The sequence below is a fragment of the Aulonocara sp. 'chitande type north' Nkhata Bay genome, linkage group LG7, assembly GCF_057382095.1.
Source record: "Aulonocara sp. 'chitande type north' Nkhata Bay isolate Kocher_YH1m ecotype deep benthic linkage group LG7, A_spYH_male_GT1.1, whole genome shotgun sequence".
In the NCBI taxonomy this organism is placed as follows: domain Eukaryota; kingdom Metazoa; phylum Chordata; class Actinopteri; order Cichliformes; family Cichlidae; genus Aulonocara; species Aulonocara sp. 'chitande type north' Nkhata Bay.
Genome location: NC_141350.1, coordinates 1,643,747 through 1,869,195, shown reverse-complemented (window position 1 = coordinate 1,869,195; position 225,449 = coordinate 1,643,747). Strand labels below are relative to the sequence as shown.

General features: G+C 44.3%; 17 protein-coding genes, 3 long non-coding RNA genes and 1 other non-coding gene across 33 annotated transcripts; 9 read left to right on the top strand and 12 right to left on the bottom strand.

Moving 5' to 3' along the window:
• The first annotated feature begins 1,396 nt into the window (after positions 1-1,396).
• On the top strand, positions 1,397-11,460 carry e2f4 (E2F transcription factor 4). Of its 2 annotated transcripts, none has more exons than XM_086297932.1 (11): positions 1,397-1,815; positions 3,501-3,610; positions 4,301-4,489; positions 7,984-8,027; positions 8,112-8,176; positions 8,258-8,446; positions 8,545-8,614; positions 8,788-8,934; positions 9,039-9,074; positions 9,287-9,331; positions 9,686-11,460. In XM_086297932.1, exons 1-11 carry the CDS (start codon positions 1,651-1,653, stop codon positions 9,799-9,801), a joined length of 1,176 nt encoding a protein of 391 aa, XP_086154058.1. In that variant the 5' UTR covers positions 1,397-1,650; the 3' UTR covers positions 9,802-11,460. The 2 variants fall into 2 exon arrangements, with proteins under 2 accessions (XP_086154058.1, XP_086154059.1); XM_086297933.1 differs by having other exon boundaries at positions 1,401-1,815; positions 4,328-4,489.
• Positions 11,461-12,381: 921 nt separating this feature from the next.
• On the top strand, positions 12,382-32,315 carry elmo3 (engulfment and cell motility 3). Of its 2 annotated transcripts, none has more exons than XM_086297918.1 (21): positions 12,382-12,643; positions 16,622-16,730; positions 19,150-19,190; positions 19,289-19,361; positions 20,517-20,567; positions 20,746-20,915; positions 21,105-21,204; positions 21,279-21,430; positions 21,749-21,827; positions 22,681-22,731; positions 22,827-22,949; positions 23,275-23,397; positions 23,481-23,585; positions 23,753-23,861; positions 23,937-24,073; positions 28,452-28,615; positions 29,937-30,049; positions 30,128-30,232; positions 30,700-30,779; positions 31,128-31,208; positions 31,301-32,315. In XM_086297918.1, exons 2-21 carry the CDS (start codon positions 16,653-16,655, stop codon positions 31,511-31,513), a joined length of 2,148 nt encoding a protein of 715 aa, XP_086154044.1. In that variant the 5' UTR covers positions 12,382-12,643; positions 16,622-16,652; the 3' UTR covers positions 31,514-32,315. The 2 variants fall into 2 exon arrangements, with proteins under 2 accessions (XP_086154044.1, XP_086154043.1); XM_086297917.1 differs by having other exon boundaries at positions 16,619-16,730.
• fbxl9 (F-box and leucine rich repeat protein 9) lies at positions 32,296-36,787 on the bottom strand. Its single transcript, XM_086297920.1, has 11 exons — positions 36,490-36,787; positions 36,216-36,317; positions 36,000-36,134; positions 35,309-35,488; positions 34,891-35,196; positions 34,598-34,814; positions 34,183-34,340; positions 33,893-34,108; positions 33,610-33,822; positions 33,316-33,533; positions 32,296-33,229 (listed from the first exon to the last, which is right to left on the bottom strand). Exons 1-11 carry the CDS (start codon positions 36,553-36,555, stop codon positions 33,061-33,063), a joined length of 1,980 nt encoding a protein of 659 aa, XP_086154046.1. The 5' UTR covers positions 36,556-36,787; the 3' UTR covers positions 32,296-33,060.
• An 822-nt stretch (positions 36,788-37,609) lies between these two features.
• Positions 37,610-69,280, bottom strand: LOC147324266 (uncharacterized). Its single transcript, XM_086297922.1, has 38 exons — positions 68,744-69,280; positions 67,335-67,413; positions 67,200-67,218; positions 67,055-67,106; positions 66,877-66,967; positions 66,291-66,310; positions 66,106-66,214; positions 65,703-65,727; positions 65,494-65,581; positions 65,195-65,301; positions 65,033-65,096; positions 64,812-64,887; positions 64,704-64,728; positions 62,924-63,263; positions 62,527-62,676; positions 62,366-62,419; positions 50,733-50,788; positions 50,083-50,279; positions 49,872-49,902; positions 47,984-48,170; positions 47,122-47,136; positions 46,226-46,261; positions 45,867-45,965; positions 45,623-45,777; positions 44,565-44,771; positions 43,907-44,115; positions 43,778-43,828; positions 43,588-43,674; positions 43,361-43,425; positions 43,048-43,170; positions 42,820-42,961; positions 41,182-41,341; positions 40,996-41,093; positions 40,784-40,867; positions 40,548-40,666; positions 40,164-40,310; positions 38,940-39,138; positions 37,610-38,855 (listed from the first exon to the last, which is right to left on the bottom strand). The coding sequence occupies exons 2-38, from the start codon at positions 67,410-67,412 to the stop codon at positions 38,622-38,624; spliced, it is 3,999 nt and encodes a 1,332-aa protein (XP_086154048.1). The 5' UTR covers position 67,413; positions 68,744-69,280; the 3' UTR covers positions 37,610-38,621.
• On the top strand, positions 68,764-86,209 carry LOC147324264 (uncharacterized). Of its 2 annotated transcripts, XR_015130120.1 has the most exons (3): positions 68,764-69,398; positions 69,483-70,509; positions 85,027-86,209. It is a non-coding gene; the product is annotated as an uncharacterized LOC147324264 (long non-coding RNA). The 2 variants fall into 2 exon arrangements; XR_015130121.1 differs by lacking the exon at positions 85,027-86,209 and having other exon boundaries at positions 69,483-71,612.
• Positions 73,887-84,279, bottom strand: mmp15a (matrix metallopeptidase 15a). Its single transcript, XM_086297919.1, has 10 exons — positions 83,657-84,279; positions 82,439-82,587; positions 80,012-80,128; positions 79,613-79,929; positions 79,172-79,333; positions 77,223-77,602; positions 76,994-77,132; positions 75,931-76,081; positions 75,741-75,856; positions 73,887-74,606 (listed from the first exon to the last, which is right to left on the bottom strand). Exons 1-10 carry the CDS (start codon positions 83,765-83,767, stop codon positions 74,146-74,148), a joined length of 2,103 nt encoding a protein of 700 aa, XP_086154045.1. The 5' UTR covers positions 83,768-84,279; the 3' UTR covers positions 73,887-74,145.
• Positions 84,868-94,966, bottom strand: zpd (zona pellucida glycoprotein d). Of its 2 annotated transcripts, none has more exons than XM_086297921.1 (10): positions 92,536-94,966; positions 92,378-92,429; positions 92,193-92,300; positions 88,982-89,190; positions 88,732-88,889; positions 88,398-88,512; positions 85,725-85,852; positions 85,466-85,649; positions 85,244-85,349; positions 84,868-85,124 (listed from the first exon to the last, which is right to left on the bottom strand). In XM_086297921.1, exons 1-10 carry the CDS (start codon positions 92,554-92,556, stop codon positions 85,003-85,005), a joined length of 1,203 nt encoding a protein of 400 aa, XP_086154047.1. In that variant the 5' UTR covers positions 92,557-94,966; the 3' UTR covers positions 84,868-85,002. The 2 variants fall into 2 exon arrangements, 1 of the variants encoding a protein (XP_086154047.1); XR_015130119.1 differs by having other exon boundaries at positions 85,104-85,124; positions 85,244-85,368.
• A 1,280-nt stretch (positions 94,967-96,246) lies between these two features.
• nup93 (nucleoporin 93) lies at positions 96,247-119,857 on the bottom strand. 4 transcript variants are annotated; one of them, XM_086297913.1, is made up of 22 exons: positions 119,700-119,857; positions 118,679-118,861; positions 117,661-117,778; positions 106,674-106,736; positions 105,180-105,308; positions 104,420-104,494; positions 103,467-103,559; positions 103,217-103,356; positions 102,838-102,970; positions 102,169-102,326; positions 101,901-102,066; positions 101,667-101,760; positions 99,174-99,365; positions 98,964-99,090; positions 98,808-98,880; positions 98,335-98,379; positions 97,775-97,891; positions 97,575-97,693; positions 97,381-97,498; positions 97,212-97,295; positions 96,978-97,106; positions 96,247-96,581 (listed from the first exon to the last, which is right to left on the bottom strand). In XM_086297913.1, the coding sequence occupies exons 2-22, from the start codon at positions 118,855-118,857 to the stop codon at positions 96,471-96,473; spliced, it is 2,463 nt and encodes an 820-aa protein (XP_086154039.1). In that variant the 5' UTR covers positions 118,858-118,861; positions 119,700-119,857; the 3' UTR covers positions 96,247-96,470. The 4 variants fall into 4 exon arrangements, with proteins under 4 accessions (XP_086154039.1, XP_086154040.1, XP_086154042.1 ...); XM_086297914.1 differs by having other exon boundaries at positions 118,679-118,858; positions 119,700-119,848; XM_086297916.1 differs by lacking the exons at positions 117,661-117,778; positions 118,679-118,861; positions 119,700-119,857 and adding an exon at positions 110,904-111,215.
• A 3,272-nt stretch (positions 119,858-123,129) lies between these two features.
• On the bottom strand, positions 123,130-124,165 carry steep1 (STING1 ER exit protein 1). Its single transcript, XM_086302322.1, has one exon. It carries the CDS (start codon positions 123,959-123,961, stop codon positions 123,284-123,286), a length of 678 nt encoding a protein of 225 aa, XP_086158448.1. The 5' UTR covers positions 123,962-124,165; the 3' UTR covers positions 123,130-123,283.
• Positions 124,166-124,921: 756 nt separating this feature from the next.
• On the bottom strand, positions 124,922-125,701 carry mt2 (metallothionein 2). The gene is made up of 3 exons (XM_086297912.1): positions 125,554-125,701; positions 125,394-125,459; positions 124,922-125,155 (listed from the first exon to the last, which is right to left on the bottom strand). Exons 1-3 carry the CDS (start codon positions 125,576-125,578, stop codon positions 125,064-125,066), a joined length of 183 nt encoding a protein of 60 aa, XP_086154038.1. The 5' UTR covers positions 125,579-125,701; the 3' UTR covers positions 124,922-125,063.
• Positions 125,702-136,078: 10,377 nt separating this feature from the next.
• Positions 136,079-137,513, bottom strand: anapc13 (anaphase promoting complex subunit 13). The gene is made up of 2 exons (XM_086297911.1): positions 137,290-137,513; positions 136,079-136,378 (listed from the first exon to the last, which is right to left on the bottom strand). Exons 1-2 carry the CDS (start codon positions 137,386-137,388, stop codon positions 136,253-136,255), a joined length of 225 nt encoding a protein of 74 aa, XP_086154037.1. The 5' UTR covers positions 137,389-137,513; the 3' UTR covers positions 136,079-136,252.
• Positions 137,514-138,493: 980 nt separating this feature from the next.
• On the top strand, positions 138,494-139,745 carry pierce1 (piercer of microtubule wall 1). The gene is made up of 2 exons (XM_086302320.1): positions 138,494-138,825; positions 139,322-139,745. Exon 2 carries the CDS (start codon positions 139,332-139,334, stop codon positions 139,656-139,658), a length of 327 nt encoding a protein of 108 aa, XP_086158446.1. The 5' UTR covers positions 138,494-138,825; positions 139,322-139,331; the 3' UTR covers positions 139,659-139,745.
• A 503-nt stretch (positions 139,746-140,248) lies between these two features.
• On the top strand, positions 140,249-156,766 carry rspry1 (ring finger and SPRY domain containing 1). 2 transcript variants are annotated; one of them, XM_086297905.1, is made up of 15 exons: positions 140,249-140,390; positions 141,090-141,708; positions 143,241-143,293; positions 146,492-146,604; positions 147,624-147,750; positions 147,867-147,925; positions 149,502-149,568; positions 150,195-150,326; positions 150,449-150,564; positions 150,653-150,796; positions 150,955-151,066; positions 151,345-151,447; positions 151,592-151,744; positions 154,429-154,533; positions 154,639-156,766. In XM_086297905.1, the coding sequence occupies exons 2-15, from the start codon at positions 141,311-141,313 to the stop codon at positions 154,733-154,735; spliced, it is 1,779 nt and encodes a 592-aa protein (XP_086154031.1). In that variant the 5' UTR covers positions 140,249-140,390; positions 141,090-141,310; the 3' UTR covers positions 154,736-156,766. The 2 variants fall into 2 exon arrangements, with proteins under 2 accessions (XP_086154031.1, XP_086154030.1); XM_086297904.1 differs by having other exon boundaries at positions 140,249-140,646.
• Positions 144,804-158,213, bottom strand: LOC147324256 (uncharacterized). 2 transcript variants are annotated; one of them, XR_015130118.1, is made up of 3 exons: positions 158,003-158,213; positions 145,097-145,200; positions 144,804-144,959 (listed from the first exon to the last, which is right to left on the bottom strand). It is a non-coding gene; the product is annotated as an uncharacterized LOC147324256 (long non-coding RNA). The 2 variants fall into 2 exon arrangements; XR_015130117.1 differs by having other exon boundaries at positions 144,805-144,914.
• On the top strand, positions 157,471-160,729 carry arl2bp (ADP-ribosylation factor-like 2 binding protein). 2 transcript variants are annotated; one of them, XM_086297909.1, is made up of 7 exons: positions 157,471-157,757; positions 158,028-158,097; positions 158,374-158,435; positions 158,508-158,614; positions 158,709-158,794; positions 158,945-159,041; positions 159,211-160,729. In XM_086297909.1, the coding sequence occupies exons 1-7, from the start codon at positions 157,739-157,741 to the stop codon at positions 159,307-159,309; spliced, it is 540 nt and encodes a 179-aa protein (XP_086154035.1). In that variant the 5' UTR covers positions 157,471-157,738; the 3' UTR covers positions 159,310-160,729. The 2 variants fall into 2 exon arrangements, with proteins under 2 accessions (XP_086154035.1, XP_086154032.1); XM_086297906.1 differs by having other exon boundaries at positions 157,756-157,897.
• Positions 159,901-167,947, bottom strand: pllp (plasmolipin). The gene is made up of 4 exons (XM_086297910.1): positions 167,373-167,947; positions 163,058-163,228; positions 161,934-162,044; positions 159,901-160,930 (listed from the first exon to the last, which is right to left on the bottom strand). The coding sequence occupies exons 1-4, from the start codon at positions 167,532-167,534 to the stop codon at positions 160,823-160,825; spliced, it is 552 nt and encodes a 183-aa protein (XP_086154036.1). The 5' UTR covers positions 167,535-167,947; the 3' UTR covers positions 159,901-160,822.
• Positions 167,948-168,709: 762 nt separating this feature from the next.
• Positions 168,710-168,792, bottom strand: trnal-cag (transfer RNA leucine (anticodon CAG)). Its single transcript has one exon. It is a non-coding gene; the product is annotated as a tRNA-Leu (tRNA).
• A 2,520-nt stretch (positions 168,793-171,312) lies between these two features.
• tgm2l (transglutaminase 2, like) lies at positions 171,313-179,473 on the bottom strand. Its single transcript, XM_086297903.1, has 15 exons — positions 179,343-179,473; positions 178,699-178,869; positions 177,663-177,893; positions 177,357-177,475; positions 175,109-175,237; positions 174,785-174,962; positions 174,464-174,605; positions 174,267-174,370; positions 173,770-173,912; positions 173,551-173,650; positions 173,314-173,459; positions 173,107-173,236; positions 172,837-172,997; positions 172,378-172,514; positions 171,313-171,923 (listed from the first exon to the last, which is right to left on the bottom strand). Exons 1-15 carry the CDS (start codon positions 179,356-179,358, stop codon positions 171,740-171,742), a joined length of 2,091 nt encoding a protein of 696 aa, XP_086154029.1. The 5' UTR covers positions 179,359-179,473; the 3' UTR covers positions 171,313-171,739.
• A 3,566-nt stretch (positions 179,474-183,039) lies between these two features.
• On the top strand, positions 183,040-190,035 carry LOC147324251 (uncharacterized). Of its 3 annotated transcripts, none has more exons than XR_015130530.1 (3): positions 183,040-183,896; positions 184,335-184,462; positions 188,347-190,035. It is a non-coding gene; the product is annotated as an uncharacterized LOC147324251 (long non-coding RNA). The 3 variants fall into 3 exon arrangements; XR_015130528.1 differs by having other exon boundaries at positions 183,040-183,986; XR_015130529.1 differs by lacking the exon at positions 183,040-183,896 and adding an exon at positions 184,078-184,215.
• A 2,083-nt stretch (positions 190,036-192,118) lies between these two features.
• On the top strand, positions 192,119-202,553 carry LOC147324250 (cytochrome P450 2F3-like). Its single transcript, XM_086297902.1, has 11 exons — positions 192,119-192,358; positions 193,679-193,841; positions 200,192-200,344; positions 200,441-200,601; positions 200,730-200,798; positions 200,904-201,008; positions 201,189-201,327; positions 201,588-201,673; positions 201,795-201,896; positions 201,978-202,119; positions 202,207-202,553. Exons 1-11 carry the CDS (start codon positions 192,197-192,199, stop codon positions 202,392-202,394), a joined length of 1,470 nt encoding a protein of 489 aa, XP_086154028.1. The 5' UTR covers positions 192,119-192,196; the 3' UTR covers positions 202,395-202,553.
• An 8,990-nt stretch (positions 202,554-211,543) lies between these two features.
• Positions 211,544-224,937, top strand: LOC147324249 (cytochrome P450 2J2-like). The gene is made up of 11 exons (XM_086297901.1): positions 211,544-211,825; positions 216,308-216,470; positions 216,820-216,972; positions 217,080-217,240; positions 222,531-222,599; positions 222,697-222,801; positions 223,028-223,166; positions 223,805-223,890; positions 224,206-224,307; positions 224,393-224,534; positions 224,622-224,937. The coding sequence occupies exons 1-11, from the start codon at positions 211,664-211,666 to the stop codon at positions 224,807-224,809; spliced, it is 1,470 nt and encodes a 489-aa protein (XP_086154027.1). The 5' UTR covers positions 211,544-211,663; the 3' UTR covers positions 224,810-224,937.
• The last annotated feature ends 512 nt before the right edge of the window (positions 224,938-225,449 follow it).

The window sequence follows — 225,449 nt, the reverse complement described above, 5'->3', positions numbered from 1 at the left end:
TATTATTTCTCTTAACAATAATTCCAAGAAGAATAATTATTTATATAATATTCAGTATATTAATATTTATTGAGCTATTCAGAGGTGGACTGACTGGTGTGTTTCAGATCATTGTTCCCCTGCGAATTCCAACTGCGCTTGAGCTTCATAACATGAACCGACGGGCAAACACTTTTCCTCGGTATTTTCTGTTAGGGAGAGAATTTATTGTTCCATCACTTACAGCAAGTAATTCAGGTCCCGAAGCAGCAAAGCAGCTTCAGACCAACAGACTACCACCACCACGCTTAATGGGTGGTATGATGATCTCTTTTATGATCCAAACCTTCCAAAAAGTTCAACTTTTGTCTCATCAGTCTTTTTTTCTCCAAATGTGGTGAGATGACTCTTGTTTTACTTTTGATCAGCAACGGGTGGTCACCGATCTTAACTAGGGCCTGCATTTCACCACTATTCCAAGTTTTCTCCATTTGTAGATAATGACTCTCATTAGCCAAGGGAATTAGAGAATGATTTTTTATTTATTTTATTTTATTTTATATACAGAGGGACGTGGATAGCTTTTTTTTTTACTCCTTAATAAAATATTAATCATTCAAACACTGATTTTGTTGAATTTACTACTAAGAAATCAGGAAGGGATTAAAAATTTTTTCACACGACTATAAACGTCAGCTTGGACTTTGTGTAAGATGCTTGTCTAAGTTGGTGGTAAACCAAAACATTCAAATGAACAATCTGCAGTGTACAAAACTAGCATGCCGACAAAAAAGGAGAAGTACACCACGCCTTTCCCTAATGTTTTCAACCGCATGATCTTTTTTCGCAGATAAACATTTGAATTTGGTCAGGTGCCATGAAGAGTCAAATGAGAAATACTAGAATATGAATCACTGATACGTGTACAAGCGCGTTTAATATATAAAAAACACAAGATTGTACATTTAATATACAGACTAAAAATATGTCGTGCAGTCTGTGGGGCAACTTATACTATTTATTTATATAACGTATATGAAGATATTTGTGTGTGTGTAGTTTTAAAGGACTTCTTAATTCTAAATAATTCTAAATACTCTATACTCTACTATCCTAGAAAGTAATTGCCCGCGCGCACGCAAGCTAGCGTAGGCGTGTACGTGCTTTGACGCGTGCGTGTGTTTTCTTCAAGTTTGAGTCAGTAAGGGTGCGTCTGAAACTAGCACTACTACATTAATCCGGAAAAACTCAGTGTTGTTGCTATAAACGAAAATAACAGCGAAAAGAATTTGCAAATTAACCTTTAATTGCGAACAATAGAACGGCGCACTAGAAACAATGTAATGACTGTACAAGTCTTGGCGCTGTCGCTTTATTCCACAATCTTTGACGATGGAGTTTTCGCAGACACTCCCTTGAATGATTGAACCGTCCCGTCATACCTCGCGTGGCCAACGGCTCTCCGCCGACTGTTCGCTCATTGAATTACCGTGTTCAGCCTGTTCGGCTTGATTTGGGGCAATAAATTGGAGAAACGCGGGTTACACCAGCACATTTGAAAGCCGTCGCGCTATCCCGGCCTTCTGCTTATCTGACTGGGCGTGCTTTCCTGGGCTCGCTGGCTGGTTTTGGTCGGGGAGGCAGGGGGAAGTACGGAGCTGGTCCCGAGTGATGATGGAGCTGGAGTCGGCCAGTAACAGAGGCGACCTGGTAGCTGTGGGGGACTCGCTGCAGCCGCAGACCCCGAGCAGGCACGAAAAGAGCCTGGGGCTGCTCACGACCAAGTTTGTGACTTTACTACAGGAGGCGAAGGACGGGGTGCTGGACCTAAAAGCTGTGAGCATGCAACCAGGGGTCTTTGTTGTTAGCTAGCACATGTCATTTGGAGCCTGCCCGCTGTCGTTACACTTTCGCTAGCTTGTTAGCCTAGCCTAGCTGTATGACAGGCTAATTCGAACGGTTTTCTTTCGTGGCACTGCAGTTTCAGTACACCCGGGTTACTTTCAAACGCAACTTAAATGTTGTTTTCAAGTTTTTAGCTAGAGAACTGAGCAAAGACAACAAGTGAACTTTGAGAACACCGGTCAACTTTTCAGACTCTGCCCCCTGCAGATTCAAAGTTTAAAAAGTGGGTCAGCTTTTGTCGCTTTCTTTTGACTCGACCCTGCTGCATCTTCACACATGAACAAATTTTCTCTGATTGATAACGTCTTTGTCACTTAACGACATGCATTCACTGTGTTAGTTTCCCCGCAGCTACTCGGAGAGCATGTGTCCTAAAGGACAGTGCATTCAGTCACCGTCCTTGTTATAAGCGCTTCTGATATTACACAATGAGCTGCTTTTAGATTAACCATAAGTAACTGGGTACTTGATAATTGTGCTCTTCTACACTTATAAATAGAACTACAGTCTGAAAAGTCTAATATTGTACTATTTATACTATTTGGCGTCAAAGTCGTAAAGTTTAAAACGTGTTTTTAAAGTGAAAACCAGACTTTACCAAACTTCTCAGCTCGTGTTATAAATAGAAGCCTTTCACAAACTGCCATTCATGTTTTCTTAAACCAGTGAACCAGAAGGCAGCCTGACCAGCCAAGCATTACTTGGACTGTGTCACAGTGGCTGCTGGGTCTTAGCAGATAGATTGGCTTCATAGCTTTTGACACTCGCAGCTGCACTGTGCAATGCTGATAAAGTGCCAACCCTCTTTTTCCCCTCCCTGTCTCCTCAACTTTAATTTTCAGCAGTTTATTAGAATAGAATGGAATAAAATAGCCCTTTTATTGTCATTGTACATTTACAACAAAATTATGTATAGGTTAGTAAAGACATCAGGAATAAATGGCAAACAGAAGAGATGTATACAGTCTATAAATAAAACAATAGAAAGGCACACAATGGAGAGCAAAGTGCTTGGAGGTAGTGCAAAAATGCTATGATAATGAAACAAATTTACTGATTCATTCTGTAGTTGTGTAGTTATACTCTGTAACTTTCACACAACAAAGGACTTTTTTTCATTTTTCCAGGGATCCTGTTATTGAGATATGGAGCCATTACGAAAAAACTGACAGAAATTAGTTTGGTGCCAAAAAACAATTTTCTCCCCTGATTTTTAGGCTGAAAATAAATAAATAAATAAAATAATTGAAAGGCCATTTGCGTGCTGCAGGGTGAAGCATTTTATGTTGGGAATGTATATGAATTTATGTTACGTGAATTTTCAAATAGAGCTGTCATTAAGGAACTTCCATGAGTCCACTTTAGCCACAGGCCCTGACGATAACGCGTGGGCTTACAGTATCAGCACTTGCCATATGGTTAATGTTAGCATGTTGCACATCAGATGATTTGGGCTAGAAAGGAAGGAAGTTAAAATTATGCCACCATTTTTGGTGTGACTTTAAAAGTTTTTTGTTGCAGGGCACCTGTTGGCCTAGATACCACAGTCCCTGTCTATGCGTTAGCTACATAAGTGCTGTCGTCTGTGTTTTAAATGAATTTTTCTTGTCTTTCAGGCGGCAGACACCTTGGCTGTGCGTCAGAAACGGCGTATCTATGACATCACTAACGTGCTGGAAGGTATTGGGCTGATAGAGAAGAAGTCCAAAAATAGTATTCAATGGAAGTAAGTCCACATTTCATTTTGTTCTTCAAGTGATTGACAGGGCTTTCATGACAGAAGGATGATGTGCTTAGGTAATGATGGTACAAGCTATTTGAAACCATAAATGTTTTGCAAGAACTTGCATCACTCCCAAACCTTCCACTCTGCACAAGAGGCATGTGCTACAGATGCAGAGAGAGGCGGGCAGTAGGTGAGAACCTGAGGACTGTGGTGCCTGTTGGTGTTATTCTTTGCATGTTTGCGTTTCATGGAAGATGCTCTCATGGCGTTAGCTTCGTGGTAACGGGACAGAAATGACTAATGAACTGAAAAGTGCACATTCAGACTTTCAGTTTGCATAAATCATGAGGGCTGTAGGACTGACCACAGACCATATGCACTATAAATGCCACCTGAGTTACAATAACACCGCATGAAAAATAGAAAGACCCCGTCTACCGTAGCTGCAACTTCTAGGATATATTATAATAATATATTATAATAATATACATTAACATTTCAGTTTACTCAGGAGAGAAAAGAATATCAAAGCTTTAATTACGCATAAGTAAACTTTCTGAAATTTTCAAATCTTTCAGGTTCGGGCAAATTAATGTGACTCTGAGAGTCCAGGCTCTAATAAAAAACAGATGATCAGTGGCCAAGAGTTTTGTGTGTGCATGAAGGCGTCTTTATCTCCTCTCTGTACAGAAACGTGCTATTACCGTTGTGTTTTAGGGGTGTTGGTCCAGGGTGCAACACCAGAGAGATAGCCGATAAGCTGATTGATCTGAAGGCGGAGCTCGATGACCTGGCCCTTCGGGAACACGAGCTGGACCAGCAGAGAGTCTGGGTCCAGCAAAGCATCAAGAACGTGACAGATGACTCCAACAACAGCCCATATCCTTCACTGCACAGTCTGTGGGTTTTAGCTGGAAGTGGTCTGTCCTGTGGTCAGGGATGCTTTAACACGATGGCTTTATTGAAGCTGCTTGTTAGATTGTACATTCAAATTTTATTTGTCACGTACACAGTCATACACAGTACGATATGTAGTGAAATGCTTGGACGACTGCTCGTGCCCTAAAGAAAAAAATGAAAAGGCTATGAATAAGATAGGAAATAAATATGAAAATTAAAAAGGGTAAATTTAACTAGGAAGGAATAAAATAAAATATAAAAATTAAAGTTAAAAAATAAAATAACTGTACAACAAAATACACAATACACAGTATAGAACTATATAAGAATGTATGAAGATATATATATATATATATATATACACACACACACACACACACACACACACACACACAATAACAGCAGCTGTACATTTTGTGTTTTCTAGTATTTAATTAGAGCAGTGTCAGATCTAGTGCATACCTGTGTGAGAGTTATAAACTAGTGGGTACTGCAAGGCAGGTTTATTTATAGAGCACAATTCAGCAACAAGGTGATTCAAAGTGCTTTACAGAGACATTGAAAACAAAAACAAAAAAAAGCATGATTTAAAATTGATTAAAAAAAACAGTCGATAAAATCAGTAGTTAAATGTAAGTTTTGAAATTTAAGCTTAAAAGTGTGGATTTGGTGCTTTATTCAAATGCAGCTGAGAACAGGTGAGTCTTCAACCTGGATTTAAATAAACTGAGTGTTTCAGCTGATCTGAGGCTTTCTGGGAGTTTGTTCCAGATATAAGGAGCATAAAAGCTGAATGCAGCTTCTCCGTGTCTGGTTCTGACTCTGGGAACTGATAAAAGACCGGATCCAGATGACCTGAGGGATCTGGAAGGTTCATACTGGGTCAGGAGGTCACTGATGTATTTTGGTCCTAAACCATTCAGAGCTTTATAGGCCAGCATCAGAACTTTAAAGTCTATCCTCTGACGGACAGGCAGCCAGTGTAAGGACCTCAGAGCTGGACTGATGTGGTCCACTGTTTTGGTCTTAGTGAGGACTCGAGCAGCAGAGTTCTGAATGAGCTGTAGTTGTCTGACTGATTTTTTAGGTAGACCTGTAAAGATGCTGTTACAGTAATCAAGCCTACTAAAGATGAATGCATGGACTAGTTTTTCCAGGTCCTGTTGAGACATCAGATCTTTGATCCTTGATATATTCTTGAGGTGATAGTAAGCTGACTTTGTTATTGTCTTAATGTGTTTTTCTAAGTTTAGGTCTGCATCCATCACTACACCCAAATTTCTCGCCTGGTTTGTGGTTTTTAGATGTATAGATTGAAGTTCTCTGGTGACCTGTAATCGTTTTTCTTTGGCACCAAAGACTATTACTTCAGTTTTGTTTTTGTTTAGCTGGAGAAAATTGTGGCACAACCAGTCATTGATTTCCTCAATGCATTTACCAAGAGCCTGTACAGGGCCTCGGTCTCCTGGTGACATTGTGATATATATTTGTGTGTCATCTGCATAGCTGTGATAGTTTATTTTGTTGTTCTTTATAATGCTGCAGGTTCATAAATGTTACTCTGAGCAATGCCAAAGATCTGACGTGATTCAGCTGTGGGTATTGGCATACACTGCCAGTCAAAAGTTTGGGCACAGCTTATCATTAATGGTTTTTCTTTATTTGTATTTACATTGTAGATTCTGACTGAAAGCATCAAAACTATGAATGAACACCTTGGAATTAAGTAGTAAAGGAAAGAAGTGTGAACTAACTCAGAACATGTTTTATATTTCAGATCCTTCCTAACAGCCCTTTGCTTTGATTCCTGCTTTGCTCACTCTTGGCCTTCTCTCCGTGAGCTTCATCAGGTCGTCACCTGAAATGGTTTCCAACAGACTTGAAGGAGTTCACAGAGATGCTGAGCACTTGTTGGCCCTTTGCCTTCCTTTGCACTCCATCTCATCCCAAACCATCTCCACTGGGTTCAGGTGACTGTGGAGGCCAGGCCATCTGACACATCACTGCATCTCTCTCCTTCTTAGTCAAATAGCCCAGACACAGCCTGCAGGTGTGTTTGGGGTCATTGCTCTGTTAAACATAAATGATGGGATGGCATGTTGCTGCAGGATGCTGTGGTAGCCGTGCTGGCTCAGCGTGCCTTCAGTTTTGAATAAATCCCCAAGAGTGTCACCAGCAAAGCCCCCCCCACACCATCACACCTCCTCCATGCTTCACCTTTGCACAAAAACACGGCAGGTGGAACCAAAGATCTCAAATTTGGACTCATCAGACCAAACCACAGATGGTCTAACGTCCACTCCTTGTTTCTCAGACCAAACAAATCTCTTCCGCTTGTTGCTTTTCCTCAGTCGTGGTTTCTCAGCAGCTATTTGACCATAAAGGCCTGATTCCCACAGTCTGCTCTGAACATGTAGAGATGTGTCTGCTACTGGAGCTCTGTGCGGCATCTATCTGGGCTCTAATCTGAGCTGCTGTTAATGATTTCTGAGGCTGGTGACTCGGATGAACGTATCCTCAGCAGCAGATGTGACTCTTGGTCTTCCTTTCCTGGGCGTCCTCATGTCAGACAGTTTGATCGTAGTCTTGATGGTTTTGGGGGACACATTCAGAGTTTTAGTGTTTCCTGGACTGACTGACCTTCAGTTCTTAAAGTAATGATGGGCTGTTGTTTCTCTTTACTTAGCTGATTGGGTCTTGTCATAATATGAATCCTAACAGTTGTCAAATAGGGCTGTCAGCTGTGCACAACACACCTGATGGTCCCAACCCCATTAACAAGGCAACAAATTCCACAAATGATCGCTGACAGGCACACCTGTGGAGTGAAACCATCTCAGGTGACGACATCATGAAGCTCGTTGAGAGAAGGCCGAGTGTTTGCAGCGCTGTCAACAAAGCAAAGGGCGGCTGCTTACAGGAATCTAAAATATAAGACACATTTAGAGTTATTTATCAGCTTTTCCTTTGCTACATAATTCCATAAGTCTTGCTTCATATATTTGATGTCTTCAGTATTTATATAAAATGTAGTAAAAATAAAGAAAAACCATGAACTGAACAGGCGTGTCCAAACCTTTGACTGGTAGGTTGGACTACAGTCGGACTCGTGTCTGCATTGCACAGTGAGCTGCAGCATAATGAAAGACAACCATAACCCTCTATATTAGTGTTCAAAGGTCTTCAGAGAGTATGAACTACAGGTGAAGCATTTCTTCCGTGACTTTTAATGTCTGAGGAAATTCTCCTAATGATGTCACAAGGTGTTCGGGGACTTTCTGAGGGCGTCTAATAAATATGCAGTTTAGTTACAGATGTAAAGGTTTCTTCTTTCAAGCTTAAACTTGAACTCTTTCAAATACTCATTAAATGTCTGTCAGTCATTGTTAGTGTTTGTGTACAAAGGTGTGCTGTTGAGAACACTTGAGTTTGTGTGCCAGATGTGGTTGCTGCTGCACTTAACACATTCATACTATGGCCTATGTAAAGCACGAAGATCTCTGTGGAGCATTTAAAGGTAATTGTTTCGCACGCTTGGATTTGCAGGCATTTCGCTCTTTCACTCAAAGCAACTGTTCTCACTCGCCACCTCCTTCCACAGGTGACACTCTCCTCGCCATCCGTGCTCCAATAGGCACACAGCTAGAGGTGCCCATACCAGAATCTGTAAGTGACGTCTGTGGTGGAGTTTCCTCTCTCGGGTCCGGTTGTTGTTTCGCTCACGTCTCCGACTGTGCGTGTGTGCAGGTTCTCAACGGACAGCGAAAATACCAGATCCGTCTTAAAAGTACATCTGGTCCCATTGAAGTTTTATTGGTCAATAAAGACCCCTCCAGTGCCTCTCCCGTTGTTTTGCCCGTTCCTCCTCCAGATGACGTCCTACAGAACCTCCCAGCTCCAACACCTACCTCCCAGTTGCCCACTGCCACCACACAGGTCCATTTTCTCTTTGTTTAGTGAGTCTGAAGTGCCAATAATAAGAACAGTGATCTTATACTAGAGTACTGGACCACCTTTGTTTGTTTCCTCTGCAGGTCCCTAAAACAGCTGTTGCTCCTCCCACAAAAACAGCTCCTATCACATCGGCCATCCAGACAGCAACGGGTAAGGAGAATCGAGTAATCTTTTAATTGTCCCACACGGGGAAAATTGGTTGTAACAAATGGCGCCTGGAACGTTTCCTCTCAACACCCACACCGTTTCCTATCGTGGTTCACATTTTGTCCAACATTATGTCAAACTATGTTTTTGTTGTGTGATTCTTGCCTTTATCTCAGAGGTGACAGCCACCACAGCGCTCAGCCCAACAACCGAAACGCCCGCTGCAGTTACTCAGCAGCTGCAGTCGTCCGCCTCTCTGGACGGTCCCGCGTCGTCTTCTGCCTCTGCAGGATTCGAACCAATGAAGTCAGGTCCATCTGAGTGTGAGTGTTACCCCTGTTCTAATAAAGGTTTGGTTACAGTTGCCTGTGACACTGTTTTATTATTATTATTTATTTTTTTGGTTGTTTTTGTCTTTTCTCTGTAGTGCTGGACTTCTCTGAAATGTTTGACCCAACAAAAGGTAAACTTCTCCTGAGCTTACGTAGCTACATTATTGGTTGCTGTACATTGAACGAGTGCATTGGAAATATTTACCAGATCCTGACGTTCTGGCTTCTTGCAGAAGTTGACGTTTCCTTAGGAACGTTTCTGCTGATGCAGGCCACTTGTCTTCATTCTCCTGCAGACTTGGTGCTTTAAAAATGTCTCTTGATTTTATTGTTCCTCTGACAGAGATCATGAGTGGTGACCTGCTGGAGGACTTGATGTCATCAGAAGGTATGTTTGCTTACAGACGAGCTGGGATATTTGTATTTCTCAGATATTCCCAGAAAGATTCCAAAGTGGAGCGTTTGTGCAGGAAAATCTTAGCCCGAACGTGTTTGGGCTCATTTGGACGAAAGCATCATTTATCCCTCGAGAACCAGTAGAGCTCAACTGCTGAGATGACTCTACAAATATCTGCGTTCTGTTTGGAATTGAATGTCGAGCTGTTGGAGAAGAAGGAAATTGCAGTGAAGGATTTTTGGAAAAAATGATTTGCTTGTGTATTTCTAATTTATACCACGCTGTAAGGTGCCTGATCTCAGTTCTCTATAATAGGTCTCATGTATTTCTCTCTTTCACCCCCAGTGTTCTCTCCTCTCCTTCGCCTGTCACCTCCACCCAGTGACCACGACTACATATACAACCTGGACGAGACAGAAGGTCTGTGTGACCTGTTTGACGTCCCCATTCTCAACCTCTGACCTCCGAGATTGTCGTCAGAGCAGGAAACAGTTGGCCCAAATATAATCGACCCTCATTTTATCCGAGTTTTGCCCCTCCCTCTCCGTGACGGTGAAGGCGGGAGAAGGTGCAGGACAGCCATCCCCACCTGAGGAGCATTTAGGGGCACCTCTGCACTGACACGATGAGCTCCAGCTGAGCTCTGATAGCAGCTCCATGTGCCGCCTCCTGAAGAAACGCAGGCGAGAACAAAACGTTTTACTTACCGATTTTCCAAGGAAAAAAGAGTCTGAATTATATTTTTGGGGGATTTTTATGTATCATAAGGGGTTACGTTTGTGTATCGGCTGCGTGGGCACACTTGATGCGAGCGAGCTTGTGTGTCTGTGAGTGTGTTTTTGTATAGACCGATCTCTTAAGTCAGAAGTCTCGGGGATTTAAGAGAAACCTTTTACTATCAGGTTAAAAGTCATGGCACGCTAAGTTCATGCATGACGTCACTGAGTCCAAACAGAGCTGGTTAAAATGCACTGTCCTCATGTACATAGAGAATATATATTTTGTATTACCAGCGCATTAGAACTTCACAGAGAAATCATTTGCAGGTAAACCAAGTCGCCACACTCAGTTAATCATACCATGTAATCTTATATGAACTGCTTTCTTTAGCATAATGGGACATTTTCAAATCCTTCAGTTTGAGTGTTTTTTGTACCAGTTTCATGATCTTAATGCAAAACTAAGCCTATTTAAATTTGTGATACAAGGAATCATGGACCAAAAAACATCATTTAATTAAACGGTAAAACTTGGTGCTTGCTAAAATCAAAAATCTTCTGCAAACTTCGCTGTATAACTGACTTCAAGCTGGTACTAGTGCTTCTAAACTTGCAATTTTCTCCTTTTTTAAGAAAATCGGGCTCACTTTAGTCATTAACTCCTGTTTGTCAGAGGACAAACTCCCCTCTCCTTCCAAAATGACTTCTTTCACTCATAACGTATGTATATCAATGGCATCATTTGTATGTAAAAGGCATTTTTGATGTACTTTTTTATTGCTGCAGTGAAACGTGTATTTCTTGAATTATCCTTGTTTTTTTTTAAGTGTATATGTGGCACAGATCCCTTTTTCTGTAGTTTTAATGGTTTTTGTTGTAAGCAGAAAATCTGCCCATCACTCTAAATTACACCTTTCACCTTAGTTTATTCTCTCTGCGCAAAGGACACGTAAGTGCTTTCTTCTGTAAAATCATTTCAATGTGTAACATCCTGTTTTACCCTGGAAGACGTGTGTTTGTACAGTATGTGCTGTGTATATCTCCCTCTACTGCTTGTATAGAATAGCATTTATTTTTTATACCAGCTAGATATATTATTACAGGATTCTTGCCACTGATTCTGAGCTACTCAAGAAATTTATCGACAAAACCTGCTTCAGCAAAGCATCCTTTCCCGTCGTTGCACTTTTGACGTCACTGTGGACAGACTGGTTGCTACTCATCCTCTCTTCGGTCGATATCCAGTTTTCGTGTTTTGGACAGTGTCGTGAGCTGCCGGGGTTCCAGCAGTGGTCGCTGAACAAATTGTATCCATGTAAGACTCGAGTATGCAGTCAGTTTTTAACAGGATCACAATTGCTAAGCTGTAGTTGCATCAAATGGAACACAATAAACACTTAAATATTATTTGCATGTTTTTGAGTGGCTTGTTACTTACTGGTCGTTTCTTACAGTACACACTTGATTTATTCCAACTGTAACTGGTAACCTGATTATGAGGAACTCTTGAAGGATAAAAGTAATGGGATTCTGGGATTAGGCTCTTAGACTACTGGTCAACACATAGTGGACCATCTGCATAGAGTATCCTTCTATTATGTATCTGCCATATGGCCTTTAAAGCTTCTGCACATTGTGATGAAAGTAGAGAAACTGAGTCATAGCAGCCATTTGATAAACATACATCCCATTTTATGAGCTTCCTGTTGGCTCTCACTCCCGCTTATCTTCCTCCTCGCATTTCGTGTCAATTTTACTGCCATCTGTAAACAAAGGCAGAAAATCTGTGGAGAAAGTATTTCGCATATAAGGGGAACATAATATCTTGATAGCACTTTATCAGGACAGGAAGGTCTTTCTGCTTCCCTTTTTTCTGACATTAATCCTGATACATACAGAAGTCTTTCTGCTGGACAATGAGGCGACAGCAGGGGGCGGCTGCAACCAGCTGTACGCCACCGGAACTTTGAATTCAATTTTATGTGCTAGTGAAGAAATGTGAAAGAAATATGATAGAAGTCACCATAAGCAGCAACGACACCTCCGGTATGTATGTCGTTTGTGTTTCAAAGTAAAAGCACTGTATCGCTCGAAAGAAAAAAAATGTGACGGTCAAAGGTTTCCTGCATGGACAATAAAGTAGCAAAATATAAAATAAAATATGGCGTTGGTTATTGTTCCCATTTTAATTTTTCTCTTCCTTATCTCTAGTTTTATTTTCAATTTAAACGTTCAATTAATGTGAAACGCGGGAGGGGTATTATTGTGAAAATCCAAATCGGAAACTGCTCTGTTAATCAGAGACGATTGACTCCAAAAAAAAAAAAAAAAACCCCAGAAAAAAACGCTCGACCAAGAGACTCCAGCCGACCCGGAACTTTTAGGTCAACTTATCACAGTTAAAACTTTCTGCAGAGACGCTGGTACAGATTTTGTCAGCGGTCGGATGTTTTTGTAGGGGAACACACCTCCGCGGACCTACTCGGTTCCTCCTGAAGAGTAAAAAAGGAGCTGCAAATGTTTCTCGGTCCGACTGCGGCGGTTCCTGCAGGATAGTAGCTCTTGACTCGTCTTCTCATACCAGGTAGGAGGCATTCAGGGAAAAAGAAAGCTGTGCTCACATTGACTGTTTCCAACACGCTGTGGCTGCGCTCATATCAGATTAGCTGCACTTTTAACTTGTTGCACTGAGTGGTTTACTTTAACTAAAACATTGTTTAGCTGCTAACTTGATGCATGACTTTACTTAACTGACATGTGCTATATGTAAAGCACAATTGTCTTATTCATAATTATTATAAGAAAAACTCCGAATATAAGTGTTTCTGTGTTTTATTTTTATTTTAGAAAGGCAGCTTCCAGTTTTCTCTACCATATAAATCCCTTTTCTTGGAAACCTGTAGCATTTGAGATTTACCGAGTGTATGTGCGACTCTGTCATGTCAGGAATTTCAGGCAGCTGAGCTCTTCCCTCCCTACATACACACTTCCACAGTGGGTAGGGGGGGTCTGCCAGTCCAGGGGGTCTCAGACAGACAGACACACACACACACACACACACACACACAGGATCTGCAGGCTAACAAAAGCTCTGAGCCTGCTTGTGGTTTTAAGCCTAACTAAGCAAACTGCTCACTGAATATAGACGGTGACAGCTGAATGTGGTGGGACTCTAATCTGTCTGACATCATCTCCTTTAAATGCATTTATGCTTTTAATGGTGCGCAGCTCAAACTCCACCTGTTTCAGCTGCACAGTGAGCGAGTGCACAGAGATGTACTCTTTGAGTTCTCGTCTATTGTAGCAGCTAGAACTTCCCATATTATAACGACCTGTTTGTTGTTGCATTTCTAACAACTTCCGTTCAGAAAAGCAGAAAATTGTATCTGATTGAACCCAGCAAGGCTGATTTTTCTTCTCCTTCTTCTTTGATTTACACATAATTGGGTTTGAGTAACTGCTGGCCTGTAAAATGAACCATGTCTTGTCTTTGGCTGTCAGATGGAAGCAGCTATGATCCATATGTATTACACTGCTGAGGCTTCGGCTTTTTTGTGTCTTTGAAAGATTGGCTAATCTCTTATTTGACCAGTTGTTCAGGTTATTAAAGGATTTTTGTTAACTGGGATCATTACATTTAGAGTACTAAAGTTAAACCTCAACTTCTCTTCTGTTTTAAGCCAGACAGTGGGTGTGGTTTCAGCTTCCACTTGGTTAATTCTGGGGGGCATCACGAACAGGCACAGACAGGTACAGACTGAGGCAAGCACGCACTGGTGGTTAACCTCTGGAGCCTCACATGAAAGCTTCCCTCTTTTCCTGAGTTCCTGAGTAAATGAGGCAGCTTACACAGTTTTGCTGATCAGCAGCTTTTTAACTTTCGATACAAGCAAGTTGGGTTTAGTTAAAAATGCAAAAAACATCTTTTAGTTCATCTTTCCTTGTCTGGGGACGTTAGTTCCCCTAAAGAAATGGTAACTTCTATTAATGAGAGGTTTTAATTTATTCTAATTTGTATTTCTGCCGTCGTGTTCCTGACCACTAATGCATTAAGTGTAAAGCTGTATAAAATCAATTCAGACACTTTAAAAATACTTTGTAGGAAATGCTTAAAGGATTAGCTTAAGTTGATTCTTCTTGGACGACAGGAATGCAGGCTGATCTCCGCCCTGGTCAGGCCACGGTGAGCTCTAGTCTGCTCAGATTATATCAATGTTCAAGCTTCTGATCTAGACGAACTGTACTGTGGTGTTCTATTCCTGTCGCCGGGCCACATTTGTCTACAACCTCATTTCCTTCTTTCTGATAGATCGTATAGTTTGCTTATAGATGCGACAGCAGCATCGCAAAGCTGTGAGCTCTGAATGCTCTGGTCTACAGATTATCCTTGTACAGTGCCACAGTGTCAGATGAGTAGTACTGGGTTGAAGCCCCTTGTGCCTTCAGAACTGCCTGCAAAGATTCATCAAGGAGCTGGAAACACTCCTGAGGTTTTGGTCCAGCTGCAGATCCATGATGCGAGTGTCGCCTTCGACCACATCTCCACGACGCTGTGCTTGGACTGAGATCTGGTGACTGTGAGGGCTCTTTGGGTGCCCTGAACTCACTGTCATGTTCAAGAAAGCAGCTTGCAATGATTTGACACATGACACAATGTCCTGCTGCAAGCGATCATCACAGGACCTGTACGCTGTGGTCATAAAGAGCTGGACGTGGTCTGCTACAGTACTTGCTGCGGCGTTTAGACGATGCTACCGAAAATATCGCCCACATTGAGACTCATCAGACCGTGCAGCATTTTTCCAATCTGCTGTTGTCGAGCTTTGGTGAGCCTGTGCGAGCCGCAGCCTCAGTTTCCTGTTCTTACCTGACAGGAGCACCACGTCATCTGCTTCAAGGTCCGACGTGTTGTGCGTTCACAAACTCTCTTCTGCTTACCTTGATTGTGACGTGGTTGTTTGAGTTTCTGTTGCCTTTCTGTCAGCTGGAAGCATTGGCCATTATCCCTGAGCTCTGGCATCAGCCATGCATTTCCTCCCAGAGAACTTCTGCTCTTTGTCTCTTTGTTTATGCCAAGTGGAGACACTTGAGCAGAAATCATCTAAAAACTGGCTGATTTGAGAGGAAGTGACCCAATTATATTTGATGACGTAAATGATGCCAAGCAGGTAGCGTGTTTACTGTGAGTGCCATCCTCTCTGTATTTATCATCACAACATCGTTATCCTGCTATTATTGTAAATCACGACGCTAGTCAGTGTTGACCTGATGATTGTGCTTACTAGGAAAAAGGGAACTTCTTCAGGGGTTGAAAGACTCTTTGTGCCAAGTTTCACTTTTACAGCGCTTTCTTTGACTGATGTACTCGTCATTTTTTTATTGAAATGTTGGATTTTACACCCAGACCTGAAATTAAGTTCAGTTTCCACTTGCAGGCTGATTAGGAAACTGGTGTTGTCAAAGCTGTACTATATGACGCAACTCATGTGTACTTGTTTGGTTAGTTCTTTGAGCCAAAGCAGTAACCACAGCAAGTAGCCTACATGGGCTCAGTTTCACATTCTTCATTAAGCAGCTTGGACAGCTCAAAAACCGCAGGTACTCTCAGTTATTGTTAATAAAAACCGTAGCGTGACAGGTTGGCCTTTGAATTCGGTCACTCAGAAGCTGAGTAGGCCTCAGTTTCTATAAATCTCTATTAAGATTAATACTTTATTTTCAAAGGGAAGTTGACCTTTGGCACCACACCAGATCCAACATACCCAAACAGGTTTGGCCCTTCAGACTTCTCCTTCCATCTAGTCCATGTCAATTACCCCCAAACAAAGATGGATGTTTGAGAGGTGACATCCAGGTATCGGCTGCATTCTTATCGTCACTTAAAACGGCCCTTTTTTCTCAGACGGCGCCTCAGGGAGGCGAGGAGGCCTCGAAGCATGCGGTTGTTGTGACAGCAGTGGGAGTGTTGCTTTGTTAAAAACTGCGAGCTTTCTTTTTGAGGCTGGAAGTGACAGAATGCAAAAAGCATCCAAGAGATCGAGCACAGGCTGGGCTGTTAATCACACCGAGCCAGTGAGCGCACAGAAGACTCAACATCAGACTGTATGTGTTGTCCATGTGTCGACAGACTGAGGAGGAGGACGAGGAAGGGTTTGAAGCGCAACAGCAGCTTCTTCTTTATCCTCTGGGAAAAGTCTATCGGAGCCGAGGAGGAAGTGAGAAGAACGATGGAAGGACTGGAGGTGCCTGTACGGGCAGGAGGTCACCTGTTTCAGCTTTACTCAGCACTCCATAAATAAACCGTGAAAGAGGAACCGCCGTGTTCTGCAGCTTCACGTGTAAAACGGTTGTTGGATCAACGCGAGGCAGCCATCAGATTTACAGACTGTCAGCTCTCGTTTTCTTATTCCACCTTTCTGTTGTCGAAATGACGGAGACTCGTTTTTTGTGCAAACTCGAGTCCATTTTGGTCACATGGTTTTTATATATGTTCTTAAATGGGACTCAATGTATTTCATATAAATCCCACAGGTGCCCAATAACTCTGTTTTCCCGTTAGCAGCTGAATAGCGGTGTAACCAAGAGGTGCCATCATGCCGCAGCAGAAGGACATAGTGAAGATAGCCATCCAGATGCCCGGGGCCTACCCCCAGCTCATACAACTGGACCAGGTAATGCACACATTTATACAACGTGCACACTTTTAACTGATAACGTCCGTCGCGCTCTGGTTGGTTAAAATAACCTAGTCTGTCACACTGAGTGTCTGATGTGCTTCTCTGATGTCACGTTTGATCTACCTCTAAACCACAAGAGGACTTTGTTTCCCTCTGCGGAGCATCTTACCCAATTTACTTGTCTTGGTAGAGTTGAAAGCCGTTTTCACACGTGCACCGCAGCCGTGAACAATGCCCTGCGATCGTGCAAACGTCTGATGCAGCAGGACTGAACTAAGCTTTCTTTAATGCGTGTGATCTGACTGTTTCTGTGTGAGACAGGTTCAACGAGCTCGTCACTGTGACCAGTCGGCTCGTAGTGACGTCGTCGCTCTCTCGATGCTACGGGACAACTTAGAAGAGTGTCCTGATCTTATGTTTCTGGCATTTTGGGAGTTTTTGTGTGAGAAAAGATGAGATGGTGCAGGAATGATGGCGCATGAGGACCTGGCAGAGCTGTGACCCTCAGCTCACATTTTACACCTCTGAGTTTGTTGCACCGTCAGCATCGTGGTGAATATAAACCTGCTCGGTGGAATCAAACAGGGGAACCTGAACCACTTTGTTCTGCAGCCGTTATGAACACATTTCATCAGAGAGTTGGTCAAAATGCGAAGGCTCTGATTGGACTCCAGGTTGTGACATATTTCAGTCAGGCTGCATCAGGTAATTTGGTCGATTAATTCTGCCCAGGTTGGTTTTAGTCCAGTAGTGCTGAGACTTTCTGGCACGTTCATAGCAGCACTCACGCTAATGAGTCAACGCCAGACCACAGAGACGTGCATTCATCTGAACTATGCTGGGCATTTTCTTGCTGGGGGGGAATAAAAAGGTGTCACCATATTGGCCCGTGCGTCTGTGAAGGCTCCGCCCACTCCTGCTTGTATCAGTTCAGAGGGGGAGAGAGAGAGAGAGGGGGGGGGGAGAGAGCGCTTTGGCAAAAGGTTTTAAAAGGGGAGTTAATTATGACTCTAGAAACTGAAAGACACTAATAATACTGGCACTTTTAGGTGTGTGTGTGTGTGTGCGTGCGTGCGTGCGTGCGTGCGTGCGTGCGTGCGTGCGTGCGTGCGTGTGTGTGTGTCGATGGTGATGATCCCCACTTCCTTACCGCTGTGGTTTGAAACAGCTGCTATAACATGACATGTTTAAACTAGCTGTCAGAATAACACTTCGGCTCCCGACTGTAAACGTGATGTAAGACTAACAGTTAAACTCAAATGTTCCCACTTCCTGCTGCATCCTACATAAACTTCATGAAGCACATGTTGATATAATATCACAGAAGTCACGCCGCTTTCATGCGTTTCTCAGTGATGCTGTGGAAAGAGCTGCAGCTCACTTTCTCCACTTTCTCCCTGCGTCTGCCTTCACTTCAAATTTGCACAGTGAACATGCACCGATGTGAGTTTTCAGCTTCCTTTCAGTCGCTCTTGTTGGCGACTCACATGACCGGACTCTGCGGTCTGTCTCTTGCTTGCTCGTGCCTCGGGAGTGACTCTTTCACGTGAACGTGTTGTTATTAATACACTTGTTACTCGTTCTGGGGTTTGTGTTGATATGAGCCATAAAGTGTGAAAGCTTTGTGACTAAAGTAAAAAGTGTTTCATAGCAGTGATGGCTTTCTGTGATTGTGGGGAAGTTTTCCATATGTTTCCCAGAAACTTGGGGGAAGTTGTTTCCTTGCGCAAGACAGTTAAGTCTAGAGTGTACAGCAGGGCCGGCTGTGAGGTCTCTGAGTTGCACACTAGCGTAGGCTTAACCAGGTTCCCAGCCAGCGCCTTTCACCCACTATTTGAACAGCTGATAATCTCATCGGGATTATTCTTAGAGGAACCGTCACAATAAGTTATTCAGGAGTGTTACTTTGGGCCTTTCTTGACACAAAATAGTTTCGTTTTAAATCGCGACCAATTCTACCTCGCCAGGAAAACTTCCCATTGGCCCGAGCGTTTCCAGCAGACGCATCTGATTCGTTGACCCTCTTTGCTGCCACTAATGACAGACTGTCCACCGGGTCAACCACAGAACCTGAAGACATTTTGACAGGGTAACCACAGGGCTGACCACTAATAGCAGGATAGCTGAGAGGCAGACATGGAAGTAGTCTGGCTTTTATTTCCGTACAGAGAGGACTCTGGGCACCGAGGGCAACATTGTTCACAGAGTGTCGGCGAGCTTTCCTCTGCCCAGCAAACAAGGTTTCCAGCCAGCGGGAATAGTTGTGGAACCGCGATCCCATAACAGCATGTCATTACTGAAGCATGAATTCGGCTCCCCGACAGAGAAACATAGTAGTTGTGCAGCAGGTGTGTGTCTTTTATGCTGCGTCTGCATGCATGTGTGACTAAGTGCTGTTTTGTTGTCTCTGCAGAAAAAACCTCTGTCTGCTGTGATAAAGGAGGTGTGCGACGGGTAAGTCTGCGATGGAGGTTGTTTTGCTTGACATCATCGTGCTTCATTGGTCACACTGAAGAGTGTGTGTGTGTGTGTGTGTGTGTGTGTGTGTGTAGATGGAATCTCCCCGGGTCCGAGAACTACGCCCTGCAGTATGCTGACGGAGTGCAGATGTACATCACCGAATCGGTCAGTCGGCAACAGTCAACACAAAAACGTCTGTCGTTGGCTCAGGTTTCTGCAAAAACGTCAAGTACCAGACCCGAGTCAGCCTTCCAGATGTTTCCATGGTTACGAGATAAGCATCTATCTCTGCCACTAGATCAGTGAATCACTACTTTGTCAGCACTTCGCCTGCGTTTACGAGCGTCTCCCTGGAGCTCAGTCATCAAAGACGAGCGTGAAACAGGAAAAACAGAAGCTAAAGCGAGAAGCAGCTTCACTCAGATTCCTCTCGAAAGGTTGCTGCTGAAGCTTTCCTGCTCTCTGAGATAAGACTATCATCCCATCAGGAAAAATGCAGACGAGGCTTCTGCAGCTCCTTTACAGTTAGCGTAGGGATGGTAAGCTTCAGGCTTTTGCAGTGATCACGTAGTTAAACACACATGTTTCAGTTTAAGGTTGGCTTCTTGAGGAGTCTGTGGAACAGAGGCGGTCTAATAATGGTGCTGATTATTTCCTGCTTTTAGTGGCAGACTTCAGAAATGTGCATGTTAATATTATCAGCAGTCAGGTGGTCGGTGGGTTGGAGCCCAGGCAGGGCCCGTTGGTTTTCTCTGAGCTGTTTCTCCGACCACCAAAAACCGCTAACGTGCTGGGTTCATCCTGTCTGCACAGGCCAGGGGCAGCCTCACAAAACACAGACTCGATTGCAAAGATTTTACTTTGTGCTTAATAAATGTTAAGAAGAAGAACAGCAGAAGCTCTTGGCTGCAGCAAAGCTGCACGGCTCATTTGTAAGTGGCACGACGAACAGGGACTGAGACGCTTTATTGGAGATGAGGTGTAAATTTGGGCTGAAATATTTTGTCACATCTGTGATCACGTGCATTCAGTCTTAAAGTTCTGCTCTAGACTTAAAAGCCAAACAGGGTCACGGTGCAAACAGCAGCCCGAGCCCCAGACGGCCCGCTAACCCCGTTTTAACGTTGGTCTGTTTGGCCTTTGGTAAATAAACAGTACATATGCAGGATGAGTCATTCTTTGATAATGTGAGGAATGAGCTTCTCGTTGACGTCTTGAGCCTCTGTGCCTGGATGTGCAGTCCTCTGATAGACACAGATTATGTTTGGTGTTCTTCTTAAACCTTTTCTCCGTGTCTGCCTGCTTGTTTGTGTGTCGTAGAATCGTCTGGACATTAAGAACGGCTGCATCCTGCGTCTGACCAAGGCACCGGTGAGTCTGCAGCCTGTTTCACCTTCTTCTCCCTCTAACACAGCGAGAGGCTACGTTCTGCTACGTGCTGACCAACTAGAGCTCCAGAAGTCTAAACTGTCGCATCAGAGCTCGATGGATGACTTTTCTGAGCCGGTGTGTTTCTCTGTGTGTGTTTCGTTGGCGTGGATGAACTCAGGGCCGCTGCGCGGAGGATTTGTTCAAGGGTATCCAGAGCTCAGACGCAGGCGTGCGCTGCGATTCGCTGAAGGAACTGGCGAGCGTTTCAACAGACGTGACCTTTGCTCAGGAGTTCATCAGCCGAGACGGACACCTCTTATTGGTCAAGATTGTAGAAGACTCTAATGAGTTAGTATCCTCGTCACATATCACCGACTGATTCATTGAAGCTCTTTTCTGTGATGGTAGCAGCAACACGATTGGCTGAGCTCTCAGCGATGCAACGCTTTACTGTTACTGACTTTAAAGCACCAACGGCATCACTGATCGTGTCCGTGTGAATGTCTCATGCTTGCCTCTTTTTACTGTGTCATTCAGGAGTAATGTGATCATGACGCACACGCTGACGGGGTTCATGGAGCTGATGGATCATGGGATCGTTTCATGGGAGAACCTCTCTTCTGTCTTCATCAAAAAGGTCCCCGCTGCTCTCCGCACGCCTCTCGCACGTTTTCCGAGTTTGATTTTCTGAAGCTCACGTTTCTCCCTCAGATCGCCGGCTTTGTGAACGCCAAGTCGACGGACGCCTCGATACAGCAGGTGTGCTTGGACATCCTGGAGAGCATGGTGCTCAGCAGCCACAGCCTTTTCCTGCAGGTCAAACAGGAAATCACCATGGAGAGGCTCATTGCTCACCTGCAGGTGTAAGTAGTTTATCACGCAACAAGTCACACTCGCTTGGTGTCTGTTGCATCTTAAAGTTCAAAATCATTAATCAGCATCATTTGCTTTCGCTTAATCTGGCACAAAGATATAGTGTCACGTGAAACGCGTTCGAGTAATGCAACGAGGTCACAGCATTGTTTCTGTAACAGGAAGTTTTAAATATGTAAACTGTCCAGTTTTTACTGCACGAGTGCAGCGATACGAGAACTGAAATCTGTCAAAGGAGCATGCACGCATTTCCATGTGGCTGCAAAGCTGTAAAAATAATGTTTTTGTGTGTCTCTAACCTTTTTCAGGACAAATCAGCAGATACAAACCAAAGCCATGGCCTTACTCATGGCCCTGCTGCAAACAGCCGGAGACTCGGACCGAAAGGTGCCTCTGCTACTTTCAAACCTTTCATGCACTTCCTCTTTTCCACACTAGTAAAACTTCAAAGCTTGCAGATGATCAGGTGTTTTAGTTTGGCTCGCAGTTCGTCCTCGGTGTCTGCCTCCAGGCAGCACCGTGCACACTGTTCATCAGCAGTAACCTTAAAAGTTTGGCTTTTCTATCGCAGGATGTCAGATTCAGGTGCTTCTTCACTGATACTCATACATGTGTCCTAGTGACAGCTTTTAAGGATCAAAAACATTTAAACTTGATGCTTTGTGTGAATATGTGACCTTGTGAATCTGTGGGCTGAAAGTATGTGTTAGTGTAGCTGATGTAGGCGTCCCTCAGGTAAAAGGTGGCTGTAGTTCTGGGCCACAGCAGAACGGAGCTGCACTTGTTCCTGGAATAATTTCATTCTCTTTGTTTTTATCTCATAATCTGAGGAGACTGTAGCTGCACATGTGCCTCGGGGTGAAGGACAGTTGCTGTTCATGCGTGTCAGAATCCCACAGGCACCGTCTGCAGACAGTCGAGTCTTTCTGCGCCTCTGCTCCTCTCTCCATGTGCACAAACGGTTCCTTCATTCGGCTCTTTTCTCTCAGGCTCTCTTTGTTACTTCCTCACTTTTACATCAGGTCAACAAACCCACCCTTCTTATCAGCAAAATAGTTGCGAACAAAAACGCGGTTGAGTCAGAGATGCACGTACCAGCAAGCAGCGATTTCGTCACAGAGGTCAAAGTCCCTCAGGCTGATCCTCCTGCCTTACGCTGCCTGTCGACACTGTATCGCCACCCGGTGGTAGAAGCAGGTCTCTGCAGTCCAGTGACACACGCGCTCTTCTTGTTTTACAGGATATGTTTGATTTCCTGACTAAGAAGAATGTCCGCCAGTACATATATAAGGTGAATCATCTTCACGTGTACGATCACGTTTCACAAATTCTTTTAATAATGATGAAATATAAAATGTATTCATGTCAAATGTGTGTCTCTGGCAGAATATAATCCACAGTTCTGGTTCAGTCCAAGATGAGATGGCCCACTACCTCTATGTCCTACAGTCGGTTACCTTGAATCTCCAGGAGCCCCGCATGAGGACACCTCTGGACTGTTGCAGCCAGGTGAGCCGCAACACAGCAGGTCAGGTTTCAGGGAGCTCGGAAAGAAACGCGTCCGGACTTTAAGTTTCCTTGAAGACGTTTCATCCGAGAAGCTTCTTCAGGTGTAAGAGTAAGGCTCACGTCCAGACGCCTTTCTTTCCGAGCTCCTTAGACTACGATGACCTTCACAGACATGTTAAAGTCACGCCCGGTCGGCTGCACATTTATGTTTTTACATTTATAATCCTGAAATCTTATGAATAAAATACCGTTTCTAATGTTCTGTCGCGCTCAGAAACGTAAAGATTCTAACAGCCCACTGTGTGTCTGCCTGCTTTCACCTCAGGAACAAAGAGACATCCTTCACGGTCTGAGGCAGGCAGCGTTCGAGACAGAAAGCGAGAACAGTCTGAGTCACGAACGACGGCGTTCGCTCTGTGCTAAAGAGTTCAGGAAGCTGGGCTTTTCTGTAAGCGTGAGATCATACACGGTAACTGTTTGTCTGCCAGCTTTTCTCTCGTTTATATGTGACACTTTCTTCCTTCCTTTCAGAATAATAGCAACCCCGGTCAGGACTTGTCACGAACGCCTCCTGGTCTCTTAGCTTTGGACACCATGTATTACTTTGCCACACGTTATCCCGACGCCTACAGCAGGGTGAGCATGACTTATCTGCAGTTTAGTTAGACATAGAAAACCTCTGCTGGTGCATGTTAAATGAAAAAATGATCGAGTACAAGCGGCTTGTTTGTTACATGAGCTCAAAAATCAGGTGACTGCATAATAAACGCTCAGCTTAGTTTCTGTTCTGTCTCTGTCGTCAGTTTGTCTTGGAGAACAGCAGTCGAGAGGACAAACACGAGTGTCCCTTTGCCAGGAGCAGCATCCAGCTCACGCTCATCCTGTGTGAAATCCTTCGGATCGGAGAGCCACGTCAGTCTGATCTCTTACGCGCTGCGATCTCTGCTCGCTCTTGTTCGAGCTCTAATTTATTTTGTCTGTTCACAGCCTCGGAGACGGGGTCCGGCTACCACCCCATCTTCTTCAGTCAGGACCGGCTGATGGAGGAGCTTTTCTGCGTCTGCATTCAGCTGCTCAACAAGACCTGGAAAGAGATGAGAGCCACACAGGAAGACTTTGACAAGGTACAGCAGCAGAGGCGCTCGCTTTGCTAGAAGGAACTCAGTCCTTGTACACCGGGCAGTTCTCACATAGACGGGAGAGTTTGCTCTGGTCGTTGGCTGTGGCAGTGTGTGAACCGGTGACGTGGGGTACGTCAGATCCAAACCGTCCACGACCACATGTGGGATCTTTGCTAAATGCAGTGACAGTCAGTCTCACTTTCCCACGGAGTACTTGGAGTCATTTGCGGTACACCCAACCACAAAAACGCTTCCATAAATCAGAAAACAATGAGTGGAATCGAGCCGGTGACCAAACTGAAGTGAACGGTGGCTTTTTGTAAATTCTTCTATGTGACATTCGTCGTTTTACACAATAGCACCATGAGTTGGAACGAAAACACAGCTCTTCATGTTATATACGTTAGATGCATGTGTGTGGTCGGGAACAAAACACTTTATTATATTCATAGCACACAGTCATACATGCATACGAGTGATGTGTTTAGCAATCGTGCACTCGTGGATGCATCGGAGGAAACTGTGGTTCAGTGTCCAACCCAAGGATGCTTCATCGTGCAGACCGGAGGAGTCAGAGAGGGAACCGCTGGCTCAGGAAGTTCAAGGGTAGTACAAGGTGTCATCAGAAAGTTCAAGAATCAAAGAACGTTACCTTATTTAAATATAGTCAGGCAGACAGAGGTCAGTAGTCCCAAAGTAGTCCCCCCCACCGCGGGTATTTGTGCAAGCTATGCTGGATCTCTTCTGGTGAGCTTTTGTTCAGGAAGTAGAACAAATGTGGTGAATAGACTGCTCCACAGTTAATCCCATTTCTGCCGAACAATACAAATCAGTTGCACTCTGAATAAACGGGAGTTGAAATCAGAGTTCAAAATTTCAATCCAATTTTATTTATACAGCAACAGTCTCCTCAAGGCGCTTTGCATCGTAGACCCCCGACCTTTTTTGTGCCACGGACGGTTTAATGTCAGACAATATTTTCACAGACCGACAAACCCAACAATCATATGAGCCCCTATGAGCAGCACTTTGGCGACAGTGGGAAGGAAAAACTCCCTTTTAACAGGAAGAAACCTCCAGCAGAACCAGGCTCAGGGAGGGGCGGGGCCATCTGCTGTGATTGGTTGGGGTGAGAGAAGGAAGACAGGATAAAGACATGCTGTGGAAAAATGCTAATTCAGAGGGCGGGGAAGCCAACACTTCTTCATCTTGCCCCTCAGTTGATGTTTCTTATTCGAACCGCTGCAGAAAATTGTGGTCAAAGCTAGAGATGACCCGCCAAATTAAAATTGAGGCCAGTGTGCAGTAAAATGTAATTTAAGGTCCGTGGAGAAGCCGCAGAGTGCAGGTGCTCAGAACTGGACTTCTGGGGAATGATCTGAGAATAGCTGCACTTTAATCCCTGTGGTCATGTGGGTGACCTTGCATGGGTTGAATGGGAGACCTTGAATCCATTAAGGCCCACTGGTGGACTGTTTTGATCACACCTCACAGGGTGTTTCCACTCAGTTATCTTAATGAACTGTGACACAAGTAAATAAAAATGCTGATATAGTAAAAATGAAGCACAGAGACTGAAATTTAAAAGCAGAATGCTTTAAATTCAATTTTAAATGTACATTTGTCTAAGTTTGTATTTTGGTGGGTTGGATTGGTTCTCCTTCCCCGCCCCGCCCCCACACGCACAGTTAGCTTTGTGGTTTAAGCCGAGCTGGCGGCAGAGCGCTGTCATCTGGGAGAAATACTGAGAACTCAACAATCCTTCATCCACACAGTGCTCATAGAACTCTGTGACCTTTTGACCTCTCCGGTGCACGCCAGTGTCCTGTGTGCCAGACCAGCAGACTGGCCTTTTGTTTCTGCTCGTGTCCAACCTCCCAGGGTGCTTTGAGGCAAGGACAAAGCAGCATTAGGTGGACAAAGAGAACCGCGGCGAACGGCAGAAACGGAGGGAGAAGGAAACGAGGAAAACAAAGCGCCCAGGGCATCGGCAGTAATGACACGACAACAGAGGGGAACGTAAAACCTCTGGAAACGATGTGAGAGGGAGAGAAGGAAAAGGTTCGACAGGGAGCAGCAAAGAAGAAGGAAAGCTGAGGCTGTGACGGCGATATCGCTTATTTAGGTTTTAGTTGCATGTGCGCCTCCAACATTAAGAAATCTCCTCAGTCCAGCTGTGTTATGATCTGAACAGCCGTCCTCCGCTAACACACATACGCACACTTAGCGTCCGTGAACACGCTGCCAAACAGAGAGACAGCTGCCGTCGCTCCTATTGGCCCGCTGAGCTAAACGACAGAGGGGCCGGACCCGGCTGGGCGTGTGCATGTGAGCACCGGGGTGTCTGTTTACCAAACACTCAAAGGCCTCTGCTGTCATAGGTGATCTCACTTTGACTCCGCGTCATCCCCGTCACGTTTCTGCGACTGACCGAGGGTGAAAATTGAAGCCAGGGTTTTAAAATAATTGTCTGTTGAGGAGGAAGAATGGAGGTAAGATAGTAGTTTTTAACTAACTGGTAACACAGAGGCCAATATGAAGTATTCTAGTACAGAAGTGATTCATACATCAAAGGCTAAAAGGTTTTTTGTTTGTTTTCAGTGTGTGACACTAGAAGCTGTTAATAAATCGTTACAATGTGTCGATTAGATTTATTGTCGTTACACGTGTATAAACACACGGCAATGAAATGCAGTTTGCATCAATCAGAAGAGCAATAGGAGCAGATTACATACAGATAAGGGCAGAATAGAAGGTGGGAACAGTTACGTACAGATGTGTACAGCTGAGTGGTAAACAGATGTACAGTGGTGGGAGCGCAGACCGTGTCATGTGATTGCTGCTGGACGATGAGTTTATTTTGGCTCTGAGGACGTGAGCGGGGAGCCGCGCTGTGAAACCGTAGACGCTCGTTTCATGTTCTGTACGACGGTCTGGATTTCACAGATTGTGTTTCCACTGCTGCGGGACAAAAACGACTTCGCTGTCGTCTGCAGTCACAAACACTTTGGTCACGCTTCACATTCTTGGAGGACATTTGTGAGACCGAGCGATTACTCTGAGCTTTGTGACTGAGTCGAGGCTTATCGACACTTTAGACGCTGATTGTTTGCAGTCAATCAAATTGGGCGTGAACAGGAATGATCTAGGTCAGCTGCGTACATGTGTGGGTGAGGGGGTGTGACCGCAGCAGCGCAGAGTTGGCTCGGTCTTTTAACACTATTGATTTTTATATAGATTTTCCACTTTTACGACTGAGGGAACCATAGATTTAACACGTATGTCACTGCGCTGAGGGTCACCTCCCGTCTCTGTGTGAGCGTCATTTTAACGAGTAGAAACACAGACTGAAGCACGGAGCTTCAGAAAACGCTGGGCAATTCAGTCTGACCACCATCTCAATAAAAACAAAGAATAAAGTAAAAATTGAACTAAAGAAACACTTTACAGGTAACGATAGAAACCAGTCAGTCTGTCATCGAGCAGCACGAACCGTTTCCCACACAAAGACGACGACCTTACCAGTGTATGTATCAAGACAGCTGCTGGGTGGAGACCGCCCTCACTAACTCCTGATGCATGAACATTTTATTCTGTAAGCAGAAACCGAGAGCTCGAGGGGGTTTGCTCCTAACCTCAACCCCCTGAACCCCACACGACCGACAGGTGAGCTGTGGACAATAAGAGACGGGACAAGAACAAACTATTATTCTTCACGTTTAACATTCAGCAGCTTAATAGAAGAACGTGAAAGAATTTGAGGAGCAGTTTTTGTCTCGAGGGTGCGCGAGACTCGAGCTCGGGGATACTGCTAACGCTGTCCCTGTTACTCACATCCTGCTCATCAAAGCAGCGCATACAGAACGTGTTGCAATAACAGAATGATAAAAATTCTATCAAATATTCTTAGAAACACTGAAAACTTTCAGCTTCTGCAAAAATAAATTCTTTGTTGTCCTCGTTTAACCGCAGTTTCTCGTGTTTATATCAGATTTAAGCTGCGAGTCGAGCGTTCCCAAATATTTACACAACTTGGAGTCTCACTGTGTGTGATTCTGGCCTTCGGTTTACCGCCATCTTTCCTGTAACCAGTGATTAACTCCTTAGTCTTAGTCACATTAAGGTCAAGGACGTTATGATGGCACCGTTTGACAAATGCAAGCAAGGCCATCGTGTGAGCGCGTGCGTGGAGAGGATATCGCACTGATGACTGAGCGGCTCTGAGTCTTCTTTTGCCCACATGAAGGAATAATGTTCAACCACTGTGCACAAACGTGTTAAATAGGCAGGCTGACATGCCCTGGTTATGTCAAAGCCAAGCCGTGAAACACCAATCCCTATCACACCAACAGCATGTCTGTGCTCCCATATCTGTCCTCAGGTGATGCAGGTGGTGAGGGAGCAGATCACCAGGACTCTGTCGAGTAAGCCGACCTCCTTGGAGCTCTTCAAGAACAAAGTTAACGCTCTGAACTACAGCGAGATCCTCAAACTGCGGCAGACGGAACGACTGCACCAGGAAGAGACTCTGGCTCCGCCTGTGCTGTGAGCATCAGCAGGTTTACGTGCTGCGTGTTAAAGGAGTTGCCATGTGCACCAACTGTCCTATAGTCTGTATAAACAGATGTTTGTCTATCTGTAGGCAGGAGCCAGGTCTACTGGTTATGGATGAGTGTGTTGTGCAGTCACGTTCGAGTGGGCACACATGGTAAATCCATCTGTACTGCAGGCGAGCCGAGGCCCACCGCGGTGTGATAAACGGATAGGTTGTTTAAAAGCTGCCAGCATTCATCGGATCAGATGAGCGCCCACTGCTTCCCAGATTGACTTCTTGCCTTTTACAGTTGAACTCATTTACTTTCTGCATGTCAGAGAAATGTCGAGGTCTGCAGTTCCCGCCGTGTAGCATCCCTGGCTGAATGATGGTCTCTTATACTGATGCTTCAGAGGTTTTATTGGAAATGTTTTTATTGAAACATTCAGTGAAGACACCGTAAGAGCTAGGAGCAAAACAAAGCCAGCAATATTAATACCATAACATTAAAGGAAACACATTTCCCCTGCTCACATATAGCATATACATCAAATTTACATCATTCAATTCATTATATCACCTCACTAACTTACAGCTACACATAAAGGTCAAGGTTAACAACACAAACTCTATTAAACGACATGTTGGTTGCACGTAACTTATTCCGTTAAAGGAAACATTAACAAACCTTGTGCCACTGTCAGCCAGGTACTAATTGGCAAAGGAAACGTACATATTTTTCACTTTAAGGCACACTATTTACCATATCCTAAAAGAAACCTTACTAACAAGCCCTTTAACGGTTTTGCGCCAGTTTCCTGTTTCAAAATAAAAGCCTGGATTTCAAAATAAAACCGAAGTACCTTTCAAACAAACGTAAAAATATTTACCAAATTTAAAGGTCATTTACACGCCGTCCGTACTGATTCAGTCATGCAAAGATCAGATTTGTAACAGAACAGAAGCTTGAAATAAACGAGCTCAGGTTCAGTGTGTTTGTGATCCACACACAGTTCGGCTGAGCGTCCCGTGTGTTGACCCCACATTCTGGAAACGATTCAATAAAAACGGAGTTTGTGGTTTGTTAAACTGTCCGATCAGCTGTTCTGCTGACGACTCCAAATAGTTTCCACCCGTATGGAGCAACCAGCAGGTCACACTGGTGTTTGTCACTAAACACTCAGTGTAACAGAGTTCTGCTGCTTGATTTTTGATTAGATTTGAATAAATGTCATCTGGGCAATAGTGACGATTTATGTCTTAGAACAACGAGAAAACTGCTTGTGACGTTTTCAGAATAATTTTATAGCTCTTTGCTGCTTTTCTTTCCAGTGAACTCAAAGAGCGGCTGAAGCCGGAGCTGCTCGAGTTGATCCGGCAGCAGAGACTCAACAGGCTGTGTCAGGGCACGATGTTCAGGAAGATCAGCAGCCGACGCAGACAGGGTGAGAGCGCTCACAGGCTCGCGTGCAGCGAACGGCAGACTGGGCGTGTCAGGCTAACCCGCGTCTTTGTCTCTTCAGATAAACTGTGGTACTGTCGCTTGTCGCCCAATCACAAAATGCTTCACTACGGCGATGTGGAGGAAGACACGGAAAATCCACCAATAGAAACACTGCAGGAGAAGAGTGAGTTCAGTTTTTCTACACCAAATGGCTCGAGCCATATTCATGCTTAGGTTTATCCATTAAAATTAAATTGTGAGAAACTGTCATGTGTGGAATTCCAGTTTATTATGCTCATTGATTAATCTTAATAATCATCAAGCATCAGTGCCCAACAAACCCTGATACAAAGTGCAGAACAGTGCAGGTGTGTTGAGCCGCTGATCAATTCAGTTTTATTTACACAGCAACAGTCGCCTCGAGGCGCTTTATATTGTAAGGTAGACCCCACAGTAATGCATACAGAGGAAAACCCAACAGTCTTTTTTGGTGACAGTGGGAAGGAAAAACTTCCTTTTAACAGGAAGACTCCTCAGGGAGGGGCGGGGCCACCTGCAGCTACCGCTTGGCACTGACGACTCTTTGTTATTCAAAACAGAAGAAGTCTGAAGTATATTAACCATATGTGTGTTTTGACGCTTCCTCTTCAGTTCCAGTCGCAGATATCAAAGGCTTGCTGACGGGTAAAGACTGTCCTCACATGAAGGAGAACAAAGGCAAACAGAATAAGGTCAGCTGTTTCACCTTCTCAGTACCATGGTGATCACCTCCTGCTGTAGGTGGTGTGGACAGTCAAGGGAGAAATATGGAGAGAAACTAAACATGACTTGAGGAAATAAGATGCAGGTCCATCGATGGGCACAGAAGGACCTCCCTCACTCAGGGTATCTGGGGTCACGCTGAGGCGTTCCCAGGCCAGGTGAGAGATGTGGTCTCTCCAGCGTGAAGTCCTCACCCAAGCACACTGGGATGTCTCTGATGCTCTCGAGCTTCTTTCTGTTTAACAATGATTCTTGTTACTGGTGATGATTGATAATAAGTGTGGACGGGGGAATGTCTCACTGAGCTTTCTCTGTAGGAGGTCCTCGATCTGGCATTCAGCATCACGTACGACGTAGAGGAGTACAGCCTGAACTTCATCGCCCCGTCCAGAACCGACGTGAGTCTAAACGCTGCTCCGTTACCTCCTTCAGTTTCTTTGTGATATACGGTGAAGAAACTAAATCTAACCAGCTTCCACTACGTCTTCAGTTCTGCCTGTGGACGGACGGACTAAGCGTGCTCCTCGGCCGGGAGATGAGCAGCGAATCGATGCGGAGTGAGCTGGAGATCCTCCTGTCTATGGAGATCAAGCTCCGCCTCCTAGATCTGGAGAACGTTCCCATACCCGACAACGCTCCGGTCGTTCCCAAACCTCCGAGCAACTTCAACTTCTGCTACGACTTCAGCCAGACGGAACAATGAGCGCGTGACTGTGTAAATATGTGTGAAACGAGACGTTGGTGTGGGCGGAGCTGCGCGTGCACGCGCTTGTCATCTTAATCGCAGATTTATAACTTTGACGCTTGAGTTTTCTTATTTTAAACATCCAAGTGAAACGAGTGAAGCAGGAACAAGGTTGAGACGCCGTCAGTGTTTGTGTGACGCACGTCTGCTCCTCCCTGCACTCAAACCTTCACACAGGTACCGAGCAAAATGTAATTTTTAATATAACCACTCAAGTAATGGTACTTTACACTTGTTTTACAATCATTTTATATTTTTGAATTCTCTAAATGTGTGTGAGGAATACTGCGTTTTTTTAAAGAGGGCATTAACTACAACACGGTACGTCGTTTATTCTCCAGCACATCAGACATACAGCAGGTGTTCAGTGTTACGCAGCTTCATGCACCTGCAGGCACTCGTCTTCATGTGGATCTCAGCAGCTCTGGAGCAGAGATGCATTAAATGATTTTGAATCGTTGTTGCAAACAGGCACACGTCCCTCTGTCACAATCACACGGTACCACATGCGTTGGATGACTTTTGGCTTTTTGGATCAAATTTCATTGTAACTTTAAAACTGATGCTTTTTGTCCACGGCTGGTTTTGTAATGTGAGCACTCAGTGGCGCCACCTGGAGGAGCTACTGGGGAACTGACTGATTTCGTTTCAGCACAGCTGCTCCACACTGACACACTGACCTCTGGGATAATGTCCACGTTGAATCATGTGCTTTGATTTAATTCACATGAATAAAAACATTTGATTTATACAGCAAAAAGCCAAACTTTGGTTTATTTATAAAAGACACCTTTGCACACTTTGGTCCATGATGAGTACTCCCTCTGTCTCAGTGCTACAACAGCGTCCACAGTGGGCTGGAGTGGAAATGAAACTCGCTAGTTTTGGCATGATGCTCCCTTTCCAAGAACATCTGACACTATCATTTTTGAAAAGCAATTAGTGTTTAAAACCCTGATTTACTTTGTTTTAATCTAAAAGATGAAGTTGGGGAAACGTTTTCACTCCACAGCTTTAGCAGCATCAAAGTGTCCCATCCTACATCCTGCTTTTAACAACATCACTGAGCAAACAAGCAAAGACTGCCAGCATTAAAACAAAGGAAATGGAGCGTCGCTGGCATCGGTCTACAACAATCTACGTCTGTGACAGCAGTAATTCATTTAAAAGCACCTCAAAGAATTTAAATATAAAATTTTCCGAACAGTAAATACATGAAATGCTGACTACTTTCTTCCTCCTGTGGTGCTCGTGTGTTGCCGTCTTCGCCTTCCTTTGAAATCTTTAAAAATAACCTTTGGTCCAAACTGGTGATTCCTACTCCACACAGGAGCAGATATTTACTCGAGAGATGACATAATTAGGTCCTGCTGTAAACTTTAAAGTATTTTTCCTCTCTTGCACAAAATACTGACATGTGCCAAAAGCTCAGCTGAGAGCAGACTATAGTCAGGTTTTCTTCTTTTTCAAGTCCCAGCAGCCTCTCGGGATGTTCACTCAGCCTGTCAGAGGCTTAGGCTAAGATCAGCCCCACCTATGAACTTGTAGTGGAGATTCTCCAGGAAGGGCAGCTGTGTCTGGAGGAAGTCCACTGCTGCTACGGAGATGTTGTTGCACCTGGAGATGTCGAGCGTCCTCAGACGTTTGCAGTGCTGCACCAGGAGGAGCAGGGATCTGCGGGGTTTAGAGTGCAAACAGCGTAAGAATTTGATGGCTTTCCGATGAGCTGCAGCTACTTGCGAGGCGTGTGTGCTAATCACCTATCGGTGATGTTATTACAGCAGGAGAGGTAGAGATGTTGCAGTCTGGGGAGGTAGGGCGCAGCATGCGCCACGCCGCGGTCGCTGATACCTGGGCAGTGGCTGAGCACGAGACTAGTGAGACTGCGGCAGTGACGCGCCGTCGACACTAAGCTGTCGTCTGTGATCTCCGGCAGCATGGAGAGAGACAGATGGTGGAGATCTGGGAAACGCATCACCTGAGAGAGGAGAACAGAGCTTTTCAAATATTTTGCATTCCAGACTGGAACCTTCTGCTGCCCGTCCTCCTCCTACCTGAGTGATGCTGCTGTCCGTCAGTTTGGAGCAGGCAGAGAGGTCCAGTTCCTGCAGCCTGCTGAGAGCTAAAAGAGAAGCTCCAGCCTGCTGTCTGAGCTGCTCCAGGTCATTCGGAGTCACTAGCTTGGGTCGCTCCTCGAAAGGCAAGCGAGGAGGCTTGAAGAAGCCCATGTTGCCAAAAGTCCGGGTGAACCTGGGCCCCTTGTCTCCCTGTTAGAGCGAATTATTATAACAACCACACGTGCTTAGAGCAAAACAGACACAAAGCTGTGATTCTCACCGTCTCCTCGTCAGGCTCACATTTGGCTCTTTGCACCATTCCCAGCAGACCCCAGTCTGTCACTTCTTTACACCAGCCGAGCCGCAGCACCACCAGCTTCTGCAGGTAGGTGGCGACTGCGCACACGGACAGGTCAGTCACATTACTGCAGGAAGTCAGGTCAAGCTCGCAGAGAGTGTCCCCGAGCAGCTGGGCGAGAAAGAAAACTGCAGGATCCTAAAAGAAAGGCAGGAAGCTAAGATTTTTCCGTCTGGTTTAAACCGAACGAAGCGACGCAGACAATGACCGACCCTGATGTAGGTGCAGCTCCTGAGGTTGAGCGTCTCTAGCTGTCGTCTGGCAGCATCGGATCCCTTCAAGCCTTTCACCATCTCTGTTCCATTGATGTGCAGACACTCTGACAGGTCCAGAGAGCGCAGGGAGGGCAACAACAGCAGGTCCGACAGGCCTGTTGGTAACACGATGTTAATCACATGGAGGCAGTGCGATGAGCTGCGAGCGTGAAACTAATAACCGAGCATCATAAACTTGCAGTTCTATTCAAATAGAAAAATGCTGATTATTTCGTTTGTTTTCCCCTTAAAGCTGCTTTTAGTTTGTTCCATCATCGTGATTACGGTCACTCCAAAGATAATATCAAATATAAAAATGATCACACTGGGTGACAATTTCAGTTAAATACACAAGAATGTGCACGGGGGGAACCTTTTTCTGTGATCCTCCAGTCCTGCGACAATGAGAGGTGTGTCAGTGACCTCAGACCTCGCGCTATGGCCTCCACAGACCTGCTGGTCAGCTCCGTGCAGCCGCTGATGTCCAGTTTGAGGAGGCTTGGCTGGTGCTTCACCAGAACTTCCACCGAGTAGTTGGTCAGCTCCTTACAGCCGTGCAGGATCAGCTCCTCTAAAAACAAACCCTGAACCTGCAACACAGAATTACAGCTCTCAGTGGAAGTATTCTTAGTGATGCTGAAACTTGTGCTGTGCCAACATCCCGACCTGTGCAACAGTGCGCAGCGACTCAGGGGTGATGGATGTCCTGCTGAGGTCCAGAGCTACGAGGGTGGATTTCTGCTCCATCAACAACCTCCTCAAGTTCCTAAGCGACAGCAGAGCTGAAGAGTCCTCGACGGCCCCCACCGGGCACCCTCGATACGGGTCAAACTCAAAAGCAATATGGCAGCCAGCCAGCGAGAGCCGACGGAGACGCGGCGTGCATCCGGTCAGCCGGTTGAAGGTGAGGTCAGACAGGTAACGGAGGTCAGACAGGTCCAGCTCTTCCAGACCACACAGTGCTGACCGCACCTGGAAGCAGATTATGATTGCTCACATTTTTATGACACCATAAAAAAATAAAGATTTTTTAAAAATTTCTTGTTTGAATTGTTCAGATTGTTTATTGCCCGTCTCCACCCACCTGCTGTCTGTGCTCCTCCCTGGAGAGGAATGCTCCAGACATGAAGAGGCTGTCCAGACCTCTGAGGTCCAACCTGCGGAGGGAGGAAAGCCGAGGGAGCAGGGCCAGCAGGGAAGCCTCTGTTATGCTGCTTCCAGGCAGGGCCAGGCTCTCCAGTTTAGGGCCCAGGCAAAGGCCCACCTGAGGAGGAAGCAACACAAAACAGGAAGGTTAGCAAAGGTGTGTGTGTTTAGTGGGAAACTCGGTGCTTACACGTTCACACACACAGACGCACATGATTGTGATAAGCATGAATTATTAAGTAATGACCACAGCTGCTCTGAACTTTGGCGTTCATTTATGGCCTGTCACGTGTTTATCCTTGTGACAGGAAATTAAAATAATAAGGCTGTGATTGAGATATATATAAAAATGTTAAAACAATGCTAGTGTTTTTCTAAGATGACTAGAGTCCAGACAAATCCACTGTAAAAAAGGTTTCCATTGCCCGGAGGTGTGTGAATTATGTGAGCCTACCAGGAAGCGTATGACTGCTTGTTTGTGGGTTTGTCATCACATGACGTCAGGAATATAGTTTCACAGAAGGAGCAATGGATGCTGAGACATTTTTAGGTACTAAACACAACAAAAAACCACCTGTACCCCTAATATGTGTCAGACAGGAGCTGTTTAATTCGTCAGAGTACTGCACCTCCAGCAGCAGCGATCTGGAGATGCTGAAGCCATCGAGCTGGCTGATTATCAGGCTGCAGCGTGGCTTTCGGCCCAGACCCCTGATGAGCTCCAGGGACGAGGCCGAAGCCGGGAAGCGGAAGGTGATGTTCCTCTGCAATTTGAAAAAAAACACAGTTAAAATGTGCAGCCACCTTTCAATTCATCGTCTCTGTTGTGGTCTGGGGAGAGTGACCTGGAAGCGGGGGTCCTGGCTGGCACTGTACCAGCTACGGCAGACCAGCGAGGCTTCCTTCCTGTCTGAAGCGTGGAGAAAACTCAGGATGTAAACTACGACCTGCAGATTGAGACAGAAATGCTGGATTAGATTAAACATCCGCGAAGAGCTCGATCCGAACCAGCTCCAGCGAGAGCACACTCGACAGGTACAGCAGGTCATGCGCAGTAGCTGACTGCCATTAGAACACTGTTACTGTAGCTCACGAGCACTGCGTTTGTATTGCACTCACCTCCACGGGCAGCGCAGGAGTGTCCACTGCGTCCTCCCCATCGCTGTCTCCCATCGTCCAGACCATCTGTGACTCAGCTAGCCAAACAGTAGCTATCGTGAACTAAGTTTAGCCTTTAAGCTAATGCGTCCACAGCACAGAGAAACGGTGTCGCCCGTCAACTAATAATTACAGCTACAGCTTTCCTTTCATTACAAGCTGCGTTACCTGCTGTCGTTCCCCTGAAAGCTCCTTTACGTTAGGCTCTGTGCACGCTCAGTCCCTTCAGGTGCGATCAGCTGACCGCAGAGGAGGCGCTGATGACGTCAGGGGGCGGGGCGCTGTGTTTTTTCCAGCACGCTTGGTACCGACGAGCTTTGATCTGATTTGTTTTTGACGCTTTGACCTAAATGTGTGGAAAGTGTTCTGTTTACCCCACACAGACGATGGTGCGGCCCAGAAGAAGCGGTTAGCTGTTAGAGCCGAATCAGAAAGGCTTTTGTTGCCAAATGGTGAGCAGGTTTACAACAGTATTGCTTCGGTACTTAGTGCAAAACATAAGTAAGATACACTTAAATAAACAAAAATAAAACTTAAAAGTGCAAAGCGGATCGATATATACATGAATGCAGGTGATGATCTGTGCAAAAATGGAACAGATATGACTGTGGGTCAATAACACGCCGTAAAAATACTAAACATCCGCAGTGAAAGTTAACGTTTGGAAAATCTTGCAAAAACATTTAAAATGACTTCATGCAGAAAAATGTCCCCTGTATGAGAGAAGACCGCAACTTTACTGTGGGGATTGGCTGTTAAGAATTAATTAACCCACGTATTGACCTGCAGAAAATAAAATAAAAACAAAGATATTAACTAGATTTATCATTCAAGCCCCTTTCCCCCCAACAAATACTACAAACCTCCAGTTTAATATCAGTAAAGTTAAAATATGTTGGAACAAACACCAGCAAGTAAAAATGTCAAATTTGTTCTTGATTTGAACCAAGAACCAGATCCTGGTCTGTGGTTAGTGTTTCAACCACCAGAACTAACTGGTTTCACGTCCTGTTGTTTCCCGTTTAGTTTCGGTCTTTTTTTCTTTTTACCTTTATGACAAGTCAAAGACAAGAACAGATGCTAAAATATGACGAAAACTCATTTATTTCAATAAAATTTACTCGAAAAAACAGGCCTTTGTCGATGATTCCTTTCTATGGTCTGGCAGTACGGATCGCTGGCTTGTGGCTACAGTTAGCACATCTATACAAAAGTACTGCTGTGCGATTATATTAAGCATTTACAGCACAAGTGAAGCATTTTGCATTTCTACAGTTATTGCAGTCTTGTGACAACACAACCAGCACAGTGACTTAAAATTAAACTGTGAGAGCTAAATAAATACAAAAACAGATATATTTACATTATTGTACAAAACAAAAGAAAACATAAAAAGATCGACCGTAGTGAGGTTAATTCCATCAGTAGGCTGGTTCTTAGTACATAGTAATAAACTGTTTGCTTTACAATTACACATGTATCATGTATCAATGTGTAAAATATGCTGAAGTTAGGAGATGTTGCTACAACCTTACCCAGTATCTTTGTTCAAAACAAAACTTACACCAACACAACAGAGTCAGACATGTAAGGCATCTTTCAAGTTTACAAAAAGAATCCGTAAACATTCAGCAAACAACAACAGCAAAAACATTTTCTCCTTTCCTGTTTCACAGAAAGACAACAAGTTCAATCCTGCAGAATTTACTCATCGTAGCTACAATGAATTTACTCACATAAACTCAGTGCAGACGATGAAAATGGGCCAGAAATCGTGGGACTGACAGTTTCCTGTTACATTACATGAGCTATAAAACTTAACTAGTACAATGTGTTAAATGCATTAGGCTATAATTATAGATATTATTATTTAACGATCATTCAAACTATTGAGACCCTCCCTGAGTTTCTTCCTGTTAAAGGGGAGTTTTTCCTTCCCACTGTCGCCAAGTTCTTGCTCATAGGGGGGGAATCTGATTACTGAGGTTTTCTCTCTAATATCATCGAGTCTTTCCCCTAAAGCGCCTTGAGGCAGCAGCTATTGGGATTTGGCGCTATACAATTGAAAATACATTTAAATAAATAGAAAGTAATCACGACTTTTTTTCTTTCCTCTTCCCGTTTCCTTCATCATCACTGATTGGCTCCTTCGTGACTGTGTCGCTGTGGCACTCAGAGGGTGACTGAGGCATCGCAGAGTACCGACACCGGGAAGCAGAGCGAAATGTCGGAGAGCCGGCAGACATGGGTGATGGCGTGTCCACTTCCCTGTCAGGTTCCAAGCTGGAGGCGGGGGATGGAGGTGGGAGGGGGGAGGAGATGGACGGCTGGGAAGGGAAGAGGAGAGTAAATAAATCTTCTATTCAAAGTAGATGATTTGCTGGGTTAGCTCAGGGTTTGAGCATGTTTACCTGTAAGGAGATGCTGGACTTGTTCGTCTTCTCTTTGACTTTTGCCAAAGCGCCTTTAAGTCCCGACGATCTCTCCGTCATCTCAAGAGCTGCTTTCAACAGTTTGGGCGTCTCTGCCCTGACAGGAGCTGCTGGTACCAGAGGGGGTTCCTTAGCCTCTTCTTTAGGTTCAGGTTTCTTTCCTTTGTTAAGCATCTTCCTGTGTTTGAGACAAGGATAATCCGGCTAACGACAACTGTAAGCAGAAAAAAGGGGGAACTCGAGCTGCCCTGCATAGTCATACCTTCTTGGGAAAGCAAAATGTTTTAGCGGTTTTCCAATCTGGTTTTAAACCCTTTCATAACACTGAATCAGCCCTTTTAAAGGTTTTCAATGACATATTTTTAGCTACCGATGCTGGGACTGTGCTGCGTTTGATACAGTGGATCCTTTTACTCTCTCCTTTGGAGCACTGGGTGGGCATTAGGGGCACAGCACTGGAGTGGTGAACTTTCTGTGTCGTCCTCCGCTCCCCTCTTGTGTGGTGTCCCACAGGGCTCAGTTCTAGGCCCCCTCCTCTTTTCTTTATATCTGTTTCCTCTTGGTTCTGTACTGAGAAAGCACAGCATTGCTTTCCACTTGTATGCTGATGACTGTCAGATCTATGTCCCTCTAAAGAAAAAAGGCAGATTCCACACAGCCCAGTGTGTTAAACCAGCTGTCACAAACCTGGGGGTCAAAGTGGACTGTGATCTGAAGTCTGACAGTCAGATTAAGGCAGTGGTAAAATCTAGCTTCTTTCAGCTGAGGCAGCTGGCTAACATAAAGCCAGTTCTTTCACAGCAGCACTTTGAGACAGTGATCCACGCCTCTGTTAGCGGTCGGCTGGATTACTGTAATAAAATTCTTTTAAACCTCTCCATGGCCTTGCCCCATCTTATCTCTCTGAGCTAAGATGTTGTTTTCTTGCTTGTTTTCTTTTAATATAGGGCTGTTTTAATTTTTATGTATTATGTGTTGTATATATTTATTAATTTTTGCTGTTTTCTGTTATTCTTTTGTTTTTAACTGATTTTCTGTACAGCACTTTGGTCCTGTGCTGGGTGTTTTAAAGTGCTTTTGGATTGATAGCTACTTGAACTGATGATGGGTGGCCGACAGCACCGGAGCGTTTGATGAGCTGGCAGTGAGGGGAAATCATACAGTACAGATACAGGACAAATATTATTTCTATTCATATTCAACCTGGCTTTCTTGCGCAGCAGTTTCTTGGACTCTGGATAGTGGACCAGGATCTCATTCAGGTCTTTTTTGTCCAGGATGAATAGATTGGCAAAGCCATGAGCAATCACATTGGCTGTGCGCCTGTTACCACCGCCGACTGCAAGCAAGCTACCAAACAAAGAGCACTGTGGTTAAAAACAGCATTATTTAAAAGAAAGGTGCATTTTTACATTTAGGAAAGAGGAATTTCTCTATAAGTGTAACTGTTTGATTTGATGTATAAAATGGTTCTGGGACCTTGGAGTGTGACCATCACAGTTTTTGGCTCTGTGCTTGTCTGCATGTGTGAAAACACTGTAACTCTGTTTGAAAACTTTTACTCTTAATTGTGCGCCACGTCTTTACCTGATTTCTCCAAAGACTGATCCTGCTCTAAGAGTGACAAATACAGTCTTCCCATCTGGGCCTCCAACCACCTGCACCTCTCCAGCCTTTATGATATACATCTCCCGACCCACCTCGCCCTTAGACAAGTGAAATACCCGAGCCAGGTGATTAGACAGAGATCAAGCAAAAAACATCAAGCTGAAAATATTTGACATGATTCATACACCAGAACATGGAGAAATAAGCACATGTACCTTTTTGCAGACATAATCCCCCGGGAGATAGACGACAGAGCGCAGGCTTTTTAGCATGTCGAAAATCATCTGTCTGTCACAACCCTGGTCAGGAGGGAGAGCCAAAATAAAACAACCTGGCGTCACTTCTCCAGATGCATAAAAGTATTTTAAAAAGGGAGATTAAGTGAAGCCTACCAGTATGTTCTACATTTTGTATTTCTAATTCCTACCTGAAAAAGAGGGACTTTGCTCACAATGGAGTAGCTGACATCTATCGCTATGTCCAGACGCATTTTATCTGGCAGCTGATTCAGCAGCTCCTGCTCGTCTGGACGGTAAAGGAAGAAGCAAAGGGTCAGGTGTGACTGAAACATTGCATGCGTAAGATGAATGCAAATATATCACGTCCTCCTCACCCAGCATGCCTTGTGATTGCCAGGTATAGTTATACCAGGTTTTGACCCGGTTCTGGACGTCTCTCGGGATGCGGTAGGAGGACATGTATTTAATAGTGCTGTCCATGCAGCTGCGGTAGTAGGTTTGACTTGCTGTAGCTGCACCGACAACATCGCGCATCTGACAGACAAATGAGCAAAATGAGGATTATTAGTGTCCCGAAACAATCACAAGCTTTTAATGTTACACACGTTTGCCCCCTTTCTGATTTCTATTTCGATATTTGTCACATTTAAATGTTTCAGATCATGAGAGCAGCCCAGACCATCACGCTACCACCACCACTGTGGACCGTTTGTATGATGCTCTGTGTTAGTCTTACACCCGTCCACACAATATTTCCCCAAAGTCTTGACAATCATCCAGACTTTTTTTCACTCCTTTGGAAGCTTCACCCGTTACGTCCTGGTCTAGGAGTACAGGAGCGCAACATAAGGGTTAAAAGGAGAGTGACCCCGGCCCGGTCCCCAAAGTATGGAAGCCCGTTTCCGCCACTAAAAAAAAAAAAAAAAAAAAAAAAAAGGATCCATAACTCAAAATTTCGAGTTATTTTCTCTTAATTTTGAGTTACTTTCTCGAAATTTCGAGTTATGGATACTAGCTTTTTTGTTTTTATTTAGTGGCGGAAACGGGCTTCCATACCAAAGCCATATCCAGAAGCCAATTTACAAGTTAAGGTGGTTTTATTGCTACCAAAAACCAAAAGCTTTAACTCCGGGGTGAACAAAGGCCAAAATAACAAACAGAACAAGCTATTCCAAAAACGGAGGTGCTAGCAAACACAAGGCAAGCGCTACTGCTAACTCCCTAACTGAATAAACAAGAGAAGGAAGGCAGTCCACGCCTTCTGCTTCAGAGCCTCTTTATAAGTGAAAGCATCTACACACTGTATACAAAACTTAGCAATTCTCTGAAGTCACACACAGAAGTTTATCACAGATAAAGGTTTGGAGGCGGAGGACGGCTCTGCTGCTGTCAGGGGGAACAACTGCTGGAGAGAGTTTTTAAAACAGCCACTTGATGATGGAACCAATCAGCAGCTGCCAGCTCTCCAATCAGGAAGGACCTGCAGAGACTCTTAAAGGCACAGGACACACAGAACAAAATCCAGCCAACGTGATCCAAAATATGGCCAGGGCCATAACACACCATAGTTCCAGGCTCTTTAACGCTGGAGTCCCAAAGCCTTAGAAATGCACTGTAACTCTTTCCAGACTGACAGGTGCCGATGACTTTCTTCATGTTTGTTTACATCGTGCAGTGATGAGCTGCTTTCTGTTAGCGGACTTCGCTTTGTCAGACACGTTCCAGTGTCGGCCTGGGTGCGGTTAGTGAAACTGAACTCAACTGTCAGTCGCAGTTAATTCATCATTTAACCAAGGGTCAAATACTTTTTCACACAGGTGCAGGTAGATGTTGGCTTTGTTTTCATCATTTAAAAACTATTTTATACTTACTCAGGTTATCGTTGTGTAAAATTAAAATCTGTTTGATGACCTGAAACATTTAAGTGTGAGAAAAATATTTGAAAAAGAAATCAGGAAGGTGGGCAAAGACTTTTTCATGGCACTGTACATGAGGCGCACGTGTGCGCCTACCTGTCCAATCATGATTGAGAAAGCAAAGACTCCGATAAAGTAGTTGATGAGTTGGAAGATGATCTCAGACAGGGTGGTGGGATCTGGCAGACCCCCAATGGTAATCAGGGTCTTCACTGCGAAGTAGTAACAGCGAATGTAACTGAGAAGAGAAACACTCTGTTCTTATCTTCAAAGCAGTCATTTGGTTAAAAGACACATGGCCGCTACTAAAAACAGCCCACCAACCTGTTACCCTCGCCATCGTACACCCACTCAGTCAGTCCCAGTCCTATGAAGTCAGAGATCCAGTAGTAGAGACAGGCATTAAAGTGCAGACAGTAAAGAAGATAGGTGGTGGTACGAATCACCCTAAGAGACGGAAAACACAGGAAAATACATGAAATGCATATCTAACAGCAGATTGGTTCTGTGACTCGGTAGCTTTGTATGTCTCTTAAAACTTTATTTCAAAAAGGAAATGAGGACAATGCAGTCACAATTTTTCCTGCCACTCGAGTGCTAACATATCAGGACACGACCAATGCAGTGTGACGCTGACCTGTAGATATAGGCTTTGGTCAAGATGGCCTCTAGACGATCATTGAACTCAAAGAAGGACTTGATCTGCAGATATGGAAGGAACATATTTGTAGAGCTTAGTATTTGAAACTGTGACGAAACTGTAAATGACTGATTCCTAAAACTAAAGGTGATGTGGAGCCCAGGAAATGAGCGAGCAGTGAGATTGTTGGAGGAGACGTTCGGTGTGTGGTGTCAGGGTTTCACCTTCAGCAGCCGTGGTAAGCGGAGCAGAGGGTTGATGCCAGTTTTAAAATAGAAGAGCTCAAGGGGAACAAGGCTGGCCACATCAAACTGAAAGTGAGACGACAGGATCTCACTTTAATGACTGATTCTACCCTTTAAATGCAAAGAAAACACAACCTTTGACATGTACCTCACTTTCTTAATGTTTTACCTTAAAACGTTTGGTTTTCATGTAATTCTTTCTCATCTCCTTTTGGTCACACTGTAACAAAAGCAAAATGTGCACAATTATACTCTTAAACTACAACAAGTGTCCACATTACTCCTTTGACCCACTCACCACTATGTCCCCTCCACGCACAAACTGCAGGCGCGGCTGAAAAACAGCGATGTCCAGGATGTAAATGAGGTCACACAGGTAGTCGGTTAACAGCCAGTAGTGAATGTTGTCCGGGGTTTGGTAGGGGAAGGCCCAGCGCACCGGGATGAACCACACGTTCCAGTTCCAGGCCAGAGACACCAAAAACATCCAGAGCACGTACATCAGGTCTGACAAGAGGAAGAAATCAGGGAATTAAGTGAGTGGACAGTTCACAGAGGTGCAGAGTGTAGACCAGGAGAGACTGGATCGGTAACTAAGAAAGCATCAGCTACCACCATGCAAGATCCAAGTGCTATTAAAGAAAACATGCAAAAGAATAAGAAAAGATAAAGTCTCACAAAGAAAAGTAAATGATTGGAACACGGGTTTCTGTAAAAACAGGACAATGCAGTCGTTTGACCTTTTCCCAAACCTCACATGATGTCATGTTTCTCGTGTTCTTTTCCTTTAAAGATAAGAATCAAAGCACTTGATAAATGCGTGTGGGGTTGTTTCTCAGAAATATCTGGTCCGATTTGTGTGGCTTAGCCTGTGGGTGTGTGTGAGGTATGATTCCAGTAACTGTCCAGCACAACACTGAAGGCGGTAGAGGGTGACGCATTCGCTGGGTTCTCACTGGTGAAAGGGTCGATGCTGGCGGGGAAGCGGAATCGCACACAGGCTCGTATCCACCGAGGTGTTTTCACCTTGCAGCAACGGCCAGGCTGCTCCTCCTCCGTTCCGCTCTCTACTCCTCCTCCTCCTGACGGACCTGCTTGCGTCTCGTTCTCATCTGGCGGCTGAGCTCCAGGAGCAGGCTGAGGAGCTGGAGGCTGAGGAGGAGCTGGAGGAAGGAAGAGCCAAAAAGAAAGAAAACAGTGCCTTCAAGACAGGATTCAGCAAAGCTTTATTACCTTCTTAGCATTTGGTAGACATTTATATAAATACTGGAACAAATAAAGTGTTAAAGGTTTATCCACCTGTAAGCAGACCACAGGACTCTACAGCTGTTTACAGGGTGCCACAGATGACATGTTGGACTTTAGCACAGGTAAAAGTGACACAAAGGGTTAGCTCTGACCAGCTTCTCACTGGGTGCTACAATAACAGATGCTAAATGTAACTAGAAGCTGTCGTGACAACAAAAGAGAAAAATGCGATCAGCCTGTTGTCAGAGGTGTTTGTGGCACACGTGTGCACACAGACCTTAGTTTGGTTTTATTAGGATCCCATTGGCTGCAACATTTTAGCAGCTTCCTGGGGTCACAAATCTTTATACACTGACATTTCTCTGTAAAACAAACCCCCTCGCTAAAAACAAAGCACTGATTTATCTGTTTGTCTTTAAGACTGTGACCTACAGGAAGCTACTTTGGGAAGGGCTTAACTACATAGTGGGATGAATGAGGGACACTGTGGGTAAAACTCTGTGGGTGGCTGAGGAGTGGGTGGCAGAAGCTGCTCACCTGTGTGTGACAGTCACTGGGCAGTTTCATGTAATTTTATCAGTCTTGTGTTTGAGTGGCAGCTTTCATGGCTGTGCAAGGCTCGAGATCTTCGTACCTGGAAGTGAAGTGCACCGTAACATCCACACACACATGCTACTATCCACATACACTGAAATGTACCGGCAAATCTTTTTGACTTCTTTTGTTTCTCGAACGTGTGTCAGTTCAGTTTGTGTGCGAGACTCACAGGTGATAATGCTGTCTTCATCCGAGCTGTCTGGGTCGATGAGTTTCTCCTTGGCCTTCTCTGTTCTCTCCTTAAACATCCTGACGAGCTCCTGAAGCCTCTCGTTGACCACCGTGCTGGTCTGACTGGCAGAAGATGCTGGACGTTCTTTCAGACTTGGACACGGAGACATCAATTTATTTAGATGATGCCGATTTTTCTTATTGTAAATGTCACTTATTTATCTTGGTGTGTGCACGCTCACACGTCATCTGTGCTGTGCAGGCTGGACTGGCTGGGCCAGGCTCTGACGGGGATGCTTGCCTCTTCATCGTCATCCTCGCTTTCAGAATGAAGCCTCCTGCTGTCAAAGTCAGGCAGACGGGGCAACTTTGAGACTGTGCTGCCTTAGTCACATTATTCTCTTTATTTCACACAGGAAAGCCTAACATCACTGCAGATTATGGAAAAGCTACATGCAGCTATCCATGTCAATGACTGTGAAAATAGAAATGATGACTGAATAAATAAGTGAGCAAGGACTCAGATGGGAAAGTGCACGGATAAAATATTAGAAAGTGGATGAAAAAGCAGCAGGACACCAGTAAGGATCGGATATCTTACATCTTTGTCCAGACGCTCCTGCGATTCCTTCCACTACTGTCAAACAGAAGAACGGCGTTTCAAGCAGGGAAAAACACGGAGTTAATCCAGGACACAGATAAGGAAGTCTAAATCACTCACAGTAATGTGACCAGCAGGTGACACAGTGATGAAGCAGGATTGTGATGCATTTGTTTATTGACTTTTGCTACGTTATGAAAACAACCAAAAGCACAAAGCCGTGCAAAAGTAGAAACAGTGCCATCACAGTTTACAACAGAACATCACAAGACACAGCAACACAAAACAGGAAGCGCTCTTTCCAAACCACTCATAAAACAAACTGTTTTCTGTGTTCTGCATAAACTGTACGTGCCCGTTTCCTTGTGTGCGTAATCTTTTTGGCAGCTTTCAGAGTTTTTACGTGCAGAAAGGATAGGATATGTTTCTGAGTGCACACACATTGTTCTGCAGGACACTAAAATACAGACAAAAGCAGCAGCAGTGACTCTGGAAAGACTGCAGAGCAATAAGATGGACAGTAGGGGGCAGTAGGATGAATCACAGAAAGCATAACAGACTGTAGGAAGTGTGAAGCATTTCACTCCAAAATGGAAAATGTAACAATGAAAGACATATGTGACAATTCTGACAGCAAACGCCTTTTATGATGAAACAACTGCATTTCTGTTTTTGCTGCTACAAATATTTGGATGAAAATGCTTCACATGACAAAGAGAAGCTCGCACCCAGATCATGTATCCCAGTGAGTCTACTTCTTATTTCTGTGTTATGAGATATAATGGCAGGATTGCATATATGCTACACAAATACATCTATAGTGTCATGGTGGAAGTGGTCACTGTTGGAAGAGCGTGCACAAAAGCCCCAGGAGACAATTCAAACAGGATCCTTACTCTTTATCTCCTTTACTGTAGATGCAAAGCGTAAGGAGAGAGAAAAGGGTTAAAAATATTTAGTTGAGATGAACTGAGATCAAAACGTGAGTGCAAAATGTTAAACGTAACACACACTAGTCTGTTGATAACATACAACCAAAGCTGCATTTACAGACAGAGAAAACAACAATATTGATATTGTTCAGCATGAACGGTGCCCTCACAGACGTGCTATGGGCACTAATCTGCCCCCGTACCATCTGATTACAAGCTGCACAGCTGCTCTCCTCTTTAGGAGGACGCGGCATCCACGATTTCCCAACACGGGAAAGACAGCAGGACAGCTTCTTATCTTCATCGTTTAGTGTATCTTACAAAAATAACATCTAACAACGTATCGTTAAATATTTAGTGTTTAATTAAATCTTACAGCGAGTTTTATAGAAGCCAGTCAGTTAAGAGCATAATTATTTTAGTTAGTGATCATATTAAAAATATGGATGTTTATGCAGTTTTACTGCTGATTCAGTCTTCTGCTGTGAATTTGTAGAGCAGTGTTAATCGTGTAAACCATGTCAGTGGATGGTGGTGTTTATGAGGTCAGCGTTTCACATGCGGAGCCATCCATAATGGAAAAATGGAAAATGTTGCCCCTTTAGTTTCCCAGCTCGTCACTCGTTGTTGTGGCCGTGAAATGTTTCAGAGTTTTTTAGGTAAATTAAATTGTCCCTCAAGCTTTTCGGCTTTGCCGAAACAATTGTAATAGCTGTAAGGAAACACCTCCCTCCAGCTGCTCACTGCGTCAACGCGACGTGCAGTTACATCCGTAGGCTTTGCACCTATGGGATAGATTTAAAGTATAAATCCCCTGTTAGCTCACCTTTGACGACCTGAAGGGGTCACAGGAACAGTGAGGGTTGTAAGCTTTGGGTCCTGTGGGGTGAGGATTTGGGGGATTTGTTCTTCCCCTCCTCCTCCTCCTCCTCCTTTTGCTCCTCCTGCCCTCTCATGATCAGAGTCAACATCCTCTACATTAACAGCTGGGCGAAGGCTGATGTTGGAGCTCTCTGGAGAAACAGACATTTATTTTCATTTAGTCAAGGCCAACCGCATCACTGCAAACAGGCAAAACTGATGCTGCAACGTGAGCGTCACGAACTACTGAAAGTACTGCAAAACACAAAACAAGTAAAGCAAAAGACAAAGCAGGTCACGAGTATAAGCAGGAGCAGGGCAGGCTGGGAGAAAGGTCGCGACCTACAGCGGGCTAATGAAGAGGATTCACGCGTGAACTAGGCCATGTATAGACGCCCTGGTAGTGAAGGACTAGTTTACTAATCTTGCAAGCCAAACAATCTGGTTAATCTGGCTCATGATTCACTGGCACACTTCTGTCAACAGTCATTTGACAGACTTCATCAAAGTGATGAAGAAAATAGATGGCATCAGTATATTTCAGTCCTTTGGAACACCTTAGCTCCGTGCGGCTCTTTACCTTACCCGTCTATGATCTGAGCAAACTCGGGGTCAGAGGTGAGCTTATTCGAGGAACGACAAAGCAACACAAAAAGACACAAAAATGTACTTCAACAACACAAAGAGCTACTTTTTTACCCTGCACAGACTCTCGAGCTAAACATCTGAACTCAAGCATCCTTTACTGATGGTTCGTATTTGATTTAGTGTCAGATACCTGCCAGGTTGATTTTAGAGTCTGTCACATATGACGAGACGGCCGTTTACTCGCATGCAGTATGACTGAGTTCAGGATGTACAGGGAGTGAGAGGACAGTGAACGCTACACTGATGTGGATTCACCTGCAGGTCTTATTGCTGAGATGTCTGAGTCATCTTCGATGAAGAATGCTGGGTTAGATAGACCAGACAGCTGATGTGATAGGGGTCTGGGTTGCTTGGAAGGGGAGCTGACGATGGGCGGCAGGCGTGGATAGGATGGCACGTTGGGCAACTCGAGGATGCTGCCGTTAGGGGAGGAGGGAGAAGGGGATCGGGATCGCAGCTGTGGATGATGAGGAGGAGGGAGAGGGGAGTGTCGCACGAGCCGGCTCAGTTCTACATCGTGCTGACTGTTGTCTTGTTTCTGTTTTTGCTGTTGTTGTTGTTTCTTAGGCATCTTGAGGCATAAGGCTGTTGAGGTGGTTCCGAATGTTCGTGAAATACTGCTGCGCCAAGCTCGGAAACCGGGAGAGCTTCTGCGGGACGTTCGAGAGGCTTTGGGAAATACCGGACAGACTAGGGCCCACTGAGACTTCCGAGCTTTGGGGCAAAAGCTCGGTGAAAGTCTGGGCAATATTTCGGGGAACTTGTGTGAGTCTGATCTGGGAGAGCTCTTGGCGTATCTCTGGGGGTAGGGTGGGTAAGTACTTGGTAAAGTCAGAGAGCCGGGTGGGTAGTTTAGGCACCGAAGGTATTTGGGGAGGAGTGATGCCGTTCTCTTTGAAGAATGCGTTGATGTTGTCGAGGCACTCAGAGGTGAAGGGAATGCGCATCAGGCAGCTCTTAAATGCATCGCAGCTGACTGGAGCTACAGAGAGAGGGCGACAGGCAGATACAGTAGGAGAAGGGCACTGCTGGCAATCAGACAGTCAAGAATGACAATATCAGACTTCTGGTCTCCAGATGAACTCTGCAGTCACACTCAAGCAGTGAATGAATCGACTATTTAAAGTCCAAAGAGATGAACTGGCGTTACAGTCAGATAAGCAATCTGAGACTTTCCTGAAAGACAATAAGAAGACGGTACATACCACCGCAGTCATCCCCAGTAGCTTCCTCCTCCTACAAAAACACACGCACAACAGTTGGGAACTAGTAACCAGTTATCCGATGAACATTATTATTCGATTTCTTGATAGTAACTAAAAAAAAATCTTTTTAGCTGTACTGAGTCAGTCGGGCAGTTTAGCATGACAGAGTCAAGAGTAACGCAGTGATACGGCCCGGGATGTCAAACGTTACTTTTTCAGGAGCCTTGTCAGCGTTAGCAGTTTGACCGACGTCTTCGTTTTTCTGCGGCTGCTCAGTGATGGGCTCAGCTTCTGGAGGAGCTTCTGGGCTCTTGGTTTCTGCTTCTAGTGCTTGTTCTGGCTTAGGCTCAGAAATCTCCACTGGTTCACTGCTCGGAGGCGGTGAGGTCGAGGCTTCTTCCTGCGGCTCTAAGATCCAATAAGCAGGGGTGTCACACTCAAATACACAGTGGGCCAAAATTCAAAACTGGAACAAAGTCGCGGGCTAACGTTAATATGAAAAAAAACTTCCTCCAGATATAAGAATGAATCTTTTCTTATGGACTCAAACAGGTTTTGCTGGAAAACTGAATATGGAACAAGCAAAGCTTAATACTAAACAATATATACATTAGCTGTATAATACCAGTAGGCCAGCTCTGATAGTCATTTGGTATGGCTTCGCAAATGTAATTAGGCTGCGGGCCAAATTTGGCCCGTGGGCCAGAGTTTGACACCTATGATCATACACACAGCACAATGTCCTGCATTTGTAAATACTGTTCAGAAGAGTGTTGACGTTACTTAAAGATGTCACGCTGAATGAGAGAAACTCCTCTTAATGATAAAAACATTTTTAACATATATTTGAATTGCATCTACCTGGCTCGTTGACGGTGGGCTCCTCAGTCTCAGCTTTCTGCTCCTCCTGGTTCTTCCTGCAGAACAGCACAAGAGAACGGGTTGTTGGGCGGCCCAGGAGCGACAGGGAACACAGCTGTCCTCTTATGGTGACCCAAGTCACAGCCAGAGATGGGCAGTAACGCGTTACTTGTAACTCGTTACTGTAATCCGATTACTTTTTTCAAGTAACCAGTAAAGTAAGGGATTACTATTGCAAAAACGGTAGATTACCGTTACTTTCCTGTAGGAACGCTGCGTTACTAAAACCGTGATTTTTTGCGAGAATGTCTAACGACAGTGACGTAAGCGAGTGCGACGTTAGTGACAACAGCTGTGTGCAGATCAACAATGGATCATATATCGAGTGCAGAGAGAGTATGAGCGTGCAGCGTTTAAAGCGTGGAAGTACTGACCTTACTTTGAGTTTGATTCCATAAAAAGTGACAAAAACATTAGTGTCCGCTGTGCGTGGGAAGAAAACTTCTTTTTACAGCAAAAAACCCCCTAAACTTCCAACAAGCACCGAGTAGCTACGACGTAATGGGAAACTCACAGAGAAACTCGCGGATTCTTCCACTGACTGTGTGATCCACACAGAAATGTGGTCACAATTGTGAGTTAAGTGTCGTGATATATGGAGATTATTTTGTATGTTTTATTTTGCTGGTTTATTGGTGTAATTTAAAGCCACAATGTCATGTAAGTTCCCTGTTGCCAGGAGAGTGTATAACACTTTGGACAGTAGGGGGCAGCAGCGTGCTTTGGGAACTGAGTCGGGTGCATAGCTGCCGTAAGTTTTCCATTCTGGCAAGACTGACCAGGCGAACGGCAGCGTGTCTCCTGTGCTCACTTTCTCTCCTGTTTTACAGGTCAGTAACGTGGTCAAAAACATAAAGAAATACACAGCTGGACACTGTGATACTTAAACTTTCATGACATAAGACGGGTCTGTGATATGTGATGTATTATACTGTCGCTATGTGAGCTACTTTAGCTCTGTAAGATGTTATAGCTAGGCTATATGCCTGGGTAACGCTAGCAAGCTGTTGCAACTGCGTATAATACTCCATATAATAATAAGAAGCACCAACCCAGTTAGGTTTACAGTTCCTGATAAACTTGTAGCTTTGTGTTCATGACAAATGTTTTGTATAACGCGTGTGTAAAGTGTTCTGAGCCCGCCTGAAGTCATGTGTAAACTTGCTGTTTCAGTGTTAGAATCTAACTGGTCTGAAAAGGACATATGAAGCGAGAGCGCTAATAAGAGTACGGCCAACAAAAATGCTGGCAAGGAAAGTAGTGCAGTAATGTTGAAAGTAGAGTTTCCTTTCTATGATGAGACACTACCATGATGATGTGAATTATTTTGTTTATCTCATTTATGGGAAAAGAGGTGTAGTTTTCATTTGTTTCATTCATTTAAACCCTTTGTTGTTTTATGCCAGTAGTGTGGACTAATATTGAAATGTACTGGTGGAAAACAAGCCATGTGAGGGAATGAGCAGTTATTGTGAAATTGAGTTAACGAAAGAGTGGAGCAGATATGCTTGTGTTGTATGAATAAATTCTGGCAAGACTGACCAGGCGAACGGCAGCGTGTCTCCTGTGCTCACTTTCTCTCCTGTTTTACAGGATCGTAATCTGGCTACGCGCCCATCATAGTGGGGCCTGTAACAGATTTCTGGGGGCTCGTCCGGGATCGGCGGCGTCTGAGGAGCACGTCCGGCTGATCCAGTGATCATTGGACCCAAAGTGACAGTGTTGCTAAAGAGGGTGGGACCGGTAACGCCACCAGGCTGCAACAAAAGTCATGTCAGGCGACGAGAGGAGAAGACTCAGCTGGTCCATCAAAAAGAAACTCTACCAGCTAACGGCTGATGAAGCATACGACATTGCAACTCACCTTGACCCGGTGGCTGAACTGGACTCAGAAAGGCTAAACAAGGACGATGAGGAAGGTTGTATTGAGTACATCACTGCTTATATGAACAGCTCCACACTCCTACAGCTAGAGGATGAGGGCTTGGTCATGTTGTTATGTTTACAAGACACTATTGACTTGGTTATTACTAACCGGGATAAGGGTAGACCACCCCCCAAAGATCTGGCTAGTGGTGAAGGGACGCCTGTGATGCCACCAGCCAGTGATAACATTAATGGCAAACATATATCTCCCATGGGTGGCTACGCTCCCGAAGTGGCAACCCCAAACTTTGACATACACCAACTGCTCACAGATTCAGGGGAGGGGCAGAACAAATCTCACAGACACAGCATCAACGCACCTGACCCAGAGGGACCACAGTGTAGGACGGGTAGCTGCGGTCACATCAGCGGGCCTCGTGCCACTAACTCACCACCAACTGACATCAGACATCCACTGATTCCCCAGCAACACCACATGGCTGCAGGAGCACTGCCTGCCCCAGCCCACGAGAGTGTGATTGCCCTTCGCGACCTGCCCCTGTTACAGAGGAAGGAATTCAAAATACATGGTGGGCAAATAACTGATACTGCATCGGACATTAGTTTTAACAGTATCTGCAAACAGATTGATGACGGTCGCAGGGAACAACACACAGATGACGACATAATTAGAGGAGTCCTACGCGTAATCAAGGGTGGAAACTTTAAAGACATGCTTGTGAACAAGGAAGACCTGACAGTTACAGAACTGAAAAGTTTCCTACAGTCCCATTTGAGAGAGAAAACCAGCACCGAGCTCTTTCAGGAACTGATGTGTGCTAAACAACACGAGAACGAATCTCCACAGCAATTCCTGTATCGCATGATCGGACTGAAACAGAGAATAATGTTCACATCCAAGCAGGCAAGTTCAGTCATAAAGTATGATGCCTCCACACTCCAGGGCGTGTTCCTGAACGCAGTTTATCAAGGCATGGGAGAAAGGCACGAGGACCTCAGGCGGGACCTGAAGCCGCTCCTGGCTAACCCCACTGTTTCTGATGAAGCTCTCTTAAGACAGGTTATCCAGACCACGATGGAGGACAACGAGAGAAAACGCCGACTGGGGCGTAGCGCCAGCCGGAAGTTCACACAAGCCCACAGCACAGTTGCAGAGCCAGAGGGAATGACCGGCGTTGTGGGCGAGACTAGAGTCAAAGGTAAAGACAATGTAATTCAGAGACTGAGTGCTCAGGTCGAGGCTCTAACGGAGGCCATGGAGACACTGAGAAAGCTCACTGCTCCAGCCCTGGTGCCCGGGGCTGCCCATCAAATTGTCCAACAGAGTGCCTCTGACAAGACCAAATTGGACAGAAAGACACAAAGATCATATGGGTGTCCACAGTGTGTAGCCCAAGGCAGGCCAAGCTGTAACCACTGCTTTTCGTGTGGAGAAGTAGGCCATCGTGCTATTGGCTGCTTGAAAAGGAATATGCAGTCGGGAAACGAGTGCCGGTCAGGGCTGAGGGGCAACCCCTGACCAATCCAAGGGACAAATCCCAGCCCCATGATGCCACAGTACTAGAGTTAGGAAAGAGGGACCAGTCTATGAGCTTACAGATGGGTAACCACCTACCCCCACCTGAGAAAGTTGCCCCACTGATTGGCCGAAAATCCCTATTGAAATGCAGCATGAACGGCTATGCAGTGACTGCCATGTTAGACACAGGGGCAAATGTGAGCATCATAGACCACGCCTGGAAGAACAAGTACCTACCTGAAAAAGAGATCCGCCCACTGAGTGAACTAATGGATGAGGAACTCAGTGTAACTGCTGTCACGGGGGAGGCAGTGCCATATGATGGGTGGATGGAAGTGGTGGTAAACCTGCAAGGCAACAACGATCCAGATCTATCCATTAGAGTACCTTTTCTAGTTAGTCGACTAGATTTAGAAGGACCATTGGTTGGTTTTAATGTCATCCAAGAACTCATCAAGAGTAACGAGAGCAGACCCAAAATCATGTCCATCCTCGTCAACCTGCTGACTGGTGCCCTAGAGATCAACAGTGCAAAGGCAGAGGCTATTGTAAGCTTCATACAGACCAAACCAAAAGTAGAACAGAATGCGACTGTAAAGGTGGGCAGGAAAGGTGCCACTATTAATCCTGGTCAAGTAGCGTATATTAGGTGTGGAGTATCTTTAGACATTAGTGACTCTAGCCCACTCGTGCTGTTTGAACCTAACCTAGATGACACACCACTGTTGCCACTGAGTATAGGTGAAGGGCTATTGGCAATCCAGCAGGATGAGAGACCCTTCGTGAAGGTACCAGTTTCCAACCACTCTACCGAGACGGTGGTCCTGCCCAGCTCCACGGTCCTAGGCACCATTGAAGCTATTGATGGAGTAATAGGAACAGGCAGCCCAAGCGGCGAGCACAGTCAAGCCCGGGGCAACACTGACCCGCCACCAAGCTCCATGAGTGACCTGCCCCCTACTACACTGTGGCACCCGCCAGTGGATGTTAGTCACCTAAGTGATGAGCAACAGAGAAAGGTGAAACAAATGCTATACGAGGAGTCAGGAGCTTTTGCTTGTGATGACGAAGACATAGGGTGTATTCCAAGCCTGCAAATGTCCATAAATTTAAAGGACAACATCCCAGTACAGCGAACCTATGCTGCAGTGCCCAAACCCCTCTACAAAGAGGTTAAAGAATACATCCAAGATCTGCTTGCCAAAGGGTGGATAGTTAAGTCAAAGTCACCGTACGCAGCACCTGTCGTGTGTGTCAGAAAAAAAGATGGAACATTGAGATTATGTATCGATTACAGGCTTTTAAATCAAAAGACTGTACCAGACCGCCACCCACTGCCTCGCATCCAGGACCTCATAGACACACTAGGAGGCCACAGCTGGTTCACCATCCTGGATCAAGGCAAAGCCTATCACCAGGGCTACATGGCAGAGGGATCCAGACACATGACAGCATTCATCACTCCTTGGGGTCTCTATGAATGGGTGAGGATCCCATTTGGGCTCTCCAATGCCCCAGCCGCTTTTCAACGCAGCATGGAGGAGATGTTAGATTCCCTGCGTGATAGCTGCTGCATCCCTTATCTCGACGACATCCTCTGCTACGCAAAATCTTTTGACGAGCATGTCGAGGGAGTACGTCAGGTCCTGAGGTCTCTAAAAGCCCATGGTGTCAAGCTTCGGCCCACAAAATGTGAGCTGTTCCGGCAGGAGGTCAGGTATGTGGGGAGGCTGGTCTCAGCTGATGGTGTCAGGATTGACCCAAAAGACACTGATGCGATCAGGCTGCTGCAAGAGAAAACACCCAATACAGTGGGTGAGGTGAGGAAGCTGCTTGGGTTCCTGAGCTATTACAGAATGTACATCCAAAACTTCTCTAGCATCGCTAAGCCAATCTACGAGCTGCTGAATGTGAAAACCGCCCCAGCAGTAACAAGTGGAAAGCTCACGAAGGGAAAGGGGGCCCAGCTGCCATCAAAGACACCTATCGTGTGGACAGATGAGCACCAGAGGATATTAGAGCAGCTGATAGACACTCTGTCGCACCCACCCGTGTTGGCGTATCCAGACTTTGAACTCCCGTTTGTACTCCACACAGATGCCTCTAAGGAGGGACTAGGCGCTGTGTTGTATCAGCGCCAGGGTGGAAGAATGAGGGTCATCGCTTATGGCTCGAGAACTCTGTCCCCTGCTGAGAAAAATTATAACTTGCACTCAGGGAAACGAGTTCCTCGCCCTTAAGTGGGCGGTATGTGAGAAATTCAGGGATTACCTGTTTTATGCACCCCATTTCACAGTCTATACGGACAATAATCCCCTCACCTATGTGCTGAGCACTGCAAAGCTTAATGCGGTGGGCCACCGCTGGGTGGGTGAGCTGGCAGATTTCCGGTTCGATGTCAAGTACAGGCCGGGGAAGGTGAACATAGATGCGGACACATTCTCCCGGTTCCCACTTGACATCGACACCTATCTCACAAAGTGTACGGAAGAGCTCACGGGAGACGCTGTCCATGCTGCCTGGGAGGGTTGTGAGTCAGCAAAGACAGAGGACGTTGCATATGTTGCTGCCCTGAGCTTAACATGCCCGGAGCCACCGGTGAACGGATCACCATTTACAGTCTGTCACAGTGATCTGGTGACATCACAAAGGGGGGATCCTGTTATCAGCGAACTGATCAAACTGAAAGAAACAAAAACAGTAATAACGAATGACGACAGAAGGAGAGCCAGTGGCCCTGTGAGGAAGTTGATGCACGAGTGGGGAAAGCTCAATATCGAAAACCAACTACTGTATCGCACGGCAGGACAGCGGAGACAGCTTGTGCTTCCAACACAATACCACCCCCTAGTGCTGAAACATCTTCATGATGACCTGGGTCATATTGGGGCAGAGAGGGTCATTCACTTGGCAAGGGACCGTTTTTACTGGCCTTTTATGAAGAGGGACATTGAAGCGTATGTGACCAGGAAATGCCCCTGCATTAAGAAAAAGAAGCCGGTCAAACAGATCAGAGCCCCGATGGGATCAATCTCCACTTCTGCGCCGCTTGAACTGGTGTCTGTGGACTATATGCACCTAGAAGCCAGTAGGGGGGGCTACGAGTACATCTTAGTAGTCATCGACCACTTCACCAGGTTTGCTCAGGCCTACCCCACGAAAAACAAGTCGGGAAGGACGGTGGCGGAGAAGATATTCAATGACTTCATCCCCAGGTTTGGATTTCCAAGGCGGCTACACCATGACCAGGGCAGAGAATTTGAAAATGACCTGTTCATGGCCCTACGACGCCTGGCTGGGGTTGCTCACTCGAGGACGACACCATATCATCCACAGGGCAACCCAGCCGAGCGATTTAACAGGACGTTGCTCCAAATGCTAAGGACGCTGGAGGAGAGGGCGAAGAGCAACTGGAAGGAGCACCTACCCCAGATAGTGCATGCCTACAACTGTACCAGGCATGAGGCCACAGGCTTTTCACCCCACTACCTCATGTTTGGTCGGCACCCCCACCTCCCAGTAGACCTAATTTTTGGCCTGTTAACCAGAGATCAATCTGAAACACCTCAGAGTTATGCCAAAAAGTGGGCATCACGGATGAAAGAGGCTTACCGTATTGCAGCTGAGAACAGCCAGCACTCCAGTGCAAGGGGTAAGAAGTATTATGATCGTCACATACAGAACACAGTCACTCTCCAGTCTGGTGACAGGGTCCTAGTCCGTAATATGAGTGAGAGGGGAGGACCTGGAAAATTGAGACCCTACTGGGAGCAAACTGTGTATGTCGTCAAGGAACAAGTGGGTGACAGTCCCATTTACAAAGTATGCTCTGAGGCAGGTGGTGCTAAAACCCGCATACTTCACAGAAACCTTCTACACCTTGTAAATAATCTACCTGTGGACTTACCTGACCTGCAGAGGGGGCCATTGCCATCCAGAGGGGCTCGAAGGAAAAGGAGTGACCCTGCTGTGGGACATGATGGGATGGAGACGCCCGAAAGCAGCAACTCTGAAAACTCAGACAGTGAAGCACCCAGAGTGCAGTACTGGCTCAGAGTATCACCACAGGCTCAACGCCAAACAAAGAATCTGAGACCAATGCATCAGTCCCAGAGAAATATTGAAGGAGCCCAGAATGTCCCTGGAAAACAAATATACATGCCACGGTCAGGAGGTCATATGGCAGAGCAACCCAGAGGCACTTCTCCTGAAAGAGAAGTTGAACAAGAACAAGGTGAAAACCAAATTGCAGACTGCTCTGTTGCTGATCCAGAACACCTTGATGCGGAGGAGTGTCCAGAGACAATGACTGAGGGTGATGAGGCTCGACCGCTGACTCCTCAGGAAGCCACAGTGAGGAGATCCGCCAGGGGCAGGAAACCCCCTCGGGTTCTCACATACGAGTCCCTGGGCCAGCCATCTTACCGAGCACACGGGTCACTTAACCCCGCTGGACTTTGTACAGTACAGGCCCTGCCAGTCTGGGGAATGCCACCCCTCACTGTGCCACACTACATCCCATACCAACCATTCCCCTGCACTGTTGTACCATACACAAACCCATATTGATACACACACTGACGAAATACCTTCGCTCTGAAATATGAAGATCAAGAACTGTTTCTAGGTGAGCGAGTTAAAGTGTTAAGAAGTGTGAACTTTTTGTGTATTTTCTTGAAATGTCTGGAGCCATCTTTTTTTTTGTTTGGGAGCATGTGATCCACACAGAAATGTGGTCACAATTGTGAGTTAAGTGTCGTGATATATGGAGATTATTTTGTATGTTTTATTTTGCTGGTTTATTGGTGTAATTTAAAGCCACAATGTCATGTAAGTTCCCTGTTGCCAGGAGAGTGTATAACACTTTGGACAGTAGGGGGCAGCAGCGTGCTTTGGGAACTGAGTCGGGTGCATAGCTGCCGTAAGTTTTCCATTCTGGCAAGACTGACCAGGCGAACGGCAGCGTGTCTCCTGTGCTCACTTTCTCTCCTGTTTTACAGGTCAGTAACGTGGTCAAAAACATAAAGAAATACACAGCTGGACACTGTGATACTTAAACTTTCATGACATAAGACGGGTCTGTGATATGTGATGTATTATACTGTCGCTATGTGAGCTACTTTAGCTCTGTAAGATGTTATAGCTAGGCTATATGCCTGGGTAACGCTAGCAAGCTGTTGCAACTGCGTATAATACTCCATATAATAATAAGAAGCACCAACCCAGTTAGGTTTACAGTTCCTGATAAACTTGTAGCTTTGTGTTCATGACAAATGTTTTGTATAACGCGTGTGTAAAGTGTTCTGAGCCCGCCTGAAGTCATGTGTAAACTTGCTGTTTCAGTGTTAGAATCTAACTGGTCTGAAAAGGACATATGAAGCGAGAGCGCTAATAAGAGTACGGCCAACAAAAATGCTGGCAAGGAAAGTAGTGCAGTAATGTTGAAAGTAGAGTTTCCTTTCTATGATGAGACACTACCATGATGATGTGAATTATTTTGTTTATCTCATTTATGGGAAAAGAGGTGTAGTTTTCATTTGTTTCATTCATTTAAACCCTTTGTTGTTTTATGCCAGTAGTGTGGACTAATATTGAAATGTACTGGTGGAAAACAAGCCATGTGAGGGAATGAGCAGTTATTGTGAAATTGAGTTAACGAAAGAGTGGAGCAGATATGCTTGTGTTGTATGAATAAATTCTGGCAAGACTGACCAGGCGAACGGCAGCGTGTCTCCTGTGCTCACTTTCTCTCCTGTTTTACAGGATCGTAATCTGGCTACGCGCCCATCATAGTGGGGCCTGTAACAACTGCGGCACACCTGCACCAGGGTAAACCTCCGCCTGCCCCACTCCTGCTTTACAGGTGAAAATAGAGCAACAGGACCGCTGAGTCTTTGACTTTATTTATTTTCTGCTGTGTTTTACTTGCATCTATTTGAAAGACTGAGTGTAAACACAAAAATATTTTATCTTATGTGCTGGAATGTGCAGAAAATAGGTTTAAATGTTAAACTAATTTCTTCCAGTCAGAGAATGTTGCATATAATTAAATTTTTGCTTGATGCATAAAGTTAAAAGATTAAAACTGATAAAACAAGTTAAAAAAAGAGACTTTTCCATTTGATCACATTTTGTATGATGGATTATGTAGAAAAAGTAGAATTGGGCTGAAAGATCTATCGCTTTATCACCTCTTCAGGTTGTAAGTCGTGTTTTTAAAAAGTAACTAAGTAACTAAGTAATTAATTACTTTTGAAAATAAGTATTCAGTAAAGTAACGGGATTACTTTTTTGGGGAAGTAATCAGTAATCAGTTACTGATTACTTTTTTCAAGTAACTTGACCAACACTGGTCACAGCTGGTTGTGTTGGCAGATTCTTACAGTGCTGTTATTGTTAGCTGGACACATACTGCAAATGAGGATTTGGACCCTAATAGGCTGTAAACTGAGTGTGTGAACTGCTTATTGTGGAAGTCAATTTAATCGTAAAGTTTAGGAGAGGTTCTCCTCTGTTTTAACGTTATGAGATTACAGCAAAATCACATTTCATAGACTTCAATTATGACAGAGTTGGTTCCTGCTATTTATTTTTATATTTCAGCAGGTTCCAACGTGACACACATAAACCAGGTTACAGTCATTTAAGCCGTCACGCTTTTTACTGGATATCAGAAATATTTGTTGTGGATGAAGAAACTTCAGCTTCTGTTTTCTCTCTTTGAGCACAAATTTACCGACTTTGTGACCACCTGTAGCAGAAAAGCTCACTCTGTACACGAGTTACTGTTTACACATGAAAAACGTTAGTTATGATAAATAGAAACTCTGTAAGCTTTACCGTCACGTTTTTTTAAATAGGCTGTGTTTACCTTTATTAGTCCCGACAGAAAAATGTCCACCAGCATCGACACGCGTTAATTCGGCTGCTGAGACGCATAAACTGCATCAGGTGGTTTTAGGAATATGAGAAAAACAACGAGGAAAAGGTTCTGTTCCGATATGTCCGTCCATCTTTAATCCAGGGACGCGGAGCAGCTGCAGCAGGTGCGCGGGGTTACCGGGGCAACAGCTGAGAGGAGGAAACGAGGCGGGCGCGCGGAGGTAAGAGGGTCCGCTGTTGCCAAGGGAAGCTGTGGTTGCTACGACACAGTGATGTGATGCAAAGATCACATAACGAGAACCCGCGGGATTTGGACCTGCTGATAACAAAATGACCGTGCTAGTGTCGTAACAGAGAGTGATTATTTATTTCTTTATGTCCAATATCGATGCTTGTATTGATAAACAGACTTTAGTCAACAAGATTTACAAAGGAGTTGAGCTACATGTCACCGTGTCTGCGCTCTGTTCTGCGTTATAATAAACTGTTATGGTAGATTTGTTACTACTTCTATTGCCCATCTTGTACTGCTGCTCACTCCTGTCACTTACATGCAATTACGTGCCCCCCCGACACACACACACACACACACACACACACACACACACACCTCAATACCCGTCACTTTCTATTTCTCTCTGTAAAGTTTAGTTTAGTGCTCAGAATGTCTTTATTTAAACATGTGTACATTTATATGTATAATAGTCTGTTATACTGTTTTATACTGCTGAGAGATTTGTTGTTGAGCTTGACACATTTCATTGCAATGTTGACCCTGTGCTAACTTGCATATGACAAAGAAAGCTGAAACTGAAACTCCCTTAAAAACCACATTTTTAATGTCAAGATCACTTTTTACGCGGATAAATAAAAGGACATAAAATTCACTTTGCTAGAAACTGATGGTAGCACAGGCCTGCAGACGTCCACACATTAAACTGCCCAAAGGTATAGAAAGTAATAAAGTTTATGAAAATGCATGACGTTGCTGGAAGATGCAGTTACACACTATTCTATGTGTATTTATTAGTAGAACATCCTTTATTTCCTATCAAATAACCTAATAAAGTCCTGACTGCAGCTTAAAGTAACCTGTATATTATATTGTTGCATTGCTACTTATTTTTCAACAAGCTGCTGGATCAATCGGGGGAACAGCAGCAACAACATCAGCATTTATGCACATCTGCTATGCACAGCACAAGACTACTATGATATGCACGGTGACACAGACAAAGTCCTACAACGACGTTAACAACCAGGAAGCTCTTATTTGAATTCTTACTCTGGGGCTTTGCTGATCTCCACCTCGCTCTCCTCTTCTAGCGGCACCGGCAGCCTGGTCAGAGTGGACATGGAGCCTCACGTCAAATCACAAACAGGCTCTCGCTGCCAAAGCTAACCTGAGCATATGTTCAAACTTTTGCTCTGGGTACACCGTCTTACTCGGCTTCAGGCTCCTCCAGGAGCTCTTGACTCCCCAGCGAGAGCTTGATGGACTGTCCCTCACTGGCCATCTGTCTAACGGCCATCTCAGCTGTCTGCCTGGCAACCTCTTCAGCCATCCGGGTCATCTCCACCCTCTCCTGAAGCAGACTGAAGGAAAACAGGACAAAATGCTTGTGCTGTGAGCTAAATATCATTTGATGATAAAGAAAATCTCGTGCCTCACATTAAATCAGGTTCATTTCTCTTTGTTGGCTGTTTTCATTGTCTTAAGGTGTTAAATATGACAGCAGAGAATATCTTTAAAAAAGCATCCAGGTGCTACAATGATGGATGTAAACATTCAGTATCTGATAAGGGACGCAGCTGTTTCTCTTCATTTGTCCGCCATCCTTACCGCTCCTCCATGGTAGCCAACGCCACCCCTTCGGCCTCCTTCTTGATGTTTTCAATAAACGGCGTCCAGCGGCCTGTCTGGGTCTCTGCATCTTCCAGAGATACTTTTGTGGCACTCTCTGACGGTTGTGGCTCCGGAGGGGCGGCGCTGCATTTCTGTGACTCCACTGAAAGCGACTGTGAGGGTTGTGTCACTTCCTGTTGCTGCTGGGGTGCAGGTGATGGTGGAACCAGGGATGCGGACGGAGCTTGAGCTTTGGGAGCATCTGCACATTTGTGCTGGCCCTCGTTGTCCGACTCCACGTCTTCCAGCACCATGTCTGGTTTGAGTTTGGCTGATGCTGTGAGAGGGCGATAAGCATGAGAACTGTTTGGTTGGTAAAACTGGGGGATTTAACCTTAACTAGTATAATCCTGTTATAATTCTATTGGGCTGCGAGGATCGTCAGCTGCGATTTCATTGGTGGTAGGAAATGTTGTTGTTGTTAGGATTCGAAGACCTCTCAGTTATCGGTGTTATTGATGAAAGCGCCACAAAATCAGTTCACACACTGATCCTTTATTATTCTCACTTCATGCTTCCATTACAGTGTTTACTACATTCATTTGCATGACAAGCGTGCTTCTCTTAAATCACAACACACCCCCAGGCCACATTTCACAGTTCAAGGCTACACAGCAGATACATACGCAGATCAAACCAGCCTCACGCTGCAGCTCGTCTTACACTGAGTTGTGCAGGCTCTGCTTGATGTTAAGTTTTAAATATACAGCAACATGACCAAGAACCAAACTGAGCTCAACTTTCTTTAAGCAAAAAAACACAAAATATTCTGAAGAAACAGGACTAAAATTAAATACGCAGGTCCTTTAGAGACACAATAATAACTGAACATAGCTGCCATTTAATCATCATATCAAGGATAAAAAGGTGTGTAACTCTATGGTAGGTACGTCAGGATTGTTACAGTGTCTCTTGCTGCTGTTTTTTATAGTGAAATGGCAACACGAACATACGACGCACCCTGACGCAGGGAACGTTACAGTAATGTCACAGCCCGTTTTTGGAGCTGCAAATGTAATCTCCAAACCATGACTGGACATCACTGTTACAGTCATTTAAGAGAAAAAAGCATTGAAATGATTTTGGGTGCACAGCCTACAGTAATTTCAAGCAAACGGCGACTTCTAAAAGCTCCGGTATGAAACAGGAAATGTGAGTATTACAGGATAAAACACATTTTCTGTGTTATATTTAGTTTACATTCATATTAAACTGCACAGAGTACAGTAAGGTGAGTTTAAGATATTACTATGTTCATGTGTGTTCATTCACAGCTGCCTATAGTCCCTATTGTCTGCTGACAGTTCAATGAGCCTATTGGTCTATCTGTGCGGGTCAGAGCATCCCCCAGTCGTCTCCTCCTGCTGTTTAAGGGGCTCGCAGCACCTTCCCCCCTGAAACAGAAGGAGAAGAGGGACTGAGTTAGGCTCCGACCGTCCGACCAAAACACCTCTTCATTAACTATAAGGAAAAAACAAGAAGCTGCTTCAACAGAAAGCATGCATGCAAGAGTCTGCAAATGTCACACTGATGCAGAGGAGCTGTTCAAAATCAAAATAGAGTTTTTACTGGTGATGAGACGGGTTCACTCTGTTCTGTTCTTTTCTACAAACTCTACGCTCTTCTCTAGAATTAGAAAACACAGAATAGTAATCCAGCTGATTGAACTGTGAACTGTGGCGCTCAGGATCCAAAAGTACTGACAGGAAAAACTCACCTTTCTGAATGAGTTCAGGTACCGTCTGAAACAGGGGACACATAAATCAGTAGATGGCAGAAGAAAAATCAGGTGTCAGGGTTTTGTTGTTTGTTCCCCACAACTTACAGTAGCTTCATCCTTGGATGGAGAAACAGGCTGCGGCATCTTCAGACCCAGCCCTGACACAAACCAGTTCACCACACTGTGGAGCAGAAACCCAAGTGTCAGGAGTGTGCCGCACACTGTGCAAACACATCTACCACGAGCAACCCCCAAAATGCTGCTTTGCTAAAAAGGAGGCACTCTCAAGTCCCGCTTCATCCACGTGGATGTTATTCAAGACTTACCCAGAGGCCTTGCTTTCAGTATCCAGTGAGATTCCACTGAGCGATTCAGGCGGCGGAGACAGAACTGTGGAGCAGACAACATGAAGCACTTTACAAAAAATATATCCTCAAACAAAGTCACAGTTTCTGGCTGTTAAACTGGGATTTTCAGGCTTTCTTTACTTTTATCCAGAGAGGTGCAGGAGGACTTGGTTGACGGTTCCACGGGCACAGCACCAGGGGGCAGTATGACCGGCTGAGGAACTATCTGCTTTATCCAGGTCACCACACTGAAACAGAGCGTGCAAGGGGGCCTCCTGAACGTCTGCAGAATATTTAACTCGGTGATTTGTGTCATTAGTGTGTATTTAATATTAGGACGCCTGTAAGTGTTTGGAGAGCAATTCAGACAACGCGGTGCAGATTATTCCTCGCTACGGCTGCCATGTGTGCACGTGGAGCAGGAGGTGGTTTACACTCACTTGGGAGGAAAGTGAGGGGCCAAACTCTCTGTGTCCTCGTCGTCTGACACCATCTCCACCACAGGGATGTGGGGAAGTGGATCGGAATCTGAGTTTAAACCCCCCCACAAACATTTCATTCATGCATTTTGTTATTAACTCACTGCATAATCATCAAGGGTGATTTTAGAAACATGCATGCAGTGTGTTTGCATGATTGTGGAACGTACCTGGCATCGTGGCTACGTCGTACACCTGGAACAGCAGACAGAAAGAGATTAAAAGAAGCCGTAACACAGAGACGATGGCAGGTGCAGGATGTCGGTGTTGTTTTGTTTATCAGTGTTGGTGCCCTGGTTTAGATAGCAGTGAAGGTGTTTAACAGGATACCCCCCAACTTCCTTTATACCCTTGATCCTTATATGCGATTAGTCTTTTAAGCCTGTGGGACAGCATCACGCTGCTTCACAGTGTGGCTGATTTAACTGTTCATTGAACTCCATTAAACACTCAGTAAGTTTAGTGTTGGTGTTGTCGTTTCCTAAAGACAAACATGCTGCACAGAGACGATGTGCTCATAGGACAAACTGACACTTTTTAAATGTTAAATATTCTCTGGCTTTGTTTTCTAACCTCCGTGTGCTCCTCGTCCTTCGAGTCCTTCTCAGTCTCTCTGTACTTGTCGTCAGGCTGAGGCAGCACTTTGGTCAGACCCTGAGTGACCCAGGTGATCACTCCAGACCTGACAGGGAGGCACGATTTCATTTGATTTCATGCGAGTTCATTATAAACTCAGCACATGTTCAGTCATACTGTACCTGTCTCCATCTTCTCCGGACTGAATATATAGAAACAAAGAGAGAAGAATAGAAAATAAAATGAACCTTAAATAAAACAGCTCAGAAAAAGTGCATCTTTACACCAACAAAACAAATGCAATGATTGTGACACACTCGTGTGTGTTGGTTCATCAGTCACATGGTTGGCGAGGTGATCATGAGGAGGTCCTTCTGCTTTCTTATAGTAATTTGAACTAATAACTGTACAAGCTGCACAAACTCAGCTGATAAAATAGCTTCACGTGAGGATTTCTTCATGAGAAGGAGCCACAGTGGTGAGTTTATGCATGCTAGTGTCGCTGGAATAAAGCTGTTCATTAGCCTCATTTACAGCAGCTCCTTAGGACACGAGCCCCCGGCAAACTGTGTGAACATTTGGTGTTGGAAAAAAGGTGCTCTGTTAGAAACGCCTTGAATGATGATGTACCTTATAAAATATTATTAAACTGTGCTCAGGACATTTCCACATCGTAAGGGAGACGAGCAGCTTAGATTCTGTGTTTTATAGATCATCTCCTATGACTACGACTTCACAGAAACTCACTCCAGTCATCTGCAGACTTACCTTGGCTTCAGAGTTGGCTCTGCCCGCAGGCTGTGGGAGCGTGCTGACGAACCCATTAGAAAACCAGCCCAATACTCCAGTCTGTGCTTGGCTGTAAAGGATGCGCACGCAGACAGGTAGAAGTCAGCAACTGTGCACGCCGCGAGACACAAAGATGCTGATGGACAAAAACATTTACCCTTCCTCTGAAACCTCGTCTGCATCTTTCAGTGCAGCTGTCTTCACTGCAGCTGCAGGAGAAGTTAAAGACATTTGCTGTAGATCCATGTGCACGTATAAAGATAAAGGTGGAAATAGAATAAAAGGTTACAGATAATCCTCACCCGCTTTATTTTTGGTTGGCTGCAAGGAAAGAAAACATAGACTGTTAATTACTCTGTATGAGTGTGTGTGTGTGTGTGTGTGTGTGTGTGTGTGTGTGTGTGTGTGTGTGTGTGTGTGTGTGTGTGCTGTCGTACAGCATCAGGGGTCTTGGCAGCATCGTCTGTCCCAGCATCAGGAGGCTGGGGAACCACTTTCACCACCCAGTTAAACATCCTGTTGAAGTAAAACACAGAAACACACAGTCAGCCTCTTAAAGAGCCGCTCATCAAACACGGCTGATGGTCCTGATGATAATGATAATAAATCAGTAACTCTTTACTGGTGGCTTCATTAAAGCAGCTTCTTCAGCTGCCTGAAAGAGACGTTCAGCTGCTTCATTGTTGCTCACACACTGTCAGCTCACAGGAGAGACACCCAGAAATCAGGATCATGCATGCCATGCAAAGCCCACACAGAAGTCAAGAGTTAGAGGACGTTAGGAGGCAGGACTTTGTTCCAGCAGCAGCAAACCATAAGCTGCTTTAGCGAGAGGCTCCGCGGGGGGTCGATCGCTCAGAAAGGAAGAAATGTGGGAACGAGAACATTTGAAGCGGCCTGTGCGCACGACTGAAGATGGAGTGTCTCAGAGCCTCCAGGAGAGCCACTGTGCTGACTGATCTCACTCATATATGCACGAGTTATCCATATTGTCCTCGGTGACAGTTCATCAGCCCACTGAGATAATCCTCATCAGCAGGGGGGAGACGTCAGGAAAACCGGAGGATGTCCTGCACCGTGATCTCACCATCCAGGACACGAGACAAACGCTGGGATTATTTCTAAATGTCAATCACAAGATTGTTCTTTTAAAACATGCGTTTTAATTTTCCTTTGTCAGCATCACTCGAGCCTGGCTGAGGGGGCAGCTATCAGTGATGGTGAGCTAACGAGGGCCGGTCTTAAAGATTCATTCATTCAGCTGCATCTACAGGTTGGCTCTAGACACATAATACAGCACAACAAAGGTCTGGTAAAGGCTTCACAGCGCTCGGAGCTGTCGCGTGTTTTCAGCAGTGGGAATCGTTTCAAGGAAGAATCCTCTCGTGGATGATCCACGGAGAAGACTTCTTTGAAAAACTGTGTGAGCTGCTGTCGTCCCCATCAGCAGAGATCAGAGGCGCCTCTTCTCAAATTTGTGGCATTAAATAGTGCAACTCTGGCCCCAAGTAATCTACTAACTGTCATCCTCAGTGCCTAGGATCAACTCATATCCTTATTATAAATGGTCCCTTCACTTATAAAAAAAAGGAAAGAAAAAAGAAAGAAAATAGTTCAAGATTATAATTTAACTTTGATTGTATTTAGATTTTTATTTTTTAAAGTTCAAATTAAAGTCCCGGCTTCAAAAGATCTTTAAGGAGGGTCACACGCTCACTCAGCACAGGAAATGAAACCACATTAACTTCACCGGTTGTCTGCTCCATCAGGTTTTAAAGCACCACCTACGTAACCCACAAAGTTCCACATTTCACTGTGTACGTGATAACAGAGCTGCGTTGCTTACCTGCGTGCCTACAGGTGGTTCTGCATGCCGGTGGTACACGGATCTAGAGTGTGGCACAGCCGGCGCAGGTCTGCTGAGATCTTCACAGCGGATGCCCGCGGGGCTAACGGGATTAACCCGCAGCACCTGAAGGTCAAGGCCCAATCCCAGACTGTGAGCAATCGCAGATTAACGGCGAGGAAACTTCTCCGTAACCTATAAACTGCTGTCACGGGAAAACACGGAGCAACCAGCAGGTGGTGGATTGTTTGTAACAGAAAGGGGAAAGGTCCCTTTTCTGTCAGATCACAGTCGTTTAAACATGTGAGCACATGCAGCAGAGACTTCACCTGAATCATAAACGAGTGATGAATTCAATTCAATTTGATTATTAAAGTAACTAAATTTCTTTCATCTTTGCTTTTCACAGGAATGTCGATCATTTTGGATTCGTTCTCACTATTCTGCTGATTAAATAAGCTCCCACACTGCAGGGTCACTGAACTCAGCTGCTCAGCATGTGTGAGTCCTTCATCGTGTCAGTGCGTAGTGAGGGATAAAGCGTCAGGCTTAGAAGTGTATTACTGATGCAGTCATAGATTGGAACGACAGGAGGAAGAGGAGTGAGAGGAGGAGTGGTCAGCTTTAGTCTGCACTGCCCTGCTGGGTGTTTCCTGTGAGTTTATAAAACTTCTTATATTAAGTTGCTCTACATTTGTTACGTCATGTATTTTACTTGGTTGTGTTTCCTCCATGACAGAAACCTATGACACCACGAATGAAGTGAGTCGCTTGATCATCGTTGCCGTGTTGGAGCACTTTCACCTTTTCCCATCCACGTCCGAGCTTTTTCAGCAAAGCTCGTTCAGCTCGTTCAGCAGTCTAACAGTTTCGCTCTGTCAGCCTAAATGTCACTGAATCAGTAAAAATATGAAGAGAGCATACTGTGTCTTTAGGCCTCTGTCGGCACTTCCTTCCTCCAGACTTCTGTTTATTGAACATTTTCAGACTCAAAAGTTCCACGCAGATGTAATATTTATAGTAATTGTGAAAAGAGTCGCAGTTATCTTTCATAATCTTATCTGAATCTTATTCGTTTCATTATATTCATCACATTTAAATATGTTTGTAAAATCCCAGCTGTAGATCAGACTGGTAGGCATGGATCCACTTCTGTCAGCAGTCAAAGGCGGTGGGGACGCTCTTGCCCTTATTGTTTGGACACCACAGCCTAGCGGACTATTGTTGCTGACGTCCATCCGTCTATGATCAGTGTGGGCATCTTCTGATAGCAGGACAAACACAAGATGTCACAAAACCAAATCATTTAAAACTGATTTCTTGACTGTAACAGTGAATTCGCTGCACTCGATGGCCTGCACGGCCTCCGGCTGTCAATCCAATGGAGCGTCTGGTGAAATAGGAAATTCCCATCACGGATGTGGAGCTGAGAACCTGTGTGATGCTGTCAGTACAGTATGAACCAAACATGTCTGAAAACACCTTGTTGAATAATTAAGAGCCCAACCTGATGCCTGAATGTGTTTGAATTAGCAGTGAAGACTTTGAAGTAAAAATCACTCCTTATCTTAGAATAAGGTCAAGATGAGGAAAAGTATGAATCCTTTTTTTCCTATTTCACTATTTTATATCTTTTATCAGCTGGAGCCCAAACTGTACACCGGCCCTGCATGTGGGACTCACAGCCCGATCGAAGCAGTCACATCTATGAAAACGACGCCCACCAGTGAGGCATCATCGGTCGGATCCAACGCACTGACACGAAGGTAAGGCGTCCAAAAACAGTTCAGATGCTTCTGGTCATCACTAGTGTACAGTGTAGAGGACGCTGGTGCACTGACACTTGAAATGGGGATATTTCAGCCTTTTTTGCATTATGGTGTCATTTTTACTCGCCAACCTGAAGAAGAGTGGTTGCAACTATAACAGAGGGATTTAAGAATGAAAGCAGAAAGAAAGGAAGGTGGACAAAGCTAATGAGAGGATTGGGAAATAGGTATGAGAAAGAAAGCACGGCCCGATGCCAGAGGGTGATTAACGAGGATTCAGGACAGCCGTTGTTAAAAAGAAAACTGGTAAACAAGACGTGGCGTGTTGGTCGCCCCGCCTGATGGCGTGCGAGCTCTAAGGTGGAGCTGAAAAAGAACAACTGCAGGAAGAGGCAATTTTATGGCTATCAGATTCATTTGGTTCAAAGAGCAGATCGTCGGTCTGATCATCCAGGTAAACACAGACTGTCCCTGGCAGGTGGACAAACATTCACCAGTTCAGATAAATGTCCATTTAAAAAAGCCTCGTGCTGCATTTGAGAGTGAAAACCATTTATGGTGCTGATGAAGCAGGAGGCAGCAGGTAGATCTCATTATCAGCTCAGCAGGAGATAAGCTGAGAAAACAGGCTGATGACACAGAGCTGGGCCTTGGCTGGACACAGTACTTCCACACTGTCCTCAATTCTAATTGAACAGCTGGATTAGACCCGGTGAGGCGGCTGGTTTGGGAAAAGATGAGGTAGGAGAGAGCACAGGGATACACAGCTGTGTCCAGCTGTGTCCAGCTGGGACACCCCCCCCCCCGATTTGTCATATTTGAGTTAATCTGAGAGTCAAAGGAAAAGAGAGAGCAGCTGAGGAGTGGATGATCTGTGACGAAACTAATCCTCATTACCTCTGACATCAAGGTGCTCTCATGTACAAGACAAAGGAAGTCACGCAGGAGCCTCATGCGCACACACACACACACACACACACACACACACACACACACGTGCAGAGCTCAATACTTTGGTCCTTTACTCAAACCAACAGGAAAACACTGAAAAAGGATCAAAGTCAAATTTCATATGCTTAAAAAAAAAAAAAAATACACAACTGCAAATTTACTTACTGCGAATATTAGACGAGTGAAACTGTTAGAGGTGGAGCTCGTTTTCATTTCCATCATTTTATCGTTTAGAGCAGCGCTCTCCAACCTTTTTTGCGCCACGGACGGTTTATGCCCGACAATATTTTCACGGACCGGCCTTTAAGGTGTCGCGGATAAATACAACAAAATAAAACTAGTACCGGTACCGAAAAAAAGAAAATTTATTCATAACACACGTGAAAAGACCCAGGAAAACCGAGTAAACGATAAAACGATAACAAAATAACGCTGAAAACCGATAAAAACCCCGAAAACCCGACATTTCACACCTGAGCCTCAACTCTCGCGGCCCGTTACCGGTCCGAGGCCCGGGGGTTGGGGACCGCTGCATTAGACCGCAAATAAAGTTGTGATTTACAAAGTCACTGCTGACTTTAGATGTAAATAAATGCAACAAAGATATTTCATTTGAAAGATTCTTATTATTCAACATCGACATACATTCATAATATTAAAGATTTAAGTAGGAAAAAAAATGCAGTTTTGTGAGATCAAGTTTTCACCATTTCCTGGAGCAACGACTCCCTCTTGTGGCCAAAAGTATGAATAAAACTGCTGAACTTGAAGTTTCAGACACAGTATGGAAACACGCAGCAGCAAAGATGACTCGTGCTGCTTTTTATTTGAGTTTTATGTGAAACCTTTAATGTACTCTACACTGGAGTGCACAGGCCTTATCGAACATGCCCTGCATGCATCATCATCATCATCAAAAAAAATCTACTGCTGCTCTAACAAAACATCTGAATGCACACAAAATGTGCAAAACTACAAATGATAATGTAAAAAAAGTAAGAAATCCTTTCCCCGTACTATCTATATAGTTCTTTAAAAAACGCCGCCGCAGTATCCACAGGAGGGAAAACAAGTCACAACGAAACTCGATGCAAAGGTTAACAAGTTTAAAATGCTGATCGATGAGCCGGGAAAGACAATAAGACGAGATCCCGTCCTGCAGATGCTTCTGTGGATTCATTATCTTGTATATGCTTGAGCTGACTTTCCAGAAGAGTGGAGGAGAAAATGAACACACCGGGGAAAATACATGAGTGAAAGAAAGAAAAGCGAGCAGAGAAAAAGCAGACAGTCATCTGTAGCCGTGAAAACAGAGCGCAGCAGAAACAAGAGCTGAAAAGGAGAAGCGGACTCGAGTGGCCCAATGTAGGTCAGGAGGCACAACGCCAGCATTGCTCCTCCTCTAAATCCTTCTAACCTCCCTTTCTCCTTCCTTCCTTCCCTCGCTCGTCCTTTTATGCAGAAACCTGAGGAAACACTGACAGAGCCCTCCCTCTCCTCATCTCCTTCCCTCTCATTTCCCTTCTACTCTTTACTCACCGCCATCACTTTTTATAACTCCCCCTTCTGCATTTTTCCCGACTCCCCCGCCTCCCCTCATGCCTGACGGCCCTAAATCTGCAACATGTGGCCTTAATGGAAACCAGACCCTCACCCATTCAGGCCTCTCCCTCGTAGACATAATTAGCTTTAACTCTGTTTAGCATTAAAAAAGCAATAGAGACAAAAAGAGGACACAGTTGCTTTTTCACTCTCCACAGGCTGACACTGCAGATTTTATAAAAGACCTCGATAATTCTCGACAGCGCTCATAAAAAGGCGAATAAATCCTAACGCCGGCACCGGCCGTATATCAGCACGTCTCCGCTGGGATCGTGTTTGTAGCGCTGCAGTCTGCAAGAGGCTGCGGCAGGAGGAGGGGAGGCTGGAGCCTAAGTGTCTGTGCACGAAAAGAAAAGAAAAGCTACGTGCTGCGGGTGGATGAGCGAACATGCATGCACAAATCAGTGCAGATACAAGCTGTTTTTGAGCTAATGTGTGTCATGTGTGCAGGAAAGGTCAGACATAATGGGCTCAGTGGGAAGCGGGCAAGTCATGGACACGCAGCTGTCGAACATTCCTGCGCTGTTGGAGGACGAGCTCGGCCTGCAGAGACGCAAACAGCACAACAGAGACGGCAAAGTGCAAACGATCTGTTCTAAACAGAAGAAACGCTGCTGAAGCATCTTCATTAAAAAGCTTGTTCTTATTAATGCAAGCAAACGTGTTTATGTGACGGTGCTTCTAATATATGTGCTCGAAAGACTTGGTCTGCATTTACACTACAAATAATCCCCCAAACGTCCTCAGTCCAGTTGGAATTGATGCAATCACACATCCCTGGTGAAAACTTATTTTAAAGAAAGGGGTTTTTTGGGGGGGGGGGGGGGGGGGGGCCTTTTCAGACTTTTGGAAGGCACAGAGAGAGGCACAGTAGAAAAACCTGTGGCCGAGCTAAAGCTCCACAGGCACTGAATTCACAATTTTTTTATCACGTCACACGAGCAGTGAAAGTTCTCCCAATGACTAACGGGCCCATCGTCAGCTTTTTCAAAGCTTCTTTTCCTCTAACGCCAAAAGTAAAAACTGGGCGGCTGCACCAGATGAACGACGGACACCTGAACTCTCTCTTCGACTCGAGCGTCACACCCAGTCCTGCAGCGAGCGCTTGCAGTGCACCAAGGCCCTCGGTGTCTCTTTGTTCTGAAGAGTCCTGAGGATGGCATAGATTAGGACGAGGATGCACAGGATGAGCACCAGGGGAACGACCACCATAATCAGGGTCATGACCTTTGATTCATTGTCAGCCACAGCCACGACCACGTTCACGTCTTTGTCCTCCTCTTCCTCTGTGCTGTCAGGCTTAGCGGTCTCCTCTCGCTCCGAGTTTGCGTCTCTGTCTGGCTCTTTGTGCTCGTCTTTGCCTCGGTCTGAAGGCTCGACCGGTTTGTCTTCCGGCTCGGCGTCTGCGTCGGGCTTCGGGTCAGGGACCCCCACGCAACCCATGAAGTCCTTCAGGATGGAGCGGGGATAGCCTTTGTCTGCTTCGGATCTGCGATTGTCAAATCTCCAGTAGTTGGTGCCTTTGTAGAAATAGGTGTAAGCTGCACGAGGAGAAGAAAGGAGACATTTTCACTTGATGCCGATTATACAGCATGCACAGTGCTGATGTTTGGGAGCAAGCCCCCCTCATGTGAATAGAGCCTTTCTGGCTGTAGACCATTATAGAGTCAGATCAATCTAACAGGCAGTGAATGTACGTAGTTATCCGTACAGCTACAGCTAGCTCTCACAAACAAGGAAGAGGCTCCGTCCAAAGATACCAAAATAAATTCACTCATCGCATCTTATTAGTCAAATCATCAAAAACATGAACTTGTGGTTTTCCAGGGTTACGTGCCGACCTCGTCGTGTTCAACAGCGAACCTGCAGAGGCGACCCGCGCAGATTAATCCTGTAACTGTATTTTGTAAAGAGTATTTCCCCCTCATGATTTTGCATTATTGTCACAATGTTTCAGATCATCAAACAAATTCTAATAACAGAAACTTTTTCAGAAGGTGGACTAATGAATAAACTCATCATTTAAAAACAGTCTTTTCTAGTTACTCGGGTTACTTTTCTCTAATATTGTAAACTTGTTTGATGATCAGAAACGTACAAGTGCGACAAACATGCAAAAGAAAGAATCGCTGCACATTCAAAAGGTCGTGTGCGAAGACTCACACAGTGCGCCGCTTTGGTGACAGCCAGGCCTGACTATATTAGTCAAGTCTGCCAAATTATTGGATAAAATAAAACCAAAATGCAATAAATCCTTTGAAATCTGTCGCCTTTGTGCACTTATTGACAACATGCTGCATGAATAAGCACAGATTCTTCTCTGTGCTGCACAGGCTGCCTGCACAGCGTCTGGGTGGAGATGTGATCCGACTCTTACCGAGTGCATTCAGAGCTGCTCGGACACAAATCTCATTTCCAAAAGGAAGGACGGGCCAACCCACAGACCAGCGCTCTCCTTCCTCTCTCTGCTTTGTTGCTTCACTGCTTCCTCCAACCTTTCCTTCTTTCGCTCCCTCCACCTCCACCCTGCTGCTCTGTCAGGCTGTTCTCTTGCTTCCAACAGTGAAGGCGAAGCTTTTTATGTTTGTTGTGATTCTCATAAACCGAAGCTGTTGGATGTTCCCACTGCTAAAATAAAACCCGGGCAAATTGCTCAATTTAAACTCCTGACTTACCCCCATCATCGCTGAGGAAGGCTCCTTTAGGGGAGGGAGGGATCCTGCCCCATCTGCTAATTGGTTTGGGGAAGTCGCGGTCTGTGGTCCGTGTCTCCTCGTTGTATCGCCAGTACCTGCGAGACAATAAGACGTATTAAGATGTCTACGCGGCATTAAAACCTCCGCGCTCCGTATAGCCGAATCATACCTGTCTCCAGAGAAGAAGTACGTGTGCCCGTTGGGCTCCCACCAGATCGCTGTGTCGATCCCGTGTGGAGGAACGCCTTTTCCATAGTGATATAAGGGCTGTGGGTACCCTGGCATCACGTCAGCCTCCCTGAACAGCCAGAATCTGTCACCTGTAGGCACAGATGGAGACGACGCTTTGTCCAAAGAAACAAAAGCACACCGAGTCGAGCTTTCTCGCACAGCTCGTGTTTCTGACACGGCCAACAGAGGGAAGAATAAGGCAAAGGTAAGTCTGAGGAGAAGAAAGGAAGATGAAAAGAAGCTCATGGTCAGCACACATGGTGTACATCAGCAGGTTTACTCACTCCAGAAGAAAAGCAGAAAAGACAGGCGAGGTTGAAATGGCATGCATTCACACATTTTCCAAGACTTCCATATGTGAGGGTTGACTCCTCTCCTAAGCCTAATCTTTGGACACACTTTCAGCCACTTTCCGCTTCTACTGCCAGGCTGCTGCGCTGCGCTCCAGGCCAATAAAATGTACTGAAGTGTCCGAGCCTGATCAGAGATCCTGAAAACGCACAGCAAAGCACCACAGCTGCTCACATCTGGAGCAGCGCAGTCAGAGAGGCTGATGTAAGCCCCTCCACCTCTTTCATGAGGCCGTCCGGGCTCAGCTGGAGCCAATAACAGCTGCCACGCTGCACAGGCCTGTTCAAAACACCCAGTGAACTCACAAACACACATTCATAAATGCAAACTCGGTGCTCTCGTTCAGTTTGCAGCAATCATGTCGTAATGTTTTATTCTTTTGAGGGGAGTTTTTTCTTTTTCTGTGGTGTTTTAAACATTTTTTACTCAAATCCGTGTGATTCAGAACCTTGTAAATCAAGTTGTGCAGGAGACGAATGCAGAGTTTGCATCGAACAGTTCATGTTACGCTGCTCCTCAGAGAGGACGCGAAATGAGGAACTAGAGCTAAACTAGAATAACGTCGAGGCGTAACGCACTCGCTGCTCAGCAGGTGGGCGACGCTTTGTGGAAGTGGCTGGTTTTATTTGGAATAAGCAGCTGTGACGTACCTTTAAAAAAGACAAATTTGCCGTCGTGACGTTCGTACGCTGCGTCAATGTCGGTGGGGAGACCGTTCCAGAATACAGATATCGGCATGGGGTAATTATCGAGGACGCGGTTCCTCCGAACCCGCCAGAACCAACGACCCTGCAAAAGCAAAACAACGATGCACGTCTTAGTTACTTTCCCTCGCATGACTCGAACATTGCAGCTGTGAGCAAAGCCCTGTTTGTTTACCTTGAAGACAAACATCTCCCCCCTCAGCATGGTCACTGTATCAAAGTCTCCATCGCAGATGTCAGGGGGCTGGTTGTCTGGCAGCTTGGGAGGCCGAGGAGGAGGAGGGATGTCTTTCCGTGGAGTGACGGGTTCTGGCACAGGCGGGGATTGGGTGGTGGTGGAGGTAGGGAGGATGGGAGGCGAGGTGGGACCGGGGCTCGGTTCGGGTTGGGCCGGAGGATCCGGGTCGGCGTCCGTCGGGACGCGTGGGGCATCGGCTGGAGAATAAGTGGTGGGCTCTTCTTCTGGGACAGAAGGGGAGGTGGGGGAGTCGATGCTGGGTTCATCGTCAGGGGCGAGCGGAGAAGTAGGCGAAGCATCTGTGATGAGGGGAGGACCTTGGGGGAAAAAAGAGGCAACAGGAAAGGCTCCAGTCTGTGTGGCATTAGACATTAATACTTGCTTTTATTCGCTTCCTTTCGACTAAATACTCTGCAGCAGAGCGAACGCAGTTTTCCATTTTGTGACCGACTGTCACTCTGCTGCTGCTCGTTGGAAAAATCTGCTGGTTGCTAAGAGAGGAAAACACACAGATAAAGTCAGTTATGCAATAGGTATCAGCTGATGGGCTCCAAGATGCGTGGGTTACACTGGACCAAAGGCTTTGCTCAGAACACATCGAGGCCAGTATGTGAAGAAATCCACCGTCTGCAGCAAAACAACAAAAGCTCAGTGCTGCCAAACGAGAACTGAGGCCATCGCAGCACAAAGATACTGTCATCAGTTTTCTTCTTTTAAATTCAGCTGTGTTTCAGTGGAATAAAAACTTCACATTTACAAAGACCCTAGTCGGCCGCTATCCTCACAGGAAGACAGCGGGCGTGTCTGCGTCTCTGCACAAAGAAAGGAAAAAGCTCCAGGACGAGGCTGACTGCCCGCCGATGTTACAACATTTTTGGCTCCAAAGCAAAATACATCCCAAACCCAAAGATGTCAGCGAGTCTTCTCAGCAGCATTCACTCGTAGCCAATCAGGAGGAAGCTGTGAGCAAACACCATAACGAGCAGCACTTGGATTTATTCGGGTCGTGTGTCTGACCACACGGTAAACGTTCGCTCTTGCTTTAAGCTCAGTTTTGTATCAACCATCTCCAGCTCAGAGCGCTAAAAGCTCCGAGCTGTTACTCAGAGGCGGATTTATATAAAACAGCTGATGTGAGAGAATCAAACGTCACGGGATGTAAAATCAAAACAAGCGTGAAACCTGCGGAAAATCCTCGTTTTTATCTAAAGCAAAAGAAATGCAAAGTTCATAAATCATCAAGTGTGAACAATTCACGTCTGTGGTTTTAATGCAGCGCGATACGCCGACAAACGGCGTCTGTTAATCAACAACGCCATCTATTCAGGAGGAAGAAGATGGGCTCATCATACTGGAATGCATGACATTCTGCATCTGCTGCTTCCTGCATCCTCTGTAAGGATCCAGATGTGACGTGAGAGCGATGACTGACGTTTGGCTCGCTAACAGCGCAGCGATCAAAGCTCAGCATGGAAACAGAAGATGATGACACCCCTCTGAGGATGGTGAGCCCGACAACACGGACAATCAAGAATAGATGGAAAGGCTTTCGCTGCAGGGGTAGGGCAGATTTGAAATGTTAATCATGAAAGACAAAATAAAGTTTGGGGCATTTGCTTTTAGATTCAATAGTGTTTTTCCATAAATACTGCTAATATGCATTTAAGTAGCCCCAAACACTGCACTGGACCGCTGTGCAAGGATTCACCATGAGGATAATCAGCATCATTTCTAGTAATATCCATAATTTCCAGAGCACTGTGGGGTTTCACATCTCTTCTGCATACAGAGATTTAGAAGCTCTGCAGCCCAAAGAAAAGAACATCTCATGCTGGTAGAAATAACTCTGTATCACCAAAGACATCCATAGAGCGCGTTCTTCTCACCATATATGTGCTGTATGCCTCTGATGTCATCCTCATGGAGCGTGAAGTTCTGTGTGTGGACCCACTGGTAGACAGGAGCCATTGTGGCTCTGGGGTTATCCGAATGCTGCAGACCCAGAGCGTGACCGAGCTCATGAACCGCAACCAGGAACAGATCTATACCTGCGAGAGAGACAGGCGTAGCTGTGGGTCATCTGCTTTGAGTGTGCACAACAAGGAAAATGCACATTGCTTTGTGGTTGGTGCGCACACAAACGAACACAAAAGGCACTGAGAGCTCTCGGCCCAAACATTTATCACTGCGGAGTCAAAGCGAGTCAGGTCACCGAGTACGACCGCATCCTTCCAGGTTGCCTCCCAGCTGATATCGACCAAAACGGCGACTGTTCAGAGATTAAGTTGAATTTCTCACATAAGCAGAAAAAAAACAAACCCACTGACCTTTCGGGTTTTCGTTGTCCAGTGTCCAAGGCTCATCTGAATCAAAGTGCGTGTCCCCACCTATTCCCGGTCCGGGATAGTAGGCGTGGGCCAGAGACCCACCCTCGCCATCGAACAGTGACATATCACCATGGAAACCGGAGGCAAACAGCAGCAGGATATCGGCGAGCTTCGTCTGGCTGCTGTTGACGCCGTGTCCAGGTGGTAGCTCCTCAAAGGTGAGCGGCGTGACTCGTCTCCAAACACCGAAGGCTTTGCGGATCGCATCGTACGTCCGTTCCTCTCCCAGGGACGGGGGCATGTTTTGGTCCATTATACTGAAGTCAGAAGTAAAATCGTATCAGAGCTGCGGAGCACTTTGATTTATTGCAGTCTGATTGTTTCATTTGGTCTGGAAACCTGTAGGTGATGTGATCTTTGTCCCAGCGCTGCCCAGTCAGAACGTAGCGCTTCTTCCTGTCAACCAGATCCTCGGGCTTTCTGTCAGGGAGGCCACAACGAGGCCGCCGCATGGCCCTGCGCACACGCACACGCACACACACGCACGCACACACACGCACGCACAATAAAGGATTTCTCAGTTCCACATTAAGCTGGATGAGATTAGCTTTCTCATTCTCACCAGACTAACCTAGAAACGTGTACAGTCAGGTCCATAAATATTGGGACATCGACACAAGTCTAACATTTTGGGCTGTATACACCAGCACAATGATTTCAAATGAAACGAACAAGATGTGCTTTAACTGCAGACTGTCAGCTTTTATTTGAGGGTGTTTACATCCAAAGCAGGTGAACGGTGTAGGAATTACAACAGTTTGCATATGTGCCTCCCACTTGTTAAGGGACCAAAAGTAATGGCACAATTGGCTTCTCAGCTGTTCCATGGTCAGGTGTGTGTTATTCCCTCATTCCTCCAATTACAATGAGCAGACAAAAGGTCCAGAGTTCATTTCAAGTGTGCTGTTTGCATCTGGAGCCTGTTGCTGTCAACTGCCAAGATGAGAGCCAAAGAGCTGTCACTATCAGTGAAGCAAGCCATCATTAGGCTGAGAAAACAAAGCAAACCCATCAGAGAGACAGCAAAACCATCAGGCGTGGCCAAAACAACTGTTTGGAACATTCTCAAAAAGAAGGAACGCACCGGTGAGCTCAGCAACACCAAAAGACCTGAAACAACTGCGGTGGACGACCGAAGAATCCTTCCCCTGCTGAAGAAAACATCCTTCACAACAGTTGGCCAGATCAAGAACACTCTCCAGGAGGTGGTGCATGTGTGTCAACAATCAAGAGAAGACTCCACCAGTGTGAATACAGAGGGTTCACCACAAGATGGAAACCATTAGTGAGCCCCAAAAACAGGAAGGACAAATTAGAGTTTGCCAAACAACATCTAAAAAAGCCATCACAGTTCTGGAACAACATCCTGTGGACAGACGAGACCAAGATCTACTCGTACCAGAGTGACGGGAAGAGAAGAGCATGGAGAAGGAAAGGAACTGCTCATGATCCTGAGCATACCTCATCGGTGAAGCATGGCGCTCGAAGTGTCATGGCGTGGGCATGTATGGCTGCCAGTGGAACTGGTTCTCTTGTATTTATTGATGATGTAACTGCTGACAAAAGCAGCACCATGAATTCTGAAGTGTTTCGGGCAATATTATCTGCTCATATTCAGACAAATGCTTCAGAACTCATTGGATGGCGCTTCACAGTGCAGATGGACAACGACCCAAAGCAAACTGCAAAAGCAACCAAAGAGTCTTTGAAGGGAAAGAAGTGGACTGTTTTGCAATGGCCAAGTCAATCACCTGACCTGAATCCGACTGAGCATTTCATGTGCTGAAGACAAAACTGAAGGGAAATGCCCCAAGAACAAGCAGGAACTGAAGACTGTTGCAGTAGAGGCCTGGCAGAGCATCAGCAGGGATGGAACCCGGCGTCTGGTGATGTCTGTGTTCCAGACTTCAGGCTGTGATTGACTGCAAAGGATTTGCAACCAAGTATTAAAAAGTGGTTCTTATTCTGTCCCATTACCCTGCCCTGTTCACCTGCTTTGGATGTAAACACCCTCAAATAAAAGCTGACAGTCTGCAGTTAAAGCACATCTTGTTCGTTTCATTTGAAATCATTGTGCTGGTGTATACAGCCAAAAATGTTAGACTTGTGTCGATGTCCCAATATTTATGGACCTGACTGTATATCGATGCAGCTCTTGGGAACATTCCCCAGCCGGCTGCTGTAACCTGGACTTTTCAGCAAAGTGTGGGCGGTGTTGTGGCGCTTTGCACCATTAATTCACAGTCAGAGTTCAAATCCTCTGTGGAGTTTGCATGTTCCCTTTGCATGATAGTGGGTATAAGGGGCTGGGTTTATTGGCAGTCCTAAATTATACCCTCCCCTCTTGCCCTACGATACCCGGGACAGGCTCCACCCCCTGCCACTGTAAATTGGATAAGTGGAAGAAGATGCAGATGTATCCCTCAGTTTCCAGGCTTTATGAACAGCTAATCTAAGATGCAGGTCTTTGTAGTTTCACTACAAATCTACCACACAGACACAAACTGACCGTCTTCACACTTGACAAGAAAACCACAAACAGCGTTTCCAGCCGAGAATTTGCAGTAAAATTATTTTGAAAATCTTTGAAGGAAAAGCCATGCTCGTATTTGGGATTTGTGCCTGGAACTGTCATTCCATCCATCCCCCCCCCCCCCACACACACACACGTTGAATTCATAATATGCAAATGAATAGAAAAAAAAGTCTATACAATATCCCTGAGCTCTCTTTGTGGTCACTGCTCTCAGCACATAAAGAGCTTACGCGAGCGTAGCAGAGTCCACCTTCCCGGTCACCTCCAGTCCATACAAGCGCTGCATGTCGCTGATAGCTTTGGACATAATCTGAGCCGACTGCATGGTGGACATCTGCCTGCTGGCTTGAGACAGGTAGCCGAATTTACGGAGCCATGCCTGCGTGGAAGGAAAATAGAAGAGGTCGTCAGATTTCCTTAAGATAGCAGGTCTCTGTGCTTGTGCATCAGGAATGCATGGTGTATACATGAGCGTGACAGCCCCAGCTGTTGGAAGAGCAGCATCTGAGGAGTCGGGAGGAAAGAGAAAGTAGAAACAAACCAGATGGCTTGCATTAATACCAGGACATTCCTGCTCCTTCGTTCCTGCGGTGACAGCCAAGACGGGGAGAGAGGACAGAAACGGGAAAACTGACATTAAATAAATTGCACGTCAGTCCTGTGGGTACACCAGCTAAACCTATAGCTCTGCATGAGTGCCTGAGGTCCCTGCTGAATGAAGCGTCACATGTTGTGAATTATTCTTCTTCGTTTCATGTTTGATGGCACTGAAACTGAGCCACGAAGTCACAGAACAGGCAAAACAGGATGATGGCTCCAGATGGGTGGGGGGAGGGTCCTGATGTTAGGTAACATGTGCCTCAGCAGGAGAACACGAAAAAACCCACATGCAACGCGGCTTCATGCGTGCGCACTGAGACAGAAAATCCTTAGAGGGTCTTTGCTAGCAGGACAAATCTTAACCAATCAAATGTGTCGTTATGAAGCCGGACGGGCCAAACCTGCCAGAGAGAAACTTTCCTACAGCAGTGTGGTTTACGTGACAAGTTTGAATAATGTCCCTATTAAACCTTTAAAAGCTTAAAAACACATTTAATTAGCCTTCGTGTTGTGTTTGGGGGATAAACTCACTAATAAATAATCACAGGTAACACAACACATCAAAGTCATTTCCAGGTGAGTTTCACTCTGCGGTCTAAAGATGCCGCTTCAGACACATTGTTACCACTCAAAGGAAACACTCGGGTCTAATCGTTTCCTTGTTGACGGACGTCGGTCACACCTGCACAGCTGTTATCTGGAAAGAGGACAAAGGTCAAACGAGCTCCCGCTGTAATCTGTAATTCTGCAGTGAGACTGTTGAAAGCAGGATGATTCGTTTCAATGTGCAGCAACAACGATTTAAATAACAACATGGCAGTCTCCCCCCTACGGAGCCTTCAGCGTACCTCGGCGCTGAAGCGTTCTTCCTCTGGGTCATCTGGCACCGCGCTGCACAAGACCAGGGAGAGTAAGGACGCGGACGTGATGATCTGAGCCCAGGTTTGTTGGGATGTCATCCTTCCCTCGGACGCAAAGACTTGTTGAATGGCAAATATCAAACCAAGCCGCTTCCTCCGACAAGCAGATGCTTTTACATTTAACTCCTGCGGAAAGTGATCATTATTGTTCAGCTGAGAAACTTAAGGCACATTTAAAAGCCCGAGAAAACAAAGTGTTTCTACTCCATTCTTGGTCGATCCGGGACAACTTCCCTCACGGAGCATCCAAGTGTTTGTTTCCTCATACGGAGCTGATGCAGCAGAAGTCCTTGCCCCTTTCTGACGGTCACAATGGCTGATCGGCAGCTGAGGAGAAATCCTGCTGAAAGTCACAACTTCAAGCGTCCGAGCACCGAAATGAGCGCATGAAAAGTAAAGTACTTGTTGCGCCGTTTCTGGGGTTACTGCAAAAACCGACCGCAGTAACCCCCCAAAAATCAACCCGAGGGAGAAACTTCACTTTTCCCCGCTGCAGAAATCGACTTCTTTACGTTTTAACCGCGCAGCATGCCTGAGCCCATCATCGGACAAAAGAATCCGGCATAAAATATCTGTTACCGACTTCCTGTTAAGACCTCCCCCTCATGGCTCAACAAACCTGACCCCAACAAAAGGCCACACAAGGTAATGGTCAGTCTGCCCTCTGCTGCTGTGAATGGGACGCTGCAGCAGGTCCACGTGACCACAGCCATTTAACTATAGAAAAATCTTCATGGAAAACACGCGTCGTGTTATTTCAAGTCCTCAAAATAAAACGATTAAAATTCGCTTTTTCTTTAACAAAATTTCCAGACACTAGAGTGACGCGCAGTGACGTCACAGATATTTGAAGCTACAGGACAGTTTCATCTCATCTCCATACAATTTGCTGCCTTCATTAATCGAGTTACGGAGAAAATTAGACATTGAAATATCTAACATTGCATTTCTAATGTTAAGCTTTCCTAACAACACTCAGCCTCCAGTTCACAAACTTGCCATAAGCCTGGTTGCTTTTGTTAATGATGAGCCCACATGTGTCTGGATCTCAGTTTTTGCAAATATAACAGAAGTTAATCTCTTTTGGGCTCACGAGGCATCATCTTAGATGAAACTTGATTTTTGCTTAAAGGTCACCAGTTCCTTCTGCAGCCATGCTTTCCTCAGCTGACACCCACAGTCTGTGAGAACACTTGTTACGGTCGTCAATAATAAAACAAAGGAAAAAAAATGCACATTTTAATGTTTTATTTGTGCTGCCAGCAGCATTGTCATCACTGCTCCTCTATTTTCGCTAGCCTCTTTCTGCCAGCCTTGGCCACAGTGATGAGGATGACGAGGAAGAAGCCGAGAGTCCACACAGCTGCTACGGGCAGCACCACCGCCAACAGTACGCCTGAAACAAATGTGAAATTTAAAGAGAATGAAGGGACACATTTCTCATTAGCAGAAACCTGCTGATGCTACAGGAGCAGCAGGCAGAGTGTAAAGATTGATATAGAAACAGGAGCTTACTGGACTGAGATCTGTCTGGTACTTCGATCCTGATGGGGCCATAGGTGAGGAGACCCTGAGCGGGGTCGGCACTCACTGCTTCTCTCTTACTGATCGAGTTACAATTCTGAAAAAGAACGATGCTCCTGAGAAAAGTCAAAGATGATGAGACGGTAAAAACGATGCACTTCATCGTGTCCACACACTCCTAAATCGCCCTCAATAATAATAGCAGCAGCTCACGGGAATGCAGGACTCGTGGTCGTCCAGGTCACACAGCTGTACGGTGCAGTGCAGGTAGAGGTCGTGCGGATCTGCTGAGAAGCGAAACATGTCGAAGCTGTAGCGGACGGTGGACTTCTGCCCATTACGTCCAGACTGTCCCTCGGTTATATTAAGGAAGGAAACCGTTTGGTCCTTCACACACCTGGATGAGAGAAGTCACTGGATGTGAGGAGTTCATCGTTCACGTGCCAGAAACAACACAAAGAGAAGTTCTGACCCATTCTGAAGCAGGAAGTGAACAGATCCCTCTGTAGAGTTTGGCTGGGGATACTGTGTGGCCCAGCACTCGTTTACTCGGAGCAGAAATAAATCTGCAGGCTCCATCATTGTAACCTCGACATATACCTGTGCAAAACAAAACAATTCACTTTAAGTAATATTTGGTTCTTCAGAAGGCACTTAAACCAAGACGATTTTCTAAGAATAAATGTCAAAATTCCCAATCTTCTGATTTGATTCCACCACACAGTACTGACCCACACATACAGTTCTTACACACACACTGGACTTTCTGGACTTTGGTTTTGCACAACACTGGTCACTATATTCTTCATTTCCGGTTAATACTTGTACAGCTGCTGTTATTGTGTATATATTTATATTTAGATTTCTTCATACATTCTTATATAGTTCTATATTGTGTATTTTGTTGTACAGTTATTTTATTTTCAACTTTAATTTATATATTTTATCTTATTCTTCCCAGTTAAATTTACCCTTCATTCTAATTTGTGTTGTACAGTTATTTCATTTTTAACCTTAATTTATATTTTATTCCTTCCTAGTTAAATTTACCCTTTTTAATTTTTCATATTTATTTCCTATCTTATTCATAGCCTTTTCCTTTTTTGTTCTCTTTAGGTCACGAGCAGTTGTCCAAGCATTTCACTACATATCGTACTGTGTATGACTGTGTACGTGACAAATAAAATTTGAATTTGATTCTTTGATGGCAGAGAAAGGATTGACCTGCTAATCCCAGTTGAGGTCATCTCTAATGGGAGCGCGTGCTTACAAAGGCAACATCAAAGTCAAAGCCACCATCAGTGTGTAGAACATTAGCTGGGACTAATTTCACCCCGAGCATAAACTCGGCTAAACGTTTCGTCCCTTTAAACCTCATTTTCAGCATTTAGCCTGAACGGTCAAACGCGTGGTTCTCCAACTCAGTGCTGGGAACCAGTTGTGGACAACAGAGCCACACAGGTGAGGTGTGGAGGACCAGAAATATGGTTTTCGTCCAAAAGCCCTGAGCAACCCCTCATTTCTTGATATTTTGTTAGGAAAATAGGACAGATTTATTGAAACGTGCAAACATAAATGGAAACATTTGAGGCAAAGAGAGTTTCTACATCGTCAACCAACCTTCAAGGACATTCAGAGCTGCTCTTTGGATGTTGGCTGCCTTTTGTTCCATTGCTTCAGTAACGTTAAGATCTGGAGGCCAATCACCAACTAACCATGTATACTGTCACTGCATTTGCAGTTCTTGGATTCATGTTGAAAAATGGAGCTGCTGCCAATCACAAGCTTTGCAGATGATAATGTAAATCTGATGGTACTTTTCATATCGTTAATGACTTTGACAAGATCATCAATACTACTGAAACCCAAACCATAACAGCCTCCGTGCTTCACAGGTGACTTTAGACATCCTGGTGTGCTGCTCTGACCTCGTCTGTAGAGACTGATGATATTTGGATGCATCGCTCCGTGACGCCTGTTGCTACCGCTCGTGTACCTTGGCACACCTCAGGTTTTCCCTCCCTTGTAAATGCCTTCATGACAGCCGCTCTACCACAGAGGTAAACGGTTCATGAATTACTCAGCTGAAGAACCAGATGCTTCTCTCAGGTCTTCACTGGATTCCCCCATTTTTTAAGGACATGACTTTCATGTATTGTTCATCTGCTGCAGATATGTCTTTTAGCCCGGCCAACTCGTTGTGACACACACACACACACACACCAAGATGTGCAAACCTCCCCCTCAAACTGAGCCTTCTTTTCTGAGTTTGAGGTGACCCTGCACACCACCTCCCCCTTTACCAGGGCGTTTGTGTTGTGTGTCCAGGTGAGATGGACGGCGACGTGGGTGCCCAGAAACCTGAAGGTGGAGACAGATTCCACCACTTCTAATGGGACCGGTCTGTGCCTCCTGAAGTCCATTATGAGTTCGTTCAGCTTCAGGTTGTTTTCTAAACACCAGCGGGACAGGTTCTCTACCTGCGCCCTGTACGCCGTCTCATCTGCATCAGAGATGAGCCCAGCCACGGCCATGTCATGGTCAAGCATGCCAATGAAACCCCCGTGATGTTTGCCATTTATTCCTGTTTTCTACCATCTATATTGCATTCTGGCACCGTTGGTGTGGAGCACCCACAATTCTAGTGTACACATACAATGACAGTAAAGGGCTATTCTATTGCATTTGAACCAGGGCACATCAGCATTGTAACCTGTGCATAATCAAACTGCTCTTGGGCAGCTTCTGTCCAAGATAACAGATCAGCATTTACAAAACCACCACCCAACAGTCTTGGAAAATGGCACCACCATTGCAGCTGGCATCATGAGTCAGACCGTGGTCAGGCGGGCAACAGTGCTCAGGATCTGTAGTTCTCTGTATCAAACAGACTGATTTTAGCACTAAACCCTTCTACTTGTTGCCATCAGATATGAACAAAACCCTATTAATCAATCTGAGTAATATTTCTACAGCCCTGAGTGCACGTTGACTAGCACTACATGTACCTGCTTAGCTCAGGTGTTGCATAAAGGCAGGCTGCATCACAGCACAGGTGAATTTGAAACCTGCTTCAAAGAACCAAAAGTCCATCCTTGTGTCTAAGCATCAGTTTCATCTGTGACTGGTTAAAATCTTAACCCACCTTGTCTCGGAGCTCAATGGTTGGAGAGCTTGTGTAAGGTTTAGTGTAAGTGTGGTCTGTGTACAACATCATCCGTATCTTGGCTTCAAGTTCGTCTACTCGCATCACCGTCTCGCTGCACGTAAACAGAAGAAAGTCAAGAAAGGCGGGTTGTTCGTGGCTCTGAATACTCAATGGACAGAAAATCATTAACTCATTGCAAAGACTTCAGCAGACGGGTTTCAGAGGTCCATCAATTGAACAGACTTATTACAATGCTCAAAGGCAGCTTAAAAAAAAGAAAAGAAATGTGAAGTACCATGGATGGAAAAGATGCGTTTATTTCGCCCCTCACCTGGAGATTGGTGAAACTGAAAAAGGCAGACTGACTCTTCTGATGAATGGATACATGCACGTGAAATCCATCCTGATAACTGGATCTCTAATGATGTTTCCAGTAACCCGAGGGTCTGACCTCACACTCAGGGAAAACCAGATGTGAGTTACATTTTTCTGTAAGGGGACAATAAAAGAAACAAAACATTGAGGCGCTCATCTTTTTCTAGGCTGGCGCAGACATTAAAGGAATTGTGCTCGAGCTGCACCTCAAACGGCAGTCCTCCACAGGTCACGTATTTGTGTTTGGAAACCCTGAACACGTAGTAGGGGACGCCGTCGATATGCTCTCTCTTAGCACCACAAGATTTGTTTGGCAAGTGAAGCGATTCCAGCGGCACGCCGTGATACTCGAAAAAAGCTTCCGCTGCTCTGATTGCTATGTGGTCTTTCCCACACATAACCTTGAGATGTGCATCTGTAAGAAGCAAACGTCAGCGAGTCTCTAACATAAACACGTATCAAAGGAAACGGCTCAGTTGGTGAATCGCATCCATCTGAGATTCCAGATTGTTCGTGTAAATGAGAAGTTTGATGCACACAAAGGTTAGCCATGGAGTCCCACAAGGCTCTGTGCTAGGACCAGAGATGGGCTGTAATCCGATTACTTTTTTCAAGTAACGAGTAAAGGGATTACTATTGCAAAAACGGTAATTAGATTACCGTTACTTTCCCGTAGGAACGCTGCGTTACTGCGTTACTAAAACCGTGATTTTTTGCGAGTGTCTCATGACAGTGACGTAAGCGAGTGCGACGTTAGTGACAACAGCTGTGTGCAGATCAACAATGGATCATATATCGAGTGCAGAGAGAGTATGAGCATGCAGCGTTTAAAGCGTGGAAGTACTGACCTTACTTTGAGTTTGATTCCATAAAAAGTGACAAAAACATTAGTGTCCGCTGTGCGTGGGAAGAAAACTTCTTTTTACAGCAAAAAAACCCCTAAACTTCCAAACAAGCACCGAGTAGCTACGACGTAATGGGAAACTCACAGAGAAACTCACGGATTCTTCCACTGACCGCGGCACACCTGCACCAGGGTAAACCTCCGCCTACCCCACTCCTGCTTTACAGGTGAAAATAGAGCAACAGGACCGCTGAGTCTTTGACTTTATTTATTTTCTGCTGTGTTTTACTTGCATCTATTTGAAAGACTGAGTGTAAACACAAAAAATATATTTTATTTTATGTGCTGGAATGTGCAGAAAATAGGTTTAAATGTTAAACTAATTTCTTCCAGTCAGAGAATGTTGCAGATAATTAAATGTTTGCTTGATGCATAAAGTTAAAAGATTAAAACGAATAAAACAAGTTTTAAAAAGAGACTTTTCCATTTGATTACATTTTGTATGATGGGTTATGTAGAAAAAGTAGAATTGGGCTGAAAGATCTATCACTTTATCACCTCTTCAGGTTGTAAATCGTGTTTTTAAAAAGTAACTACGTAATTAATTACTTTTGAAAATAAGTAATCAGTTACTGATTACTTTTTTCAAGTAACTTGACCAACACTGGCTAGGACCACTACTTCTCACGTTAGACAACATTATTAGAAAACACTGCATACACTGAAACAAAATGACATCAGTTGTCTCAAAGGCCTGGATGAACTTCATTTGTATTCCATCGTTTCCATTTTACTTCTCATCGTTTTTAAAACTAGTTTTCATTGCAGTTAGTTTAAATGTCTTCTTACACCAAGCTTTCTGTTAGGTATTTTAGTACCATGGTAGCATTTACTGGATATTGTTTTATAGTGACATTATGCAGGAAAACTCTGTCATTCAATAAGGCCCCTTTGTTTTAGTTATTTTTCTCTTTGACCCAAGAATTGATGTGTGAGAATCACAGGCTGGTACAAGGTTGAAATACCACAGAGATCACTCCCTCAGCTACATTAGTTTCTTAATCTTTTAGACGCCTGTTGAAGGCCAGATGGTTTGTTTCAGATTTCACTAATGTAAGAACTCTTTGTTTTGTGCCTTGAAAATATGTCGCTGAGATAATCACAATTGTAGCTGAACTAATAAACTACACAAAGGATGCTTCTTCACCCAAGGGCAGGAAGACGCTGCCTTATCTTGGTCTGTACTGGTTTAAACTGATAATCTGCTGTCTCATGAATTTTACCCTCTATATAAACTGTTGTACTTGAGAATAAAGTTGAGTCGATTTGGGAAGACAACCTGAAGCAGTCTCTGTTTTCTTGTTCTCCCAAGCTGCTCCCGAGCTCGTACTAACACGCTGAATGGCATGCTTGAATGTTACTTGAGAATATATTTGACTGTGTTACAGACTAAGGGACATTCTCTGCTGATAGACGTCCACGCCTCGGAGGAAGTCGATCCACGGATTAGGCCTTGGAAACCGTTTCCTTCACTTTCGTTAACTGTAATAACCTGGGTTATATCCCACCTCTTGAAACACGTCAGATGACAAGCAGCCCTGTCATTGTTTGCTAGTTACAAATGTGACTATGCCTCAAGTTTCTAGTAGAAAATTAGGAAAAAGTTTTTCCACATCAAACCATAATTTGACTGAAGATTTCTTAGGGGCAGTGCGCAGTACTGTAAAACACCAAGTAAAAATGAGCACACCTTCAGAAGATTAGATTAATTAACATCAGGCTTTGCTGAATGAGACGGCAAGAAACGTCACAGATATTGACTTTGCTACATAAGAAAACACGAGCCTGCGGTCAGGAGAAGCACCGTTAACAATGCGGTCAGAAAAAGAAGCATCTACACTAGTCGGGAGAAAGCTGTGGGTGGGTTGTTGCATATCAGCATTTTAAAGTAGAAGAACCAGGGAGGGGAGATCCAAGTTTGTGGCAGTAACAGATGGAGAAGCAGAAGACAGAAGGGTACTGCAGAGTGAAACGTGGTGGAGGAAAAGTTTAAATCTGGGCTCGTTTTGGCTACTCTTAAGTTGTTCGTCCTTCAGAGACACTCCACCCTCTGGTTTGCTTGTTTGTGGATAAGGATTCATACACAGCAGTGGGATAATGAGCCAAACACCTCAATCTTTGTGAAATTGGACTATCACGGGCTGCCCTCCAAAAAAACAACACTACATATTTATGTTGGAACAAGACGTGGAAGTGGGTATAAGAGGACTTGCAGAACAGTGTCAGTGCAGCTAAATGCATGCTATCACAAACCAAACGCATGATTCGAAAACTCATTTTTCACAATGACAAGCTTTGAAATAATATTCTAAGAGATATTAGCACCGGGATCAATCTGAGAAGCTGATCTTAGACAAGTATACATTTTTGTACTTGTTATGATTTAATCTCCAATTCAAAAGCCCTAAACACAATCAGCCCAACTCAGCATAATTCTGGGGTGCATTCAGTTTCTCTTTGACAAAACTGATGATGAAATGCATTGAAATAAAAGAAAAGACAGGAGAGCCTACTTCGGTCACACTTGTCAGCATAAAAGCCGAGAGCACATTTGCAGCTCCTCTGGTCTTTAGACAGGACGCATCTTGTGGGGTCGGTGCAATGCTCCACACTGCAGGTTCCTTAGAAAGGACACAGTAAACGAACTTGATGAATCTCCACGCTGAAACACATCTCACATTTTTTTTAACCTTCTTACCCTCAACCCCGTCCAACGTGAACCCGAGGAAAAGCAGCAGAGCCACGGGAAGCTATTTTGGAGGAAGGATATTTCCGCTTTTACTCTTTTTATCCATCTTTCTTTTCTTTTTTTACACGAAAGGACAATAAAGCTGTGGATGTTTCACCCGGGCCTACCTTCAAGCCGGTTAAGCTCATTGCAGTAACGATTTGTGGGTATATGCAGGACACGCTGGCGTTATATTTGCAGTCAAACGAGACGTCCTTCTCCGCTCCGTCGTTACTTCACCTGCCGGTCTCCAATCAGGAACACCTGCTGTGTTTTTCCGTGGAGGGTTTTGGAGCTTTAACCCCGCTGTTTGAACCCCGCGAATTAATTCGGCTAAATATGTCATGTTTAAAGTATCAAATAAGTTTGAACACTCAGCCCCACCACGTCGATCTCCTGCGTTTTATTGATTAACATAAATAATATTCTGATAATTGATTATATTTACATTTTATAGTTTCACGGTTTCCCTTAAAACAAAGGGAAAGAAAATAAAAAGAGGCAAAACACAAACATCTTTTTTTTAGTTCCTTCGTGGATGTGCTGACAAAATTGGTTTTATATATCAAGAGGTTTCCAGCAGAGGGCGCTATTGCCGCCTCAAACTAGTTCCGTGCTTCGTCATCCCCATCACCGTTTACAGCAGTGGTTCCCAAACCTTTTTGCTGGGCCCCTTTGTTTTACAAGAAAAATGTTCCCCACGCGCGTGCACACGCACAAACACATCCTCCAACCACACGCGCTCATATTTTGCTCCATTGCGGTTTATTTCACACCTCAAACATTTAGTAAACAATTAAAAAACACAAGTAAACTGCAATAAATTACAGGTGGTAATAAAAGAAACTACTAACTCTTTTATGCTGCGTCCGCGCCTACACGGGTGATTTTGACCACGCAGCTGTTTCGTCCACGTAAACGGCGTTTCCAATCACCGAAAACGGAGATTTTTTTAAAACTCCATTTTTGCGTTTAACGTGTGGACGAGGAATACAGAGTTGGTCAGGCAGCGTCAAAGGTATGTGCCTTTATTCACGTCACGCTGTGGCCACGTTATTGTTTACAGGAGATGAATCACAGAATGATAGAGACGAAATACTGTTAATCTGACTGTCTGCAGGTTTACACGCAGTTACTGTCCCTTTGTTTACAAAGGCAGAGGCGTCACGGTGTCATTATTTTACATGTACTTGTTTTTTTCCTGTGTAATAATGTTCAACATTGCTGTCAATACATTTTTAAAAAGGTTGGTGAAGCCAAAGGGAAGAGTTGCTTCACCACATTTTCTAGTCTTTGGCTTAGAATGAAGTTGGTTTGGAAACATATTCAGCGACGCTTCATCTCCTGCTTTGCGTTTCTGTGGGCGCCCCGTGCTAGCAGTGTCCAAGCGTTTTGTTTTGACCCCCCCCCCCCCGCTAGGGGGCGGGCCCCACACTTTGGGAAGGTCTGGTTTACAGTATGCGTAAAAACGCCGCAGTCACTCAGGTGACTTAAAGTTCGGCTCTCTAGTAAAGTAAAGACTTTGAGCCAGATGCATCTGGACACTGGAAAATCACTAAAACCACTTTGATTCCATATTTGGACCACTGCGGGCACAGAAGGTTTAGTGTCAGCAGGTCAAAACAGTGGGGCTCCTGCATGATGGGCCTGTGGTTGGAAATATCTGTGTCTCCAGGGAAGCCATAAGTGGGTCAGTGCATTTCCTTCTGTTCCAACTCGTCACACCCCGAGGCTGGGGTCCATACTCTCAGGCATCACTGGCCAGGCCTCCCTTCTCTGCTGCGGAGGCACGAACAGCACCGAGGAGCAGGTTCTTTGTCTCTGGTTGTTCAGAGCTGTACACTTCATTTTATTATTCCAATCTTCAGTTTTGCAAATTTGAGTAGATGTGACACGATGTTACAAAACCTCTGAGGAAAAATCGGCTGAAATCCAGCAAAGAGCAGAGGCCAAAGATTTTGAAATTACCGATAAATAATGGCTCGGCACACGTCACATTTTGGTTTAAGATGAAATACTGTTACAGTACAAAGATGTCCTCTTTTTACACTGTTGGTAATTAGCTTTAGATTTACAATGTAGCCATGTGTGCTCTTGTCTTTGCAAGCAGAAAAAGAATCATTCTGCTACATTTGAAATGATCTGTTCTGTGCTTTGATGCTTCCCCTCTAGCTGTAGGTAATACAATCCACTGTGTTACTATAATCTCAGTCAAAGAGAAAAGAAACATACTGGACTTTATTAATGGACCAAAGAGGGAATCTTATGCTTTACAGCTCAACGCGGTGAGTTTATGGAAGATTTCATCAAGCAGATGTACCTGATATCAGAGTGAATTTGACTAAAATAACTGAAAAAGAAAGAAAGAAAAAAATGATCTCGGCAGATTTAACTGACAAAAACGCGATCATTATTTTCCCTTTTCAAAGTACCGGTACACAAATGATCGTTGTAGGACTGAAGACTTGAGCTCTCCCAGCTCTGCTCCGTCTGGCTGAAGCGGGTCCTCGTCTCGTCGGCAGCGGTGCAGGGCCACCCTGGTGTTGTGAAATAGCCGGGTTATAAGAGGTGTGTGTCATCGGCCTGATTCACAACACCAGCTGCGGCACACACACCTGAGAGGCAGATCTTCGGGTGACGGAGCTCTTAAAAACACGCACGAGCATTTTCCTGAGAGACTGCACCGCCCAATACAGTCTAACGCGGCCCTGACGACGTAAGCAGGAAAAACATAAGGAGGCGATAAAACAACAAATGCAAAGGCGAGACAAAAAGACGCTCGAGCACAACAGCGTGGGCCTCCTGTACCGTTCAGCTCAGCTGTGTTTGTGACCACGAGTGATTCCGACCCGTCTGCACAGTTATGTGGAGCAGCAGAGACAGAATGAGCCTCCATCTGTGTTCTCTCAGGCCAGACTGAAGGACACAGAATGTGGGCCACAAACAGAGGAGATGGAGGGCCAGTTTTTCTAGCAAACCTCAAGCGATGTCTGGTTGTGCTGCTGAATGTTCAACAGGGGCTCCAGGAGGGGCTCGGTCTGAGTTCAGGTAGCTTATAAAGGCAGGAGTGGTTAAGATGCTGTTCTAAATGCTGGCCGGAGCGCGGCCGGGCGATTACGGTGCGCCCTTACAAAAGATTTGAAGGAACTTTGCATACAAACGTATCACAAAGTTAAACAACGTCCACATTTTTAGTCAAAGATTAGTTTTTGGTTTCTTTACTAATAAAATAGTTTAAGACTACCTCCTTTGAAAATACGCACAAGGAACGAGCATCACGAGGACGCACTCGTTCTGCAGCGTGCGGTAAAATGTTTTGTTCCACTGATTTCCCCTCTGATGGAAACAGAAATATCCCCCCCAAGTCCGATAGCTGAGCTTGAGCCAACCAACCATCTGCCAGGGGACAGGACGCTCCACAGCCTGTGGAAACGGCACGGCTATGGCCTGCGACACTCGGGACTGCGTAAGGCTGAGAGGAACGGTCTTGTTTTGTTTCCCAGGGAGACGATTCAATTAGATTTCACCTGATTTATTCCCTCAGGGGGGACATGGAGCATTTCGAGTCTGTTGGGTAAAAAACAAAAGTGTTTGCACCTTCTGTTTTAGACGAGTTCACTCTCAGGATGTGTTCTCCAGTATTTCCTTTGTGCGAGTTAATATAGGTGCGTGATGACTAATGTGCTCAAGCCTGCGTGTAACGGCTCCCGTATTAAACACATATATCATAATATTGTCACAACTTTGACAGTAGCACTGAAATAAAATGAAGCCAAATGAGGAAAAAAAGGAAGAAAATGTAACGAAACATAAAATGTTTCAAAATAAAAAAGACGAACGAAAAGCAAACTTTTTATTCTAAATCATCACAGATACAAATATGAAACAAAACAATGGAAATAACAAAAACAGACTGACAGGATTTCAGATGAGCAAAAAAACCAACGTATGGCTCAACATGGCGATGAACGCCGCCGCTTTTACACAACAAGATGGCAGGTGAGCGTGTGAATGAGCCGGTCTTCCCAGAGGTTTCTGCTCATCGTGTGTGTGTGTGTGCGTCTCAGTTCATCAGTAACTCCATCTGCACCAGTCTCGCGTTGGTGTCCCCGGCCATGTTATAGGGAATCATGCCAGCGAAGGTGATCAAGGCTCTGGCCTGACCGCGCAGTTGCTGTTCAGAGAAGAGATGGCGTGTTAACATAACGCATCAGTGAGACAGAATATTTAACAACCAGCGTGCTGGGCATAGACTAGCCGGCTCGACACAACCTAAAATCCTTCTGTAGACACCAGCTGCAGTCAGCAAGCTTCTGGGTCACCAGGCTTTCTATGTCTGATGTAAGTAGAAGTGAAAAGGTAGAATCCAGAGGAGCGACGGAGACGTACTGACAAGGGACGAACGAGAAACTCTGCCAAAAATGTCACATGAATATATTCAGTTTGCCACTAAATGTGCTCGTATCAGCTCAAATATTTAAAGTAAACGGATCTTTGTATAAAAACAGAATGCGTTAGGTTCAGATCTACCTATAAACACACATCTTTAGTGCTGTGCTCATTCCCTCACCGTGTCTCTGTCCTCCATTGTCCTCTGTGGCCGTCCCGGTGTGCCGGCTGGCGCCCCCTTCAGGCGTTTGTACTGCGTGTAGAGGATGTTCATGGTGGCCAACAGCACCTCGGACAGGTTGTGACGCACCTGGAGGAACAAAACGACATTTAAATAAAGAGAAAGCAGAGAAGTGGAGCCCATATAAAGACTGAGTATCGGTTTTGTGTCTGGTGTCCAGAACCGAGTCGACACCTCATCGCTGAAGTTCCTGAAAGCCGCCACTCTCTCCTCCACGCTGTCCTGACTGAGCGGAAGAAGCTTTAAGCGCTCCATCACCTGACAGAGAGAGGCAGCGTTAATGTGACGAGGCCGCGTGCGTCTCCCTTCATGTCTGTTTGTTCATTTTCAGAGTTGCACTCACATCATACGCTCTGTCGACGTGCCCCGCGTGGTACTCGTCGAAGAACGTCATCAGGTCTAAGAGCAGGTAGAAGGTACTATCGACCGACTTGTCTCCTGCTACGCCCTGAGAGCGATACCTGCAGAGGGAAAAGAAAAGGTTACGGAGGTGCGTGTGTAGATTTTGACCAGCGCACGGCGTGTCCGTGTCCTTACCTCTCGGCGATGGCCACGGCGGTGTTTTTTAGCCTCTCCTTGTTGGACTGAGGCGCGCTGACCTGGGCGATGACGGGACTCAGGAGCCGATTCATCAGCTCCAGCACCTTGTCTGAGTTCTACGCAGAGACACACGTAAAGTGAACGAATCCCAAAGCGACAGCTCTGCAGAGATACTGCGCAGTGCACGGTCTGCTCACCTTGGCCAGCTCGTACAGTTTGACCGCCTCCTCAAACAGACCTTTGTTCTCGGCCTCCAAAGCCACTTTACTGATGATAGCTCTGGTGTCCCCAGCAAACTTATCTATGACTCCGGGCTAGACAGGAGAGGATGGGAGACGGGCGTGAGGCTGAGAGAGGTGCAGTCCTGACAGTAACAATGTGCCTTCTGTTCTATTGTGTTACTCAAACAAAATAAAACCCGTCCTTAAAGTCTGACTGTCCATCAAAATAAGTCGATGCATATTTTTAAGTAAGCCGTTAATACAGAAGCTGCACATCTAACGATGCGCCGTGACGCATTTAACATTGTCAGTCGTGAGTGGGACGACCCGAGACAGCAGAACCGAGTGCTGCTGAACGGGGCGTGTTGAGACATGCGGGACTCGTGCCAAAGGACCCCCCCAGGGACAGGGAAGAGAAATTCAAAGCAAGACGAGGAAGACATGGGTAGACAGTAGGTGAGGGAGGCAGGTTATAGAAATAACCATCGACCAGATGACAGTGAGCCGAGACATCGGAGACGTGTCCATCGTCCTACCTTCCTACTGCCGTCCTTCTCCAATCTGCCCAAAAGCATGTCGAACTAAAAGAGGACAAAGTACAAATCACCACATGACAATAAATACATGAATGCAACATCGTCAAAGTTCACATGTAAACTTGTTTTCCAGGAGAGATGAGTTATTAAAACCAGACAGAGCAACACATTGTTCTGAATCTAAAATTCACTCCATGCTCCTCACACCTGTTTTTATTACAAACATTTGTCAAACGTTGCTTTAACATATACCTATTTTTCATATTCTTTAAGTATTTTTTAAACACATGAGCTGTTTCAGAGCCAATCGTATTTAACGAGGACAACACCGGGAATCATGCAGGTCTCATCTGCCCCGCGGGAAGCACAGTGAACCAGCTCTGCTCTTCTAAGATGTTCAACATCAGCTCATCTGTCACCAGCGCAAAGCTTCTGTGCTAACGTTCGACCACAGAGTAAGACGGGCCGCCCACCTCTCGACTCTCAATGACAAGTTCGCTGACACAGCGCATGAACATGTTCTCGCCCTGGTTGTCTTTTTCATTGCTGCAAAAAAGAAGAAACATGAATTTAAACTTGGAGCTGTACAACATATCGTGTGTGTGGTGCAGGGCGAGAAATGTGTTTACCGCAGGAAGTAGAAATACTGCAGCGCTTCTCGTGGATCCGTGGACTCAAACTTGCGAGTGTAGAGCATGAGCAGGCGGATAAAATTGAGCCGACGCACCATGGGAGGGTCACCGGGCTCCTGGCTCACTGCGGGGACGATGTGATCAGTGAGATCGACAGGAAATAGAATATGCATGTGCATTACCCTACAAAATAAAGGTGATACTCACGTAGCTGAGCGCTTTGACCGGTGGACTTCAGCAGCAGCCGTAGCTCATACAGGACCAACGCCACGTGCACGGCGTGACTCCTGAGTCGCTCGACTCGAAACAGGAAAGCCACCGCCGCCTCAAACTGAGCCGTCAGGAACAACACCTGGAAATACAGGAAGGGCTGCTGGCTCGCAGAAAAATGGGACTCGCCTGCAGAGAAGAGGCGGAATAAAGACGGCAGGTGGGAAAATCAAGTGTCTGTGACCAAAACCTGCAAACAAGTTCAGGAGGAAACGGGTCGTGCTGCTCACATCCACATGAACATAGTAAACGAGCGTTTCCGATCACTCTGCGGAGATGGATGGAAGTCACCTGTGTGGGTGTTTCACCGTCTCAGACAGAAACTCTGCGCTTCACAGAGCTGTGCACATGGCCACGTCCGGCTTTTTTAAACATGGGAGGAGAAATTTAAAGACGTTTTTTTGAGTGCAGGTACTTAGTCATCAAGTTTACTTTTTAATTATAATTCCTAATCCTCTTGTTGGCTGAAAGTTTGAGGAGGAGAGCAGGGTGGACCATGTCAGCCATTTTACAGCCTTATCGCAGACTCCCAGCGTTTTAGTTCAAAACGGGAGAGCGAGGGAGAGAGGAGGCGAGAGAGGGGGGAGATGAAGGGAATAAAAAGGACAAAGGAGGAGAGATAGGAGTGTGGGTGTGAGAGGGGGGAGAGGGGGAGGGCGCTGCAAACAAGAAAAGAGAAAGAAGAAATGCACAGCAAAGAATGTGAAAGGACAAAAATCAGTGGGACGGCGATAATAGAGGACGGGGCTGCAGGAAAGCAGACGAGCCCGGCAGCGTGTGAGAGAAATGAAGACGGGTTTTGGGCTTCGTGTCCTGCTGTGAAGCAAGATGGAGGACAACGAGGAACGCTGTGCCAGACAACCGAGGGAGGCGAGCGGCAGCGAGAGAGAAAGCAGAACGAGGCTCCGGGCTGTGCTTCCCACCGAGCAGCGAGGGCGGGAAAATGGGAGATGGACAGAGAGAGGGAGAGTACGAGAGAGCTCCGAGTCTTATCTGAACAGAGCAGGATCAGCCTGGAGAAGGCAACACCCAAGGGAGAAAGCTGTGCTTTTGTCCGTCTGTGGGAGGGAAGGCCTCCTCGCGCCCTTGCACTTGTGTCCCGGACATGTTGAAGTCTTACTTTAAATCGATTCTGGATGAAGAATCAAAGCGTGTCTGCTGGTGCCTGTTCACAGGCGTGAGCAGCTGACCCACAGCTCTCTTTAAGGCTGCTCTCAGCTTTCTGGTGTGCAGCTCCGTGCTCAACACCACGCATGCCCCAAAAAGTGCCCCGAGTCTCTCGCTGTAATATTAATTATGGTGAGACATAAACTCGGCCCAGTTTGTTTCGGGCACTCTTAACGGCGTTTGACCCATTTTCATCTCCCTGCTTTAAGCTGAGGAGCTTTGCTGACGGTGTTTGATGAAGCCTGTGGAGATGTGGTGGTAGGTGTTGGTTAATTTGATGCAGGTAGCTGTAGCGCTTCCAAAGCAGGAAAGTCTCATCATCATGAGCACAAAGATGAACGACTGCTGCTATTTCCACATTTCCAGGTTACAGAAAAGAAATCAATTCACAAACAGACTCGTGAACTTTTGTTCCTGCCGACTATGACGAAGCTCTGAGTCACACTTGGCTCGTCGTCCATGGCAACAGCTGCTGAGGCTTATGGGGAGGGTAGTACTTCGAGCTGTTGGTACAGCAAAGAGAAGCGAGAATATTCATGTGCAGGAAACAGTTGAAATATTCATCGAGCGATTAGTTACACAGGAAAATGAATCACTTCTCTTTAACGATCACCGATGTTACTGATGTCACATGTTTAGCATTTAACATCTATATGATGTTTTAAAGATTGTGAATCTGACATCATGTAAGAACACAACGAGACGCTGACAACAATAATCACCTGATGAAGCAAATCCTGAAGCGTGCTGTGATTCGTCACCAGCACACACACATTACAGGTTGTGCACCTCGACTCTGTGCACAGAGGTGCTCGCACCATCGCTAATACGTCTGTTTGAACATTTTAACGGCTTAAACCAAACCAGCACTCAAGGAAACTCATTTTGATGTAGTTAAAAAGGTTTTAACGGACTCAAATTTAACTTAAGATTTTGTTTCTCAGACGACTCGCTCCTTACGAGGGACCGGTCGTCCGTGTGCACGCCGTCACCCTGCGTTCTACGTGTCCGCACAAACATGGATGCAGTCTCACAACAGCACGAGAGGCAAAGAGCAAACAGTAACCCAAATAAAATCTGCATCCCGGGAGGTGCAAACAGCTCGGCCGTGCAAGCCTGTGCTTGTTCCTCTGTGCTCGGGCAAAGAGATAATGGAAAAAGAGGAAGGTGGAGAGGCAATGTGATGCACCGCAATTCTCAGGAAACTCAAGTTCATATATTTGTAGTTATTTCGAGAGCTGAAGGAGAATTTCAGTCCCCTACCATAGTCTTCCAGCAGCTGTTTCTGTAGCTGTGGCAGGGTGAGTCTGTCCTGAGGAGAGCTGCTGCCGTCATCATCGAAACACACCTGGTTCAGCTGTGGGGACACAACGCGACGCACATTACGCAAGGGAGCAGCACAGCCCCGAGATATCAAACTGGGACGATGATCTCTAACCGACCAGGATCAGGAAATCGTGCCTTTAACCCAAAAACAGCAAACCAGGGGAACGGTACCTTAAGCCAGAGGTAGTCCTCAGTCTTGTCTGCTATCTCGCCGTGGTTGTCATTGATGTCGCATTTCCCAATCATGCAGTAGACAGCTCTCTTGTATGGATCGGCACAGTTTCTCAGCACTCTGCGGTAGTGCAAGCGAAGCTTGTTCTCTGAAGTCGGGGAAAGTCTAAAGAGGAAAACCAGATAAAACGGGAAGCGCGATAAGACCGGTTTGACCTTCAGGACTTCTCTGTGTGCAGAGGATGAGAATGAGCTGAGCGGAGCTCACCGTCTGTCAGGACTCTTCATGTACTCCTGAAACCAGGTCTTGAAATCTCCCAGCTGATGTTGCATTCTGTTCACCACCTGCATGGCTGCATGCAGGTCGCCACAGCGCAGGCAGTAGTAGATCACAGCCCACACCGGGTGGCCTTCTATCTCGCCGTCCTGTTGTGCAAATTGAACAGAGTGGTCGTATTATTTATTTATTTTGCAGCCACTGCTTAATTCTTCAGACGGTCGGAGCTTCGCACTGCAGATGTGACCTGTCAGCCAAACAGACTCATCAAGAATCAGTGAAGCAACGGTGGGAAATTAAACCGTTTGCACCTACCAGTCGCTGGCTTTTAGAGCACAGGTGTGCATGACCAACTGCATGAATGCCAAAGAAAAGATAAACTCTTAAATATAAATGACATTTCTGATCAGCCCATCAGATTATTCTGATTAGGTACTCATGCACCAAGCCTGGGTCACCCTGCACAGACAGTATTACTGCAACAGTGAGGAAAGCAAATGAGTGTGTTATTCAGGTAACGACTGGAGTGGAAATAATAAAAATGCAATCCAATGCAATTTTTAAAAAAGTGATGAGGCCTGTAGGAAAGTTAAATAAAGCTGCGTGTTGCAGGCTTTCTTTATTAGCCAAACATTTAAACAGTGTATACACGTGTGGTACCTGCATGCCAGGCAGAGGCCCTGGTAGCTTGATGTTGAGGAAGCTGCGCACTAGTTGGTATGTTCCAGGCACCCCTCCTAGTTGGGCCTGATGGAGGTTCCCAAAGACAGTCACCATGGTGTAGTTTTTATAACTGGGAAAGACAGAATTCATATTTATGGTTCATCCATCCATCCATCCATTCACTTCCGCTTATCCTTCTCAGGGTCGCGGGGGGCGCTGGAGCCTATCCCAGCTGTCATAGGGCGAGAGGCGGGGTACACCCTGGACAGGTCGCCAGTCTGTCGCAGGGCTAACACACAATATTTATGGTTCATTCTAGCTTAATTTCAGCAAACTGTAGATCCATGCATGTATCCACAAAAACAGGACCGGCTACCTGTTCTCAAGGAAAGCAAGTGCCTGGTGCACAAAGGCCATTTGCATTTCAACACTAGTGCGACTCTTCAGAGTGTCTTTGGCTGGAACCAACAACACGTCTGTCATCTGCTTCACCATCAGCCACAACTCTGACACGTTCTGGAGGAACGAGAGAGAAAGAAAGGTGCGTTCATACCGAGTAATCTGTTACATCTGTCAGTAACAAGTAACTTCAGGCTGATACATCAGTGAGAGATCAGCATTCCTACCTTGTCGTCCAGGCTTTCTGCTACTGAAGCACATAAATCTCCCAGATTAGGCTGAATGTGACCGTTCACTATCTTCTCATTGAAAATGTAGATCTGACGGAGAACAAAACGGAGGCAGGTCCACAAACTGTTAAATGCTCGTTTTATAAGGAAATGTCAAAACTTTCATATAAACTTAGCCTCCGGTTAAAAATGAACCTTTTTTTACGACCACCGAGTGAAATGGTTCACAATAAAAAACAGCACGAAAAGTATCAAAATGTTGACGAGGTCGTCAAAGAGGATCACGAAAATCAGACAAACGACGCCGCACGCAATGTGTCGACACATGGTCGAAGTAATAAAATGTGGTGCAGCGAGTGGAAGCGACAGAAGGTCATCCTGGATGATGCTGGGTGGAGCGCTGGGGCGGGGACACGCGCCCCCTCTGCAGAACAATTAATCCATATGTTTGATCTGCAGCTTCCAGGCTTTGCTGTAACCCCGTTTCAACCAAACCATCGGCCGACAGCTTCATGTCTTTAACAGAACACAGCTAGAGATGATTATTATTATTATTGCTACCAAGCTCTGCGGCGCTGTTTGTATTAAAACACACTCTGCTGATGTCCTCCTTTTCCCCTTCATTAGATCCCAGTATGTAATCAATACACGTTTATTCTTCTTCTATGCATTTATTACATAAGAAAAAGCAATAAATAACAGGCATTATTAGGCATTAGCACAACACATTTTAGTGCCACTAAAAATGTATTTCCCTTATAGTAACATTTGCATTCAGATTTTGCAGCGTTAACCTGATATAAAAATGCTTCAGTAACAATAACCTGCTGTGCAAAATGCTACAATATGAATGCACTGAAAGGTAATTTGCATAAAACAGGAATGTTGATGTGCTGTGTGCATTTACCTGAAATTTTCACACCAAAATAATTAGACTATCGGGGACCCACCTGGCGTCCGTAGGCCACCTCCACGCTGTCCAGCGCACTTCTTCCTGGAGCGGTCACCTCACTCACAAAGCTGGGCTGTAATGGACCGCAGGTCAGGTGGTAAGCAAAGACAGAAGTAGATCAGTCGCGTGCTGCTGAAACGTTTGTGTCTAAACAGGAGAACTTTTGCTGCTCATTACTTTGCATGTTGAGAGTCTGAGACAGGAGGACGTCCTGTCCCGACTGATTACTGCCCGCCTGCTCGACACACGCTGGGACACAATCCCACACAATAAGATCAAAGTCTTGTTTTTGTTTCTTGCTCAGGGTGATGATAAAAATAGTGTTTCTGAGTCTGAGATGAAAACGCTAGCTTGTTTGTTTTAGTTGAGCAGGTAGACAGGTAGTGTGTGGCGTCACAGCCCTGACATGCTCTTTGAAGCAGACATATTCAGTCCAAGAAGTTTAACTGTGTTACAAAAATGATGCTATCTGTAAGACCTAATGAAGCGGGAACGATGCGGCACTTGACAGTTCTGATCTCCACACAGCAATGTTTCCTTCATACTCAAACGAGGTCACGATTAATAAATCCACCGTGTTGTTGACACACCTGCACGTTAACTGAGACACAACCTCTGAATTTATTGTTCATAACTACAAATGACAGATTCATGAACGCATTAAAAATGACACAAACATGGACCGACTCGCTGCTGCAAAATTCATTTACAATGTGCAGGTGCCACCATGAGCACCTATACGGCTCCCTGTCCCGTACCTCCACGTCTTGACTGAAGTCCAGAGCGTCTTCTCCTGCTCCCAGCAGCGTGTGCAGCACTCTCTGCTTCACCTGCTCCCACTGAACCAGCATCGACTCCCGATGGTACTCTTCAGCCAGCAGGAACGTCTGAACAAACGGCGATGGGAAGCAAGCCTCCAGTCATATTCGAGCGTGCAGAAAAACACAGTTCACTGGGGTCAAGCTGTGTTACAGATGCTAAACAGGGGATTGTCCTTAACATGGTCATCTCTGCCCCAAGCACCAGCTACTCAAACCCTCCCGTTTGTGAGTGGTAGCAAATCACAAATAAGTTGGCTTAAAGTCAAGATGACCTTAAAGTTGAAGGAGCTAAAACAATGCATTTGCCAGGCAGGATGAGTGGAGGGGTCTGCACTGAGCTCCATCATACAAAAAATAAGAAGCGCTAGAAACGAGCAAAATAATTTGTCCTTGTAGTACAAGTACGTTAATCCACATCCACGAGGTAAGACGAACATCGCACACACTAAACTGGATTTAACAGCAGACCCCTGTGAAGACGAGTCCACCAGGACTCGGTGGCGTCTATTTTAACCCTCCACAGAGACTTCAAAGTGAGATAATGGGAACTCGAGATAATTGAATCTCCAGCTTAGGGAGATGCAAATCTAGACTAAAGCCACCATTTACTGGGTTAACTTGGTCAAAGCTTTAAACAATTTAAAAACGGCATTAAGTCTAAAAAGATATTAAAATTGTATTTAAATCGTAAGTATAAACGTTCCTGGTCAGCGACACATCGCAGTAATTTAACAATTTAAAAAAGCAGTTTCATGTTATACATGTATTACGTTCTGTTATCGGGGCTTTTTCCTGCCCAAATACCTTTTTGGTTTTAGAAGCACACAGCATGCAGCAGCTCCAGTGGTTACTGTAACATGCCTGCCTGCCCTGCTTTTCATGTTGATGTCAAAACTAAAGCTACGAGATAAAAATCTGCAGGAACATCTAACACCCACGTTCTTTTTAATCTTCAGTGCATTTGTTTTTCCCCACCCTTGCACATAAGTCCCTTTCCTCTCTCGGGGAGCGGAGACAGATAATGGGAACGGCAGCTAATTAAACGCGGGGCCTATTAGCTCTGCACATCAGGGAAGCCATTTCAGAACCATTCCCCAAAGGTTCACACCAGAAGGACTTTTAGATCACAGCGAGCAGAAATGACTAAAAATGTCGTTTTTAAGTGTTCGGTATTGTGATGTGCTGATGCTACGAGACAGTGAAACGAATGCTTTTGTAAACCTCGGTATATGACAAACAAACACACACTGTCTGTGACTGTTGGGACTAATTATGTCATCTTCTTTTTTAATCATCTAAAGAATAAAAAGTATAATCGCACTCGGACGTGCGCCCTGCAGGCCTGCGTTACTCTAACAGTGCCTGTGAACTAGTTTCCTACACTGCAGGACTAAAGACTGCGAGGCCACGAGACTCTGGACAGATACCGACCCTGCGGCGAGACTCCTCGATGGCGGACAGGAGGGCGTTGTCCCTCTCGTTCTTCAGGAAGCCCTGCAGACACACAGACAGATGTGGGGAGAAGAGGAGTCACGGTGATGAACACACTGTGCATCATGTTCCTGTTGGCTTTGGCTTACATTAACACGTTTGTCAATGCAAAGGTGCACTTCTATCATGTGCAGGTAAGTACTGCCGCTAACCTTGAGTTATTCTGCTTTTTTAGGTTTATATAACTGCAAGTCGTGCAGCCCTGCCATAATAGCTTCTTAGACTGGAGGAAGGTTGTTCCCTTTGTCAGATAACAGAATAATCATTTACTGGTGACATTGTCTGACTTTAAATCTGAAGCAAGCAGGATAATTCAGCCTCAAACCCCCAAAAGCAAGCAGTTGATCAGAGACAGCTAGTTTCCAAAGCCAAGGACGGTTTATTCAGCTCTTAAGAAGCTGAATTCACTCCGGTCCTCTCATGTGCGTCTATGTCCAAATGCTTAGCTCAGTCCAATTTCTACCTCTTCCTTTTACAAGCTCACACACACATCACCTCTGCCTGACGCTAAATGGGCAATTTGCATGAACACCTTTCTGAAGAACTGTCAATAACAAAATACCATCAAGTAACTCACAACTAAGGTACAGCAGGCTTACCACAGGTTACCGATCCGAACTGGATCAGTCAAAGAAAGTGATTATTGGATTTTACGTGCTGATTTTTGCTGACCACTCTGTGGGTGAGCCTTTTTACCAGTGAGAATAAAAACAGACACATAAAATGTTCAGAAGGTTTATTATAAAGAAAAAATGAGCCCTATATAATCGTATAGTTGTACTTCCTGTAATACTGCAGCCTTCTTGGACACGCACACAGAACTTTATCTCTTTTGGCTTTTTCACGGTGTGGCGTTGGTTCTGCGATGAGCCCACCGACAGTTTAGCAGACTGACGTCTACGTGCTGCTGCCGTTTACCGTCACCAGGGGGCAGTGTCCCACGCAACCCGCGCAGACACGAGAGAAGTTATAACAGAAAGAGCAGAGAAATGTTCGCTGCTCTTTTCATGCCGATGTTTGAAAATATTTTCTTTACGCTTTTTCACACTTCTCCCGTTTATGTACGACCTCACTTTTCAACCAATCACAGTTGAACCTGTGTGTGATTTGCGGCCTGTCCGCAAAGCATGTCTGCGTGGGTTGTAGCACAGGCAAACACCTACACGCACCAACAGAACGTGCTACTATAAATCCATGTAGGTGCACTCTTAGATAAAGCAAGAAATTTGAAAACATTGAAATATTCATTTTCACTATTTAGCTCCGTAGATTTATGACAGTATTTCAACTCTGTTGGCTCTTTGGGTCTAAACATTAGGAAAATGTCTTTTCAAGAGTAAGTTACAGCTTAGCTATGCATGATGAAAATGTGCAGAACGCTAAATTTGACTATGAATAGCACAACCTGCCACCACAGACATGTCAGTAACTGATTATCAGTATTTGTATTTCTCCATGTTAATCATTTCTGGGCTTGCAAACACTAAACATCTGACACTACATGTGGAGCAGTATTGATATCTTTTGGGTTTTATTTCGCTTCAGGCACTCTACAGTCTGTCAAACAACATCTTTATAACTAGCATATTTTCCATCTTGGAAACAGCTGAAACTACTTATATTGTGACATCTTCAAAGCTGCAGAAGAAGAGTTCCCGTCACAAAAGATGATGTCAAGATCCAAAAAAAGTCTATGCAGAGGTCGGTCAGAAAATAGGACAGAAACGTTTCCTGCTGCAGTCGCTGCAGGTGTTTGAGTTTACGTGGAAAATAACCAGTGGCTAATCTGGTTTTGTGCTACAGTTGACTTTTAGAGACGTTGTCGTGTTAAACTGTAATGGATTGCGTCTCCTCTAAAACGGGTCAGTACCGCGTCACTGAGTTTAAGCCACAGCATTCATTCAGGTCAGTGTAAAGTGACAGAGAAAGACATCATTTACTTCCTCGTATTACTGTGTGAAAATCTAATTATCTATGACAGATTATCCACTGCAAATTAAAGACTTGAAAAACTGGTGTTTGCACGGCTGACAGCCAAGTTAAAGGTAAACTTAGTGAACTTACATGCAACACCATTACTCTGGTAATTAAGAAAGAAAAGAAGCGACTCCAACGTAGCCCGTTTATAGCAGCAGCTCATCCCTGCTACCCTTAGCTTCCCTTTCCTGCTCTGTCCCTCTCTCGTTTTTTCCCCGTCTCACTTTCCCAGGAGAGGCTGACAATAGGTCTATATTTAACCACTCAAACCAAAGAAGAGCTCAGGTCAACACTCGCAGGAGAGCTGCACTGGAAAAATGAAGAGAACAGAATGAAACGTTCACAGATCAGAGGCTGATTGCGATGACTCCAAGTGTTCTTGTAAATTGGAGAAAAGGCGATGAGACTGACGATCCTTACAGAAACAGGCAGGGGGCGGGGCTTAAAGCATCTAAAACTACGGCGGTACATTGGGCACCGAGGGGGAACTGCCTCGTCATTTTTCCTTCAGCAGGTGGCAAACATTTGTGACTGATGTCATTATCAGTGCTGCCAACCACTGGCCTATACATTACTTTTTGTGCCAAGTGTAAATTGATGAGTTAGCCAAAAGCTGAGGCCAACAATCCCATTTATCTGACATGCAAATGATTTCTGTCTTTTTGGCTTTGGTTGATAAATCACTAAATCAAATATGAATATTACAGCAGTTAGATATCTGATAAAAAGGACTGCTGGTAGCTGGATACACTGTTTCCCTCTTCACCACAGGGGGTGGCCAGTTTCACGTAACTGCTCCTTAAAATGTTTGAAGCTTCATCGCAGGCAGGCACAGCATCGCTGTCGCATATAACCTCCTTATAATTTTGATCAGCACTACACAGTCCGAAGATCTGGCACGTTGTTCAGGCCCAGACACCGGCGTCTCGCGCTGACTAATCGCTGCCAATGTTTTAATTCCTCCTCGTATTTGTTCCCAAACTGTAAAAATAACCATGAAATAGAGAAACGCATTTAAAAAAGCAACGCTGAAGCGTTTAGAAGTAAGAAAGATGAAAAAACACATTTTAATAAATGTGCTTATCACACTCGATGATGCACTGAGCACTGGGGTATCGGCGTATCAAAGATGCACGTTTCTTTTGCCCCACCCCTGTATTGTGTATCCTCAGAGATCTGCAACCTGCTGTGAACACCCACAGCCTGCTGGCCAGACAGCCCAGAAGCTTCTACAGGAAGAGGAGCACTGCCACCGAAAATTATTTGATCATGGTTGATAAATCAGGAAATACTGATGGGGGTGGGAAGAAAGGTAAAGGCGAGGACAAGTCGGCCTTCAAATATAAATACAAATGATCCAAGTTCCATTCTTTGTCTCCAAATTCATCGACAGTATGGAGATAATGTGAAAGATCGGTGCACATTTGACTCTAAAAATATTATTTTCTATACGCCAAAATGAAACATGACTACATTTTAGCATACAGTATAAATGTGATATTTAAAAAGGTTTCTCTTCAAACTTGTACGCATGCTAAATCTCTGTGCTGGCATACAGGCCCCCGTCTCCACTGCTAATGACAGTCACGCCATCTACGCATAAAGGTAATCTTATTTTATACTCATTCAAATCAGAACATCTGAATTTTCACTCTTTTGAGCCAGCTTCATGCTTATGACACTATACGAAAAATATTAAGATACCGAGCCGACGCAGAAACGTGTGATTTCCAGGAATCTAGAGGTTACAGAAGGGCACGTTCAACGAGCTGACGGGGAAAAGCCTCACTGTGGAAGTCATTATGAACCAAAGCAAAAACATTTACCATGACAGAATGAACCGACCACTGCCTGCCTGAGTGTGTGTGTGTGTGTGTGTGTGTGTGTGTGTGTGTGTGTGTGTGTGTGTGTGTGTGTGTGTGAGAGAGAAACCCCACCCTTTCACTCTTTCACTTCCTGTGTGGTGAAATAGAAATAAAGAAAATGAATAACATACATTTATAACATGTAAGTATAAATGATCAGAGTGCCTCACATTCACAAATGACTCAATCATCTCCATCATCATGTATGTCCGCACACACTGTAGCACAGCAGAGAAGACATGACAAAAAGTAAGACGCACAAAGCACATACCCATCAGTGAGTACATGTATATGTGTGTGTATCCGTGTATGTATATGCAATACTCACTCATGAGGAGAGCCTTTCTGCCTGTCTGGCAGACAGACGAGAGGGCAGGATGAGACAAGGAAAAGTAAAAAACTGGTTTTCAGTTCTTTGTCTGAGCCTAGGTACGTGGGCTCTGACAGCCCAGGACATTTGCATCGTCTCTTCGCCTCTCCATCCCACCGTGTCACTGTGCCAGGGCAGCAGCAGCGGCCGCCATGCTGGGGCGTGTTCCCTGTGCCCCGTCGAGCCGGCATGGCGGTCCGCTCGCAGCCTTTTCCCCGTTCAAAGCAGGCCAGTGACTCTGGTGCGTGAGCCGGAGAATCGAGTGAAAGTGCCACATCAAGACTCGCTGGAGGTTGTTTTATTGTCGGAGGGCTGTACCAACTGAGCGCTCAGACACAGGGGGAACCCGCGAGAAAGAACTATGGATTCATATAGAATATCAGTTCCTGCCATCAGCTGACACCCCCCCAAACAGCCATTCTCCATCCTCTGTCTCTCTCTCCATCTCTCACTTCGTCCTAGCATCTCTGACGGCCCTCCCTCAGTCCCACTCATTTTCTTCTTTTTTTATCCATCTATGCATCCTTCTTTTCTTCCCTCCTTCTCTCCTCCCTCCTTCAGCTCAATGCAATTATAGTAATGGATTTTTTCCCCCTCGGTTGATGGCTTCCGACATCCTGTCTCGAAATGAGGCTAATCATGCTCTTAAGGGTCATGTTTAGTTAATGAAGGGTTTGGGAGGCACATAGGGAGAAAGGGGATGGGTTGGTGGGTGCGTGGGGGGTATTCCTATATGCAGTCTGTCTATTATAGTGCACACGTGCACACACAAACAGCTTCAGGCATGTTAATCCATGCACTTCCGGAAGTTTTGTGCACATAGTCTCTCTCTCACACACACGCACACACACGACTGGATTCATGTGTGCAGGCAAGCAGACAGGGATGCACGCAACCACGTGCAGACAAATCTATGCTACACATTCATTCATAAATACACGGTTCAGACACCGTATACAGCAGCGATCGATAGCGCCTGACACACAGGCATGCAATCTCAGCACACGAGGCTTGTGCACGAGAGACACACACATCGTGTGAAGCTATGTCAGGAGCGTTCGTGTATCTCAGCAGATGCTCTGGGCTTAGCCAACTGCGTCCGCTGAACGCATGCCATCACTGCTGAGGGATATGTGTGTGTTTAAGGGCTGGGGAGGGCAGAAGAACAGGAGAGGAAGAGAAAGGATGTAAATGGGAGAAGGATAAAAAGCAGAAAAATGTGAAAATATGCAATTTAAGAGAGAAAGGGAAAAAATGAAAGCAGAGAAGCACGTAGAAAGAGTGCGATGTACGAAAAAGGAGAAAGAGAGCATTGGCAGAGAAAGATGGAACAGTGAAAAGTGAGACAAGGACAGGGAGACGGAAAAATATTGAAGCCGGTCGCCATTTTTCTACCCGCTCTGCTCTCTGCCTTTCACTTCTACAGTTTCATTTTTCTGCTCTTTTCATGTGATCTCTTCTCTTTCTCTGCTTTGCTTTGATTTTGAATCCTTTCCTGTTAATCCTTTGTAAGCACTGATGGGAACACAGGAAACAAAAACATGTAAGCAGACTGCACTCTGATAAAGACCCTAAACATGAGATGTAAATATATTCACGTTTGGAACAGACTCAGCCTCATCTAACCAACCACATAATCTTACTAAATATGAAGTTGTCCATAGTATGTGCAATCTAAAAACATGCTAATTCCTGCTAGCAGCTCCGACGTCCACGAAGCCCAAAATCTAAGACGAGCTATACGGCCACAACCTATAGGAGCGCTTCAGCATATATACAGGCGCATCATTCACACACCACTGCCCTCTACATGCACGCGTGTGTGAGCCGCAGAGGCATGTACCAGCTCACTCATGCGCAAACACACACATTTACACACACACACTCATAAAAACACAGCACATTTTCCATTTCCTTTGTGTCCCGTCTATCCTGGAGAACTGCAGCCTCTACTGCCTCGCACCCCTTAAACCAAATTAAACCCAATCTGACGCACTGAGGTCGGGTTGGTTGAGGAGCGAGGATGCACAGATGGATGATGCACGAGGCACACGTTAGAGGTCCTCGGTTACATTTGGATACATTCTTTGATTTCAGGGTTGCCATGGGTGCACATGCATGTGTGAGTCAGCAACGGTAACGAGGAAAATGTAAAGCGTAGATTTAAATTGAAAGTTAAACTGATGATGAAAAGTTGGCTGATGAATAAAATCATTGACAGACTGCAGATGAAACACAACAATATGTGATTGTAAAAACGGAGACTCTGTCCATGTGCAGCGATAATATCTGGGGTGTTAGTTAAATATAGACAGGCTACATCCTTTGTGTGGTTATAGGAATGCATCTGTACGAACAATAACTTCTGCAAATAGTCTGCTGTGAGACTGTGACAAAGAAAAAGTCTAATATAAAGTGTATCGTGACAGGAAAGGAAGCAACAAGATCAAAGTTTTAGTAACAGTAAACTAAAGCTAAACTTCACTCCTAATTAATCAAAGCTAATTAAAAAATAACAAAAATGTGCACTGATTTCGGGGATGCTTCCATTTGAGTAACTCCATCACGTACAAACACAGGTGGTGCTGAAATGTGTGTTTGATCTTAAAGAAGAACATTTGGGTGTGAGATTGAACTGAGCAGCGCGAGAACGTGACAGAGGTCCTGAAAGTGGCGATGACAAACGCATATGTTAGCATTTACACACAAAAGGCTTGAGTCCCTAACGATGATGACTGAAGAGCGAACGCGGCCCTAAAGAAAGTGTTCTTGTCACTGTAACAGTGACGAGAAAACGTGTTGTAAGTACTGCAAATATAAACTACTACAGTCTTTCAGAGTTTTATTAAATATTTAATAAGAATACTCCTGTTACTGCACCAGCTGTGTAATTATAGAATAAACCATTTATTTCTTTTCAGTAGACATTATTTCCACCTTTCTTTCCAAAGTAACTAAGATTTGAGCGACTACATCAGTGCATTTGAGCGTAAATTGCAGGTCAAATGTAGAGTCTGTGTGTTAAGAATACTCTGGAAAGGCTGTTTGCTTTCAGCTGTTCAACAAAGTGCATCAAACAGCTTCTTGGTGATGCCTTCTTCATTATCATCGTCATCATGATCAAATAACCTCTCTGCTCCTTTGTGTATACTTGATGATATAAAGTGGCTGAGACTGCCATCAGTTAAATGGAGGGGAAAAAAAGCTGAGCTCAGTTTCTCTTTTCAATGGTTCAAATTTAAACTACATTTCTTCGTTGTTTCCTTATTCTGGCTGAAATTCTGCTTCATTTTTGGCACACTGTCATGGAGCCAAACACGCCCAGTTAAATGAGGTTCACAATTAGTCACAATTTGCAATTAAATTCAAACTGTGTGTATGTGACGTTATGATCTTCATTAAAAGAGAATTTCCCATGGGGGAGCAGACAGCTTTCTAAATGACTACTCACCTTGGTCTGCCTAGATTAGCTTAAACTGTTGTAAAGCAACTAAAAAGGCTAAAACATGAATCTTTTTGATGCTGCTAAAGACTAGATTTACCTTTAGTTTGGGGGACGGTAGAGTAGAGCATCACAACGTTACGATTTAAGACCAAAGTAAACAACTATTTTTGGCAAAGGCTCACTGCGCCACTAAACAGAGGCTTAATGGAGATGGTGAAGACTTTGTTTAAGCTCCATTATGCAGTTAGCCTGGCTGTCCAGAAATCATCCTATATTGTGCTTATAGATTACACATATATATGAAAGACTACTGTGTGCAGTCTATGCATCCAACAATCTGACATCTGGAGTCCAATCCTGACTCAACAAGCTGATCTACGGAGCCGATCTTTTCAATTCTCTGCTGTTCTGGGTTTACCTCACAATGCCTCAGCAGCAGAGCTCCAGAGGAGGAATACAGCTTATTAGTTTAACACTGGTATCAGATAACTACTTGGCATCAGCAGATACCCACAGCAGCATCAGTATCATATGAAAAACTGTACAGTGCACTCCATTAATTTTCCATTTTTGATCATAATTATTTATACTGAATATGCTCAGCGCAGGGCCCATTAGGTAAATGCCAATACAACACTACTATCTCAGCTGACTTTCCATTTATCTGACCAATTCCTGTAATGTGGCTGTTTAAACTGAGCAGCTGTTTGTCTGAAACAGCTGTGGAAAATTTCTCCTGAAATAAAACGTAATGCAATGTCATCTTCTAGACCCAGAAGAGCAATCGCAGGGAGGCAGAGTGCTCGTGTGTGTGTGTGTGTGTGTGTGTGTGTGTGTGTGTGTGTGTGTGTGTGTGTGCGCGCGTTCACCCTCACACTGCCAGAAGCTAAGTGCTTTTCCAGTCAGTGAGTGAAACCCACCCTGGCCAGGATACATCTGGCCGACCAATAAGAATAAAGAAGATTTCAATGAAACAGAGAAGAGGCTGGACTGCAACAGTGGAAGAAAAAAAACCACAGAGATAAGAAAGGAGGGTGATAGAGTGGTGGCACATGTATGTGGAAACCTGATGGAGAGAACAGATACAGTGGAGAGAAATAAGTAACCAATACAGGAGGATTAAGCAGGGTGGGAATAAGGGACGGAGAGAGCACTCAGGGAGCAAAAAGTCTGGTACTCAACATTAAAAGAATACTGGGCAACTTTGATATTGCACTTTCAGACTTCTAACAGAACCTTTGTTTTACATTTAAACCTTCTGTCTCCAATACCGTCAAAACAGTTCAAGATTCACGTGTACCACAGGAGCAAATGCAGCTTTGAGCCTCCAGCCTAAAACAAAGGACAGAAGCGCACGATAAGCTCACTTTGTTCCACCTCCCTGCATCACAGTTTCTCCATAACTTGCATAATCTTCAGATCTAACCAACTTCTACTAGAGCAGCATGGCCTCTGGCAATCCATCAGACGTCTTCACGCTCAAACCTGCCAAACTACAAGACAGTTTCACACACACATAACACAACTACCTCCTCACGCCTGACTAAATGCGACAACATGCCAACCATGTATCCATCACAAATGCTATTAATTCTGTTCAGCTCTACAATCGTGTACACGCACTCAGTCACAGCACAACCTCCAGAGCCACATCTATACATTATGTGACATGCACTGCTTTTACATGGGTGAAAGCTTTTTTAATTCAGTGCAACTCCACAGATGTAGTTTAGTGTGACTGATGATACATGTCATCATATAGTAAAGTACAGTCTAATGAATGTGCAGAAAGAAAATATGATCAAAACTCAAAGTTAAAGAGAATAAACAGCACAATGTGACCTTGAAACCAATGAGATTTTCCATGAAAGTCATTTTTCTTGACTGTCCACAAAAACAGAGCCTGTGGGTCACACAGCAAACCCAATTTTCCACTGGAATAATTAACTCATTGGCTTTGTGTACTTATTTCTGTTATCTCTTAAATCTTTGTTCTGTTCAGCCTCCAGTTATAAATTTCAACATTTTCAGCCTTTAACTAACAAACTTCACACTTGCTCAGTTTTTATCAGGCTTATCTTGTCAGTGGGGACAAAATGCAGACTTATTATCTACAGTTAATTACTTTCAGACCTTAGCCACAAAACAAATTTAATCCTCACTTCTAAATGCAGTGAAATATGCACATGCTTATTAAAAGACTAGGTACTAGTTTCTTACCATCTGTCAATGGAATATTTCTTATTTCACTCCACAAAATACCTCTCAGTGCTCTCAGTAGTAAGCGAGTCTTCCTCTAGTGAACCAGTTCATTTAGGTTAAAAACACTGCATTAGCAGCTAGCTAGCAGCTAGTTTATGGTACCTGTATGTAGGGCTGCTCGATTATGGCAAAAATGATAATCACAACTATTTTCACTGAAATTGAGATCTCGATTATTTGACAATATTTATTTAACAATAACAATGTGTTGAATAATGACTTTAAAAAATAATATAAAACAGTGCAAATACTGATAACAGTGCAAATGTTTGCAGTATAAGAAATAAATGAAAAATGTAAACATCTGTGTTTAGTGAGCTTTGCAGTGTTGCTCTGTGGTGCAGCTACACTGTAGCAAAGTTTACACACTGTGTCTACTTGATCCACGTCTGACTGAGCCCATGTTTCCACACCACTGAAGTTTTTTTACCTCTTTTCAACCAACGGCAGTCACTCTCCTCTCCAAATAACTTCTGCTCAGCTTTCCGAGCTTCCCTCGGGTCCTCTTAATCAGCGGTCCCCGACCCCCGGGCCTCGGACCGGTACCGGTGCGTGAGTCGTTTGGTACCGGGCCGCGAGAGTTGAGGCTCAGGTGTGAAATGTCTGTTTTTCAGGGTTTTTATCGGTTTTCAGCGTTATTTTGTTATCGTTTTTATCGTTAACTCGGTTTTCCTGGGTCTTTTCACGTGTGTTATGAATAAATCTTCTTTTTTTCGGTACCGGTACTAGTTTTATTTTGTTGTATTTATCTGCGACACCTTAAAGGCCGGTCCGTGAAAATATTGTCGGGCATAAACCGGTCAGTGGCGCAAAAAAGGTTGGAGACCGGTGCTCTTAATTGTTGTGACACGTGTTCGAAATGCAGAGAGGTGCGCTCGATATGCCACACGGAGCAGCGCGAGAGTAAAGCACGAGGGAGGGGCTAATAATCGGCTCAGTCATTTTTAATGATCGTTGAAAGCCCAGATCGTAATCGAGATTACAATTCGATTAATTGAGCAGCCCTACCTGTATGTCCGTGTCTTTGACTGGCTCCAGGGGCTCAAACGTGGTGGCAGCGCTGAGACTTTCTAGTCTCTGAGAAATGTGGAAGATGTCTAAACCTCTGGAACCAAGGAGGATGGACCTGAGGTGAAACAGAAAGGTGATGAAGAACTGACTGACAAATAACTGTAGTTGCTCCACGTGACCACTAGAGGTCGCAGAACGCTTTACCACCGTTACAGAAACCACTGATGTGAACTGTTACGCATCAGATCAGGTGTCATCACATACATCACAGAGAGAATTTCAATCTAATATCAATGCAGTTTTAAAACTAATACATTAAATCCTTTAAATATCACTCAAGCTTATTGATTAAGGAATATCTTCTTTAAATCTTTAAAACCAAACATATAGTTTAGAAATGAGTGTGTCTATCATAGAGATTAATGGGAAACAAATGAAAAATGATTTTATACTTTACATTTTATTTACATGAGAATATATTGCAGTAGATTATACTAAATCTGTCTGTTATACTAAGTCTGTTATTGTGAAACGTGTATTATTATTAGTAGGATTCTTACCACTATATATAAAAAGGAACTCTTCCCAGGCTCTTTTTTTCATGTTGATCTTTAAAAATTAGACCTGATGCCTTGTGTGACTGTTTACCACCAATTTAGTTCCCTAATAGCCCGTCCCTTTCTTTACTGGTATTGGGATCTAATTACTTTATTTATACAACTTTGTACACATAGATAACCATTCATTTGTTATCAATTACCATTTTTGCCAGTAGCAGTAATATTATGATTAACAGTGGGACATTTTCTGCCTATCTGCACATACTGATGTTCATATTTCATACCGTTCTTGGTTGTATCTTGTTATTTTATAGTTCAGCTTTATTTTGTTGTTTGCTGGTTTACTCTGTGACTACTAAGTGTTTTTGTTTCCACTCTTATAGTACTGTGCAATAACAGAAACCACAAGAATTTCCCTCAGGAAAAATAATAAAGTTCTATCTTATATTTCTTACGCTTTTACGTCTGCAGCATCTTGGGAGGTGCGGGTCAGGGTGCGGGATCGAAGCCTCTCCCCCGCCTGCTGGATCTCCTGAAGGTTCCTTTCGACGTGAGGAAGTTCAGACACTGCTTCGGTCTCAGCAGCCAGCTGCTCTGCCTGCTGCAGGAGCTCCCCAAATCCCTCTGTATCCATGCTGCTATAGAGAAACAAATGAAGATATTTACATGTAACATCATCAGAGGTGAGATGACTAGTGTACAGTGGTTTGGGGAGCTATAATTTTAGGGTGCTCACATCCTTTTGGGGGGAAAAAGGTATAATTGGCCTGGACAATTTTGCATAAATATGTTGCTGTTATTTTAGAAACCTAATCAACATTGTACCTCACCGACTAAAGGTTTTGTATGTATTATTTGTTGTTCATTTTCAATCCTTAGAAGAAGGGACTGGGTTAAAATGTACTGCAATTCCTCAACTGCGTGGATGGAGATTTACACAAATTCAGAAGTAAACGTAAAGTGAGCACGTAAACGTTTCAGACGTAATATAGCTGAGAACTGCCACAACAACAACAAAACACGTTTAGGACTAGGCCTAGTCGATAACATACAAACTGTGAATAACATAAACACCCATGTATATAAGGACATACAGCTGTGAGCTTTCGGACAGTTGACAGCAACACCTGGAGCGCGCGCATGGAGCGCTGTGGTGTTAGCTTAGTTGCTATAAACTCGATTTAGGAACAGCAACAAAAATGTACAGTTTCAAATGAAACTTAATTCCGGCTGCTGTGAAGTGGCGTGATGTGAATCACGATAAAAACATGTTTGAATTCATTTTATTTTATTGTAGTGCTGTCCTTTTGGCTAAGCTTCGTTAGCATGCTAACATGTAGCTACAAGTCAGAATGAATTACACTGTGCAACGTTAGCTAGCATGCTAAGCTGCTATTATTCTTACATATGCTCAGTGTTGCGTTAACTCAAAAAGTTCATTTTGATGACGCGGCTGGAAGCAACTACACTTCATACCTGTTGTGTGAGGTGGGAGAAAATACGGTCCTGTTTATACTCCACGCGTGAATGTATTTACAGTTATCTTCTGTTACTCCGTTTCTTCAGCACGCAAGTACATTATTTGCCCCGACCGGCACTTCTGGAGTCGATCGTGATTGGACAATCCCGCATCCCTCCCGGAAGTTCTTCTTCTTCTCTAGTTTCAAATATTAACGAAGCATATCGTCACCTACTGTCATAATTTATTATAATCATCATTATTATTATTATTATTATTGTTATTATACATACAACATCTCCCACCCCATGCAGCAGACTGTGACAGCACTGAGCAGCTCCTTCAGTGGGAGACTGCGGCACCCACGGTGTGGGACGGAGAGATTTCGCAGGTCTTTCCTCCCCACTGCTGTCAGACTCCATAATAAAGACTTTAACTGATCAAGCACACACATCCATACATATGCAATAATACTAAGTGCAATAATCCTTTCTGTCATCGTTGTATTTTTACTCAGTTGTATATAGTATTTGTATTTGTATTCTATTTTTATCTTATTGTATATTTATTTTATTGTATTCTACTGTATATAGTATTTTATTCTATTCTGTACAGTTGTGTACTGTATTTATTCTTATTGTATTCTAATTTTTGCCTCATAACTTTTGCACTGTCCACTTCCTGCTGTGACAAAACAAATTTCCCACGTGTGGGACTAATAAAGGTTATCTTATCTTATCTTATCTTATCTTATCTTATCTTAACACTAAGTAGTAGGATAACTCTTCTAAATATAGGCAGAAACGTGTACAGTATGAAAAGCTGTTCTCGCTTTTAGAAGTATTCTTTGTCAAAAGTTTCAGTATTAAAATGCTTGTTTTGTTACTGTAATGCTTACTTGGGGTGGCTGTGGCTCAGGAGGTAGAGCAGATCACCTACTAATTTGGAAGGTTGCTTTAGCCTGTGTGAAAAATATCCTTGGGCAAGATACTAACCCCAAGCTGCTTGCATGAATGTGATAGAATTTGTGTAGGAGAAGCATAGAAAAAGAGTACATGAACAGTGTATGAATGGGTGAATGAGGCAATTTGTGTAAAGTGCTATGAGTACTCAGTTAGAAAGGTGCTATATAAGAACCAGTCTATTCATATGGAGTTGAACTACCTCTATGTGGGCATAGAGGCAGGTAGACTTTTGCTCATAGAGTCATGTTGACAAGTTTCAGTCATTTGCTGCAGCAGCAGTCCTTCATCAAATAAAAAATAACAAGACACGCAGTTGAAACCTCAGTTAAGATATCTCATGAATTTGATGTGCAGTTAAACGTTTGTACAGTGACAGAAAGCAAAGTGTCACTGGTCCAGCTCACTTAAAGGCTACATGTGACCCATTGTGTAAAATTAAATTGTTATCCCTGTCTTACATAGTCTCAAGATTCAGCTGTTGTCTGTGGGGAACAGGCATACATTTAAACTCTATTGACATCATTTGATTTTTATTTATCTCAATTTTGCTGCTGCCTTGGGACAAAACCACTGGCTTCAGGTTAAATCACAAAGATCAGATGGGTGATCCACACCTGCTTCCAAGCTGCAGTCTGTGGCTTCATCAGGAGAAATCTGGTCATGTGGCGCACAGTCGCCTTGAGCTACTTTGTTATATAATACAATATGTATGATCCTATTATACAACAAAAAGCAGACACAGAAAGTGAGGCACAGGGATTGCATTACTCTTGAATACAAAAGTACAGAAATCTGGAAGCTATGCCGAGTCTTCCGCTGGTCCCAGGGATCATCAGTTAACCTCGTGACTGGAAAAACTCAGATGTGAGAGAGAAAAACAACCAGTGAGGACAAATGAAAAAAGACCCAGTTCACATTGATCAGTGACAAAGATCACAGTAAGCATAAAAATGATAAGCATACTGTGTTGGATCTCAGTAACAACAGTTTGTACCACAGAAGAAAAGTGCAAATGTAGCCAAGTTATTGGTTTTAGTTGTGTCTCCAATTTATTTTGAAGCTGTTTGTTTTCATTACCATCAGCATCCAAAGCCACAAATACTTTGGCTCTTCTGTCAGTGACGTTGAGATCCAGTCCAGGCGACTCATTGTTCTCCTAATTTGTCTTGTATTTTGTGGCCTACATTGAGTCTGGTGTGCTGGTCGGACACTGCCCCAGTTATTCTATCTTCTCATTAATCACAGGATCTTTTTTTAGCATTTGGGCTCCTCAACAGTTCAAGGCCTCGTTTGTTGTCAGTTTACCACCTGAATCGTGGAGCCATGGTGTATTAACAAGCTGCTTCATAAGACACGAACCATCATTGGTCAGAATCTGGAGGCGTGTCAGTCAGTAAGAGACAGAAGTCACCAAACTTTACACCAGGGGTAGGCAACCCCAGGCCTCGAGTGCCGGTGTCCTGGAGGTTTTAGATGTGTCCATGATTCATCACAGCTGATTTAAAGGGCTAAATGACTCCTCAGCATTTCTTGAAGTTCTCCAGAGGCCTGGTAATGAACTAATCATTTGATTCAGGTGTGTTGACCCAGGGTGCGATCTAAAACCTGCAGGACACCGGCCCTGGAGGCCTGGAGTTCCCCACCCCTGCTTTACACGCTCCACACCACACAGACAGCAGAGCCTTTCTGTGACAGGTCCACAGACCTGCTCCATATTTATATTTCTGTATTTTTGAATGCAGTCTGCACGTCTTTATTGCCCAGTGTCAGTCTTACTTTTCTTTATCTTAACCTTGTATTTATTTTCTTTTTATCCTGTTTTATAAATAAAGATCTGTCAGCTTATGGCCTTCCCCATGTGCCTGTGGAACTTTAACTCTGTTATTTATTTTTTTATCCTACTGCTGCAACACAATCATTTCCTCTGTGGGATCAGATATTTAAGGAACTCTCCTGAAGAGTTTGGAAGAATGCTCTAATCCAGGGGTGGGGAACTCCAGGCCTCGAGGGCCGGTGTCCTGCAGGTTTTAGATCTCACCCTGGGTCAACACACCCGAATCACATGATTAGTTCATTACCAGCCTCTGGAGAACTTCAAGACATGCTGAGGAGGCCATTTAACCATTTGAATCAGCTGTGTTGGATCAAGGACACATATGAAAGCTGCTGGACACCGGCCCTCGAGGCCTGGAGTTGGACACTCCCACAGCTTTACAGATGCTTTCTTTTGAACTATGCACTGATAACAAGTTGGATAATCATCATATTTGACCTAGACTGACTACAAAGATTTTCCCAGATTCTTGGCAATGTTGTTCCTAAATGTTTCACCCATTCTGAACACACAAGTCTGAGAGTAGTGAACCCTCTTCTCTATCTTCAGTCTCTCTGGAATGACCTCTTTTTGTGCCTAATCATGTTACTAACCTATTTAAAGCACTCTGCTGGTGATAACGACAACAACAAAACACTTTTTAAAAAATACCAACAACAAAAAATGTTTATTTTGTCTTTTCCTGTATGTACAAAACATTATGACAAACTAATTTAAAGGCCAGATCACATTCTTATGATACGACCGCTACACTCATCAGTCCTGTACACCGAGTCCCAGGCAGAGTCTCCTCAGACTCCAACTATTTGAACTGATTATCAATGAGAGTGCCCTTCATCTTGGCCTTCTTGGCCTCCAGCTCAGCCAGCTCCTGCAGCCTCCTCTTGCTCATGCCCTTCCTCTCCAGCTGCTTCTCGATCACTTTGGCATTCTGGGCATAGGAGTCCGCCACCTCCCTGGCCTCGATCTCCTCCTCCTCCTCGTCGATGGTGGAGACGGTGACGGAGCTGAACTTGCCCATGTCTTTGGTCCGCTTGGTCATCATCACTCGGACTTTCTTGGGAGCCTCGGGCTGCTTCTGGCTGTAGACGCTGGTGTTGCCGAAGCCCTGCCCGAACTTGACCACGGCCCCGTCCACGATGAAGGTGGCCGGGTTGTTCTTCTCCTGGTGCTGGTAGAAGAGCAGCAGGCCGCATTTGCCGCACTTCTTGCGGTACTGCCTCTCGATACCCTCGGCTCTCTTGATGTACGTGTTTTCGTCCTCCTCCACGTTGCAGAACTTGTGAGCGTGTTTGGCGGCGTCGATCACCCGGGCTTTGTCCCGGGGTCTCATGGGCAGCTTCTCCAGCTGGCAGTCCAGGACCAGAACCATCTGGCCGCACAGGCAGTAGTAGACGTGGAGGGGCTTCTCTCCGTCGTCGTACTCCTCCCGGTCTCTGGTGTCCGAGCACACGACGCTCCTGGAAACCACCTTCGGCATGTTCACACGCGTGAGTGTATTTTACTACCAGGACGGGATCAGAAACACCGCTACAGCCAAACTTGCCCAGAAAATAGAAACAACGCAATAGTTCCTGTGTGCACCGACGATATTGTTCCCGCGAGAAACCCAAGTGCCGAATATTTGTTCCGCCTTCACAGATCGTTCCGCGAAACTCAAAATAAATAGATTTTATTACAACCCCAAACCAAGAAATACAACTTTATTACAGATTAAACGTATGTAACACTACCTCACAACAATAGTGCTCTTTGCAAGCACCTCCAGGGCAGGTGTCCTGCAGGTTTCAGATCTCACCCTGGGTCAACACACCTGAATCAAATGTTCAGTTCATTACCAGGCCTCACGTTGAGGGGGTCATTTAAGTCAGCTGTGTTGGATCAAGGACATCTAAAACCTGCAGGACACCGGTCCACCCTTGGGCTACAGTAACAGAGCAGAGGAGGATCCTCTTTGAGCCAGCACGTAACAGGCCATGATTGGAGGTGAGGGGAAAGACAAAGGATCAAGAGCCTGCAAAAAGGATATTACGTATTTGCCCCCACCCCATTCAACTAGGCAAACGGGCTAATAAGTTTAAATGCCATTTCTGGTTAAACGGGGCAGACATTTTCAGTCTGCTGGCTCACAGCCACGTGTAACAGTTCTGGACTAATTTTATAGCAGCTTTTGTTCAGTTCAAGTTACAACTTCAGTTTTCCAAATGCTAATACGCCAGCTAATGCATTTGGACTTCCAACTTTAGATTTGAGAACAGTTTCTTTGCATCCCTGCAAGAGCCTTTTAAGTGGGCCACACAGTTTAGTAGCAATCATGAGTCAATTTAACTTTAGTCCTTATTCCAAGATGAAGAGTCCAGCATTACACAAAGTACCACAGAGCGTGACCAGAGTGAAATGATGCACTGACATCAGCTGAATTAATACACCAGACAGGTCATAGCGTCAATAAACATGTTTATTTCAGACACCCAAAGACAAGTACAAAATCATCCGTCACCATTTCGTGGACGTGTAAATTTATGATTAGTGGCAAATAAATGACTCCATAATTTCAGCAGAGAGCTGATGCTGCAGACTCCTCACTGGCAGCAGCTGGTGTCGCACGTCTTCCCTTTGCACACGCAGCCAGAGGCGCATTTGCTGCAGCCGGATGGGCAGCAGTCGCAGCAGCCTGCAGTGACAGACATCATTACTGACAGAACACAAAGAAAACTACAGATCTCACTAAAGCAATTCGAGCCGCTGCGCATTTTGTTTTTTTTAATGGCATCAAATGCGGAATTTTGAAGAAATGGCGCATGACTATAAGACACAATCTTCACACTATGCATGTTGGGAAGATAAACAGGAGCGTAACATTAACAGGTCGACAGATTACTGTTTGCTGTGCTGTGAGGTGTTAGACTTACTCTTCTTACAGCTCTTGCATGAGCACTTTGTGCACGTGCAGGATCCTCCGCAGTTGCAGGTTCCAGCTGCACATAAAAAAGGTCAGTTGAGTTTCATGTGGTCCGCTGGTAACAAGCAGCGCATTAAATAGCCTTGTTAATCAGCGGCAGGAATACTCACTCTTGGCGCACTCGCAGGGGTCCATTTCTCAGTTGATGGCTCGTTCAGGGTGATGCTGGCGTTGCTCTCGTGTCTTCGGGACTTGAGTGAATGTTGTGAATGACGGTGTAGGAGTGGCTGTTTTATAGCGTCCTGGGAACAACAGAGCCGAGTGCAAAACACGCCTGTCAAGCTACACGCAATCACGTGGTTAATGATTACAAAGAGGTTTGTGCACACGGCATGGTCCAACCTTTCAGCAGCGGGAACAGAGAGATCCTCATAGCCAGATCTATGGCCTGCTGCCTGAACATTATATAAGAATGTCAACTCCTGGAGAAATTCAAGCATGCAATTAATTCATGTATTTAAACAGAGGAGAACATCTTCAGGCTACACGGAGATGTGAACACACGGTCACAAACGCTCACCAACACTGATTCATGTAGAATGGGCTACATGAAGTGCGGGTCTCCAATCAGAACGTCTTAGTTTTATATGGATGGAAGTGACTCTCATATTAACCATTTGGAGCTAATATGAGAGGATGTTGGGTGGATGGGCGCACGAATGATCACCAACACTATTATTTTAAAAATTACAAAAAAACTTTTCAGCATCTGCGAAGATTCTTCACAGAAAACATTTCCGTTCAGTATTTTCATAACAAACTTAACCTCATACTTGATTAATTGAAACTAATACACTCTATGCCGGTATTATTTTGACAGTGTGATCATTTCATGGGAGTAAACATCCACATTAAATATCCTAAATCCAAATCTAACCGCTCATTAAAAAAAATAATAACACATGTAATATATCGTGTGACTCCTCAGTTTTGCTCATTTTTTTTATAATAAAATAATATAGTCATCATGTTGTTGAACAACTGCAGCGGAGAACACGGGGTGTTTCTGGCGCTGTGCACACGGTGCAAACCAGCTGGCGTCTGTCTGCCGTCGGTGTCGAGCTGCACCCGGCCGCTCGTGAGCAAACCGAAGCAAACAGGCTATTGTAATATGCTGCGTTCACGTACCGTGTGCTATCGGAAATACCGGATTCAGCAGCGAGCCGTGTGCATATGGCACGTGAGACGTCGCGTCTCCCCACAGAGGACAGAGAAAATTGTTGTGCATTGTTGTTACACAATATATATTTTTTTAATAATAGCAGTCTTACAAGAAATTAAACACCAAAATCGCACAACGCATAAAATATCCGTGGGGAAACATCGGTGCGCAACAATAAAGAATCAAACAGAATAGGCGAGCTTTAAAAGAAGTGCTTTGTCGGTATGTGTGAGTACAATAGAACAGAACAAAATTAATCTCGGCTTCCGTAATCCTGGATGCTTCGCACTTGGTTGCTTAGTTTTTTATGTCTATTTGTCTATAAAGACGATCTGTATTTACAATTCTTAGGTTTTCCATGACGGGAGCGTGAAGGCAGCATCATTCACTGCACTCGACACAGTCACTGGAGTGTTTGTCCATTAACATGTGGTTTCTAGAAAGAGTGTGTCAGCCGATGTAAACCGCAGGGAGCGACGAGCGAAACGAGCTTTAGAGATGAGTGCTACTCTTCTTAGCGAAGCAGCTGAAAATGGCAATTATGAGGGGAAAAATCGGTCATAATATAATAATACTGCAATTAGATTCAGTCCATCCATTTCCTATCGTTCATCCAGGGTTGGGGAGGGGGCAGAGTACTCCGGTCTGCTAACACAGACCTAGAAATCAAGAAGAAGAAGACACTTTAAATAACTCAATTACCTGAGCTGACTGTCCAAAAACATTGGTGAAAACAGAGAGGGGAACTACTGTGCTTTCCCCCGTTTCTTTTTGTTTTCTTGGACTCTAGTGGAGTCCCAGCTATGTTCACACAACCTTCTGTGCCTGCACAACTTTTCATTTAGAGTCATCAGACCAAAATGTCTCTGGGGACAGAGGACACTTTATAGGACTTGGAACAAATTGAATGCTTCTGTCTGGGATGCAGTGTTACATGTTGGTGCAGTGATTAGCAGCAAAGTCCAAACACAGGTTTGTTGGTTTAACTGGTGATTCTAAACTGGTCACTGTGTGATTGTGAGGATGAATGACGTTGTTGGGTCTGTGTTTCCACAAGCCCGGCTAGTTTAGAGACTTATTCATCATGAAGAAAACAAGACATAACAGAACATCTTCAAGCGGTTTTTCACTCGCTAACGAGGGACGCTTTGGTCAAGAACCAGCTCTTGGAGCCCACGCTCCTGTCTCCAGCCCAAAATCCTTCCAAGAGCAGCTTCCCTCACAGCTATTTATTGACAAACTGTTACAATACACATCACAGCACAAGCACCTCCCTCTATAAAACCCCCTTCTAAGACAAGGCACTATATGTGTGTATGTGTAAGCACGTATATGCATGTGCAAGAATGTGTGTGTGTGTGTGTGTGTGTGTGTGTGTGTGTGTGTGTGTGTGACCTCCTGCTGACCAAAAGGGTCATAAAAGCAGGAAGCTTACAACAGAAGCTTCTTCTACAATAAAACCTCCCCCAGCACAGAGTGGCTGGAGAGGTGGTCAGGATCAAAGGAATGTCTTGAACTCAGACTTACAAATTTAAGAAGCCCAATGACAACATTCAACAATTAGACTTAACAGACGTCCTTCTCTCTCCCAGGACCCCAAGACTACGCCATGCTGGGTCATACATGTTTTGTTAACCCTTAAATGAAACACTGCCACTGAAAAACACGTTTGCATTATTTACGGTTTAAAAATGTCAGTGCAGCAGTGCAGTGTTTCAGCCACTGTCTGAAACAAGCTGTTATAACTCCGCCTCTGTTTGGCCTACGTCCTTTTGATTGGCTGCTTCTTACAAGCAGAAGTTTTGAACAGCTGCTTTTAGGGATTTTTGTTCTCCTAGCCACAGCTGTGTGACTGAGATCACACCATCAATATAGTCATGTCATCAAAATAAGGCCATCCCCTCACTGAAACATGATGTGGTAAATGGCCTGCATTTGTATAGCGCTTTTCTAGTCCTTAAGGACCCCAAAGCGCTTCACACTACATCCAGTCATCCACCCATTCACACACACATTCACACACTGGTGATGGCAGCTACATTGTAGCCACAGCCACCCTGGGGCGCACTGACAGAGGCGAGGCTGCCGGACACTGGTGCCACCGGGCCCTCTGACCACCACCAGTAGACAAACATGGGGTTAGTATCTTGCCCAAGGATATTTGGCATGTAGTCAGGAGGCAGCCTGGGATCCACTGACCTTCTGATTAGTGGCTGACCTGCTCTGCCACCCCCGCCACATGATATAGAGCCAGGAGCAGAACATTTTCATTATTTGAAATTTTAGCCATGTTTTATGAAAAGCCAGCATTTTAACAGCAAACGTGACACAAAGTAAAACAAGAGAGAAGAAAAAAGCTCCACCTTACATGTAAATAACCTGTCATACATCCTTTATGAATACACTGCTTGGATAAATATGCAGTAGTTCCTGTTTTTGTACATGATTCATTTTGGACCCTGGATGTGAGAACTGTCCATTACTCCCTGAAGGTGCTGTTTCAGTCCGGGAGCGCTAGAGGGAGACAGTTACACGTGTATCTACTGGTGGACAAGAATGCATAATATGAAACAACTCAGCTGCAAGTGCAAGTAACTGGTGTTAAAATATTTAAAGGCAGATACCAACAACCCAAATTCAAATGGCACAGGTGGCCTTACGTGCTCTATTTGAACTAGAATGCCTGACTTAATGTGATGGACACACGTTAACGAGCAGTTATAGGAGAGGAAAGTGTGGAAGTGGCATATCAACATCCCCTGTCCTGGTCAGAGCCTCTTTGCAAGTGTTGCTCTGCTCATTCTGAGAAGTGATTACGCTGTCTTAGATTTCATACTCAGTGACTGTCTGCATGTTCTGTCCACCAAGATGTGTGTTTATGTCAAAGGTCAGTAATGCCGACAGACAGACTATACTTTACACTGATGGGATATTCTAACAAAGTGTTAGGCATGCTCCCAGCAAGACTCGCTTCTCTTAACTCTGTGTGTGTGTGTGTGTGTGTGTGTGTGTGTGTGTGTGTGTGTGTGTGTGTGTGTGTGTGTGTGTGTGTACAGGGCAGACAGCTGAGCTGCTATATTTGATCCTTCCAAGCCCAGCATGGGACAGGGTACATCCACTACACACACGCAAAAATGACATGCTGACCATTGCAAGGGATTTTATTTTGCATTAAAACTGAGATAATACAGCTGAGTTGCTACAATGCACTCTTCACAACTGTGTAGAATATATATATAATATTTAATTCAATGAGCACAGATATTGTGAGAAAATGGTGTCAGCTGAGGAGCGCTCCTGCCGCTGAGCTCTGAGTTATTTGCTGAGCATGCTGGGATCTTGTTCCACCTGGACAGGCATGTCTGTGTCTTCTTGGATCCACTGAGCACACGGTGTCAACTACCTCGCAAAAAAAAGAAAAAAGAAAGAAAACCGGAGCTTCTCTTGCAGTTTGTGGAGACGGCGGCCTATTGCACGGTAAACCCATGTTAGCAGCGGAGCAGTTTTCCGTATGGGCCACGTGTTCTCTGTTCCAGATGATCTGCTGTTGGACAGACTGTGAGAGGAGGAGTGAGCACTCATCAACTTTCTAGGAAGGTTCTTTCTAATCTGGTGACAGAGCCCATCCTCAAGCAGGTCAGTGCAGCACAAATGATGAATTCAGCAATAAACGCTTCACTAATAATAATTTTTAAATAGTAATGAGATAAAACCTGGAAAGTTGAGGTGGATTTTCTTAAACTGACCGCTGAGATGAAGCTGCAGTAGGTGCACTAAACAACGGTTTGTTTTCAGTCACTGAGTGAAGAGGGTGAGTAGGTGTGAGAAATGCTCATGATTCATGTTGAACCAAACAGATCCAGAACAGCTTTTCGATTACTATAGAAACAAGCTTGAGAGCACTTCTGTAGTCATGCAGGGACGCGGGGAGCAGGTACGTAACGAAAAAGTTCAAATAAAAGATTTAAAAGTGAACAGCTGAGTGTTTTATGCATCGGCCTCGCAGGGGCAGTGTTGGATTTTGTACCAGCACAAACTTATATTTCACTGTCTTATTATTGTTGCTCCTTTTGCAGTATTTCATGCACTTAAATGTGAAATGTGTACATGTGCTCTCTGACAGAGCAGCAATGATACAGATTATCCAGTTTCAAAGCTCTGGCTGAAGCAGCCCTGAGTGTGTGCCGTGCACACCACAGAGCTTAGGCTATTCAATTCTCGCTAAAACATAATAACGTTTCCACTCCACCTAATTTTAGCAAAGCGGGCTGTGATTGGTTTGCTTTCTCTCATGTATGCTAAGAGCACTACGGGACATCATTTACTGTCTTCACAGGCTGCCATGGATCATGTGCTGGACATAGCTGACTGTTACTTCTTCACTCCTTACATTTACCCGGTCTCATGGCCTGAGAGCTGGGCTGTGCGCCAGATTATCAGCCTGTGGGTGGTAACCAACGTGGGAGCTCTGCTGGTTTACCTGGTTTTTGGTGCTCTTAATTTCTACTATGTGTTTGACCATGTGCTCATGAAGCATCCGCAGTTTATTGAGGTAGGCCAGTGGATGGATAGCCAGCTTTGGTACCATTTCCAAACCAAGGTTGTCCTAAACCCCAACTTTGTGCATTTGCTTCACTAACAGCATCAAGTAAGAAAGGAGATCCAGCTGGGAACAGTCTCCATCTTCTGGATGAGTTTTCCCACCGTGGTGCTTTTCTTCTGGGAAGTCAGAGGACACAGCAAACTTCATGACAGCGTCAGTGAAAACTCCCTGGGTGAGAAAACGGTTATTTACATATTATAGCACACGATTCATGTTCGCTCCAGTTAATGTAAAACTAAAAATGAGATTCTCCAAGTGAGCCTACTGTATTTAATGAATGTACTGTTAAAATGCTTATATATGGCTAAAGGCTCAAATCAGAATACTTTATTGATCCCTGGGGGAAATTATTTTTCATTACAGTGCTCCATTATAAACAAACAGTAAAAAAGACAGACAATACACAAGAATAGCACAATATATGCAGGCATATATATCAGGGCTCTAGACTAACCTCTTGCCATGGGCGCACCGGTACGCCTAACTTTAAAAATTTAGGCGCATCGGCACAAAAGTTAGGCGCACTCAAATTTTTCAACCGCATCGCTTAACACCGCAGTTTTACATGTGCACTTTCTTTGGGGGGGGAGTCCATACAGACAATATTCATTTCTAAATTATTAACTAACAAACTTGTGCTTAAAGTGCTTTGTCAATATTGTAGAAAATGTTAAACTTAATCATCATCTCGGCTCCTCTGACGACCTGTTTGCTGCTGTCTGCTGCTGAAAGGCCGTGTTAGAGGGGACACTCGGGCATTTATTGCAGCATATAGTGTGTTTTCTGGACACACTGCTGCTTTTTCAGCATTCAAAGATTGATGACACCGTGTCAGAGCTGGCTATGAATTTCAGACGGATCAGGCCTTAACTTAACAAAAAAGTTATCAATAGTTCTTTTCATCTTTTCTTATTACAGCTACATCCACTCTGTCGGGCCCAGGCTGCTCACTAGGGCTGGGTATCATCACTGATTTCTATAATCCATTCGATTCTGGTTCTCAAAGTCCTGATTCGATTCAACTTAGCCTCAGACAGTCAGAAATATTATAATTCTGATCATTTATCAGCACTGATACACATGAGACCATTAACACCATAATTCCCTCCACACTCACCACCAAGCTGGAGCATCTGGGACTCAGCTCATCTATGTGTCTGTGGATCTCCAACTTCCTAACTGGCAGACCACAGCCAGTAAGGATGGGCGGACATGTCTCAGCCTCCACCACTCTCAGCACTGGAGCCCCCCAGGGGTGTGTTCTGAGCCCCCTGCTGTACTCTTTGTACACATATGACTGTGTGGCCACTACCAGCTCCACCACCATCATCAAGTTTGCTGACGACACCGTCGTGGTGGGCCTGATCTCTGATAACAACGAGACGGCCTACCTGAAGGAGATTAGGAATCTGGAGAACTGGTGCCAGAGGAACAACCTCCTTCTAAACGTCAGTAAGACAAAGGAGCTGATAGTGGACTTCAGCACTAAGCAGGAGAGGAACTACCAGACCCCCGTCATCAACGAGTGCCCAGTGGAGAGAGTGGACAGCTTCAAATACCTCGGAGTTCACATCACGCAGGACCTGTCATGGTCCTGTCACATCAACACCGTGGTGAAAAAGGCCCGACAGCGTCTCTACCACCTCAGACGCTTGAGAGACTTCCAACTGCCCTCCAAGGTGCTCAGGAACTTTTACTCCTGCACCATAGAGAGCATCCTGGCGGGAAACATCTTAACCTGGTTCGGGAACAGCACCATGCAGGACAGACGAGCTCTACAGAGGGTTGTGCGGTCAGCTGAGCGCACCATCCGCTCCGAGCTCCCTGACCTGCACTCAATCTACAGCAGGCGGTGCTGGACCAAGGCCAGGAAGATGGTGAAGGACCTCAGCCATCCCAACAACAGACTGTTCTCTCTGCTGAGGTCAGGAAAGCGATTCCGCTCCCTGAAGACCAACACAGAGAGACTGAGGAGGAGCTTCTTCCCGCAGGCGATACGGTCTCTCAATCACACCACCACACAGTACTGACCCACACATACAGTTCTTACACACACACTGGACTTTCTGAACTTTGTTTTTGCACAACACTGGTCACTATATTCTTCATTTCCGGTTAATACTTGTACAGCTGCTGTTATTGTGTATATATTTATTTATATTTAGATTCCTTCATACATTCTTATATAGTTCTATATTGTGTATTTTGTTGTACAGTTATTTTATTTTCAACTTTAATTTATATATTTATCTTTATCTTATTCTTCCCAGTTAAATTTACCCTTCATTCTAATTTGTGTTGTACAGTTATTTCATTTTTAACCTTAATTTATATTTTATTCCTTCCTAGTTAAATTTACCCTTTTTAATTTTTCATATTTATTTCCTATCTTATTCATAGCCTTTTCCTTTTTTGTTTTCTTTAGGTCACGAGCAGTTGTCCAAGCATTTCACTACATATCGTACTGTGTATGACTGTGTACGTGACAAATAAAATTTGAATTTGAATTTGAGACTTCATCAGAATTGTGAACATCACAGCAGACGCCTTTGGGTGAAAGTAACTGAGAATAAAAACACAGAAAAACATGAGGGAGATTTTCCTGGTCTGGCTTTTTATAGCAGATAACCTGAAAAATATTCTGCAATTTTGCATAATTTTAAGAAGTTTAAATTTCTTCAGTATTGAACAGCAGAAATTAGGCTTTCTTGTCCGAGGTCATTTAAGTGAAAAAAGAAGAAGACAGCGCTGTAAACAACGGTATAGTGAGTAGATATCCCTCATATGGTCATCTCAGCTGCACAGCTGTGTTTAGCACAATCGGGTGCTTCTGTGAGGCAGCCAATCAAAAGACAGCTGCCTTAAAGTGAAGGGATGAGATTTAAAGTGCTTTTTTCAGGGAGAGGCGAGTGGCTGCACTAAGGACAAGTATGAAGTGAATGAGCGTGTCCACTTTAAGGCTGCGTGCGATTAACTCACTGAAACTAACCAACCCACAAAGAGTCTGCAAAAATGAAAACTCATGTATGTCTCTGCTCCAGGCTGGTCACGACTGTTCGTAAGCATCACTGGTTTCTTGTTCTTTACTGACATGTGTATATACTGGATTCACCGCGCCATGCACCATCAGAACATTTACAAGGTGAGCTTCAGCATCTGTACTGCCAACCTACACTTGCCCCAGGCAGTCAGTTACCTTTGTCAGTGGGTGGCTTCCTATAATAAAAGGGTCCACCTGTACCAATGAACCCATGAAACAATGATTTCATGACCTTTTGGGCTTCTCAGCACTTTTATGCTCACAGTTGTTTTTACCAAACAGGTTACAGGCTCGGTTTAGCACACAGTAAAACACCGAGCAGCCGAAGGAAACATGTAGAATATTCTTTTACTCTTATAGTTATTTTAACTCCACAGCTTTGACTTCGTTTGTCTTGTGTATCTTCTCATTAAAAGAAAATCTCAGACTTGACACCATTTGTGTTTCTCCCCCTCAGCACTTACATAAGCAGCACCATACCTTCAAGATACCAACACCGTTTGCCAGCCATGCCTTCCACCCACTCGATGGCTTCCTGCAGAGCTTACCGTACCACATCTACCCTTTCATCTTCCCTCTCCACAAGGTGCATATCATCTGCTGTTGCTAGGAAATACTGACATGCCCAATCTGAGGTCAAAGGAGGACCACGCTGTAAACCAGGGGTTGGCAACTCCAGGTCTCGAGGATCCTGCAGGTTTTAGATGTGTCCTTGATCCATAACAGCTGATTTAAATGGCTAAATGACCTCCTCAACAGGTCTTGAAGTTCTCCAGAGGCCTGGTATTAAAACTAATCATGTGATTCGGGTGTGTTGACCCAGGGTGAGATCTACAACCTGCAGGACACTGGCCCCCGAGGCCTGGTGTTTGACAACCCTGCTGTAAATCAGGGCTGCATTAAGTTATTGCTATTAAACTGCAGTAAAACGTCTAAGTGACTGGACAAAGTGTATGTTGATACACTGAAACTGAGAAAGTGCACCGTTGTCTTCAAACTGTGAAATGCTTCAGCTGACATGAGTTATTTTAAACTGCAGGTGGTTTACCTCTCCCTCTTTGTCTTCGTCAACATCTGGACCATTTCCATCCACGATGGAGACTACCGCCTTCCAGGCCCGCTGATATTTCTGATTAACGGCGCTGCTCACCATGTTGATCATCACCTGTACTTCAACTACAATTACGGACAATACTTCACACTCTGGGATCGCCTGGGAGGCTCGTACCGACACCCATCGGCGCTGCTGGGGAAGGGACCCCGTGACCAGATTCGCAAGCTGACGACAGAAGCAGCACAGACACAGTGATGATGGACGCTCAGAGCAGAGAGCCATTTCTGGACATTAACAGGCTATTATGCTGCCAATGGTCTAAAGCAGAAGAAAGAGACAGCCGGTACGAAATATGCAGATGCCCTAGCTAGATACTACCCAGGCAGAAGATGAAAATGATAAAGCATAGCAAAATAACACACTGTATGTTAGCAACAGTGTCATAGGGTTAAGTAGTACTACTGGTGTGAATGTAACGAGCACAGATTTGGTGTTACACACAACTGTAGCAGAAAACTGAAAGTTGAATCGATGTGTTTTAAGCATGTTTAAGCATAAGAGCAAACCTTTTCCCCCAATAATTTGGCTGCTTTTATAGTACAGCGACATCCAGTGGCCAGACTACCTGCAAGATAACTCTGGTATTACTGCATGGGTAAAGGTGAGATGATTTTGTTACAAACTCAGGAGACTAGATCTGTTCAAAGCCAGGGCTCCTCGTTATAACGCTGCAGAAATAAGAGCCGTGGTTTAATAAATGCACACACAAACAGGAGGACTATGTGCTCACATTTATCACAGTTTCATAAAGTATAAACAATGTTTATGTTTTACAATAAGAGTGATGGATGGTTCACCACCAAGTAAAAGGCCAATGCGCAGAGAAGATACGGCACATTTGTGTGTCAAAACCGCATTTTATTTGTACAGTTCGATTCTGTGTTAGTCTTTCAGCTTCCGGTGCTCGGTGTGTTCTCATGTAGGCTCTGCAGGGCGAGGTCTGTCCACTTCATCTCTTGCTCTTTCACAGACTCTGTCGATCCCCCGTTGTCCTGCTCAGCCTCAGGCAACTCACTCTGCAACAAACCAGCATCAGAAACTGGTGATCTGCTGGGATTTTCCCACAAAACCGTAACTTGTGTTTAAGGTAACATACAAATGGGTGAAAATGTGTTGTTGACGTTAGAGATCAGAGGAGAATGTGCAGACAGTTTCAAGCTGATAGGAAGGTGAAGGCAATCCAAGCACGCAGAGCTTTGAACGCACAACACACCATGAAGCAGATGGACTACGGCGGCAGAAGACCACACAGGGTGCTGCTCCGGTCAACTAAAGCCGCAATTCACACAGGCTCATGAAACTTTGAGAACAGAAGACTGGAAAAATGTTGTTGTTTCTTGTACACGATGTGTTCACGGCACATGTAGTGCAAGTAGGAGATCTGGATCGTGGACGGCCAAATCAACAGCAACTGCGTGATGCTATCATGTCAACATGGTTCAACATCTCAGAAATGTCTCCAGCATCTTGTTGAATCTTCGCTATGACAAATCAGAGAGGTTCTGAAGGCTTTAACCCTGGCAAGGTGTATCTAATGAGTGTATATAGTAGAAAGCAGGTAAGCATGCGCATGTCATCTTCTGTAAACCGAGAACAGGACAGAGAAGTATACCAAAGCAAAATCCCCCCCAAAACCACGTGTATATTTAAGCTTATGTTCATATCCTCTCATTCTTTTCTATTTTATACTCGAACTCTGTAATATGCAACTTCTGTCGGTGCTCTGCTACTGGAAACTGAACTTCCCGGAGGAACCCACCCGAGGGATTAATAAAGCGCTAATCTAAGTCACTGGCATTAAGTAAAACGCTGGATATTATGGAGTGTCCTCTCATAAACTGCACTGCTCGGGAACATCCTGCAAAAACATTTCTGCTTCCTGTAATCGTTGGTCCTTGTTGACGTCAACCTTAGCATTAACATTTACCAAAGGAATGGTGACGTCTTCGTACGGCAGCCTGTCTTCCCTCCAGGCATCATCGGTGAGATCCAGGACTCTCCCATCCCGTTGGATTTCACTGTCCATCCTCCCGCCGAGACACAGCCGGCTGCCAACTAGCCTCAACAGCAGGGGAGCAACAGGACCCCAGATTTACGTCCGAGAACAACGCCGTTGCTGTTTGAGAAGAGCAGTCGCAGTAATTCTACGTACCCCGTTGTCACGTGCTGATGACGCAGTGAATGGCGCCTTTACGTGCAGTGGAAAAATACGAATCTGACGAGTTGTACTAGCAGGAGATCCAATACAATTTCTCGAAACCACAGATTGTATATATGCAGTACATTATATGCAGTATATATGTATGTTTATGTACAGCCATTGGTCCAAATATGTGAACTTACACAAGAGCAACATTTAGACTGCTACGTGGCATTTATGCTCCACAGTATACAGCCTTGTATGCCACCTGAAGGCAAGTTTAGCCCATCAGGAGTTATTTTAGAGTATTATCTAAATGACCTGATTCACTGATCATTGGGACCCAAAAACTGTATGCAGAAAATGGTCAGTCACCATTCAAGTCCTTGCTTTGTCACAGCCCTCCCACATATTTAAAGTGACGATTAGTTGAGTTTCATGTCTCTGTCTTCTACCACATGCATGCATGCATGTGTGTCTATGGTTATTTAGTGCCCCATGGGTTGTGGTATGTTCTATATTTTGGTGAGCAACACATACCGTCACTCTTTCTCCATTGATCATTTTGCACTTAAGATCATGCAATATCAAACAGTGACCACACACTGTGGTTTCTTTTGGTTTCTTGTTATTGTTGTTTTTTATGTCTTCCTTTATTTGACCGCCAGACTGCCTGATTTTTATCTCTGACAGCAAAGCAAAAAAACCTGCTTTTCACATCTAATCTGTATTTTTCTTCTTCTCAGTCTTCTAATCAGGCCTCTTTATGTTGTGATATAACTTGGTTTACTCTGATTAGTGTTTGCTTGTGAGACTGTCCAGAGCATGTCTGAGAGGAGGCAGTTAGCAGCATTACATCTGACATATGAGACTCTTGTATGAGTTCAGGGAGATGTTTGAAGAGAGGAATAAGGTGGTGCTGTGTTTAAGGTACCTGATGGAAAATAGTGCTCATACTTGAATGTTAATTATTAGTATAGCGAGCTGGGGGATACTATTAAATATTTTAAGGTAGATTTGAACCAAAGTTCGGAAATATAGGCAAGTTATTACGTTTTTTTGGGTTTGTTTTTGTTTTTGCCAGGGCCAATATCTGTCAGTAGCTGTAATTATTTCTTTAAACTATGTCCAGCTGCTGATGACAGAGAGTCTTTTTTTTCCAGTACAAAAGAGTCGGAGCCCCATCCTCTCGCGCTTTCTTTGAAAGTCTCGTGAGATTATGTGAGGTCAAGCGCCTGGGTCGTCATTGCTATGGTAACCACATGTTTCTCTGTCTTCAACCCGTGACCAGTCGGTGTATTTTGTTGAGTTCACGAATCTAAGGTAATTATATGAATCACATCGTAGTTTGGAAACAAAAACGCTTCAGTCAAGCAATAAAAAACCCAGTGGCGCGAAATTTAGCGCTAGATAGTGAAGTTAAAAGAAATGAATAGACATGAATCACAAAGATCGCTGGACCGCTCTATGCTCGAAAATAATTTAACTGTAATCACTGAAATATATATATATAATCTTAAATCCGTGTAAAACTAATACCCGCTATATGCAACTCTCCATTGACCATTAGTGAGTCCATATACACCTGGTCAGAGGGCCCGGTGGCGCCAGTGTCCGGCAGCCTCGCCTCTGTCAGTGCGCCCCAGGGTGGCTGTGGCTACAATGTAGCTGCCATCACCAGTGTGTGAATGGGTGGATGACTGGATATGTAAAGCGCTTCGGGGTCCTCAGGGACTAGAAAAGCGCTATATAAATACAGGCCATTTAATGTAAATGTGTAAATAATTTCCTAAATCGTTTCCCCCTCCTTTTTTAATAGAAGATCAACAATGCCTGTTTCTCCAGAGCAGCAGGCAGAAGATGCCAAAACATCAACCAGTCCCGGAAACCCAGTTTTTACCTGCGTGATTACTCCACAAGCAAAAGATCTGATGTCTGCAGGGGGAACAAAGCTCGAAAGCATCATGTATAAGACCACATCCGCCGACTACGGTCGCCTCCCTCCAACCTTTGAAAGCTCTCCGTGCACTTTCCACCCCAAATCACAAAGGTTCACCGAAGTGCTGAGGAAGACCGGGATGTATCGGAACTACTCCTTTAATACATCCCTGGACCGCAGCAGGGTGTGTGACTGCTTTGCAGGACATGTCTTTTGAGAAGAAAAAAAAAGCATAAATCTCAAATGTAACGACTGCAGTATTCAATATCTGCACATGTGTGAAATTAAATGACATTGTTTAGCATGTGTGTTGATGTTTTTGTTTTCCTAGGCGTTTGATTTATTTGTCTTAACCTGTTAATATTATATGTATATATTATTTTGAACCTCAGATGAATTATAAACACATAGGTAGTCCATCTGGCATTACTAAATAGATAAAATATCCTTAATTGATGTTTCGGAGAGTAAAAAAAAAAGAAATCTTTCTTTCTTTTTTTTTTTTTTTGAAGGGGGGGGGGGGGAGGTCGCTTTAGTAAATGTTTCAGGCTGAACGAATAAAATGTGTACAAATTTAAAGGTTACTAGTCTTATAGTCCCCCTCTGCTGTACTGAACTCAGGTGTAGCATGCCATTTCTTTAATTCTTTGAACTTTGTGTTGCGCAATCAATTTCCTTTTAAAATTAACAAATTAATTCATATATTTCTTATTTCCTCATACACGTTTTAAGAGAAAAAGTAAAACCATCAGGCAGAACTCCTATGTTCACGTAACATTAGAGAGAAAAATCCTCCCTTCTCCTCCAGTCTCGCCTTCGCATCCACAGCTGACGATGACCAACCTTTTAGCTGGCAGCGCTACGGAACTTAGCGACCAGCTAGCTCTCCTTAGTAGCGTCGTTTAAAATGTGTACGCTATGACCGTGTTGCTGTTTTACTTCAGCGAAGGTGTGTTACGGCGGAATATAGACGGGTGGTGTAAATGTGTCCTGATACCCGAGTACCACGCTCAGCTTGTTGTTCCTCTCGTTACCTAACTTGTGTAGTCCGACGGGAGAATCGGAGGAGGGTCCAGCTATCGAAGCTAACAGCTCGGAGGCTAGCTCATACACAACGCAGCTACCTTGTTAGCCTTCTGGTTTGTTAACTACTTTTGTCTGGCTCGACTGCGCTTTGAATGGTGTTTGTTTTACAAGATAGCACCGTAAGTATGTCTTTAGTTCAAAATGGAACCATTGTGGCTTTTAATGATAAGAACAAGTTCGGGAAACTTGAGTTTCCTTTTTAACGTGACAACTGCTTGCTTTGTGGGTGGCTAGCTTGCAAGTCAGCTAACTGAAAAGCTCTTGTTTGTCAACAATACTAAAATGTGTCATCGTTTAGTTGCTCCGTGTGATGCACTGTGCCTTTTTAATTGAGCAGCACAGCTATAGATTGAAACAACTGAACGTCGTTTAGTGGCGCTTTTGTTTGAGAGAAAGGGGAGTCATGTTTAATTTCAATAATTAACTTCTGTAATCTGCTGACATTTATCGTACGGGGTGTGTCGTTTCCGCAAGTCTAAATATTTGCTGCTGGCGGCACTGACAGATTGAGTAAGCAGCTGAGCTAAAGGCTTTCTGTTTTGTGTTTGTGTTGCCTTCACAGCGATCCATCCAGTCCTGGATGAGAGGTTGACTGAAGCCTTTGGTTGCCTGTGATGTTCCGAGCTTTCCTGGCTGCATCACCAGACCTTTTCTGGTTCATTTTAGTAGCCATTTATCACTAGTCCCACACAAGTCTCTGCTTGGCAACAGTATGGTCTTTTGCGCTGGCCCCACCCAGCCCACAGGGACAAGAACCCCCCAAAACCAAGCTCTCCAAATGATATGATAGTAGCCACCTGGATTACTTTCTGTGCCTGCAGGAGCCTTGTACAGGTTCTGCTCTTCCTCTCTTCCTCAAAGTCCCTTCATCCATTCTGGGAAACACTTGCCAGTTTGGTCTCCAACTCTGGAACCATGGGTAATAGCTGTGTATGTCGAGAAGATAGTGACTTAGAGGACCAACATCATGGTTCATCGAGAGCAACCCGAGGACAAGCTAGGCGGGTGGATCACAGTGCAGGTGTGGGTGCTGACGCCGCAGAGGCTCGGAGCAGTCGGCCCAGGGACCCGGTCAGGCCACCTCGTCGAGGTCGAGGGCCTCATGAGCCGAGACGGAAAAAGCAGAATGTAGATGGCCTGGTGCTGGACACGCTGGCTGTCATCAGGACACTTGTAGACAAGTAAGTTGGAAAATGCCAACAACTATTCAATAAGCTCAACAAAATGAAAACTTAGGGTGTTCTTGGTCTACAGCTCTTAAATTCTGTCTATCCTAATTCTTGTTGGGGGTTTTTTTTTGGTTTTTTTTAAATAACGTCAACCTATAATGTTAACAGTGGGTTAACAATTAGGTGTCAATTAGGGTTCAGTGTTATTCTTGTGGTATTATAACAATAAACTGGGGAGTTATTCTTTTTTTCAGGAAATTGGGATCTTTCATAAAGAAAAGATTAATAATAAAGCATGCAGCTGCAGCTTATTCATGAAAAAAATCAATACTTTCACACAAAAGCCTGCTTAAAACAAAGGTGATTAAGAGCCCTGAGCTGCAGTTGCAAGCATTAATTTGTAGAACCTGTGGCTTTGAATAAGTAGAACCCATAAGCCCGTGCCACCTCCTCCACGTATTTGTTGTCGTTGAAGAACCAACTTGCATTTTGAGGCGTAGTATAGTGAGTCATGTTTCTGAAGTTCATGCAATAAGAAGAGATGCTCCCAAGGAAAACTGATTTCCTTGGGATTGTAGATAATCAGAAAAGAGAGATTTTACTGTCCACTGGGACTGTTGTCACAGATCTGTGCAACTGTCTCTTAGTATACACCAAATAACAGCCACGGTGTCTTTATTAACTCTTCTTTCATCGTGTTTAAAAGCCTTCTGTACAGACATCTCAGTTTGTACCTAAAGCAACAGAACAGATTTTCCATCACAGCCTCTCGGTGGTTTGATGTTGGCTTCAGCACGTTCTGTCTGATTCAGCCACTTGTTCAGTTGCCCTTTTTTTTTTTTATTTCCAGATTTTTCATTTAACATCACTGACATCTGTTTTAACAGCGTGTTGCCACACAACTAAACCTCTTCAGGATAACAGTACATGTATGAATCGACAATAAGCTGCAAAAAATCGGACTAACAGTGTTTTAGAGGTTCACTGTTTGTCTTAAAATCAATGTATTGGCAAAATAAAGTAGACTTAAAATACTATTGCATAATCTCAGTTTGAAAATGGCTGTGTTTAAAACATTATTCCAACAGTGTGCAAACAATATGACTAATTAATGAAGGACATCTCACTTGCAGTATTACTAAGTAATGGTAGGAAATCTGAGAATTAAGCCGAGTCTGTGGCTGGCTATAGTGATAGTGGGTTTGATTTTTTTGGGATCAGCTACAATAAGTAATGGTAACAGAAGCGTTATCATCAGTTACATCCACTGAACCAGATACATCGTAACTATACACTCGCTTCAGCCTTTCCACAGGATAACACTGTTGTCCATATCCATTACTGTGATCACAGAAACGCACAAAGACATGAGTCATTTGTTGATATTATTCCAGATGCTGTGATCACAGGGTCACAAACACTTTGGCTGGTTGAGTGCTTTTAGTGAGCATCACTACATTTGTGTTAATTGTGCACGCCCAAGTTTGTTATTTTTGGGTAAAGTGAAAAAGATGTAAAACAAAAAACCCTGCCTTGTTTTTCAGTGATCAAGAGCCTCCTTACTCCATGATCACGCTGCATGAGATGGCAGAGACGGGTAAGGAAACTTCTCTGAAACACGTTCACATGCTCAACACAAAACATGAAGCCACACAGCAAACAAACACCACTCTGGCACGTCGGTGTTCTTTAAAAATGTGAAGAAGTGTGGCTCTGTGTGACATAAGAGCTTTTATTGTTGGTTCAAAGGTTATCAGATGTGTGAAAGAAGGAACACTTGCTCTGTGATGAAAACACGATATGATAAGGTGACAAAAACATTTCTTGGTTTGTCAAATGAACCCATTTCTCTAATATCGAGAGGGTTTATCTTTATTAGTGACTAGAGAGGAGTTCCAGGAATTAACAGTCCTGTGTGCATATGCTTTCCCTTCCCCCCCCTCAGGCTCAATGTCTGAGTTGTTTATGAGAAGTGCTAAGGAAGTATCATTACAGTGCATTGAACTCAGTAGATGTTTTTCTGCTTTGATATATCTGGACTATTTGAATACTTGCTTGCTCCAAATTTACCTGTGGTATTCTAAAATGCGCACTTCTAGACATCATACTGACTGGTTACCATTTCGTGGCAATTCAGCAGCAGAGTTTGCTTTATCTGTCAGAAAAGACCCCGTATGTGTGACAATGGCTTTATCCTTCTAAAGCTTTCCCACATGCGCTGCAGCTCTCGCCTCGTCTAAGAGTTGCCCAACAGAGGTGCTCGTGAGAAACAAATGCAAGGTGCCACTGGATCAGACATTACCTGGTCTTAAACCTGCTCCCCAGTACAAAGTCTTAGTGAGATTATGCTAGTGGTCAGGAAGTGCAGCTAACAGTTTGTCACATTTATGTTGTGCCTCTATTTTCCATCTAATCTCGCCTTAACCACAAAGGATTTCCAAGTGGATCCAATTATTTTCAGGTTATAATGAAAGCACACCTGTATGGTAGCACTGCTAAGTTTAAAGTTGGATGACACCATGCATTAGCACTTGGATGAGATCTGCTCAGTGTATGAGCTTGACTCCCACCAGTTGTGGCCTGTTTCTTCTAGTCATTTTTCAGTCCCCGTTTGTTTGTCTTGAATTGATGTATCATCTCCCTTATTCAGATAAGTGTGCATGCACGCTTCAATTGTGCAATTTGTAGTGTTCAAAACTGGTCTGGGTTGTGCAATCTCTTGTTAACAGTAAGCACAGTTTTGACCAAAATACGCAAAACCTGCACGATCAGGTTTGAGTGGACTGAATGTGAGCAGAGGAGTGGGACTGCAGCAGTCCCGAGCTAAGGTTGCTTCCTCAGCATATGTACTCCAGCTTGCCCAGCCTGAGGGGAGCAGTTCATCATTTGGGGAAGGGACACAGTCGTGATTTATCCCACATACATAATGTATTAGAGTTCACACTTTTACCCCAATCTAGTGAGTTTTATTTATGGAATAATTTTGTGCTAGTTTGATGTTTCTGTTGAATTCTTTTTGTTGTGCTTGTGGTTTCGTGTGCATATGGTTGAAGCCCTCACATTTGCTTGAGGCGTGCAGTGTTTGGATGTGTATGCGGTACCTTGTGAATTCTTGCACAAGCCTGGTGTCATGCACATATGGTGTTTGACGCTCACAAGGCTCGGTGTTGTGTGGCTTGACAGCAGCCAAGCTGGGTATTAGCTTGCAGTCCTGAACCCTGAGTCCAGCCAAGAAGCAAATCAGTCAGCTAGCCAGTCACTTTCTGTTTGACACGTGCAAGCAATGTAAATTATTCATAAGATAGTTGGCTTTCATGAGTGATATTACAGAAAGGATTTCTCACTGAGTCACCTAATGGGCAGGAAATGCATGCTTTAGTAGGCTGCGTATTATACTCACAACCGAGGGTTATGTTGGTGAGCACGGATTTATACTCAAACATCTTCTTTCCTTGTGAGAGAAACAGCAGAGGAAGCTTTGCTTGGATGAGGCTTTAACAGCAGCTGTGAAAGGAATTTATATTTTGCACTTAGTATTTATTATTTAAGAGTTTATGCGAAAAACAACCCAGACATGCTCATTGATTTCACACAGTGTTGACTGTTTTATTCTTTTTCTTAGTTTTAATTTTCCAACCAGCATCGTCAGTCCACAGATACTTGCTCCTTTCAGAAACATCTCACTGGAGATCATTCAGATGAAATGGGCAAATCATGGAATTTGAGCCAGATTAAATACACCTTGTACAAATGAACAAACAAGTCTCAGAAAAGAGACCAAGAAGTGTGCTGCTACTTTTGCTAGTGTGGGCTCAATGACGGCTGGTTTGCCCTACAGACAGAACACGAGTGTCAACTATATAATGCCAGTATCCAAACAGCATCTGTGTGCAACTCTGTTCTAGCTGAATACATCAGAAAATGAGGCAAAATCTTGTGGGACCATTTAATAATTGCACCTTAGATTTTAATTATGTATTTTGGAAGACACCACATGCTCACTACCGTGAGGTAGAGCAGGTAAAGAACCGTAAGATCTAGGGCATTCATGCCACGGCTGACCTGGCCTGTGCCTTAATTTACATCTCGCCTGGTAGAGAAGGACCAGCAAAGGCTCTTTTTTCCCCAGAAAGCTTAACCTGTTAAGCCCCCAGCGGCTTTATGATCTCCGCAATCTCCTCCCTTTTGCACCCTTATTTGGGTGCTTAAGAGGTTAAACTAACTGGGCTTCCTTCAAGGCTGCTGGCGAATTGTTGCAGAACCACAATAGAAAAGCATCTTGTGTCTTAGTGTAAGAGTATGGCAGCTGCATGAAACAGGACAGAAAGGACTTGGCCAGGCTAGTGAGAAAAACATAGGGCTTTATGGGACGGTCTCTCCCAGATCTGGATCCAGTGTATGCTGGCCATGTCCAGAAGGAAAGCTAGCTGTAGACTCCGCCCACCTGGTGATAAACTTTGTCCCTGTTCTTTCTGGAGGACGGTATAGGACCACTGAAGCAAGAACCAACAGACGCACGCATGCAGGCACCTCGGGCCATGCACTGGACTCCTGCACTTTAAAACGTGCGGCTACAATGCTGCCTCTTTATTCGTTTCCCTGTTGTGTGTATTTATTTATTTGAAGTCTTTCTGTGTTTTAAGCTGAGAACTATCATACAGAATTATGTTGGGTGACTGCTTAATGACAATGACGAATCTTTTGATTCTCAAGGAGGCAGATTACCAAAAAGCAACAGTGTAAAATAACAAAAGTGATACAAAATCTCGGTTGAAAGTTTCTTGTTTTCTCTTAGATGACGGCTGGCTGGAGGTTGTCCAGTCTCTGATACGAGTGATTCCACTGGATGATCCACTAGGCCCTGCAGTGATCACACTTCTCCTGGATGAGTGTCCTCTACCCACCAAGGTATCAATCTGACCTTTAACCTAGGAAGTAATGGATGTGATCTTAAATCTGCCGTTCCTTGGCCTTTCTGTTTGACTGCAGCTCTAATCAGAATAACAATCTTTGACTTGTTCTTTCCCCTTTTCTGTATTTTGATGACGCTCGCTCACTCACATTTCTCTGCGCATATGTTTCAGTTAAAATGATGCTCGTTTATATTTGGAAGCAGCATTTTAAATCATTAGTTTCGATTTTCGCTCAAGTCACACAGATTAAAGGAAGTGCAGCTATTTTTGTAGATTTCTTATCATTTCTATTAATTAGAAATGATAAAAATGAAATCACAGTTATTGTTATTATTGTCCAGGATAGATTAATCTTGTGTAGAACAACAAGTGCTCATTCAGCTAAAACTTTTTTGTTTTTTCCCTCCGATCCCCCCCTTCACCCACAACCTTTTTTTTAAACTTCTTTGAACAAATAAAATGTGCCTGCTGCTTCCATGATCAGTGATGTGGGGACAGAGGCCGTACCGTTACACTCTGAACAGAGTGAGCTCCTCACAGTATCCCACAGAAATGCAGTGAATCCAGTGGAACTTATATTTCACACAATATCATGTAATAATAATAATAAAGTGTACTTTATTGATCCCTGTGGGAAAATTCCTTCCTGCATTTAACCCATTCACTCAGTGAAGCAGTGGGCTGCCATTGGCCGCCTGGGTAGAAGTGTGTAGGGACGGTACCTTGCTCAGGGGTACCTCAGGGTAGCCGTTCAGGGGAATCAAACCCCTGACCTTCCGATCACGGGGCCCTAAGACTCAATCAGTACAATCTTAGAATAGAAATTGTGGGTGCTCCGCGCCAACTGTGCATGGAATAATCCTGGTTTATGTCCTTGTAGCATCATCTGTCAGGATCATGGAAGTGTTTTTAAATGTTTAAAACAGAAGCGTTCCAGCTTTCTGTGGTGCTTGACTTTAGGTTGTTTGGAGAAACAATGAATGATCCTCGCTGAAGTTTTCCTTTTCTGTTCAGGATGCTCTCCAGAAACTCTCGGACATGTTGAGTCTGAGTTCAGCCGTTGCACAACAAGACGCTCTAAACCCCGCTAAACACAGAAACACCACTGCGGTCCTGGGATGCCTGGCAGAGAAGCTAGCCGGTACAGTCCACAGTTCTGGTTTATTTGTGTTTAATTTTTGGTATTTTTATGTTTTCAATAAACCTAAAGAAAGACCAACGTTTGCCCTGTTTCTTACAACACCTTTTATTTTGTAGGATTGCCCAGTATTGGGTTGTTGAGCCCTGGAACCCTTGAATACCTTCTAGAGAGCCTGGTGAGCAGACCTTGACACGCGGTGTTGTTTAGTGTGTGGTATGCTGCACGAATGACACTGTTGCACATTGCCTACAATTTGCTGATGCCTTGTGGTCCGAGAGCTTTTATTATCCTTCAGACGGAGCTCTATAACACCGGGTAACCTAGGGCGGCTCGATTATGGCAAAAATGATAATCACGATAATCATCTCGATTATTTGACAATATTTATTTAACAATAACAATGTGTTGAATAATGACTTTAAAAAATAATATAAAACAGTGCAAATACTGATAACAGTGCAAATGTTTGCAGTATAAGAAATAAATGAAAAATGTAAACATCTGTGTTTAGTGAGCTTTGCAGTGTTGCTCTGTGGTGCAGCTACACTGTAGCAAAGTTTACACACTGTGTCTACTTGATCCACGTCTGACTGAACCCATAATGTTTCCACACCACTGAAGTTTTTTTTACCTCTTTACAACCAACAGCAGTCACTCTCCTCTCCAAATAACTTCTGCTCAGCTTTCCGAGCTTCTCTCGGGTCCTCTTAATCAGCGGTCCCCAACCCCCGGGCCTCGGACCGGTACCGGGCCGTGAGTCGTTTGGTACCGGGCCGCGAGAGTTGAGGCTCAGGTGTGAAATGTATAGTTTTCAGGGTTTTTATCGGTTTTCAGCGTTATTTTGTTATCGTTTTATCGTTAACTCGGTTTTCCTTGTTTCTTTTCACGTGTGTTATGAATAAATCTTCTTTTTTTTCGGTACCGGTACTAGTTTTATTTTGTTGTATTTATCCGCGACACCTTAAAGGCCGGTCCGTGAAAATATTGTCGGGCATAAACCGGTCCGTGGCGCAAAAAAGGTTGGAGACCGGTGCTCTTAATTGTTGTGACATGTGTTCGAAATGCAGAGAGGTGCGCTCGATTTGCCACACGGAGCAGCGCGAGAGTAAAGCACGAGGGAGGGGCTAATAATCGGCTCAGTCATTTTTAATGATCATTGAAAGCCCAGATTGTAATCGTGATTAAAATTCGATTAATTGAGCAGCCCTAGGGTAACATTCTACTTGCAAGAACAGTGAGAAAGCTTCAGGTTACTTAAAACGAAGTCTGGTAAGGTCCAATCACGTCGAGCAGCCCAATCCCCGATGATGCACGGCAGAGACGGTGGACTATAAAGATGTGGACACCACTCTGCTACATCTGCTGGGATCGCTCTCGCTGTTTATTAGATAAGAGCTGCACTGTTTTCTGTGACACTGCGTCACCAAGTTTTGTCAGAGCTATAAAGAAGTCGGGTCTGTTGCAGTGCGCATTTCAGGCTGGTCTAACAACAGCAACAAAACACATCAGCATTTTCTGACAAAGACAACAGACGCAATATTGAAGTGGCCAAATTTAGTGGGAATAAGTGCGTTTCTTTGGACTGGTTGTATTTGTGCCACTGCGAACATGAATGCGATCACGTCACTGCAGCGACTTTTTATAAAGTACTCAAGGGAGCGTTAAGGTTGAATTATAACATGAAAGTTAATGGTTTGTTTAATTGGTGAAATATGTGGAAAATGAATGTGTAATATTTGTGGTTCCTCCAGAGCTCCGAGGCCCACCCCACTGTCATGCTGTTTGCTCTCATCGCTTTGGAGAAGTTCTCTCAGACAAGTAGGTTCACTCACTATATGAAGCCAGTTTAAAAACGAAGACTCACGATTAGGCTGGTGAAATAAGACGTGTGTTATCAGATAAATGAGCCGAGGAGCTGTAAACGGCTCTTCTGCTGTCGATTAGTGTTTCACAGAATTCAGATGAGTGCTTTTGTTTAGCAGTTTTATTACCTGAGCGATGAAGCATAATAGCACTAAAACCCACCACTTCTCTGTATTTCACGACTAGGACGTAATGGTCTCAGTTACAAATCTTTTCTTATAGTTTCTCTAAAATGTCAGCATTGAGCTGCCCCCTACATATTTAATTGAAGTCACTGCATAAAGAACTGTGAGGTCTGTTTAGAGACAGGGTTTCATGTGATTTGTTTTGCTTCATTTCAAATGGCTCACGTTTTATTGATGCTGTTTGTTCTCGAACATGTTTTCTCCCATTTGTGTTGTCAATTCTGCTCCGAGTGCTCCTGAAACGTGGGCGACTGTAGCTCGATGCGGTGCACAAACAGCACTGAAGCTGCTGATGCTCAGCTAATTGAGATCCTCCCGTGTAGGGATGCTTTTACACACAGCAGGGTTGTGACGTATTGTGCGAGGTTCACAGACGTTCTGGTTTCCTTTGCTTAGGCGAGAACAAGCTGACTGTGTCCGAGTCTTCGATCAGCGATCGTCTGGCTGTTCTGGAGTCTTGGGCAGAACATCCTGACTATCTAAAGAGGCAGGTTGGATTTTGTGCACAGTGGAGCCTTGACAACTTGTGTGAGTAGCCCCATGTTTCACCCGTTCTGTGCCGGTGTAGTTTCTTAGATGAGCCAATTATAATCCTCTGAGTCACCGACAAAAGAAAAGCCATCATTTTTCTCCCGCTCTTCTCCATCCAGTCCTAAAGGACGGTCGTCAGTTCACTTACGAAAAAGTCAACCTCACGAATATCAACGCCATGCTGAACAGCAACGATGTTAGCGAGTACCTCAAGATCTCCCCGACTGGACTCGAGGTCAGTCTGCGTGTGAATGCAGATTAGATGCAGAGTTTTTACTGTAACTGAAAAGTCTGAACCTCCTTCTGTTTGCTCTTGTCTTCAGGCGCGATGTGATGCCTCATCCTTTGAGAGCGTGCGCTGTACATTCTGTGTGGATTCGGGCGTTTGGTACTACGAGGTGACGGTTATCACATCGGGGGTGATGCAGATCGGATGGGCCACCAAGGACAGCAAGTTCCTAAACCATGTACTTGAATACTTTTACAGTTTGCCCTTAGCAAAGTGTTCTGAATCTGATGAGATATTCTCCTTTGGGTTGACTGCACCACCTAATCTGTGTGTGTGTGTGTGTGTGTGTGTGTGTGTGTGTGTGTGTGTGTGTGTGTGTGTGTGTGTTTTTTACAGGAAGGTTATGGAATAGGAGATGATGAATACTCGTGTGCGTACGATGGCTGCAGGCAGCTAATCTGGTACAACGCTCGCAGTAAACCTCATGCTCACCCCTGCTGGAAGGAGGGTACGCAGTACTGACATACATGTAGTTATAATCAGGCATTGCTGCCATCTTTTTGCTGACTTTAAAGACATTTTCAAATGTTCCCATTTTAAGAAACCTGTGTTATAATGACATGAGTGTCAGTGTTTGGAAATAGCTTTGTTATTTCGGCGTGACTGTTTTGTGATTTTTAGCGCCCACGCTGTCACTGCCAACATTCAGGCTCTGGCCCACATCCCACACAGATAACAGTAATAGCACGCCAAAGCTTCATTCTGCTGCGTGTGCGTTCCCTTTAGGAGATGCCATCGGCTTCCTGTTGGATCTCAGCAAAAAGCAGATGATCTTTTACCTGAACGGACATCAGCTCCCGCCAGAGAAACAGGTGTTCTCATCTGCCACGTGAGTCCACACAAAGTCTGTCATCTCCTCTCGTCATGTTTCACTTCCTCCCTTCCTCTCCTTTCCTCATTTTTCTCTTTATTTTGTTCTGTGTCTCCACATTTTCTCTCATTTATCCCCGTGTTTTCTTCCCCTTTGTGCCAGGTCCGGCTTCTTTGCGGCAGCCAGCTTCATGTCGTACCAGCAGTGTGAGTTTAACTTCGGGGCCAAGCCTTTCCGTCACCCACCTTCTGTCAAGTTCAGCACCTTCAATGACTTTGCTTCACTGCTGCCCAGTGAAAAGATCATCCTGCCCAGGTAAGACATGAAACAGGTCCGTGACATATTTTATTTATTTATTTCGTGGTGTTGGATGATGCTGTGAGAGGTTGGGAAAGCAGTGTGTAATCTGCTGTAACTAAACTGTCCTCTGAATGGTTCTTGTATAGCTTTTTCACTCTGAGCACTCAAAGCGCTTTATACAACGAATTCATTCACTCATCATTCTTTAAACCTCTCATTAGAGTCTGTCGGCTGCATCAAACCAGCACTTTTATTTCAACGGTAACATTAAAATCTTCAGTGCATTTGTCTCCTACACGTCAAACTTTGCTCTGGGCAGATGCTCGGTCTTGGCTCAGTGTAACCACGCAACCATACTCTGAAAGTGGAGCAAAAACGAAACCCTGATGTCATATCTGATTTAATAAGACAGGATGGAGACGGGCTACAGCTGCTTAATACAAAGCTCTAATGTTCCTCTGTGTCAGATAAGATAAGATTAGATTAGATAGAACTTTATTAATCCCTCGGGTGGGTTCCTCTGGGAAATTCGACTTCCAAAAAGCACAGCAACGACCGAAGTTACAGTTATAGAATTGTTATATATATATACACACACACACACACACACACACACACACACACACACACACACACACACATATATATATATATATATATATATATATATATATATATATATAAAAAAATACAGAGATAAATAAAATATACAAAGGGGATAAATAGAATAAATAGGAATAAAAAATAAAAATACAAGTGAATTGCACATTTCAAGTATTGAGTCTATTGCACTGTTGACTATTTACAAAAAGTATTGCACAAGGTATTGTACAGTGAGGTGCAGAGGCACTACAGCTTAGTTGTTCCCCCCTCCTTTGTCCTCCTGTTTCCCCTCCCTCAACTTTGCAGCGATCTGTTGCAACAACGGGACCTTGAACGTTACCACAGTTGGATCATCGCGTCTCTAAAACATCATCAACAAAAATAGCAAAATAACGTGGACAAAGAAAAGACTCGATGTAGGTGTTTGTTATAGTGTCCTGTCACTGACTGACAAATGAAAAGGATGGACAGCTTTTCATTTCCTCTGTTTTTGTCTTTTCTTTGAAACACAGTCGGGCTAAATGAAGGAAAGACTGACGCAATAGAAATGGCTGCATCTAAAAACCAAGCGTCTGTCCACACCACCGTGTGCAGCATGCAGTGTTGGGAAGGTTACTTTTAAAATGTATTCCATTACAGAATACAGATTACATGCCCCAAAATGTATTCTGTAACGTATTCCGTTACGTTACTCAATGAGAGTAACGTATTCTGAATACTTTGGATTACTTAATATATTATCATGCTTTTTACAACAACGTGAATGTACTATTGCTGTGTGATTTATTACTATTACTGAAGGTCCGCGACTCTGAACTGTAGTAAAGGGACCTCTGACTAATACGGCGGGGTCCCTGTCGGCTCGTAGCCGAAAAATAGCTTTACTTTGTTGTGTGGGTCAACTTTTCTTGCGAGAGACAGAGAGAGGCGTTGAAAGGCTGCTCCAACGGAACTTATTGTTTTCGGAGGAAAACACGAACACGGTGTACAGTCGAGTCTTAATAGCTTACTTACAGCTGGGCTCGTCAGGCTCTCTTCTTGGCTGCAGTGGTTATTATTATATTTACATGCTTCCAGCTCCCGTTTTTCCTCGATGACAACTCGTACCTTTCCACTCCCCTTTTTCTCCCTCCTCGCGCTCACAGACCCATAACGTGTATGGCAGTCCATTCTCCCTGCAACACGGACTACACTGCCCATGATGCTACATTCTTTAGAGCTATGCTTGTAGCATTCTGCCTGTTAGCTTAGCACAACAACAACAACGAAAAGGCGCTCTCTCACCCAGGAAACACACAGTTGCAGAAAGAGAGAGAGAGCGTCGCCCTGTAACCATGGCAACCGTAACGCTGCCGCCTGGAACAACAGAAAGTAGCTGTCAAACAAAACCCAAACAGTCCTGACCCGCGACAAAATGAAACAGGAAAGTACCGCAGTGTAATCCATTTATTTCAACAAAGTAACTGTATTCTGAATACCACCTTTTTAAACGGTAACTGTAACGGAATACAGTTACTCATATTTTGTATTTTAAATACGTAACGGCGGTACATGTATTCCGTTACTCCCCAACACTGGCAGCATGACGCATTAAGCAGCTGTCCCACAGAAAATCTGTCAGCTGAGCTTCAGCAGCTCAACGTTAGCTTGTTCGTCCTAAAAATGTACATAAAATGTGACCTTTAAAAAGAAACCTAAATGTAACCGTTTGAGTTGCATATTCCACATCTGGATTTTATTTTATTTACTGATTTATTTTTACATTTGCAAAAAATGCAACAATTAACATTTTTTTTAATTAAAAAAAGGGGTTAAGACAGCTTGTTTCAGAGCACCGTAAGGTAATTGGGGATTATTTTGAACTTGAAATGCATGGCTCTAAATTAGTGTAATGACTCTGATCAGTCACTCCCCCCACACATCGATTTTGAACGCTGTGGGAAAGGGAGACGGCGTGAAGAGAAGGAACGATTGCATGAAAACTGTCCGTGTGTGTGTCCAGTCTTCTTTTTCCTTAGACAGAACAAACCCCAGCAGACGGTGCACCTGCATGTGTATAGGAACGTCACGTGTGTATTTGTGTGTGTGTTTCCTAGACACCGGCGTCTGGCCTTAATGAGGCAGGTTAGCATCCGAGACAACTGCTGCACACTGTGTTGTGACGTCATGGCCGACACAGAGCTGCGGCCCTGTGGACATGGGTATGTGTTCTTCTGCTGTCAATAAAACGTCTGTGAAACTCAAGTTCATTTTTGTTCACTCCTTAAACAGGAACAATCTGACTTTGTCCCGTCTCTTTTCCCCAGTGGTATGTGTATGGAGTGTGCCTTACAGTTAGAGACGTGCCCCCTCTGCCGCCACGACATCCAGACCCGCGTCAGACTCATTGCACACGTCTCCTGACACACTTCCTGCGCTCGCTCCAGTAAACGGAGGCACACAAGCCCTTTAGCTTCCTCCTCCTCCTCTAATCCCCTCTTACCCCACAGGGCTGCGAGGACGTTGCCACAGTGTGGCGATGATGGCAGAACGCTGAATTCTGGTCAGACGAGATGGCGGCAATGGAGGGGTGGATAGATGAAAGAAAGGAGATGAGAGGAGGGGCAAAAAACCGACAGCTGGAACCCCCAGGAGCTTTTCCTCGTCTATCTACATCTCCTCTTTTATATCCTTCTGACAACTCGCTGCAGAAGCTGGGCCAAGAAAACTTTCTACTTTTTTTTTTTTTCCAAATAAAAGCGCAGAGACCGTGTAACTCGGCTACAGACAGAACCGAGTTCTTATCTCCAGGCCCGTGTAAAGCTATTTAAAAACAAAGAACCTTTCCATCACGAGGACCCCACTTGTGCTTTCAGTCCTGAGGCTGCTACTATTTAACCCCATCGCCGTCATGCACACGTCTGCAGACGTGACAGGGCTTGGTCACAGAGGAAAACGCAGCCTGTAGTACAGTATTAAACCGAAGGTACAAACTTGAAATGTGTCTTACTTTCTTTTTTTGCTTACAGATGCGTGAGTGATTGTGTTCTCACTGTAGCATTTTCATTTTCTCCAACACTCAAACCCTGGGCAGCTTTCCCGTCTGTACTGATCGATCACCCAGTAGGAGGTTTTTCATTCTATTGTTGGCTAAAATCTCAGATTCTACTCTGTCTAATTGACTTTAATCGCTTGAGTTCAATTTTCTGATTAAGTTTACAAAGCAAATCACAAAAGAAAGTAAATGGCAGAAATAACGTGTTTCTGTCTGAATAAGAACTGATTGATTTGACCCTCCCTTTTGTGCTTTACTCGTTTATAAAGCAACCACAGAATGTGGGGATTAAAATTTACATTAAAGTCACATACAAGTGATCGCAGTCAGGTTTCTTCCTCCCGGTTATAAATGCACATTTTAAAGAACCAGTGTAAGGGAAGTGTGTACTCGCACCACCACACACTGTAAAACTTGATTAGTGCCAACAGTTGGGGAACAGGGGTCGAGCTTGTCTGAGAGGCTGTTTGATTTTTGGTTTGTGATGACAAACCTGACACTTTTCAGTCCACAAAAAGAGTTTTTAGTTGGTCACTTAAAATGAGGCTGAACGCTGATGTTGGCTCACGAGCTGAGCGGTGAATTGCAGGAGGAAATGTGGATTGATCGTTCACGTGCTGCACGTCACAGCGCTGCTGGTGATCTTGTGTTAAAAGCAAAGTTTGTCAGAAGTGCTCAGGCTGAGTAAAAACGCGGGTTCTGTACAACTCCTGCTCCCTTTTCTTCATCTTCCCTCTTCTTGTCTTTTGCTTTGTGTTTGTCTTTCTGTCCATCCTTTACTTGAAGCATCTCTGGGTTGACTGAATTATGTTTGTATTTTGGAAACAGGTGACAAAATTAATCGTACGTTAAATCATAATTCAGTAAAATTGTATTGTACAATTTTAAAACGCCCAATGGCATTTCAAATGACAGCAATTTTACATATATCCTGTTCTTATAGTTTCTGAAGGAGTTGATGCTTCATGCTGCATGAACAAAATCAGTAAAATCATTCACACGATACTAGAACGGTTTATGACAACAGCAGAATCTCTCGGTATGACAAAAGACCGGTATGGTCGTTGTTTGCTATGTTGTAGTTTCCTGGAGCACCTTATCCATGGAGGTGAGAGGTGAATTTTGTGTGTGTGTGTGTGTGTGTGTGTGTGTGTGTGTGTGTGTGTGTGTGTGTGTGAGAGAGAGAGAGAGAATGTATTTAAAACATCTGTAAAGGAAAATCTCCCCGAGTTCCCAAAGATGTGATTTATTGAAGAATTGTTTCCTGGATTGTGACATTTGTAATAAATGTATGTTCATGTGATTCTTTTGTGTGACTCCTGCTACAAAACCAAACTATTGATACACTCACTGATCATTTTACCCACTGGCCTGTGAAATGTGGACATTTTTAAACACACACAGCAACTCTTTAAGTAACAGCTGATCTCCATCTCCTCTGGATATTAGTCAGGGATCTATTGCTATGTTTTTGTCTCTTGGTGTGTTGGTAATTTATCACAAAGAATTACAGTGCAGAAAACACTGGGCACTGTCTCAGGCTCACATGAAGCCCGATGCACTCAGGACAGATGTGTCAGGGGAAAAGTGACACAGCAAAACAGTTTAAACGTTATTTTGTATTTAATAACTCCTTTAGGAAAGTCCTAATCCTGCTTGGTATGATAATAACCTACGAAGTCGGATTTGGCATAAAAATGTACATGAAGTACTTTAAATATAATACGTTATGCTACAGGATAATTACAGATTCGTTAATACCTCACGTTAATGTTGCAGCTGAAGATGATTTTAATTACTTTTACATAATATTACCGATATTAATACGACCTTTTAGATTTCGATTTTAAATTTGCAATAATATCAATAATAAAACTTTAATTGATACTTTAAAATAAAAGTTATGGTCGATCCACCGTCTCATTCACTCTTCTCTTGTGGCACGAACAAAAGAAGTATATGATCTCCGATTTTCAGCGCTTCTGATGGACGTCAGGCAGCATCTGAGTTATACGTATTTCCTTTTTGCATCTTTAAGCTCCAACAATCATCTGGTTCCGCTAAAACAGGCTAATGATCGTCTGTAGGTGACGGTTTAAAAGTAACAGGCCTGATGGAAGAAACGTGAATCGTCCTCATGGCGAATGATTTGGTGAACAAACAAGTGTAATCTGCAAAATTCGTGAACATTTTGATGTATAATATTAGTAGTAGTACCAGCTGTTTCCCTTCCAGATAAATGTGGTCTTGTTTCGAATGTGGGAACCGATATACGGTAGTTTTTGTTTTACCCGACGGAGCACGAAGGCGCACAAAGTTCACTCGTTTCCTTGGTAACAGGATTACGTACGCTAGTGAGCAGTTTAGCCGACATGGACATCAGGGAGCCGGGTGAGTTAAACACGTCACGACACTTCTGTAAATGAACTTTTTCACTTATGAGAAATGGCGGCAATTTAACGCCGCGTGCGTCTTTGATTGGCCGCCTCGGCTAACTGACGTTGCTCGCGCGGGGACTCTGATGAGAGCAAGTAACGGAAACACACTTCAGAGCCGATGTTGCGTTTGTTGTGAACGTTAGCGCTGGCTACCTGCCTGTTTTATCTTACAGGTGTTAGCAGAAGGGCAGTGCTCACCTGTGTGCTCGCTTTATCTTCTCAGAAATCCGGAGTAGTGGAGACAACATGGTAAACGTGTTCGATACGGACGAGGAGCACTTTGCTATTTCCAGGTGGGTTGTTGTGAAACGCTTTCTAACCGTCTGCAGGAAGCTGACGTCCTGTTTTAAGTCAGATTTGATGCACTCATCGTGGGCATGAATATCAGGGTAATTTTGGGCTTTTTAGCGATTTCTCACTTTTTCCAGGGTGGAGTGATTGTACAGCAAACATGTTTAACGGGTGCAAAAGTTCAGAGTCATTTGGGATTTTCTCTTGCTGTGTAAAATCCACCACAGAGCAGGAACTCGTGGAGTTTGTGCTGATTTCTCTCACTTCTCTCCCTTCAGTTCCTCGGCTGCAGACACGGCCTTCGATGGAGTTATTGGCTGCATAGAGGACATCATCATGGGTAGGTTCACTGACAGTGCCACCAGTTAGTGATGAACACGCGCTTTCTACATGTCCACTGCTTCTCTTTCAGAGGACGACTTCCAGCAGATTCAGCAGATTTTCATGGAGAAACATTACCGTGAGTTTGATGACTCTGATGAGAACAAGCTCAGCTACACGCCCATCTTTAATGAATATGTAAGTGTGGGCAGATTTCACTCTCACAGTCATACAGAGATGTTCAGTTTTTACAAATACGTTGACTTAAAGCAGAATCTTGGCTGTTATTTAGGTTGACCTGCTGGAAAAATACCTGGAGCAGCAGCTGATGGAGAGAATTCCCGGCTTCAGCATGGACACCTTTAAAGAGTTACTCATGTAAGATGTGACAGAAGTGGAACCTGAACTGAAAGCAGCCCATGTGTCAGTTATGTTGTGTTGCTCGTAAGAAATGTTATTTTGCAATAGACCACAAGGTGGCACACAAGTACACTGAAAAAGTGACGAGTTTATCTCCTTCCTCTGCAGGCAGCACAAGGAGGAAGTGTCAGGTGACATCTTTGACATGTTGCTGACGTTCACTGACTTCATGGCTTTCAAGGAGATGTTTCTGCAATATAGAGCTGTGAGTTTTCTGTGAGCTGGAGAATAACTATAAAAGTGGCCCCATTTAAATAACAGGGCAGCTGTGACACGTGGCTCTTTGTTATGAAGTTTTGAACCGTGTGTGTGTGTGTGTGTGTGTGTGTGTGGGGTACTGTACATTAATGCTGAATGTATTTGTGTGTTTCTAGGAAAAGGAGGGCCGGTGTCCAGACCTGAGTCAGGGACTGGTGGTCACATCTCTGAACCTTGGAGGCTCCAAGCATGCTGACTTTAATGAATCTCAGTGAATCTCTGGAAAATTGTTCCAGGGCCTTAATGAAAGTGTTCGATTCAGAGTCTTTTAACGTAAATCTTCCGTCTGTAACGGATAATTTATATTTGTTTCTCTGCGTTTTATGTAGAGGGGTCAGTGGAAGAGCCTCTGTGTCTGTTTGCCATGAAAGTTTGAAGGTTTTGCCCACTTTCTGTTAACAATCACTCGACTGCATGTGACTCCTTGAAAAGTTAATATTTCTTCAACTGTAATTCACATTTTCATGCTTTCACTCGTGTGCAGTGATTCTGTTTAGCTTTTACTGGAACGGCCTGTTTGAAACAGGAAGTCGAGTATTTCTGTCCCTGTGCTGTGAAACAAACATGCTTCGTTTTTCAGAAAGTAGTAAAGTAGAACTAATATATGTTTCATGGACATATAAATTATATTAACAGTGTTTAAGTTTCGAACTTGTCAAAGTGACGTTTAATGTAAAATGATTGTGTGTGTCTGCAGTTAGTTTTTGGTACAAATTGTTTTTACGTGTTTAGAAATGTTTCATTTTCCAAGTATATTTATTTCTCCGGTGAAATGCTGTTGTTGTTACGATTGTCTGTAAAAAAACAAACAAACACAAAACGATATTTTCAAATAAGCACAAAAGAAAAACCTCAGTCGTTTATTTGAAGTGTGTAGCTGAGCTCTAGCACTCAGCGCAGGATTTCACCAACGTCCAAACTCTTGGTACAAAAAGACTCGCGTGGTTCATAAAGGCACGTACAGTACAGCAGGAGAGGAGCAGACTTTCACTTAAATCACACAAAAACAGTGTTCCACGCCTGTGGATCGATATTTGAATCATGCAGAAATATCCAGTGTCAGTGTGTCAGCATCATGATTATTTTCTTACAGGTGCATTATGGGCGGTTTTATTGCTAAAAGGCTCTGTTAGGCCCAGTAAACCCAAACTGTGAAGCCAACTTTCAGCGGTTTCATCCTCCTCTTCTTGTTGGTAGATGCAGAATGCAGCAGAGAATCAGAATCAGAATACTTTATTGATCCCTGGGGGAAATTATTTTTTGTTACAGTGCTCCATTTTAAACCAACATTAAGACAAGACAGACAATACGCTAACTAAGAATAGTACAAACTGCCCAAAGCTGGAGGTCGAGATCTGCGGTCCTCCCTTAGCTAACAGGTTTTTCCACTGGTGATCTCAGACTAACCAAACAACCCTCCACTGTAGTTAGCACATGCAGCCTGTGCTTATTTTTCTTTTAATGCTGCTCACATTTTCAGATTTTGTTCAATTATTACTGAAATTTATAACTTTATGTACATAATGATTCAAGTGTATTTTTAATGCAATCTAGGATTATTACATTTCGTAGTAGTACTACAGTATATTTACTGTATTACTGGGATGGCTAAAACAATAAACCACCTGGAACAGATTTCATCTCGTGGTTATTATCAGGGTTTGCCTCAGTCAGGATCTGAGTTTTGTGAGCTTTGTTCCTGGGAGCAGCACCGCTGGCCGCACAGCCCTAAGTCGGCACTGTGTTGGTGGCGGCGTTTCCTCCGTCCCCCTTCCAGTCCAAGTAGGAGAAGAAAGCACTGGCTGCGTACACAAAGGTCACCACAGCACCAAAGAACTGCAGCGAAAGAAAATGAGAAGAGACGCGGTTACACCGCCGAAGGGACTCCAGGAAGCTGAGCAAAAGTCTGAAATTCTTATCAGCCATCATAAATCACAGTCATGTTTATATTTCTGAATTCATATCTATACCAAGCCCAGCTGTGTGATTTAGCAGGTTAAACAATGTACTAGTGGGACCTTACCTCTATAATCTAGACAGGAGTGGCTCAGAGGCAGTTTCTGATAAGAGTGTGTGTGTGTGTGTGTGTGTGTGTGTGTGTGTGTGTGTGTGTGTGTGTGTGTGTGTGTGTGAGTGAGTGAGTGAGTGAGTGAGTGAGTGTGTGTGTGTGAGAAATCATGTGATCAATGCTTCTGCTAAAGCTGTAAACCAGGACAGACTTTGACCTGCAGGAGGAACTGTAAAACACACTGATACAGGAGATGTTTCTGCCAATGTAAGTCATAGTCACCTGCCACTTTATAAGGCACACCTATTCAGCTGCTCATTATTGCAAATATCTAAACAGTCGATCACTTGGCAAGAACTCAGTGTGTTTAGGCGTGTAGGCCTCGCCAAGACAGCCTTTGATTGTTGGTGTCAGACAGGCTGGTTTAATTATTTCAGACATTACTGATCTGTTCCTCAAACTGTCCTCTTGAAACGAGAGTGAGTTCACTGTACTCGAATGGCCTCCACAGTCACAACATCTCCATTAAATAGAGAAGCCTTCCGATTTGGTGATGAGGAAAACCTTCATCACGGATGTGTAGCCGACGAATCTGTAGAAACTGTGATGCTGTGATAGCGTGGACGAAAAACTCGGATCAGTATTTCTAGCATCATGTGGAATCTGTGCCATGAAGAAATTAAGCTCTTCTGAAGACAAAAGGTCGTTCCCAGCACTAACAGCACTAGCGAGCAGCACACCTAATCAAATACACCGAGTGCGTTATAAAAGGCTGTTCTGTGTTCCCTGGACATTGGGCTAGTTTGTGAGATAGTGTGAGTGGTGACTTACTGCAGCAGCTGCCAAATGTCCATAGAACCATTGGAAGGGAGCCACATAAGCTGCGTTGGTGATGAAAGCAGTGAGATAGAGGACTGTGGCTGCGCTAAAATACACCATCACCTGAAACAAATGGAGAAAACGCACATTACATCAATGCACAACGACTCGCCGTCTTCCTGCCACACTGTGCCCCTCTGTGGCTTCGCATCCTCGTCTTTTTCTCTTTCTGTCTTTGAGCTGTTTCTGCAGCCTTGTCATCGTCACCACTTCATCAGCCTTTTTGTTGCTCTGTGAGAGTACACATTAGTATCGCTGACGTTCATGCACCGTCTCTCAGAACTGATGACCAAACATCCAAACTGCAAAATCAAGGAACCGGTAACTGTTTCTAATACAACCCGTGACTAAGGGTGTAATTCCCCTGTAGACTGAACTTCAACATATTTTATTTAAAATTATGATGTCATTATAGTCACATACAAATATTTCAAGTTATTAACAGTAGACTGAGGATGTAATGAGTCGCGGTTTTACAGGAAACAAAGGAATCATTACACTGTAATTAATTCAAATAATGTAATTTTAAGTTATTTACTAATCATAAATCAAACAATTTTCCTATTTTACATAAATGGTAAACGGCCTGTATTTGTATAGCGCTTTTACTAAGGACCCCAAAGCACTTTACACACCCAGTCATCCACACACTGGTGGAGGCAGCTACAGGTGTAGCCACAGCTGCCCTGGGGCAGAAGCAAGGCTGCCATATAGCATATGGCCAACACCAGTAGGTGAAGTGTCTTGCCCAAGGACACAACGACGAGACTGTCCGAGCCGGGGCTCGAACCGGCAACCTTCCGGTTACAAGGCAAACTCCCAACTCTTGAGCCACGATCATAAGTGTGCTGCACTTTGAGGTGTGCAGGGTGTGTTGTGCTGGAGACACACATTATACTGTAACTGCGGTACAATTAATTCTTTGTTTCCTGGTTTTTCTAATGTAACAACTTTTAAGTAGTTAAATGCACTGAAATGATGCCCGAAGTCACAGGTGGTTTCTAAAATGTTGCCAAGGAACATCTCTGTGTACGTTCTTTGACTTTATTCGTCTTTGCCCTCCGTCTCTCACATACCGTCAGGGGCCATGGGACAGCAGGCAGTGTTTGTGTGACACCAAACAGGATGACGAAGAAGAGGATGGTGGTGAGGATCCACAGAGTGATGGCGACAAACAATACCCAGCCATACGCTCCTCCCACTATAGAGGTGCCTGCTATCAGCGCCCAGTGGAGCAGCCCAAAAACCTAAATAGGTGAGAGGGAGGAAACAACAGGTGCATCAGTTTGGGGGCACGAAAAATAAAATTATGTAAACAGTTATTACATTATTAACAAACAAACAAATGGTGACTGGTGCTCATGGAGTGCTGTTCTACTCTGAGCACTCAAAGTGCTTTTTACGATGAATCCATCCAGTTAAACAGACATTTCTATACCTTGGCTAACATTCACATGGGGCAACTACCGACCTTCTGATTGGTAGATAACCGCCTCTATCTGCTGAGTCACAGGTAAGCAGTAGTTATTGTGTTAGACGGAGCATGCAAGAACAACGTAATCACCTCCAGCAACTGTATCCATTATGTATGGGTTCATTTTTGAGTAAAATCTTAGAATTCATATATACCAACATTTACAGTACACATGGCTGTTGTAATCTTTCTTCAACCATCAACTTCTGAGGAAAACACCAGCTGTTAAATGCTTTGCGATGCTCAGCAGATATTCGTCAGCAGATCTCAGATTTTAGAATAATCTCGTAACCTGAGTTTACTGCACTTGACGAGGTCACTGATGCCCAGATAAGCACCACAGACTGTCTGTGACACTGAGGTGGGCAGACTGTTTTCATGGGGATCTTAAAAGTCAGTCTGACCGACTCTTGCAGGTACTGTACAAAACACACGAGGCGTCCCTCTTTCCCTGCACGCATGTCTTCCTGCTTCAGTCTCATGAGAAAGGACATGACAGTCCATTATGTATGCACAGGTCAGGTTTCACTTTTTACACACATGCATACACAGCACGCTCTCCTAAGTAGACCTTTGCAAAGCGGCTGCATCATAACGAGCTTTTCTCTTCTGAACCGAAGGAAGAGGAAATCATTTGAACTTCCTGAGTAAAACAGTAAAGTCCAGCTGTGATGCACATGTTCGACCAGGGAGTTTGCTGTGACACTGCTGTGTAAACTGTGTTTACCAAAATGAGCGAGGAACTTGAATGAAACGGAGGGCATTCACCTTTGATTTAAAACAAAAAAGCAAAACAGTGTCGAGCTGGATGAAGTGGAGAGGACAACTCTGCACCATAAAGTGTTCTAAATATATCGTTTAATGGCCAAAGTTCAAACATTGCTCAAGTTAAACTGTGTGCTCTAGCACAGCAGCAGGAGTTTATGCATTATGCAAATGCATTTTATAATGGAGTGTGCAGGGCATGTTGTATATTAATACTGCATCAGGACCTGGAGACCTGAAACAGGAGACTAATCGTGTTCTGCTAATTTCAGAGTAAGGACAGGTGAAAAGATGCAGTCATGGAGATATGAAAAAAGGTTTGTTTTTAAAAATGTGTGCAAAAATATTGCTGAGACTAACTTGTTGTTTTTTTATGTTGATGTTGTTGATGTGGAGATGGAAAATCAACAAGGTGGTGCTAAACATTATGGATATCAAACAATGATGTCACAATGTTTCAGCCGCAGCAAACTTTACTCTCACATTACTACTTCTGTTTTTTCATTGTGGAAACAGCGTCTGGGAAGAAAGGCTGTGTTTCAGTTTTAATAAATGCTCGTCAAACAACAGCTAATTTAACATTTTGAGGGGGTTGTTTTCAATTCAACTTTATTTATACAGCGCCGAATCACAACAGCAGTCGCCTCAAGGCGCTTTATATTGTAAGGTCGACCTACAATAATACATACAGAGGAAAAACCCAACAATCATATGACCCCCTATGAGCAGCACTTTGGCGACAGTGGGAAGGAAAAACTCCCTTTTAACAGGAAGAAACCTCCAGCAGAACCAGGCTCAGGGAGGGGCGGGGCCATCTGCTGCGACCGGTTGATGAGAGAAGGAAGACAGGATGTGGACTGATACACAGAGTACGCAAGGTACAGCAAAAGTTTGCAGCAGTGAAGGAATACAGTGTAGGTAATCCAGGATAACTTTATATTATAATATAATATCTTTATGTTATATATCAGTCATGTGACTTAAACCTGTGATGAGCTCTTTCCGTTTATCTATGACTGCTGGTGTCATAGATAAAGACGTGTGTGTCTGCACCATTAATCAGATGACACAGAATTTGAATGTGTGTCAACAAGTTTCCGTTTATGCTCCATAAACCTTCCTGGTTATCTATAAACAATAAAAATGACTGCATGCTGCTTTACTGTGCGGTGCACAGTCGGAAAGCTTCACTATCAGAAAGTGGCACAGAGCCTGGAAAATGAAATCAATGATGGTGTCTGCTTATGTAAATCGTTTTTTCTCCAGATAAACCTCATTGTGTGAAGTACCAGGTGAACAGTGATACGACAGCAGCTCTCAGCCTCGGTCCAATCCCCCCCCCCCCTCAGGTATGTACTGGCTTTAGGCAAAGGAAACATGGCTGACTAACGTCTGAGAGGTGGCGGAGGTCTTTGGCTCCTCCTGTCACACTCCACTGATCTCCCCAGCATTGCACTAAAACTGCAGGAACAACAGTGCACGGCGGCGTCCCTGTTAATGTTCAGACTGTGAAACGTGTCACCTGTCTGGGCTTTATTAGGTGCAGTTTTTGCTGACATTTCATGGTGTTGTAGTAGTAGGTCGGGCAAAACTCAGCACGGAAAAGTAATAACGTTTTGCTTTAATCATTAACTCAGACAAATCACTTCATTTAGTCTTTTTAACGTTTAAATTGCCAATGACAGGCACGGGTGTTAATCCATGCTAACAATGTTTCTTCCCAGGTGAGAAACACGTGGAGTTCAGTCTTTTGCAGCTGCATTGAGCTGCGTTCAGCCCACCATAAGGATCATTACACTTCTTGCTGCAGTGGAATTTATGGTCTTCGGTGTTTAAATGGGTCAGGCTGTCCAAAGGTTGATAAGACGCGCATATTGCCTCACTGTACATCAGGCGATGTGGGGTAAACAGCTGCAGCTCAGGGCTTCTTGTGTTTGTTTATTAAGTTTTTATGACTTTTTTTGGCAACTCAGCAAACGCAGTTCTGTCATAAACCAACAGCACCGTCATACTATCAAATTATAAAGCAGATACTGTAAGGGGAGCACTCAAGCTTGTAAGGAGTTGTGTTTGAGGTCTAACATTCTGCTTTGATCTCCACCACCTCTGAAAGCAAAAGTCTCCCTCACAGATGTTTGAGTTCTAGTTAGTTTGGTTGCTGCTCTGTGCTGAACATAAACCGACGCTGACAAGTTTCTTTTTCTACTCTTGTATTGTGTCATTAAAGGCTTATATGCTTGAAATAGTCCACTCAGGCACACGGGAGCTTCACCGAGCTTCAGTATAAGATAATTAATGATTATTTTAAAAATATAATTTGTGTAAAGCAAAGAGTTTGACAACAATAAAAGGGGAGGTGAAAATAAGCATCATATTTAAAGGACCTTTCCAGCACCTCCCACCAGAGGTAACGTACAACATGTTCATAATGCAACACTCTTCAAAAAACCTCCAAACATTCAAAGTAAAAACAATCTTCAGTGCTTTTAAAAATAAAGCATCGAAGGCAGTTTTAAAATTCACTTAAAGTCTTTTCAGCAATAAGGGGCGTGTCCATCTCTAGAGGTTGAGTCACCTTGATTAGCTTTTCCATGCCATTCATAAACAAATCACACCATCATTTATCATTAAATCCTTCTCTCACCTCAACCAATCGCAGCAGATGGCCCCGCCCCTCCCTGAGCCTGGTTCTGTCGGAGGTTTCTTCCTGTTAAAAGGGAGTTTTTCCTTCCCACTGTCGCCAAAGTGCTGCTCATAGGGGGTCATATGATTGTTGGGTTTTTCTCTGTATGTGTTATTGTAGGTCGACCTTACAGTATGAAGCACCTTGAGGCGACTGTTGTTGTGATTTGGCGCTGTATAAATAAAGTTGAATTGAAAACAACCCCCTCAAAATGTTAAATTAGCTGTTGTTGTTTATTAAAAACTACAGTTACAGGCTGTTTTAGGAACTTACTTTTGTATCTTCAGTGTGAAAATTGTGTTCGAACACTAAATATTTTTATGTCACAATGGCTAAGATGGACCGAGGCCCTGCTGGTTTATAGTGCAAGAGGTTTCAGAACATAAAATAAGTAGAGTAGGCATCCCTCCCACTAAACAGAGCAGAGTGCAGGACAGACAGAAGAGTAATCATTTAGTTGGTTACATACAATTTCAGCGATCATCAGCATAGCTGGGATGCTTCGGATAAATGAAAAGTCCACCCTGGAGGATATGCTTCCAGGCAGCCCTCGGATGCTGTTCCCACCGTGGGAGTTCTGGGAGTTAGGGACGCTGGTCTCTGTGGTAACTTTGGACGGGAAGTCTGCCATGACTGAGCTCTCACAGACGCAGGTGCCACAATAATAGAGTCCTTAAGTGTTCTCAATAAAAGGTTTTGATGAAAAATCGAATCCCTACGTTGACTGGAGGCACCAGCAAATCTCAATCTTCAAATAGTCAAGAAAAATAAAAAATATGACAAAACAGAATCATTCAAAACCCGACGCCTTCAAAAATAAAAAAATAAATAAAAAAGAAACAAAAACCCTCCACTGAGTTAAAGAGGAGCCCTCCAGCCAGACCTCCAGGTTCAGGTATCAGCTGTCAGTGTCTCCACCTGCTCTGACAGGTGTGTAATGGTGGAGGCGGTGTGAGTCTCTCTACACATTGCCTTCTCCTTTTCCCTCTGACACACCCACACACATATTGAGTGCGTCGTCATCTTCTCCCCATCTGCTTTGGGTTGCTCTCTTTTGCTCCCCTGGCACCTCCCATATGCTCCTGCAGGCTGCTCACCTGCGGCGCTTCAGTCACTAATGTGTTTGAACTCCAGGAGGAGGGAGGAAAAAACAACACAAGCTGGTGGTGCCCTCTAGGCGTGGAGCTCGCACATGTTTGTTCTTCCCCTGTGGACTGATAAGAAGGGATGACACAACGCTACATTCCTTAGTTTAATCAATAACACATATGGATGGATGCTGTGAATGTTTCAATGTTTAACTCAAAAAATCCACTAACCCAATCTGTCAGTTAAGGAGGATTTTTGTGACTTTTGAAAATTGCAGCATACTTTGTTTGCTTTTTCTTCTGTCGCTTTCTTTATTATTTGCTGTGCTGTTCATAAAGACCGTAGCTTGAAAGATTAAACAGTCGGAATACACTGAAAAATATGGAGATATTAAAAAGAAATAATTTTAATTCTTTGCAACTATTAAAGAATTACTGCATAAATAGACCAAAACAAGAAGCAAAGAAAAAAACATTAAAGCCAGAAATATTTTTCTCACTGATGATATAATGAGAAACAGAATCTCCATAAATTTATGTTAACTAAATTTTATTAATTAATTATTGAAATTCTTATCCTCTCCCTGGGAGACATGCCATCTATTTGAATATTATGTATTATAGTGTTTGTGGTGTAGTGAACATTGATTTTGAGCGTGTGGAAACAGTTTTAAACATGTAAAACATTTTTAGAAGTAACAATCAAACAAAAAGGTAATGTCAGAAGTGGGATTCGAACCCACGCCTCCAGGGGAGACTGCGACCTGAACGCAGCGCCTTAGACCGCTCGGCCATCCTGACTTATAATAGCACGTCAACAAAATCTGGTTAATATAGCTCTACATGCAGTTTTATTTTATTTTTAATTTTTTTGCTCAAATCATGTAAAGACTGAGCACGGAAACGTTTTTCTGTTTAGCGGAACATCGGTTCCGGTTTCCTCGCCTTCCCTCTGCTGGTGATTCTGGTTAATAAGCGTCTCACGGAATGACTCCACGTGACACAGGTTACACAGTCACCCTCTATCTATTACCTATACGGTTTCAGTTTTCTTTCCCATATTATTATAATCGTATTCTCTCCCATTTCAAGTTTATTTATTTATTTATTTATTTATTTTATTAACCTTTATTTAACCAGGAAGATCCCACTGAGATTAAAAACCTCTTTTTCAAGGGAGACCTGGCCAAGAGCAGCAGCAAGTGTCTCACAGTTACAGAAATTACTCAATTAAACACAGGCAGCAACAACACACATGCAAACATAAATGAAAAAAATAATGAATTAATTAATTAAAATTCAATAAAATTCTAATAAAAAATTTAAAAATCAGTTAAAATAACAAATTGATATAATTGAAACAGTTGCATGTTATGGGCTTGTCCTCAAGGATTCGTAATTTAGATTTAAAAACAATTAATGAAATGAATTCAGTCATTTTCCATTCTTTCTGCAGTTTGTTCCAAGCCGAGGGTGCTAAACGAACAAAAGCTCTTTTACCAAATTCAGTTCGGGCAAATGGAACAGAAAGCAACAAGTAACCATGCGGACGAAGAGAATACCGACCAGCATGTTTCATTGCAAGCAGGGAACATATATAAGAAGGCAGCAACCCAAGTATCACCTTATATATAAAACTGTATAGATGAGAGTTCCTCAGACTTTCCAAAGCAGGCCATCCTACCTGAGAATAATGGATTGGATTTATATAGCGCTTTTCAAGGCGCTATATAGGCAAGGCACCCAAAGCGCTTTACAATGCCACTATCCGGTCGTTAAGTGATGACGTGATGAATCCTACTTCCGGGTCTAAAGTAGTCTGCGTTTAATATGGCTTTTGTGTTGTTAACATGTTTAATGTTATGTATTTTCTTCCATTTGATCTCAAAAAGCTCCTAAAACAGTCAGTGATCACTGTTGACCTCCCTCGGCTTTTATTACCGCTAATCATTTATTTAAGCTCAGTTTTTAAAACCTTAGGATGTAACTACAGCCCAGCCCATGCAGCAGTATATGAATGACTAACCTCGTATTGTGGATGGATTATCTCAGTTGTTCTCCTGGCTGAAGTTTGGTCCTTTTACAGCATCCTGCCATGCGATTACATTTGTTCCTGACCACCGAGAACACTCACGTTAACTTTTATCCAGTGGAAAAAAAGTTAGCTTGTTTATATTATGCTAACATAGCTGTGTCGCTAGCGGTCATGTAGCACATCATTATATACCAGCTAGCCAAACTTCAGTAACCCTACAAACGTCACTGCTGTTTAGCTTTCTGTCTTCATTTATGTTGGAAGTGATAGCAGAGCTGTACGTTTGAATTTGTTTCCAAAGCCCCGCAGTCTATGGGGCGCCGTTTGTAAAGTGAAATATGCTGAAATTAACGGCAACATTTTTCCACATTTAGCTCAAAACCTTACAAAAACATATTTTTTCGAGTAATTTTTTCCAACATTTAGTAAAATATTTGTAACTTTTCATCAAATGTTAAATATTAAATCTAAAAGTTAAATGTTAAATATAAATGTTAAATGTTAAATCTAAATGTTAAATCTAAATGCTAAATGTTAAATGTTAAATCTAAATGTTTAGGCTAATATGCAAATTTATTGTACGGATCAACGGAAATACCAAAATAAAAGCTTCCCGAAATGCTCAGACCTCTACATTGGAGAGACCAAACAGCCACTTCACAAGCGCATGGCACAACACAGAAGAGCCACCTCCACAGGACAAGACTCAGCAGTCCATCTGCATCTAAAGGTCAAAGGTCACTCTTTCGAGGATGCCAATGTTTACATTTTGGACAGAGAGGACAGATGGTTTGAAAGAGGAGTGAAAGAAGCATCTATGTCCACTGTGAGCGACCATCTTTGAACAGAGGCGGTGGTTTACGACACCAACTCTCTGCCATCTATAATCCAGTTTTGAGATCCTTCCCAGACGCCTTAACACCCACTCACATCCTGGGCCATCTGACCTCAGGAAATCACATGATAAGGTGGGGCCAGGTTTCACAATGAACACACCCGAAACTCTGGCTGATTGGGACCCACACCCAGTTTCCCACCTTGGCTCAGGTGATTAGAGGATCATCAGGGGGTCCTTTTGTCCCTCTGTGGGGGGAAACTCCTACTAGGTTTATATCTGGGACTCTCCACCATTTGACCTTAGAACTGAAGAAGCTTCTCGGATGAGAGGTGAAACGTCTTCAAGTAACTCAAAGAAGTCCAGACGCTTTTCTTTGCAAGCTCCTTTGACTACGATGACCTGGATGACTGAGAACCTTCACAGACATAAAGTAACTGGTAGAAAAAACTTCTGTATATGTTTTTATATATTGGCTGAAACACAAATATTATAAAAGTGCATTCATTTGAACTTTGTGATTACAAACAGTGAAAAAGAAACAAAAAAAATACAAACAACAACAGAATTTCCTTTATTAGAAACCTTTAAACTGTCGGCCAGGCGCCAAAATTCAGCAGAAAAACCAAACCGCAAAAGTCAAAGGCAAGAAATGAGACGCTAACGCAGTGAAGCCGAAACAAAATGCAAAATATGATAATGCAAAGTCAGAAATGTTCATACCTGGCACATAGTGGCTTCAAACTAATGCTTTATCATCATGTATTTGTGGACTTTCACAGGCTGATGTATGTGGAACATGTTTTATTCCACATACATGCGGATTGCTCGATGGCTCATCCGCTCACAGGACACGTCTCAGATTATTTAAAGGTTGCTTAATAAAATTCGGTAATTTCAGCAAAGATATTTCTGTACTTCTTGCGGACGACCACTGTGGTGACTCCCTTGACATCTTTCAGTCGGTCAGAGTCAAAGTCCACCAGCAGCTTCCTCACCCCAGTCCTCATGGGTGAGAAGGACACCACAATGGACACCGTCTGTCCTGGAGAAATGTCCCCACTGGAAGAGAAGATGCATGTGTTCTTCTTTATTTTGTTTTTTACTGACTGCTGTATTTGTGCCTCAGTGCCACATTAAAGTCATCAGGAATAACCTACAAGGGCAGTTTATTACAATCAAGCCACTGGTTCACACATGGAAAAATCCCTGTTCAAGGACTGGCCTTTGGACCAACTCTGTCCTGGCCCAGAAAAACTGTATTATTACACTGAGGGATCCAAATGACCACAGCGAGTCCCTACTGCGCTAGGCAGATTGTAAAACACTGATACTTTTAAGTGATTGAGAGGGCTGCTATAAGTATATACTTATAGTCTATGTAACAACGCCCACCCACGCACTCATTTATCCCACATTTTCCCAATGTTGGACCCATTGCCTCATTCTTCATACACGCGACAAGCTTTGCTTTGTGGGCTAAACTTTTGTTCTAAACAGCAGACCCATTACTTACCTAACATGGATCTTAGTGGAAGAGAGTAGGCCTGCGCCCTCCACAGTGAACACACCTCCTTTCAGTGGAACTGGTAAGGGATTGGTGAAGGAGATGGAAGCTTTTACTTGTTCACGAACAAAAGCCTTCCCAGCAACCTGGAGAAAGAGGAGACCGCTCTGTGTTCTAGAACGTCTGAAACTGAATGTCTACAAGGCTGCGAATCAACTGCATTCACAAAGAGTTTTTACTGGAATACTGATTTTCCAAAGTCTTCCTCTGACGTGTCCCCTCCACACAATAATAACTGAAAAGACTCAAACCAACACTGAAACTAGTAAAAACTAAAGTGAAAGATTTTCAAACAAAAAAACCTGAACTGGGACAAACAAACCAGCTCTGACTTACAAACAAAAAGTTAAAACGTGTTAGAAAATATAAAACTATAATAACCCAGGTGACCTCTACAGGTGTTCCCACCTGTATGAAGACGTCAGGTCTGCTGAGTGGGATGTCAGTCACAGACAGGAGGGGCTCGTTCTCGCCTGGAGCCTCTACGAATGCTTTCACCCTGATCAGATGATCGTCTGAGACACACTGGGCATAGTCATCGTAGCGCAGACGCAGCACTTCCTGCTGAGCTGGTAACACACAAACACACAGCATCAAACAGCATCCAGCTCTTACAGAATTACAAGAGCAGCTGAGATGTTACTTTGTAACATGTCAGAGCTCATCTAGGCTGCTGACCTTTGTGAGCAGGCACCATCACAGTGGTGGTCTGCTTCTGGCAGTTCCCCCGATAGAGAGAGCTGTAAGTAACAGCCGTAGCCAGCATGGTCAGCTGGACGTGAGCATCCTGGTCTCCTTCATTCTTCACCTACTGACAGAAAGACTGTGTCATGAATTCAGGTTTAGTTCATCCACTCATTTAGCTGCAGTGTGAATAGTCCATACCTCAATAATCACATCAAAGTCTGTCCCAAACACAGGCTTGGCGTGCTTGATGGACAGCTGCAGTCGTCCTGGTTCTGAGCTGTCACTGAGGACGTCTGTCACCCGACGCCCCGCCTTCTCGTACACTTCTCTCTCCTTCTTGGATCCTGTGGAGAAGAGAGTTTTCATGAAGAACTGCCATGAACTCATGTAAACGTTATTTATATGCTCCTGCGTGTGTTCTGCTTTCCAACTAACCTTCAGGATATTTGTATTGCACAGTGACGTCGTCTCTGAAGTCCCCATAAACACTTTTGGTGCTGATGTTCCTACCCACAGTGGTCTGGTCCACTCTGATCTGTGGAAGTCGGAGAGACCATTAGAAATGATTATCTGTTATAAAAACGTGTGTGTGTGTGTGTGTGGTTACTGCTTTATGAGTTGGAAGATAGAAAAACTGACAAAAACAACACATACTTTTCTCCGTTGGCCATTTCTCTGAACGATCCAGTGGATGATGTCAGCGTTCACCTCTGCAAACACAAACGGAGCATCGTACTTCACTCCCAGATTTCCCTCCCTGACGGCCGTCACAGGGCACGGACCACAGCAGAAAACCCCTGAAGCACAAACGTCCATTTATTTAAAAGCATTTCCTGCATCAGTAGAGAATCACTAAGTGACATCAAAACACTTTTAACAATTATTATTCAGTTTGATGACCACCCAAGTCCACCTGGAACTAAGTTTTGACACTCAGGAAACAACGGTGGGACTTTTCTGAACTAAATAAGGTTTTGAAAAGTATTTTTTTCAAGTGGAAGTCAAACTATCAACATCTTTGTTTTAGCTCTAAAGAAAGGCAGCGGTGACAATCCTCACAGCCGTTCATAACGATGAAATACAGAAATGAGTTTACACAGAAAAGTACCAGAAAAACATGTGGACTAAAACATCAAACGTTAGGACCGTACCATCGCTGAGTTCTTGAGGGGTGGGATCTAAAACCTGCCAGCCATCATTTCCTTTGGGGAGATCATCTCTCCTCATCCAAGACTCCACCCAACAGTGGAAATTCCTAAAACCGTGAGGACGGAAAACGTATCACCTCCCGTTAGATAATGCCATATTTGTGTATTTTTTCTGATCGTAGGCGTTCCTGTGATCCTACCAGCTGCTGTCTCTCCCTCCTCTGCTCTCCAGTGGTTGCAGGTTTTCATCCAACAGGAAGTCTATAGAGAGGTTTCCATCGACATCATGAGCTGAAGAGAAGTTGGTGATGAGGCGTGTTGGGATTCCCAGACAGCGCAGCACTGTGAAAAGATCACACGCTCCAACTGAGACAAAGGATTTGTTTCTACATCTGATGTTGTGAATGTGTTTGTGCTGAAGATCTGGAACAATGGAAGTAGTTTAAATGACAACTGCTACAGAAGGGATGCTTTTAAAGGAATGATTTAGCTATCCTTGAATGCAGGGAAGTCTGTGTTACCTGTACATGCAACAGCAGCAAACACCCAGCACTGGCCATATTTCACTGCTCTGACCCCAGCTTTGCTCCACTGACGGAGGATCGGTGCGCTGCCGGTCCACCGGTACGGTGCAACTCCATCAGAGTACGGCTCAGTCCAGCGCCCAGTCAGCACTCCTCTGTCATCATTAGAGTTCACCTGCAAGAGTTCACCTATCAGACTCAGGATCGCTGCTGTGGCATTCATGAGCTGCAGATCATGTTCATCATGTGCTCACACAAATGAAACCAAATGTTTTCCAGCCGTTAACATTATTTTCAGCCGAAGCCAGAAATGCTTCTCACCATTGCAGTGATGATCCTGCTGACGTAGACGGGGTCAAATCTCTGCTCAATGTCCATCTGTGAGTCTCGCAGAGCATCGTTGGAGTTATTCAGGACTTCAAAACAGATGTCCATCACATAGTCCTCAAACTGCAGGAGAAGGAGAACGCCAGTGAGAGAGGCCATAGAAGAGCGCCTAAAAACAGGAAAGAGATTTCCTGAAGAACCTTTTTCTAAATACTAAATGTTTCCCATCGGCTGCCCAGTGTGTGCAGTAGGGGAAATAAGTTTTGGATTCTGTGCTGATGACTTTTGATCCTCAAGAAGATTATAACTTAGTACTTGGTGAAGAAACCCTTTCTGACAACCGCACATGTCAGGGGGGATTTTGGTCCACCCCTCTTAACAGAAACACTCCTTCAGGTTTATTGGCTGCTCCTTAGCAACTCAAGGCTTCAGCTCCCTCCACAGATTCGTATTATTTCCCCCACTGTACGTGTGCATCTGTTACACCCACAGTCTGCCTGTTAGTCATCCTCTCTGCCCTCGCAGCTACCTGTGAATGGGTGAGCCTTTGTTTGTGTGGTCTGGTTACATTCTGACACATCGCATCCAGATGTTTCCTCCAGACAACTGACAGATTTTCAGATCCAGCCAAAGCCTGAGAGTCTCTGCCACACTGCTGTGACAGTTCACACCAGCCCCCTGTGGTAGGACTCGACTTAAGCGGTCAAAGAAGTGCAGGAGACTGATGCTGTCCAGTGTAGCAAGTGATTTATTTTGTGACCCAAACAATATTTACAAAGAAACAAATAAGAAACTCAACTCTATAATTAACTCAGTTCAAATAAACATAACTGAACTTAAATCAGTGGAAATTAAGGTCAGACTACACACAGCTACACTGACCTGGACCTTTCTCTTGAAACACCTGAGTTCTTCTGCTTAAATCGTCCACTTAACCAAACAATTTCTCCTCTGGACTATTCCATTCAGTAGGTAAGATGAACATGATTATATTCAAACCTCTACTGCTCCTCTTTACTGGCAACATAAACTCTATGGTGTAATCAATACATATTACAACAATAAATCCATTTCTTCATAAACCCTCTAAAACCAACTTTATTAAATTATAAGAGTTCTTCCCCTTCTGCACTTGGTCTCTTCCTGTGACCTCAGATGAACCCAGAAGCTATAAAGCAGGAAGTAAAACTACATTTCCTTCTTTTGTTTCTGGAAGACAGGTAGGTAAGGTAAGTCAGGATACATATGATGGGTCTATCGGTAGTGTTTGATTGGGTCCCGGCTCACTATGGGGTTAAGGGGGAATGAAGCAGCGGACAGGTTAGCAAAGGCAGCCACTAATCATGAGATAGTTGATCTGGTGGTGAATTTTGGTCAGGAGGAAGTAAAGAGTATTATTAAGCTCGAAATGAGGGGTAGATGGCAGAAACAGTGGGACGAAGACAGGAGGGGAAGGTGGTTATATAAAATTCAAAGGGGCGTGGGAGTGAGGAGATCCACAAGAAGGAGTAGGCGAGAGGAGGAGGTGGTGTCAAGACTGAGATTTGGGCATATGGGTTTGAATTCCACACCGTTCTTGATAGGGAAGCATGCCTCAGGGAAATGTGATTCTTGTGGAGCGGATGAAACTTTGGAGCATGTTGTTTTGCAGTGTCGGAAATATACAGTAGAGAGGAGACGGTTGGTCCGAAATCTCAGTAGCATTGATATGAAACTTGATGTTGTAGGGTTACTACAGAGGGAGGCGGGGGATAAGTGTTATCAGGCATTGTTTCAGTTTTTGAGAGAAGTAAGGTTGTTTGGGAGGATATGAAGTGGGTTTTTTTTTTTTTTTTTTTTTTTGAGCATGATTTCTGTCCACACTCCATAGCAGTGGTGGCGGTAATGCACCATGCAGTTGTTTGCCAACCGCCAATAATACGTAAAAGAAGAAGAAGGTAAGTTGTAAACAATACAAATTAACAGTTGAAATGAAGAACATGTTAACTTAACAAACTTGTAGGGATTGATTTAAACTAAGATGTTATATTATATAATCTGTAAAAGTGCAAAACATAAAGAAACCCAGGATAGTAGATGTTTGCCTGTTGCAGACTACGTGTGAAATATGGTTAAATCAAAACAAGAATGTTAACTAAGAATATAGACAAATGGTCTTCTCGCCCGCTTTGTCACACCCCACTGGGCTGACAGACACAGATGTATTCAGCACAGTCACACTTTAAATGTTTGTGTGTGTTACCTGTCCATAATTCCAGTGAATGCTTTTGATGTATTCCCAGGTCCCCATGTAGATTATTCCTTCTTCGTTCATGATGTACTCCTGAAGCTGAGTCTCGTCAGGCAGATACACCACATCATCTGGTAAACGCATAAAGACCACGACAGTGTTGCTAATATGAAATCTTCAGTTGTAATCTGATCATTTTGCTTATTGTGGAATTTAATTCATCGTAATCGCAGAAAAAGCAAATGAAACTCAGAGTGTGTCAGTGGCTTCAGTCTGACCTGCTGAAGCAATCAGACACACAGAGAGCGCACGCTTTACCTTTGCACCAGGGGTTATAGAGCAGGTGGAAACTCATTTTGTCCTTTTTCTCTAAAACGCGTCCGTCCGGTGACATCAGCAGCACAGCCAGACTGTACTGGCCAATGATAGCATCTGCTGGACTGTGCAGAGTCAGCAGCATTTCATCTTGTGCTCCCTGCTGGTTAAACCACCACTTGTCCCCAGCTCCATGCACCTTCTGAACCTTGATCTCCACCTCGTCTCTCTTACCTGGTGAAACAAACAAAGCCTTCTGGGTCAGAAACAACAGCATGTATGGAACAGGTGTTCAGCTTTACACAGCAAGTGATGGTTATAAATCTGAACTGTTTTAATGATCAGGAGGAGTTCAGTGTTGGGGATCAATAGACTTATGTCTGTGAAGGTTCTCAGTCATCCAGCTCATCATAGTCAAAGGAGCTTGCAAAGTGTCTGGACTTTAAGTTGCTTGAAGACGTTTCACCTCATCAGGGGGTCCTTTTGTCCCTCTGTGGGGGGGTCACTCCCACTAGGTTTATATCTGGGACTCTCCACCATTTGACCTTAGAACTGAAGAAGCTTCTCGGATGAGAGGTGAAACGTCTTCAAGCAACTTAAAGAAGTCCAGACGCTTTTCTTTGCAAGCTCCTTTGACGATCAATAGACTTGTGTAGACCCAGTTTTGCTACATATAAAACTTAAATTTAAGGTAAAAGTACAGTCTATTGTACACACAATATTTACTAACAATCAGTGTTTGTATAAGATTTCTTCTTTTACAAAGGTACAAACAAGCTGTGTATAACTGTATAAATATACATTAAAACCAATATTGTAACTTGTTATGTAATTAAGTCAATTTGTAGTTGAAATTGAGACGGCATAAGGAAGGACGTACGAACTGATACTGACTTATTAATGAGTTACAGTTCTTATAAGGTGCTGACTGACTAAAGAAATCTTCCAAAACAAGATGCTTTCTTTGCAATGTTCCCCAGAAGACTCGAGTTTAATCTTTTCTATCTTTACAGCTCCTTCCTGGTCAGCCTGTACTCACCGAGGTGCAGGACTAGATCCAAGTGGTGTTTGGGGGGCAAAGAGCCATTACACTGCACAGTGATGGAGAAGGGCTGACCCCTACGGACAATCAAGCGCTTCTGATCGATCTCCCTGGTGCGGTGTGCCGAGTTGTTCTCACGACTTCTCAGATCCACATCACTAATCAAACCTAAGACAAACAGCAGAAAGTTCAGACATCGGTCATGCACTGATATCAGGCTTATAGAGGTTTCTGTCATATCGCCAAATAACACATTTACAGACTTGGGAGTTTCAGCTTTTTTTAAGCTGCGACATTGCTAAGAGTCAAGTCCATGATCATAGTCAAGATGTACGTCGGCTGTGCTGCTCTGCCTATGATTTTTCCAACTGTTGATTTTTCTTCCCTTTAAATCAGATTATTGACAAAGTATTAACTTTGCATAATCTGCAAAATTACACGTATTTGTTCTCAATGCATAGCTGCCTTCCTTCCTGTCCTAGTTTTGCTCAAAAGCTGTGAAAGCCTTCGGTGGGGACCCAGGACGAGTCCTGTAGCACCCAAATGCTGATTCACCCGTCAGCACATTTCTCACACATTAAAATCCAAACTAATTTTGTACTAGCAGTAATAGCTGCAGTCAGCAGCAGACGTTCACTTGCCTTTGTGGTTGGCCATTGTGAATATCTGCTCCAAATGTCTTCACGCTGTCTCAGATTCGTGCTCGATGTCCACCAGGCTCATGTATTTATGCTCTAGAGAGGACTTCCCACTTATCTGACACACACTCACCCCCCAAACACTCGGTCATGCTGCTTCTCCTCCCTCTGTGACCTCTCACATACCAAAAATTACACTCCTCTGTGGGTGTAGGCATGAGTGAAAGCTTCAGAGGCTCTTTATTATTATCTCTCTTGAGTCTTTAGTCATTGTAACAAATAGAATGAAATCAAGAGAAAAACAAGAATATAAACTTCATTCTGCACATTTATAAAGAAATAGCGACTCACGTCGACCAAAGCGCTGAACAAACACAACGGAAACAAAACCCATCAAATACCAATCAGAGTGGGCTGAATTATAACACCATGCAAAGAAAGCAGAAGCCAAAGCAGATGAGAAAGAAATCTGGTGCTAAACAAAGATCATGAAATTACAGAATATATCGAAGCTGTCAGAGATAGAAGGCAGACACAGGTCTTAACCAAATATAGGCCCAGTGACCCCAAAGTGACACCAGAACAAAGGTGGTCAGGATCACGTGCCCACTGGTCTGGATACACGTCTTTAAAAAGATGTCAAATCATGCACTCGTACAGGCGAACTTGTAAGTTGTTGTATGTAACTGGTCCTGCGCTTTATCTTAACGTTTCTTACTCTGTGATCTGAAGTTGAGCTGAAGCAGGAAGGTCAAAGTTGGGTCAAAGAGTCACAAAGTTGAGGTCAGTTTGCCCTTCTTGAATTACTAAATACAACTTTAGTCATCTAGCAAATGTCCACACCCAGATTATTCAAGAGCAGGGTGTCTGTGGCTCTGAACAGTTATCTCTATCTAACCCATACACCAAATGTCAGCACCTCTGCAACACTGACACGCTCGGACTGCTGAATTTTAATGTTCAAGTAAAGCTGAAAAATAGCTTTAAGCTTCATGCTGCTGTCCTAAAAAACAGGAAAACACTATTTATAGTCATTCTAACGTATTTTAGCTACACATGACCTTTTGCCTTATTCTATGTAGGATTTAATTTAGTGACTTAAGTACACTGAGTCAAGTAGATAGTTGTGATAAGCTCCCTGAATTAGATAAGCGAATAACACTATGTAAGGATGGAGTCATGTCAGAATAACCACAAAGAATATATAGTGAGGACTAAATTTAGACTTTAAAGTTATAATATCTGATGCTTTTGGACAAACTGAAAACAGACTGAAATCATATAAAGTTACGGAAAAGGTGAGAAAATAACTCATGCACATCTGTACACATATAAATCCAATGTTATTGCTGATGCTAAATCTTCCGGTGTTCTTTGAGTGGTCAGTAAGTTGTAATTGGTGCAGGCTGGTGGATGACCTCTATGAGAGGGAACGTGTGCTTTGAGCTGCTGATGTAAACTAGAAAGAGACGGCATCACTCTGACGAGGACTGATTCAGAAGCACTTATGTTGCAACGTGTTTGTAAAGCCAGACAGTCAGATTTCTCTTTTAGAGCCACATCAGAACCGGCTCTTTTGCTGTCACAACAACACGACGGTTTCCTCACACTGAGCTTTTCCCGTCAGCCTGCTGAAACAGTGAGGCACACATCCAGAAATCTTGAATGAGTTCAACACGTAGTTGAAGGAGGTTAAGAAGAGTCATTTGTGTTTCGGGGGTTTCTGCAGTTACATTTTGTAGAGTCAGTAAAGGAGCTGGAAAACGTGGACCCCGTCCTAATCTGCTGATGTAAAACAGTCTCTGTGACTTTGGTTTGAAGAAACTGAATGTGTTGGTGCAACTGGAGCTCTTCCTGCATTGTGTTAGATTTCTCAGTGCCCACCGAGTGTCTGTGCCTGATAATGAGGTCTGTGACAGACTGAGAGCACTGACAAAGCAAACACAATGAACACAGTGCAAAAAATAGCCTGAGGTGTCACTACTGTGTTAGAAGGATGACGCACAATGGGAATTAGTTTTTTGTAAACTACACACACTTACACACTTTCACTAACACTTATACAGTATTGATATTCAGTACTGAGTCAGTTAAACGTGTACGGCCACTTGACTCATTCATTTATGCCCAGCTCCATCTCATTTACAGCTGAAAGAGGCAAATTTGATGGAAATATCACCAGGACATATCAAAATTTGATCTGAAATCTGTTGTGGTTTCAGCAGCACCTGGTAGTCCAGACTGGGGGTCGTCATTTTGCTGAGTGGAGCCAAAAAACAGCAGAAAATCCACTTCTTAGATTTAATATGTTTGAATGGACTTTTTCATGAGTTCTCCACCAGTTTAGAAGTTTTATCTCTTTAATGGAATTACAAGGGCGCTGGCCTCATCTGACCTTGAAGCTTCTTGCCACTAAACTTCATCCTACTCCTTTTCGAGCGCACACATTGTGTAGACATAGAGATATACATGAAAACTTGATGTTGTTTAAAGTTTTAGTTTGTTTTTTTTGTTTTCTTCTTTTCTCTTGTTATTTCACTTATATTTGCATGTTCAAAATAAAATTCTATCTATCTCTATCTCACTCATTGCCTGATTACCTCTGAGCCTCTGACCATGTACGCCCGTTCCTGTAAATTTAAAGCAGTTTATGGAATATTTCTCTTACAGCGCTTGGATTAACGCTTAGATTCTGCACTGCAATCGCATTTTAATTGTTTGATGTAATATCCACAGCGATGGTGAACAGAAGCAAAATCCAGACTGAGTTACAGGAAGACATTGTTTGTCTGATGCTGAACTGAGGAATGCTGGGATGGTCATGTTCGGGAAACCAAGGTCTTTAACTGACCTCAGTGTCCTGATCGCACCAAAGTGTTATCAGAGTGACACACTGGTCTTTCACCCAATTTCAGCACAATTCTGTGGAAAACCCCCACTGCTAAAAAGTTTAAAAAATCTTTTAGATCAGTTTAACTTTTATTCAAAGGACAAATTACGACGTTTATTAATACACTGATGCTTTTAAAGAAAAAAGTCTCCTAGATATAATTTGTCCTTTTTCAAATATACAGTACGTACACAGTACATTCCCTGCTTCATGAAGTATTTCTCTAAGATGAGTCTGAGACAGAAGATGTTCTGGCGTGAGCATCAAAGTGCATGCAAATGAAACTTTAAACGAAACTGTGAAAATGTGTGATGGGAAGAAACCCAGAATAGACGAGATTTGAGCTGAGGTTGTGTGGAGTGACTGCAGACAGCTGGATATTTCAGGAAGTGATGTTTCCACAGATGGTTTCCGTAGAGTTGATACTAGCAGGAAAACACCAAGGAGGATCTCAAACATGAAGAGAACTGTAGGTAAGTGCTTTGGGAAATGGGAAATTACAACAACATCAAACTACTATAACAGAGTCTCCACACGAACATGACATTAGTTATGCTGTAAAGCTAGATGATTGAGCTGGTCCTTAAATATACAAGATGGAAGGTGAGTGGATGAAGTGCAGGTCAGGGAGTCAGCTGGTGAGAGAACACAGCTCTGCGGACCTTACAGGGAATAAAAGATCTACCTGCTTTCACACAACAGAAGAGAAGCTGAGGGAGAGGACAGAGACGAGAAGCAGGGGGGTAAATCCGGTTGTTCAGTCTGACGTCACTAGCCGTGTCTGGGCCTAAACTCCGCTGCAGGTCCATATATCAAACGATCACTGTGGCATTACTGAGAGTTGAAAAACTGTCTAAAGTCTTTCATCTTTAATAAAATGATCAGCATTCTGCTCTACCAGGTGTAAGAATTGAGTTTAACATCCAGGCATCCATGAAAACGGAATTTATGACATTTAACGGAGTTAGAAGTTAGCAGGGAGTTAGCTCGCTAGCTTCTATCTAAATACAATATAGCATGTCCTGACTGCGGGGTTTTGGAAACAAATTAAAACGTACAGCTCTGTTATCACTTCCAGCATAAATGAAGACAGAAAACTAAACAGCAGTGACGTTTGTAGGGTTACTTAAGTTGGGCTAGCTGGTATATAATGATGTGCTAGGTGACCGCTAGCGACACAGCTATGTTAGCATAATATAAACAAGCTAACTTTTTTTCCACTCGATAAAAGTTAACGTGAGTGTTCTCGGTGGTCAGGAACAAATGTAATCGCATGGCAGGATGCTGTAAAAGGACCAAACTTCAGCCAGGAGAACAACTGAGATAATCCATCCACAATACGAGGTTAGTCATTCATATACTGCTGCATGGGCTGGGCTGTAGTTACATCCTAAGGTTTTAAAAACTGAGCTTAAATAAATGATTAGTGGTAATAAAAGCCGAGGGAGGTCAACAGTGATCACTGACTGTTTTAGGAGCTTTTTGAGATCAAATAGAAGAAAATATATAACATTAAACATGTTAACAACACAAAAGCCATATTAAACGCAGACTACTTTAGACCCGGAAGTAGGATTCGTCGCGTCATCACTGAACAACCGGATAGAAAAAGGCAGCTGACACTAGAGACAACAGGGGAGAGTGACCGAACTCTGTATGCTGTAAAGGTGTTTCAAATAGTTTTACATTATTCCTGATTCACTGACGTATACTGAGATATAACTACAGAGATTTAACCTGAGATCTGGATGTCACAGGTTCGAATGTATTTTTCAAATGTAGCTCTGTTACTGGAAAGTTAGAGACTGTTTAAGTACATTTTAAAAAAAGAGAAATAAGCAAATAGATTCAAAACTCAAAGATTTATATCTGACATCTAAAACTGCGATCTCACTCTTCATTCGAAAATCAATTTTCCTTTCCTGTTAGCTCGCGGATTAGCTACTGGATTAGCAAAATTCCGAAGCAATCCGAATTAGCCACAAGGTGCGATATAACGAGCTCTCTGATTGGTTGGACAGACACAGGCTGGCTGCCTGGATTTTTCTATGCTGCTGTTTGTGCTAAAAGCTTTGCCCTGCTAACACCTGTGTCCTTGCACAAAGGCCGTTCAGCCTCGGGATTTACACTCTGCCCGACACCGATATGTGATGAATGAGGGGACCGTGCAGTGAAACGTGGAGCTGAAACTCTGACTGTGCGCCTGTGGACTCAGCCTGACCACCTGTTGAAGGTATGCTAACATGGCTAACGCTAGCATCACCGAATGTAGCCCCGTTATTTGAAAATTTTACGTCGCAGCTGTACGAGCCAGCTACGTGTTTTGTAAGCTGTAAACTACAAAACAATTGAAAATCGTTTTTTGGTTTTTTTACATATATTTCTACTTGGAGAAATTTAAGAGGCTTATCCCTCAAAACTTTAAATACAAAAAAATTGCAAAAAATAGTTTACAACAACAGGAAATTTATTTTGAGTGTCTTCATAGTTTTATTTTGGAGATACAGCAATTTTTATATACTGCAGGAAAAACGAAAAAACAATCCTATGATGCAAATTTGCAAAGAAAACAGCAGGTGCATCAAAATAAACTATTTCCAGCAGTGCAATTCGAGTTCCAAGCATCCCAGAAACTATTCAGAAAAGCATAGAGTCAAACATGACTTAAAAAAAAACACCAGTATAGGTTTCGGGCAGGAAATGGCGGACATTCGATAGTTCGCGTTGACGTCTTTTTCAATGTGGGAAGTGTTACGAACAGCTCAAAGTCAAAGTCAAAGTCAACTTTATTTGTCGATTCTGCCACATGTACAGGACATACGGAGAATAGAAATTGCGTTACTCTTCACTCCCTAGATAAATAGCAAATGAACATTTAAATATATTTAAATATAAAAGTGATTAAAAAATGCAAGTAAAATAATTAAATAGTAAATAGTAATTGAATAATTAAAAAGTAAAAATTTAAATAAATACAATTTTACATATAACAAGAAAGCTATATAATATACAATATAATGGGTAAGTGACATTGAGTGTAAGCCAGGCAGAGTAGTGCAAATAGGCAAATAGTGCAAATGGAGATTTGGTAATGTACGGTAAGAGAAAGTGTACAACAAAGTCTTATGAGGTAATGGCAGTCCAATGCTCCACAAAGTGACTGGTAACTGGTGCAGGCCAGTGAGTGAGTCAGAGAGTGTGTGTGTTTGTGTGTGTGTGACAGAGTTCAGTGAGACCGTGGAGGAGAGAGGGGAGAGGGGGCAGAATCGGGAGGGAGTTAAGCTTCCTGACAGCCTGATGGATGAAGCTGTCCTTCAGCCTGCTGGTCCTGGCCTGGAGACTCCGCAGTCTCCTCCCCGACGGCAGCAGCTTGAAGAAGCTTTGCATTGGGTGTGTGGGATCAGCCGCTATGCAAAGGGCTTTTTTAGTGAGACGGGTGCTGTAAATGTCCTGGAGGGAGGGGAGAGAGACACCAATGATCCTCTCTGCAGCTCTCACTATGCGTTGGAGGGTTCTATGACAGGACGCATTGCAGGCTCCAAACCACACAGTGATGCAGCTCGACAGGATGCTCTCGATGGTGCCTCTGTAGAAAGTGTACATGATGGGGGCTGGTGCTCCTGCTCTTCTTAGTTTGCGGAGAAAGAAGAGACGCTGCTGTGATTTCTTGGCCAGTGCTGTGGTGTTGTACGTCCAGGAGAGATCCTCTGTGATGTGCACACCCAAGAACTTGGTGCTGCTCACTCTCTCCACAGACGCTCCGTCAATGGTCAGAGGAGCATGTTGGGTGTGCATTCTCCTGAAGTCCACAACAATCTCCTTCGTCTTCTCCACATTCAGAGAGAGATTGTTGTCAGCACACCACGTGGCCAGGCGTCTCACCTCACTTCTGTAGTCGGTCTCATCCCTGTTGCTAATGAGACCCACCACCGTTGTGTCGTCCGCAAACTTGATGAAGAGGTTGGAGCTGTATGATGGGGTGCAGTCATGGGTCAGCAGAGTGAAGAGGAGGGGGCTCAGCACACATCCCTGCGGGGCCCCCGTGTTTAAAATGATGGTGCTGGATGTATTACTGCCGACCCGTACTGCTTGAGGTCTTCCGGTGAGGAAATCCAACAGCCAGTTGCACAGTGAGGTGTTGAGCCCCAGCTGGACCAGTTTTTGAATGAGCTGTTGGGGGATTATAGTGTTGAATGCTGAACTGAAATCTATGAACAGCATTCGAACATATGAGTCATTTTTGTCCAGGTGTGTGAGTGCCGAGTGGAGTGCAGTGGAGATGGCATCATCGGTTGAGCGGTTGGGCCGATAGGCAAACTGGAAGGGATCCAGGGAGGGGGGCAGGACAGTCTTGATGTGTTGCATGACTAGTCGTTCGAAGCACTTCATCAGGATGGGAGTAAGTGCAACAGGACGGTAGTCATTAAAGCAGGAGGGAGATGACTTTTTTGGAACCGGAATGATTGTGGTGGCTTTAAAACATGTGGGGACGACAGCCTGGATGAGTGATAAGTTGAAGATGTCTGTGAAGACATCAGTGAGTTCCACTGCACAGTCTCTCAGTGCACGACCAGGAATGTTGTCAGGACCCGGAGCTTTATGTGCATTGATCGGATCGGTACAACTCCTCCGGTTTCATATGCAAAAAAAATTATTGCGCTAGCTTACGCGGTTCCGGTTCTACAGGGATTTAAAAATAGTTACGCAAAACGGAGCGTGCTGCTCTGACCGGCTTTAAAGGGTTAACAATAACAATGTGTTGAATAATGACTTTAAAAAATAATATAAAATAGTGTGCAAATACTGATAACAGTGCAAATGTTTGCAATATAAGAAATAAATGAAAAATGTAAACATCTATGTTTAGTGAGCTTTGCAGTGTTGCTCTGTGGTGCAGCTACGACACCGTAGCAAAGTTTACACACTGTGTCTACTTGATCCACGTCTGACTCCGCGAGCCCATAATATTTCCACACCACTGAAGTTTTTTTTTTTTTTACCTCTCTTTTCAACCAACGGCAGTCCACTCCTCTCCAAATAACTTCTGCTTAGCTTTCCGAGCTTCCCTCGGGTCCTCTTAATTGTTGTGACACGTGTTCGAAATGCAGAGAGGTGCGCTCGATTTGCCACACGGAGCAGCGCGAGAGTAAAGCACGAGGGAGGGGCTAATAATCGGCTCAGTCATTTTTAATGATCGTTGAAAGCCCAGATCGTAATCGAGATTACAATTCGATTAATTGAGCAGCCCTAGGCACAACACAGAAGAGCCACCTCCACAGGACAAGACTCAGCAGTCCATCTGCATCTAAAGGTCAAAGGTCACTCTTTCGAGGATGCCAATGCTCACATTTTGGACAGAGAGGACAGATGGTTTGAAAGAGGAGTGAAAGAAGCATCTATGTCCACTGTGAGCGACCATCTTTGAACAGAGGCGGGGTTTACGACACCAACTCTCTGCCATCTATAATCCAGTTTTGAGATCCTTCCCAGACGCCTTAACGCCCACTCACATCCTGGACCATCTGACCTCAGGAAATCACATGATAAGGTGGGGCCAGGTTTCACAATGAACACACCTGAAACTCTGGCTGATTGTGACCCACACCCAGTTTCACACCGTGGCTCAGGTGATTAGAGGATCATCAGGGGTCCTTTTGTCCCTCTGTGGGGGGTCACTCCCACTGGGTTTAAATCTGGGACTCTCCACCATTTGACCTTAGAACTGAAGAAGCTTCTCGGATGAGAGGTGAAACGTCTTCAAGCAACTTAACGAAGTCCAGACGCTTTTCTTTCCAAGCTCCTTAGACTATGATGACCTGGATGACTGAGAACCTTCACAGACAATTTAAGCATTCACTGCACCTACAGTATCTACACCTGTGTGGCAAAGATACAGATGATGAAATTGACTAATAAAATATAAATAATGAAAAGAAAATCTGTAATTGAGTTTAGTACTTTTCTTTGTATGCTCGGTGCCTAGAAAAGCCCTGAATTCTGTCATATATTTACTGTAAATATATAAATGTGATGTCAATTTTCACAGAGATCATAAAGTATTTAAATCACTGCTGATAGTCTGATTGTTTATAGTTTCAAATGTTTTTGTGTCTGTAGGTCTGTCTGATGACAATTTGGAGTCCTCTGGGAGGTGAGGACACACCCACATCTGTCTACTCCCACAGTCATGGAGGGTGTTACTGTCAGGGAGAGGGGGAGGACGTGGACCCAAACACTGGACTCTTCCGAGAGAAAACTGTGAATTTACTTACAGTGAAAAATACAAACGCATGTGTACAAATCTTTGGCACTGTGTCTCCCTGAGGAGATTTCCTGAATGCCTTCCACATGGTATGAATGTCCGTGACTCCACTCTCGGGAAAAACAGACTCCGCTCCTGAACCGTAGTGCCACAACAACACACACACGTTGGCAAGACAATCCGAATAAGCGAGGTTTTTTCACACAATTAATACGGCCGTACTGACGAGGGCAAACTCAGCGATCCGGCGTCGACTGGAGCTCAGCCGCACTGCTAAATAGGGCGCTCCTGACGATCGCAATCGGCGCAGCAGGTACGGCTGCCTCCAGTGCCAGAACACTTCCGAGTTTAAAGGTCACCTGGTGTCCAAAATGTCCGGGAGCGCAAGCGTAAATAAACGCAGGGAGATGGGAAAAGAGGAAGAACACGATCAAACTCTCCACACGGACACTACAAGCAGGTCGGCCAGAGAGGACAGTTACGGTGTTGTGCCAACAACTGATTTCCAATGTTTGCCTGTGTTTTTATGTGGAATGTCTTTACCTATGATGGCAAATAGAGTTCAGTGATGAAATTATAGCAGTTTAAATATGAGCAATCAGGTTTTGGCACAACTACAGCTCTGAGTCACACACACAGGAAAAGCAGCACCTGGCCTTCGTGCAGGAGAGCGTGCCTCAGTCATGATGCACCCTACATCCGCTACTTTACTTCCTAATCTCCATCTCCTTTAACACACAATGTAAATTACTGTGGAAAAGTGTACATGTAGACAAAGTCTGTAACCTGTGCACACTTGTACTTGTTTATGAGTTACATTTAAGAAGAGTAAAGTTATTCACATCGAGTTTTTATTCTTTCGTAATATGTACCACAGTCATTCAGCTCCAGCAGTTTTTCTATCCATCTTATCAATTCCAGTCTAATCTGAATTCACTGCTCGAGTTCAGTTTGGGTCTTAAACTGCAGAGAATACCTCCTGAATCCAGTGTTTTTGCCTGATAATGGCAGAAAGCTAACAGCGGTTTTCTTCTGAGAGATGCTGCTGAGGCTGAAATTAATCCAAGAGCAACAACAACTGAAAATAAATGTGTACATAAATCTCTTGATGAATGAGTTATAGGCAAGGATATGCCCAAAAGTTCAGTTCCTCTGGATGTTTCCATGGAAAATAGTTTCATCACTCATCCAAGTGACTTCTCAAGTGTCACGGATGACTCCCACTGAGACCAGTGTGTCCAGTTAAATTCAGTCGATTTTTTAAAGGAGAGTTGTTAGATGCTGTGCTCATGAGGACAATTAGTTTTAACTTCCAGCACAACACAAAGCTGCCATATTTGATCATCAAAACACTTAACTGAGCAGAATTAAGTGAAACTGTAACATCCTCATACGATGACACACCACATCATTGTTGTGAGAATGCAAACTTTCTAATTGGAAGTTTGCACGGCTGCCAGGAAGGGACAGTTTGGTTTCTGGCTGATGTTAATGAGCGGTCGTTGCTCTCTCGTTCTCTCTGGAATGGCTGCACGGAGGATGTAACACCCAATAAGCGCTGAGGTTGGTGTCCTTGTCAGGAATCAGCCATCCTCAGCTTCCAGGTTAGGAAAATTGGAACCAGAAGATATTCAAATACATCTCTCCACAGCTGCTGATGAATTCCACAAAAAACAAAGTTTGTTAAAAACACCGATTGATCATACATTTATTCAAAAATCATTGATAAGTGGATAACTGCAATATATAGTTTATGATTTCAACAATGTCCTGTAAAAAATGGAACCATATATGTCAGATGTAGCGTGGTGCTTGTGTGAGTACTCATGTTACTAGGTGGGCAGTTCCTGCTTTAAATGCATTCACTTAGATTTAGAAATCTAAGAGGCCAGAAATGTTTGAACTCACGTATGAACCTGAACCAATAGTGTCATGATGCATGCTCGATCATCTTTGATTGAAGAGCATCACAAGTTGATCTTGTTAATCTGGACGCACCTTTTTTTTTTAGTGGGAGAAACGTTTCGTCACTCATCCAAAGAAGGTACATCCAGATGAACAGAATCAACTTTTGGGGGTTAAATCAACAGTGTCACTGCCCTCTGCTAAGACTGCAACACTGTCTTTCCCTGATGTTTGCCAGTCTGCATTGCTGACCTTCCACCTGTGTGTTGTCATTCCTCATGCGTCTTCAGTCCAAACCTTATTGGATAGTGATCACTGCCACCTGCTGGCCGGTTTAACAATTTCCAGGCAAAGATTTGAAAATTCAAACTTTTGAAGCTGGACTGTTTATTAAGCTCAGTTAAATGTGCCAAATAAAAAAAGAAATTAAATATCAAATTGCATATATGAGTTTTGACATTTTTTTTTCAATTTACTGGTCAAAACGTTATCTTGCAATTTATTTTTGGATGGTCAGGTAAAAACATCACACTCATGATGTAGTTTTCAAAAACGGAGTTTCCATCAGACTTGATCACAATTTTTGATCACTTTGAATTCCTCATCCTGTTTCACTGTTACAGTTCAAGTTTAATTTCACTCGTTTTTTTTCCTCTGATCTCTGCCTATAAAAAAAATCCCGTTTGTACTTGACCCCACCCATCGTTACTCCTCCACCCACCTGCTTCTGTGCTCATCTTTGGCCTCTTCTTTCTGCCGTCTGCTGTCCATTCACAGTCCGGCCGAAACCATGGTAACATGGTAACACTCGCTGATGATCAGTTATGAGGTGCATGTGATTATGACCGCTTACCCTAACCTCGTACAGATGTGTATGACAGATACAATAAGGGTGAAATTAGTTTCTCGGGCTTCTTCTGCATTTTGACTTTGTTATTTTTAAATAATGACGTGTGTAATGTATGATGAGTCTAATTTTACCAGTTTGTTTATTACCTGTTAAGGTGCAGATTACTCTAATTATGTCCCGATACATAACACCTTAGAGAAGATTACAGGACTGCTGTTCATGTCATGGATTCTGGGATGTTTCAGTGTTCACAGTTTTGTTTTATTTCTAGTCTGTGGTATTGATTGAGTTCGTTTTAATGTAGTTCAGTAATGTTTCTATTGTGTTTTGTATTTGTTTTATTTGTGTATCATTGCTGTAGTTTCAGCTTTGTCTAATTCCCAGTGTCTTCACTTATCTTGAGTATTTAAAGCCTCAGTTTAATAGTGCTCGTTGTCAGTGTTATCCTCCCTTAGTGCACCTTTGTTAAAGAGCTTCGATTCCACTCTTTGCTGTTTGGTTTTTTGCTCCTTGCTGCTGCCTTGTGAGTCCTCCATTTGGGGCCTTTACTGCAGTTTGCTTCAAACACTTTGCTTCAAATCTTGTTTGATTTACAATCAAACAAACCTAAAAATCATTTAAATGAGCACATTACCATGGAAACAGGAAGATACACGGGCTCTCCCCCTCTATCAGTATTCACCTCAGCTGCGATGCATTGAGAGAACTCACTGGCTTCTGTGTTTTAACATGGGCAGAGTTTAAAAAGAAAATACTCAAGTCTGACACAAAAACATATGGTTTGGTTTAACAGTGGCTCTCACTGAAAACCTGCAAAACTCCAATGGCCTCCCTCTTTAACAGCCTCTCTGAACTTTGACTCAGAGGACAAAGTAAACACTTACAAGAGACAGGGCTACTGCTACTACTAATGGCAAGTCAGCCAGCTTTCAGTACAGTCCAGTTTGACCATGTTCCTTTCTGTTGTGCTGCTGTGGCTCTGTGTTTGCTTCATTGTTCTTCAGCTCAAATCTCGGAGACCCAAGAACTTTCCACCGGGACCCCCTATCCTGCCCCTGCTAGGCAACACTTTGCAGCTGAGCCTGGAGAACCCTTTAAAGGACTTCGAAAGGGTAAGAAAAAAAATGCTGCAATAAAGAGGATTTTGTTTAAGGTGCATATTGTTATGGCACTGGTGAAATTACTACTATTAGCATTTAAATATGTCTAAATGTCTGGATGCTAATGTAGCCGGTCTGGCCTTAAACTCTTATTGCCGTTAGTTCTCTGCGTTGTGTTGTGCGAATGACCAGAGGACTCAGCTCTCACTTTGCCAGCTGGGTGGATTTATTCTCCCCGAACTGTTTAAAATAAAAACAAAACAGCACAGCGACTTCACTTTACTGGACTTCTGCATGAACACCTTCAAGGGAGAGAGAAGCATAGCGGCCCACATGAGAAGCCACCTGCATGCTCCTATGCTCTGGTCTGAGATGGCTAACTAGCATGTTACAATAAAGTGCTGTACTCGACAGAGAAACTAATTCACACTAAAACATCGAACAGAACTGTGAGACAAAATGCAGAAAGGGAACGAGCAAGATAACACTGCAGGATGGATCTTTGGTGAAATATAAATTATTTTTTAATACACCCGTTACACTAACACATCAGGAAATTTTTCTGCTTTTCCTGAAATGAATGAAACCGTTGCTGTTACAAACTGAATGAAACATAATGACAACCAAAAACATCTTGAGCTGTAAGGGCACAAATTACCTGGCAGCAACAACAGTGCACCCGTTTGCTCTGTGTGATTGCAAAACATGAACTTGGCGTCCCAGCAGTACTGCACCTCTTACACAACAGGAGTTTTCTAACATCTTTATGTAGATATTTATTAAATATGTTTATAATTTGAATGAAAGGAAGTTGTTATTTTTTGTCCTTCAAGTTATTTTAAAAACAGTTTTTTTTTTTATAAACAACAGCAGACTACCAATATTTCACCAAAGTACTGCATCAGATAAGATAGTTATTCTACAATGTTGGGTGTGTGTTAGTACAACACACTCATTCGTTTCATAGTTCAGCAGTTATAAAGGAGACAAAAGGTTTTGGTGGGTTAGGACACGCGCCAGCAAGCAAACTGTCCAGGGGCGAGTCTCTTCTGGTTGGACATGAATACATTTGCATCTGATTGGCTGACAATAACCATATCACACAAAAGTGCCATTATGCCCGGTCTTAGATCATGTTACAGCAGGCTGCTATATTAGGAACCACACAAAGCTCTACACAGGAGGTTTGTCCCTAAATGCATTTTATCCTCTCTGTATGTTTTGTAATATTTAAATGCAATGTTTCTATATCATGTGCTCAGCTGTGCAAATATGTTTAGCCCACTTTAAACATATGACTTATCCTGTGCTTGTTATCGCCTTCCCTCCCAGCTGAGGAAGTCTTATGGAGATGTCTACAGTATCTTTATTGGCCCTAAACCAGCAGTAATCATCAATGGGATGAAGGCCATAAAGGAGGCCATGGTGACCAAGGCTAGTGATTTTGCTGGACGACCTCAAGACTTGTTTGTTAATGATGTCACCAAGAGTAAAGGTAGGAATGGATGTTTGTGTCTGTGTGTGCCTGTATGTCTGTGTCTATATGTCAGGTTGAGTATCAGACGCCACCTCTCTGGGGACATCTCAGGCCCTCCAAGGTTTGGAGGCCTATCTCCCCCCACCACCACTTCCCCTGCCAATGGCGGACTCCCTCAGGTGTCGGTGCGTTGGTGGTTCTTTGTGTCTGGGGGTGGGCGTCCGGGTACACACCGGCTCACTCCTTGGCGGCCGCTTATCGGGGCCTGGAGCCTGGGGCTCGCTCGGGCCACTTCGGAGGTGGGGTGCCCCCGGCCTCTCGGCCTGGGGCTCGGTCACTCAGGCACAGCTGGCTGCCGGCGGAGCTCACGGGCGCGTCACTGCAACTCCCCCTGGCTTCTGCTCCACGGCTGCTGAGTGAGCCCTCATCTGGGACTCTCCTCAGCTCTTTCTGGGACAGTGGCGCGGCTGCCCCTCTGTTGGTCTTCCTTGGTCTCTTGTGTTCTGGGGGCCTCTGGATGTCTGGAGTTTTGATCTCCTCCATACCTGCTTCATACCCTGGAGGACGGGGCTGTGGCCCCCCCACACTCCCTAGCAGATCGTTACATGGAGAAACCTTTGGAATGCAAGCATGCTGATCCACACAGGTGTGCACACAGGTGTACACACGGGTATTCACAGACGCGGACTACACCTTTCTTGGCTGCTGCCTCAAAGCACATTGTGCGCTGTCTATCTTGCGTGCTGCACAATATCGTTTATTATTTAGTATCTACTGATATCTACTGCTAGCTAGTTTATTGTGATGGTGCCGTTTTTTTTATTATGTTGCTCTTTGTTGTTTGCTTTCTCTTCTGTTTTTTTTCTCCATACAGGTGACCCAGGTGTTTTTCTTTCTTTCTTCTCCCCCTTCTCACCGTCTCTTCTCCCCTTTGGTTTTCTTTCTCTCCCTCTCTTTCTTTCATTCTTTCTCCCTGTCCTATCCCCCAGTCATGTCTGTCCCGTTTGTAGCAACTGAAAATAAAATAAATTCATAATTATAATAAAGGTCAATCCAATGGGCCAATATGGCAAGGCCATGATGATCCACTTGGTAAAATAAATCCGCTTGGCATCTTTCTTGGCCTTAAGACAACAATTCTGATGCTAAAGATCCAAAAGGGACACAAAAAAACAACAACAAAAAAAAAGATGTCACCAAGAATAAAGGTAAAGCAGGTATTATATTGTATAGGACACATTTTTGTCTTTATATTTTTATCATTTGGTAAGCAGTATATGCATATTTCACCTTTGTTCTTCTTGCATTATTATCTCAGGAAATGACTTTGAGGTAACACTCAGATAAGAGTGTTTTATACACTGTGTCAGTAACATGTCACAGTAGTATTTGACATGTGAAACAAATGAAAAGGAAATAAGAGCACTTTGTGTATGTCTTTGTAAAAGGCATCTCAACATAGTGTGCAAAAATCACAGAGCGTAAGCATGTTGGAAATATGATACACTGATAAAAAAGCATCTGAAAGAGGCAAAACAGTGAGAGTTAAACCGTGGCTACACCAGAGTTTGTTTCTCTTTAAGAAAACCAGTTTTTTGTTCAGTGTTCATGTGAAACAGGACGTGTGGCAGGCAGAGAGTGAACCCAGTGTGCAGGACTCAGCAGATACACTTAGATCACATCTTTATTAATGCTGGAAATGAGACAAAGCAACTATCCATCCATCTTCATCCGCTTTATCCGAGGCCGGGTCGCGGGGGCAGCAGCCTAAGCAGAGAGGCCCAGACCTCCCTCTCCCCAGCCACCTCCTCCAGCTTATCCGGGGGAACACCAAGGCGTTCCCAGGCCAGCCGAGAGATATAATCTCTCCAGCGTGTCCTGGGTCTGCCCCGGGGCCTCCTCCTGGTGGGACATGCCTGGAACACCTCACCCAGGAGGCGCCCAGGGGGCATCCTTGTCAGATGCCCGAACCACCTCAGCTGGCTCCTTTCGATGTGGAGCAGCAGCGGCTCTACTCTGAGCCCCTCCCGGATGGCCGAACTTCTCACCCTATCTCTAAGGGAGAGGCCAGCCACCCTTCGGAGGAAGCTCATTTCCACCGCTTGTATCCGCGATCTCGTTCTTTCAGTCACTACCCACAGCTCGTGGCCATAGGTGAGGGTAGGGACGTAGATCGACCGGTAAATTGAGAGCTTCGCTTTTACACTCAGCTCCCTCTTCACCACGACGGACCGGTGCAGCGTCCGCATTACTGCAGCTGCAGCCCCAATCCGTCTGTCGATCTCCGGCTCCCTTCTCCCATCACTCGCGAACAAGACCCCGAGATACTTGAACTCCTCCACTTGGGGCAGGAACTCATCCCCGACCCGGAGTGGGCACTCCACCCTTTTCCGGCTGAGAACCATGGCCTCAGATTTGGAGGTGCTGATCCTCATTCCCGCTGCTTCACACTCGGCTGCGAACCGTTCCAGTGCGAGCTGGAGGCCCTCACCCGATGAAGCCAACAGAACCACATCATCTGCAAAAAGCAGAGATGAGATTCTGAGCCCACCAAAGTTAAAGCCCTCCACCACTTCGCTGCACCTAGAAATCCTGTCCATAAAAATTATGAACAGAATCGGAGACAAAGGGCAGCCCTGGCGGAGCCCATCACCCACCGGGAATGAGTCCGACTTATTGCCGGCAATGCGAACCAAGCTCTTGCAACGGTTGTATAGGGATCGTATGGCCCGTAGCAATGGGCCAGACACCCCATACTCCCGCAACACCTCCCACAGGACACCCTGAGGGACACGGTCGAATGCCTTCTCCAAGTCCACAAAACACATGTAGACTGGTTGGGCAAACTCCCATGCACCCTCAAGTATCCTCGAGAGGATAAAGAGCTGGTCCAGTGTTCCGCGACCAGGACGAAAACCGCATTGTTCCTCCTGTATCCGAGGTTCGACTATGGAGACTCTGAACATGGTCCATTCGGACTCAATGTCCCCAGTCTCCCTCGGAATGCTGTTGAAGCTCTGCCGGAGGTGTGCGTTGAAGATCTCGCGGACTGGGCCTCTGCTAGACGTTCCCAGCACACCCTCACTACGCGTTTAGGTGCACCGGGTCTGTCCAGCGTTTTCAGCAGGTTGGTTCCAGAGTCCAAGCCATGCGTAGAGGTGAGCCCGACTATATCTAGCCGGTACCTCTCAACCTCACGCACAAACTCAGGCTCCTTCCCCACCAGAGAGGTGAAAGTGAAACCAACTAGGCTGTTTGATCGAAACTTAAAGTGTGGTGTGACGTGAGAGCAAGTATATAAATAACTAGGCTTCCGTTTGTGCTTCAGACCTGGAGTTGTGTGTTTTGTCTTAAGGTCTCCATATCCAGAAATGTAGAATAAAGATCATTTTTTAAAGTAAAAGACCACTTTGAGCCGTGTCTTTCTTGGCCCTAAAGAATCGAAAAGAACTGAAATTTAATACCCGGTAACACTATCCCGGGCAGGGTAAATTGTTCCCTCGATGTTTTCTTCATAAGGGTCTTTTGAAAGCAACTAAACAAAGAGAAAACACTGTTACGACCCATCTAGGGCCAGGCAATAACACGAGTGAGGCACTCGCGCTCCCCCCAAACACCCAAGCAGCGGCAGGGAACAAATCTGTTCTTTACAGTGGGGCAAAAAAGTATTTAGTCAGTACCGATTGTGCAAGTTCCCCCACTTAAAATGATGACAGAGGTCAGTAATTTGCACCAGAGGTACACTTCAACTGTGAGAGACAGAATGTGAAAAAAAAAAAATCCATGAATTCACATGGTAGGATTTGTAAAGAATTTATTCGTAAATCAGGGTGGAAAATAAGTATTTGGTCACCTCAAACAAGGAAAATCTCTGGCTCTCACAGACCTGTAACGTCCTCTGTAAGAAGCTTTTCTGTCCCCCACTCGTTACCTGTATGAATGGCACCTGTTTGAACTCATCATCTGTATAAAAGACACCTGTCCACAGCCTCAAACAGTCAGACTCCAAACTCCGCCATGGCCAAGACCAAAGAGCTTTCGAAGGACACCAGGAAAAGTATTGTAGACCTGCACCAGACTGGGAAGAGTGAATCTACAATAGGCAAGCAGCTTGGTGTGAAAAAACCAACTGTGGGAGCAATCATCAGAAAATGGAAGACATACAAGACCACTGATAATCTCCCTCGATCTGGGGCTCCACGCAAGATCTCATCCCGTGGGGTCAAAATGATCATGAGAACGGTGAGCAAAGATCCCAGAACCACACGGGGGGACCTGGTGAATGACCTGCAGAGAGCTGGGACCAAAGTAACAAAGGTCACCATCAGTAACACACTACAACGGCAGGGAATCAAATCCCGCAGTGCCAGACGTGTTCCGCTGCTGAAGCCAGTGCATGTCCAGGCCCGTCTGAAGTTTGCCAGAGAGCACATGGATGATACAGCAGAGGATTGGGAGAATGTCATGTGGTCAGATGAAACCAAAGTAGAACTTTTTGGTATAAACTCAACTCGTCGTGTTTGGAGGAAGAAGAATACTGAGTTGCATCCCAAGAACACCATACCTACTGTGAAGCATGGGGGTGGAAACATCATGCTATGGGGCTGTTTTTCTGCCAAGGGGACAGGACGACTGATCCGTGTTAAGGACAGAATGAATGGGGCCATGTATCGTGAGATTTTGAGCCAAAACCTCCTTCCATCAGTGAGAACTTTGAAGATGAAACGAGGCTGGGTCTTCCAACATGACAATGATCCAAAACACACCGCCCGGGCAACAAAGGAGTGGCTCCGTAAGAAGCATTTGAAAGTCCTGGAGTGGCCTAGCCAGTCTCCAGACCTCAACCCCATAGAAAATCTGTGGCGGGAGTTGAAAGTCCGTGTTGCTCGGCGACAGCCCCAAAACATCACTGCTCTCGAGAAGATCTGCATGGAGGAATGGGCCAAAATACCAGCTACTGTGTGTGCAAACCTGGTAAAGACCTATAGTAAACGTTTGACCTCTGTTATTGCCAACAAAGGTTATGTTACAAAGTATTGAGTTGTATTTTTGTTATTGACCAAATACTTATTTTCCACCCTGATTTACCAATAAATTCTTTACAAATCCTACCATGTGGATTCATGGATTTTTTTTTCACATTCTGTCTCTCACAGTTGAAGTGTACCTCTGGTGCAAATTACTGACCTCTGTCATCATTTTAGGTGGGGGAACTTGCACAATCGGTGGCTGACTAAATACTTTTTTGCCCCACTGTATAATGTGACAACAAAACGGGAATGTCAACACTTCAGGGTGAGCCAAGGCCAAAATAATAAACAAAGCTAAAATCGAAACAAATCCCGCACCCCTGACCTTACCAAAAGTCAAAAGTAACGACAGGGTCTGACCTCCTTAACTAATTCAAAACAGGAGAAAACTGGTGGTCAAAAGAAATGGCAGCTCACCCCTACCCACTCCACTTCCACAACTGTCAAAACAGCACTGCAGGGGTACACTGCTGGGTCGTGAGGAGAAACGCGAGAACCTCTCCCACCGCAGCACTCCAGCCTCCTTTTAATGGGCTGGAACCAGTCACGTCGGAGCTGTATATCCACACACCAATCGGAGCAGGGCCCTGCCACAGCTGAATTAACATAAACAGATGCATTGACTGCACAAAACAAACACATAAAAATAGGGTCAAAGACCCCAGACCAGACAGTTCAGGCTCCACCAGCCTCCTGAAAGCCAGGTTGCTTCACTTTTCTAGTCAAACACTTAAAAAGAGGCAGCATGGCGGCTCAGTGGTTGTCTGGTGGTCTCCCTGTGTCTGCGTGGCTTTTCTCCTGGTTCTCTCTCCCAGAAGGTTGATTCTGTTCATCTAGACATAGTGTTTTCAATGGGAGAAACGTCTTCTTCAGTCTTACTTACATGGATGATTGAGCATGCACCAAGACATTTTAATCCTGGTTCTCTGGTTTCTTCCGTCATTAAAACATGCTCTCTGTGTCGGAGCATGTCACTCTCATCAAAGACCTTTTTAATCTCAAGAGTGTAACTTCTTGGTCAAATAAAAGATGAAATAAATATTACTAATACTAAATTCTTGAACTTTGCTGACAATGTCCAATTGTGTAGTTTGGCACTGTTAACACGACAATCCCAAACTAGATACTGCATGTGTACCATCAGCATGACTCTGTAAAGTGTAATGGTACTAAAAAGGTCTGCATGCAGTTTATACCTGTCACCCAGCGATTTTAGTGAATTTTCTCTACATTAACACAATTTAGAGTTCTAGAACATAACAGCAGTGATGATCAAAGGTTCAAATAGATGATTCTTAAGTTTGTTGTTCCCCTTTTGTGTTGGTGAACTTGTTGTAGGGGTTATTCTGGCAGATTATGGCTCTAGTTGGAGGGAACATCGTCGCTTTGCTCTGATGACTTTGAGGAACTTTGGTCTGGGGAAGAACTCGATGGAGGACAGGATTCATGAAGAGATTAAATACACCGTCAGTACCCTGGAAAAGAGCATTGGTATGTCATTTAACATAGAATTGTTCATTGTGCTGTTGTTTCTGTTGTTCTTGTGTATTCCTTTGGTTTTTATAACTTACATTACGCCTCCCACAGGTAAAACCATGAGTCCTCAAGTTATGTTTCACAATGCAGCGTCCAACATCATCTGCCAGGTCCTGTTCGCTAGACGCTACGAGTATGACAATGCGCTAATCAAAGTGATTGTTAGGTGCTTCACTGAGAATTCCAAGATAGCCAATGGCCCGTGGGCTATGGTGAGTAAAACAGCAACAAAATGATAAAATAAAAGAAATGACTTAATTATTGCAAATACAGCGTCCTGTAACCATCTTCTGTTACAACTGAAGCATAGAGGAAAATAAACGATTGTCCTTCTTTGCAGCTGTATGACTCTTTTCCTTTAATTCGTTACCTACCACTGCCCTTCATGAAAGCCTTCAAGAATGCAGAGGTAACATTTAAAATCCCTTTAATTACATTGAAATAATCTGTGGATTTCATCAATATTAAGAAAAAGTCAATGCTAATACAGTCATAGTTACTTGTGTTTTTTTAGACAGTTGAAAATCTTGTAAATGAGTTTATAAGAGAGCACAAGAAGACCCGAGTTCCCGGAGAGCCACGGGACTTTGTTGACTGCTATCTGGATGAACTGGAGAAGGTGAGTGTGAAATGAGGAGTTTACTATCCCAGATATTATAATAAAGCAATTGATTACATTTAAAATAACTAGAAAAAATAGATTTTACATTAAGGAGACTACACATATGGCTGTGACCTTTTCACCCTGTAACAACAAAGTTGAATTTCCTTATTTGCATAAATCATTCCTCTGACTCAGAGAGGCGATGATGGGTCTTCATTTTCAGAAGACCGGATCTGTCTGTACGCTTTAGACCTTCACTTTGCTGGCACTGACACTACATCCAACACCCTACTTACTGGATTTCTTTACCTTATGAACTATCCGCATGTACAAGGTAAACCTGCATATTTTCTTCTTTTCTTTCAGTTCAACTGATGTTTGTCCATTTAAAATTGGTTGCACTTACCTTTGTGTGACACATGCCACTTATATGCTGTAGACTATGACAATCAATGGAAAGCAACTATTTTCAGCCGATTGGTTTAACTCAACATACTGCTGATTCACTGAACATATTTGGTATAATGTTGTTGTGTATCATTGCTTGTGGTGACTGCAGTGTGTAGACGGTAACGTGTTGCCCTGCTCTGGCAGAACGGTGTCAGCGGGAGATAGACCGAGTGTTGGAAGGGAAAGACCGGGTCAGTTTTGAGGACAGACACAACATGCCCTACGTGCAGGTGCCGTACAGCAAAGTTTTATTCACTATTGAACTTATTTTTAAGGTTCCCACCTGGTTCTGGGTGCACACATACATTCTGCTCCAAGCCAAAGCATGAGAAATGTCTTCTCTTCATCCAGGCTGTGATTCATGAGATACAGAGAGTTGCCAACACTGTTCCTCTCAGTGTCTTCCACTGCACCACTAAAGACACAGAGCTGATGGGTTATTCCATTCCCAAGGTAAGGGCCAACTGGTTAAATAGGTAGAGGCAATAAAGTGACGAGCATCCTTAATGGTTTTGAGGTTGATTTCGTCCTCAGGGAACAATGATCATCGAGAATCTGACCTCAGTGCTCAGCGAGGAGGGACAGTGGAAATTCCCTCATGAATTCAACCCTGAAAACTTCCTCGATGACAAAGGAGAGTTTGTTAAACCAGAGGCCTTCATGCCTTTCTCTGCAGGTACATGAAGACACGATTCACATACCGACATAGATGATTAAATCTTCTGTCGTAGATGATACTGAGGTATTTTTTTCAACGTCTCAGGTCCTCGGGTGTGTCTCGGGGAAGGTCTGGCTCGCATGGAGCTCTTCCTCATCATGGTGACTCTGCTGAGGAAGTTCAAGTTCATCTGGCCCGAGGACGCAGGAGAACCAGACTTCACTCCAGTCTATGGGGTCACTCTGACTCCCAAACCTTACCGCATGAAAGTCCAACTCAGAACGCCGCAGTGAGGTCACAAACTAACCATGGAAATCCTGGAAATCCTGGTGGGAACGCATCTGGGATACTATTAAGTGAAAGATTATAGAGCATTCCAGTTTTTGTCTTCTGTTGTATTATTGAAACAAGAAATAAACACATGAAACTCCCCTTTATGTTTCTAACAGTTCCTGCAGTCTAAATATTTATTTTCACACAGTCCTTTTTTTCTTACTGTAGCATCCCCGGTTGAAAAGATGGTCTCTCAAACTGATGGTTCACAATCCTTTTATTAAACAGCCGTGTATGTGAACACACCGTAAGAGCTACAACATACAGAATAAAAGACTATTAGTAAATCAAACAGTGTGTTACCTTTAACCCTTTGACTTATTCATTTATTACAAATTAATTCTCCTTACCTTACATAACAAATAACACTAAAACTTGTAAATTATTGCATATAACAGGGAAATCGTTGCATCGCTGCCTAAACATGACGAGGTACGTTAGCGCCCTCTAGTGGGTGAAAACTTAGCCTTTATGCTTAGTAGCGGTCAGCAGCTACATGCTCCATAAAACAACAAAATGCATATCTACAGGACAAACTTTGTTACAAACCTTGTTCCCTCATCAACCAGGTGCTAAGAAACTGCTTTCGACTCAGTGTTGCACCTTAATAGCCGTTCTTTTCCCATTCCTGTCCATTAACCATAGAGCACACCTCTCTGTGCATTAAAACTCGCGCTTCTGCCATATGGTTTACGCCACTTGATTTACGGCACCTTGTCGCTCTGTGACTTTCAAAATAAAAGCATTCACTCCAACAATATAATAGCCACTCATAAGTTTACAAAACACTTTACCAAATATTAATGAGGTCATTTACACTTAGCTCACAGCTCTAAACATGGACTAAAGGCAGCTACCAGCCAAACAACGTTAAAACATCAAGCAACCACCTTACAAAAGTCTCTTGCACTACTACAGGCGTCTGACCACTGTCAACAGTCAGTTTTCTTGTCCCGGGCTCTGTGGGGCTGGGCGACGCTGCTGTTCTGGGCCCCGGTCCGGATGGGCCTGGGCCCCTGTGACGGAGTTACACCGTCCCGGGCTGCAGACAGCTGATCTGGGCGCATACACGCACCACCACCATTAGTTTCTACAATTACCGTGGCTGCGCGTCTTTTCGTCGACCGGGCAGATAAACAAAAAGGGGTGAGAGGTATATTTTGAGCGGCGCAGAGGGTGGCCAACATATTTTCCCACTTACCTTTAATAAAGCCGGTCGCGTAGACTCGCTGTGATCGCCGATTATACGGGGGTTATGCAAGCCGATGGTATGGTGTTCCGGGGTTTAAATGGTGGGTTCGCGCGCGCTTGAAAGATCACGTGAACTGCATTATTTTTTTTGTTTGTTTTTTTTTGTTATTGTGAAACACTGTAGGCTGCCTGGAATTGGCCATAAATGTCTCTATATACATATATGTATTGTAGGAATACAGCTGGAAATAAGCTGAGGGGGAAAGATTGTTTGGTAAAAGGAATAATAAAGAGCTTGCAGAGAAAAGCGTCTGGACTTCTTTAAGTTGCTTGAAGACGTTTCACCTCTCATCTGAGAAGCTTCTTCAGTTCTAAGGTCAAATGGTGGAGAGTCCATGGCTCCTTTGACTACGATGACCTGGATGACTGAGAACCTTCACAGACAATAATAAAGAGATGACTATTATGCCTAGTGGGAGGGGCCATGGGGTATAAAAGAAGGCTGTCAGGGCCTACCTGGTTTCTTTTCAGTGAGATGTTACAGAGAGGGTAACATGCAGACTGTGTTTTGTATATAGATGTATAGATGTTGTATATATGTTTGTTTTGTGTTGACTTAAGTTAGTTTCCTATTTTCTTTGTAAATAATCTCTATGTCTGTCTCCACGTTGGTTGAGTGTGGAGTAAGTGCATATGAGTGCATGAGGGTGGGAATGGATGTTTGTATCTGTGTGTGCCTGTATGTCTGTGTCTATATGTAAGGTTGGGTATCAGACGCCACCTCTCTGGGGACATCTCAGGCCCTCCAAGGTTTGGAGGCCTATCTCCCCCCACCACCACTTCCCCTGCCAGTGGCAGACTCCCTCAGGTGTCGGTGCGTTGGTGGTTCTTTGTGTCCGGGGATGGGCGTCCAGATACACACCGGCTCACTCCTTGGCGGCCGCTTAACGGGACCTGGAGCCTGGGGCTCGCTCGGGCCACTTCGGAGGTGGGGTGCCCCCGGCCTCTCGGCCTGGGGCTCGGTCACTCAGGCACGGCTGGCTGCCGGCGGAGCTCACGGGCGCGTCACTGCAACTCCCCCTGGCTTCTGCTCCGCGGCTGCTGGGTGAGCCCTCATCTGGGACTCTCCTCAGCTCTTTCTGGGACAGTGGCACGGCTGCCCCTCTGTTGGTCTTCCTTGGTCTCTTGTGTTCTGGGGGCCTCTGGATGTCTGGAGTTTTGATCTCCTCCACACCTGCTTCATGCCCTGGAGGACGGGGCTGTGGCCCCCCCACACCCTCTAGCAGATCGTTACATGAAGGAACCTTTTAAAAACACAAACGCGTCCATGCTCACAGGTGTACACACGGGTGATCACACCCACAAACTACACCCTTTTTGGCTCCTACCTCAAAGCACACTGTGTTCTGTTGATCTTATGTGCTGCACAATAATGTTTAACATTTAGTATTTACTGTCATATTCCCATATATCATTGTGATGTTGTTTATTCTATTACTCTTGTTCTCTTCTGCTTGCTTTCTTTTTTCTTTCTCAGCAGGTGATCCAGGTGATTGATATATGCTTTTTTTTGTCTGCTTATTTAGTTGGTTTTTGTTTTTTTTGCCCTTTATCCCCGTCCCTCTTCTCAGCTGTTCCCCCCCTCCCCCCCCTCTTCCTTTCTCCCTTTTCTTTTCCTCATTCAAGTCTGTCCCGTATCTAGCAAGTGAAAATAAAAAATAAATAAAATAAACAATAAAAGGTGAATCAAATGGACCATTACGGCAAGGCTGGGATGGTCAATTTGTTAAAGTAAATCCGTTGGGCATCTTTCTTTGCCTTTAGACAACAATTCTGATGCAAAAGAGCCAAACGGGACAGGCAAAAGAAACAACAAAAACAACAGTCAGTTTTCTTGCATTTATATGTTCATTTGTCTCATCATAAACAGTCACACTGAACAAAAAAGTCTGTGTGTGGGGCACTGAGTCACAGGCTGACTTGCAGTCTATCCAGGTGGTGCACAGGTTGGGGAGCGGGGTCTTACAGCATCGAGCGACAGCCATGTCTACCATGGAGCTGGTGCTTCACCCCTCTGCCGAATCCTTTCTGCGCGCCGCTCATGTATTGACCCATGTGCCTGTTCATCTTAGACGCTGGCAGGAGCATCCATGTGATACTGATACTGATACTGAGGTTATTGGCCGGTAGTTGGATGGGACCGGTCCCTTCTGGGGGTCCTTGGGGATCAGGACTGTCCGGCCTTCGGTTAGCCATTCCGGCTGTCTCTCATTGATTAGCAGCTGGTTCATTTGTGCTGCCAGATGCTCGGGGAGTGCAGTCAGCTTCTTCAGCCAGTAGGCAAGAATCATGTTGGGGCATGAAGAAGCAAGTTTTCATACTGGAGACCCTCTGGATGTCTGCCACTGTGATGGTTACTGGACAGCTGTTCTGTCCTGTGACCTAAAACTCAAAGTTGCCAGTCAGAGCTTTTAAACCCTGTTTTCATCACGTTTGATGAACATGCTTCCTGCAACATCCCCAAGTCCTAGTAGTAATAATAAGATGATAAATGAATTCTGAATAATAATTCGCTATATAATAATAAGATTAATAATAATTATGGAAATACTGTTGTAATGGTCCCTATTGCCAGTCTTGGCAGCCGGGGGTCAGTCCGCCAGGGTCTCCGCTCCTGGCCGCCACCCGGCACACAATGCACCCGACCCCTATGGCGCCTCCTGCGGGTGGTGGGCCTGCGGGAGGATGGGCCCATGTCTCCTCTTCGGGCTGTGCCCGGCTGGGCCCCATGGACTAAGGCCCGGCCACCAGACGCTTGCCCTCGGGCACCCTCCCCGGGCCTGGCTCCAGGGTGGGGCCCCGGTAACCCTATCCCGGGCAGGGTAAACTGTTCCCTCGGTGTCCTTTTCATAAGGGTCTTATGAATCGCTCTTTGTCTGGTCCCTCACCCAGGGCCAGTTTGCCATGGGAGACCCTACCAGGGGGCAAAAGCCCCCAGACAACATAGCCCCTGGGATCCCTGGGACACACAAACCCCTCCACCACGATAAGGTAGTGATTCAAGGAGGGTTCGCAGCTGGAACGGTTCGCAGCCGAGTGTGAAGCAGCGGGAATGAGGATCAGCACCTCCAAATCTGAGGCCATGGTTCTCAGCCGGAAAAGGGTGGAGTGCCCACTCCGGGTCGGGGATGAGTTCCTGCCACAAGTGGAGGAGTTCAAGTATCTCGGGGTCTTGTTCGCAAGTGATGGGAGAAGGGAGCCGGAGATCGACAGACGGATTGGGGCTGCAGCTGCAGTAATGCGGACGCTGCACCGGTCCGTCGTGGTGAAGAGGGAGCTGAGTGTAAAAGCGAAGCTCTCAATTTACCGGTCGATCTACGTCCCTACCCTCACCTATGGCCACGAGCTGTGGGTAGTGACCGAAAGAACGAGATCGCGGATACAAGCGGCAGAAATGAGCTTCCTCCGAAGGGTGGCTGGCCTCTCCCTTAGAGATAGGGTGAGAAGTTCGGCCATCCGGGAGGGGCTCAGAGTAGAGCAGCTGCTGCTCCACATCGAAAGGAGCCAGCTGAGGTGGTTCGGGCATCTGACAAGGATGCCCCCTGGGCGCCTCCTGGGTGAGGTGTTCCAGGCATGTCCCACCGGGAGGAGGCCCCGGGGCAGACCCAGGACACGCTGAGAGATTATATCTCTCGGCTGGCCTGGGAAGGCCTTGGTATTCCCCCGGATAAGCTGGAGGAGGTGGCTGGGGAGAGGGAGGTCTGGGCCTCTCTGCTTAGGCTGCTGCCCCCGCGACCCGGCCCCGGATAAAGCGGATGAAGATGGATGGATGGATGTTGTAATGGTATTCAGAGAATTCTGATTTTATTTCATTATGGTCACTAAATATTGGTGTTTATTGATTAAATGCAGTAACACAACGGTTTTACAGACTGGGGATTTTAAGCTTCCCGACGAGTGTTTCTTGCTTCTCTCTCTGTCTTTGTGTGACGACTCCCACCGCTCTGAGTTTTCTTTGAAGGAGACTGAAACCATCAGAATCAGAATCAGAATGGGTTTATTGCCAAATGTTGAGCAGGTTTACAACATTAGGAAATTGCTGCGGTGCTTCAGTGCAAACATAGTGTCATAAATAGCACTTAAATAGACATGGAAAAAAATAAAAGTAGGGATAAGAATTAAAAGGATCCACTACATCATTCATTTAAGCTGAGTTCACCTGTGTGAAAGCACTATTTAATTCAATTCAGTAGCACTGTGGAACTGATCCTGACTGGACGCTGACTTGTCTGAGGAACGCTGAACATCAGGAATGAACTAAAGAAATTCCAAACTCTTAAACATTCCAAAGATGCTTTTCCAGGATTACGAGATTAATATAATGCACACTTTGCTTATAGTGCTAACACTTGTTTGTGGAGCTCTGTGAAATATTCACTGCTGATTTGTGCTCAGGTGAGTTTTGAGTCTGGACTTAAAAAGAGGGATGAGTGATGTTTCTTATCTCAGGAGGAAGGACGTTCCAAAGATGGGGGGGCAGAGCAGCAGAAAACCCTGCGCCCCACGATGGCTAGCCGGGGAAAGGGACGGAAAGAAAAGAAGAGCTGAGAGACCGAAAAGGAATGATGATCTGAACAAGGTCAGAGGTATGAAGGCGAGAGATGATGGATAGCCTTGAATGTAGTGAGATAGTGAGATATACCTAATAAAGTGTCCAGCGATTATATGTATTGAATGTCCCCCATCAGCAAAGAACACATCTATGGTTGGTGTTCACAACTGTTATCATCATATAAGATGATGATAACAGTTCTTGCTGATCGGAGCTGGCTTGGCCCTGACTTATCGACGAATTGAGAAAGCAGAACCGGCTGTTCAAACCCCCACAAGGCTGCCCGCTGGGATTGAAACGATGGGACGAGGCGTGAATTCTCAAAATGGGCTCATTGAGTGCAGCACGGATAAGATCTTGGAGAAGCTTACGGCTGCCGTGAACACTCCGAATAAGACCTCTGAGTGCAAATTAGATTACATCTCGGAGAAGCTCACTGCCGGTCGTGAGTTCTCAGAAATCGGCTCTTTGAGCACAAGAATGACAACATCACGGAGAAGCTCACGGCTCTCCAACGGGAGATTGAGAGACCAGTGTTGGACTGTTAGAACAGCTTTGAAATTCATATGAGCTGTTCGCACTAAAGTAAAAACCATCATCACTTCATGCGGAGACCCCTTTGGCGCCAGCTGCGGTCTCAAGGCTGGAGCTGAACAACAACACCCTGATAACGACTGTGTTGAGTCTGTTCCTTCCCACTCCCTACAAGGCCACCTGGGTTGGCTGGAAGACTGTTTACTTAGCCTGGCAGGACGAAGGACACTGTCTCAGCTGAACTCTGGACACGCACACAGACATATATACACATGCAGATGTACACTCATCCCCCCTCCAAACGCCTTCGACACTTATTCCCCTCCGATGCTGACGGTGGATCAAGGAGACCAGCGCTTATGCTGCAGGCCCGGATGTACTGTCTAAATCGGCGGTCTCTCACCCTTTACCCCCCCTGTTGCTTGTCATGTGTTTCTTTGGTGTATTTAGAGTTTTTTCATGTGCAGAGGTGTTTTTTCTGTTCTCAAACTGATCTCCCTGTTGGAGCTCAGTCTGGGGGGAGTTATTTTGTTCTCCTCGTCTTTCCTCATGTTGTGCTTTTTTCATGTTATACCTCTCTGACCTGTGTTCCCCATGTGATGTTTGTGTAATGTATATATGGTGGGAAGGGTAAGACGGCGCTGGCACGGCTGGCAGCCTTAACCAAATTTCCCTCGGGATGAATAAAGTATGATCAATCAATTAATCAATAACAGTGGAGTTCAGTTTTTTTCTCTGTCAACTCCAGCACTTACCTTTGGCCTCCAAAGCTCGCTTACTTACCTTTGGTATTCCAACTTCTTGTTAATCAATACGTGACACTGATTAGGGCTGTTCGATATAACAGTATATATCGGATAACGATATGAAAACGTCTATCGTTTCATATTACGCTATCGTTTGTTTCGTGGTGTTGCAAAATAAACCTTTTATGGTGATGGTCACTGTAGAGGCTATATTAATTTCTTAAAGTTGTCTTTTTTTCTTATATTTAAAATAACCACACTACAGATGGACAAGCAACTGTTTTAATGCGTTGTCATTAGCAACAACAACGGTAAACCCATCGTGTGACTCCGCTGTCCGCTTGTGTATTTTCCACATAAACCTTTCACAATAAAGCTGAAGATCCTGTTGAGGTTTTTCAAAATAAACTGGAATGATGACAACAAACATTATTCTCAAACATCAAATTTCAGAATATGCATCAAACAAATGACCTCAAATAAAAACATAAAGTAAGTATAAATGGCACTTAGAGTCACCACGTGGATGCAGGCACAAAGAATACCAGTATGACCAGTAAAGATGAGGCAGAACCAGGTAGCTCCAAACAGAAGTACCAGTCCAAACAAATCCAAACTTATTCCTAAATGAGTGGCTACCTCTGTAGCATGGACATGGTTTGGTTATGAAAAGTGTGACATAGACCAGAGAACTGTACGATGCAAGTTATGCAGGAAACCGGCCCCCACCTCAGACTCAAACACGGCAAACCTCTTCTACCACCTACGCAAGAGTCATGTGAAAGAGTGTGGAGAGAGTTTATGGATGAGAAGCAAAAAAGAGCCGTCAGGTGCTCAAAATAAACCTTAGACTCAAACATTAGAACAGGCTCTTCCCAGCAGCACGCCGTGTAATAAATACATAGAAGATGGCGGCTGTTAAAACTTATGTCTAAAAATGTATCGTTTAATGCATCGGTCAAAACACTCGACTCCAGGTACACGACACCCTGCTGAACACGCAAGTCAAGTTGCCCGAGATTCGCAGAAAGTGTACAATTTTTGTGAAATATATTGTTGTTGGGAGGATAAATGTCTTATATCAGGATATGAGATTTTGGTCATAACACTGATTAATCTGCATTTATCTGGAGGTGGTTGAGTCAGAATGACTTTTCTCCTCACTTACTTTCACACAGAACAAAAAGTAAACACCATGCTTTCAGCAGCATGATAGCGCCATATCACAAAACTCAGATAATCTCAAACCAGTTTTTTGAACGTGATGTGGAGCCAACAAATCTGCAGCTACTGCATGATGCTTTCCTGTCAGTACGGACCAGAATCTGTAAGAAGTGTTGCAGGCACTTTGTTGAGTCTATGTCTGAGGGCAAAAATGGGTTAAATTAGGTAACATTGAGGTGTACCTAATAAAGTGTCTGGAGAGTAAGTAAGTAAAATTTATTTATATAGCACATTTCACAGATAAAAACCACAAAGTGCTTCACAATAAGATCAGACATACAAGTTAAAATTAATTAAAAGCCTGTTTGTGTAAAAATGTTTTCAGCTGCTTTTTAAAGGAGTCAGTAGAGTCTAGACAGCGTAAAGACAACGGCAGGGAGTTCCACGGCCTCGGTGCCTGACAGGCTCGATCCCCACGTGTTTTAAACCCAGTACGTGGGACCACCAGTAGCCTCTGACCTGAAGACCTAAGTGCTCGGGATGAAGCATGAGGTTTCAACAGGTCAGAGATATACTGGGGAGCTTCACCGTGCAGAGCTCTAAAAGTTACAACTAAAAGAGTATGTGCACTGTTGGTGTCAGTGGTGGCAGTTGCACTGCATCTATAGTTAACTTTGATAATTAAGATAAACTTTGAACGTGTTAGTCCAGTGGAGATAACAGAGGAATATAACAGTGGAGTCAAGTTTCTTACAAAGAGCATTTACCTTTGGCCCTCCATTTCTACGAATTCTTGTTACTTATTGTCTGATAAGTAACTTCGCCTGCCGCTGAGTTGTCTGCCTTAATCTGAAAGTGGTTTGTCTCTTGACACGAAGTTGGCACAGGGCGAAAAGTCAACATTAGCAAAGGCAGAGCTGAGCTAACATTTTCTGGCAGGTTATCCAGCTACTCCTCTTTTTGCAGTCCAATTGATTCTATCATGTTGATTTCAGTTTTGCTGCTATGGCTTTGCATTTTCTTTATCATCCTTCAACTCAAGTCCCGAAGACCAAAGAACTTTCCACCAGGACCCCCAATTCTGCCTCTACTGGGAAACATTTTACAGCTGAGACTGGAGAACCCCTTGAAGGACTTTGAGAGAGTAAGAAAACACTTGCAATGAAAGCTATTTTCTTTAAATAGGCTATTTTATGGCACAGATGTAACGACTGTTATTAGTATTTAAATGGGTCTAACTGTTTAGTTACAAAGACATATGATCATCATTATGCTTTTCCTAACATTGACAGATTCCATCATTGCTATAGGTTAAAAACTACAAATGTAAAACAATGGTTGTAAAAATTAATATACTTTTTAAAGCACTGAAAATCTTGCAATATAATGGCACAGGTAACCAATCCTGCGTTCCTTTATGTGATTGCATAACACAATGTCTGCATAGAGTGCACTAGCTACACACTTTGGTGTATCCATCCCATATTCCAAGTCATACATTTTGTTATTTGGATTGTTTTGAAATCAAATCAGATTTGGACATGTGTAATTAAATCTGTTAATCTGTACAAAGGTTTGTGAGTCTGTGCAGGGATCTGCAGACGGGTATTCAGAATGTTCAGTGTATAAATCGGATTTTTTAAATGTGTAAATAATCATTTAAGTGTGCATAGAGATTATTAGCAGAAAAACATTGTTGGAAGGACTGAAAATACAAGTAAGTCATCAGTCATAAATCACCCAGCTTTTCAATTTAATAACTTTTGCCATTGCCAGTGTTGGGGAGTAATGGAATACATGTACCGCCGTTACGTATTTAAAATACAAAATATGAGTAACTGTATTCCGTTACAGTTACCGTTTAAAAAGGTGGTATTCAGAATACAGTTACTTTGTTGAAATAAATGGATTACACTGGGGTACTTTCCTGTTTCATTTTGTCGCGGGTCAGGACTGTTTGGGTTTTGTTTGACAGCTACGTTCTGTTGTTCCAGGCGGCAGCGTTACGGTTGCCATGGTTACAGGGCGACGCTCTCTCTCTCCGCGTGTTTCCTGGGTGAGAGAGCGCCTTTTTGTTGTTGTTGTGCTAAGCTAACAGGCAGAATGCTACAAGCATAGCTCTAAAGAATGTAGCATCATGCTCAGTGTAGTCCGTGCTGCAGGGAGAATGGACTGCCATACACGTTATGGGTCTGTGAGCGTGAGGAGGGAGAAAAAGGGGAGTGGAAAGGTACGAGCTGTCACCGAGCACAAACGGGAGCTGGAAGCATGTAAATATAATAATAACCACTGCAGCCAAGAAGAGAGCCTGACGAGCCCAGTTGTAAGTAAGCTATTAAGACTCGACTGTACACCGTGTTCCTGTTTTCCTCCGAAACAATAAGTTCCGTTGGAGCAGTCTTTCAACGCCTCTCTCTGTCTCTGCTAGCAAAGTCGACCCACACAACACAGTAAAGCTATTTTTCGGCTACGAGCCAACAGGGACCCCGCCGTATTAGTCAGAGGTCCCTTTACTACAGTTCGGAGTCGCGGACCTTCAGTAATAGTAATAAATCACACAGCAATAGTACATTCACGTAGTTGTAAACAGCATGATAATATATTAAGTAATCCAAAGTATTCAGAATACGTTACTGTCATTGAGTAACGTAGCGGAATACGTTACAGAATACATTTTGGGGCATGTAATCTGTATTCTGTAATGGAATACATTTTATAAGTAACCTTCCCAACACTGGCCATAGCAGATCTGCAAATGTATGTAACTTTAAGGTTATACTGTGAGTTTCAAGCACGTTACCGTCGCTTCTACTGTAGTTAGATATCAGTTCCTCCACTGAGCTTTTTTTTTTTAGCTAGGTACTTTATTATTTTGTCCTTTCTGTCAGATGATGTAAGAGCTTGCTTAGGTGAACCATAAGTTGAACAAGTTATGGGTAGCATTTTATTTTTTGCAAAAAGTTCCAAGTGGCAGGGATAGCTCAGTAGGTAGAGTGGTTGCCCCATGATTGTAAGGTCGGGGGTTCGACTCCACTGAACAGCTACCCTGAGCAAGGTACCATCCCTACACACTGCTCCCCGGGCGCTGCATTGGTGGCTGCCCACTGCTTCACTGGGTGAATGGGTTAAATGCAGAGGAGGTTGTGTTCATAACCTGGTTAGTGGCTCTGGTCGCTCTTAGAGGTTGTTCTCCTCGTGGCTGCGTGCAGCGGGGCTGGAGGATGGTCTGTACTGGTGGACGTAGGTTACTGGCCTGGTGGCCTGGCCGCCCCTGAATGGATCCGGGGCAGGCGTGGGGGTTTGGGGTTGGGGGCTGGGCCTTGGGGGCTTCAGTCCTCGTCGGTGTGTCACCGAGGTTGTGAGCGGGTGGGTGCACGGGGGCTCAGCCCTGGCGCAGGGGGCCTCTGGTGCATCGGCCTAACTGGGGGGCTCTTCAATTGGCGGGGAGGTTGTTCCATCCTTGCAGGAGTCCACTCTGCAGGTGGGGGAGAGACATAGGAGAGGTGGAGAATAAACTTAACCTGGGTGTCTGTTGTCTTGTGTAGTCTGGGAGATGATTGAATGTTGGGGTGGGTACAGTTTCCTCTGCGGTGGGGTCGGGTGGGCTAAGGTTGGGGTATATTTGAGCTAGTCTGGCTTTAGTCCAGTGTACACGGTGCAAACTCTTACATTGAATCAGCCTGTGTTTGGCACATAATGAGGAGCCATGGACCCGGTAAAGAATTTTATCCCAAGAGTCATCCTGAATCACACACCCCAAATCCTGCTCCCATGCCATTTTAATAGCCGAGGTTGAGGAGTTGCCAAAGGAACATATTCTCTCATACAAACAAGAGATCAGGCCTTGCTCTCTCTTGTTTTAAATGCACTTTAGAACAACACGCAGCAACACTACACATGAGCGGGAGGAGGGAGGTATGGGGTCTTCACACACCCCCGTTCTCTGCTAGCCATCGGGGCGGGGGGACTGGGAGGAGATGTTGGCTGTCCGATTGGCCTCCCTGCTGCTGCGGAGCCTGGGACGGTCTGCTTGCCTCCATCCCGGGGGAAAAGGTAACATCTCCTGGGTCTAGGTACCGTTTCCCCCTCCAGGGGTGAGGGTACCTGGACCTGGGGTATAGAGTATGTTTGGGGAGTGTGATTGTGTGTACAATGTCCATTTGTGTCTATCGTTACGTTGGCTGAGTGCTGAGTATTTGTATATGTGTGCATGAGGGTGGGAATGCATGTTTGTGTCTGTGTCTATATGTCAGGTCGGGTCTTAGACTCCACCTCTCTGGGAACTCCCAGGCCCTCCAAGGCCTATCTCCCCTCACCACACTCCCTGCCGGTGACTGATGCCCTCAGGGGTCGGTGCATTGGTGGTTCTTGGTGTCCGGGGCTGGGCACTCAGGTATGTACCAGCTCACTCCCGGTGGCTACCTGGAGGGGCCTGGCGCCTGTTGCTTGGTCAGGCCTCCTCCGGGGTGCGGGGGGCCCTCGGGCCTCCGGCCTCTGTGCCTGCGGCTCGGTTCACTCTGGCACAGCTGGCTGCCGGCAGAGCTGGCGGGCACGCCGGTGCAGCCCCCTCTAGCTTCTGCTCCGTGGCTACTGGGTGACGCCTTGTCTGGGGATCCTCAGCCCTTCCCATGAGGGTGGCACGGATGCCCCTCCAGTGGTCCTCTTTGGGCTCTCGCACTCTGGGGCCTCTGGATGTCTGGGGCCTGGATCTCCTCCATGCCTGCTTCATGCCCTGGGGGACGGGGCTATGGCTCTCTACACCCTCTAGCAGACCATTACATGTGGAAACCTTTTGAATACAAGCGCGCTGATCCACACAGGTGTGCACACGGATGTTCACTGCTCGTAGACTTAAATTACACCTTACTTGGCTGCTACCTCAAAGCACATTGTGCGCTGTCTGTCCTGCGTGCTGCACAACAACATTGAATATTTAGTATTTACTGCTGTTTACACTTAGCTAGATTAATGCGATGGTGTTGTGTTTAGTATGTTGCTTTGTTTTTTGTTTTTTTTTGCTTGTTTTCTATTCTTCTTCTCTCAACAGGTGATCCAGGAGATTTTTTTTCCTCCCTCTCTCACTGTCCCTCTCCCCTTCTGTTTTTCTTTTCCTTCCTCTTTCTTTCTCCCTTTCCTATCCCTCACTCATGTCTGTCCCATCTGTAACATCTGAAAATAAAATATAATAAACAATAAAAAGAGGAGTAATTTCCCAATGGGGACTAACACATACACACAAGTACTAGTTACTTATGACACCTACTGAAAAAACCTTCAACATCTACTTACAGTGAACATAGAGCACATCTGTTGTGGTCTGTCCATCTGAGCTTGCCTTACGTTGACACAACCACCACTAACAGCCGACTAATACCACGCTTAAGGACTGTATTACAGCCTTACAAAGTATGACGTTAGACAAATCTCCATGCACATTTGCACATAGCAACAATTGTCTGTATTTTCAGTGCTTCCAGTAAGACTCAGATACACTACATCCAGATGAGCAGAATCACATTTTGAGGTTTCCTTAACTGGATGATTGAACCCACATCAAGATTTGATGAAAATATCCATCTGAATTTGTCATAAAATAATTGCAAACACTTGTTATTTTCTCTGCCAGCTGAGGAAGTCCTATGGAGATGTCTACAGCATCTACATCGGTCTCAAACCGGCTGTAATCATCAATGGGATGAAGGCAATCAAAGAAGCTATAGTGACAAAGGCTACTGATTTTGCTGGACGACCCCAAGACTTGTTTGTCAGTGATATCACCAAGAGGAAAGGTACAATAAACATTACATGTAATATAAGACATATGTCATGTAATATGTCCCCAAATCCCAACAACTGTTCGCTCATATAAAGCGCCTTGAGGCGACTGTTGTTGTGATTTGGTGCTATATAAATTTTTTTTTTTAATGAATTGAATTCAATGCGATGTTAGGTAGGACTACAAAAAAGACGTGCATTTGTATTCACACATTCAAATTAAGATTCCACCAAAGGAGAAAAAAAGATCACAAAATGTTGCCAGTTTACTTAAGAGGAGGCAAAGTTCAGCTCTGTCCTGTAGGATAACTACATGAATTATACTTAGGTTCTCTCCTCTTTGTGCTACTAAACTTGTTGTAGGGGTCATTATGGCTGATTACGGCTCTAGTTGGAAGGAACATCGTCGCTTTGCTTTGACCACTTTGCGGAACTTTGGTCTGGGGAAGAACTCAATGGAGGACAGGATTCATAAGGAGATAAAACACATCATTAGTACCCTGGAAGAGAGTGTTGGTAGGTCCATCTGTGCATCCATAGCTAAATTGGGTAGTGCTTTTTTTCCTGTCACGTTATTGTGCATTATTTCACAATTCTGTGCTGTTACATTATTTCTTGCACAGGTAAAACCATGAGTCCTCGAGTTATGTTCCACAATGCGGCCTCCAATATCATCTGTCAAGTCCTTTTTGCCACACGCTATGAGTATGATCATGCGTTAATACAATTTATTGTCCGATGCTTTACTGAGAATACCAGGATAACCAATGGACCATGGGCTATGGTGAGTAAAAGCACCTTAGTCTATAACAATGATAGCTGCTTTATGTGTCACAACCTCTGTGGAGTCTGTAGAGTTTCAAAAGGAACTAAGATCCAGAATGAAGATGCAGAAAACACCAACAAAAGACAAAATGTCCCAGAAACGCAAAATCATTAATTTGAATTTTCAATCATGCTCCTAACTTTGTGGGAGCAGTTTGGGGACGGCCCGTTCCTGTTCCAACATGACTGTGTACCAGTGCACAAAGCAAGTCTGTAATGGATGATGAGTGAGTTTGCTGCAGAAGAAGCTGACTGGACTAAACAGAGTCCTGACCTCAACCTGACACAATCCTTTTTGGATGAATTAGAGTGGAGACTGTAAGCCAGACCTTCTCGTCCATCATCAGTCATCAGCCAAAAATTGCCATGAACACTCTCGTGAACCGTGTCGAAAGCTTTCCAAAAAGAGTTGAAGCTGCCATAGATGAAGAGGGTGATTCCACATGATCTTAAACCCTTTGGGTTAATAATTGGATTTCACTCATATGCTTGTGCAGCCAGATGAACGAATACTTTTGGCAATATAGTGTATATCAGTCAGAAACTGAAAACCTAAGCAAGACAAACGATTAAAGTAATTATCATATTAAAACTGAAAATAAACTCTTACTGAAACATGAATGAACTAATTCAGGGGAAAGATGTGGCAGAGGCAGAAACCGATGAGAGAAATAAATGCAGATTAACTCAAAGTAGGAATTGAAGCTAAGTAGAAAACAAGGATTCAAAACAAATGTTGAAACAGTAAATCACTTGAACAAATTGTCACGGTTCTGGGTCCGTTGGACCCAGTATTTTGAGTTTATTATGTTTTGGTTTACTTTTGCATTGTTGGATTGTTTTCTGATGTTCTGGTTAGGGATGGGTATTGATAAGATTTTAACGATTCCGATTCCATTTTCGATTCTGTTTAACGATTCGATTCTTTATCGATTCTCTTATTGATTCTGTTTAAAAAAGGAGAACACTAAGGTCGATTAGCTTAGAACTTTGTTTTTTATCTTCTCTTTGAACAAGGTAGAAATTTAGGAGTAACATGGCCTTACAAACCCAACATGAGATCTTAAGAGATCCAGCCTACGGCTCTTCAATGGGGTGTCACAGGGTCCCAGGAAAAAAAATGTAAATGTAAAATAATAAAATAAATATTCTCCTGTAGCAATAACAAAGTGTAACATAAATTATTCTGTAGCAATTACACAAGAATATCCAGTAATGTCCCTGCCTACAATTAAACACATTCACTTACCGAAAATCATCTGCTGTGGCAAATGGGTGCAAGCCTTTGACCACAAACTGAGTCACTGCTCGGTGACATTCGTCTATCCTGCCTGAAAGGAGACGCTACCGGTAGACTGCAGCGAGAGCTGCCAGCATCTGAGCCAGACTCTGTCTGTCTCATCATGGTCACTAAATGCACAGTAATGGCAGGTTTGTAATAAGGCAGATCACGCTAACATAATATGCACTGTTGTTGATTATTTACCTGCCGCATTAACGGGAGAGGATGTGCAAATGTTACCGCTGCTGCTGGGTTGAGATTCACGAGTCCGGAGCGGAATTAAAAACACGACATTCATTTAAGGTCATCGTGTGTTTTGTGAGCAAATGCTTTTGCATATTCGTAGTGTTTCCTCCCTTAAATGAAATATCTACTTTGCAAGTATTGCAAGTTGCCCTGTTGTCATCCGTTCTCGTAAAGTATAACCAAGCTTTTTAGCGTTTGAGCCGCTGGCGCCGTGTTTCCTGCCAGGCAAATGACACTCCGCAACGTGGTGACGTCATTCGGGGCGACTGGAATTGATAAGGGAATCGTTTGCAAAAATGGCAAACAATTCCAAGGAAGTGAAACAGTGGGAACCGGTTCTCAACAAGAACCGGGTTTTGATACCCATCCCTAGTTCTGGTGCTTTGTTTATTATTATCATTATGGATCTGTTTCTGTTATTCTTGGTGAGGGATCAGTTCTTAGGTTTTGGGTTCTCATGTGTATTACAGTTTCTGTTCAGTGTCTAGTCTGTCTCTCAGTGTCATGTCTGCATCTGGTTTAGTACTTCTTGTTTCCTGTCTTATTGTGAAAGTCTTTGTCTTATGTTAGTGTGTGCAGCTTAGCTCCTCCGTCTCGTTAGCCCTGATCTCCCCCAGCTGTGTCTCCCTTCTGTTGCCCATTCCCTCATTACTACCCTGTGTATTTAAGCCCTGTGTTTTCCAATGCTCGGTGTCGCGTTGTACCATCAGATTATGCCTGTGTGTTTTGGGTCTCCATATTCCATGTTCACTTCATGTTTTGTTTTCGTACCAGCAATAAAGCTGAGGTTTTTGAGTTTCAAGTTAGTGTCTGAGTCCTGCGTTTGCATCCTCCTCTCCGCCTGCCCGCACACAGAGCCCTGACAGAACGACGCGACCAGTAATGGATCCAGCGGACTTCCTGTGGAAGCGCAGCTCCCGTTTTGACGGGACCCGGCTAGCGCTTGGAGGGCCTCCGTGCTGCCGTTCCTTGCTGGCAGCCTACCCTTCGGCCCACTCGTCTGTTTCCTCCCCGCGGACGCCCCGGTCTCACAGAAAACGCTCCAGCCGGTCCCGGGAGGATTACTACGAGCTTGCAAGCAACCAGCTTACGCCTGCACAGGCGTTCTACAAAATGTTAGGAATCATTATTGTGCCACCCGACTCACCCAGCGTTTCCACACCGCAGAGGGAGCAGCCGCAGCAGAGTTTTGCCACGTCACCCTCAGCCAGCCCCGATCCCTCTTCGACAGGAAAGCGGCGGACCCGCCGCCAGCATTCACAGCTCCAGTGGGTGCCTAGGATTTTTTCTGAACAGCCGGCTAGGGTGAGTGGTGGGGCTACTCTTTCGCCCCCTGCTGAAATAAGAACTGTAAATGAAAGGAGTGATTATTTGAAGGACAGTTCTCCCGGTTCATTGCACTATTTAGACTGTCCCATACCTCACCTTTCTAAACCTGTTGATGAAACCAAGGAGCTCTATGACTCTATGCCTCAAAAAGTTCTGGATGATTATCATGCTCCTAAACCCGTCAAGCATATAGTGACTGCTGTTCGTCCTCAACTCAACACTTCTGTGAGAGCAAACAATGTGTGTGTCACCCCAGAGACTCTTAAGCCCGTGTCAGCTCAGTTTTCTGATCAGCAGCCACCTTCAGCTCAGTTTCCAGTGTTTCCTGCTCAGCAGCCACCTGTAGCCCTGTCACCTACTCCACCACCGCTTTCATCTCAAGTTCAGTCACCCATAGCTCAGTCTTCACCCTCACTATCCATAGCTCAGTCGCTACCTCAACCAGATTTTCTGCAAGCTTTGTTACAGTCCATAACCCAGTCAGTAGCTCAGTTAGTGGAGGAATCATTAGCTTTGTCATCTGCTAAGTCAGTCAATCATCTTCACCCTCAGTCAGGGGTCCCTATTGCCTCTGGTCCTGCTTCCGCTCCAGCTGGAGGGCCCGAGGAGCCAGTCCAGCCTAAGGTTTCGTCAGCTGGGGGTTTGGGAGAACCCAGCCAGCGTCCTGCCTCGTCAGCTGGAGGGCCCGAGCCGCCCGTCCAGCTTCAAGTCACGTCTTCTGGAGGGCCCGAGCCGCCCGTCCAGCTTCAAGCCAAGTTAGCTGGTGGGTCCGAGGAGCCCGCCCAGCACATCCTCACATCTGCTGACGGTCCGGGGAAGTCTGTTCAGCCGTCATCTGCTGAATCATCCCCCCCGACTTCTACATCATCACCATTCGCATCACCGCCTGCAGTGTCGCTGCTGTCAGGTTCCGCAGCCGTCCCTTCATCCACGCCTGGTCCAGCCTCCGTGTCTTCATCCACGCCTGGTCCAGCCTCCGCGTCTTCATCCACGCCTGGTCCAGCCTCCGCGTCTTCATCCACGCCTGGTCCAGCCTCCGCGTCTTCATCCACGCCTGGTCCTGCCTCCGCGTCTTCATCCACGCCTGGTCCAGCCTCCGCGTCTTCATCCACGCCTGGTCCAGCCTCCGCGTCTTCATCCACGCCTGGTCCAGCCTCCGCGTCTTCATCCACGCCTGGTCCTGCGGTTGCCACGCCGCCTCTAAGGTGGCGTCATGGCCTTGGGGGACGGCCTCCGGAAAGGGTTTGTCGCCGCCGCTGGCATCGCGGCCGACCTCCGGAAAGGGTTTGTCGCCGCCGCTGGCATCGCGGCCGACCTCCAGACCTGCTCAGTGGCTGCCACTGCCTTCCAAGTGGTCGGCGTCCAGAACTGTTTGCCCGTCGCCGCCGTTGCCGTGTGCACGGTCGGCCTCCAGAAATGTTTGCCCGTCGCCGTGTGCACGGTCGGTCCCCTGAACTTTTCGTGGACTCTTGCTCCTTGTTTTTTGCTTGGTTTCTGGCCCTCCATCCTGGACCCCCTCTGCCCACCCTGGCCTGGTGCTTTGTGCTTTTTTGTTTAGGGCTGTCGGGAGCCAGCCCTTAGAGGGGGGGTACTGTCACGGTTCTGGGTCCGTTGGACCCAGTATTTTGAGTTTATTATATTTCGGTTTAATTCTGCTTCATGGATTGTTTTCTTATTCTCGTAGTGATGATGATTATTTCTTGTTTCTGTTTATCTGTGCTTAAGGATTTGTTCTCAGTTATATCTCACGTTTAGTTTAGTTCAGGTTCCATGTGTCAGTCTCTCTCTGTCTCTCAGTGTAAAGTCTGCATGCTTGTTTAGTAATTCATGTGTCCTGTTTTATTGTGAAAGTCTTTGTCTTATGTTAGTGTGTGCAGCTTGGTTCCCCCCGTCTCGTTAACCCTGATCCCTCCCTCCTGTTGCCCATTCGCTGATTACCACCCTGTGTATATTAGCCCTGTGTTTTCCTGTGCTCAGTGTCGCGTCGTACCCTCAGATCCTGCCTGTGTGTTCCAGTTAGTGTTTTCATGTTTGGTTTATGTTTTGTTGGTGCCAGCAATAAAGCTGTGGTTTTCAGTTATATTTCCGCCTGAGAGTCCTGCACTTGGATCCACATCTCCACCTGCCCGCACACAGAGCCCTGACACAAATAATCAAACTCCAAACTGAAAAAACAAAAACAACACTGACAGTTCATCCAAAACACTCTAAAGCTATTCAAAAACTCTGAGGCGAAAAAGCTGCAACCATGACAGTAAGAGAAGGAAGCACTGGACATAAGGAGACGTAGAACAGAGAAGTCCTTTTTAGTGGTTCGAAATACTGAGGATCTTTTATTTATCAGGTACAACTGAAGCTCAAAGGAAAACTGAAGACTTCTCTTTATTTACAGCTGTATGACTCTCTTCCTTTAATTCGTTACCTGCCGCTGCCTTTCAGGAAGGTCTTCAACAATGCTGAGGTAATACAACGAAAACACTAACTACAAGGACATACTCTATGTACTTTATTTGTTGAAAGCAAATTGTAAGAAATGAAGAGTCCCTTGTATTTTTTAGGCTTTAGAAAATCTTGTAGCTGATTTTGTGAGGGAGCACAAGAAGACCAGAGTCCCGGGAGAGGCGCGCGACTTTATTGACTGCTATTTGGATGAACTGGAAAAGGTGTGTGTAAAAGGAACAGTTTACAATGTCATATATTAGAATTTATATAAATACAGGCTGCAGTTTAATGAATTAAAAACTAATCAATTTGAATTCATTCTAACACAGCTCTTTAAAAAGAGATTCATAGTTTTAATGCAGAAAGGTGAACATACGTGTGGCTGTGACCGTTCCGTCTCTCGTACCGTGTCTGTCACTTTCTTTTCCATTTATAACTTTTTCTTAGAGAGGCAACGATGGGTCTTCATTTTCAGAAACGCAGCTCCTTAGGTTCACCTTGGATCTTTACTTTGCTGGGACTGACACTACATCCAACACCCTGCTTACTGGTTTTCTTTATCTTGTGAACTACCCACACATACAAGGTAAACCTGCACATATGACTTGGCTTTTTGTTATCAGCTCTTGTTCTCTTGTACCATAAAGTCATGCACACTGCTGTGCTGTATACTAAGGCCCTTAATGTAAAACAGCCATTTTTGCAAATGATTTGTTGATGTTTAGGTCCAATATACTGGACTGCATACACAGTACACCTACAGGCTCGTCCATGGAAACCCATGTCACGAAGCTGCCGATGTATATTTTTAATGCCAGAGGAGGACTGCTCTGCATTGTCATTGATTCAGCAGAGCATTAGCAAGTTTAATGCACCGTGTGCCTCCGCATTCAGCAAACCCACTGTAACTTAATATGGTCTGTCACTTTGTGGCTGACTTCAGTTGATTGGAGTACCACACTCTGATTCACTGTGCTCTGTGTAACAACTCATTCTTTCACAGATGTTCGTAAAGGCACATTGCATGGCTACGTGCTTAATTTGTTACATCTGTGGCAAAGACACTGAAAACACCTGAATTCAAATATTAAGCATTGTGGTCAAATACTAGTCCATATAGTGTATATCAAATGTTGTATGCCTACGAAGTTACTTTTCTAAAATCATAGTTATATCACTGGTTATGGTGTACTGCAAAGTGTTTGTGTTGTCCTGTTCTAACAGAACAATGTCAGGAGGAGATAGACCGAGTGCTGGAAGGGAAAGATCAGGCCAGTTTTGAGGACAGACACAAGATGCCCTACATGCAGGTATTTTTTTTTTACTTACATCTAAGGTGTTTGGTTGTGAGTGCCGTGTTTGTTAGATGGTGACGCAAAGCCATGTAAAGTTTAGAATTAATTTATAAATGAGTAAAAGTGAAACGGTAACTCTATTTGTAGCTGTGTCGAGACTCTCAAACCAAAGCACAGACTGTCAACAAACAGCTGCTCTGTGGAACTGCAGATCCACTGGATTATTCATCAAAATATTGCTCAAAGCATATATGCATTGTTTTTGTGGCTGAATTTGACAGCATGCATGTATTCTGCTCTAAGTCAAAGAAATGTCTTCTCTTCATCCAGGCTGTGATTCATGAGATACAGAGAGTTGCCAACACTGTTCCTCTCAGTGTCTTCCACTGCACCACTAAAGACACAGAGCTGATGGGTTATTCCATTCCCAAGGTAAGGGCCAACTGGTTAAATAGTTTTTGGCAACAGAGAAAGTGACGAGCATCCTTAATGGTTTTGAGGTTGATTTCGTCCTCAGGGAACAATGATCATCGAGAATCTGACCTCAGTGCTCAGCGAGGAGGGACAGTGGAAATTCCCTCATGAATTCAACCCTGAAAACTTCCTCGATGACAAAGGAGAGTTTGTTAAACCAGAGGCCTTCATGCCTTTCTCTGCAGGTACATGAAGACACGATTCACATACCGACATAGATGATTAAATCTTCTGTCGTAGATGATACTGAGGTATTTTTTTCAACGTCTCAGGTCCTCGGGTGTGTCTCGGAGAGGGTCTGGCTCGCATGGAGCTCTTCCTCATCATGGTGACTCTGCTGAGGAAGTTCAAGTTCATCTGGCCCGAGGACGCAGGAGAACCAGACTTCACTCCAGTCTATGGGGTCACTCTGACTCCCAAACCTTACCGCATGAAAGTCCAACTCAGAACGCCGCAGTGAGGCGGTGTGCAGATGGACATTAACTAGCAGTTGGTCCTGGTCGGAAGTTATCTGGGAAACTTTTATCCATTTCTTATTTCTACTGCATTGGTGAAATATGAAATAAACGTATGAAACTCACATTTGTTTCTTGTATTTCACACTTTCCGCAGTTTGAATCAGCTTCTTTTATTTTCAGGCTGTTCTTTATTTGTTAGCTCATGACTCCATAAATAGATTAAAGATTGTTTCTGGCCCAACAACATAAAACTTCAAACAAACTTTTCACCTCAGTCATTTTCTTAGTTACATTTGATTTGGCTTTTCACTAAGTTGTTTTTAATCTTGGTCTATTTACCACAATATAACTGAGCTTTGGTCAGTTATTAGTACCAGACCATGATCATTATGATCTTTAAAGGCCTCGAAGAATTTCTCAAAGAATCTCTTTAAACTCAATATCAGACACTTACAGGATCATAAAAAGTATTAAAATTTGATTATTTCAAACTTCAAACGTGAAACATTGAAGATTTGAACTTGCATTAAATCTACTGAAACCCTGTTGTGGAAGTTTTCCCTTAAATAAAGCCTGCAGACGAGCGGTGAGCGGTAGCTAACATTCTTTAATCCAAACACACAAAGAACAGAAAACCAAGCT

Bases quoted from the DNA above. Each gene is read 5' to 3' on its own strand.
- tgm2l (XM_086297903.1), bottom strand. The intron at 177,476-177,662 runs GTAAAGCGTGCG...TGCGTTTACCAG, and splicing joins CTATAACCCCTGGTGCAAAG to ATGATGTGGTGTATCTGCCT. The intron at 173,237-173,313 runs GTATGGACTATT...TTCTGTCAGTAG, and splicing joins ACTTTGATGTGATTATTGAG to GTGAAGAATGAAGGAGACCA.
- LOC147324266 (XM_086297922.1), bottom strand. From the start codon at position 67,412: ATGTTTAACTGGGTGGTGAAAGTGGTTCCCCAGCCTCCTGATGCTGGG. The intron at 62,420-62,526 runs GTAAGACGGTGT...CACTCTGACCAG, and splicing joins CTGGAGGAGCCTGAAGCCGA to GCTGCCGGTGCCGCTAGAAG. The intron at 42,962-43,047 runs GTTGGTGGGCTG...TTCTCTTCTCAG, and splicing joins TACGATGGCGAGGGTAACAG to TTACATTCGCTGTTACTACT.
- steep1 (XM_086302322.1), bottom strand. From the start codon at position 123,961: ATGCCGAAGGTGGTTTCCAGGAGCGTCGTGTGCTCGGACACCAGAGAC.
- mt2 (XM_086297912.1), bottom strand. From the start codon at position 125,578: ATGGACCCCTGCGAGTGCGCCAAGA. The intron at 125,460-125,553 runs GTGAGTATTCCT...TTTTATGTGCAG, and splicing joins CCCCTGCGAGTGCGCCAAGA to CTGGAACCTGCAACTGCGGA. The intron at 125,156-125,393 runs GTAAGTCTAACA...CTGTCACTGCAG, and splicing joins ATGCAAGAGCTGTAAGAAGA to GCTGCTGCGACTGCTGCCCA.
- fbxl9 (XM_086297920.1), bottom strand. From the start codon at position 36,555: ATGGTCTGGACGATGGGAGACAGCGATGGGGAGGACGCAGTGGACACT. The intron at 34,109-34,182 runs GTCGGTCATTGT...CCTTTCTTTTAG, and splicing joins GGAGCTGCACCTACATCAGG to GATCCTGCAGTTTTCTTTCT. The intron at 33,534-33,609 runs GTAGGAGGAGGA...CTCCTCTCTCAG, and splicing joins CGGACAGCAGCATCACTCAG to GTGATGCGTTTCCCAGATCT.
- LOC147324250 (XM_086297902.1), top strand. From the start codon at position 192,197: ATGTTCCTTTCTGTTGTGCTGCTGTGGCTCTGTGTTTGCTTCATTGTT. The intron at 193,842-200,191 runs GTAGGAATGGAT...AACTTGTTGTAG, and splicing joins TGATGTCACCAAGAGTAAAG to GGGTTATTCTGGCAGATTAT. The intron at 201,328-201,587 runs GTAAACCTGCAT...CTGCTCTGGCAG, and splicing joins GAACTATCCGCATGTACAAG to AACGGTGTCAGCGGGAGATA.
- zpd (XM_086297921.1), bottom strand. From the start codon at position 92,556: ATGAGCTTAACCGGCTTGAAG. The intron at 92,430-92,535 runs GTAGGCCCGGGT...CCTCCAAAATAG, and splicing joins TGAGCTTAACCGGCTTGAAG to CTTCCCGTGGCTCTGCTGCT. The intron at 88,513-88,731 runs GTGAGGGGCGAA...GTTTACGTGCAG, and splicing joins TCAGTTTCACCAATCTCCAG to CGAGACGGTGATGCGAGTAG.
- rspry1 (XM_086297905.1), top strand. From the start codon at position 141,311: ATGATAGTAGCCACCTGGATTACTTTCTGTGCCTGCAGGAGCCTTGTA. The intron at 141,709-143,240 runs GTAAGTTGGAAA...CTTGTTTTTCAG, and splicing joins ATCAGGACACTTGTAGACAA to TGATCAAGAGCCTCCTTACT. The intron at 154,534-154,638 runs GTATGTGTTCTT...TCTTTTCCCCAG, and splicing joins CTGCGGCCCTGTGGACATGG to TGGTATGTGTATGGAGTGTG.
- e2f4 (XM_086297932.1), top strand. From the start codon at position 1,651: ATGATGGAGCTGGAGTCGGCCAGTAACAGAGGCGACCTGGTAGCTGTG. The intron at 8,028-8,111 runs GTAATTGTTTCG...CTCCTTCCACAG, and splicing joins TCTCTGTGGAGCATTTAAAG to GTGACACTCTCCTCGCCATC. The intron at 8,935-9,038 runs GTGAGTGTTACC...TTTTCTCTGTAG, and splicing joins GAAGTCAGGTCCATCTGAGT to TGCTGGACTTCTCTGAAATG.
- pierce1 (XM_086302320.1), top strand. From the start codon at position 139,332: ATGCCTGTTTCTCCAGAGCAGCAGGCAGAAGATGCCAAAACATCAACC.
- anapc13 (XM_086297911.1), bottom strand. From the start codon at position 137,388: ATGGACAGTGAAATCCAACGGGATGGGAGAGTCCTGGATCTCACCGAT. The intron at 136,379-137,289 runs GTAAATGTTAAT...GGTTTGTTGCAG, and splicing joins AAGACGTCACCATTCCTTTG to AGTGAGTTGCCTGAGGCTGA.
- LOC147324249 (XM_086297901.1), top strand. From the start codon at position 211,664: ATGTTGATTTCAGTTTTGCTGCTATGGCTTTGCATTTTCTTTATCATC. The intron at 222,802-223,027 runs GTGTGTGTAAAA...ACTTTTTCTTAG, and splicing joins ATTTGGATGAACTGGAAAAG to AGAGGCAACGATGGGTCTTC. The intron at 223,167-223,804 runs GTAAACCTGCAC...CTGTTCTAACAG, and splicing joins GAACTACCCACACATACAAG to AACAATGTCAGGAGGAGATA.
- nup93 (XM_086297913.1), bottom strand. From the start codon at position 118,857: ATGGATACAGAGGGATTTGGGGAGCTCCTGCAGCAGGCAGAGCAGCTG. The intron at 102,327-102,837 runs GTACCACACGTG...TTTGCACAACAG, and splicing joins GGCCTCTGCCTGGCATGCAG to GACGGCGAGATAGAAGGCCA. The intron at 102,067-102,168 runs GTGAGCTCCGCT...TTTCCTCTTTAG, and splicing joins ATGAAGAGTCCTGACAGACG to ACTTTCCCCGACTTCAGAGA.
- elmo3 (XM_086297918.1), top strand. From the start codon at position 16,653: ATGCCGCAGCAGAAGGACATAGTGAAGATAGCCATCCAGATGCCCGGG. The intron at 22,950-23,274 runs GTGAGCCGCAAC...CTTTCACCTCAG, and splicing joins CTCTGGACTGTTGCAGCCAG to GAACAAAGAGACATCCTTCA. The intron at 23,586-23,752 runs GTGAGCATGACT...CTCTGTCGTCAG, and splicing joins ATCCCGACGCCTACAGCAGG to TTTGTCTTGGAGAACAGCAG.
- mmp15a (XM_086297919.1), bottom strand. From the start codon at position 83,767: ATGACATCCCAACAAACCTGGGCTCAGATCATCACGTCCGCGTCCTTA. The intron at 82,588-83,656 runs GTACGCTGAAGG...CCTTCCACGCAG, and splicing joins AAGAACGCTTCAGCGCCGAG to GCATGGCTCCGTAAATTCGG. The intron at 79,334-79,612 runs GTCAGTGGGTTT...TCTCTCTCGCAG, and splicing joins GGACAACGAAAACCCGAAAG to GTATAGATCTGTTCCTGGTT.
- pllp (XM_086297910.1), bottom strand. From the start codon at position 167,534: ATGGCAGACTTCCCGTCCAAAGTTACCACAGAGACCAGCGTCCCTAAC. The intron at 163,229-167,372 runs GTATGTAACCAA...TCACCTATTTAG, and splicing joins TGCTGATGATCGCTGAAATT to GTTTTTGGGCTGCTCCACTG. The intron at 162,045-163,057 runs GTATGTGAGAGA...CATTTGTTTCAG, and splicing joins CTGTCCCATGGCCCCTGACG to GTGATGGTGTATTTTAGCGC.
- arl2bp (XM_086297906.1), top strand. From the start codon at position 157,789: ATGAACTTTTTCACTTATGAGAAATGGCGGCAATTTAACGCCGCGTGC. The intron at 158,098-158,373 runs GTGGGTTGTTGT...CTCTCCCTTCAG, and splicing joins GAGCACTTTGCTATTTCCAG to TTCCTCGGCTGCAGACACGG. The intron at 158,615-158,708 runs GTAAGTGTGGGC...GCTGTTATTTAG, and splicing joins CGCCCATCTTTAATGAATAT to GTTGACCTGCTGGAAAAATA.